The 288,358-nt window shown below is 38.0% G+C and overlaps 4 protein-coding genes and 1 pseudogene across 4 annotated transcripts; 4 read left to right on the top strand and 1 right to left on the bottom strand.

Moving 5' to 3' along the window:
• Window positions 1-80,438: 80,438 nt before the first annotated feature.
• Window positions 80,439-123,024, top strand: LOC124961426 (complement factor H-like; annotated as a pseudogene).
• Window positions 93,327-93,641, bottom strand: LOC124962145 (cytochrome c-like). Its single transcript, XM_047521312.1, has one exon. It carries the CDS (start codon window positions 93,639-93,641, stop codon window positions 93,327-93,329), a length of 315 nt encoding a protein of 104 aa, XP_047377268.1.
• Window positions 123,025-134,672: 11,648 nt separating the features above from the next.
• Window positions 134,673-209,374, top strand: LOC124961425 (complement factor H-related protein 5-like). The gene is given in 12 exon segments (XM_047519982.1): window positions 134,673-134,745; window positions 136,329-136,505; window positions 171,992-172,186; window positions 172,910-173,089; window positions 173,194-173,284; window positions 173,315-173,373; window positions 182,105-182,138; window positions 188,939-189,039; window positions 189,756-189,827; window positions 195,476-195,658; window positions 201,742-202,220; window positions 209,072-209,374. Coding segments are annotated over 12 exon segments (1,947 nt in total).
• A 20,854-nt stretch (window positions 209,375-230,228) lies between these two features.
• On the top strand, window positions 230,229-232,175 carry LOC124961424 (putative sperm motility kinase W). The gene has a single exon (XM_047519981.1). The coding sequence runs from the start codon at window positions 230,229-230,231 to the stop codon at window positions 232,173-232,175; it is 1,947 nt and encodes a 648-aa protein (XP_047375937.1).
• A 4,482-nt stretch (window positions 232,176-236,657) lies between these two features.
• LOC124961423 (complement factor H-like) lies at window positions 236,658-281,678 on the top strand. Its single transcript, XM_047519980.1, is given in 14 exon segments — window positions 236,658-236,772; window positions 236,775-236,843; window positions 248,730-248,836; window positions 248,838-248,907; window positions 249,645-249,827; window positions 249,932-250,085; window positions 259,270-259,363; window positions 260,086-260,164; window positions 260,553-260,762; window positions 266,224-266,406; window positions 272,579-272,955; window positions 280,724-280,891; window positions 280,987-281,018; window positions 281,591-281,678. Coding segments are annotated over 14 exon segments (1,929 nt in total).
• Window positions 281,679-288,358: the final 6,680 nt, after the last annotated feature.

The following is a 288,358-nucleotide window of genomic DNA, read 5'->3' as shown; positions in this document are numbered from 1 at the left end:
AGCATGATATTTTCCAATTTCATCCATTTGCCTGCAAATGCCATAATTTGATCATTCTTTATGGCTGAGTAATATTCCATTGTATATATATATATATACCACAGTTTCTTTATCCATTCATCAATTGAAGGACATCTAGGTTGGTTCCACAATCTGGCTATTGTGAACTGAGCAGCTATGAACATTGATGTGGCTGTATCTCTATAATATGCTTATTTTAAGTCCTTTGGGTATAGACCAAGGAGTGGGATAGCTGGGTCAAAAGGTGGTTCCATTCCAAGTTTTCTAAGGAGTCTCCACACTGCTTTCCAGAGTGGCTGCACTAATTTGCAGCCCCACCAGCAATGTATGAGTGTACCTTTCTCCCCACATCCTCGCCAACACCTATTGTTGCTTGTATTCTTGATAATCGCCATTCTAATTGGGGTGAGATGGAATCTTAGGGTGGTTTTGATTTGCATTTCTCTTATTACTAGAGATGTTGAACATTTTTCCATATGTTTGTTGATTGCTTGTAGATCTTCTTCTGTGAAGTGTCTATTCATTTCCTTAGCCCATTTGTTGATTGGATTATTTGCATTCTTGGTGTAGAGTTTTTTGAGTTCTTTATAGTTTCTGCAGATTAGTGCTCTATCTGAAGTATGATTGGCAAAGATTTTCTCCCACTCTGTAGGCTCTTTCTTCACATTGCTGATAGTTTCCTTTGCTGAGAGAAAGCTTTTTAGTTTGAATCTATCCCAGTTATTGATTCTTGTTTTTATTTCTTGTTCTATGGGAGTCCTGTTGAGGAAGTCTGGTCCTAAGCCGACATGTTGAAGATTTGGACCTACTTTTTCTTCTATAAGATGCAGGGTCTCTGGTCTGATTCTGAGGTCCTTAATCCATTTTGAGTTTAGTTTCGTGCATGGTGAGAGATATGGGTTTAGTTTCATTCTGTTGCATATGGATTTCCAATTCTCCCAGCACCATTTGTTGAAGAGGTATTCTTTTCTCCATTGCATATTTTTGGCCCCTTTGTCTAGTATGAGAAAATTGTATTTATTTGGGTTTGTGTCCATATCCTCTATTCTGTACCATTGATCCACCTTTCTATTTTGGTACCAATACCATGCCGTTTTTGTTACTATTGCTTTGTAGTAGAGTTGAAGATCTGTATTGCGATACCCCCTGCTTCACTCTTTCTACTGAGGATTGCTTTAGATATTCTGGGTTTTTTATTCTTCCAGATGAATTTCATAATTTCTTGCTCTATTTCTGTAAGGTATATCATTGGGATTTTAATTGGAATTGCATTGAATCTGTATAGTACTTTTGGTAGTATGGCCATTTTGACAATATTAATTCTTCCTATCCAAGAACATGGGAGATCTTTCCATCTTCTGAGGTTTTCTTTAATTTCCTTTTTTAGTGTTCTGTAGTGTAGTGTAGAGGTTTTTCACCTCTTTTGTGAGATTGATTCCCAAGTATTTTATTTTTTTCAATGCTATTGTGAATGGGGTAGTTTTCCTAATTTCTCTTTCTGAAGATTCATCACTTATGTATAAAAATGCCTTAGATTTATGTGCATTGATCTTATATCCCTCTACTTTACTGAATTCACTTATGAGATCTAAAAGTTTTCTGGTGGAATTTCCTGGTTCCTCTAAGTATATAATCATATCATCAGCAAACAGGGATACTTTGAGTTCTTCTTTTCCTATTCGTATCCCTTTAATTTCTTTGGTCTGTCTAATTGCTCTGGCTAGAGTTTCAAGGATGATATTGAAAAGAAATGGTGAAAGAGGGCATCCCTATCGCGTTCCCTGCCCACAGAGAAACACGACACCTGGTTGAAGTTTCAATACTTTATTGCGCGCTGTTCTTCTGCTTCTATTGTTTCTTTTTCTTATCTTATTTCCTCCCTCAGCAGGGAAGTTACAGACCTTATATAGGTAAAACCACCAATCAAAGGAGAGCACACGAGGGAAAAGCGTGGACAGATACAGAGAGCCAAGCAGGGCATACCGAGATCATGCGTTGTGCATGAGACCAGAGAACCAGTCATAAAGACTTCCTTAAAATGATGTCAGATGTTTGTGCAAAAGTTAACTGCTCTGGCTCACTGCCAGGTGCCATCTTAGCCACACCTAGGGCCAGGGGTCCCAGGTACCCCGACAGTTCCCCCTTTTTTCTTTTACAAGAAAAAGGCTCGGGACCGTGCCTGTCTTAGGCGGAGTGGTCAACCACCATCCTTACCCGTCATCGGATAACTGCAGAGCATGCTACAGCTCCTGTCTTAGGTTGGTACGGGGTCACCTCCTTCCTTACCCGTATGACTACCGGTCCAGCATCGTGAGCCATACTTGTGGGGAACTGCCGGCCTCTAGGGCAGTCATGGCCTGATGAAAGATAATCCGATCCCTGTTTTGGCTGGCTCGTAGACGCACAAACAGACGAGTGAGGAAAAGGATACCAATGAGGAGAAGCAGTCCCAAAGTGCCCAGACCTGCCCACTGTTTTACAAAATCGAAAGCAGAAGAAAACCATTTAGCCATCTCAGATACAGAAGCAATATGTACCCCAGTAGAATTAGCTTTGACAATTTCGGCTCTAAGTTGTGAGGTAAGATTATCAAATTGAGATGACCAAGTAGAAGTAAAGTAAAGTGACAAATTACTAGATAACTTAGCTGCAGTGCTGAAATTATCATATACAATAGGGGTAACACAAACAGCTCTTAAAGAGTAAACACATCCCAGTCCCAAAAGTTCTTGTAATATGTCCACTTGTTCTTGTAATAGGTCCACTCTTTGATTCACCAGGAGTAAGCCTGCCCTTAAATGTTTGTTTAAAGTCTCTTGAGTTTGTAAGGCAGTAGCTGTGTTTTCAGCTAAACGGTTGACTGCAGTCGCTGTCTGTATAGTAGTGGTCAATGCAGCAGCTGCAGTCACGGCAGCCGCCGCCGATGCAATAACGGCTGCAACCACAGCTGCCGCGATGCCAAATTGTCTTTTATTTCTTGATAGTAGCACTGGTAATTCTGCATCTGTAACAGAGACTGGGATACGTAGGAAGGTAGGGATGCGCATTAAGACTGCGCGGGAGAAATTGGTAGCATTCCAACATTGAGAAATGTAGCAACTAGATTGAGAGCAATCAAGGGTTGTGTTATTGGAAATATTGGTTAGTAGAAACATAAAGGGAGGGAACACACAGGCTGGAGTGGATAAGAATGTAATGTTTTTAGTACAGTTAGTATTAGTCTCAGCTCCAGCATTTTTTCCACCCCACAGTCGAAGAGTTCCATTCGCATTGTCTAAAAGATCCTCCTTTAAGAGCAAAAAGAGGTTGTAAGTTAGTATATCCTGAAGTCGAGGTGAATAGCAACCAGCTATCAAAAGGATTAACACGCTCCATGCCCATGGCGTCATGATCAGCAAAATTATCAGTGGTATGCTGGGAAGTAAAATTTGGTGTGAAGAAAAATCCATGTTGAACTGGGGTCGCTCGCTTTGTATTTTGACAACCTGTCCAAATGGGAGGTGTGGAAAATTTTGGATTACATGGAGGAAAAATTCTGGGAGTTTTAAATCCATTAGTGGGAAAAGGTAATTTGTGAGGTACAAATCCTGTGATCAAGGTAGCTTCCCCTTCCCAGTATGTCCTTGATGAGATTATTAAATTATTATTGGCAAACTGAACACCAAGCGAAGCATAACCATGGAGCGGAGCATAAGGGGATTCCATACTCTTATAAAAGAGACCCTGTACCTGCTTTTGGAGAACAATACAAGGGCTAGAGTTATTATTACTAATAGTATTATCCTCAGGAATATCAAAGCATAAGGCTCCAGGGAGGGAGAAAGCAGAAGAATTATATGGTTGAGTCTCTGGATCATAAAGTGTAGTGGGTAATCCTGTAGTCGCATTGGTGGTGAACAACGGAGGGAGTAGAGAGGAAGTATTAGTTAACGGCAAAGGATATGGCCAAGCTTTAACTATTGCCCACAGGTTCCAGGTCTGGCTGTCCGCTTGTGTCTTTGCAGTTATGGGAAGGCTCACTATCGTGAGGAGGAGTAGTATCACTTCCATGTTGTATAGGTCTGGTCAGTCTTTCAGGAACCCAGATCGGAGTTTGTTGATCCTGTGGAAAAATACAAACAGACCCTCGTACCCAATGTAATACTGGATCTGGTCCTTTCCAGCAACCTGTCAATATGTCTTTCCACTTGGCCCATGTTTGAGGGACAGGGGAAGGGTTGCTATGGCGATCAGCTGCTGAGTGTCCATAATTATCTATAGTCAAAAAATTTAAAATAAAAAGAACCAGATTAATTTTGTCCTTGGGAGATTTAAAAGAGGCTCCTATTCCCCCTTTTTGTTTATTAAGACAATTTTTTAAGGTGAGATGTGTCCTCTCGACTATACCTTGTCCTTGTGGATTATAGGGAATACCAGTAATCAATTGAATATTAAATGTTTGTAGAAATAGCCGGAAGCTTTTGGAGGTATAAGCAGGACCATTATCTGTTTTTATAACTTTAGGTATGCCCCAGCAAGCAAACGCTTGTAGGCAGTGTTGAATGACATCTTTTACCTTTTCTCCAGAGTGAGCAGAAGCCATGATGACCCCTGAAGCAGTGTCTACTGACACATGTACATACTTTACAGTACCGAATTCAGGAATATGAGTTACATCCATTTGCCAAACATGATTAGGTAACAGTCCCCTGGGATTGACTCCAAAAGATTGTACTGGGATCAAAGGAGCACAGTGTTGACAATTTTTTACTATTTGTCGAGCCACACATTTAGAGATAGGAAATTTTCTACTCAAGGTAGTGGAATTTACATGGAATTTCTCATGAAAGAGTTTTGCTTGTTCCTCTATGGAAAAAACAAAAACAGATTTGGTAGCCATATCCACCAAATCATTTGCTCTAGCCAAAGGTCCCGGTAAATTAGAATGAGCCCTAATATGTCCTATATAGAATGGATGTTTACGCTGCAGAATAAGGTTTTGCAGTGTAGTGAAATAGGAAGCCACGGTGGATAAAGAAGAAATACATGGCACAGTTTCAAGAACACTTAAAGCATTAACAACATATGAACTATCAGATAGGAGATTAAATGGCTGATTATCTGTTACTTTAAAAGCCAACACCACAGCTGCAAGCTCAGTAACTTGTGCCGAGTTGGATTGAACTATTATAGTATGAAGTTGATCATGAACAAGTGCAGCGCCTACTCCATTTTTAGATCCATCAGTAAATATAGTTATACAATTTTTAATAGGTTGGGCACTAGTCACGTTTGGAAAAATTATGGGAGTAACTTTACAAAACTGAATCCAAGGATGTTGGGGATAATGGTTATCAAACTGAGCTGAGGTGGAACAATATAGTACTGACCAATCATCAACATTATTGCTTAGCCATTTAATTTGCTGAGTGGAATAAGGGGTTATAATGATAGAAGGATGGATTCCAAAGACAGTAATGCAAGATTCTATTCCCTTAAATATTACTTGAGCAACAGCTTTGGGATATGATTGTAATATTTTAGCTGGAGAACTAGGAAGATTTATACTCTGTAGAGGTCCCCCCTGCCAAATTATGCCAAAAGGACTATGTTTTTCTGGGATGATGATTAAACTCAATGGTTGAGTGGGATCACAGCGATCAACATAGCATTGTTGAAATCTGTTTTCAACTAGCTGTAAAGACATTCGTGCTTCGGGAGTAAGCTTTCTAGGTGAATTTAAGTCAGGATCACCTTTTAGTATATCAAATAAAGGTTTTAATTCTCCTGTGGATAATTTTAAATAGGATCTAATCCAGTTAATATCACCTAGGAGTTTTTGAAAATCATTTAAGGTATTTAGCTGATCTGTTCTGATGGTCAACTTTAATGGCCTGACTGTAGTAGCAGTAAGTTTAGTACCCAAATATTCTTGGATCTCTCCTAACTGTAACTTTTCAGGGGCTATAGTTAACCCCCTTTCCTTTAAAGCTTGGGTCACGAATTGTAATGCTCCTAACAACACTTCTTTCTCTGGATGGCAAATAAGTATATCATCCATATAATGATAAATCAACAATCTCTTGAATTTTTGTTTAGTGGTTGTTAATGCCCTATCCACATACATTTGACACATAGTAGGACTGTTGGCCATGCCTTGAGGCAATACGGTCCATTCATATCTCTGATCAGGTTGAGCGTGGTTAAGAGAGGGCAAAGTAAAAGCAAATCTCCAACAATCCTTTTTGTGTAAAGGTACAGAGAAGAAGCAATCTTTTAAATCCAGTATAATTGTAGGCCAATTTTTTGGCAATGCAGAAACAAGAGGTAACCCGCATTGGATAGGCCCCATAGGAAACATTTGATCATTTATAGCTCTCAAATCATGTAATAATCTCCATTTTCCTGATTTTTTCTTTATTAAAAATATTGGAGTATTCCAAGGAGAAGTAGAAGGTTATAAGTGACCTGATTGTACTTGTTCTTGTACTAATTTATGAGCTGCCTCTAATTTTTCTTTTGTTAGGGGCCACTGTGGGTGGGATCCAGCGAGGCTTATCATCTTTCCAAACTATAGGAATTGATGTCATTACAGTGGCCCCTATGAAAAACCCAGACCCCTGAAATCATTTTTTGGTGGAGGCAAGGGAAGTGGTTGTAACGGTCCTTGATAAGATTTTCCCAATCCTTCACTGTCCTTATACTCCATTTTTTGTAACATATGTTTGACCGGGGTCCCTTTATAAATATGGTCAGTGGTGAGTTTTATGTCCATTTGTTGTAAAACATCTCTTCCCCACAAAGAAACTGGCACATTACACACATATGGTTGGAACACCCCAGAATGACCCTCTGCATCCCTCCAAGACAATGAGGAAGCACTTTGATTAGGGCTCTCTGCCACCCCTAGACCTCTCAAACTTTGAGCAGCTGTAACTAGTGGCCAATGTTTCGGCCAGACTGACACACTAATAATACTTTTGTCTGCTCCTGTATCTAATAGACCTGTAAATTCCATATTTCCTACCTTTAAGGTTAAGAGAGGTCTCTGTCCCATATCCATAGTAAGATTTATTAGAGTAGTTTCTGTTGATCCAAAACCTCCTTGTCCTTTATTTGTATTTTTACTGGACCATAGAGAATGTCGACTAGGCAATATAAGCATTTGTGCAATGCGGTCTCCTGGAAAGATAACTGTAATGCCTTTTGGTGAAGAAACTAAAGCTTTAACTTGACCTGTAGAGTCAGGATTGATGACCCCTGGATGAACTACAAGCCCTTTTAATGTTGAGGAACTTTTGCCTAATAATAGCCCTACACTATCTTGTGGAATTTTTTCATGCCAATCTGTGTCTACCATTTGCACCCCCATATCTGGAGTTAATATGAGTCTGGAGGTGGCACAGATGTCCAATCCGGCACTTCCTGAGGTGGCTCTACGCTTCCCTTCTCCGTTGGAGGATACCACTGTCGAGGAACTTGTTGGATGACCCCGTATATTTGTTGTGGGCCCCGGGGAGGGTCCTGCCTCCCGTTTTTTTGCAGCCTAGGATTAGGCCCTAGGAAGTTACCTTCCTTATCTCTTATTGACTGGCAACCACTACTCCAGTGATTTCCTTTTTTGCATCTTGGACACAATCCTGGTCCAGGTCCTGAGCTACTCCCTGCATTGACATTGCCACCTTGGGTCAAGGGTGACCTTTTATTTGGACAAGCGGCCTTGAGATGTCCCATTTGACCACATGCAAAGCATGATCCTGAGAGTCCTTTGTTTGTCCTCTGATTAGAATTTCCTTGAGCCTGAGCAAGTGCAGCAGACAACATAGTATTCTGTCTATCTATATCTGCTACAAATGCACTGCTCTGTGCAGAGGTATCATTTATATCTTTACACACTCTTAGATAAGTAGATAGATCCTTGTTTTTCCATGGCCTAATGGCGTCCTTACACCATTTGTTAGCTTGCTCATAGGCCAATTGTTTTACTAGAGGCATAGCTTGGTCTGCATCCCCAAAAATGCGTGATGCAGTTTGAATCAACCTATCCACAAAGTCTGCATAGGGTTCATTGCTCCCTTGAGTTACCTTGGATAGCTGGCCCTGTAGATCTCCTGTACCCTGCAACGTTTTCCAGGCTCTAGTTGCTGCAGTGGCAATCTGGGCATACACAGCAGGATGGTATTGAAGCTGTGCTTGGATAGTCTCATATGGCCCTGTACCCATAAGCATTTCTATGTTAAGTTGAGGGTCGCCTGCAGCTGCATTATGCCTGGCAGTGTCTGCAGAAATTTCTTGCCAAGAAGTCTTCCACATAAGATATTGTCCTCCAGACAGAGTGGCCCTAGCAAGGTTAACCCAGTCTTGAGGTACTAGGTTTAAGGAAGACATAGTTTCTACCAGAGCAAGAGTGAACGCTGCTTGTGGACCATATGTACTTACTGCCTCCTTTAGTTGTTTAACTATTTTAAAATCTAAAGGTCGATGATATCTTTGATTTTGAGCATCCTCAAAAACTGGATATGCGGCAGAGCCAAGATGACTCCACGCAGTGCGTGCCTCACAGGGTAGTGTTTTAGGAGGAGCTGGAGGCGCCGAGGGAGCTACAGGCGCTAGGGGGAGCTCTTTACTTATGTTTAATTTTTGTACTTGTTTTTCTAGTTCCTCTCCAGAAAGTTCCCCTTCCGAGTCAGTTCCTGTTTCTGAAATCTGAGAGCGACACGATCGTTCCTCTTTTATTTCTTCCAAAACCTGACTGCCCTCAGTCAGAGGCTTCACAAAAGAGTGTTTTTTAGTTTCCAAACAACTTTTAACAAGGGACCAGATGGCCATGGTACCCACAGGCAGAGGCTTTTGTTTATCAGCTATGCGGAGGTCCTCCCCTAAATGTTCCCACTGTGGAATATTTAACAGCCCCTCATTTAAAAACCAGGGAGAAACTTTTTCTATAGTATCAAGAAACGTCCTGGCTGTCTTTGCCTTTAACGGAGTCCCATTTTTCTTTAACAATTCTCTCAGTGGCTGTTGCATTTTAACTTTGGACATTTCAGACCCCATAATTAATTTGCTGTGATCACTTTTTGTATACCAGTTTCAGTTCACTGGACCGCGTTCCGCTTGGTCCGGGTTGATTGATGGTGGCCTTTCACGCACCACTTTCACTTTAATATCTCTAATGTGGACCGCTTTTCACTTAGTCCAGGGTGTAGACGCCTTTCGCATGCTACTTTCACTTTAATACTTTTAAGGTGGACTGCCTTTCGCTAGTCCACTCTGAGCCGCGTTTCGCTTAGCTCTGTCTCTGGACTGCCTTTCGCTAGTCCTTACTTTCACTTTAATCGGACCGCATTCCGCGTGTCCCCGGACCACCTTCCGTGTGTCCTGACTTTAATTGGACCGCATTCCGCGTGTCCCCGGACCACCTTCCATGTGTCCTGACTTTAATTGGACCGCATTCCGCGTGTCCTGATAGTCGCTTTACCGCGAACATCAAGGCTGCCTTTATCACTCCTTTTTTATTATTTATAACATTAATCTCTAAAACTTACCTAGGTAGTTGCTGCTGGTTTGTTGTTTCCCGGGTCGGGTTTCGGCACCACTTATCGCGTTCCCTGCCCGCAGAGAAACACGACACCTGGTTGAAGTTTCAATGCTTTATTGCGCGCTGTTCTTCTGCTTCTATTGTTTCTTTTTCTTATCTTATTTCCTCCCTCAGCAGGGAAGTTACAGACCTTATATAGGTAAAACCACCAATCAAAGGAGAGCACACGAGGGAAAAGCATGGACAGATACAGAGAGCCAAGCAGGGCATACCGAGATCATGCGTTGTGCATGAGACCAGAGAACCAGTCATAAAGACTTCCTTAAAATGATGTCAGATGTTTGTGCAAAAGTTAACTGCTCTGGCTCACTGCCAGGCGCCATCTTAGCCACACCTAGGGCCAGGGGTCCCGGGTACCCCGACAAATCCCTGCCTTGTTCCAGTTTTTAGGGGGCATGCTTTCAGTTTTTCACCATTTAGAATGATATTAGCCATGGGCTTAGCCATGGGCTTAGCATAGATGGCCTTTACAATGTTAAGGAATGTTCCCACTATTCCAATTTTTTCTTGTGTTTTGAGCATGAAGGGATGCTGTATTTTATCAAATGCTTTTTCTGCATCTATTGAAATAATCATGTGATTCTTGACTTGAAGTCTATTGATATGGTCAATGACATTTATTGATTTCCTGATGTTGAACCAACCTTGCATCCCTGGGATGAAACCCACTTGATCATGGTGCACTATCTTTTTAATATGTTTTTTGTATGCGATTTGCTAAAATTTTGTTGAGAATTTTTGCATCGATGTTCATTAAGGATATTGGTCTGAAATTTTCTTTCCTCGATGTGTCTCTGTCTGGTTTAGGTATCAGGGTGATATTGGCTTCATAGAATGAGTTTGGGAGGGTTCCCTCCTCTTCTATTTTATGGAATACTTTGAGAAGTATTGGAATGAGCTCTTCTTTAAAGGTTTTGTAGAACTCGGCTGAAAACCCATCTGGTCCTGGACTTTTCTTTGTTGGTAGGCTTTTGATGACTTCATCTATTTCATTACTTGAAATTGGTCTATTTAAATTGTGTATGTCCTCCTCGTTCAGTTTAGGCAATTCATATGTCTCTAGAAACCTGTTGCTGAGTACATGGCATGGTATGTTTTTCCCCATCCTTTCACCTTTAGTCTATGGGTATCTCTTTCTATGAGGTGAGTCTCTTGCAGGCAACATATTGTTGGATCTTTCTTTTTAATCCAATCTGCCAGTCTATGTCTTTTGATTGATGAATTGAGGCCATTAACATTCAGGGTTATTATTGAGATATGATTTGTATTCCCGGTCATTTGGTTCATTTTTTAAATTTTATTTATTTATTTATTTATTTGACACAACTTGGTTCCTCCTTTATTTGACAGTTCCCTTAGGATAATTCCTTCCTTTGCTGATTTGCTTCCTTGTGTTTTATCTCTTCCTCAGGGAATATTTTGCTGAGAATGTTCTGTAATGCTGGCTCTCTTTTTGTAAATTCTTTTAGCTTTTGTTTATCATGGAATGATTTTATTTCATCATCAAATTTGAAGGTAAGTTTGGCTGGGTATAAGATTCTTGGTTGGTATCCATTTTCTTTCAGAACTTGAAAAATGTCGTTCCAGGCCCTTCTAGCTTTTAGGGTCTGGATTGAAAAATCTGATATCCGCATTGGTTTCCCCCTGAATGTAATTTGGTTCTTTTCTCTCACAGCCTTTAAAATTCAGTCTTTATTTTGTATGTTCGGTATTTTCATAATAATGTACCTTGGTGTGGGTCTGTTGTAATTTTGTGTATTTGGAGTCCTATAAGCCTCTTGAACTTGATTTTCCATTTCATTCTTCAGGTTCAGGAAATTTTCTGATATTATTTCATTGAATAGATTGTTCATTCCTTTGGTTTGTTTCTCTAAGCCTTCCTCAATCCCAATAATTCTCAAATTTGGCCTTTTCATGATATCCCATAATTCTTGTAGATTCTGTTCATGATTTCTTACCATCTTCTCTGTTTGGTCAACTTTGTTTTCAAGGTTAAATATTTTGTCTTCAATATCTGAGGTTCTGTCTTCCAAGTGTTTTATCCTATTGTTTGTGCTTTCTCTGGAGTTCTAAATTTGGTTTATTGTTTTCTTCATTTCAAGGATTTCTGTTGTTTTTTTTTCAATATATCTAACTCTTTATTGAAATGATCTTTTGCTTCCTGTATTTGCTCTTTTAACTGTCGATTGGTGCTATCATTCTATGCCTGCATTTGCTCTTTCATCTCATCATTCAATGCCTGCATTTGCTCTTCCATCTCATCGTTTGCTTCTCTGATCATTTTAATTATGTACATTCTGAACTCCCTTTCTGTCATTTCTTCTGCCATTCTGTCATTGGATTTTATTGATGTAACATCTAGATTTGTTTGGGGCATTTTCTTCCCTTGTTTTCTCATATTGTTCAGGAATCAGTGGGTCCTTAAGATATTGCAGATTTCCTCTATTGACTTATAATGTCCCTGAAGATGGCTAGTATATCCCCTCTTATCCTTCAGTAGCCTGCAGTCTCAGAGGAAGTTGATAATGCGGTGCTCCCCAAGGAAGCTGCCTCTCTAGGGATGGTGACCCTCAGGTGGGGTATATTCCCTGCTAGTGGGCAGAGGTGCCTCCACTTGTTGACCAATGGTCATCCAATGGGGAACTAGGCTGCGGGCTGTGGCAAGGCCTGTTTGTGCCTGTGTCTCTGGTTATACCGTCCTTGTGGAGAAACCTCACCCGGCAGGGAAAACTCACCTGGTGGGGAGGTCTCACTGGTCAGTTCCCCTCCTAGAGCTTCCCCTCAATTTACAACTACTGCCTGAGCTGGGCTGCCTTCCTCTGCAAAGTTCCCAGGGGCCCGGACCTACCTCCTGGGCCTGGGAGCCTCACCCTTCACAGACGAGTCTCCTTAGGCTGCCTCTCCTCAGAGAAGCTGCCCGCAGTCTTGGAAACTTTGCTCCGCCCCTAGGCGTGTCTCTGTGTGGCTCTTCCAGCAAGAAGCCAGTCCTGGGACCCTGCTCTGCAACTAATCGCCTGGCTGTTCGGCCCCTCCTCTGAGCCGCCACCTGGAGCCCTGTACAATAGCTCTGAGACCCAGAGACCCACCACACACCTCCTCCTCCGGACAGCCACCCGGTTTCCGACGCAGTCACTTAGAGTTCAAGAAACTCACTTCACGTCTCCTCCTCCCGCCAACCGCCTGTAGCCCTAGGCAGTCACTCAGAGTCCAAGTGATCCACCCTGTTTCTTCTCCTCCTCAGGGTAGCCCCCCGGGTGTTCAGGAGTGGTCGCTTTGAGTCCAAACACTCACCACTTGCCTCCTCCTCTGGCAACCGCCTGTGGCTCTGATGCAGTCACTCCTAGACCAAGCGACCCGCCGTGCTTCTCCTCTTCCTCTGGGCAACCCCCCGGTGTTCGGAAGCAGTCATTCTGAGTCCAAACAGCTCGCCACGCTGCTCCTCCTCTGGCAACCGCCTGTAGCTCTGATGCAGTCACTCCTAGAACAAGCGACCTGCGGCGCTTCTCCTCTTCCTCCGGGCAACCCCCTGGTGTTCAGAAGCGATCACTCTGAGTCTAAACAGCTCGCCATGCTGCTCCTCCTCAGGCAGCCGCCCGGTGCCCCAGTGGTTGCTCTGAGTCCAAGCGCTGTGCTGAGCCGCCTCCTCTATGATGATCCCAGTTGTCCGTGTTTACCACTCCAGTGGGGGGAGGGGCGTCTTGCCGAGCAACTCTACTTCACAAAGTTCCCTGCGTTCCGGGGCTACCACCCCATCTGGGACGTCTCCCGAACGGGGAGACTCACCCAGCGGCTTTGACTTGGTCCCAAGTCTCTCACTATCTCCTCTTTTGAATCCTGCGTCCTGGAGCAACGTGAAATGCAGCTGCCCTCTAGTCCACCATCTTGAAAACCTCGTTTATTTCCTTTTCTGTGCAAAAGTTTCTTGGTTTGATTAGGATCCCATTTATCAATTTTTTATTTAGTTTTCTGTACTTGTGAGGTCATATAAAAATTATTATCTATATTGCTCTCTTGAAGTGTTGCCATTATGTTTTCTCCTAGTAGTTTTTAAATTAGAGAAACTAGTAGTTTCTAGAACATGTTTACTTTATAGATTAAATTCTACATTTAGAATTGGTTACAGGAAAACAGGGATAATTTGACTTTCTCTCTTTTTATTTGTATACATTCATTGCTGTTTCTTTCCTAATTGCTCTGGCTATGACTCCCAATACTAGGTCAAATCAGAGTGGTAAAATTAAACCTCTTCAACCTAATCCAGATCTTGGAAAAAATGTATTCAGTTTTTCCTCAGTCACTATGATGTCTAATGTGGGATTGGCATATACACACTTTATTATGTTGAGTTACATTCCTTGCATACCTCATTTATTCAGTTTTTAATCACAAGACAATATTGAATTTTATCAAATGCTTTCTCTTCATGTTCTGAGATGTTCATATAATTTTTATTCTTACTTCTGTTGATGTGATGAATTATGTTTATTCGCATATGTTGAACCATCCCTGGGACAAATGATGTTTTTGATGTACTGTTAGATGTCATGTGCTGGTATTTTATTGAGAAATTTTTTTATCCATGTTCATCAGGTATGTGGGACTATAGTCTCCCATTTTACTATGTCCTTGTCTACTTTTGGTACGAAGGTAACGCTGGCTTCATAGAATGAGTTTGGAAAATTTTGTGCTCTTTAATCTTTTAATAGTTTGAGAATTTCTCTTAAAGTTTGATAGAATTTGCAGTGAAGTTTTTCTTTCCTAATCTGTCTTTATTGGGAGAATTTTATTACTGATTCAATCTCATAACTCACTATTGGTTTGTTCAGAGTTTCCATGCCTCCATGGTTCAATTTCAGTAGGTAACAAAGGTCTAAAATTTATCCATTTCTTTTTAATTTTGCAATTTGTTGGCACTAGTATGAACAACTATTCATAAAAGTCCTTAATGACTGAGTATTTGTATTTCTGTGGTATCATTTGTCATGTCTCATTTCTCCTGTCTTCATTTCTTTGTGCCTTTTTAATTCTTGATAAAACTAAAGTTATTTCAATTTTGTTCAACTTCAAAAAAAGAAAAACTTCCAACTCTTTCTTTCATTGATCTTTTGTATACATTTTTCTCTATATACTTTATGCTGCTCTGATCATTATTATTTTCTCCTAATGAGATGAGGTTTAAGGTTTGTGTATGTGTGCTTTTGTGGGTTTGTGTGTGTGTGTGCTTTTCTAGTTTGTTGAGGTGCATGATTATGATGTTTATTTCAAAGTTTTCTCTTTTTGAGGTTGGCACTAATTGCTATGGACTTGCCTTTTCATATTACTTCTGCTGGATCCTATATAACTCTTCTTTTTTTTTTCTTTTCTTTTCCCCTTATTTCTTTCTGGTGTGTGTGTGTGTTATTGGGGATAAGACCTAGGGCATTGTGCAATTTAGGTTCATGCTGTTTCCTTGAGTTACACCCAAACTCTTTATTACCTAAGTGTTGTTCCATAGCATATGACATAATTTTGGTGTGTTGTGTTTTCATTTGTTACAAGATATTTTTCTTCTTCTTGATTTCTTCACTGACCTACTGTCCAAGAGCATGTTGTTTAGTTGTCTCATGTATTTGTTAAATTTCTAAAGTTTCATTTATTGTTGATTTTAGTAGTAGTATTCTATGGTCGGGAAAAGTAAATTATGCCATTTTGATTTTTTTTAATTTGTTGAGAATTGGGGGTTTGGGGTGCTAATATATGATCTGATGTTGAGAATGATCCATGTGCTGATGAGAACAATATATGTTCTGCACCTACTGGATGCAGTGTTCTGAAAAGTCTTTTAGATCCATTCAATCTATGGTTTAGTTTAACTTTTATTTCTTATTGTTTTTGTCTGGATAATCTGCCCATTGAAAATGAGGTGTTGAAGTCTTCTGCTCTTACTATGTTGATCTTCTTTCTCTTTGGTGGTCTGATTGTATTTGTTTTATCAAGTTGTGTATACTAGCCTTAGGAGCATGTGCACTTGCAATTGTTATATCTTCTTGTTGAATTGATTCCTTAGTCATTATATAGCGATCTTCTTTGTATCTTTTTACATTTTTTGTCTTAATGTTCCTTCTCTCAGATATAAGTATAGCTACTCCCACTCCCTTTTAGTTTCTGTTTGCTTGGAATATTTCCCCCCCACCCAATCTTTTGCTTTGAGTGTGTATTTACTGATACAGTGTGTTTCTTGTAGGCAGTGTGTCATTGGGGCTTGCTTTTCCTTCCATTAATTCTCTCTATATCTTTCAAGAGAAGAAGTAAATATTTATATTTATTATGTGTAAGCAAAGACTTAATCTTGACATTTAATTTTCTTCTGCTTGTTCCTGTGTTATTTTCTTCATCTCTTGTCTATGTTGTCATTTCATGGTTTTGTGTATTGAAAAGGTTTCATTCATCTCCACATCATGTAATTGTTCTTCTAGTGGGTTCAAACTTTTTCATGTTTGTATGAGGGCAGATAGTGTTGTTTTGCTTCAGTTGTAGAACTTTCTTAAGAGATCTTTTAGAAGACAATATGGTGCTCCTGAATTCCCTCAGGTTTTGCTTATTCAGGAAAGTCTTTTCTTCTGCACTTATATTGGATAGCCTTGGGTACAGTATTCTTGTTTGGTATTTTTTTCCCTTTGAATATGTCTTTCTATTCCTTCCTGACCTGTAAAGTGCTGACTGAGAAATCTCCTCCCATATATGTAACTTGATACTTTTCTGTTACTAGTTTTAGAATTCTTTGTCTTCAACATTTAATATTTTGACAAGAATATGCCACTGTGAGGACTTTTTCCATCAGATTTATTTGGGATCTTTGAACCTCTTGTATCTACATACCATCCTTCAATTTTAGCCATTATTTAATTAATTACCTTTTTTATGCCGTTTCCTTTCTTTTAACTCTCAAAAATCCTGAAAATATAAGAGTTGTTCCTTTAATGTTGTCCATAATTCTTGGAGGATTCCTTAATTCTCATTTGTTTTACAGTTTCATATTTATTTTTTAACTGTAATTTTTTAGCTGCCCCAAAATACATAGTGGTTGTACATTACGATAGGGCACCAACTAGTACTTAATACTTACATATATTGTATATTTAAAGAGAGTTAAACATATTATTTCATCAAACATTCATTGTTTCTTTATAGTGAAAACCAATAAAATGCCATCTAATCATAAAAATGAATGAAATTATGTCAGTTGTGACTAGAAGAAGGGAATTGATGATCATTAGGTCAAGTGTATGCCATGCATACAAAGATAGTTTCACATGATCACATTTGCATATGAATCTTAAAATGTTGATATCTAAATAGTTGAAATCTTCTCAGCATTGCTGGGTGGTAGGAAATAAAGGAGCATTTCCAGTCTAAGAAACCAAGTGTGTGATTCGATGAGTGTTGTATTGAGTTTCATATGAGTAGAAATGACCAACACAGTGGATGAAAGGTCATGAAGACCTTTCAGAGATCTTGAAAGCTTCCCTTCCCATCACAAACCAAGAGGTTTTGGAGAGCAGAATGGTTTCAGTGGACAGGTTCAGGACACCATCCAAAGAATGGTGGCTACTGACTTTGACCTCTAGCACCACCCCTTTCTTGTATAACGGAGCAACACTCATCAGCCTCTCCAGCTGTGCTTTAAGGTATATTTACCTTCTTACCAATTAGTATGATATCAATTGTAGATTGCTAACGCAAATTGAATATCCCTAATTCCAAATGCTTAGGACCACACTTTTTTTTATTTTGAAGTATTTATATATACAGAATGATACATTGGGGTATGACCTGAGCCTAAACACAAAATTTACTTCTTTTTCATATTCACTACATGAATATATTCCAAAGATAATTATATGCATACTGTAAACGATTTTGTGCATTGGGCAAAATATCATGGTGTGGAATTTTCCACTTTTGGCATTATGATCTAGAAAGTTAGGAAGTTTTAGCATTTCAGATTTTGGATTTTGGGGTTAGGATTATTCAACTTGTATATGCCTTTCATTGTGATGAAGTGCCTCCTTCTATGTCTAATTTTTTAAAGTTTTTATTGTACAATGATTTTGCTTTTTTCCATTTATTCAGAAAATATTGATTATTAAATTTATTCTATTAATATAATGTATAGTATTTCATGACTGGTATTTATTGAAAAATCTTTGAGTCCCAGAAATAAATCACAGATGAGCAAGTCTTATGAGTCCTTAAATGTACTGTTGAATTCATCTTATACTGACAGTTTTGGCTTCTCTATTCACCAGGGATATTCATCAGGTATATTAGTTTATTATTTTCTCATAATATACTTGTGTGGCTTCGGTGTGAAGATAATGTTGGCCTCATAAATGAATTTGGAAGTGATTACTACTCCTCAGTTTTTTGGAGGGACATGAAAAGGATTTTTGCTAATTTATTTATTAGAGTTTTATAGTTACACATGTTAGTTGGGTTCATCCAGTTCACATTAATTTTTAAATGTTTTGTAAAACTTACCAGTAAAGTTATCAGATCCTGGGATTTTTCTTCATATAGGATTTTTTAATAACTATTCAAACTCCTTGTTCATTATTAGTCTCTTGAGAATTTTGTATTTATAATTCAGTCCTGGTGGGTTGCAAGTATCTACAAATAGGTTCATTTCTTCTAGGTGATCCAAATTGTTGGTACAATTGTTCACACTTGATTCATAGTACATTGTTTTTTTTTTTTTTTGTCATAGTACACTGTTTCTTCTTCATTTTGAATTTATTTACTTTCATATTTCTCTATGTAAACTTCTATCAATTTTGTTTATTGTTTCAAATATCAACTCTTAACATTGTTGATGCTTACTATTGTTTCCTTAGTTGATATTTTTTTCTTTTTTGAATACTCCTTATTTCCTCTCTCATAATATCTTTAGTTTAGTTAGTTCATTTTCTAGTTCTCTGAGGTATAAACTTTGAAGCTTTGTTACTTGAGATCTAATTCATATAGGCATTTATATTTATATATTTACTTCCCTTACAGAACTCCTTTTCTGCACCTTATACATTTTACTATGCTGTGTTTTCATGTTTGTTTGTAAGTATCATTTAATTTTCCTTTCAATTTTGCCAATGACCTATTGGAAAGTCAGGAAGATGTCATTCAAATTCTATATATTGTGAATATGCCAACATTCCATTATTGATTTCATGTGTTTCTTTGCAAAGATACTTGATATCATTTCAGTATTCTTAAATATTTGAATCTTTTTCTGACAAAACATATGACTTATCCTGGAGAATGTTGTGTATATACTTCAGAATAATGTGTATTCTGCTATTGTGTGGAATATTCTATATATGTCTGTTAGGTCTATTTGGTGTGACATATAGCTCAAGTCCAATGTTTCCTTATTGATTCTTTGTTTGGATGACCTATCCATTGTATTAAAGAGGGAGTGCTGAAACACCCTGCTATTATTATTTTGTAGTCTATTTCTCCCTTCATTCCTAATGATCACAGTGAGTGTATTAGAAGGTGAAGTCTTTTTAGGTGAATAGGTCATGGGGTTCCATCCTCAAGAATGGGAACAGTGCCCTTAAAAGGAAAGGATAGAGTACTTCTTTGACCCTTCCACCTAGTTATAATGCAGTGAGAAGGTACCATTTGCAAACAGAATAAGCCCTACTGGGACACCAAGTTCACTGGTGCCTTGATCTTGGACATCTCAGCCCCATTAACTGTATGAAAAGATATGTCTATTTAAAATAAGCCACACTGAATAAATTACATTTATTTGTTACAGTGGCCCATTGAGACTGAGTTAAGTATATTCACAAGTGTTAACACTAAACCAAAGATAACGTGCTTATTGTAACCAATGCCATTGAAATTGAGAAATCTGCCTCAACTCAGTCAATTTATCTAAATCAGATTCTCAAACAAGAGGAAAGCATTTAATATAAGCCATATGATTTTATGCAATAAGAGGTAACAATTTGTTACCTTAGATTTTTGTATATTTTGTACCTTTATTTTCATCCTAAACATTATACCTTTTAAAAATCAAAGATGGTTCTAATCAAATGTGATTTTAATAAATAAATAGTGCTATCTGAAAGGTAAAGACATAAAAATTACACTTCAAAATCTTGTTACTGAAATTTTTAAACTAGAAAAAATATTTTTTATAACAAAAAATTCATTAAAGCATCATTTGATCTTGAGATCATTACCAATTAGGTCTATATTTCCACACATGATCACCTTGCTTTTTAGACATTATTATCTTTAAATAAATTAGTTTTAAGGTTCAAAACTGATTATATTAAAGATTGAAAATTTTACAACATGGATAAGTGCTGATACTCCTCATCTTATAGTGGGGTTAACTCATGATAAATTGAAATTATTTTAAGTTGAACATGCATTTAATATCCCCAACCTGTCATATATCATAGCCTAGGAGAACAGAACCCTGTAGATATTGCTTGCTTACTTTGTTGACCATAAGGCCAATTGGACGCTGTTAACTATCTTTAACCAATACCATTAAAGTTGTATACCATGTATTTCTAGCCTTAGAGGAAGATTAAAATACAGTTTTTATTCACTTTGTGTCACTTTCATACTAAAGTGGGAGAAAAAATTAGAAGTTTAACCACCATAACTTAGGGACTATCTCGTTAAAGGAATTAAACAACTTAATCCTCTTGTCTATGAACTCAAATGTAGTTTTTACAGATGTTATGGCATTTTGTGCCAATCCTTTTTCCATAGTTATATTTACAGTTATAACAGTTACACATTAAATTAAACTTCTATTCCTCTTTGTGATTTGTTCACATTTTAAAATATACTAGATTCATATATTTTCAAAGCTCATATTTTTTACAGCTGTTTATTGATTGATAAGTAATAATCAGTAATTGCTTATATTTTTTACTAACATAAGGCATGATTTATTTGGTTTTTACAGGTTTCCAAATTGTATAATTTTGAAGATGGAGAGTGTATCTTTCCATGCACTGTGAAACAGAGTCTCAGAGAACCTCAAAGCTATGTAGAAAACATTTAGAGTTTGGAGAATGATGGATACAGACAAACATGGAAGTAATTGCATTTAATTTCTTGCCACAGATGTTTTATGAACAGGATGCAACAGGTTTGCCAGATCTGAATGCAGTGCTTTTAAGATGAGTCACTCTGGCCTCTGAGATTTGAAATTCATCAGCACATATCAACACAAATTCTGATTTATGAATAAAAATGAGTTATACAATACTTAAAAATAAAACTAAAAACTAAAGTAAATAAAACTTCTGAATTTAAGTGCATGTTTTAATGATATTAATAATGGTACCTCCTATTTTTTTGTGAGCAATGAGGATACTCCATAGGACCATCAATATACTTTGTATGAAATAGTTGATTTGCTAATGGATGATATCCAGATTTTTACTTAAATTCAATCAAATATTCTGACATAGAATAAAGATTTTCCTCATCTTTCCAACTGAAGTTTATGTTGTGTCTTTCCAAGATTTCTTCTGATATTAAACATGCAGCTGAACAAAAGAAATGCACAAGAAATATTAAGTATGATGAGTCTTTTATCAAGACTTTGGGATTTTCAAGTAGAACACTTTTTAATGTTTCAGAAATTCTTCCTGAAAACTCTTTCTGAACAAATTCTTTGTGAATATCAGATAGATTTAAATAAAGTTAAAATGGAAAATGATGTAAAAATTAGGTGGTTAATATGTGATAATTATATTTTATTATCAACTCATAAATTAATTACCATATTAAGAGCTCAGTATTTTAGAGTGTAAACACATCATGACGTGATGGCTGATTTTTTCTTTTTTGGACTGGAGATTGAAACCAGGAGCACTTTACCACTGAACTACATCTATAGTCCTAGTATTATTAATTATTATTATTGTTGTTATTATTATTATTATTTTGAGATAGGGTCTCACTAAATTTCTAAGGCTGGCCTCAGCCTTAGCATCCTGCCTCAGTCTCCCATGTTTCTGGATTTTCTTTAGTTAAAATCTTGGTCAAATGCTAAAGTTTCAGTTATAAAAATGTATAAGAGAGTGTGTCTCACACACACAAGTAGTAGAAAAGACTAATGAAACAGAAATTTGGTTATCAGAAAAGGTAAGAAAGATGAATACACCTTTAATAAGACAAACCAAGACAAAAAAAGAGATAACTCAAACAAAATAAGAAATGAAAAAGAAGACATTATAATCAGTACCACAGAAATATGAAGAATCTTTAGGCATTATTAAGATAAAATACATACTAAAAATTGGAAAATGTAGAAGAAATTTATAAATTTTTAGACACAGAGGTTCTGCTAAAATTAAACCATGAAAACATACAAACCAGAAGAGATCAATAATGAGTTATGAGATCCAATCAGTAATAAAAAAATTTACAAAGTCCATATCTAGATGCATTTACTGATTAATTTTTCAAAATCTTTAAGGAAGAACTTATTCCATTTCTTTTAAAGTTATTGTTAGAGTGGATTTAAGCAGCTGCATGGGGGTTAGCTGGACACCTGGCAACCCACTGCAAGCATGGGGGGCATCAGGTAGCCCAGATGCACCAAAGAACAGCCACAGATGCGGGCAGATTAACTTTATTAGTGTCTTGCAACCGCCCATCAATCAACGGAGTCCCCAGTGAACTGTTGGGGGACACTAAATCCTCAAGCCTTCCCCCACCTATTCTGGCCTCTAAAGACTGTGGGCAACTGGGGCTCTCTACACTGAACTGTACCCTGGAGGGCTGGAAATTTTAAGCGAGAGCCAAATTCCAATAAAGCTTGGTTTGTCTGCTTCTGTCCAATACCTCTTTGGCCTCCGGCCCTTGAGCTTAGTTATTGCAAAGAATAGAAAGAGGGAATCCTTTCCAACTCATTCTCTGTGGTACTCTGATAGCATAGTAGATAAGAACACAAGATAAAAGAAACTGTAGACTAATAATGCTCCTGGACAGAGATAAAAAATTTCTCAACAAAATATGAACAAATCTGGTTCAAGAGAGAATCATAAAGATTGCTCACCATAAACAAATTGGTTCCATCCCAGGGATGCAAGGATGGTTCAACATATGCAGATCAATAAACATCATACATGCCATTAACAGAATGAAGGATACAAATCACGGGAATAATAGATACAGAAAGCACTTGAAAAAAATTCAACATCACTTCCTGATAAAAGCCCTGAATAAATAAAGTTTGGAAAGATTATACCTCAGCATCATAAAGGCTATATATCACATAGTCACAGGCAATGTACTGAAGTGAGAAAAGTTGAAAACATTTCCTCAAAGATCAGGAACAAGGGTGTTCATTCTCCCAGTTCTTATTCAATATAGTACTAGAAATTTTAACCAGAACAGTGAAATAAGAGAAAGGAAGAAACACAAATTGGAAGAAGAGAAGCAAAATTATTCATGTCTGCCGATCATAAAATTAAATATGTAGAAAAACCTAAAGACTCCACCAAGAGACTATTAGAATGGATAAAGTCAGTAAGGTGCAAGATAACAAAATCAGCATAGAAAAATCAGTGGGAATTTTCAACACCAATAATGAATTTGCTGAGAAACAAATCATAAAAACAATCCCATTCACAAATCTGTACAACAAACAAAAACACAACAAAGAACAAAAGACCTCTACCAAACAATGATGAAAGACATTGAAAAAGATACAAAATAAATAAAGAGATTTCCCATGTTCAAGGACTGGAAGAATTTGTTAATACGTTCATAATACCTTAAGCAACTTACAGATTAAAAGCCATCCTCATTAAAATACAAATGATATTCTTCACAGAACTAGACAGGAAAATTTTAAAATTCCTATGGGAGTACAAAAGACCCTGAATAAGTATAGAAATTTTCAGGAAAAAAAAAATAAGCAAAACTGTAAGCATTATGATACCTGATTTTAAAACATACTACAGATTCATAGTAACCAAAACACCATAGTATTTGCACAAAAACAGACACATAGACCAATGGTACAGAATAGAGACTCAGATAGATAGATAGATAGATAGATAGATAGATAGATAGATATAGATAGATAAATGCATGCATCTCTATCTACTGATTCATAACAAAGTTTCCAAAAAGAAAGAAGGAAAACATTGGCTAAAGGGTGACCTCTTCAGTAAATGATGCTGGTAAAAATATATATCCATATACAGATTAAATTTTGACTCCTCTTTTCATGTACAAAATAAAATTCAAAACATTTCACAGGCTTAAATATAATATCTAAACACTCTAAGATCAGTAGAATAAAACAATGAAGAAATAATAAATTGCTTCAAGCAACAACTTTATGGATAGACCACAAAAGTACAGGAGCAAAAATTCTATATATTAAATTGAAACCCTTCTTCACAGCCAAAAATCCAACAGAATGAGACAAGCCTTAGAATGGAGGGGAAAAAAAAAACACTTGCCAACTATGCATCTGACAAAGGGTTAATATTTAGAATGTGTGTTTAATGACCTTAAAAAACTGAAATCAAAAAAATCAAATTAAGTGTTGGGCAAATGATTTGTGATATTTCAAATAAGAAATACAAATGGTCAAAAATACATAAAGAAATGCTCAATATCATTAGCCATCAGGGAAATTAAAATAAAAATTGCATTGAGGTATTATGTTACCCCAGTTACAATGCATATTATTCAAAATAAACCCTGAAATTAACAAGTGCTGGTGAGGTTGTAGGGGGGAAATGCACTCTTGGTGGGAATTTAAATCAGTACAATCATTATGGAGAACAGAAGTTTTCTCAAAACCCTAACATTAGATCTGCCATATGATCCAGCTATCATACCTCTGGGTACATATCCAAAGAAAACATCAATCAGCATACCAAAAGGATATTTGCATGTCCATGTTTATTTCTGTGTTATTCAGAATAGCTAAGATGTTGAATGAAAATGTGTTGATCCACAGATAAGACAAAGATAATGTGGCACATTTAAATAAGGAAATATTATTCAGTCATAAAGAATTGAATCTTTTCATTTATAGCAATTGGATAGACCTGGAGGACATTATGTTAAGTGAAATGAACCAGACAGAAAGATAAACCCCATATGCTCTCTTTCATATGTGAAATATGAAAAAGGGTGTCCTGAAAGTAGAATAGTGACTAATAGACCTTGAGAAGTGTGTGAGCAGTAGGGTGGGTAGATGGAGGTTGTATATGATCAGGCATGGTATATGCATATATGGAAATATAACAATGACCCCCATTAATATGGGCAACTAATACAGGCTAATATAAAATTAAAATGTAGTTTTAGAAGTCTTCACTTTGTGTCTTGAATATATAGTTGTATTTATTATTTTGAAATAAAAACAGCTTATTAATATTTGTTTCCTCACATATTTATATTTAGTAGAGAAGCATTCCACAGAATATATCTTCTTTAATGTGTGAATGTTCTATTGAACACAGCAAAGTATCATATTCAAGGCTCTGATTTTACCAGGACTGGTGAGAACACTGAAGTACTTACGTAAACATTTGGGCTGTTCTGACCACTCTCCAGCTGTACACACTATTGTCTTGCTACCCTGAAGTTGATACAAAGACTGGCACTGATATTGAACCGATGAACCTCGTGAATATACTGATGACAGGAATGAAGTGACATCTCCGTTTTCAACAGGTGGAGGAGAACCACATTTCCATGTGGAATCTGAAAAATACCATTTCATTTATGGAGAGAACAAATCAAAGTACAGGATAAAACTAAAACCAGCACAAATATATCACTATCTACAGCCTCAAGACTTTATCATTTCTGGTAACAAGTGATCACTTGAAAAAAATTTTAATCACAGAAAATGAGGGTTACATTTGTAAGCTCTTCCTTTCATCTCATTGAAGGCACATATAAACCATCAAAAACTGTGTCCATTTCGCAGTGATCTAGTACTAAAAATGTGTCTGGAATAAATGCTTCATGGTGACATAGCAACAACAAACTAAGAAAGTTTCTTGTTCTTATATATGACATGATGCAGTGTTTATTGTGTCCCTACTGATTTCTTTTTGATTTTCCTTTTCATTACAAAAGAAATAAAAACTCCTTGGAAAAAATTCAAAAATGCAAATTTGTAGAAAATACAAGGGAAATATTTTCTTCCTGATCTGGATGAGTAAAATCATTCCTACGTATTCCTTTTGCTAAGCATAATTTATAATCTTAGATATAAAAAAACTTAAATACCAATATAAGAAGACTCTGGAAGGTACAGAGAATTCATTCTGACTAGGAACTTCAGAACTCAAGGAATGGAAAATAGTTTGCTATATAAGTTCACTTTAGGGTTTTTGTGTATTCTAGATGGAGCACTGGAAAAGGCTAATCCCAGGAATGATATCAGGTAAAGATAAATAAGGAAAATCTCATGAGGAGCCTCATCTCTTTAACCTAAGGACAAGAAAGGGAGCATTCTTGCAAGACTAAGAGAAGATAGTCTGAAAATGTATCAGTGAATTGAACTTCAGAGACCTTGAGAAGAAAAGAAAACATTGGAGGCCCAGAAAGAGGGAAGAAATAAGTTTAATAAAACAATTTCACAACTTGGGCATGAGGCACAAAAGTAGGTATTCAAGAAGACGTGTAGGCTCATGTTAATATGTAACATAATGAAAATGTTTGACGATAAAGAAAAAATTTTGAAAACTGCAACGTAGAAAATTCACATTACCTATAGGTGACTAATATTCAAATGACAGTGGGCTTCTCAGTCAGGGCCATAGAGGCCACAAGGAAGGGAAAGAAGAAAGATGTCACCCTCAATCTCTATATGCAGTGACACTGTACTTTAGAATAAAGGCATTCTTTTACAAAAAAAGATCAAGAGAATCTGTCTCTGAGAGTTATCCTTAAAGTCTAACTGAAGAAATTCTTCAAATAGAAATGAAAAGATGACAAAAGAAGATTGAGTCTTCAGGAGAGAGAAAAGAACAATGTAATTGATAAAAGGAAAAATATATAATATAATAGATGTTTTCCTCATCAGTTCATTCATTATCTTTAATGTTTGAAGGAAATTTATTGTATTTGATAACAGTGCTCAGTGTATATAGAGGAGACACTAAAGGGCAAATGGACTTAAATGGAAGTAAGGTTCCCATATTTTGATGGAAAAATAAAACGTCAATACTAGTTGAGTGATAAGCTGCAAATATATTATATATATACTGTAAGACCTAAAACACCAACTTTTAAAAGAAAGATGGTGGGGGAATCTATCAGAGAGATACACACAAAAATAGGAAGATAATTCAAAATAAAATTCTTTAAAAATGAAAGGGAAAGGAAGGGAAGAGATCAGAAACAGAAATGAGAAACAGAGAAAATAAATAAAACAAAACAAGACACAAAACCCCAACATTTCAATACTTATTTTAAATATAAATTGTCTAAATATACCAGGTGAAAAGAGCAAGAGGGGCAAGACAGATACATAAATGAGGACTAAATCTCTGTGGTGTACTTGAAACTGACTTCACCATTAGCAAAAGGTAGAGTCAAAGTAAAGGAAGAGCAAGTAAATTAGGAAAATTTAATTTTTAAAACTAGAAATTGATGATATAATGAATCTATGATGTGTTCCCTTACTTCCTGTATTCTAAACATTAGAGTGCCAATGACCAAATACCCAGAATTATAAATATAGTGATTCCCTGACTGGTCTCAGTCACATACCTTCAAATATTTTCTATATACTGAGAATGCCCAAATGTATATCTTATTCTATGATCAGTCTTCAATACCCTGTTTTCTACTTCTCAAAGGGGATATCTCTTGGAGTTTTCAAAATGTACTGAGTATCTTAATGTTTAAGATGAGAAATTATCTCAGATTGTAATTGTCCTATTATTTCAGTTAAATATGTCTTGAAAAACTACACGATATTTCTTAGCTCATTTGGACAAAAAATAAATTTCTAGCCATATCGTTTTATTTCCATTTAAAAAATATATTCTATAAGAATTACTTCACTTCATTTTTATCAACACATTTTATTCATTCTATGTCCTCAAGCAAAGCAAAATTAGGAATATGATATTCTACCTTTGCACTGTCCAGGTTCCATTTAGACACATCACTTCTACTTCCCCAAATATTTCAAAAGGTTTGATGCATTCATAAAGTACTCTCTCAACAGATGGAAACCTACGCATCTGGTTTGATATTATATTAGCATTGTCCTGAGTGGATTCACACAGAAAATATCTGAGTAGAAAGAAAAGAAAGTATCTCCACCTAGCGTTCATTTTGAATAACCAATCAATCAATAAGATTCCAAATACATTTTAAGCAGTATTGAAAATAAATAGATATTTTGACATGAAGAACTTATCTGATTTCAATGAATTCACAGGTAATATGATGAAAAAATGATACAGCAATATTTTTTTGTCAGAGCTAACCTTTCATGCCCTTAAATCTCTTCCCTATCCTTCACTAGAACACTGACAAATTTTGAACTCCGTGAAAGCCACTGAGAATGAAAATTCCTGGACATTACCCCCTGGGTAGAGTAGAACAAATATTACAAGTTATATAAGTGCAAAATTAATTTTGAAAAATGGAATAAATAAGAGTAAAGGGATTATATGGCATCACTGTTTGGTATACAATTATAATGATCATTAATTATCATTTTAGTTCCTAAATAAAAACAAAGAGGCATTTCCTTAGAGACTAAGTCCAGAATTAAGAACACACTTTAAAGAATATTCTGTTTATTCTTAAAACACTGTTAAAAGATGAAGATGTTATGTCCAACTATAATGTACTAATGAAAAAAAAGTTAAGTAAAACAAAAAAAGATGATAAATTTTTAAAAAATTAAAGATATGGGAAAATAACAGAAATTATACCTATAATTATAGAAACATGGCTTTTATAATTTATTTATAAATGCTTTCTGATACTGCGATGAACAATGTGTAATTCCTCAGAGTTTTAGGTGCATGGATAGTAATAACAGACTATTGTAATGGTTCCAAACTGAGGTGAAATGAAATTCTTTGGAGAACTTCATAAATATTTTTTATGATCACACCTCAAGATTATTTTTTCCAGTAGGTCTAAAGTGAGCTCAGGAATTTTTATTAGGATTCATAAAAATTTATTCAAAAGTGTTGATGCTGCTTGTCCAGGGAACACACTTTGAGAACCCCAGGGCTATGTGATTAACTATAGCATATTCAATTCCAACCTTTCATTTTTAAACTTAAGCCTACTGTGTCTTGCCCTAAATATTAACCTATGCTCATTTTGAAGGATGTTATGAAAAATTTAATACTTCCTAAAAGTCTAATAAATAAATTTACAATGCCATCAAAGTACCTTTGTACATCGGCTTTCCTATCCATTTGCCATTAATACATGTCACAGTATTGGACCCATCCAATTGGTAAAATGTTGGACATTTGTAAGCTACTTGATCTCCCGACTTATATGATTCCTTCCTCAGTCCTATGAGTGTGGCACCATCAAAGTTGGGTAAATTAAAACAATGTGTTCCTGAGAGAAAAAAATATGTATATGTTCAGTAAATCTTAAAATATGTAATATCTAATACTAATATTCTAAAATAATACTTAGCTACCTATAGAACCAATGAATACCACATAATATACTTCTCACAACTTGGCAAAATATGATCAGTTTTGACTTCAATTGAATTGTTCTAAATTTATCAAAAGTATAAGACAGGAATGATGCTTGAAGAAATATTAGTAATTTTAATGTTTAAGGCTAGATCTTTATATTCAAATGATTTTTTGCCTACACTTGCCACATGTATTATGTATTTCTACTTTTGGCTTCTGCAAATGTGAATTACTTACAATAATTATTCCAAAGCTTGAGAAAGTATGTATTTTAGTGAGATTACTGATGAACTGAGAGTAGCTTACATGATGATGAGATTGAGGAGTAAGGGCCAGGTTCTTCAGGAACAGAGATAAGAAGTCTGAGAATGTACATCAGAGGATGCCAACTGTTCACACAAAATGATCTGAAAATCAGTAATTTGGCTCATAGTGTCAATTTTTTTTTTAATTACTAGGCTATAATTCTCTGCCAGACTCAAGAAACTTCAGGTAACTTGTAAAATTCTAGAATTACAGCTTATTTTCTTATTTGTACCACTTCTTCTTTGAATTAGGGAATCTGTCACACATATTATAAAATTAAATACACTATACTTATGTATTCTGGTGGGGAGAACCATTTTCCTCCTAAACATTTTATAAATGCAGGTCCATCAATTCCAAAACCTTCCCAAAAATTAAGTAACTTATTTGCCTTATGGGTAACTAATTCATGAGACCCAACACCGTTTAAAATGGAAGATGGAGATTCACAAGGAAGTCCTAAAAAATAAAATAATGAAAGAATGAATCCACATTTTCCTAAGTCAGAAATAAAATTTTATATGTCAATTTTGATATATCACACTTTATGAAAAGAATTAATAATAATAACAGAGAAGCTACTATGAAGTCACAGAGAATGTGCAAAAAGGCTTCCAAAGTTCACCTTTCTCATGTCTGTCCATCTCTCAAGCTGTAAAAATAGGAGCAAGAAATTGAAATAAAAAATGACAATGCTTCTCTAACCAACCATGAGTGATAAATGGAAACATAAGGAAAATTAATAACATTAAGTAAATTATGAATTATTATGAGACATGAGAAGAAACCCTGTAAGAAAAATATTTTTAAAATATTTTAAATCTTGGTTACAAAGGAAACTCTAGAACTTATATAAATTTAAATTCACTACAAATTACATTTTTTACAAAAGAAATGCCAAAGTAAAAAGTGACTCTATAATGAACCAATAAAATTAACAAAAATAAAATTGATTCAATAATACAAATGTATTTTAATGGTAATATACATAAATGATTAAATAATATGATAATCTCTAATATATTATTCTGTCCCCTGACTTTGACTACAGCATATGATTTTTCATTTCTTGTACTCTCAAATATTTAACTATTTGTAATCTCAGATCAGAATTCAAGCTTTCATATAGTCCTCACCTACACACTGAGGTGGAGAACTCCATTTGCCCTTGTGCTATGTTGTCCCATCTTCCTCAGAGGTTGTAAAACCATCTTCACAAATATAATTCAATTTAGTGCCATGTGCATAATATCTGGATTCATTTATTTCTTTCCATTCTTCTGAAAATCTTGATGGACCACTCTTTCCATGGTCTATACCAAGTGGTTGAGAAAATGGAAGGTTTTCTATATGAGAAATAGAAATCAAGGGTGAAACATAAATAAAACGTTTAAATTAAAACTAAAATCAAATACTATTGAGTTATGTTACCACAATATCTATGCCATCCTCTTGTCCACTATCCCCCTTGATTTGTGTCTATTTTATTATATGAAAAATAGTCATGAAGAGAACTTTATCTGCTAATTACATAATATCCAAAAGTGTTGTCCAATTTTGTTGACAAAAATGAAAGATGGTGACTGATTTATGTACCTGAATCATAACTTACAGTTTCAGGATAGAGTGTGATAGAGAAAAAGGTATTCATCTTTTCCATTTACATAAAGAACAGGGGATTATTAACTTCAATTTAAAGCATGATATACAGCAAGCTGCACACTAATGACCAACACAGCATGGTATTCACAGCCATCTTCCATTTTTGCACACAATTTCTTCTGCTCCCTGAATCAGATAATTTTCTTTGCAAAGAACAGATACTTTTTCTCCATCCTGATATTTCACTGTGGTTTCATGTCTTCAGCACTGGGAATCTGAGGTGGAGGTGGACAGGAGTCTTTTTACTCCTCTAGAAAATATTAAAATTAGATTTTTGAACACAAAATAATAATTTGAATATATTTAAAATATATTTCAAAAATAGAAAATTCAATAGGCCTGTATCATAAATGATGATGTAATCATGTTGCATTTTTATATATGTTACACTTTTCAATTCATATAGTAGTTTAGTATTACCTATTTTTATGCTCCTCCTTATTGGTTTTCCCATTCCTTCTTTTAAGCAAACTTCCTTATTTACAAGAAACTTATTATTTGTAATCTTTAGATAATCTTAGCTGAATGATACACTTTAAATAACAAGTATTAAATAAAGTATGCAATGAAGTTCTTTTTAGAAATATGCATGAACAAATGTATTGGAACTGGATTAAGATCCTTCTGAAATAATCTACCAACAGAAGCTGATTAGCCAGAGGAAAAATTTGCAGATAGTTAACAGTCAATATGATATTGCCTGTAGATCAATAAATATGTTTACAAATGATTTACAGTGTGCTACTTCAAGTTTCAGCCCTCCTGAACCTATCATTTAGAAGCATACCTACACTGCCTAGGTGTGGGAAGTCATCCTTATCTAGCAGAATCAGATGTGGTTAAGCCATGGGATATTGAGGCCTGACTCCCAGGAACTGACAGTCATAGGAGTGTGGGGCCCTGGGTGGGAGTGGTTTCCAGTCTGGTTATATGATAGTTTTCCTGAATAAATTGACTCCCCTAACTCCACCACATCCTGTTCATCACAGAAGAAGCCCTTCCCAGTCCTGGCCCCTTTACCTGTGTGACTATAAATAAGGAGAGTTGGGCTACTCCATGTTGTTAGAGGCCAGATCTGGTATGGCCAGATTCCTTATGCCCCCAATTATTTAAAAAGAGTGCTGGCTCTTGTGTGTTTATTGGTTAGATAAGTTTATGGGTAATTGATTGATTTACAGCCAACATCATCCTCCAGCAGTTAATCCTTTTCTCATCCATGTGGGACATGGCAGAAACCCCACAGCTAAGGGTATATAAATTGATGGTATACACCCAGTTTAATGACTATACAATTTAACTGTAGTTACAAAATTATTAGAGTATAAAAGACCCCTCCCAAACTTATATCTGAGTTCCTATAAAACTAAAATACCTCAGATGCATCTCGATGGTTTATAATGTGAAGATGAACTATATTCCATTTGAATGGGGAAGAGATCTGGATGAATCTGGAAGTAATTGAACTTCTGATTCCTTAAGCTTGCTTTCTCTATTCTACTGTGTTTTTTACTTCATTAAAAGCCTTATGCATGTAAGTTGACAAAAATCATAACCCTTTCAAAACATAGAAAAAGTAAATAAGATTTGCTATTAAATACAACAAGAGAGTTAATAACTTCACTCATGAAAAAAGAGAAATGTAGGGCTGGTTACATAGCTCAGTTGGTAGAGTGCATGCCTTGCATGCACAAGGCCCTGGGTTCAATCCCTTGCACTACAAAAAAAAAAAAAAAAAAAAAAAAAAACAGAGAGAGAGAAACGTAAATTAAAACTGTGATGAAAGACTGTTTTCTCTCTCTCGATTGACAAAAATCCAACGTTAGTTAATTTACTCTATTGATAGAAATCTGAAGGGTAAAGTATTTTCTCTTGCATTCTGACCACAGTGTATTAAAGTCACCCAGAATTATTGTTGTGGTTTATTTGATTTCTGCAATTGAGAAGAATAGGTGAAATTAACTATCTTGTTGTTTATTTATTTATATTTTTAACTTTTTTATTTTTTTTATTTTTTTATTTATTTATTTTATTGTAAACAAATGGGATACATGTTGTTTCTCTGTTTATACATGGCGTAAAGGCATACCATTTGTGTAATCATAAATTTACATAGGGTAATGATGGTTGATTCATTCTGTTATTTTTCCCTTCCCCCCACCCCTCCTACCCCTCTTTTCCCTCTATACAGTCCTTCGGTCCTCCATTCTTGCCCCCCTCCCTAACCCTAACTCTAATCCTAACACTAACACCTACCACCCCCCATTATGTGTCACATTATCATTCACTTATTAGAGATATCATTCATCCTTTGGTTTTTTGAGATTGACTTATCTCACTTAGCATGATATTCTCCAATTTCATCCATTTGCCTGCAAATGCCATAATTTTATCATTCTTTATGGCTGAGTAATATTCCATTGTATATATATACCACAGTTTCTTTATCCTTTCATCAATTGAAGGACATGTAGCTTGGTTCCACAATCTCGTTATTGTGAATTGAGCAGCTATGAACATTGATGAGGCTCTGTAGTATGCTGATTTTAAGTCCTTTGGGTATAGGCCAAGGAGTGGGATAGCTGGGTCAAATGGTGGTTCCATTCCAAGTTTTCTAAGAAATCTCCACACTGCTTTCCAGAGTAGCTGCACTAATTTGCAGCCCCACTAGCAATGTATGAGTGTACCTTTCTCCCAACATCCTCGCCAACACCTATTGTTGCTTGTATTCTTGATAATCGCCATTCTAATTGGGGTGAGATGAAATCTTAAGGTGGTTTTGATTTGCATTTCTCTTATTACTAGAGATGTTGAACATTTTTCCATATGTTTGTTGATTGTAGATCTTCTTCTGTGAAGTGTCTGTTCATTTCCTTAGCCCATTTGTTGATTGGATTATTTGTATTCTTGGTGTAGAGTTTTTTGCGTTCTTTATAGATTCTGGAAATTAGCGCTCTATAAGAAGTATGAGTGGCAAAGATATTCTCCCACTCTGTAGGCTCTCTCTTCACATTACTGATAGTTTCCTTTGCTGAGAGAAAGCTTTTTAGTTTGAATCTATCCCAGTTATTGATTCTTGCTTTTGTTTCTTGTGCTATGGGAGTCCTGTTGAGAAAGTCTGGTCCTAAGCCGACATGTTGAAGATCTGGACCTACCTTTTCTTCTATAATCTGCAGGGTCTCTGGTCTGACTTTGAGGTCCTTGATCCATTTTGAGTTTAATTTTGTGCATGGTGAGAAATATGGGTTTACTTTCATTCTGTTGCATATGGATTTCCAATTTCACAGCACCATTTGTTGAAGAGGATATCTTTTCTCCATCGCATATTTTTGGACCCTTTGTCTAGTATGAGAAAATTGTATTTATTTGGGTTTGTTTTCATGTCCTCTATTCTGTACCATTGATCTACCTTTCTATTTTGGTACCAAAACCTTACTGTTTTTGTTACTATTGCTTTGTAGTAGAGTTGAAGATCTGGTATTGCGATACCCCCTGCTTCACTCTTTCTGCTAAGGATTGCTTTAGCTATTCTGTGTTTCTTATTCTTCCAAATGAATTTCATAATTTCTTGCTCTATTTCTGTAAGGTACGTCATTGAGATTTTAATTGGAATTGCATTGAATCTGTATAGCACTTTTGGTAGTATGGCCATTTTGACAATATTAATTCTTCCTATCCAGGAACATGGGAGATCTTTCCATCTTCTAAGGTTTTCTACAATTTCTTTCTTTAGGGTTTTGTAGTTCTCATTGTAGAGGTCTTTCACCTCTTTTGTGAGATTGATTCCCAAGTATTTTATTTTTTTCAAGGCTATTGTGAATGGGGTAGTTTTCCTAATTATTCTTTCCAAAGATTCATCACTTATGTATAAAAATGCATTAGATTTATGTGCATTGATCTTATATCCTGCTAGCTTACTGAATTCACTTATGAGTTCTAAAAGTTTTCTGGTGGAATTTCCTGGTTACTCTAAGTATATAATCATATCATCAGCAAATAGGGATAGTTTGAGTTCTTCTTTTCCTATTCGTATCCCTTTAATTTCTTTGGTCTGTCTAATTGCTCTGGCTAGAGTTTCAAGGACGATATTGAATAGAAGTGGTGAAAGAGGGGATCCTGCCTTGTTCCAGTTATTTTGGGGAATGCTTTCAGTTTTTCACCATTTAGAATGATATTAGCCATGGGCTTAGCATAAATGGCCTTTACAATGTTAAGGAATGTTCCCACTATCCCTATTTTTTCTAGTGTTTTGAGCATGAAGGGGTGCTGTATTTTATCAAATGCTTTTTCTGCATCTATTGAAATAATCATGTGATTCTTGACTTGAAGTCTATTGATATGGTGAATGACATTTATTGATTTCCTGATGTTAAACCAACCTTGCATCCCTGGGATAAAACCCACTTGATCATGGTGCACTATCTTTTTAATATGTTTTTGTATGCGATTTGCTAAAATTTTTGTTGAGAATTTTTGCGTCGATGTTCATTAAGGATATTGGTCTGAAATTTTCTTTCCTCGATGTGTCTCTGTCTGGTTTAGGTATCAGGGTGATACTGGTTTCATAGAATGAGTTTGGGAGGGTTCCCTCCTCTTCTATTTTATGGAATACTTTGAGAAGTATTGGAATGAGCTCTCTTTAATGGTTTTGTAGAGCTGGGCTGAGAACCCATCTGGTCCCGGACTTTTCTTTGTTGGTAGGCTTTGATGACTTCTTCTATTTCATTACTTGAAATTGGTCTATTTAAATTGTGTATGTCCTCCTTGTTCAGATTAGGCAATTCATATGTCTCTAGAAACCTGTTGATGTCTTCGAAATTTTCTATTTTGTTGGAGTCTAGATTTTCAAAATAGCTTCTAATTGTGTTTTGTATTTCAATCGTGTCTGTTGTGATATTACTTTGTTCATTCCAAATTTTAGTGATTTGGGTTTTCTCTCGGCTTCTCTTTGTTAGTGTGGCTAAAGGTTTTTCAATTTTGTTTATTTTTTTGAAGAACCAACTATTTATTTTGTCAGTATTTTGTATTATTTCTTTTGTTTCAATTTCGTTGATTTCAGCTCTGAGTTTAACTATTTCCTGTCTTCTACTACTTTTGGTGTTAGTCTGTTCTTCTCTTTCTAGGGCTTTGAGCTGTAGTGTTAGGTCGTTTATTTGTTGAGTTTTACTTCTTTTTTTGAATGCGCTCCATGAAATAAATTTTCCTCTAAGTACTGCTTTCAGAGGTCCCAGAGATTTTGATATGATGTTTCTTTGTTCTCATTTACCTCTAAGAATTTTTAATTTCCTTCCTAATATCTTCTGTTATCCATTCATCATATAATAGCATATTGTTTAATCTCCAGGTGTTGGAGTAGTTTCTGTTTTTTACTTTTTCATTTATTTCTAACTTTAATCCATTATGATCTGATAGAATACAAGGTGGTGTCTCTATCTTCTTGTATTTGCTCACATTAGCTTTGTGGCATAATATATGGTCTATTTTAGAGAAGGATCCATGTGCTGCTGAGAAGAAAGTGTATTCACTCTTGCTTGGATGGTATATTCCATAAATGTCTGTTAAGTCTAAATTATTGATTATTTTATTGAGATCTATGGTTTCTTTGTTCAAATTTTGTTTGGAATATCTGTCCAGTGGTGAGAGAGGTGTGTTGAAATCACCTAGTATTGTTGTATTATGGTCTATTTGGTTTCTGAAATTGAGAAGGATTTGTTGGACATACATGGATGAGCTACTGTTTGGGGCATAGATGTTTATGATTGTTATGTCTTGCTGATGTATGCTTCCCTTAAGCAGTATGAAATGTCCTTCTTTATCCCTTCTGACTAACTTTGGCTTGAAGTCCACATTATCTGAAATGAGGATGGATACTCCAGCTTTTTTCCTGAGTCCTTGTGCATGGTATGTTTTTCCCCATCCTTTCACCTTTAGTCTATGCGTATCTTTTTCTATGAGGTCAGTCTCTTGCAGGCAACATATTGGTGGATCTTTCTTTTTAATCCAATCTGCCAGTGTTTGTCTTTTGGTTGATGAATTCAGGCCATTAACATTCAGGGTTATTATTGAGATATGATTTGTATTCCTGGGCATTTGGTTCATTTATAAAATTTTATTTATTTATTTATTTTTTTGACACGACTTGCTTCCTCCTTTATTTGACAATTCCTTTAGGATAATTCCTCCCTTTGCTGATTTGCCTCTTTGTTTTTCATCTCTTCCTCATGGAATATTTTGCTGAGAATGTTCTGTAATGCTGGTTTTCTTTTTGTAAATTCGTTTAGCTTTTGTATATCATGGAATGATTTTATTTCATCATCAAATATGAAGGTAAGTTTTGCTGGGTATAAGATTCTTGGTTGGCATCCATTTTATTTTAGGGCTTGAAAAATGTTGTTCCAGGCCCTTCTAGCTTTTAGGTCTGGATTGAAAAATCTGCTGATATCCGTATTGGTTTCCCCCTGAATGTAATTTGGTTCTTTTCTCTCACAGCCTTTATAATTCTGTCTTTATTTTGTATGTTCGGTGTTTTCATAATAATGTGCCTTGGTGTGGGTCTGTTGTAATTTTGTGTATTTGGAGTCCAATAATCCTCTTGATCTTGATTTTCCATCTCATTCTTCAGATTTGGGAAGTTTTCTGAAATTATTTCATCAAATAGACTTCTCATTCCTTTGGTTTGTTTCTCTAAGCCTTCCTCAATCCCAATAATTCTTAAATTTGACCTTTTCATGATATCCCCTAGTTCTTGGAGATTCTGTTCATGATTTCTTACCATCTTCTCTGTTTGGTCAACTTTGTTTTCAAGGTTAAATAGTTTTTCTTCAATATCTGAGGTTCTGTCTTCCAGGTGTTCTATCCTATTGGTTATGCTTTCTATGGAGTTCTTAATTTGGTTTATTTTTTCCTTCATTTCAAGGTTTTTTGTTTGTTTTTTTTTCAATATCTCTAACTCTTTATTGAAATGATCTTTTGCTTCCTGCATTTGTTCTTTTAACTGTCGATTGGTGCGATCATTCAATGCCTGAATTTGCTCTTTCATTTCATCATTTGCTTCCTTATCATGTTAATTATGTACATTCTGAACTCCCTTTCTGTCATTTCTTCTGCCATGCTGTTATTGAATTGTATTGATGTATCATCAAGGTTTTTTTGAGGCATTTCTTCTCTTGTTTTCTCATATTGTTCAGGTACAAGTGGACTGCTGAGATGTTGCAGATTTCCTCTATTGATTTATAATGTCCCTGAAGATTTCTAGTATATCCCCTCTTATCTTTCAGTAGCCTGAAGTCTTGGAGGAAATTGATAATGCAGTGCTCCCCAAGGAAGCTGCCTCTCTAGGAGTGGTGGCCTTCAGGTGGGGTATATTCCCTGCTAGTGGGTAGAGGTGCCACCGCTTGTTGACCAGTGGTCAACCAAAGTGGAACTATGCTGCGGGCTGAGGCAATGCCTGTTTGTGCCTGTGTCTCTGGTTGTACCTTCCTTGTGGGAAAACCTTACCCGGCGGGGAGACTCACCTGGTGGGGAGGTCTCGCTGGTCAGTTCCCCTTCTGGAGGTTCCCCTCAATCCACAACTACTGCCTGTACAGGGCAGCCTTCCTAGGCAATATTCCCAGGGGCCCGGACCAACTTCCTGGGCCTGGGAGCCTCGCCCTTCACACACAAGTCTCCTTAGGCTGCCCCCCTCAGAGAAGCTGCGTGCTGTCCTGGAACTTTCACTCCGACTCTCAGCTTGTCTCTGTGCAGCTCTTCCACTGAGAAGCTGCCTTGGTCCCGGGACCATGCTTTGCGCCTAATCACCTGGTTATGCGGCCCCTCCTCTGAGCAGCCACTTGGAGCCTGGTACAGATGCTCCGAGCCCCGGGACCCACTGCACGCCTTTTCCTCCAGGCAGCCACCCGGTGTTCTGTGTGGTCGCTTCGAGACCAAGCAACTCGCTGTGCACTTCCTCCTCCTCAGGGCAGCCCCCCCCCCCATTGTTCAGGAGGTTACTCTGAGTCCAAACAGCTCACTGCGTAGCTCCTCCTCTGGGCAGCCACCAGAGCCCCTGCGGGTTGCTCTGAAACCAAGCACTGTGCTGAGCTGCCTCCTCTACAAAGCTCCCAGTGGTCTGTGTTTACCGCTCCTGCAGGGGGCAGGGCGTCTCTCCGAGCAACTCTACTACACAAAGTTCCCTGCGTCCTGGAACTACCACCCCATCCAGGATGCCTCCCCAATGGGAGAGACTCACCTGGCGGCTTTGAGTTGGTCCCAAGTCTCTCAATACCTCCTCTTTTGAATCCTGAATCCTGGAGCAACATGAAATGCAGCCACCCTCTAGTCCACCATCTTGAATCGCCTATCTTGTTGTTTATTAATGGCAAATTTTATTTCCTTTTTCTATGTTTTGAAAGGGTTATGATTTTGTCAATTTACATGTTGGGAAGATTATCTCTTTGTGATATGAGCTGTAAATATCTCCCCTAGTTGTCTTTTTATAAAAGTTTGTTTATGATGCTTCTTTCCATAAAAAATTGATTTTTATGTTAAAAAGTACCAGTGAAATAATTTATGACAGAGATTTTGAGTCATAAAAAGTTAGATCTTGCTAACTCCAGATTTGTAAAAAAATTTCTTTTGAGTTTTCTTATTATTATTTAATTGTTATGTTATTTAAAAATATCTTTGATATATATGGAATTTATCATGGTATATGAGGTAAGGCAGGGATATTACTTTACTTATCCATTTAACATTTATTGACTACTTCTTTTTCCCAGTGATTTGAGAGGAATTCCTCTTTATATATTCAATTTCTATATGAATCAGACTGTACTTACATCTGGGCATTCTGTTTTCCTAATAGACCAGTATGATACTCTCAAATTATTTAGGCTTTTAAAAAAGCCTAATGTGTTTTACTTCTGGTCCCACTTCTATGTTTACTTTTTTCCCACTATATTTAGAATCAGTTGATAGAGCTTTAAACTGTTAAGCTTTCATTGAGATATTCTTAAATTTACAAATTAATTTATAAGATATTATGGTCCTTCTATTTGTAGAAAGCTATGTTTTTGCTTCTCATGCTATCTATGACTTGATTAGAGAGCATGCTCTGGCGATCTACTATCTTTAGGTCCAATGATTGTATAAGATCTATTGATGAATGCTTGAATTTTGGGATACAACAAAAGAAGATGGAGCTTTCTTTGGGGTCATTATAGAAACAAATACAAGATTAGTCTAGCAAGTCAACCTCAGAATCACCAGAGAGAGAGTCATAGTAAGCCAAGAAAAGAGAGATTTGAGGAAATTAAGGGTATTCATAGGTGAGGGAAAAGAAAGAGTACGGCTAACATCTGTCAATACTATTTTTTAATGGAAATTACAATTAATTGCAAAGGTTAGTGTCCTTGTACATAGAATACTCTTATGATTATCTACTGTGTGAAATATTTAGGCTCTCTAATCTCACCTGAAGATATAGATGATGGCCTGGTCATTTGTGAACAGGTCCATGTGATATGGACCTGTACAATCAATGAAAAATCATATGCTGTAGTCAACCTCAGAGGACAGAATAATAGAGATTATCATATTATTTAAACATTTATATATATATTACCATTAAAATTCTTTTGCATTATTGAACCAATCTAATTTTTTTTTTTTGGTTAATTACAGAGTCACTTTTTACTTTGGCATTTCCTTTGTAAAAAATGTAAAGTATAGTGAATTTAAATTTATATGTTCTAGAGTTTCCTTTGCAACCAAGTTTTAAAATATTTCAAAAATGCTTTTCTTACAGTGTTTCTTCTGATGTCTCATAATATTTGATAATTTATTTAATGTTATTAATTTCGAGGATGTTTCCATTTATCACTCATGGTTGGTTAGAGAAACTTGGCCACTTTTTATTTCAATTTCTTGCTCCTGTTTTTACATTTTGAGAGATGGACAGAATGAGAAAGGTGAACTTAGGAAGCCTTTGTGCACATTCTCTGCGACTTCATAGTAGCTTCTCTGTTATTATTATTATTTCTTTTCAAAAACTGTGATATATCAAAATTGACATATAAAATTTTATTTCTGAGTTAGTAAAACATGGATTCATTCTTTCATTATTTTATTTTTTAGGACTTCCTTGTGAATCTCCATCTTCCATTTTAAATGGTTTTGTGTCTCATGAGTTAGACAGTTACCCATATGGAAAAGAAGTTACTTACAATTGTTCAGAAGGTTTTGGAATTGATGGACCTGCATTTATAAAATGTTAGGAGGAAAATAGTCCTACCCACCAGAATGCATAAGTATAGTGTATTTAATTTTATAATATGTGTGTCAGATTCTCTAATTCAAAGAATAAGTGGTACAAATAAGAAAGTAAGCTGCAATTCTAGAACTTTACAAGGTACCTGATGTTTCTTGAGTCTGGCAGAACATTATAGCTTAGTAATTAAAAAAAAATTGACACTATGAGGCAAAATATTTCATTTCCACATCATTTTGTGTGAACATTTGACATCCTCTGATGTACACGCTCAGACCTCTTATCTCTGGAGAAACTGGCCCTTACTTATCAATCTCATCATTATGTAATCTACTCTCAGTTCATCAGTAATCTCACTAAAATATATACTTTCTAAAACTTTGGAATAATTTTTGTATGTAATTCACATTTGCAGAAGCCAAAAGTAGAAATGCATAACACACGTGGCAAGTGCAGGCAAAAATTATCTGAATGTAAAAATGTAGCCTTAAACATTAGAACTACTAATATTTCTTCAAGCATCATTCCTGTCTTATACTTTTGATAAATTTAGAATAATTCAATTGAAGTCAAAACTGATCATATTTGCCAAGTTGTGAGAAGTATATTATGTGGTATTCATTGGTTCTATAGGTAGCTAAGTCTAAGTATTATTTTAAAATATTACTATTAGAGATTACATATTTTAAGACTTACTGAACAAATACATACTTTTTTTTCCCTCAGAAACAGATTGTTTTAATTTACCCAACTTTAATGGTGCCACACTCATAGGACTGAGGAAGTAATCATATAAGTCAGGGGATCAAGTGACTTACAAATGTCCAACATTTTACCAATTGGATGGGTCCAATACTGTGACATGTATTAATGGCAAATGGATAGGAAAGCCAATGTGCAAAGGTACTTTGATGGCATTGTAAATTTATTTATTAGTCATTTATGAAGTATTAAATTTTTCATAGCATCCTTCAAAATGAGCATAGTTTAACTTTTAGGGCAAGACACAGTAGGCTTAATTTTAAAAATGAAAGGTTGGAATTGAATATGCTATAGTTAATCACATAGCCCTGTGGTTCTCAAGGTGTGTTCCCTGGACAAGCAGCATCAACATTTTTGAACACATTTTTATGAATCCAAATAAAAATTCCTGAGCTCATTTTAGACCTACTGGAAAAAATAATCTTGAGGTGTGATCTTAAAAAATATTTATCAGGGCTTGGGATATAGACCCTGGGTTCAATCACCAGCACTACGAAAAAAAAAAAAAAAAGTTATCAAGTTCTCCAATGGATTTCATATACACCTCAGTTTAGAACCATTGCAAAAGTCTGTTATTACTATACATGCACCTAAAACTCTGAGGAATTATACATTGTTCATCATAGTATCAGAAAGCATTTATAAATAAATTATAAAAGCTATGTTTCTATAATTATAGATCTATTTTTCTGTTTTTTCCCATATCTTATTTTTTTTAAATTTATCATATTTTTTAAGTTTTACTTGACCAAATTTTTGTTTTAATTGGTGCATTATAGTTGAACATATCATCTTCATCTTTTAACTGTGCTTTAATAATAAACAGATTATTCTTCAAACTGTGTTCTTAATTTTTGTCTTTAAGGAAATGCCTCTTTGTTTTTATTTAGGACCTAAAATGATAATGAACAAGATAATTGTATACCAAATATTGATGCCATATAATCTCTTTACTCTTATTTTTTGCATTTTTAAAAATTCATATTGTACTTATACAACTTGTAATATTGGTTCTACTCAACCCAGAGGGTAATGTCCAGGAACTTTCATTCTCAGTGGCTTTCAAGGAGTTAAAATGTCTATCAGTGTTCTAGTAAAGGATAGGGAAGAGATTTAAGGGCATGAAAGGTTAGCTCTGACAAAAAAAAAATTGCTATGTCTTTTTTTCCTCATATTACATGTGAATTCATTGAAATCAGAAAAGTTCTTCATGTCAAAGTATGTACTTATTTTCAATCCTGCCTAAAATATATTTGGAATCTAATTGATTGATTGGTTACTCAAAATGAGTGCTGGGTGGAGATACTCTTTTCTTTCTATTTAGATACTTCCTGTGTGAATCCACCCAGAGTGGAAAATGCTAATATATTATCAAACCAGATGTGTAGGTTTCCATCTGGTGATAGAGTACATTATGAATGCATCAATCCTTTTGAAATATTTGGGGAAGTAGAAGTGATGTGTCTAAATGAAACCTGGACAGGGCCACCTTAGTGCAAAAGTAGAATATCATATTCCTAATTTTGCTTTGCTTGAGGACATAGTATGAGTAAAATGTGTTGATAAAAATAAAGTGAAGTAATTCTTATAGAACATATTTTTTAAATGCAAATAAAATGATATTGCTAGAAATTTATTTTTTGTCCAAGCAAACTAAGAAATATCATGTAGTTTTTTCAAGACATATATAACTGAATTAATAGAACAATTACAATCTGAGAAAATTCCTCATTAAACATTTAGATACTCAGTACATTTTGAAAACTCTGAGAGATTCCCTTCGAGAAATAGAAAACAGGGCATTGAAGACTGATCATAGAATATGATATACATTTGGGCATTCTCAGTATATAGAAAATATTTGAAGGTATGTCACTAAGACCAGCCAGGGAATCATGATATATATAAAATAAGTCTGGTTATTTGGTCATTGGTACCTAATATTTAGAAATCAGGTAATAAGGGAAACACATAATGTATAGAATATATCATCCATTTCTACTTTTAAAAATTAATTTTTCCTAATTTACTTTCTCTTACTTGACTTTGACTCTCCTTTTGCTAATGGTGAAGTTAGTTTTTAAGTGAGGTCTCATTTATGTATCTATCTTGCCCTTCTTGCTCTTTTCTCCTGGTATATTTAGACCATTTATATTTAAAATAATTATTGAAATGTTGGGGTGTTGTGTCTTGTTTTGTTTTATTTATTTTCTTTGTTTCTCATTCTTGTTTCTGAACTCTTCTCTTCCTTTGGGGAAGTATTTTTAAAGAATTTTATTTTGATTTATCTTCCTATTTTTGTTTGTATCTTTCTGATAGATTCCCCCACCACCATTCTTTTTAAAATTGTTGTTTTAGGTATTACAGTTTATACATAATATATATTCAGCTTATCACTGACTATTATTGACATTTTATTTTTCCATCAAATTGTGGGAACCTTCCCTCCGTTTAAGTCCATTTGCCCTTTAGTGTCTCCTCCATATACACTGACCACTATTATCAACCACTATAATTTTCCTTCAGACATTAAACACAATGAATGAACTGATGAGGAAAATGTCTATTATATTATATATTTTTTCTTTTATCAGTTACATTGTTCTTTTCTCTCTCCTGAAGACTCAATCTTCTTCAGTCATCTTTACATTTATATATGAAGAATTTTTCAGTTAGACTTTAATGATAACTCTTGGAGACAGATTCTCTTGATCTTTTCTGTAAAAGAATGCCTTTATTTATGCCTTTATTCTAAAGCACAGTGTCACTGCATATAGAGGTGGAGGTTGACGTCTTTCTTCTTTCACTTCCTTATAGCCTCCATGGCCATGACTGAGAAGCCCACTGTCATTTAATATTAGTCACCTATAGGTAATGTGGATTTTCTACCTTGCAGTTTTCAAGAATTTTTCCTTTGTCTTCAAACAGATTCATTATGATATGTATTAACATGAGTCTACACAGCTTCTTGAATACCTACATTTGTGCCTCATGCCCAAGTTGTGAAATTGTTTTATTAAACTTATTTCTTCCCTCTTTCTGGGCCTCCAATGTTTTCTTTTCTTCTCAAGGTCTCTGAAGTTCAATTCACTGATACATTTTCAGTCTATCTTCTCTTAGTCTTGCAAGAATGCTCCCTTTCTTGTCCTTAGGTTAAAGGGATGAGGCTCCTCATGAGATTTTCCTTATTTATCTCTACCTGATATCATTCCTGGGATTAGCCTTTTCCAGTGCTCCATCTAGAATACACAAAAGTCCTAAAGTGAACTCATATAGCAAACTATTTTCCATTCCTTGAGTTCTGAAGTTCCTAGTCAGAATGAATTCTCTGTACCTTCCAGAGTCTTCTTATATTGGTCTTTAAATTTTTTTATATCCAAGATTATAAATTATGCTTAGCAAAAGGAATATGTAAGAATGATTTTTTTACTCATCTTTTCCAAATCAGGAAGAAAATATTTCCCTTTTATCTTCTACAAATTTTCACTTTTGAATTTTTTCCAAGAAATTTTTTTTTCTTTTGTAATGTAAAGGAAAATCAAAGAGAAATCAGTAGGGACACAATAAGAACTGCATCATGTCATATATAAGAACAAGAAACTTTCTTAGTTTGTCTTTGCTATCTCACCATGAAGCATTTATTCCAGACACATTTTTATTACTAGATCACTGTGAAATGGACACATTTTTGATGGTTTATTTGTGCCTGCAGTGAGATGAAAAGAAGTGTTTAAAAATGTAACCCTTTTTTCTGTGATGAAGATTTCTTCGAGCAATCACTTTTTACCAGAAATGATAAAGTCTTGAGTCTGTAGATAGTGATATGTTTGTGCTGCCTTTAAATTTATCCTATATTTTTATTTGTTCTCTCCATAAATGAAATGGTATTTTTCAGATTCCACTAGAAAATTTGGTTCTCCTCACCTGTTGAAAACGGAGACCTCACTTCATTCCCGACATCAGTATATTCTCCAGGTTCAGCGGTTGAATATCAGTGCCAGTCTTTGTATCAATTTCAGGGTAGCAAGACAATAGTGTGTAGAGCTGGAGAGTGGTCAGAACCGCCAAAATGTTTACATAAGTACTTCAGTGTTCTCACGGGTCCTGGGAATATCAGAGCCTTGAATATGATACTTTGCTGTGTTCAATAGAACATTCACACATTAAAGAAGATGTATTCTGTGGAATGCTTCTCTAATAAGTATTAATATGTGAGGAAATAAATATTATTAAGTTATTTTTTATTTTAAAATAATAAATACAATTATATGTATTCTAGATACACAACGTGAGGACTTCTAAAACTATATTTTAATTTTTTATTAGCCTGTATTAGTTGCCCATATTAATGGGGGTCATTGTGATATTTCCAATATGCATACACCCTGCTTAATCATATCCATCCTCCATCTACCCACCCTACTGCTCCACACTTCTCAACGTCTATTGGTCACTATTCTAGTTTCAGGTCCCCTTTTTAATATTCCACATATGAAAGATAACGTATGGGGCTTATCTTTCTGTGTCTGGTTCATTTCACTTAACATAATGTCCTCCAGTTCTATCCATTTCGCTATAAATGACAAGATCTAATTCTTTATGGTTAAATAATATTTCCTTGTTTAACTATCCCACATTATCTTTATCTTATCCGTGGATCAACACGTTCTCATTCAATATCTTAGCTATTGTGAATAACACAGCAATAAACATGGGCATTCAAATATGCCTTTGGTAGGCTGATTGATGTTTTCTTCGGATATGTAACCAGAAGCAGGATAGCTGGATGGTATGGCAGATCTAATTTTAGGGTTTTGAGTAACCTTCTGTTCTCCATAATGATTTTAATGATTTAAATTCCCACCAAGTGTGCATTTTTCCTCCACATCCTCACCAACATTTGTTAATTTCAGGGTTTATTTTTAATAATACACATTCTAACTGGGGTTATATAATACCTCAATGTAATTTTTATTTTCATTTCCCTGGTGGCTAATGATATTGAACATTTCTTTATGTATTTTTGACCATTTGTATTTCTTCTTTGAGATATCACAGATCATTTGCCCAACATTTTATTGGATCACTTGTTTTTCATTTTTTGATGTTTTTAAACACATTCTAGATATTAACCCTTTGTCAGAAGCATAGATGGCAAGTGTTTTTTCCCCCCCTCCATTCCATGACTTGTCTCATTCTGTTGTTTTTTTTACTTGTACAGAAGGGTTTCAATTTAATATATTGAATTTTACTCCTGTGCTTTTGTTAGCTCTCCATAAAATTGCTGCTTGAACCAATTTATTATTTCTCCATTGTTTTCTACTAGTACTTTTAGAGTTTTTAGATATTATATTTAAGTCTATGATATGTTTTGAATTTAATTTTTTACATGCAAAGAGTTTACTGGTTCTCTGTGACTTCCTAAAGTCTCAGCTACTGAATCTGGTCATGGTATCTTGCTAATGTCTCTGAATAATATATCTGGTCATGGTGTCTTATTAATACTATAGCTTACTGTAGCACCACATATAGTTAGGATTTGTCACTGGATACTATACCTGGCCATGGTATCTGGCCAGTACCTCTTCTTATTGTAACATGTTGAGTTATGAAATATTGCCTCTGCTTACTGTCCTTGGCAACAGAATGTTATAGTATCAGGTTATTGTGTTTGTTTAGTGTACCTGGAGCTGTTATTAGGGTTTTGTCTGTGTATACTGTATCTAGTCACAATATTAGGCTTATGCCTATGGTTACTGTACTGTGTCATGGTATCTAGATATTATCTTTGGTTCCTCAACCTGGTCAGGGTATCTGGATGATATATCTGGTTTCAATACTTGAATACGATATCTGGCTGATGTCTCTGGGTACTGTACTTAGGCACAGTATCTGGATATTGTCTCTGTTTAGTCTACCTGGGAATGGTGTCTATATATTATCTCTGGTCGCTGTTCATGGTTATTGAATCTGGTTAATGTCTCTATTTCCTATACCTGGTCATGGTATCTGGGTAATGTCTCTGACAATTGTATCTTGTCACGGTATATGGTTACTGACTCATCATGGAATCTGGGTATTGTATTGTGTGCTGTACTTGATCACCATATCTGGATATGTTTCTGTATACTGTACCTGGTCACTATCCCTAGCTAATGCCTCTGGTTGCTGTTCCTTGTCATGGTACTTGCCTAATGTCTGTGCTTATTGTCCCTGGTCATAGTCTCTGGTTAATGCCTCTTCTTATTGTAACACATTGAAGTACAATGTACGAGGTACGAGGTATTTTCTCTGCTTGCTGTTCCTACCTAGAGAATCTACTTAAATTCTCTCTTTACTATATCCAGTCATGGTATCAGAGTATTGTCTCTTCTTTCTGATACCTGGTCATGGTATCTAACTAATATCTCTGATTACTGTATCTGATTCCAGTATTGGATTAATATCTCTGCTTACTGTATACAGTCAAATATCTGGGTATTATTGCTGGTTGCTATACCTTGCCAGTGTCTGGAAAATGTCTCTGCATTCTGTACTGGGTCACAGTATCTGAATATGGTATCTATCTATTAAAACTCATCACAATATCTGTCTCCTGGCTAATGTCTTTAAAGGTAACATGAATAGATCTTTCTGCTTTAATACCTAATAAATATCCAATGGAGCTATAGGAAAATGAAGTAGTGGTACAATCCATGAAGGAATTGACATTTGGAAGCAGTCTCAGCCAGTCAGCCCTTGCTAAACATGACCAGTTATTTAAACCATTAATGTCAAGTCAACTTGGCAAAATGGAGATTCACATTGGAGGAAAGAGCCATGCTGTGAGGTGTCCCCCACCCTGTCCTGTCAGTGAGGTTGGCAAATAGAGTCTCACTGTGCTCACAGGCTGGAAGTCACAGGTAGTGAGCACTCTGGATTCAGAGCATTCAATTTTTGGACTATTTTTCATAATAATTATCTAGATCTGTTTTAAAGTTGAATATCCTTGTCATAAAGTAATGGATATTTCTTTATTCATTTGAAATAGTGGGGGTTCCAGGCTCTCACACATGCTACGCAAGTGCTCTACTATTGACCTATATTCTCAGTCCCATTTAAATCTTATTTTAAGACAGAGTCTCCCTATGTTGCCCGGATAGTAATAATTGTAGAGGAGGAAAAGTTTATTTGGGAGCTGGTGGTTTCAGAGGTCTCAGTTCATAGACAGCAGCTCATTTCTTGGGGCTCCACATGAGGCAAACATCATGGCAGAAGAGTGTGGCAGAAGGAAGCAGCACACACAGTGATCAGGAAGCAGAAATGGAGAGACTTCACTCGACAGATACAAAATATATATCTCAAAGGCATGTCCCCAGGGACCCACCTCCTCCTGCCATACCTAACCTGCCTACAGTTACCATTTAGTTAATCCCCTCAGGAGATTAATTCACTGATTTACTTAAGACTCTTATCACCCACAATCATTTCTCCTCTAAACCTTCTTGCATTATCTCACAATCGAATTTTGGGGACACACCTTACATCCAAACAATAACAGGAGTATTTTAAAACAATGAAAGTGATAAATCACCTTACCACCCACATGTAAATGCTACTTAGATATGTGTTTCCTTCTAGTAATATCTCATAGTGAATTACTTCATGATAAATCACTACCATTCAATCCTGCCTCTCCCACTATGTCACATTTTCTACTGCTTGAAAATAATGGTGAGAAAGGTATGATAACTGTCATAATTCATAACTATGAGTGCAAATCTCTGAATCACTAAAAAGTCACATTTACTTTTTTCCTTCAGTGTTAGCTGCCCTGAAGTGGATTATTTTAAGAAGCCACTGTACATTCCCTCATGATAAGTTGGAAGAACACAGACTTAGCTGAATTCAAGTTGTTAAAAAGTAGTCAAACTGAGAGTGTTTAATTTAAATGCAAGTTCATACACTGTTGTTGCTTTTTACTATACTCTGTCTCACTAAGGTTATATAGTACATTCCAATACTAACTCAGAAATTAGGCTTTCTTCCTAACAAAATGAAGTACAATGAAGGGTTTCCTTACAGGAGATCATCTTCAGGCAGGGAGGAAGAACAGAGTAAAGGCTCCACCTGTCACTCAGCATGAGGTGATGGGAATGAAGTTTGCTGAACATTAAAGCTCAATAAATATTTCTAGCACACTATGATGTGACTTCCAAAGCAAAGACTAATAATCTGTTCTCCACATCTGTTTCTTCATTTCACCTTCTGCTGTAGCCTTGGAAAAGCCATCAAAGCTAAAAGGGAGGGGAAAATGAATTCATGAGGTGTTGAGTAACTGAGCAAACTGACAAATGATGACAGAGTGACCATGGGAATGAACCCATGTTCCCAAATGTTCCACTGTGAAGAGGAATGAGGCTTCCACAGAAGAGAATGACCGGTCTCCCAAGGGGACATGCTTCCAAAGGATCCCTCACTCCCCTGCTGACACACCAGGCTGTCCATTCTGCCTGAGATCTACTGCCCATTTCAGGTGGGGAGAGAGAGGAGGAAGAGAGAATGTGGTTGCCCACACTTTCCTCTCAGAGGCCCAAGTCTCACTGGCAGAAGTGGGTGAGCTGGGGGTTCACAAGCAGCACAAGGGACATTTTCAATGGTGGGAGCATCTGCAGTAGCAGCATTCAGGAACTCACAGGAACACAGAGTCTGGGAGGTTACTCACAGACACAGTCAAGATCTCTGCCCTGAGGAATGTCCATGGTGCTGAAGATCAGAACAACATCAGCAGGTCAGAACCTGGGTGATTTCTGGAGATCATTTGCCTCCAGTGCCTCCTTTTATTGGTGAGGAAGCAGAAGCCCAGATAAGGAAAGGGATTCACATTAGAATGAGCCTTGTACCATCCTCCAGTTGCTGGCTCAGCCGCAGATCATTTACTGGAAGACTACCTGGGTGACATCTGCTGCCCAGAATCCCCATTGGTTCTGAAACTCCAGCATTTCCAGGGGGTGTTGGAACCCAGACAGCTCCAGATGGGCCCAAAGTCTGAATGGGTGGGCTTCTCTTTCTCTGTCTGACCCCATCTCCAGCTGCTTTCCTCCCTACTGCCTGCTCCTTCACTGCCTTTCTAATCCTATGGAAACAGATGTGTGCACACTACAGCCTTTGGGACAAATGGGCCCTGCTGGTAGTTTGATGCCTTTCATCTATTTTCATACAAAAAATGATCAAACATGGAAAACTAGTAATGAAAAGTGAAGAGATGAACTTCCTAATTCAGTGTTCAATTACAAAGCACCAGTGGAGAACATTCACACCTGGTCATTTTGGTGTTGTCAGTGCTGACTTTGAATGACAATGACAAATTGAGCAGTTGTGAAAAAGGGTACATGACCCTCAAAGGATAGAATATACACTCTCTGGTTCTGGAATATTCACTCTGTTCAGGGAAGCCACCGTGGATCTCACATCAAGTGCCTTGCAGTACCTGCCCTCTAAATGGGATACTCTTCCTCTGATGGCCACAGGACCTGTCCCTGACTTTCATTTGTCACTTGTTCACAGGGTCTGTCTCTGTCCAGCTCCCTGTATGCCCTTGTACACTCTCAGATCCATTTACCCTATTTAACCTTTTTCATGTGGAGTCACCCTTCTGCCTTTGTCTTCCCTAGAGTCTCACTTCCTTGAGGGCAGGAGCATCATCATTCCTGATGGTCCCTGCATCCAGCAATTAGTGAGGGCCTTGTACTCAGCAGGTGCTCAGTGAATGTTTATTGACTAAATAACTGATTATAACATCACTTGAGGATCAGGCCTAAAGCCAGGAGCAAATCCCAATTCCAACCTTCACACAGGAAGTCATGGTATATTTTTGGTAGTGAAGTGGGTGTGGGAACAGGAGAAGTACTATCATGAATTCCTCTCTGAACAGAAGACAGTGGTGTGTGGGAGGAATATATGAATGGTCATAGGCCAAGAAAAGAAGCACAGAGGATGCAGTGTGTCCACCATGAACCCTGATCATAAGCATGACATTGTCCTTCATCTGGAAACAGTGTGAGTTGCTCCCAAAGCACCTTTGAGATAGAGGTCTCATGATTGCAATCTGGCCAATTAGCAGAGACCATCCTCCATGTCCACATTGAATAAGGTCTGTGACCAATCATTAATTCATAGGACAAGCCTCAGAACTGGAACCATGGGGGAGGGTTTCAGAAAGAGTTGGTGGTCATTGTTTCATGCCTGAAAACTGACCAAGACATTAGGTATAGTAACCAGAGTCATTATCTACATAAGGTGACCAGGTGCAGTAACCAGAGACATTAGCCAGAAGCAGCCACAAGATCAGAAACCAAAGCCATTAGCAACCTCCTTGACAAGATACAAGAACTAAGGACTCTATTTAGCCAGATTTGATGATCAAGGACATAAACCAGAGAAATTATCCCATTACTGTGACCAGGTACATGAACCACAGACATTAGCCAGATACTGTGACTAGTAACCAGAGACATTAACCAGACACCAAAACTAGGTAGAGTACAACAAGACAATACCCAGATACTATGACACAATACAGTAGTTAGAACATTGAGCAGATACCAAAATCAAACATAGTTAACAGAGCCATTTCCCAGATACTGTGACCAAATAGAGGAATCAGAGACATTAACAACTACAAGGTACAATAACCACAGAATTAAGCCTGATATTGTGACCAGGTACAGTAAACTGAGAAAATATGTAGATACAGTCAGGAGGTAGAGTAGCCAGAGACATTAGCCAGATCCCATGGTGCATCAAATAGAGACAGCATCTGGATGCCTGACCCGTACAGTCATGAGTCAGATACCATAACCCAGTACAATAACTGCAAACCTTAGCTACATACCATGACCAGATACAATAACCAGAAACACTAGCTAGATATACTGACCAGTTATAATAATCAGGAACATTAGCAAGACCAGATCTAGTAAACGCAGACAATACCCAGATATGATGACAAGGAAAAGTAACCAGAGACTTTAGTCAAATACTATCAACAATTATAAAACCATATACTGTGGCCACATACAGTAAACAGAGATAACAATTATTCACTTGGACAAGGTACAATAACATGAGACATTAGTCAGATCCTGTGACCAAATACAATAAACAAAATTATACCCATATATTGTCACTTGATACTGTAACCAGAGTCTTTATGCAGATACTTGACCAGGTACAGTAAACTGAGGTATGAACCCCGATATCATGACCAGGAATAGTCAACAGAGATAGTGCCTTCATAATAGGATCTGTTACACGATGAGACATTACATGGAGCTTCCTTTAGCAGATATTCTGATACCGGGCATCCTACCTTCTGGGGGTCTCCACTGCAGCTTCATGTTCACTCTCAGCTTCTCATCATCACCCTCTTATAGGTTCTCCTCAAAGATTCCTTTCATGCTATGTACTGCCTCTCTTCATAGGATTTTCGTAGACATCTTGATGGAAGTTTGTGGGACCTTGGAACTCTTCTGTTCTGATTTCACACCTGTAAAAAGAGCACACTTTACACATTAGACAGTTATTATGTTCAGGTAGAGTAAATAGAGAAAATAATTAGATACCATGACCAGTTAGAGTAACCAGACATTGTGCATATATTTCTGACCAGGTACATGTCAACACTGGACAGATAAAATGACCAAGTAGCCAGAGACGTTTACCAGATTCTGTGAATGGGTACTGTTCCATCTATTCCAGACCCAGCCTACCTGTGACTCCCATGGCTGGGGATGCCTTGGTTGAGAGGGTCTGCCCCATGCTGGTTTGAAATGGAGAGGTGGCCCTGCTTCTCCATGTGCCCTTCAGCTCTGCACCACCTCTGGCCACAATCGGTAGGGGACCAGCAGGACCTGACACTGGTTGTGGGGCTGGCTAGCCACCCAGCACCCTTCCTGGTCCCCCAGGCTTGGCCTCCAGGGCCAAACCCACCCCACCTCACTGGTGGGTGCCTTTCCTACCTGGAGCTCAGTGTGGAGATTTCTACATCTCCAGTCACCGTGGTCTACATCATGGCCATGGGCTCCAGCAACAAGTCAACAAGGGACACCAAAGGCAGGAGATGCGGGTTACACCGCTGCACTGCAGGGACATAGGGCAGAAAATGAACACCTGAAAATGTGCCCAGCTTCTCCATTGGGAACTTCTCACTAGAGCTCACCATGTCCAGGCTGAAGGGAGCTTGAAGCTCCTCTTCAGCCTGTTCAGTGCCTTTGGGTGCTGAGCAGTTGGTCCCGGGCCCATCCAACATTCCACTGGTATTCACAGACCATCTGAGCCCGTGGGCAACCAAGGCAGGTTCTAGCAAAGGCGGGCCACCAGGGTGCCCTCAAAGAGTAGTGAGGCCAGGGCCGGGACCGTTTGCAGGGCCCAGGGTCCAGTATGGTCCTCTGTGTGGAGCTCAGGGCCTCTGGAACTGGCAGAGGTGGTCATGGTAAGCACACAGGATGTCCTGGTGAATGTGTGGAGCAGTGTGCTGAATCCTCCACTCTGGGCAGGAATTCATCAGGGGAAAGAGAACTGGTCCAAGTTCCAGGCATGCATGCACATGTGCACATGGCCACAGGTCACGAGATGCCTGAGATGCAGGGGCCAGGCACTTACTAAGCCTGTGGCACACATATAGCTTAACTGCCTCAGTACCCTGCTATAGGGAGGTCATGAACCCTTGAACCCACTGCCACAGGAGAAAGAATTTAGAGATGGGGTCCTTTCCAGGTGCAGAATGGAGTGTCAACACTGGGGCTGTTAGATGCAGAGATCACACCCTGCACCCAGCATTCTGGAGCACTTCAGGTGGGCACATATTCTACCTACTGAGGGTGGGAGCTAGCAAATCAGTTCCAGGAAGACAGAGCTGGCAATCTGATGGGGCCAGCAAGCAGTAGGTCGCATCCTGTAGACTTGTGGGGGTGTTTGAGATCTCTCAAGCCATGACTGGTGACTTCTATGTCCACACTCAAAGAGTAGAGACATCTTGGCCAAATCATGCAAGCCAAGGGAGCTCAAGGGACTATAGAGTAAAAGAGAGAGAAGATGGGGCTGTGATCCAGTGCTTCTGCCCCACCTAGCTAATTATTGCTCTCTCTACCCTTTCTAGCTCACTTTACTGTGCCACCCTACAGCCAGAGGTACAGCCTGTGCTTCCAAAGGCTGGGCCGTTTCTGGATCTCAGGTCCTGGTTGGGCCACAATCCAGTTAGCCTCCACCCCTTGTGTCCACATGACATATCAGACCCACTGAGGTATGGAACACTAGTTGCCTCCTCTGACCAAGTATGTATCCATCTACACTGCCAGGGAACCCGGACCCATTGAAACCAAAGGGGCCTGCCGAGCCTCCTCAACTGCCTAGCTTCCTCAAGCCCCTCATGCGGCTCCACATGAGTACCTTCCCACAATACCATCCCAGGTCAGAGGGGTCTGACCTCAGAAATAGATTATGAGACTGATAATGGATCGATCACTCAATCGGCTATTTGGATGGGTAGGAACTTCACAAGGTACTGTAGTTGGAGGATATAGATCATTGGGGGAATGGCCTTGTGGGCACATTTTGTCATTTATCCGAGTCTCCCTTCTTTCCTACCTCCTAATCTCTGCTTCCAGGCCACAATGAGGTAAACAACATTGCTATACTACATGCTTTCTGCCATCTTGTTCTTTCTTGCCAGAGGCCCAAACCAATAAGTGAAAATAATCACTGACAGTAAACAAAAACATTACTCTGATATTGTGACATGGTACAGTAAGCTGAGATGTAATTCTCTACTGTGACCTTGTACAATTCTCATAAACATACACAGTTACTGTGTTCACATACAGAAAACACAGACAATACCCAGATACTGTGATCTCATACACTAACCAAAGATATTATCCAGATACTGTGACCAAGGCACTAAACACAGACATTACAGAGATACTGTGACCAGGTATATTACAAAGAGACAATAACCAGATACCATGACCAGTAACCAAACAGACTAACCAGATGTATCAGTCACACTTCTTAGAGGAATACAAGGAATAGGACATATGTATGTATATAAAGGCGATTTATTAGCTTTGCTTAGATATCTAGAATCTGGATAGTTCCACAGTGACCATTTGCAGGCTGGAGAGCTGAGAGAGGGAAGCTGCTAAGTCCATGAAACTGGAGTCTCAGAACAACAGAAATCAATGATGTCACCTCTGTCTTATATCAAGGCCTGAGAACTCCCCATAGAGTTACTGGTCAGTCCACTTTGGAAAAATGAAGGAGCTAGATTCTGATGTCATGTGATCACAGCGTAGACAAGAACCCTCTCAAGAAGAATTGAGCTTTCTTCTGCTATTCCTTCCTTCTTCCAACTTTTGCTCCATCCAAGTTCCCAACCTATTAGTCTTTGCTTCCCTTACTCTGTGTTTCTTTACCTCATTTTGCTGTCTCACAGGTCAATCATTCCTAGAAACAACCTCACTGAGACATATAGAAACCTTTGAATCTTAGGCATCTCTTAATCCCATCAAGTTGACAAGGCAGATTAACCATCAAACCAGATATATACCAGCTACTAGACATACCAGCCAGATACCATGGCCACAAATAACAAGTATGTACCATGACCAGAAACAGTAATCACAAAAAATAATTAGATACCATGTCCATGTAGAGTGAGCAGAGACAAAATTCACATTCTACAATCAGGTAGAGTAATTGTAGATGTTAGAGAGACACCATGACCTGATTCACAAGATGGACATTATCCAAGTATTCTGAGTACATACTGTTACCAGAATAATAGTTAGATAATGTCTGACTAGAGACATTAGCCAGGTACTTCGACCAGATAAAGGAAAGAGAAACAATACTTTCATATAGTGACAAGGTAAAGTAAACAGATACAATAATCCAATACTGTGACAATGTACAGTAAACAGAGACCTTAGCCAGATACTTAACCAGGAATACTAAGCAGAGACTGTGATACTCTGACCTGTTATGGTAAGATGAAGCATTAGCCAGATACCATGATCAGGTATGGTAACCAGAAAAATTAGGCAAATACTGTGACCAGGTATGGTAATCAGAGACATTAGAAAGATACTGATACAAGGTACATTTAACAGAATCACTATGCAAATACTCTGACCAAGTACAGTAACCAAAGACATTACCCAGGTACCTTACCAGGTACAGTATACTGAGAAAATATCAGATACCATGAATAGGTACAATATCTGAAGACCTTAGCTAGACACCATTAACAAAATCAGTAACCAGTGGTAGTATCTAAATTCTGTGACCAAGAATAGCAATTACAAACATGAGTCAGATACCATAAACGACTACAGCATTCACAGACAATTGCTTGATATCATATCCAGGTACAGCCACTACAGTCCATAGCCTGCTACTGAAACTGAGTGCAGTATCCAGAGAAAACAGACAGAAATCATGAGAAGGTAGCCAAACCAGAAATTATGCAGATTCTGGTACCAGGTATGGTAACCAAAGGTATTAGTCAGATAACCAGACTGAGTATAGTAAACCAAAACAGCCAGATAACATGACCAGGTGCTGTACCCAGAGACATTTGTCAAATACCATTATCAAGTACAGTAAACAGAGACAAAACCCAGATATAGTGACCACATACACTCACCAGAGAAATGAACTTGCTACTGTAACCACGTAAAGTAACTAGAGACAATAGCTAGATGCTTTGAACAGATACAGTAACCAGGCCTGATACAGTGAGCAGGTAGATAATGCCCAGATAATGTGACTGGATACATTAAGAGATACATTATCCTGATACAGAAACCAGTCACTGTAACCAGAGATAATACCCAGATTCAGTGATCAGGTTTGGAAACCAGACAACAGCAGATACAGGGACCACATACATTAATGTGGTAATTAGACAAATAAGCCAGGTACTATGACCAGGAATAACAACAGAAGACATTAACCAGATACTGGGACCAGGTTTAGTAACTAGACAAGAATTTCTACAGTCCATGGTGAATAAGGGTAAGGTAATTTTGAATAGTTATCTATCAAAAGTAAGAAGAATTCTTTGTTGCAGTTTTTAGAAATTCTATTTGTTGGGAAAAAAGCATTCCTATGATTAAGTTGTGATTTTATACAAAATGATCAGCAACATAAACTGATATTACAGCTAATTCATCAATAGAAAAAATGAATTTCTAATTTTCATTGCTATTCAATATGCAGTCAAAGTACAAGAGAATAGCTTCAGAATATGGTGGTATCAAGTTCAACATAGATTTAAAGGTAAGTTGTATTGTCCAAAAATAAACATGTCAGTTTCTTGTCCATCCAAAACCCATTTTCCTGAAGTAAACTACCTGCATTGAGGAAGCATGCATAAGTTTGATAAAAATTAATTAAACATAAATATCAAATTAAGTTCTCAGTAAATATTAGGACCCTCATAGGTTTGATCTCTTATGTAATAAAAGTACACTAATAATTTTCTTTAAGATCAAATATGCAAGATCATCTAAGAGATCAGGAACTGGTGAAAAGTATTTCTGTAATGTGTATTCATCATTTTCTCCCTGACTTACATATTGAGCTATTTCAATTTTATATGACATGGAACAGTATCTCATTCAAATTTTTTATTTACTTATTTTTGTAATGGAGTTGGAATCCAAGGGCACTCTATAACTGAGCTATATGCCCAGACCATTTTATGTTTTATTGAGACAGGGTCTCACTAAGTTGCCTAGGCTGGCCCTGACCTTTTGATCCTTCAGCCTCAGGCTCTCCAGAGCAGCGAGGATTGCAGAATGATAAGTGTGTCACCTCACCCAACTGAAATGAGTCTTTTCTTCTTCTTCTTTCTTTCTTTCTTTTTTTCTTTTTAAGTACTGAAAATTGAACCCAGGTGCACTTTACCACTGAGCTACATCCCTTAGGCTTTTGCTTTTGAGGCAGGGTTTCACTAAGTTGCCTAGAGCCTCATTAAATAGCTGAGGCTGGCCTTGAACTTGTGATCTTCCTGTCTTAGGCACCTGAGTCACTGGAATTATAGGCCTGTCCCTACTGTACCAGGGAAATGATAAATTTTAATGACCATTACACCAAAATACCTTGCATTCTGAAGTATTTTACATATAGATACTGAGTTTTGAAAATATTCAACCTATTTTTTTTTCCCTATAGGGGTGGAGATTAAGCCCAGGCCTTCCAGCTCAATAGGCAAGTGACTTAGCACAGAGCTCTATCTCTAGCTCTCAACTTCAGTTTTCTCTGTATCCTTATTTATTCTGTAGGCATTTCCTAAAATACAGATTCCAAAACTATTTATCATTGAGAAATTCCTTGTTCACACTTTTCACAATGCTTTGACTTCATGACGTGTTCATTTTGAATACTGGGCAAACCAGGGTTGATAATATTTCCCTTATTGCTCACTTCATTTTGCTCTGAATCAAAACTATGTTGAATTCAAATGAAGTATTTACAGTTCCAAAATATATTTCTTTCTAAAATAATTTGTGAAAATCAGAGGTGCTACTTATACCATTAAACTTCATTTGTTGTGTTACATCCAATAAGGTTTGGTGGGAGAACGTCTCCACACTTGAGTCCTAGGGTTCCAGACTCCAAGTAGGTTAGTGCTAGCGCTCCCCAAAAGCCTAGTGTGGTGGAAGACAACACAGCCAAGTCTCAGCCCAGGGCAGTGACTGAGCCATCAACTGCAGAGTTCTGGGACTCAGGCTCTTTGCAACCTGGGAGGCTGCTGTCCTCGGCAAGTGCTGGCCCTGCATCTCAGGCATCAGGTGACCTGGGACCGTGTGCACATGCTCATGCATGTGTGGAATCAGACCAGTTCTGCTTCCCCTGAGGAATTCCTGCTCAGACTCAAGGATTCAGCACATGTCTGATGAAGTCGCCCTGATATCCCTGTGCTTACCTGCCCACCACTGCAAGCCCTGGAGGCCCTGAGCTCCACACCGAGGACAGCACTTGACCCCTGGCCCTGCACCGCAATGTGCCCCTGTCCTCACTGCTCCTTGAGGACACCCTGGCTTCCCTGCCTTTGCTAGACCCTGGTTTGGATGCCCACATGCTCAGAGGGTCCAGTGCTCCAGTGGAATATTGGTTGGTCCCATGGCCAACTGCCCAGAACCAGTCGGCACTGAACAGGCTGAAGAAGAGCTACAAGCTCTCTTCGACCTGGACAGGGTGCAGCCCTTGTCTGAAGTTCCCAAATCAGAAGCTGAGCATGGTATCTGGTGTCCATTTTCTGCCCTTTGTCCCTGCTGACATTCTGTTTGCGGTACAGCAGTGTATCCAACATCTCCATGCCTTGGCCCCTTGGGGACTCATTGCTGGAGCCTATGGCCATGAAGCAGACAAAGGTGGCTGGAGATGTCAGTATCCCCACACTGAGCTCAGGTTGGGAAGTCACCCAGACAAGAGAGGTGGGGTGTGTTCAGCCCTGAAGGCCAAGACTGGGGGACCAGGAATATTGCTGGGTGGCTAGCTGGCCCCCACAGCCAGTGTCAGGTCCTGCTGGTCCCCAACCGATTGAGGCCAGAGCTGGTGCAGATGTGAAGGGCACGTGGAGAAGCAGGGCCACCTCTCCACTGCAACCCAGCACAGGGCAGACACTCTCAACCCCAGGCATCCTCAGCCAAGTCACCCATGGGAGTCACAGGTGGACTGAGTCTGGAGTAGCTAGAACAGTACCCATTCACACAATCTGGTAAATGTCTCTGGTTTCCTGGCCATGTTATCTGTCCAGTGTTTAACACTGTACCTGCTCAGGAATATATGCCTAATGTCTTTGGTTACTGTAACTGGTAATGGTATCTAATTATTGTCTCTGTTTACTGTACCTGGGCACAGTAAATGTCTATTGTGTAAACGTGTGCTCTTTTTACAGGTGTGAACTCAGAAGAAAAGAGTTCCAGTGTCCCACAGACTTCCACCAAGGTGTCTAAGAAAATCCAATGAAGACAGGCAGTGCATAACATGAAAAGAGTCTGTGAGGAGAACCCATAAGAAGGTGACGATGAGAGGCTCTGAGAGTGAAATTCAAGCCACATGGAGATCCCCGGAAGGTAGGAAGCCAGGAATCACAATGTCTGCTGAGGACAGGTCCATGTAATGTGTCTTATTGTGATAGATCCTAGTATGTAGGCACTATCTCTGTTGACTTTTCCTGGTCATGTTATCTGGCCTGACACCTCAGTTTACTGTACCTGGTCAAGTATCTGCTTAAAGACTCTGGTTACAGTATCTAGTGACAATATATGGGTAGAATTTTGTTTATTGTATTTGGTCTCAGCATGTGACTAATGTGTCAGGTTATTATACCTTTTCAGAGTGACTAATTATTATCTCTGTTTACTGTATGTGGCCACAGTATCTGGTTTTGTAATTGGTCATAATATTTGACTAAGGTCTCTGGCAGCTGTTGCTTGTCATCATATCTGGGTACTGTCTGTGTTTACTATATCTGGTCACAGTACCTTGCTAATGTTGCTGATTATTATAACTGGTCAGAAAATCTAGCTAATGTTTCTGGTTATTGTAGCTGGTCGTGTATGTAGCTAAGGTCTATGGTTATTGTACTGGGTTATGGTATCTGACTCATGACTGTATGGGTCAGGCATCAGTATGTTGTCTCTATTTGATGCAACATGGGATCTGGCTAATGTCTCTGGTTATTGTACCTCCTGACTGTATCTAGTTATTGTCTCAGTTTCCTCTACCTGGTCACAATATCAGGCTTAATTCTCTGGTTATTGTACCTTGTCATAGTAATTGTTAATGTCTCTGATTCCTCTATTTGGTCACAGTATCTGGGTAATGACTCTTTTAACTATGTCTGGTCTTAGTATCTGATCAATGTTCTGAGTACTGTAGGGTGTCATGGTATCTGGGTATTGTCTGCGTATACTCTACCTGGTCTTGATATCTGGTTAATGTCTCTGGTTACTAGTCACAGTATTGGGCAAATGTCTGTGGTTTATGTACCTGGTCACAGGAAGTAGATATTTCTCTGGTTTATGTCCTTGATCACTAAATCTGGCTAAATAGAGTATCTGATTATTGTACCTTGTCAAGGAGGTTGCTAATGGCTTTGGTTTTTGAACTTGTTGCTACTTCTGGCTACTGTCTCTGGTTATTCCTCCTGCTCACCTTAGAGATAAGGACTCTGTTTCCTTTACCTAATGTCTTGGTCAGTTTTTTCATTGCTGTGACTAAAAGGATCTGACCAGAACAATTATAGAGGAGGATAAGCTTATGTGGAGGCTCATGGTCATATAACTCTGAAAGGCCATATGAGGTCAGTTCCATTCCTCGGGGCATGAGATGAACAGGACATTATGGTGGGAGAGGGTGTTGGAGGGAAGCATCTCTTATCTTGGTGATCAGGAAGCAGACAGAGGAATCTTCACTCTCCAAATATAAAATATATGCCCCAAAGTCACACCCCAGTTCCAATCTCCTCTAGCCACACCCTATCCTGTCTGTTGCCACTCACTTAATCCCACCAGGGGGTAAGTCACTCATTAGGCTAAGGCTCTCACAACTCAATCATGTCTCCTCTGAATCTTCTTGTATTGTCTCACATGTGAGTTTTGGGGGGCACCTCATATCCAACCATCACACCTAGTCATGGTATTTTACTGGTCACAGTGTCTGGAAAATGTCTCTGGTTACTGTACCAAGGTCATAGTATATGAATATTTTCTCTGGTTACTGATTCTGGTCACAGTATCTGGCTAATGTCTCCCTTTACTCTACCCAGTCATGGTATCAGGGTAATGTCTGTACTTAGAGTATCTTGTCACACTATATGGTGAATGTCTAGTGACTATATCTGATCACAGTAACTGGATATTTTTCTGTGTGCCATACTTATTCAAAGAGTCTGTCCCATTTCTCTGCATGATATACTTGGTCATGGTGTCTGACCAACATCTCTGGTGACAGTAACTATACAGTGTATCTGGCTACTGTCTGTGTTTACTATGCCTGGTCAAGGTTTTGGCACTCTGTGAATGCCTTTGCTTATTGGAGCAGGTTGAGGTACAAGGTATTGTTTCTGCTGACTGTTCCTACCCACAGAATCTGACTAAGTTCTCTGTTACTGTACCTAGTCATTATTTTTGGCTCTGCACTCTAGTTACTGTATCCGGTCACCATACCTTGCGAAATTTCAGATTAGTATAACTGTTCAGCATATCTGGCCAATGTATCTGTATCCTGGACCTTTTCATGATATCTGGCTAATGACACTGGTTACTTTCCTTGGATACGTTGTCTGGGTAATGACTGTTTACTGGTTCTCTGTGTCTACCTAAAGTCTCAGCTACTGAACCTGGTCATGGTATCTTGCTAATGTCTCTCGACAATATATCTGGTCATGGTGTCTCATTAATACTTTTGCTTACTGTAGCTCCAAAATTCATTAATTTTTATCACTGGTAACTATTCCTGGCTGTGGTATCCGGGCAGTACCTCTTCTTATTGTAACAGGTTGAGTTATGAAGTATTATCTCTGCTTACTATTCCTGGCCACAGAATCTTCATTTTCTTTACCTTGTTTTAGCATCAGCTTATTGTGTGTGTTTAGTGTACCTGGAGCTGGTATTAGGGTGTTTTCTCTGTATACTGTATCTAATCACAGTATTAGGCTTATGCCTGTGGTTACTGTACTGTGTCATGGTATCTAGATACTATTTTTGGTTCCTCCACCTGGTTATGATATCAGGATGATATGTCTGGTTACAATACCTGGACATGACATCTGGCTAATGCCTCTGGGTATTGTACCTGGCACAGTAACTGAGTATTGTCTCTTTTTAGAGTCTTGGGTATGGTGTCTACATATTGTTTCTGGTCACTGTTTATGGTTATTGAATTTGGTTAATGTCTCTAGTTCTTGTATCTTGTCATGGTATCTGGGTAATGTCTCTGATTTTTGTATCTTGTCACAGTATATGGTTACTGATTGATCATGGTATCTCAGTATGGTTCTGCGTACTGTACTTCATCAACTTGTATGGATATGTTTCTGTATACTGTATCTGGTCACTATGCATAACTAATGCCTCTGTTTACTGTACCTAGTCAAGGTATTCGCCAATATCTGTGGTTCTTGTCCCTAGTCATAGTCTCTGGTTAACACCTCTGTTTATTATAACACATTGAGGCATGAGATACAAGGTATGAGATAAAACATATTGTTTCTTCTTGCCATCCCTATCCAGACAATCTGCCTAAGGTCTCAGTTTTCTCTACCTAGTCATGGTATTTGGGTATTGGTTCTTTATTCTGTATCTCGTCATGGTATCTGACTAATGTCTCTGGTTACTGTTTCTGGTCCCAGTATTTTATTAATATCTCTGCTTATGGTACACAGTCAAATATCTGGGTATTATTGCTGGCTACTATACCTTGTCACAGTGTCTGGAAAATGTCTCTGCTTACTGTACTGGGTCACAGTATCTGAATGTAGTGTCTATCTATTAAAGCTGGTCACAATACCTGACTCCTGGCTAATGTCTCCAGTTACTAAACATGGTGACATAATCCAACTAATGTCTCCTGTTGTTATTCCTGGTCACAGTGCCTGCTTTATTTGTCTAATTAGTACATTAATGTATATGGTCCCTGTATCTGCTGTTGTCTGGTTTCTAAACTTGATCACTGAATCTGGGTATTATTTCTGGTTACAGTTACTGGTTTCTGTGTCAGGCTAATGTCTCTCTTTATTGTATTCAGTCACAGTATCAGGGCATTTTCTACCTGGTCACTGTATCAGGCCTGCTTACTCTCTCTCTTTATAGCCTCTAGTTCTTGTTTCCAGTTACTTTACCTGGTTACGGTAGCAGATTAATGTCTCTGGTGAGTGTATCTGGTCACTATATCTGGGTTTTATGTCTGCTTTTTGTACCTGGTAACGGTATCTGACAAAGGTTTCTGGGTACAAAACCTGGTCATGATATCTGGCTGTTTCGAGTTACTGTACATGGTCAGGTTATCTGACTAATACCATTGGTTACCATACCTGGTCCATACCTTCTCGTGGTTTCTGTCTTATGTCTCTGGTTCCTGCACCCAGTGTCAGTAACAGGCTATGAACTGTAGTGGCTGTACCTGGATATGATATCAAGCATTGTCTCCAAATGCTGTAGTTGTTCATGGTATCTGACTCATGACTCTAATTGCTATACTTGGTCACAGATTTGGATATTATGACTAGTTACTGAATTTGTTAATGGTGTCTAGCTAAGGTCTTCAGATATTGTACCTATTCATGGTATCTATGTATTTTCTCTATATACTGTACCTGGTCATGGTGCCTAACTAAAGTCTTTCATTACTGTACTTGGTCAGAGTATTTGCATAATGATTCTGTTATGTTTACCTATTCTCAGTATCTTGCTAATGTCTCTGGTTACCACACCTCGTTATAGTAATTGCCTAATTTCTACTATACCTGATCATGATATCTGGCTAATGCATCATCTTATCATAATAGGTCACTGTATCACAGTCTCTGCTTACTATTGCTGCTCATGTATCTGGCTAAGGTCTCTGTTTACTGTACATTGTCACAGTGTTGGGTTATTGTATCTGTTTACTATACCTGGTAACTATAGTAAAGTATTGTTTCTGTTTCCTTTATCTGGTCATAATAGCTGGCTAATGTCTCTAGTCAGACATTATCTAACTATTATTCTGGTTACAGTATGTACTCAGAATATGTGGATAATGTCCAGTTTGTGGATCAGGTCATGGTGTCTCTCTAATGACATGGTGTCATCTATAATGACTATACCTGATTTTAGAATCTGGATTTAGTCTCTACTCACTCTACATGGACATGGTATCTGATTATTTTCTATGGTTACTGTTTCTGGTCATGGTACATATGTATTATTTGTGACCATGGAATCTGACTGATATCTCTAGTACCTGGTACATATCTGGTTTGAGGATTAATCTGAATGTCAACTTGTTGGGATTAAGAGAGGCCTATGATTCAGAGGCTTCTGCAGGTCTCAGTGAGGTTGTTTCTAGGAATGATAGGGCTGTGGGACAGTGAACTGAGGTAAAGGCTCACTGTCAGCGTGGGCAGCACAGTCCAATAGTTTGGGGACTTGGATGGAACAAGAGTTGGAAGAACAAGGAAGCAACAGCAGAAGCAAGCTCGATTCTTCTTCAGAGGGTTCGTGACGACTATTGTGATCACCTGAGACATCAGAATCTAGCCCCTTCATTTTCCAATGTAGACTGACCAGCAACTCTATGGGCAGTTTTCAGGTCTTTGGTCCAGAACAAGGGAGACATCATTGATATCTTTGTTCTGAGACTCTAGTTTCATGGAATGAGCGACTATGCTCTCTCCAGCTCTCCAGCCTACAAATGGTCACTGTGGAACCATCCAGATTCTAAATGTCTAAGCCAATCTAATAAATCCTGTTTTTATAACCATACATATATCCTATTTCTTCTATTCCTCTAGAGAAGTGTGACTGATACATTTTGCTAGTCTCTTTAGTTACTGGTCATGGTATCTGGTTGTTGTCTCTGTGTAGTATACCTGGTCACAGTATCTCTGTAATGTCTCTGTTTAGTGCATTTGGTCCCAGTATCTGGATAATAACTTTGGCTAGTGTATCAACTCAGTATCTGGGTATTTTCTGTGTTTTCTGTATGTGAACATAGTATCTGTGTATGTTTCTGAGAATTGTACAAGGTCACAGTAGATGATTACATTTCAAGTTTCTCTACCATGTCACAATATCAGAATATTATTTTTTGTTTACTGTCCATGATTATTTACCCCTATTGGTTTGTGCATCTGGCAAAAGAGAACAATATGGCAGAGTGCAAGTACTGTAGAAATGATTGCCTCATTGTGGCCAGGAAGCAGAGATTAGGAGGAAGGAAAGAAGGGAAGCTGGGATAAATGACAAAATGTACCCTCATGGGCATTCCCTCAATGATCTATATCCTTCAACCACGAGTACCTTCTGAAGTTTCTACCCATCCCAATAGCCCATTGAGTGATAGATCCATTATCAGTCTCATAATGTATTTATGAGGTCAGAGTTCTTATGTTCCTGTCTTCTGCTCAAGGCCTAATCTCTGAGCTAAGCTGCTATGGGTACCAAGTCCTCCATTTGTGGGAGACATGTAAGAGCTATAGCATAACATTTTGTCCACAACCCCCAAAACCACTGTCTACCAACAAGGCAAACTGTGTTTGGTAAATCTCCAAGAGTTCCTTTAGTGAATAGTTCCAAAAACGCTCAAACATCCAAGTTCAATGTCTCCATTCAAAACTCAAGGCAAACCAGTGATTGTGTACTACCATGACACACATGTGCAGGATAACTGTCCTTCCCAAAGGAAGGAGTAGGAATATGATAAAAAGGAATGGTTCAAAGAAAGACCTTCACAGGGTCAACATCAATTCCTGTAGGTCATGTCACAGGGTGATATGATATCAGTACCAAAATTCTTTGCAAAAACTCAAAGTGCATAGAGAACTTAGTCATTGGACCAGAATCCCTGCACCTATTAAAATTAAGCCCAACTCTGCACATGATGGCTTGGGAACCTACTTCCTCAACCACACTCTTAAAGCACAAGAGATAAAATCAAGAATCAATAAATGGGGTGGCATCAAACTAAAAAGTCTTTTCACAGCAAAGAAACCAATAGAACCTATGAAGAGAGAGCTTATGGAAGGGGATAAAATCTTTCCCACTTGCACCTCAGATAGAGCATTAATCTCCAATATATATAATGAACTCAGAAAAATTAACACCAAAAATAAATAAATAAAAGACACCCAAATAACCCACTCAGTAAATGGGCAAAGGAAATGAGCAGGCATTTCACAGAAGAAATAGGAATGGCTAAAAGTCATGAAAAAATGTTTTACATCTCTAGCAGTAAGAGAAATACTAATTAAAATGGAGATTTCATTTCACTCCAGTCAGAATGGCTATTATCAATAATAGAAGTAACAATAAATGTTGGGAAAAATGTGGAGTGAAAGGTTCAATCATACATTGCTGGTGAAACTGCAAACTTGTGCAAACACTCTGGAAAGCAATAGGGAGATTCCTTAGAAAACATGGAATGGAACCACCATGTGACCCAGCTATGTCACTCCCTGGTTTAAAACCAAAGGACTTAAAATCTTTATACTATAGTGATGCAGCCACATCAATGTTTAGAGCAGCTCCATTTGCAATAGCTAATCTGTAGAATCAACCCAGGTGCCCTTCATCAGATGAATGCCTAAAGAAAATGTGGTATATATACACAATGGAATATTACTCATCCATAAAGAAGAATGAAATGATGGGATTTTCTAATAAATGAATGAAGTGGAGACTATCATGCTAAGTGAAATAAGCCAATCCAAAACAGGAAAGGCTGAATGTTCTCTCTGATATGTGGATGGTAACACATAATAAGGGTGGGGGAGGGAAGAATAGAAGTTCACTGGATTAGACAAAGGGAATGAAGGGAAAGGGGGAGGAATGGGACCTGGAATGACAGTAGAATGAATTGGACATAACTTTCCAATGACATATATGAAAACACAACCAGGGAACTTGCACGTCATGTACAACTGCAGTAATGGGATTCTAGTTAGAATACATTATGCTCCATGTATGTATAATATGTCAAAATACACTCCACAGTCATGTCCATCCAAAAAGAACAAATTAAAAAATCATGTAAACCAAAATAAATAAGTAAATAAATGATGAATAAATAAAGAGCCACAAAGTCCCCACCCCTCTGTCCTTGCAAGGCCACTTTCTTGGGCTTGCTCAGCATTCTGCCTGCACTTTTCCTCAGTAGACATCCTGAATCCTGGCATCCTACATTCTGGGGGTCTCCACTTCAGCTTGATGTTCACTCTCAGAGTCTCACAGATTCTTTTCATGCTATGCACTGCCTGTCTTCATAGGATTTTCTTAGACACATTGGTGAAAGTTTAGGGAATCTGAGACTATTGTGTTCTGAGTTCAAACCTGTAAAAAGAGCAGCTAGAGGAAGACCCCAGAGTCTCTCTCCATGAGAGCAACACTTGGGATCATCTGGATGGGAGCTGCAGTAAACTTTAAGGGCCTGGATGGCTGAATCATAGGAAAGAAATCCTAGGGAAACAATTTTATACACAGTTGTGTGTGAACATGGTGGACTGGGACAGTCTTTAAAATGAGTTTATATTATATAACCTCAGAATGGAAGGGCGATAAGTCCTCACAGCAGCTTTCTTATATTCGCAGTACAAACAACTTGCTTTCTTTAATGGGACTCATTTCCTCAGCAATCACATCCTTCTTGGTCTCAATTTTAGGCCTTCTATTTTATAAACAAAGTACAGTTTGAGATATCCTTTTAAATATTTTTTGGTTCATTGTACACTAATGGGGTACAACTTTTCATTTTCTGGTTATACATTAATTAGAGTCACTGTGTAATCATACATGTACATGAGGTAAGGATGTTTGTCTCATTCCTTTCTCTTTCCTTCTCCCTGCACTGTCCCCTCCCCTCAATTTCCTCTACACCATCATTCCTCCATTGTTACCTTACCCAACCCCCTGGTATTTATCAGAGAAAATGTTTGTCGTTTGGTTTTGGGGAATTGGCTTATTTCACTTAGCATGATATTCTCCATCTCCATCCATTCACCTGCAAATGCCATAATTTTGTTCTTTAGTGCTAAAATATTCCATTGTGTTTATATAGCACAGTTTCCTTATGCATTCACCTATTGAAGGGCACTTAGGTTGATTCAACAATGTAGCTATTGTGAATTGAGCAGCTAAAAACATTGGTGTGACTGTGTCACTGTAGTAAGATGATATTAAATTTAGGAAATCTTTTTGTTCTGTTTGATCTTTCTAACTGTGAATCTAGTTTAAAGCAGACAGAAATCTTGACTCCAAAACCTGAATGCTGAGCTAATTGGAAATATCCTCCAGAAAATCAATGATTCTAGGACATTTCAACACAGCTCAACACAATGTCTCAAAGCACAGAAAAAACAAAGACTAGTTCTTTGCCAGAAGGTAGCACAAATCACATTGCCTTCAAATACGAAGTCCTGTGGACAGCTCATCAACACAATTTGTACTCTTGTACTGCTGTTGGCATTCTGTAATCCTGTGCCAACACCAGTCTCACCTCTTAAGGTCCATGAAAAGAACTCTACATTTTACAAGTACATTTCTGCACACTTTTCCAAGTACATTTCTCCACACTTTTCCAAGTACTTCTGTTAAATCACATGCAAGTGTTATCGAACCACCTGGTATAGGAAGTCACAGGAGTGACCCCATTTCATTGTACCAGACTTCCATGATATTCAGATTGTGTTGCTTTGACAAAACACCTATGTTAAAACACTATAATGTACATTTATTTGGTTGAAGATTTCAGTGCACAGGCCTTGTCTCCAAACTTCCAGCTGCTTGTAAAGCAGAATACAATAAGAGTGGGGAACTGGAGTTTGAAGGAAGAAATCATCTAAAAGTAATCAAGGCAGAAGTGAGAGAAACAGGAAGGTAAGAAGCAGAAAACGAGCCCCCAGAGAGCAAGTCCCAATGACTTCTTCCTCCCACTGGGCCCATGTCCTAGTATCTCTACCACTTCCCCATAGCCCACCAAGATACAAATCTAACAGTGGCTCAATCCATTAAGTACCTCATAGACCCTATGATCCTATCACCCTTTCAAGGGTCCCCACCTCTCAACACAAAACCACTAGGAAAAAAACCTTCAAGACATGAACTGCTGGGGGATTATGAAGGTGCAGGTCATAGTGGGAGGCATGTTCACATTGCTTAGAATGTGGACTCAGTGCAGGCCTTGAGGTCAAATGACATTTCAGATCCATTCTTTCCACTGACCCTCAGAGTTACTGTGGAGATGTCAGTATACTCTGGAAGTATGAGAGTTCATGCACATTCAAGAAGGGTTATGGAGACCACATTGTGTGTATGTGGGTGTGTCATTGTGTTTAGCGACCAAGACCAAGAAAAACATGAGATAAAGTGACTGTCTGCCCTACAGAATAAATGGGACACATTTTAACCTCAAGAACATGGATTTTGGAAGTGAGACATATCAAAGGAGAGTAATACACATAGAATGGTCCACACACTTCCATATATTTTCTACTTTCCTCTGTACTGAACTATGATAATCTCAAGGAACAGAGATTCTGAAATATCCCAGGAGGATATGATACCAACTTAGGTGTATTAAACATAATCTATTGGGTCAAGCTTGTGAACAACATTCTGCTTCTCTCTGCTCTGATTCACATGGTGTGTGCACCATCCTGGAGGACCATGGACACGTGACGCCTACGCGTCTTGTAGGAGCCACACTCAAGTGCAATTCACATGACCCATTCATTCATCTGGCTGGGTGCTTTCGAGATCCCATCTGGTGACTCTTCTGAAGATGGGCTGGAGATGCTGGGTGGTGCAGAGCGCCTGCTGATGTAGTTCACTGGGGGACCCCTCGGGAATTGTAGATATTCTTCCTAGCCCGTCTGAAGAGCTGTGTGTGTGTCACCCTAGGTGAAGTGGGTACAAGGAGGGTGGGTGGCATCACGCTTGTGTGAGTCCAACCCATGTTCTGTGTTGTGGGGAATAAGGAGAGTGTCCTGAGGGTGATAGGGAAGGAACTGAGCTAAGAGGCTCCCCTGGTTGGACCCAGTGACCGCAAGGACACAAGAACCACCAAGCACCTGTTTGATCTTGATCTGACACTCATGGGGCTTAGCAAGGGATCCTGACCCCTCAGTGGGGTCGCCTGCCAGGGATCCCTTGTCCCTTGTTCTCTCTAAGCACATTTGGAACCAGGGTCCCTGTCCTTGCTCTTTCTTCCACCTGGAACACACTACTTGTGTTCTGCACTGCCTAGATGCTCTTCCTCTCTGGTTTCTTTAGCCCAAAAACCAGATGGCGATTTCTCTACACTCTCCCATGGCCGATCTTTGGACAGGAGCATTTCACATGTTTTCATTCTGGATGACTCCCGAGACGGGAGGACTGCCCATGTCAGGGCACCGTGACCTTCCTCCAGCTCCTCTGGCCATCAGGCCCTCCCTGCAAGCTGCTCTTCTTTCCTGCTGGGCTGAGGTCTGCAGGCAGACATTCCAGTGGCCATACCTTTTCTTTCCATCATGTCCTACAGTTCTTTCTCTCTGGTCCCCAGAGCTTCCCTTCAACATCCAGAAGGGGTCCCTTGCTCATGTGGATCTCCAGTGTGTGATGTCATTCACATTCTGTGCTGTGCTTCCAGGCAGCTCCAGGCATCCCCCTGGGGTACCTGATGTCACAGTGTTCCTCGTGTACACACGTGTGTCAGCTCACCTAGACTGATCCCTGGAGGGTTGGACCTTACTAAGCTTGTTTTCTTAATGATGATCTGGAAAACACAGGGCTGCTTTAGATACTTCTGATGATGTGAACTTTCCCCAAGCTCCCTCTGTCTTTATGCACCTGGTAATTCCTCTATGAAATCTTTCTGTACAACCCAGAGCACTGCCCAAAGTCGGGGCAATGCTCGGTGTGACCAGGTGCCTGAGCTCCTGCCCCTCAGCTGTGGTGCTTTCACAGTGTGTGTTCCTCCCAATTTCTTATTTCATAATAAGAAAGTTTCATAATAAGTCATTGATCAGAATTTAGTGTATGATGAGTATTATAAGGGGGCAATTTGCATCTTTTTTTAGCTAGATAGTAGCAGAATATAAATTGTGAAAAAAAGAATAGAAATCAAGAAGTAGGAATGGATATCTTCATCATTTCATTTAAAGAATATTAAATACTACTAAATGGATTCACATTTAATAAGATAAATGGAAATAATCATTCCTAGAAAATCTTAATTAACCTTGGATATTATACCAGAAAAATCTTTGAACACATTGAAACAATTCTTTTTTCCAATATCTGTTTATGCAGATGTTCTAAAAGGGAGGTTTTTCAGAATTAAACCTACATTACAGTATCAAATATATAAATTACAAAGGTTAAAATATTCTGAGATTATACACCATTACCCCAAATCTTCACTAAGAACATTACTTTTATGTCTAGGAGTGAAGTCTATGATATAAAAAGTTGATCACCTAAAACACAGGTGGACATAAAAGATCTCAGCTAAAATAAATTAGTGAGTGCCAGAATACATATGAAGTTCCCTGAATCACTTCTAAATCATACTATGCTTTAAGTGTGTGTGTCAGGGGAGGAAAGAGTTACTTATGTACATTTACCAAACTAGTGATTCTGAAAAGAAAAAATAATGATGTATCATTTTTCTCAAAGGTTTTGCTTCCTTTTGAAATGAAACCACATCAGTTGCTTCAAGAAATAATAAAGTTAAATTTTGTATATCATCTTTAGAAAGTCTTAAATAAAATTCATCAATATTTTTTAATTAATACATATTTCTTCTATTATATCACAACTATTAAACCTGACATCTTAATTCTCCAAATGCCTTTCCAGTTTTCTAAAATAAGTAATACACATCTGTAATATTCTATTTTATTACTAGCATCAGATAAATGCTTACATAAAATGGAATTGAGAAAAATTTGAATAAACTTTTTAGAACATTTAAATGATAAGTAAAAGATTATGTAGGAAAATATTTTTCATTTATAGTAACTATTTGAGGACAATGATTTATCTTTGGTCTTAGGCTATTTTGATACAGTACTCAATTCATCATCACATACTTACCTATAAAGTCTTATGTTCTTCGGATGAGACTTACTACAATTGTCATTTAAATTACATTAGAAATGAAATCCTCAATTTTATTATGCATTAGAATCTTGTGACATGCCAGTATTTGAGAATGCTAGAACCAAAAGTAATGCCAAAAGTAATGCTGGTTTAAACTCAATGACAAGTTTGACTGCAAATGTGATGTTCCATTTCAAAACAGATTAAAACATGCCAAAGGATCCATAGTACATAAGGCCAATGGATGGTCTCATATGCCCATATGTTATGGTAAGTACTGTTTCAGAAATTCTTTTTGTTTTCAATATAAAAATAAATGTGCATGTGTTCTATTTTTTAGAAATTTGAATTACCTAGAAACATTTTTAAGGACCAACATAAAAATCACAATGGTCCTTCTGGTTTAACAACTTGGAGGAAAGGGTGTTTTCAACATTAAATATAGTAATGTGTTTCTAAAGCAGTGAAATAAATTAATGCCTCTTGTAGGCCATATACAAAGGATTGTTTTGGTTAGTAGATTAAATGGTCCTTGTAACTTTTTTTGTCATATTTCTGTCATGTAATAGAGAAAATGCGATCTAATTACATTATTATGATAGTTCTAGCTTCTTTAATGTGTCCAGTAAGAAGACTGTAAAACTGTGGTGGACTTGGCAATATGGAGCTCCTGTTGGAATTACTGGGTTTGTTGGCAACAAGACCACTCAATTTTGGAACAGGAGGAAGGAAAGAACATGGGTGTGTAAATCTAATGGTGGAAAGAATCAGAAACTGATGGTTCTATTGTAATTTGAAATATGAGAAAAGGGCATTGAGATTGAATAGTGCCTGAGGCAAAGAGGATGAAGAGCACTAGTAGAGTTTCAAGGCTTGAATTAAAATGGTGGCAGAATATTTCATACCTTGAGACTTGAGTGTCAGCATGGAGGAGCCACTCAAATTTAATTCATTTGGGATATCAAGAAATTCCTTTTGTAAGATAGGAGAAAATGATAAAGAATACAAACCCAGGTCTGCCTTTCTAGAATTTTCATTGCAGTATTGGAGAATAAAACCAAAATACAATGAATTAAATGAATAATAAACCAATTAATTAAAATAGTCCAAGTATATTTTATATACCACCATTCAAAGAATCAAAAAAAAAAAAAAAATCCAACTCAGAAAACAGGAGGCAACTGAAGCAAGGAAATGTTAAAAAATGTTCACTCTAAAGGGTTTGTGAATTTAGATAATTCAAAGGTAGTAAATCCAGGAATCTGAACTGAGAAGGGGAGAAAGATATATAGTAACATTAGAAGAATAGACAAGGCGTGGATCACAAAACTTTAGATTTTTTTCTACATGAGAGAGAGGCTTTTAAAATGATCTCTGTAATTATAAGGAGATCCATGCTTTGTGCAGCTAGAAGCTTTTACAATACCAAGTGACCATCTTCATAAAAGGGTTGGGGCATTAGCTCAGTGGTAGAGTGTTTGGCCATCACAAGGCTCTGATTTTAATCCCCCACACTGCAAAAATAAATAATATATTAAGAATGCAAGAGTTATGAACATATGATTCTGAAGGCCTATCCATTGTCACTAGACATGATTTAAAAATGTGAAGCTCTCAAGAAAAGGAGAGAAATTAGGAGCAACAGAGATAGCAATGGAAACTGTTGCCGCCCGTGGCAACAGTCGCACAGATATTGTTACCGCCTGCAGCAACAATTGCACGGGTATTTATCAGAGGTGGACTGGAAATGAACTACTTCTATTATCTTTCTCTTTAGTGCGCTGCTTTCTTGCTTGTTCACATGTTCCCTAGCTTATAGAGGAAGAAAGGCTTTGAGAGGAGAGAGGCTTTGCATAAGAGAGAGAGACTTTGGTTAAGAGAGAGACTACACTTTCAGAGATCTATATCTTCTTAAAGTCCTGCATCCTGCAAACTAAAGGTGCGTGCTGTCAGAGGTGCTTCTTCTGTGATCTGCCATCTGCCTTCTGCGATCTATTAGAGGTGCTGCTTATACGATGGTGCTTCCTATAGGTGTGTCTTATATACCTAAGGCAGCCAATCAGTTTAGGTTTAAGTAACATGGTTGGAGCATGGGCTAAGCTACTAATTAAGAATGAGGATCATCTGTTGACCACTAGCACAAAGGAGACATTAATTAGGCAAAAGTAGATCACACTATGTTAACACTAATTTGTACCACACCTCTTAGCTCAACGCCAGCCAGCCACCACCTTAGGGTCATCAAACATGTCTTCTGCAGGAAACTAATTGAGTGAAAGTAACTTTTTATTGACAATTTTAGAAAGATTCATGACCAAGTGAACACACAGTTTTCTAGGAGAGTGTAACTCTCCAAAAGCTGAATATATGACAGCTTAGTATTCTTGCAGCAGCCATGTAGGAGAAAACTGCATACAGATTGACAGATATTCAAATGTCCTGGGAGTTCTTTTCTATGAGGAGATGTTTATGTTATTATCATAAACCACTTAAGCAAAACAGGATTATAGATATCTTAAAGTAAATACCTTACAGTAAAAAATCCTTACTAATATTTCCATATGTCAGTACTAAGTTATATGATTTTGACTGGTAGACAAAGACAAATGATTCTCCTCTGGTGTTGGTTCATTCACATTTCTCTTTAAATTGCACTTTTAGTTATTATCTCTATAGAAATACAGCAGTTTTTTAATACTCAACAGTCAAAACCATTTTTTTCTTATTAAAGCAATGCTTTCTATGATGAAATCAAGAATTTATATATATAATGGACACAAAATAAATACACATACCCACACACATACAAAATAACTTTTAGGTTTGGGAAACTTTCTGATATTATTTCATTGAGAAGATTGTGGATTCCTTTGATTTGTATCTCTGAGCCTTCATCTAACCTGATAAATCTTCATTTTGATCTTTTCAGGTTATCCCATATTTCTTGGAAGTTCTGTTTATAGTTTCTTATCATTTTTCTCCATAGTCCAATTTATATTCATTATTATGTATTTTGGGATTGGGGATGTGACCCAGTGGTAGAGCATTTGCACAGCATGCATGAGGCCCTGGGTTTAATCCCCATACTAAAAAAAAAGTAAAAATTATATATTTTGTCTTCATTACCTGAAACTCTGTCTTCCAAGTATTCTCATCTGCTTGTGATACTTTCCATTGAATTTTTAATTTGGTTCATTGATTTCTTCATTTTGAGGATTTTTCCTTGATGTTTTCAGAATCTCTATCTCTTTATTGAAGTGATCTTTCATGTCTTTGCTTTTCTTTCTGATTTCATTTCATTCCTTAAATAGTCCTTTACCTTGCAGATCATTTTATGTACATTCTAAATTCTTTCTCTGACACTCTTTCACTGTGGTACCAATGGATTCTTTTATTGAAGTATCTTGGTTTGTTTGGGGTGATTCATTCCCTTGCCTTTTCATGTGTTTTGTGTGTCTACCCATCTAACAATATGGCTCTGAGTTAGCAGAGTTTCAACCCTGTGGATCTGCAGTATCCCTGAAGGTTTCTAGTACCGAATCATTTAGGGGGAGACAAACATTAACAACCACCAATGCAATATACAGCATTAAAGCAAACAGATTCTGTAATGACATCTATAGGACAAATTGTTAAAATAAACAGAAATGATATGATCAGTCATTTCCCACAGTAAAAACATTAAGTTTGCAAATGGAATTACAGTTTTGAATAGTGGACTGGGAGAGAACAGAAGTGATGTAGGATGTGATGATTATGAGGGCAGAGGAGAGAAGATAGAAGCAAAAACATTAAAGGAAGAGTGAAAGAGAACAATAGAGATTGGATGTTAGAGGAAGAAAAGAGAGAACTGAGAGAAAAAAACACATAAGGCAGAAATTTTATTAATAAAAATGAATATAATGGCAGGGGATGTAGCTCAGTTGGTAGAAGTGCTTGCCTTGCAAGCACAAGGCCTGGGTTCAATCTCCAGCACTGAAGAAATAAATAAATAAATAAATAAAAAATAAAATGAATACAAAAAACCCTGAATTATACTAACCAACATCCTAGTCCTCAAAATACTGATCCATGAAAAATAATTAGTTTCACAAATGCTAGAAATGGGGAAAAAAATGAATATGTATAAATGTCCATACCAACAAAGTTCACAATTAACAAAGAAAAGAAAAAAGGTCTGGAGAAAAATTAAAGTATTGTGTCTGTTGGAGTTCAAAAAGTTTCAGCTTCCTTTCTCAGCAGTGTTAGGTGGGATTGCTGGGAAGAGAAAGGTAATCCTGTAGATTGAACTCCTGAAGGCAGGGTTTAGGCTTGGTTGGGCTCCAGGTTCTTCCCTAAATACCACTTGGTTTGGAGAATTTCAATCAGTGAGCCTCCTTAGCTCAGCAATTTTTGGTTCATTCTGGAAGATTGCACCCCAGGGATCTACCCTGGGTTCCACTCGTGTGGCTGAGGAGCCAGATTTTAATCTACTACATCACCTGTGGACTCCACACTTCCTGGTCTTGGGTTCAGTCTCCAAACTCAATTTCTCCTGCCCCCACCCTTTTATTCCCAATCAGGCACAACTCTCCCAGCTAGTTCTGCAAGCAGCAGATTTGGAGTGGGAGGGTGAGAACCAGGTGGGTTTCCACAACCAGTTGTCCACTGTGTAAACCTCTCTCCACATTTGATTTTCTCCTGGTCACTTAGACACACCCTATGTCATGCAGTGTGATTTCACCAGGCCTATATTTGAGACCAAACTTGGGTTTGCCAGGATTCAGCTTCCCCAGCTGGTGGCCATCACATCAGGATTGCAAAATGGTTCTGTCTTCTGCAGGCAGCCCAGAGAGAAGGTGGCTTCTTTCCCACACAAGAGTATTATGCAGCATACCTTTCAGTTCAGTTGAGCAGTGTCTTTGATCTCTGAACTCTCCATATTCAGACACAGCTCAAGCCTACCCTAACTGTGAGTTCTTTTAATTCCATTATCCCTCCACTTTTGTCATGGATGGGCTGCTCTGACAAGTGCCTCCAACCATGGCAGCAGCTGTGTCAGTGGGATTTCTTCCTTATTTTATTATATCCAGCCTCCTGAGTCCCCCATCGCTTCGAATGTCTAGCATTAAATACCAGAATGTTCGCCATCCTTTTTTGTTGTTGTTGTTCACCCACCTTGCTGAGAAGCTGCCTATCCCCTTTCTTGGTTTCATGCCACAGAGCCCCCACAAAAGCAGTCTTCTCTCTTCCATCATCTTGAGACCCCCTCCAAAGACAAAAGAAATTTTATGTAAAAGATTGCAATAGAAGTAGGGAGAGGAATCCCAGTGACTCTCATTCAAGTGTGGTTTTCCTCAAGTAATTGGCAAAACTCAAAACAATTATGAAATTAATTTTGGAGGGTTTTTGGGGATTGATTCCAGACCCTTACTCCTGCTAAGCATGAGCTGCATCCCCAGCCCCACAGCAAAAATTTTAAGTTAGTTTTTGGTGCACTACTTTTTAAAATAGATTTTATTGTACATCTAATTTGAGAAGTGTTTTAGTGCTTTACTGTTGCTAGTATGCATTTTCTTTCTACTATGGTTCTAATTTTCTAATTGTGGCCTTTAATTTTATGAATTTGTGAGGAAGAGTAATTCCAAATAAGAAAAGTGATTTTTCAATATTATTTACTAAAGTCACCTACTTTTTAAAAACTAAAAAATGAGATTTTATATGTTATTCCTTGTTTGAATTAAAATAATTAATAATCATAAAATATAATAAAATGATTGAAAATTAATAAAAGGATTCAAAACACTTAGAATATGAGTATCAGTTTGTCCTTGAACTAATGCTTAGTTTTGTTCTTTATTTGTAATATATTAATTACACAATTTTTATATTCCTCTAACTTCAATATATTAGAATTGCTTTTTTATATGATCTATTTTATCAATACTATTAAACAGAAACCCAGTTTTTTAAAATGTGCAATTTAAAATTTGTATAAAGTTGATTTTTTTAATAAGTGAGAATAATGTCATGTTTTGAGAGTGCAATAATGTAACATTAAATTTTACAAATATCGGCAATAAGTCATATTCAGTGAAAACTCATTGAATTTGGAAATTAAATTTTAGGACAGATATATTGCCATTCAATGCCACCACATTTCCCAGAATCCTATACAAATAAAGTTAGACAGGAAATAAAACCTAATATGTAACATTTTTTTCCAGGAAGAGGAATTGTCTGAATCTCTCCTACATGCATCGCTAAACACCTACCTCATTTTTACATGATATGTAAAATTTAATTTGTCGAAGATTAATTACACATTCTTATTAAAATATTTTATTTTCTATTTTAGAGAGGAAATGCACAATCCTGAAATTGAAAAATTCTTAATTGCTGATCCCAAGAAAGAAAAGTATAAAGTCAGAGAATTGTTGAAATTTTTCTGCCAATCAGGACTTACAAGAGTTGGACCAGATTCAGTGCAATGCTACTATTTTGGATGGTCCCCTAATATTCCAGTATGTAAAGGTGAAGATTTCTCTTACTGTTGTGGAAATAATTATTAGAATTTTGAATATAAATTTTTTCTTCTCAATATTTTATTGGCTTCCACGGTGTCTATAATCCAGTTCATGAAATTGTTGATATGTGTTGTGTGGTAGAAAGCACAAACTAGTTTAAGAATTTAAGCACCAGTTATTTCTTGAAATATGTATTGAAAGCATTCATATATACATATATGGTGACTGAGACTTCAGAGACTTACTTTGATACTTTTCATTTTTCCTCCACTGCTACCATTAGTACTGGACATTTTATATACTTCAGGACTTCTCTCAAGTTTTATAGAGTATATCTAAACAATATTTGAATAGTTAATTCAATGGAGTGTATTAGGAAATCAGTTAAAAATGTGGATCGAGTGCTTGTCTCTTTGATGATCCTTTCTCAAAAAGTTATGTTAAAATGCTACTGTACAATGAAAAATTAATATAATTTCCACAACCATATTTGCTAACAGTTTGCATGAATCTTCAAAATATCTTCATTATTGAAAATATTTAAAGCTTTAAAAATACTTCCAATGCTATTATATTAGAAGCAATTCAACTTGAATACATAACTGCAATGTAAATGTTTATTTTCACTAAGAATTCTATAATGAATCATATAAACAATCAATTCCAAAAATTTTTCCATTTCTCTGGATTTTTAAAGTGCAAAATAGACAACTTAACCATTAACCATTGTTTCTGTTATAGAAGATGTATATTCATATGGTCCACCTCCTCTACTCCTTAATGGAAAAGTTCAGGACAAAATGAAAGAAGAATATGGACACAATGAGGTGGTAGGATATAATTGCAATCACAGATTTCTGATAAAGGGACCTAATAAATACAATGTGTTGATGGAAAGTGGACAACCTTGCCAATATGTACTGGTAATGTATTAAAAATATTAAATTGAAACTGAAACATTTTTGTATTTATTTGAACATACATACTGTGTCTTCATTATGAACATATTTTTGTGAGATATACATAGAGGATTAGAGAACATGTGGAGCTATACAAGAACTTGACAATGGCTCTGCCCAGTCTTCTGCCCCTCCATATTACCATGGGGATTCAATGGAGTACAATTGTACAGAAAAGGTCACAATGATTGGAGAGAGATCAATTACATGTATTAGTGGAATGTGGACACAACTTCCTCTATTTGTTGGTGAGAACACCCTTCTCAAATTCACACTTAATGAAGTTCAAGTTTTACATAGAAAATATTTGCAATCATATTTGTAAACTTTAGAGATATTCTTGAAAAAGTCTTAACAGTAATGAATTTTATTGCTCAGCATTTAATGAGTTTCCAGAAGAAATAAGTAAAAGTACAAATAGAATATATTAATGTTTCTATTTCTGCTAATATTATTTATCTTATAAATGTAGAGTTAGATTTTACTTATAAATCATCATATTATTAAAGTTTGAATACTTGTTACCAAGAAAATATAAGTACTTTGCAATCAACTATTTTTTGTATAGGGCACTCTGTTTTTCAAAGAAATAAAGTCCATTAAATACCCACTTCAAACTAACTTTTCCTATAAGAATCTTTTCTCTGTCAGAGATTCTATCAAGGATAACTTTTCATTTTCTTTTTTTTTTTTTTTTAATTTATTTTTTTACGTTTACATAGGGTAATGATGTTTCTTTTTTTTCCCTTCCCCCCCACCCCTCCCACCCTTTTCCCTTTATACAGTCCTTCTTTCCTTCATTCTTACCGCTCTCCTTAGCCTAACTCTAAACCTAACCCTAAACCTAATGCTAACCCCTCCCACCCCCATTATATGTCCTCATCCGCTTATCAGCGAGATCATTCGTCCTTTAGTTTTTTGAGATTGGCTTATCTCACTTAGCATGATATTCTCCAATTTCGACCCATTTGCCTACAAATGCCATAATTTTATCATTCTTCATTGCGGAGTAATATTCCATTGTATAAATATGCCACAGTTTCTTTATCCATTCATCAACTGAAGGGCATCTAGGTTGGTTCCACAATCTGGCTATGGTGAAATGAGCAGCAATGAACATTGATGTGGCTGTATCTCTGTAGTATGCTGATTTTAAGTCCTTTGGGTATAGACCAAGGAGTGGGATAGCTGGGTCAAATGGTGTTTCCATTCCAAGCTTTCTGAGGAATCTCCACACTGCTTTCCAGAGTGGCTGCACTAATTTGCAACCCCACCAGCAATGTATGAGTGTTCCTTTTTCACCACATCCTCGCCAACACCTATTGTTGCTTGTATTCTTGATAATCGCCATTGTAATTGGGGTGAGATGAAATCTTAGGGTAGTTTTGATTTGCATTTCTCTTATTACTAGGGATGTTGAACATTTTTTCATATATCTGTTGATTACTTGTACATCTTCTTCTGTGAAGTGTCTGTTCATTTCCTTAGCCCATTTGTTGATTGGATTATTTGTATTCTTCGTGTAGAGTTTTTTGAGTTCTTTATAGATTCTGGAAATTAGCGCTCTATCTGAGGTATGGTTGACAAAGATATTCTCCCACTCTGTAGGCTCTCTCTTCACATTTCTGATAGTTTCCTTTGCTGCGAGAAAGCTTTTTAGTTTGAATCTATCCCAGTTGTTGATTCTTGCTTTTATTTCTTGTGCTATGGGAGTCCTGTTAAAGAAGTCTGATCCTAAGCCAACAAGTTGAAGATTTGTACCTACTTTTTCTTCTATAAGATGCAGGGTCTCTGGTCTGATTCCAAGGTCCTTGATCCATTTTGAGTTGAGTTTTGTGTAGGGTGAGAGATAGGGGTTTAATTTCATTCTATTGCATATGGTTTTCCAGTTTTCCCAGCACCATTTGTTGAAGAGGCTATCTTTTCTCCATTGCATATTTTTGGAACCTTTGTCTAGTATGAGAAAATTGTATTTATTTGGGTTTGTGTCCATGTCCTCTATTCTGTACCATTGATCTACCTGTCTATTTTGGTACCAATACCATGCCGTTTTTGTTACTATTGCTTTGTAGTAGAGTTGAAGATCTGGTATTGCAATACCCCCTGCTTCGCTCTTGCTACTGAGGATTGCTTTAGCTATTCTAGGTTTTTTATTCTTCCAGATGAATTTCATAATTGCTTGCTCTATTTCTGCAAGGTACATCATTGGGATTTTAAATGGAATTGCATTGAATCTGTATAGCACTTTAGGTAGTATAGCCATTTGACAATATTAATTCTGCCTATCCAGGAACATGGGAGATCTTTCCATCTTCTAAGGTTTTCTTGAATTTCTTTCTTTAGTGTTCTGTAGTTCTCATTGTAGAGGTCTTTCACCTCTTTTGTGAGATTGATTCCCAAGTATTTTATTTTTTTTGATGCTATTGTGAATGGGGTAGTTTTCCTAATTTCTCTTTCTGAAGATTCATCACTTATGTATAAAAATGCATTGGATTTATGAGCATTGATCTTGTAACCTGCTACTTTACTGAATTCACTTATGAGTTCTAAAAGTTTTCTGGTGGAATTTCCAGGTTCCTCTAAATATATAATCATGTCATCAGCGAACAGGGATAGTTTGAGTTCTTCTTTTCCTATTCGTATCCCTTTAATTTCTTTGGTTTGTCTGATTGCTCTGGCTAGAGTCTCAAGGACGATGTTGAATAGAAGTGGTGAAAGAGGGCATCCCTGCCTTGTTCCAGTTTTTAGGGGGAACGCTTTCAGTTTTTCACCATTTAGAATGATATTAGACATGGGCTTAGCGTAGAATGCCTTTATAATGTTTAGGAATGTTCCCACTACCCCAATTTTTTCTAGTGTTTTGAGCATGAAGGGATGCTGTATTTTATCGAATGCTTTTTCTGCATCTATTGAAATAATCATGTGATTCTTAACTTTAAGTCTGTTGATATGGTGAATGACATTTATTGATTTCTGAATGTTGAACCAACCTTGCATCCCTGGGATAAAACCCACTTGATCGTGCTGCACTATCTTTTTAATATATATTTGTATGCGATTTGCTAAAATTTTGTTGAGAATTTTTGCATCGATGTTCATTAAGGATATTGGTCTGAAATTTTCCTTCCTCGATGTGTCTCTGTCTGGTTTAGGTATCAGGGTGATATTGGCTTCATAGAACGAGTTTGGGAGGGTTCCCTCCTCTTCTATTTCATGGAATAGTTTGAGGAGTATTGGAATGAGCTCTTCTTTAAAGGTTTTGTAGAACTTGGCTGAGAACCCATCTGGTCCTGGACTTTTCTTTGTTGGTAGGCTTTTGATGACCTCTTCTATTTCATTGCTTGAAATTGGTTTATTTAGGTTGTGTATGTCCTCCTCGTTCAGTTTAGGTAATTCATATGTCTCTAGAAATTTGTTGATGTCTTCGAGGTTTTCTGTTTTGTTGGAGTATAGATTTTCGAAATAGCTTCTAATTATGTTTTGTATTTCACTCGTGTCTGTTGTGATGTTTCCTTGTTCATTCTGAATTTTAGTAATTTGAGTTTTCTCCCTCTTTCTCTTGTTAGTGTGGCTAAGGGTTTATCAATTTTATTTATTTTTTCAAAGAACCAACTATTTAATTTGTTAATTTTTCCAATTGTTTCTTTTGTTTCGATTTCGTTGATTTCGGCTCTGATTTTAACTATTTCCTGTCTTCTACTACTTTTGGTATTGGTCTGCTCTTCTTTTTCTAGCGCTTTGAGCTGTAGTGTTAAGTCGTTTATTTGTTGATTTCTACTTCTTTTTTTGAATGCACCCCATGAAATAAATCTTCCTCTAAGTACTGCTTTCATAGTGTCCCAGAGATTTTGATATGATGTGTCTTTGTTCTCGTTTACTTCTAAGAATTTTTTTTATTTCCCTCCTGATGTCTTCTGTTATCCATTCATCGTATAATAGTATATTATTTAGTCTCCAAGTATTGGAGAAGTTTCTGTTTTTTATTCTGTCATTTATTTCTAATTTCAATCCATTATGATGTGATAGAGTACAAGGTAGTATCTCTATCTTCTTGTATTTGCTAACAGTAGCTTTGTGGCATAAAATATGATCTATTTTAGAGAAGGATCCATGTGCTGTTGAGAAGAAAGTGTATTCGTTCTTTGTTGGATGGTATATTCTATATATGTCCGTTAAGTCTAAATTGCTGATTGTGTTGTTGAGATCTATAGTTTCTTTATTCAATTTTTGTTTGGACGATCTATCCAGTGGTGAGAGAGGTGTGTTAAAATCGCCTAGTATTATTGTGTTGTGGTCTATTTGATTTCTGGAATTGAGAAGGATTTGTTTGACGTACGTGGATGAGCCAATGTTCGAGGCATAGATATTTATGATTGTTATGTCTTGCTGATTTATGCTTCCCTTAAGCAGCATGTAATGTCCTTCTTTATCCCTTCTGACTAGTTTTGGTTTGAAGTCCACATTATCTGAGATGAGGATGGATACTCCAGCTTTTTTGCTGTGTCCGTGTGCATGGTATGTTTTTCCCCATCCTTTCACCTTTAGTCTATGGTGTCTCTTTCTATGAGGTGAGTCTCTTGCAGGCAGCATATTGTTGGATTTTTCTTTTTAATCCAATCTGCCAGTCTGTGTCTTTTGATTGATGAATTCAGGCCATTAACATTCAGGGTTATTATTGTGATATGATTTGTATTCCCAGTCAATTGACTCATATTTGTTTTTGGCATGATTTGGTTTCTCCTTTATTTGGCTATTCCTTTAGGCTAGCGCCTCCTGTTGCTGATTTGCATCATTGTTTTTCATCTCTTCCTCATGGAATATTTTGCTGAGAATGTTCTGTAATGCTGGCTTTCTTTTTGTAAATTCCTTTAGCTTTTGTTTATCATGGAAGGATCTTATTTCATCGTCAAATTTGAAGGTAAGTTTTGCTGGGTATAAGATTCTTGGTTGGCATCCGTTTTCTTTCAGGGCTTGGTAAATGTTCTTCCAGGCCCTTCTGGCTTTTAGGGTCTGGATTGAAAAATCTGCTGATATTCTTATTGGTTTCCCTCTGAATGTAATTTTGATTCTTTTCTCTCGCGGCCTTTAATATTCTGTCTTTATTTTGTATGTTAGGTATTTTCATAATAATGTGCCTTGGTGTGGGTCTGTTGTAATTTTGTATGTTTGGAGTTCTATAAGCCTCTTGTATTTGGTTTTCCATTTCATTCTTCAGATTTGGGAAATTTTCTGATATTATTTCATTGAATAGGTTGTTCATTCCTTTGGTTTGTTTCTCTAAGCCTTCCTCAATCCCAATAATTCTTAAATTTGGCCTTTTCATGATATCCCATAATTCTTGTAGATTCTGTTCATGATTTCTTACCATCTTTTCTGTTTGGCCAACTTTGCTTTCAAGATTAAATAATTTGTCTTCAATGTCTGAGGTTCTGTCTTCCAGGTGCTCCATTCTATTGGTTATGCTTTCTATGGAGTTTTTAACTTGGTTTATTGTTTCCTTCATTTCAAGTATTTCAGTTTGGTTTTTTTTTCAGTATCTCTAACTCTTTATTGAAATGATCTCTTGCTTCCCGTATTTGGTCTTTTAACTGTTGATTGGTGCGATCATTTAATGCCTGCATTTGCTCTTTCATCTCCTCATTTGCTTCCCTGATCGTTTTAATTACGTACATTCTGAACTCCCTCTCTGACATTTCTTCTGCTGTGCTGTCATTGGGTTTTATTGATGTAGTATCTAGGTTTGTTTGGGACATTTTCTTCCCTTGTTTTCTCATATTGGTCAGTTGTCAGTGGGACCCAGAGATATTGCAGTTTTCCGCTATTGGCTTATAGTGTCCCTGTAGATTTCCAGTGTATCACCTCCCAGCCTTCAGTAGCCTGATGTCTTGGAGGAATCTGATAAAGCAGCGTATCCGAAGAAAACTGCCCCTAGCCCCCTACTGGTTCCACGATTTGGAACTGGCTCTGTGCTGAAATGCTCTCACTGTGGGCCTGCACCGTGCAGCTGGCCGTGTGGGAGGAGCTCACTGCCGGAGTGTGGAAGGCTACCTTGGGAAGACTCTAGCTGCCCTGCCTGGCTCCGATAAGCCACCTCTATCTGGGCCTGCCACCCGGGCCGAGCTTTACCTTCTTAACTCTTGGGTTCTGGAGCGACGGGGGTGCTGTCTCCCTCTAGGCCGCCATCTTGGATCGCCCCGAGAAGAGAGCCTGCAGCCGGAGTGGGCAGAGCCGCCTGAAGAGGTGTCTGGCTGCCCTGCCCTGATCCCAGAGGCTGTTTGCGGATCGAGGCTCTCTGTTGGTTCGGGGGCTTGTGGCTGGTTCTATGTAGAAAGTCTCTCACTGGGCGGTCAGCTCCGAGAGGCTAGCCTTGAACGGCACCTCCCACCGCAGGGGTCCAGACTACTTGGGGAAGTCTCTGGCTGCCCTTTCTGGACCCTGAATCTGCTTGCGTGCCAGAGTAGCTGAACTGCACTGGCTCCGGGACTCGGAGCTTGTTCTGGTCAGAAAGGCTCTCACCAGCGGGCCAGTTCCATTCCGAGAACCTGGAGAAGCTGCAACTTTTCATTTTCAAAGTTAGCAAGCTGAAGTTGATGTGCTGCCACATGGGTGGCCATAGGCCTCCAATCACTTTTACAACTTAGTCACATGACACATCCAATGTGGGTCCAGAAAACAAATATCACTGATTAGTTTCGCCCTGTTGGTGATCAAGTGTTTGAGGACAAAAGGAAGGGTTGTTCACTTTTTTCCTAGACTGAGTTCTTTCCTAGAGTTTTCCTGGGTCCTTAATTCCAAGACTGTCCTAGGTTTCCAGTCTTACTTAATCATTGGATTTCTAGATATTAATGAATCCCAGAATGGGGTGGAGTTTCTCCAAAACAGGACTTATATTTGTTTTCTCATGTGCTCTCAATACCCAGAAGACAGAAAGACATATAGAAGCTATTTATTAAGTTTGTGTCAAATGAATCAATAAATTTTGTTGATTATTAACCCTACATTTTTTGCTAAACACATTCCTGGGAATAAAAGTGTCTTCAGACTTTTCTAACCTCACTCATCATTGTTCTTTTTATATACAAATGGTTTCATCTGATTTCATATGGGAGGAAAACCCAAGTTAATAGTAGGCACAGGAACTCTCAACTTTTCATTCTAAATTACATGCAAACTTGTGCTACAATATTATTTCTTCTGATCTCATAGATTTTTTCTTCCTGTGGTTCATCTTCTGCCTATTGCCTGTAGTCAGCTTCATATAAGCCCTTCCAGGTCTCATAGGTTGGTCTACAATTCTGCCTCTCAATATTCATTTCCTTTCCACCAGTCTAGCTATTCATGCTTCTCAATAGGTTTATTTCCTCCCAATAAACAAAGAAATTCTATCAGAAACAAATCAAATCCAGGGACACCATTCCTCTTGGCCACAGATAGATCTTCCTTTAGTTACTAGGACTTATACAACCTCTTGTTTTTCCTTCCTCAACACTCTGGACCAGCCCAGGATGAGATCAATTCTCAAGTACCACATGTGTTTTAACTTCCCACTTTATTGTTTTTGTAAGATTGGTTTACAGTCTTACTGGGCTTTGCTAGTTACTGACTTTGCTCTGCTGTGTTCATCCTCACTTCACTCTGCATTTCAAATTGTTAATAACAAATATTATCAGAGACCTATACAGACATTTTATCAAATTCAAACAGAATTCTCATCTTCCCCGAATTATTGAAATATTTGGTACATTAAATGCTTCTGTAGTACTTATTTCATTCCTATCAGAGTTGGCAAAATGTTTTTATTTTGGCATTATAATATTATTTGACTATATGATCTGGTATATAGTTTCTCAAAGACTCTAAGAATGGAAAAAGAGAATATAATTTTAAAGCACCCACTTTCTTTTTCTTTTTATGGTGTGGGGATTAAACTCAGGGCCTGGAAAGGGCGTGCAAGCATTCAACCACTAGGTAATACTCCCAATGAAAGCGCTCAATTTCTTATTCCAAGGATCCATCTCTTTCTCTTTCTCTCTCTTACTAACTCTTGCTCTTGCTCTCTGTCTCTCTCTCTGGTCATGTAATGAATCTGCTTAAATATTCATGTCCTATTCTATATATTCTAGACAGATTTTATAATATTATGTTATCATGCTCAAAAATACATTTGAACTAACACCTTATTATATTTCAATAGATGATGTGTTTTTTTTTAATATTTTAGGATTCTGGATTATAGATAATATAATGGTGGTTGCCATTAGGAAGGCAAATGAATATAAACCTTTTGCACAAATTTGAAATGTGGGACCAAATTTAGTCTTTTGATAACTATTTACTATGCAGATCTTCTGAGAAAATGAGTCTCTTGTACTCTTTCAGTTCCCAAAGTACAAAATATCTTAGTAACAGATATTTTCTCTGATATTTCAAAGACAGGACACGAGACTTACATTCATACAAAAGCACGCATTTCATGCAGTGGTGACCAGGATTAATTTGTTGATAGAATTTAGAGGCCTAAGTCACAATTTCATCTTACAATTGTGAAATACAATTTCATTATACTGTGCAGCTACTTTTAGGATGGTTTGATTCTTATAATTGATCTCTTCATGGTAATATTTTCATTTCATAGCAACAGATCAAATTGAGAAGTGTAAAGCACCAAGGTTAATTGTATATGAAGGAAATCAAACAGATAAAAATGAATGTAATCATAATTTTAACCTAAGTTACAAATGTCCGGGAGAACTGGGATAGAAATATTCAATCTGTGTCAATGGAACATGGGTTCGTGAATCAACTTGCACAAGTCAGTTCTTGTTTACAATGTTTTCTGGAATTTATTCCTTTTTCCTGACTTATAAAAGGAGTATTTTGTGTTTTTAAAGAGTTTAGCTATTTATTGATATCAACACTTTTTTGCAAGGTAAATTTTATCTCTGTCTGCCTTGAAAATTCTGGGTTGTACCGAATCCTGCAATTCAATTGAATAGCAAAGAGCATTGCAGTCTTATATTTTTTCATATTTTTTCTCTCTAATTATGGTCACTAGCTTCAATATTTTTGAAGGACTAGAATATATAGGACGTACTGCCATACCAATAAAAAAAAACAAATCTATGACATATATTTTAACTTGATAATTTTATTTTTTAAAGGAAACAAAATTACATGAAGTGAAGTACACACGTTTTTCCACATTTTCTTCCTGAAGCATTATAACTTTATAGTACACTATTTTAGTTTTATCACCTTATATTAATTTCAAGTACAGGATTAAGTAGGAGTTGATTTTTTTTTCTCTGTATAGATCGCCAATTTTTCAAGCAATATTTAGGAAAAGAATCAATTTACTATAGAGGAATTAATTTATTTCAGCAGTCTCCATTCAATATTTTACCATAATTGTCATGTTATTTTGGAATTTCTCTAGATGGTATTTATCCAATTGTAGGAGTTCTCTTTCTATTCCTAGTTAACTGAGAAATTTTGATCATTGGTGGATGTTGAATACTGTGAAATTCATTTTTTTATGTGTTGACAATACAGTGAGTTTTACATGTTTGTGTGCACACATATGTATAAAGAATCGTAAATATTTCATTCTTGAGGAAAACCTCTTGTGTGTTTATGACATGATATAACTCTCAGTTCTACTGTGCTGCATCCTGTAAGTTTTGGCAAGTTGTATTTTCATTTCCATGTGCCTCAAGATGCTTTCTAATTTCTCTTTTGATTTCTTCTTTGGCCTTTGGTTATTTTTATGTTTTGGATAAGTTGTCCCCAAAACACTCATGTGCATGATAATGCAGGAATATTCAGAGGTCATATGATTAGACAGCAGCTGTGACCTAATGAGTTGATTAATCCATTTGATGGATTATTAGTTTGAAAAGACTACTGTACTGGGTGGTGACTATAGGCAGGTAAGATAACGAGGAGGAACATTGCAGGGGGTGGGCTTTTGGGCATTTGGAATATACTACATTTGGAATATACTACATTTCATCATTACTTTGAGACAATTGACACAAGATCTAATCTTTGGGTGGTCCCTCAGAAAAGTTAGAGCATTTGACACGAGCTCCCCACTTTCTGTTCTTGCCCAGTGAAAATCTGGAAACTGGATTTTATTTTCAATTGTGTAACTCTGTGCTATTGGTGAGGGTATGAATAGACATGAATTTTCCTACTGGCTTTGATGGATTTGTTTAGGGCTCACCTCACATTAGGAACCTTTCAACCACTTTCTAGATTTCACTCCAAGGGAATTGGTTCATGTATTGTTGACCAATGTGTCTTTGGAGAAAAGGAGGATTGAGGATTCCTAGTTTGTCACTCCCTTGTTTTATTCTTGATTTTATGTTTGCATTTATCAGATTCTTTATCATTTCTGTGTTAGTCAGCTTTTCATTGCTATGTTAAAACACCTGACAAGAACAGCTTAGGGAAGGAAACATTTACTTGGGGCTCACATTTTCAGAGGCTTATTTCATGGTTGGCCAAATCCATTGCTCTGAGCCTTGAGATGAGGCAGGATATCATATCAGAAGACCCTAACGGAGAAGAATTGGCTGAATCTTGGTAGCTTGGAAGCAGAGAGGGGAGTCACAGGGATGATGAACACTCTTCCAGGGCATAATCCCAGTGACCCACCTCCCCCAGTTTCCTATATTTAACATTCCGTCCATTCAAACTGGAATGGTTTGATTAGGATAGAGCTCTCACAATTCAATCATTTCACCTCTGAACCTTTCTGCATTAACACGGGAAGTTTTGATCCAAATCATAATGGATTATTCAATTTTATTAATTATTTTAGTAACCAGTTTTAACACTCTAATTTTTTTTCCATTTTCTCTTTTCCATATTTAGTTTTCTAAAGTTTCACTTTTTAGTTTTGCTAACTTTTTCTCTTCTCTTTCTTAAATTTTGTCAATTTTCTGTTCAACTGACTTTATTGTTTTCTTCCTTCTAAAGACTTTGAGTTTAATTTACTACTACCATTAATTTTTATGTTATTCAGTTTTTCTGTGCATGGTCTGGGGATATCATTTAGGGGCTTGCATCTCCATCACTAGGCAGGCATTCCATGACTAAGTTATGTCCTTAGCCCACTACCATCATTTTAAGTTAGAAATTAATGCATGAATTTCAATCATCATACTTCTAAAATGAAAACACCAAACCTCCAATTTTTAAGTGTTAACTATTCTTTATTTAATATTACACATAAGTCACATTAAAATGCCTTTCCATAAGGAAAAGACAGCATTTGAGATAGAGGGCATTCTAATTAAATTGGCATGGTCAACAAAAATATTGACACTACTTCCTTATCTTCAATCATTGACTTTAAATAGGCTAACAAACACAAATTGAAACACATGTGAATCATGCTTGATTCTGAGAGAGTGAAGGGATTTCCCCCATATTTAATCATTTTCACATAATTTGTAATATAAACCTAAATATAAACAAGTTTTGAGATGTCATTCACCATTTTTGTGAAATACTGAATATTACTAATTAAGTCCAACCATAACTTTAAAAAGGGGAAAGCGATAGAATTTACTGAAGTGGGAGTATAACCAAAATATTAATTTAACTACAAGTCAATTTTACTTATATCAGGACTGTCCAACAAAAATAATTTTGTCAGTCATTCATGATCTGAATTCTCGTGTATCACATCACTTAAATTATAGGGGCACATAAAAAAAGCCATGAGACATTTGTTTGGTAATAAATAAGGCAGTGGCTATTACTCAATAGTAGCTTTTTTGAGGAAAGCTATTAAGTCTGCCCTTTCTCCCTTCTTAATGCCAGCGAAGATCATTTTTGTTCCAGGGATGTACTTTTTGGGATTCTCCAAATACTCCATCAGTGTATCCTCTCCCCAGGTGATGCCCTTGTTCTTGTTGGCATCTGTGTAAGAGAATCCAGCAGCCTGACCTGTCTTCCACCCAAACAGTCCATGGAGATTTGCCCCAGTCTTGTGTTTGCCTTCCCTTTCCACAGTGTGGCATTGGGCACACTTCTGAACAAAGTTCTTGTTGTCTTCCTCAACATCACCCATTTTTAATTCGTTTTTTAATCGCCATTGCAACGAAGATTTCCGCTCAGAAGCCGGTCGTCCAGCTCTCTAACAAACCTCCATTTTTTTAAAGACCTGTTCTAGCTGTGTCCCACAAAGTTAGACGTATAAATATGTATACGAATATTTAACTATATATTTTATAAATAAAAATGTATGTTTATTTTTAAAAATGTATTTATAAACACAAACTGTATGTAAGATATATAATGCTACTTATATTATATAAATATATATATATAATTTATTTTCAATTTTTATCCCCTTTGAAATATATTCTGATTTTCTTTGTGATTTGTCCTTAAGCTCAACAATTATTATTTTGAAGTGTGTGCTTTCATTTCCAAGTTTTTTTTGTAGATAATTTATTCTTACTAGACTATGTAGTCATGTAATTCTGTTCTCAGGAATAGTATGGAAGAACTCAAATTATGAGTTTTTTTTGTTTCACTGTATGTTGTCTATCTAGTTTATAACTCCATTTCCACAAAAAATATGCATATATTCTAGAAGTAAGATTACATTAAAGTGAGTAATAGTGTTTTTCAAATTGATCCATATTGCTTCAAAATCTTTTATCTATTTTTTTCAATATGACTCAGAATGCATTGTGTCAATATTGATATCTAGGATTAAATTTGCCTTTCTCTTCTTCAGTTCTATATTTGTTTTATGTATTTTGATAATTTAGATATATACATATATTCAAGATTGTTCTTGTGAAGTAACTCTTTTATAGTTATAAAATATTTATTTCCAAGTTTTTAAAGACTTGTCCTAAGGTATATATTACCTAATTTTAAGGTAGTCAGGTCTTAAAATAATTGAGCATATCTGTGTGATAGAGAAAATCTAAATGAATTTTAAATCATCAACTTCCTAAAGCAATTTCTTGAAATTAAAAATTCAAGTAATGAAAGAGCTAACTACATATCTTAAATGCTCATGTTACAAATTTGGAAAATTGGAAAACAAACAACTTCTTTATCAATTGCTTACTACCAAAAATCACCATAAATTAATGACAGTAATTGCAGTATAAACTGAAATCTATGGAATAGAACAATTGCAGAGATATTTATAGCATTAAAACATACATTAGAAAACAAAGAACAAAGTAAAAGAAACATATAATCTAGAAGTCAAAAATGAACACACCTAAGGAAAATAAACTTATGAAAGTACATTGAAAAATATGTCAACATATTTAAGAATAGAAATGAGAAAATAATCAAAACCAGAAACCTTGGAGTAAATAATAATCATGAATCAAGTTTGTTCAGTACAATATGTCCATTAGCTGTTAACAGCACAACAAACACTTGAAAAGATTTACAGTACTTTCCAGTGTACACTTTTCTTTTCTTCCTCTTTGCTTTTTGTTTTCAGATTCAAGATATTTTATTAACAGCTACTATAAACAGTAAGATACTCAATTAGATTACCAAGTACAAAATCTACATATGAAAATCAGTAGTTTATATATACTCAAACAATCTTTTGGAAGATTTAATGGAAGAAAAGATTTCATACATAACAATAACAAAAAATATATTAATGTTTGTCAATAAAAATGTGAGGCTTATTAAAATTAAAATTAAAATACCACTGAAGCAAAAAAATAGCCTTTGTACAGATAGAAGGACCATATTATCTTATAAATTAATTTCTAAATTTAAGAAAATCTCAATGAAAGCTTAACAGTTTAAAGCTCTATCATGTGTTGCTAAATTTAGTGGAAAAAAAAATAAATATATAGTGGGACCAGAACTAAAACACATTAAGGCAGTTTTAAAAGCCTAAATAATTTGAGAGTATCATACTGGCCTATGAAAAAACATAATGCCCAGATATAAGTACCCTCAGATTCATATAGAAATTGAATGTATAAAGAGAACTTCCTCTCAAATCACTGGGAAAAAGAAGTAGTCAATAAATGCTAAAGGGATAAGTAAAGTAATATCCCTGCCTTACCTCATATACCATGATAAACTCCATATGTACCAAAGATATTTTTTAAATAACATAACCATTAAATAATAATGAGAAAACTCTAAAAAAATTTTTTTTACAAATCTGGAGTTAGCAAGATCTAACATTTCATGACTCAAAATCCCCAAGTCATAAATTATTTCACTGGTACGTTTTGTTACATAAAAATCAATTTTTTAAAGAAAGAAGCTTCATAAACAAACTTTTTTTAAAAAAGACAACTAAGGGCAATATTTATAGCTCATATCACAAAGAGCTATTCTTCCTAACATGAAAATTGACAAAATCATAACTGTTTTAAAACAGAGAAAAAGGAAATAAAATTTGCTATTAATAAACAACAAGATAGTTAACTTCACATATTCTTCTCAATTCCAGAAATCAAATAGACCACAACAATAATTCTGGGTTACTTTAATACACAATGCTCAGAATGCATGAGAAAATGCTTTCCCCTCCAGAGTTCTATCAATAAAGAATGTTAGCTAACTCTGTATTTTTGCCAATGGACACAGAGAGAAAACAGTCTTTCATCACAGTTTTAACCTACATTTCTCTCTCTTCCTCTTTTTTTTTTTTTTTTTTTTTTTTTTTAGTGCCATGGGTTGAACCCAGGGCCTTGTACATGCAAGGCAAAAACTCTATTATAGCTAAGCTATTTCCCCAGCCCCACATTTCTCCTTTTTAATGAGTGAAGTTAACTATCTTGTTTTTTTATAGCCAATCTTATTTCCTTTTTCTATGTTTTGAAAGGGTTATGATTTTTGTCAATTTACATGCATTAGACTTTTAATGAAGTAAAAAACACAGTAGAATAGAGAAAGGAAGCTTAAGAAATCAGAGGTTCAATTACTTCCAGATTCACCCAGAGCCCTTCCCCATCCAATGGAATATAGCTCATCCTCACATTATAAACCACAGAGATGCATCTGAGGTATTTTAGTTTTATAGGAACTCAGATATAAGTTTGAGAGGGGTCTTTTATACTCTGATAATTTTGTAACTACAGTTAAATTGTGTAGTCATTAAACTGGGTGTGTACCATCAATTTATATGCCCTGAGCTGTTGGGGTTTCTGCCATGTCCCACGTGGATGAGAAAAGGATTAACTGCTGGAGGATGATGTTGGCTGTAAATCAATCAATTACCCATAAACTTATCTAACCAATAAACACACAAGAGCCAGTACTCATTTTAAATAAGAGGGGGCGCAAGGAATCTGGCCATACCAGATCTGGCCTCTAACAACATGGAGTAGCCCAACTCTCCTTATTTATAGTCACACAGGTAAAGGGGTCAGGACTGGGAAGGGCTTCTTCTATGATGAACAGGATGTGGTGGAGTTAGGGGAGTCAATTTGTTCAGGAAAACTATCATATAACCAGACCGAGAACCACTCCCACACAGGGCCCCACACTCCTATGACTGTCAGTTCCTGGGAGTCAGGCCTCAATGTCCCATGGCTTAACCACATCTGATTCTCCTAGATAAGGATGACTTCCCACACCTAGGCAGTGTAGGTGTGCCTCTAAATGGTAGGTTCAGTAGGGCTGAAACTTGAAATAGCATCCTGTAAATCATTTGTAAACATATTTAATGATCTAGAGGCAATACCATATTGATTGTTAACTATCTGCAAATTTTTCCTCTGGCTAATCAACTTCTGTTGGTAGATTATTTCAGAAGGGTCTTAATCCAGTCCCAGTACATATGTTCATGAATATTTCTAAAAAGAACTTCATTGCATACTTTATTTAATACTTGTTATTTAAAGTGTATCATTCTGCTAAGATTATCTAAAGATTACAAATAATAAGATTCTTGTAAATAAGGAAGTTTGCTTTAAAAAGAAGGAATGGGAAAAACAATGAGGAGGAGCATAAAAATAGGTAATATAAAACTATGTGAATTGAAAAGTGTAACATATACAAACATGCAACATAAGTACATCATCATTTATGATACAGGGCTATTAAATTTTCTATTTTTGAAATATATTTTAAATGTATTCAAATTATTATTTTTTATTGAAAAAATCTAATTTTAATATTTTCTAGAAGTGGAAAGACACTCCTGCCCACCTCCACCTCAGATTCCCAATGCTGAAGACATGACAACCACAGTGAAATATCAGGATAGAGAAAAAGTATCTGTTCTTTGCAAGAAAATTATCTGATTCAGGAAGCAGAAGAAATCGTGTGCAAAAATGGAAGATGGCTGTGAATACCATGCTGTGTTGGTCAGTAGTGTGCAACTTGCTTTATAACATGCTTTCTATTGAAGTTAATTATCCCCTGTTCTTTATGTAAATGAAAAAGATGAAGACCTTTTTCTCTGTCTATCACACTCTATCCTGAAACTGTAAGTTATGAATCAGGTACATAAATAAGTGACCATCTTTCATTTCGGTCATCAAAATTTGACAACATGTTGTGATATTATGTAAATAGCAGATGAAAGTTCTCTTTATGAATGTTTTTTTTTTATTGTAAGCAAATGGGATACATGTTGTTTCTCTGTTTATACATGTCGTAAAGGCATACCATTTGTGTAATCATAAAATTACATAGGGTAATGTTGTTTGATTCATTCTGTTATTTTTTCCCTTCCCCCCACCCCTCCCACCCCTCTTTTCCCTCTATACAGTCCTTCCTTTCTCCATTCTTGCCCCCCTCCCTAACCCTAACTCTAACCCTAACACTAACCCCTCCCACGCCCCATTACGTGTCATCATCCACTTAATAGTGATATCATTTGTCCTTTGGTTTTTTGAGATTGGCTTATCTCACTTAGCATGATATTCTCCAATTTCATCCATTTGCCTGAAAATGCCATAATTTTATCATTCTTTATGGCTGAGTAATATTCCATTGTATATATATGCCACAGTTTCTTTATCCATTCATCAACTGAAGGACATCTAGGTTGGTTCCACGATCTGGCTATTGTGAACTGAGCAGCTATGAACATTGATGTGGCTGTATCTCTGTACTATGCTGATTTTAAGTCCTTTGGTTATAGGCCAAGGAGTGGGATAGCTGGGTCAAATGGTGGTTCCATTCCAAGTTTTCTAAGGAGTCTTTATGACTGTTTTTCATAAAATAAATTAGACACAAATCAAGGGGGATAGTGGACAAGAGGATAGCATAGATATTGTGGTAACATAACTCAATAGTATTTAATTTTAATTTTAATTTTAATGTTTTATTTATGTTTCACCCTTTGATTTCTATTTTTCATATAGCAAAACTTCCATGTTCTCAACCACCTGGTATAGACCATGGAACCATTAGGCCATCAAGATTTTCAGAAGAATGGAAAGAAATAAATGAATCCAGAATAAATGCATATGGCACTAAATTGAATTATATTTGTGAAGATGGTTTTACAACCTCTGAGGAAGATGGGATAACATGCCACTTGGGCAAATGGAGTTCTCCACCTCAGTGTGTAGGTGAGGACTATATGAAAACTTGAAGTCTGATCTGAGATTACACATAATTAGATAATTAAGAGTACAAACAATGAAAAATAATATGCTATAGTGAAAGTAAGGGGACAGAATAATATAATAGAGATTATTATTTAACTAATTTTAGGTTTCTGAGAAAACTTCTGTTCTCCATAATGATTGAACTGATTTAAATTCCCACCAACAGTGCATTTTCCCCCACATCCTCACCAACACTTGTTAATTTCAGGGTTTATTTTTAATAATACACATTCTAACTGGGGTGATACAATACCTCAATGTAATTTTTATTTTCAAATAAAATAGCCTGATGGCTAATTATTTTGAGCATTTCTATGTATTTTTGGCCATTTGTATTTCTTCCTTGAGATATCACAAATCATTTGTCCAACTTTTAATTGGATTACTTGTTTTTAGTTTTTTGAGGTCATTAAACACACATTCTAGATATTAACCCTTTGTCAGATTCATAGTTGACAAATGTTTTTTTTTTTTTCCTCCATTCCATGGCTTGTCTCATTCTGTTGGTTTTTTAGCTGTGAAGAAGGGTTTCAATTTAATATATAGAGTTTTTGCTCTCGTACTTTTGGGGGTCTATCCATAAAATTGTTGCTTGAACCAATTTATTATTTCTTTATGGTTTTCTTCTACTAATTTTAGAGTTTTTAGATATTATATTTAAGCCTGTGAAATGTTTTGAATTTAATTTTGTACAAGAAAAGAGGAGTCAAGATTTAATCTGTATATGGATATATATTTTAACCAGCATCATTTACTGAAGAGGTCACCCTTTAGCCAATGTTTTCCTTCTTTCTTTTTGGAAACTTTGTTATGAATCAGTGCATGCATTTATCTATCTCTATCTATCATCTATCTATCTATCTATCTATCTATCTATCTGAGAGTCTCTATTCTGTACCATTGGTCTATGTGTCTATTTTTGTGCAAATACTATGGTGTTTTGGTTATTATGGCTCTGTAGTATGTCTTGAAATCAGGTATTGTAATGCTTACAGCTTAGATTTCTTTTGTTCTTCAAGATTTCTATACTTATTCAGGTCTTTTGTGCTTCCATATGAATTTTAAATTTTTCTTGTCTGGTTCTGTGAAGAATATCATTTGTATTTTAATGAGGATGGCTTTTAATCTGTAAATTGCTTAAGGTATTATGGACATATTAACAACACAAATTCTTCGAGTCCTTGAACATGGGAAATATCTTTATTTATTTTGTATCATTCTCAATTTCTTTGATCAGTGTGTGGTAGTGGCCTTTTGTTCTTTGTTGTATTTGTTTGCTTGTTGTACAGATTTGTGAATGGGATTGTTTTTATGATTTGAATCTAGTACATTTAAAAATGTAAACAAATCACAAAGAGAAATACAAGTTTAATTGGATATGTAACTATCATAACTGTAACTGTATAACTATGGAAAAAAGGATTGGCAGAAAATGCCATACAATCAGTGAAAACTACATTTGTGTTTATAGAAAGAGGATTAAGTTGTAATTCCTTTAAAGAGACAATCCCTAAGTTATAGTGGTTTAACTTGTGATTTTTTTGCACTGTAGTATGAAAGTGATATGTATTGAGTAGAAACTGTATTTTAATCTTTTTCTAATGCTAGAAATCCATGGTGTACTACTTTTATGTTATTGGTTACAAATATTTAACAGCATCCAATTGGCCTTGTGATCAACAAGGTAAGCAGTCAATATCTACAGAGTACTGTTCTGCTAAGCTATGATATAGGACAGGTTGGGGATATTAAATACATGTTCAACTTAAAATAATTTCAATTTATCATGAGTTAATCAGGAGGTAACCCCACTATAAGTTGAAGAGTATCAGGACTTATCTATATTGTAAAATTTTCAATCATTAATATAATCAGTTTTGAACCTTAAGAATAAGATATTTTAAGATAATGATGTCTAAAAAGCAAGGTGATCATGTGTAGAAATACAGACCTCATCGGTAAGGATCTCAATGTCAAATAATGCTTTAATGAATTTTGTGTTATAGAAAAGTTTTTTCTAGCTTAAAAATTTCAGTAACAAGATTTTGAAGTGTGATTTTTATGTCTTTACATTTCAGATAGCACTATTTAGTTAAAATCACTTTTGAATAGAAACATCTTTGATTTTTAAAAGGTATAATGTTTAGGATGAAAATAAAGATAAAAATACACAAAAATTTAATGTGAAAAATGGTTACCTCTTATTGCTTAAAATCACATGCCTTATATTAAATGCTTTCCTCTACTTTCAGATGCTAATTTAGACAAGTTGATTGAATTGAGGCAGATTTCTCAATTTCAAGGAAATTGGTTACAATAAACAAGTAATCTTTGTGTTTAATGTTAACACTTGTGAATATACTTAACTCAGTCCCAATGGGCCACTATAACAAATAAATCTAATTTATTCAGTGTGACTTATTTTAAAAAGACACACCTTTTCATACAGTTAATGGGACTGAAATGCCCAAGATCAAGGCACCAGTTAACTTGGTGTCCCAGGAGGGCTTATTTTCTGCTTTGCAAATGGTACCTTCTCACTGCATTCTAACTAGGTGGAAGGGTCAAAGAAGTACTCTAGCCTTTCCTTTTAAGGGTAATGTATCCATTATTGAGGAAGGAACCCCATGACCTATTCACCTAAAAAGACTTCACCTACTAATATGCTCACTGTGGTCACTGGGAATGAAACGGTGACATTTAGGGTGACACAAACATTCAGGACAAAATAAAATAGTGCAGGAAAAAGACAGTAAGGCAGTCCATGCAACAGAAACCAAAAGGCAGTAGGGATGGTTACACTTCTATTACACAGAAGAATTTCAGTCAAACACTATAAGAAACAAACACATAAAAGATGGTCATTATGTGGTAATAAATGGGTCAATTCCTTGAGAGTATGTGTGCGTGTGTGTGTGTGTGTGTGTGTGTGTGTGTATATATATATATATATATATATATATATCTTAAGGGAGAAATAGACTGCAAAATAATAATAGGAGGGTGCTTCAGTACTCCATCTTTAACAATGGATAGGTCATCCAAACAAAAATTCAATAAGGAAACATTGGACTTGAGCTATATGTTACCAAATAGACCTAACAGACATATATAGAGTATTCCGCACAATAGCAGAATACACATTATTCTGTAGTGCATACACAGCATTCTCCAGGATAAGTCATATGTTATGTCACAAAAAAGCTTCAAGTATTTAAGAATACTGAAATGATATCAAGTATCTTTGCCAAAGAAATACATGAAACTCTAAATCAATAACTGAATGTTGGCATATTCACAAATATAGAGAATTTGAATAACATCTTCCTGAACTTCCAATAGGTCATTGGCAAAATTGAAAGGAAGATTAAATGATACTTTCACAAATCAAAACACAGCATGCTATAATGTATAAAATGCAGAAAAGGAGTTCTGTAAAGGAAGTAGATATATAACTATAAATGCCTATATGAATTAGATCACAAATAAACTTTATACTTCAAACTTTATACTTAAAGCTTCAAACTTTATACCTCAAAGAACTAGAAAATGAAGAAGTAACTAAACTAAAGATATTATGAGAGAGGAAATAAAAAGTATTGAAAAAGAAAAAAATAGCAACTAAGGAAATAATATTAAGCATCAACAATGTTAAGAGTTGATATTTGAAACAATAAACAAAATTGATAAAAGATTAGCTAGACAAATATTAAAGTAAATAAATTCAAAATGAAGAAGAAACATTCAGCTAATGACACAAAAATACAATGTACTATGAATCTAGTTTGAAAAATTATACCAACAATTTCTATCACCTGGAAGAAATGAACCTATTTGTAGACACTTGCAACCTACCAGGACTGAATTAAAAATACAAAATTCTCAAGAGACTAATAATGAACAAGGAGTTTGAATCAGTTATTAAAAAATCTTTTATGAAAGAAAAATCCCAGGATCTGATAACTTTACTGGTAAGTTTTACAAAACATTTAAAAATCAATGTGACCTGGATGAACCCAACTACCATGTGTAACCATAAAGCTCTAATAAAAAAAATTAGCATGTATCCTTTTCATGTTCCTCCAAAATGCTGAGGAGTAGTAATCACTTCCAAATTCATTTATGAGGCCAACATTATCTTGACATCAGAGCTACATAAGTATATTATGAGAAAATAATAAACTATTATACCTGATTAATATCCCTGGTGAATAGAGAAGCAAAAACTGTCAATAAAGATGAATTCAACAGTACTTTTAAGGGCTTATAAGACTTGCTCATCTGTGATTTATTTCTGAGACTCAAGGATGGTTCAATAAATACCAGTCATTAAAAACTATACATTATATTAACAGAAAAAATAAAAAATCATTATTATATGAATAAATGGAAAAAAGCAACATCATTTTACAATAAAAAATCTTCAAAATATTTGACATAGAAGGAGTTGCTTCAAGACAATAAAGGGCATATACAATTTGAATAATCCTAACCCAAATATCCAAAATCTGAAATGCTAAAACTTCCTAAATGTTCTAGATAATAATGCCAAAAGTGGAAATTCCACACCATGATATTTTGTCCAATGCACAAAATCATTTGGAGTGTGCATATAATTATCTTTGGAATATATTTATGTAGTGAATATGAAAAACAAGTAAATTTTTTGTTTACGATCAGGTCCTACCCCAATGTATCATTCTGTATATATAAATACTTCAAAATAAAAAAAAAAATGTGGTCCTAAGCATTTGGAATTAGGGATATTCAAATTGCATTAGCAGTCTACAATTGATATCATACTAATTGTAAGAAGGTAAATATACCTTAAACCACAGCTGGAGAGGCTGATGAGTGTTGCTCCATTGTACAAAGAAAGGGGTGGTGCTAGAAGTTGAAGTCAGTAGCCAACATTCTTTGGAGGGTGTCCTGAGCCTGTCCACTGAAACCATTCTGCTCTCCAAAACCTCTTGGTTTGTGATGGGAGGGAACGTTTTCAAGATCTCTGAAAGGTCTTCAGGACATTTCATCCACTGTGTTGGTCATGTCTATTCATATGAAACTCAATGCAACACTCATCCTATCACACACTTGGTTTCCTTGAGTGGAAAAGCTCCTTCATTTCCTGCCACACAGCAATGCTGAGAAGTTTTGAACTATCTAGACCCTTTTTCCCTCTTAATTATAAATTCTGTCTTTGAATTATATGTGTGCTCTCATTTCTTGGAAGCAAATAAATGTAACCAAAGATCTGAATGACTAAGGTCAAAAAAGACACGACAGTGAAGGAAACCACTGCATGATCATATATTCAAACTCTAGCAAAAATAAGCCCAGGGTTTATAGAGGAAAGGATGCTCAAGGTGCCACAATGGGAAAGAGAACAAAGTGAGGAGTAATTGAGTGGTAGTGACTTAGAAAACAATTACTCAGAAAACTTAAGAACAAGGGAAAAAGGCAGGGGAGAGCTAAATCTTATACAGTCTAATACAAAGAACCCCAAAATTCGTGGAACCTGCCCTCATTTGAGGCCCAAAATAGACAGAGACCATCAAACATTAGAAAAACTTTAAAGAGGATGATCCTGGAGTGTATACACAGATATATACAGCGGCAAAGAGAAAATGCCCTAACAAGTGTCAGGGAGCAGCTATCGACAAACCTAAGGCCCTGAATGTTTCTTCTAATGGTACTGTTGCAGTAGTAACTCACCAAGATACTATCATTCAGATTACATCTCAAAATTCAGCTCAATTGGTGGAAATGGAAGAAGCTGTCATAGCCCTTGTGAAGTTTAAGGAGCAACAAATGAATCTCTTTACTGATAGCAATTACATTGCTCAGTTGATTCCCAAATTAGAATTGGTTGGACCCATAGCCCCTCATAAGCTGATTTAGTCACTCAGACGGTTTTCATCTTTTCCTCAGTAAAACAAGTAAAACAATTGTTGACATGACCCCAGTTTCAGTAAACTTGGATTTATTCATGTGTCTGTTTGTGTTAGCATTTTATTGCATGTGTAAGATGCGCCTACGCCAACAAAGGGATATAAGGTCATTGTAAAAAATGCACTTGCTGCCTTAGAAACTGGAACTTCTCCTCAGGAGGTGGCGCATAATTAGTGTTAAAATGGTGTGAACTCTCATGACCTTTTGCCCAATTGGTTGATGTCTCTTCAGCGCTCATGGTCAACACGTGTTCCTCATTCTTGATTGGTACCGTGGTGCGTGTTCCAATCATGCTACTTAATCCTGAGCTGATTGACTGCCTTAGTGTATATAAACATTCTCTTCACCTGGGTGGAGGACGCAGGACTCAGAATGCACCTATAGGAAGCACATCTGAAAAGCAGAACCTCTGATAGACCTACGACGCACCACTAAGACGCACCTCTAAGAAGAAGCAGCAACCCTCTAAGAAGTAGCACCTCTGAAAGCGTAGCCTCTCTGAAAGCATAGCCTCTCTGAAAGCGTAGCCTCTCTGAAAGCGATAACCGCTCTGGAAGCATAGCACCTCTAAAAGTAAGCAAGCCTCTCTTCTTCTATAAACTGGCAAACAAGCAAAAAAGCAGCCCAGAAATAGAAGTAGTTCATTTCCAGTCCGCGTCCGATAAATTCTTGTGGGATTGTTGCTGCGAGCAGCAACATGTAGGCACTACTCTGTTGACTCTCCTGGAAATGGTGTCTGCCTTGACACCTCAGTGTACTGTACCTGGTCAAGTATCTGTATAAAGACTCTGGTTACAGTATCCAGTGACAATATATGAGTAGAATTTTGTTTATTGTATTTGGTCAGAGCATCTGACTAATGTCTCAGGTTCTTATACCTTGTCAGAGTGATTAATTATTATCTCTGTATACTGTATGTGGCCACAGTATCTGGTTTTATAACTGGTCACGGTATTTGAATAAGCCTCTGGCTCCTGTTCCTTGTCATCATATATGGTATGGGTACTGTCTGTGTTTACTATATCTGGTCACAGTACCTGGCTAATATTTCTGATTATTACAACTGGTCAGAATATCTTTCTAATGTTTCTGGTTATTGTAACTGGTCATGGTATGTAGCTAAGGTCTGTGATTATTGTACTGGATTATGGTATGTGACTCATGACTGAAGGGTCTCCACTCTCCAGGCATTAGGATGTTGTCTCTATTTGATGCACCATGGGATCTGGCTAATGTCTCTGATTACAGTGCCTCATGACTGTATCCAGGTATTTTTTAAGTTTACTGTTCCTGGTCACAATATCAGGCTTAACTCTCTGGTTATTGAACATTGTCATAGTAGTTGTTAATGTCTATGATTCCTCTATTTGGTCACAGTATCTGGGTAATGACTCTTTTAACTATGTTTGCTCTTGGTATCTGCTCAATGTTCTGACTACTGTATTGTGTCATGGTATCTGGGTATTGTCTTGGTATCTTGGTATCTGATCAATGTCTCTGGTTACTAGTCACAGTATCTGGCTAATGTCTGTGGTTCATGTACCTGGTCACAGTAAGTGGTTAATTTCTCTGGTTTATGTACTTGTTCAACAAATCTGGCTAAATAGAGTCTCTGGTTATTGTACCTTGTCAAGGAGGTTGGTAATGGCTTTGGTTACTGAACTTGTTGCTGTGTGTAGCTAATGTCTCTGGTTACTGCACCTGGTCATCTTATGTAGGTAATGACTCTGGTTACTATACCTAATGTCTTGGTCAGTTTTTTCTAGGGGTGACTAAAAGGATCTGAGCACAACAATTATAGAGGAGGATAAGTTTATGTGGGGGCTCATGGTTTCAGAGATCTGAAGGCCATAAAAGTCAGCTGCATTCTTTGGGCTTGAGATGAGGGAGGACATCATGGTGGGAGAGAGTGTTGGAGGGAAGCATCTCATATCTCGGTAGTCAGGAAGCAGACAGAGAGAGTCTCCACTCTCCAGATACAAAATCTATACCCCAAAGCCACATCCTAATTCCACTCTCCTCCAGCTACACCCTATCCTGTCACTTGCTACTCACTTAATCCCACCAAGGAGTACATCACTGATTAGGCTAAGACCTCACAACCCAATCATGTCTCCTCTGAACCTTCTTGTATTGTCTCACATGTGAGCTTTGGGGAAACACCATCAAAAATCCAACCATCACACCTAGTCATGGTATTTTACTGGTCACAGTATCTGGAAAATGTCTCTGGTTACTGTACCCAGGTCATAGTATTTGAATATTTTCTCTGGTTATTGATTCTGAGCACAGTATCTAGCTAATGTCTCCCATTACTCTACCCAGTCATGCTATCTGGGTAATGTCTCTAGTTAGTGTACCTTATCACAATATATGATTAATGTCTGGTGACTATATCTGATCACAGTAACTGGATATTTTTCTGTGTGCTATACTTATTCAAAATGTCTGACCCATTTCTCTGCATGATATACATAGTCATGGTATCTGACCATCATCTCTGGTGACAGTAGCTATACAGTGTATCTGGCTATTGTCTGTGTTTACTATGTCTGGTGAAAGGTTCTGGCTAATGTCTCTGTGAATGCCTCTGCTTATTGTCACAGGTGGAGGTACAAGGTATTGTTTCTGCTTACTGTTCCTACCCCCAAATCTGGCAAAGTTCTCTGTTTACTATACCTAGTTATCATTATTGGCTCCTGTCTCTAGTTACTATATCTGGTCACCATACCTGGTGAATATTTCAGATTACTATACCTGTTCAGGATATCTGACTAATGTATCTGTATACTGGACCTTTTCATGATATCTGACTAAAGACACTGGTAATTCTACTTGGATACAGTGTCTGGGTTACGACTGTTTCCTGGTTCTCTGTGTCTTCCTAAAGTCTCAGCCACTGAACCTGGTCATGTTATCTTGCTAATGTCTCTGGATAATATATCTAGTCATGATGTCTTATTAATATTTTACATGTCATTAGTTTTTATCACTGGTTACTACACATGGCCTTCTTATCTGGCCAGTACCTCTTCTTACTGTAACATGCTGAGTTGTGAAGTATTGCCTCTGCTTACTCATTCTGGCTACAGAATCTTCATTTACTTTACCTTGTTAGAGCATCAGGTTACTGTGTCTTTTTTGTGTACCAGGAGGTGTTATTACGGTTTTCTCTCTGTATACTCTATCTACTCACAATATTAGGCATATGCCTTTGGTTAATGTACTGTGTCATGTTATCTAGATATTATATTTGTTTCCTCCACCTGTTCATGGTGTCTGGATGATAGGTCAAGTTACAATACCTGATCATGATATCTGACTAATGTCTCGGGGTACTGTACCTGGGCACAGTATCTGTGTATTGTCTCTGTTTAGTGTACCTGGGAGTGGTGCCTATATATTGCCTCTGGTCACTGTTCATGGTTATTGAATCTGGTTAATGTCTCTATTTCCTGTACCTGGTCATGGTATCTGGGTAATGTCTCTGATTATTATATCTTGTCACAGTATATGGTTACTGACTCATCATGGTATCTGGGTATTGTTCTGTGTACTGTACTTGATGAACATGTCTGGATATGTTTCTGTATACTGTACCTGGTCACTATACTTACCTAATGCCTCTGGTTACTGTATGTAGTCATGGTATTTGCCTAATGTTTATGCTTATTGTCCCTGCTCACAGTCTCTGGTTAATGCCTCTGCTTATTTTAACACATTGAGATACGAGGTAGGAGAGACGGGATATTGTCTCTGCTTACTGTCCCTACCCTGGGAATCTGGCTAAGGTCTTTGTTTACTATACCTAGTCATGGTATTAGGGTATTGTCTCTTTTCTCTGTACCTGGTTGTGGTACCTTACTAATATCTCTGGTTACTGTATCTGGTCCCGGGTTGGATTAATATCTCTGCTTACTGTATGCAGTCAAATATCTGGGTATTATTACTGGATACTACAGCTTGTCACAGTTTCTTGAAAATGTCTCTGCTTACTCTACTGGGTCACAGTATCTGAATATGGTCTCTATCCATTTTAACTGGTCATAATACCTGACTCCTGGCTAATGTATCCAGTTACTACACCTGGTCCCAGTATCTGGCTAATATCTCCTGTTGTTATTCCTGGTCACAGTACCTGGCTCATTTGTCTATTTACTGTAGTAATGTATATGGTCTCTTTATCTGCTGTTTTCTGGTTTCTAAACTTCATCACTGAATCTGGATATTATCTCTGGTTACAGTTACTGGTTTCTGTGTCAGACTAATGTCTCTCTTTATTGTATTCAGTCACAGTATCTGGGCATTATCTACCTGGTCACTGTATCAGGCCTGGTTACTCTCTCTGTTCATAACCTCTAGCTCTTGTTTCCAGTTACTTTACCTGGTTACGGTACCAGATTAATGTCTCTGGTGAGTGTATGTGGTCACTATATCTGGGTTTGTCTCTGTTTATTGTACCTGACATTTGTAATGGTATCTGACAAATGTCTCTGGGTACAGCACCTGGTCATGTTATCTGGCTTTTTTGATTTACTATACATGGACAGGTTATCTGACTAATACCTTTGTTTACCATACCTAGTACCAGAGTCTGGATAATTTCTGGTTTGGCTACCTTCTCATGGTTTATTTCTGTTGTCTCTGGTTCCTGCACCCAGTTTCATTAACAGGTATGGACAGTAGTGGCTGTACCTGGATGTGATATCAAGCAATTGTCTGTGAATGCTGTAGTTTATGGTATCTGACCCATGTCTCTAATTGCTATACTTGGTCACAGAATTTGGATACTATCACTGGTTACTGAATTTGATAATTGTGTCCAGCTAAGGTCTTCGGATAGCATACCTATTCATGGTATCTGAGTATTTTCTCTGTACACTGTACCTGGTCAAGGTACTTGGTTAATGTCTTTGGTTACTGTACTTGTTCACAGTATTTGAATAATGATTCTGTTAAGTGTACCTAGTCTCAGTATCTTGCTAATGTCTCTGGTTGCCATACCGGATAACAGTAATTGCCTAATATCTCTGCTTACTGTATGTGATCATGGCAACTGGCTAATGCCTCATCTTACCATAACAGGTTACAGTATCACACTCTGTGATTACTATTCCTGGTCAAGTATCTGGCTAAGGTCTCTGTTTACTGCACAGTGTCACAGTATTAGGTTATTGTATCTGTTTACTATACCTGGTCACTATATTAGGGTATTGTTTCTCTTTACTTCATCTGGTCACAGTACCTGGCTAATGACTCTAGTCAGACATTAGCTAACTATTATTCTGGTTACAGTATGTATCACAATACTGGGATAATGTCCAGTTGCTAGATGGGCTATGGTGTCTCTGTAACATCAGTGATTACTATACCTGATTGTATAATCTGGAATTTGTCTCTGCTTACTTACATAGACATGGTATCTGCTTAATTTGCTGGTTACTTACCCGTCATCGGATAACTGTAGAGCATGCTACAGCTCCTGTCTTAGGTCGGTACAGCGTCACCTCCTTCCTTACCCATCTGGTCAATGGTCCAGCCTCGCGAGCCACACTTGTGGGGAGCTGCCGGCCTCTAGGGCAGCCATGGCCTGATGGAAGATGATACGATCTCTCGCTTGACTCTGGCGCACACGCATGATAGTGCGTGAGAGGAAGATAACAGCAATGATCATAAGCATGCATAATGCTCCCGTACCAGCCCACTGCTTAATAAAACTGAAAGAGGAGGATAACCAATTTAGCACTTCAGACATTGGAGCTACATCAACTCTAGTAGCATTAAGGCTAACAATTTGAGATCTAAGAATAGCAGTAAGATTATCAAATTGTAAGACCAGTTAGCGCGTAACTGAACAGACAAGCTTCTAGACAAATTTGCTGCATAGCTGAAGTTATGGTAAGCTACAGGTGTAACGCACAGTCCCGCCAGATGATAAATACATCCCACGTTTAACAGTTCCTGTAAAATGTCCATTTGTTCTTGAAGTAAGTCCACTCGCTGGTTCACTAAAAGAATCCCTGCTTTTAAGTGTTGATCCACTGCTTGCTGAGTGGATAAAGCAGTAGCAGTCTGTTGAACCACATTATTGAGTGTAGCTGTAGACTGTACTGACACAGTTAAGGCTACAGCTGCTGCAGTGGCTGCTGCCGCTGATGCAACTACGGCGGTAATGACTGCCGTGGTGATTCCAAAGTCCCTCTTATTTCTGGAAAGCAATACTGGCAATTCATCATCTGTAACAGAGACTGGGACTGGTAGGAAGGTAGGAACACACATTAAGTCTGCCAGCAGGAACCTAGAAGCATTTTAACATTGAGAGATAGCACAAATCTAAGGTACAATTGAGAGAAGTAGTTGTTTTGTTACATAGTTGAACTGTTCCTCCTAAGAGACTAAAAAGAGGTTGTAAGTTAGTTTATTCCGTGGAAACACACAAACTGAGCCGCAGCTCCAGTAAAGCACCGGGTTACCCTTATTACCCAGAGTTAAAAAAAACCCCAAACAAAGAGACAAAGAGAAAGTTTATCTTTAGGGGACCTGAAGGTCTCCTCTATTCCCCCTTTTTGTTTATCATGGATAGAATCTTATATCCATTTGTCCATCCTGTCTCGGTTATCAGTTTGTTTAATCATTTGGTACTGTTGAGTAAGGACCATAGTTTGGATTGTTTAAAGGGAATAATACAGACTTCTCCCAGCAGGGAGAAAGCTGATATTTCAAAAGTCCCGAGAAGTGAGCGCACCCTACATCCCCTATAGGCAGGTAAATTTGGTAATCAATGGGCTCCGGAGATCCTTGACATTTGTAAAGGCAGATGGCTTCATGGCTTCATTTCCTCGAATTGACCCGATTCCCTATTTCTACACTAACTACCTGTCCTTATTCTGACTTCATTTACCCCTCTAATACTAGGAACTCCTTCACTGCTGTAGGGAAAATGGGCGATGACCAATCTGACTTCTTCGAGCTGGAAGTGGGCAGCGTGGGGCAAGCAGTTTGGAGTTCCCTTTTTAAAATCGGGTCAATCGAGGGGTCCAAGGTAGAAGTCTGGTTGGGGAAGAGCAGGTTGTAAAGTCATCTGGGGGTGGGTGCTTCTATGATAGAAGAACAAAAAGACATGAGTACTGAAATGAAATTAGTACAAAGTAAATGTTGCAGCATCTGGAACATGCCACTGAGTATCATGAAAATGACAGAAGTCAATCTTTCACCAGGAGGTGGAAGAACTGAGAAATTGTTCCCATAACTAGACCTAGCAAAGGCTGGAAAGGACAAGGCCTTTATTTGGGAACTTTAACATTGTCCAGGTTATCAGGAATGTAAACACAACATTTAACTCTTAAAGTCATAGATATCCCAAAAAATATAGTTAAGCTACTTAAGTCATCTGATTGTGGAAAATATCCCTTTATTGGTATAACCTGTGTTTAGTAGAGAGCTCTATACTTCTGTTACTTAGGGCTAGGTAATCATACGAGCAAACATAGATTAAGTCTACCTGTGTAGCTTAGGAAGATCTGTAGGCCTTAAACTGACTAAAAACTTCTGACTCTAGCAGTTTCTCTTGATAGTTATCAGGCACATTTGTTGAAGAATCTTTCTTTCATTTGTAGCTTTCAGTCTTTATTTTAGTGGACTAACATAAGTGTACATCTTAAGTTACATCTAATTATTATTTTTCTTAAATGCCCAAGAATGGCTATATTTTGGTTTTTACTGTTTTGTTGGGTGTCTAGGATCAAGCTGGTCAAATTGACCTGGTTCCTGTCTTGTAAAAGAGTCAGCTGAGTTCCCACAGGGGCCACTTGTAGAGAACTGAAGAGCAGCTTCTTAGCTCCTCCAATACCATTGGTTAGGCAGGGTCTCCTTGATGAGGTGACTTCCTTAGGAAGCATCAAGGGATGTCTCCCTTTTTTTATGACCCTCCTTTGCAGCAGATGCACTGAGCGATTCTTCATCCTCTAGTCTCAACAATCTCCTTGATCAGGAGGTTGTGTGACCCAGAGTTGCAGCACTCCTTAGAGAAGTCCTCTTATTCCCTGGGTTCAGGCTGACTGAGGGCAAAAGATCCAAATACTGGCCTATCTTGCCTTCTGTATTTAATTCCAATCTCTAAGTTTGATCTTAATCATCCAGCAAGCCAGTTTCACCAGTCATAAAGTGAGAGTACTGGGCTTTAACCTTAATGTTTATAACTTTACAGTTATTTACCCTTTTATCTAACTGGAGTCTGTATTAGTTCTGGAAGTTACCACTATCTGTTCTATAGGTGATGGCTTATTATCATAAGTTACCTAGGTTGCGTGTTTTTGAAGTAGCTACTTTTGTAAAACATTAACAGGTAACAGTTTTACAAAATGAAATTAGCAAGAGTAAAAATATATTCTGCTTGTATAATAGCTATCTTGAATTTTGACTGAGAACCACATTATATTTCCTATTTGAGATCATAGTAATTTTACAACAAAAACCAATCTTTTGATTATAACTTTAAATAAGTTGAAGTCTGACTTATTTTGGAGTCACTCTAACATGTAGTAAGGTGAGAGGCAGAGCCTTATCTCAGGTAAGGCGTGACTCTTTATAGATCTTAAGTGTTCTAATTTTGATGTTGATCTTTGCTTCTTCCTTAAATATCATTAAGTAGTTTACATATACTGTTTCCTGAGTCTATACAAACTTTATAATTAACACAATTTAACATTGTATCTAGAACATGAATCAAAGAAAGGCTGAGAGAGCTTTTAACTTTCCTTTTGTGTGTCAAAGTGGCAAAATATTTTCATGTTTTACAAAATTAACCTTTAAACAAGTCAGGCTCTAATGTTCAGAAATACATTTACATTTGAAATTTTTTATCTCAATGTAAAATATAACCAATTTTACATATATCCTATTGATAACAGGTCCTCTAATAGAACACTAAATGATAGAAATTAATCCCCAATGAAATTTACTCTTTATAAGCTTAAAATTACCATTACAGACAAGTTTATCTGGAGAATAGCAGCTTGATAAATTTCCTGCTTTTAAAACTTGTATACCTGAAAATTATGAACACATTTAATATACAACTAGAAACCATTTCACAATTACCTTGACACTTTTTTTTTACCAAATTTAGTTTTTAAAGAAAAATTTAGACTCTGTAACACAGTACAATACTTTAACAGTTGTTTAACCATAATTGTATACACCCCAATTTTTAAGACTAATTGTTCTAAAGAATAAAACTTAAGAGACACAAAGTTAAGAGTAAATTAGTGTTTCTAAGAAATCCTTGCCATGTTACCATGTCATTTTACCATATAGATTAAACTTTGGCTTATATTAGAACATTAGTATTTTACCTTAGGAAAAACCTTAAATAGCTTTAGCTGTTTTACATACATACAACCAACTTAGTTATATACAGACTTGTTGAAACTTGTCCTTTACTTACACACAGACTTTCTTACCCAGAAACATTTCCTTTTCCTTTTTATTAAATACATTTTAAACCCAGAACCTTTTATTTTGTCTTTTCTATCTGTTGACCCCTTTTTGTTTACATTCTGAAACAACTCTTATGAAATTTTTGAATTTAGATAAATCACTCTATTTTAATAAGATTAAATATTTTGTTGTTTATAGTACTCTTAATTGAAACACAGGTGAAACTTTTGGGACCCTTTATATATAGAATTCCACTTGTTAGGACATAACTTCTAATAACCTCGTTTTTAGTTTAGTGATGACACAAAGCAAGTTTAAACCCTTTTTATTTACCAACCTATGAAAACACCAATAATGTTTAAGTATGATACCCCATGTAATTTAAGAAGTTAAAAGTACTTGATGTTATTTAACAATTAGCATTTTAACTTTGTAAATTAACCAGACGTCTCTACAAACACATTTGAGTAATCCCATACATGTTAACTCCAATTTATTTATTTTATAAAAACCAAGATATCAGACAAGTGTCCTGAACAGGATCCGTTGCCTCTTTCCTGCTGAAGAAAAGTCCTAGAAGCAATTGATATTAGACATTGTTTAACATTAACATTTTATTAGTTTGACCACCTGGAGACTTGCAAGTTATTTTTAAAGATATTTTACTTTCATTAGTTTACCCAATTTAAATTGAGCCTTTTTAAATCACGTGAATAAAAGTATTTGGATCCATTTTTAAATTTTAATTTTAAGAGCGCTCAGTTTTGACAAAACATGACATTAGACAGCACAACATAACACATAACACAAAATCAAAGGCCTTGTAACTTTATAGGTAAATGTTCATTGCAATGAAACAGATGTTCAAAACTTCAGTTGAATAAAAAATAGAACTGATCAAAAAGAACAAAATCATTAACCTAGGTATGTAGGATCAAAATTATGAGCTCAAAAATACAGCATTAAAGAAAAACAAAACAAACAAAGAATCCTAGAAAATAAGTTAGTTAAGTTTAAAACGGACACCTTTTTTTTTTTTTTCTTTTCTTCAGGTTACCCTCCCCCTTTTCCCGCTGAGACTGCTGCTGTTTACATTCCATTGCAGGCTTTGACAAGGCCAGGCAGAGGGGAGGGAGGATCACCCAGGACTTTTTAACCCTTTTTTTACCTGGTTGAGAAATCAGATTAGGTTTGAATGCAGAAAATCATGAAACAATTATCTCCCAATACTTGTGGGGACTATGGCTACTATATTATGTTCCCACTGTGGGATATTTAGCAATCCTTTCTCCAAAAACCAAGGTGAAATCTCCTCTACCTGCTTTAAAAATGCCCGAGCAGTTTTTGTCTTTAAGGGAGTGCCGTTAGCTTTAAGAATTTCTTTCAAGGGACCTTCCATTCTACATCTAGCAACCTCGTTCCCCATTTTTTGAGGAAACTTTAACTTCTCGTTCCTAGGAACTTTGTCGCAATCACAATATTCTCGTCTCTAGGAAACTTCCCTGTCCACTTACTGTTTCTGGTCATGGTAGGTATTTGCTATTTGTAGCCATGGTATCTGGTTGATATCTCTAGTACGTGGTGCATATCTGGTTTGATGGTTAATCTGAATTGTCAACTTGATGGGATTAAGAGATTCCTAAGATTCAAAGGCTTCTGTATGTCTCAGTGAGGTTGTTTGTAGGAATGATTGGCCTGTGGGTCAGCAAACTGAGGTAAAGACCCACTGTCAGTGTGGGCAGCACACTCCAATAGGTTGGGGACTTGGATGGAACAAGAGTTGGAAGAACAAGGAAGCAACAGCAGAAGCAAGCTCGATTCTTCTTGAGAGGGTTCTTGACTACTGTTGTAATCACCTGAGGACATCATTATCTTGCTCCTTCATTTTTCCAAAGCAGACTGACCACCAGCTCTACGGGGAGTTTCCAGGCCTTTGGTCCAGGGTGGGGTGACATCAATGTCTTCTGTTGTTCTGTGACTCCAGTTTCATGGAATGAGCAGCTACTCTCTTTCCTGTTCTCCAATCTGCAAATGGTCACTGCAGAACTACCCACATTCTAGAAGTCTAAACCATTCTAATGAATCCCCTTTTAATAACCATGCATATATCCTATTGCTTCTATTCTTCTAGAGAAGTGTGCCTGATACATCTGGCTAGTGTGTTTGGTTACTGGTCATGGTATCTGGTTATTATCTCTTTGTAATATTCCTGGTCACAGTATATGTGTAATGTCTTTGTTTAGTGCCTTGGTCACAGTATCTGGATAATATCTTTGGTTAGTGTATGAGCTCACAGTATCTGGGTATTGTCTGTGTTTTCTGTATGTGAACATAGTATCTGTGTGTTTCTGAGAATTGTACAGGTCACAATAGAGGATTATTCTCAGGTTACTGTACCATGTCACAATATCAGAGTATTGTTTTTGTTTACTGTCTTTCATTATTTGCCCCTATTGTTTTGGGCCTCTGGCAAGATAGAACAAGATGGCAGAGGGCATGTACTGAAGCAATGTCGATTACCTCATTGTGGCCAGGAAGCAGAGATTAGGAGATAGAATAGAAGGGAACCTGGGATAAATGACAAAATGTACCCACAAGGGCATTCCCTCAGCAATCTCTATCCTCCAACCATGAGTACTTTGTGAAGTTCCTACCCATCCCAATAGATGATTGAGTGATAGACCCATTGTCAGTCATAATCTATTTATGAGGTCAGGTTCCTTTGATCTGCGATGGCATTTTGGGAATGTACCCATGTGGGTGCCACATGAGCAGCTTGAGGAGGCTAGGCACTTGAGGAGGCTAGGCAGTCCATTTCGGTTTCAGTGGGTCTGGGTTCCCAGGCAGTATAGATGGACATGTGCTTGGTCAGAGTAGGCAACTAGGGTGCCTTACCACAGTGGGGCTAATATGTCATGTGGACACAGGTGGTGGTAGCTAACTGGGTTGTGGCCCAAACAGGACCTGATATCCAGAAACACCCCAGCTTCTGGAAGCACAGGCTGGGGCTCTACGGTGGCACAGTACAGTGAGCTGGAAAGGGTGGTATTGGGACTAATGACATGTTAAATAACTCAGGCTGATTCCTTACTCCCTGGTGAATGAGCAAGATCAAGGCCTCAAAGGCAGTTTCAATAGTTAATGACGATAAATAAGACCACCATCCGGGATTGGTTAACAACAGTTCCGTGAACGTGATCAGCTCATGCTTGCCATATAGTCCTATGGGACTCTCGCTTGTGTGAATTCCCATGCCTTGCTGACCTTTAAGCTAATTGGTTCCCACCTAGCCCCCACCATACATAACAGCTCTGTTATTTCCTCAATAAATCAGTTCATGCTGTGCCTTGTGTGCTGACAGACCTCCCAACTGTGGTGTGTTTCCTTTGCCTTCAACACTCATCATCTTGCTCAGCCCTGTATTCTTCTCAGGCGGACCACATCAGACCTTGTTGTCTGACAGGGAGCAACAACTGGTGCCCCGTGTGAGGAACGCAAAGTCGCCAACAGGCCAATCAGACTTCGGGTTACTATACTCCCATAAAATATGGAACAGTGCAATTCCAAGTCTTACCCCTCCCTTGACTCCCTTAGCATTCTCCTTAGAAGTAGAGGATTGGAACTCTCATATAGCCAGGCATTTCAGATCTGGAAGGCCCTCAATAAGGCAGTCCCTTGGCTGTCAGAAGCAAACTTGTTTGACTGGTCCACATGGGATCATGTAGAACAACTTGTTAGGAAGAGGGAAATCAGTTTAGGGGAGGGTCCTCCACTGGGAGGGTGCCCTGCATTATCTGCCCTTAAGGCCTGTTTATCTCCAGGACCTCCCAAAGGGGGCTCCAAGGTTCCCCCCAAAGAGCTGCTGCCTCTGGATGGTGGGAAATCTTCCCAGTGGCCATTTAATGATACTGGGCAAGAACTCACTGACTCTAACCTCCCCCCACCCTGTATGGCCTTCCCGGTAAATGTTAAAATGTTAGTTTGGGAAGGAATGACTACGGATCACAAATTGGCCTGTGCAGGGATGAAAGATCACTCCATGGAAAGGTGGATTCTGGATACCAAAGACATTGGCACACAGCTTCCGCAAGAGATCGGGCAGAGGGAAAGGGATTCCTTATCTTCAAGTCTCTTCTTTCTTGCGCTTCTCTGCTCTTCCTGCAAACTCGAACACCTCCTTCTTCTCCCCCTCTTAATCCCTCCTCCTTCACCAACTTTGACTCAGCTGTTTCTGCTTCCATTTTCCAGCCCAGCCCACCTAGTCGTCCTGCAACGAGGTCCCACATATGCCGGTGTGGAGGGAGTAACCAGCCCAAACATCAGTGGCAAATCCTCAGAAGGAGTATGATATAGCAGCCCCATTCCTCACAAGTAGTGGGAGATAATTGTTTCACAATTTTCTGCACCCAAACCTGAATTGAACCAGGAAAAAGGGTTAAAATGCCCTAGGCACAAAGTTTCTGCTAAAACCTGTCAGCTCCTTCCAGATCTCAGTCAAGGCTTACATTGAAATGTAAATGGAGGAAGCCAGAATGCTTAGTAGGAGACTGGTCTCAAACCCAAGGGGGGGGGGGGGGGAAAGAGCCAAAAGAGTCTTACCTAAACTCCAGCAAAAGTAAATATTATGGTGCTTTACTAAAGTAATTAATGGCCGTATCATTCTTCCAGGACTCTTCTTTTTTTTGAATTCTACATTTTTTTTGAGCTCATGACTTTTTTGATCAGTTCTATTTTTTTATTCAACTAGAGTTTTTGCTCATCTGTTACATTGCAATGGAGATTCACCTATAAAGTTACAAGGCCTTTGATTTTGTGTTATTTGTATGTCGTGCTGTCTGATGTCATGTTTTCTCTGTATCAAAATTGAGCACTCCTAAAATTAAAATTTAAAAATGGATCCAAATATTTTTAATTCATGTGATCTAAAAAGGTTCAATTTAAATTGTATAAACTAATAGAAGTAAAATGTCTTTAAAATTAGCTCAGAAGTCTCTAGGTGGTCAAACTAATAAAATGTTGATGTTTATAAAATGTCTGACATCAATTTTTCTAGAACTTTATTCAACAGGAAAGAGCTGGCAGATACTGTTTACACTTGTCTGACATCTTGGTTTTTTTACACTTGTCTGTTATCCTGGTTTTTTTTTACAATAAGATGAGTGAATTAGAGTTGACATGTATGGAATTAATCAAAGGTGTTTGTTAGAGACATCTGTTTAATTTACAAAGTTATTCCATGGAGTAACATACTTAAAAACATTATTCTTTGTATATTAAATGTGTTCATATTTTCCAGGTATACAAGCCTTTAAAGCAGAAAATTTATCAAGCTGCTAGTCTCCAAATTAAACTTGTCTGTAATGGTAAACCTATCATTAATGTTCTATATAGGACCTGTCATCAATAGGGTATATGTAAAATTTGTTAAATGTATTTCTAAAAGTTATTAAGAACCTAATTTCTTTAAAGGTTAAGCATGAAAGCATTTTACCACTTTGCCACACAAAAGGAAACTTAAAAGCTCTCTCAGCCCTTCTTTAATTCATGTTTTAGATATAATGTTAAATTGTGTTAACCTTCATATAGACTCAGGAGTCAATATATGTAAACTGCTTAAGATGACATTTAAGAAAGAGTGTAATGCACAGTAGCAAAAATGGGACAACAGTGATTGAGATTGGGGTCTCTGACCTCATGACTTTAGACAGTGAACTTCCTTGAGAGCTACACAGAGCTCCTAACATTACACTTTGCAGCTGTACCATCTTAGATCTACAGGTTCAATTTGATTCCTTGGCTGCTGTCATTCTGCAACAGCAATGGAAGGAAGGCTTTGCCTGTTCCTTGGTGAAGAGTACTGTTTCTACACCAACTGATCTGGCATTGTACTAGATAAAATCAAAAACCTACAAGAAGATCTGGAACACTGTAGGAGCGAGCTCCACTCTAATTTCCTCTGGATTGGGTTATACGGGTGGATCCCCTACCTCCTCTTGCTTAGGGTACCGCTAATCACCATTATCCTTGTGTTCACCTTTGGGCCTTGCATAATCAATAAGCTTATCCATTTCCCAAAAAGGTAGGCTAAATCTGTGCAGCTCATGGTGGTCTGAAAGCATTATACCGTCATTCATAATGATGATTGGGAGCCCTATAAGATCATGGATCACTCGTATCAGGACACTGGGGTCTAAGTGTCTCTCGCTTAAGCCCTGCTCCTCCTGAGGGCCCTGATTGAAGCGCTAAGGTGGTAGTCAATAATGGATAAAATCCTCAGAGGAGGACAACCTAAGACAGGCACACTTTTGAGTAAGACAGACCCCCAAACTGACCCTCCCAGGGCCAATCTAAGACAGACACACCCTTAATATTAAACAAAAAAGAGGGATATGTTGGGACTAATGACACCTTAACTAACTCAGGCTGACTCCTTACTCCCTGGTGAGTGAGCAAGATCAAGGACTCAAAGGTGGTTTTAATAGTTAATGACAATAAATCAGACCACCATCTGGAATTGGTTAACAGCTCTGCAAACATGATCAGCTCGTGATTGACATATAGTCCTAAGGGGCTCTCGCCTGCGTGAACGCCCCCATGCCTTGCTGACATCTAAGCTAATTGGTTCCCGCCTAGCCCCCACCCTACATAAAAACTGTGTGATTTCCTCAATAAACAAGATTCCTGCTGTGACTCGTGCGCTGACAGACCTCCTGGCTCTGGTGTGTTTCCTTTGCCTCCGACACTCATCATCCTGCTCGGTCCCGTATTCTCCTCAGGTGGGCCCTGAGGAGGTACACTGGACCTTGTTGCCCAACAGGGAGCAACAGGGTAGAGAAAGAAATAATGAGATATGTGGGGCAAAAGCACTGGATCACAGCCTCTTCTTCTCTCTCTTTGTCCCTGTAGATTCTTGAGCTCCCTCACCTTGCCTGAATTGGGACAGGATGCCTCTGCTCTTTGAGAGTGGACAATGAATTCACCTGTCATGGCTTGAGAGATCTCAAACACCCCCACAAATCTACAGGATGGGATCTCTTGTTTGCTGGCCCCATGAGATGGCCAGGCTATGTCTTCCTGGAACTGATTTGCCAGCTCCCACCCTTAGCAGGTGGAATATGGCCCCACCAAAAATGCCCCAGAATGTTGGGTGCAGGGTGGGATCCCCCTGTACCTAAGGGCCCCAGTCCTGGCTCTGCATTCTGTGCCTAGACAGGACCCCTTCTCTAAATTCTTTCTCCTGGGGCAGTGGGTTCAAGAGTTCATGACCTCCCTATAGCAGGGTTCTGAGGCAGTTGAGCTATATGTGTGCCACAGGCTTAGTAAGTGCCGGCCCCTGCATCTCAGGCATCAGGTGACCTGCTGCCTTCTGCACATGTGCACCCATGCCTGGAAATCGGACCTGTTGTCTTTCCCCTGAGGAATTCCTGCTCAGACTGGAGGATTCAGCACACTTCTACTCCACGAAGTTACCCTGACATACCTGTGCTTACCGTGACCCACTCTGCAAGCCCCAGAGGTCCTGAGCTCCACAGGGAGGACTGCACTTGACTCCAGGTCCTGCCTTCTGACCTGGTCCTGGCCTCACTGCTCCTCTGAGGTCATCCTGGTGGCCCTGCACTTGCTAGACCCTGGCATGGATGCTCACGCGCTCAGAGGGTCCACGTGCTCAAGTAGAATGTTGGATGGGTCCGCGGTCAAGTGCTCAGCAACTGGTGGCACTGAGCAGACTGAAGAGGAACTTCAAACTCCCTTTAGCCTGGACACGGTGCAGCCCTAGTGTGAAGTTCTATGTCCCTGCTGACCATTCTGTTTGTGGTGCCGTAGTGTAGCCCTCATCTCCATGACTTTGGGGCCCTTTGGGGACTCATTGCTGGAGTCCATGGCCATGATGCAGACAAAGGTGGCTGGAGATGTCAGAATCCTCACACTGAGCTCCAGGTAGGAAAGGCACCCAGATCAGTGAATAGGGTGTGGTCAGCCCTGGAGGCCAAACCTGGGGGACCAGGAAAGATGCTGAGTGGTTATCTGGCCCCACAGCCAGTGTCAGGTCCTGCTGGTCCCCCTCTGATTGTGGCCAGAGCTGGCGCAGAGTTGAAGGGCACATGGAGAAGCAGGGCCACCTCTCCAGTGCAACCCAGCACAGGGCAGACCCTCTCAACCCAAGCATCCTCAGCCAAGTCACCATGGGAGTCACAGGTGGGCTGAATCTGAAGTAGCTGGAAGAGTACCCATTCACAGAATCTGATTAAAGTCTCTGGTTATTTGGTCATGTTATCTGTCCAGTGTTTGACACTGTACCTGGTCAGAAGTATATGCCTAATGCCTGAGGTTACTGTAACTGGTCATGATACCTAAATATTTTCTCTGTTTACTGTATGTGGACATGTAACTGTCTAATGTGTAATGTGTGCTCTTTTTACAGATGTGAACTCTGAAGACAAGAGTTCCAGGGTCCCACAAACTTCTACCAAGGTGTCGAAGAAAGTCCTATGAAGACAGGCAGTGCATAGCATGAAATGAATCTGTGAGGAGAACCCATAAGAGGGTGATGATGTGGAGTTCTGAGAGTGAAAGTCAAGCTGCAGTGGAGACCCCCAGAAGTTAGAATGCCAGGAATCAGAATGTCTGCTGAGGAAAGGTCCATGTAATGTGTCTTATTGTAATAGATCCTAGTATGTAGGCAATATCTCTGTTGACTTTCCAGAAAATCGTATCTGGCTTGACACCTCAGTGTACTGTACCTGGTCAAATATCTGCAAAAAGACTGGTTAAAGTTTCTACTCACAGTATATGGGTAGAATTTTGTTTATTGTATTTGGTCATATTAGCTGACTAATGTCTCTGGTTTTATACCTTGTCAGAGTGACTAATTGTTATCTCTGTTTACTGTACATGGCCTCAGTATCTGGTTTTGTAACTTGTCACAGTATTTGACTAAGGTCTCTGACTGCTGTTGCTTCTCATCATATCTGGGTACTTTCTGTGTTTACTAGATCTGGTCACAGTACCTGGCTAATGTTGCTGATTATTATAACTGGTCAAAATATCTTTCTAATGTTTCTTGTTATTGTAGCTGGTCATGGTATGAGGCTAAGGTCTGTGATTATTGTACTGGGTTATGGTATCTGACTCATGACTAAGGGTTTTCACTCTCCAGGCATTAGGATGTTGTCTCTATTTGATGCATCATGGGAACTGGCTAATGTCTCTGGCTACAGTACTTCCTGACTATACCTAGGTATTGTCTCAGTTTACTGTACATAGTCACAATAACAGGCTTAATTCTCTGGTTACCGTACTTTGTCATAGAAGTTTTTAATGTCTCTGATTCACCTATTTGTCTCAGTATCTGCGTAATGACTCTTTTAACTATGTTTGGTCTTGGTATCTGCTCAATGTTCTGACTACTGTATTGTTTCATGGTATCTGGGTATTGTCTTGGTATACTCTACCTACTCTTGGTATCTGGTTAATGTCTCTGATTACTTGTCACAGTATCTGGCTAATGTCTGTGGTTCATGTGCCTGGGTCACAGTACATGGATAATTTCTCTGGTTTATATACTTGATCACCAAATCTGGCTAAATAAAGTCTCTGGTTATTGTATCTTGTCAAGGAGCTTGCTAATGGCTTTGGTTTCTGAACATGTTGCTGTGTGTAGCTAATGTCTCTGGTTACTTCACCTGGTCATCTTATGTAGGTAATGACTCTGGTTACTATACCTAATATCTTGGTCAGTTTTTTCCTACCTGTGACTAAAAGGATCTGACCAGAATAATTATACAGCAGGGTAAATTTATGTGGGGGCTCACTGCTTTAGTAATCTGAAAGACCATAGAAGGTCAGTTCCATTCATCAGGACTTAAGATGAGGCAGGACTTCATGGTGGGAGAGGGTGTTGGAGGGAAGCATCTCATATCTCTGTGATTAGGAAGCAGACAGAGAGAGTCTCCACTCTCCAGATACATAATATATACCCCAAAGTCACGCCCAAATTCCAGTCTCCTCCAGTCACACCCTATCCAATCAGTTGCCAGTCACTTAATCCCACCAGGGTGTAAGTCACTGATTAGGCTAAGACTCTCACAACCCAATCATGTCTCCTCTGAACTTTCTTGTATTGTCTCACATGTGAGGTTTGGGGGGACACCTCATATCCAACCATCACACCTAGTCATGGTATTTTACTGGTCACAGTGTCTGGAAAATGTCTCTGGTTATTGTACCCAGGTCATAGTATTTGAATATTTTCTCTGATTATTGATTCTGAGCAGTGTCTGGCTGATGTCTCCCATTATTCTACTCAGTCTTGGTATCTGGGTAATGTCTTTAGTTAGTGTAACTTGTCACAATATATGATTAATGTCTGGTGACTATATCTGATGACAGTAACTGGATATTTTTTTGTGTGCTATACTTATTCAAAGTGTCTGACCCATTTCTCTGCATGATATACTTGGTTATGGTGTCTGACCAACATCTCTGGTGACAGTATCTACACAGTGTCTCTGGCTAATGTCTGTGTTTATTATGCCTGGTCTAAGGTTCTAGCTAATGTCTCTGTGAATGCCTCTGCTTATTGTCACAGGTGGAGGTACAAGGTATTGTTTCTGCTGACTTTCTACCCACAGAATCTGGCAAAGTTCTCTGTTTACTGTACCTAGTCATCACTTCTGACTCTTGTCTCTAGTTATTGTATCTGGTCACCATACCTGGTGAACATTTCCGATTAGTATACCTGGTCAGGATATCTGACTCATGTCTCTGTATCCTGGACTTTTATGCTATGTGGCTAATGACACTGGTTACTCTTCTTGGATACAGTGTCTGGGTAATGACTGTTTACTGGCTCTCTGTGTCTTCCTAAAGTCTCAGCTACTGAATCTGGTCATGTTATCTTGCTATTGTCTCTCGATAATATGTCTGGTCATGGCGTCTTATTAATACCATTGCTTAAATTGGCTCCACATGTAATTAGTTTTTATCACTGGTTACTATACTGACTGTGGCATCTGGCCAGTACCTCTTCTTATTGTAACAGGTTCAGTTATAAAGTATTGTCTCTGCTTACAGTTCCTGGCCACAGAATCTTCATTTACTTTACTAAGTTATAGCATCAGCTTATTGTACCTGGAGCTGATATTAGGGTGTTGTCACTGTATATTGCTTCTAGTCACAATATTAGGCTTATTCCTTTGGTTACTGTATTGTGTCATGGCAACAGGACATTATCTTTGGTTCCTCCACCTGGTCAGGTATCTGGATGATATGTCTGGTTACAATACCTGAACATGACCTCTGACTGATGTCTCTGGATACTGTACCTGAGCATAGTATCTGGGTATTGACTCTGTTTAGTGTATCTGTGTATGGTGTCTATGTATTGTCTCAGGTCACTGTTCATGGTTATTGAATCTGGTTAATGTCTCTAGTTCCTGTACATGGTCATGGTATCTGGGTAGTGTCTCTGATTATTATATCTTGTCACAGTTTATGGTTAATGACTCATCATGGTATCTGGGTATTGTTCTGTGTACTATACTTGATGAACATGTCTGGATATGTTTCTGTATACTGTATCTGGTCACTGTCCCTAGCTAATGCCTCTGGTTACTATAACTAGTCATGGTATTTGCCTAAAATCTGTGCTTATTGTCCCTGGTCACAGTCTCTGGTTAACACCTCTGCTTATTGTAACACATTGAGGTACAAGGTAAAAGATACAAGGTATTGTCTCTGCTTTCTGTCCCTTCCCAGAGAATTTGACTGAGGTCTCTGTTTACTATACCTAGTCATGGTATTAGGGTATGTCTCTTTTTTTCTGTACCTGATCATGTTATCTGACTAATGTCTCAAGTTACTGTATCTGGTCCCATTATTGGATTAATATCTCTGTTTACTGTATCCAGTCAAATATCTGAGTATTATTGCTGGTCATTATACCTTGTCACAGTGTCTGGAAAATTTCTCTGCTTACTGTACTGGGTCACAGTATCTGCATGTGGTATCTATCTATTAAAACTGGTCACAATACCTGACTCCTTGGCTAATGTCCCTAGTTACTAAACCTGGTCCCAGTATCCTGCTAATGTCTCCTGTTTTTCATTCCTGGTCACAGTACCTGGCTTATTTGTCTAATTGGTACCATCATGTATGTGGTTTCTATATCTGCTGTTGTCTGGTTTCCAAACCTGATCACTGAATCTGGGTATTATCTCTGGTTACAGTTACTGGTTTGTGTGTCAGGCTAATGTCTCTCTTAATTGTATTCGGTCACAGTATCTGGGCATTTTCTACCTGGTCACTATATTAGGCCTGGTTACTCTCTCTGTTCATAGCCTCTAGCTATTGTTTCTAGTTAATTTACCTGGTTACAGTGGCAGGTTAATGTCTCTGGTGAGTGTATCTGGTCAGTATATCTGGGTTTGTCTCTGTTTACTGTATGTGGTAATAGTATCTGACAAATGTCTCTGGTTACAGCAACTGGTCATGTTATCTGGCTGTTTCGGTTTACTATACATGGTCAGGTTATCTGACTAATACCTTTGTTTACCATACCTAGTACCAGAGTCTGGATAATTTCTGGTTTGGCTACCTTCTCATGATTTCTGTCTGTTGTCTCTGGTTCCTGCCCCCAGTTTCAATTACAGGTTATGGACTGTAGTGGCTGTACCTGGATATGATATCAAGCAATTGTCTGTGAATGCTGTAGCTGTTTATGGTATCTGACTCATGTCTTTAATTTCTATCCTTGGTCACAGGATTTGGATACTATTACTGGTTACTGAATTTGGTAATTGATCTAGCTATGGTCTTTGGATATTATACCTATTCATGGTATCTGGGTATTTTCTCTGTATACTGTACCTAGTCAAGGTACCTGGATGATGTTTTTGGTTACTGTACTTGGTCAGGGTATTTGCATAATGATTGTGTTAAGTGTACCTAGTCTCAGCATCATGCTAATGTGTCTGGTTACCATACCTTGTCACAGTAATTGCCTAATATCTCTGGTTACTGTACCTGATCATAGCATCTGGCTAATGCCTCATCTTACCATAACAGGTCACAGTATCACAGTCTGTACTTACTATTCCTGGTCAAGTATCTGGCTAAGTTCTCTGTTTACTGTACATTGTCACAGTATTGGATTATTGTATCTGTTTACTATACCTGGACAGTATATTTTTAGTATTGGTTCTGTTTAGTTTATCTGGTCACGTACCTGGCTAATGACTCTAGTCAGACATTAGCTAACTATTATTCTGGTTACCGTATGTATCACAATACTTGATTAAGTCCAATTGCTGTATCATGTCATGGTGTCTCTGTGACATCTATGATTACTATACCTGATTGTAGAATGTGGGCTTCATCTCTGCTCACTCTACATGGACATGGTATCTGATTATTTTCTGTGGTTACTGTTTCTGGTCATGGTAGATATTCGCTATTTGTGGCCATGGTATTGGGGGCTGGTATCTCTAGTACCTGGTACATATCTGGCTTGATGGTTAATCTGAATTCTCAACTTTATGGGATTAAGAGATTCCTAAGATTCAAAGGTTTCTGTATGTCTCAGTGAGGTTGTTTGTTGGAATGATTGGCCTGTGGGACAGCAAACTGAGGTAAAGACACATTGTCAGTGTGGGCAGCACACTCCAATAGGTTGGGGACCTGGATGGAACAAGAATGGAAGAACAAGGAAACAACAGCAGAAGCAAGCTCAATTCTTCTTCAGAGGGTTCTTGACTACTGCTGTGATCACCTGAGGACATCATTATCTAGTTCCTTCATTTTTCCAAAGCAGACTGACCAGCAACTCTACTGGGAGTTTTTAGGCCTTTGGTCCAGGATGGGGTGACATCATTGTCTTCTGTTGTTCTGTGACTCCAGTTTCATGGCATGAGCAGCTACTCTCTCTCCTGTTATCCAGTCTGCAAATGGTTACCGTGGAAATACATAGATTTAAGATGCCAAAGCCAATCTAATAAATCCTGTTTTTATAACCATACATATATCCTATTGCTTCTATTCTTCTAGAGAAGTGTGCCTGATACATCTGGCTAGTGTGTTTGGATACTGGTCATGGTATCTGGTTATTGTTGCTTTGTAATATACCTGGTCACAGTATCTCTGTAATGTCTCTGTTTAGCACACTTGGTCACAGTATCTGGATAATATCTTTGGTTAGTGTATGAGCTCACAGTATCTGGGTATTGTCTGTGTTTTCTGTATGTGAACAGTGTATCTGTGTATATTTCTGAGAATTGTACAGGTCACAGTAGAGGAATACTTCTCAGGTTACTGTACCATGTCACAATATCAGAGTATTGTTTTTGTTTACTGTCTTTCATTATTTGCCCCTATTGTTTTGGGCCTCTGGCAAGATAGAACAAGATGGCAGAGGGCATGTAATGTAGCAATGTTGATTGCCTCATTGTGGCCAGGAAGCAGAGATAAGGAGGTAGAACAGAAGGGAGCCTGGGATAAATGACAAAATGTACCCACAAGGGCATTCCCTCAGCGATCTCTATCCTCCAATGAGGAGTACCTTGTGAATTCCTACCCATCCCAATACCTGATTGAGTGATAGATCCATTATCAGTCTCATAATCTGTTTATGAGGTCAGAGCCCTTATGAACCTGTCTTCTGCACAAGACCAAAATCTGAGCTCTGCTGCATTGGTCTTCAACTACTGGGCTTATGGGAGACATGTAAGATTCATAGCATAACATTCTGCCCACAGCCCCCAAAACCACTTTCTACCCCACATTGCAAATTGTGTTTGGTTAATCTCCAAGAGTTCCTGTAGACAATAGTTCCAAAATGGTCAAACATCCAAGTTCAAAGTCTCCACTCAAGATTCAAGGCAAACCAATGATTGTGTACTACCAAGACACACACACACACACACACACACACACACACACACACAGGGTAAATGTCTTCATTCCCAAAGGAAGGAGTAGGAAAATGATAAAGAGGAATGGTTCAAAGAAGACCTTCACAGGGTCAACATCAATTCCTGTAGGTCATGTGACAGGTTGGCATGATATGAGCACTAAAAGACTTGTGCAAAAACTCAAAGAGCATCAAGAACCTAGTCATTCAGGACTAGAATCTCCACACCTATTAAAAGTAGGCCCAACTCTGCACATGATGGCTTGTGAACCAACTTCCTCACCAAGACTCCTAAAGCACAAGAAGTAAAATGAAGAATCAATAAATGGGGTGGCTTCAAACTAAAAAGCTTTTTCACAGCAAAGGAAGCAATAGAGAGTCTGAGGAGAGAACTTATGGAAGGGTTGCACTCAGATAGAGCATTAATCTACAATATATATAATGAACTCAAAAAAATTAACACCACAAAACAAAACAAAACAAAACAAAAGAAAAAACACCCAAATAACCCAATCAATAAATGAACAAAGGAAAAGGACGGGCATTTCATAGAAGAAATAGGAATGGTTAAAAAACATGAAAAAAATGTTTTACATCTCTAGCAGTAAGAGAAATGCAAATTAAAATGGAGATTTCATTTCACTGTAGTCAGAATGGCAATTATCAATAATAGAAATAACAATAAATGTTGGGAAAGATGTGGAGGGAAAGGTTCAATCACACATTGCTGGTGGAACTGCAAACTGGTGCAAACACTCTGGAAAGCAATAGGGAGATTCCTTAGAAAACGTGAAATGGAACCACCATGTGACCCAGCTATCTCACTCTCTGGTTTATACCCAAAGGATTAAAATCTGCATACTATAGTGATGCAGTCACATCAATGTCGAGAGCAGCTCAATCTGCAAGAGCTAAGCTGTGGAATCAACCCAGGTGCCCTTCAGCAGATGAATGCCTAAGAATAATGTGATATATAAAAACAATGGAATATTACTGATCCATAAAGAAGAATGAAACTATGGGATTTTCCAGTAAATGTATGGAAGTGGAGACTATCATGCTAAGTGAAATAAGTCAATCCTGAACACCAAAGGCTGAATGTTCTCTCTGATATGTGGATGGTAACACATAATAAGTGTGGGGAATGGAAGAATAGAAGTTCACTGGATTAGACAAAGGGAATGAAGGGAAAGGAGAAGAAATGGGACTTGGAAAGACAGTAGAATGAATTGGACATAACTTTCCTATGTACATAAATGAAAACACAACCAGGGAAATTGCACATCATATACAACTGTAGTACTGGGATTCTAGTTAGAAAACATTATGCTCCATGTATGTATAATATGTCAAAATACACTCCACAGTCATGTACATCCAAAAGAACAAATTAAAAAATCATGTAGACCAAAATAAATAAATAAATAAAGGGCCATACCGCCCCCACCGCTCTGTCCTTGCAAGGCCACTTTCTTGGGCTTGCTCAACTTTCTACCTGCACTTTTCCTCAGTAGACATTCTGATTCCTGGCATCCTACCTTCTGGGTATCTCCACTTCAGATTGATTTTCACTCTCAGTTTCTCACCTTCACCCTCTTGTGGGTTCTCCTCACAGATTCTTTTCATGCTATGCACTGCCTGTCTTCATAGGATTTTTTTAGACACATTGGTGAAAGTTTGTGGGTCCCTGGGACTCTTGTCTTCTGAGTTCACACCTGTAAAATGAGCACCTAGGGAAAGACCCCAGAGTCTCTCTCCATGAGAGCAACACTCAGGATCGTCTGCAAGGGGGCTGCAGTAACTTTTAAGTGCCTGGATGACTGAATCATGGGAAAGAAATCCTAGGGAAACAATTCTGTACACAGCAGTGTGCGAACACAGAAGACTGGGACTTTCTATCCAAAAGAGTCTTTAAACTGAATTTATATTATATAACCTTAGAATGGAGGGGTGTAAGTCCTCAGACCAGCTTTCTTATAGTTCCAGTACAAATGACTTGCCTTATTTAATGATGCACATTTCCTCGGCAACCAAATTCCACGTGGTCTCAATTATACGCCTTCTATTTATAAACAAACTACAGTTTAAGAAATTCTTTTAATTTTTTTTAGTTCATTATACATTAATGGGGTACAACTTTTCATTTCTCTGGTTGTACATTAATTAGAGTCAAAATTTGTGTAATCATACATGCACATGGGGTAAGGATGTTTGTCTCATTCCTTTCTCTGTCCTTCTCTCTGCCCTCTCCCCACCCCTCATTTACCTCTTCACCCTCATTCCTCCATTGTTCCCTTACCCAAACCCCTGGTATTTATCAGAGAAAACATTTGGCCTTTGTTTATGGGGGATGGGCTTATTTCACTTAGCATGATATTCTCCAACTCCATCCATTTACCTGCAAATGCCATAATTTTGTTCTTTATGGCTGAAGGATATTCAATTGTGTTTATATATCACATTTTCATTATCCATTCACCTATTAAAGGGCATCTAGGTTGGTTCCACAATGTAACTATTGTGAATTGAGCTGCTAGAAACATTGATGTGACTGTGTCACTGTAGTATGCTGATTTTAAGTTTAAGAAATCTTTATTCTCCGTTTGATCTTTCTAACTGTAACCAAGTTGAAAGCAGAGAGAAACCTCGACTCCAAAACCTGAATGCTGAGCTCATTGGAAATATCATCCACAAAATTAATGATTCTAGGACATTTCAACACAGCTCAACACAATGTCTCAATGCATGGAAAAACAAAGACTAGTTCCTTGCCAGAAGGTCGCACAAATCACATTGCCTCCAAATACAAAGTCCTAGTTTCCTGTGGACACCTCATCAACACAATTTGTACTCTTGTACTGCTGTTGGCATTCTGTAATCCTGTGCCAACACCAGTCTCACCTCCTAAGGTCCATGAAAAGAACTCTACATTTTACAAGGACATTTCTCCAAACTTTTCCAAGTACTTCTGTTAAACCACCTGCAAGTGTTATTGAACCACATGGTAGATATAGACACAGGAGTGACCCCATTTCATTGTACCAGGCTTCCGTGATATTCAGATTGCATTTCCTTGACAAAACACCTATGGGAAAACAGTAAAATGTAAATTTATTTGACTGAAGATTTCAGTGCACAGGCCTTGGCTCCAAACTTGCAGCTTCTTGTAAAGCAGAATAAAAGAGTGTGGAACTGGAGGTTGATGAAAATAATTATCTAAAAGTAACCAAGGCAGAAGTGAGAGAAACAGGAAGGTGATAAGGAGAAAACTTGCCCCCAGAGAGCAAGTCCAATGACTTCTTCCTACCACTGGGCCCATGACTAATGTCTCTACCCCTTCCCCAGAGCCCACTAGATACAGATCCACTGAAGGCTCCATCCCATCAGGAGCTCAAAGCCCCAGCGATCCAAGCACCCAGGCAAGGACCCCACCTCTCAACACTGCTCCCTGGGGGGACCAAACCTACAAGTCATGAGGTGACTTTGAAGACACAGAGCAGAAGAGGAGTGCAGGCTTAGAAGGTGGATTGGGTGAAGGTTTTGGAGTTTGATGGCTCCTTTCAGATCCATTCTCTTCCAGTGACCCTCTGATTTACTGTGGACATGTCACCAAACTCTGAATGCTCAGAGTTCTTGTTCACTCGAGAGGCCTTATTGAGACCATCCTCTGTGCGAAAGTGAGGGTGTGTGTGTATGTGTGTGTGTGTGTATGTGTGTGTGCGTGCTTGTGCATGTTTCATTGTGCTTAGCTGCAGGATCCCACAAACTCATGTGAGAGAATGTGTAACTCATGACAAAACGGAACCTACACTTTAGCCTCATGTACGGTGGATCACAGAACTAAGGCGGATCTGGGAGAGAGTGAGGCACCTTGTAGGGAACACCGTGTCCATCCATTTCCATGTGCTCTCCTTTCTTTCCCCCAGCCTTGGTCTCAGGTGAGAGAGTGTGTGTGAGGTCAAGTGGCGAGACTTGATTGGGTTAGTGACTTCCAGGGAGCTCCCTTCTGGTCCTCTCGGTGTGCCTGCTTCTCTCTGCTCTGATTCAAATGGTGTGCATGCCATTGTGGAGGACCTTGTTCTTTTCCCAATGCGAAGCTGAGGGATCTTGTAAGAGTCACACTCAGGTGTGATTCACATGACCTGTACATTCATCTGATGGGGTGCTTTCGAGATCCCATTTGGTGACTCTTCCAAAGATGGGCCAGAGATGCTGGGTGGTGCAGAGCACCTGCTGATATAGTTCACAGGGAGACCCCTCAGGAATTCTAGATATTCTTCTGAGCCTGTCTGAAGAGCTGTGTGTGTCACCCTAGATGAGGTGGGTACAAGGAGAGTGGGTGGCACCATGCTTGTGTGAGTCTGACCCAGGTACAGCATTGTGGGGAATAAGGAGAGTGTCCTGAGGGTGATAGGGAAGGGATGGAGCTAGGAGACTCCCCTTGCCAGGGCCTCAGTTTTCCCAGTGACTGCAAGGACACAAGAACCTCCAAGCCCCTGTTTGATCTTGATCTGACACTCGTGGGGCTTAACATGGGATCCTGGCCCCTCAGTGGGGTCGCCTGCCAAGGCTCCCTTGTCCCTTGTTCTCTCTAAGCACATTTGGAACCAGGGACCCTGTCCTTGCTCTTCCTTCCACCTGGAACACACTACTTGTGTTCTGCCCTGCCTAGATGCTCTTCCTCTCTCGGTTCTGTAGCCCAAAAACCAGATGGCGGTTTCTCTGCACTCTACCACGTCCCATCTTTGGACAGGAGCGTTTCATGTGTTTTCACTCTGGGCGACTCCCGAGATGGGAGGACTGCCCGTGTCAGGGCACCGTGGCCTTCCTCCAGCTCCTCTGGCCATCAGGCCCTCCCTGCAAGCTGCTCTTCTTTGCTTCTGGGCTGAGGTCTGCAGGCAGACGTTCCAGGGGCCATCCCTCTCCTTTCCATTATGTCGTCCTACAGCTCTTTCTCTCTGGTCCCCAGAGGTTCCCTTCAACCTCCAGAAGGGGTCCCCTGCTCTTGTGGATCTCATTCTCATTCTGTGCTCTGCTCCCAGGGAGCCTCAGGTGTCCCTCTGTGGTACCTGATGTCACAGTGTTCCTCATGTACACACGTGTGTCAGCTCACCTAGACTGATCCCTGGAGGGTTGGGCCTTACTAAGCTCGTTTCCTTAATGACAACCAACAAAACACAGGGCTGCTTTGAGTACTTCTGATGATATTGCCTTTGCCCGAGCTCCCTCTGTCTCCATGCAGCTGGGAATTCCCATGCGAAGTCCTTTCGTTCAACCCAGAGCACTGCCCGAAGTCGGGGCAACGCAAGGTGTGACCAGGTGCCTGAGCTCCTGCCCCTCCGCTGTGGTGCTTTCACAGTGTGTGTTCCTCCCGAGTTCCAGATGAAAGTTGAACCCAGTGCAGCAGTCTGGAGGGTGGAGCCCCGTGGAAGTGGTCAGGCCACCAGGCCAGGACCTCATGGGCTGAAGATTGCCTTTAGCAAAGAGCACTTGTATAGCATATGTGGATCCTTGGGTAGCTCCACAACACAAGACACACACGTACACCCACATACACACACTCACACACACCGCTCCACACAAACACGGACTCATACACACACACACATAGCAACACTCACACACATTAAATCACACAAACTCTCACACACATTAACACATACACTTACACTCATACAAAGTGATTTATTATATTAATATCATTATCTTGATGATATACAAAATTTAACTTCATTCATTCTTGAAGCAATTGATGTTTCATTTCAAAAAGTACGCAACCTTGGAGAAAAAGGTACATCATTTTTTTGTTTCAGATTTGGTAGTATGGTAGATGTACATAAGTACCTCTTTCCTCCCCTGACACACACACTTAAAGCATACTATGACTTATAAGTGGTTCAGGGACCTACATATGCACTCTGGCACTAACTAATTTATTTTAGCTGAGATGTTTTAGGTCTACCTGTGTTTTAGGTGATCAACCTTTGATATCAAAGACTTCACTCCTAGACATAAAAGTAATATTCTTAGTGAAGATTTGGGATAATTGTGTATAATCTCAGAATATTTTAACCATTGTAATTTATATGTTTGATACAGTAAGGTAGGTCTAATTCTGAAAAACCTCCCTTTTAGAACATCTACATAAACAAATATTGGAAAGAAAGACATATTTCAATGTATTCCAAGATTTTTCTTCTATAATATCCAAGGTTAATGAAGATTTATTAGGAATGATTTTTTCTGTTGATCTTATTAAAATGTGTAGCCATTCATTAATATTATCATACTTTAAATGATGTGACTAAGATATCCATTCCTACTTCTTGATTTCTATTCTTTTTTTCACAATTTATATGCTCATGGTATGTATTTTAAAAATATACAAATTACCACCTTATTAAACTCATCATACACTAAATTCTGATCAGTGACTCATTATGAAACTTTCTTAATATGAAATAGAAAGTCTTAAATAAAATTCATCAAAAATTTTTAAATATTACATATTTCTTCTATTATATCACAACAACTAATAACCCTGACATCTTAATTCTCAAAATGCCATTCCAGTTTTCTAAAATAAGCAGTACACATCTGTAATGGTCTATTTTATTACTAGCATCAGATAAATGCTTAAATAAAATGGAATTGAAAAAAATTTTAAATAAATGTTTCCGAAAGTTTAAGTGAGGAAAAAAAGGTCATGTAGGAACATATTTTTCATTTATAGTAACTATTTCAGGACAATGATTTATCTTTGGTCTTAGGCTAAATTGATACAGTACTCAATTCATCATCACATACTTACCTATAAAGTCTTGTGTTCTTGGGGTGAGACTTACTACATTTAAATTACATTAGAAATGAAATCGATTATATTTTGCATTAGAATCTTGTGACATGCCAATATTTGAGAATGCTAGAACCAAAAGTAATGCCACCTGGTTTAAACTCAATGACAAGTTGGACTATGAATGTAATGTTGGGTTTGAAAACAGATTATGACATGACAATGGATCCATAGTATGTAAGGCCAATGGATGGTCTCATATGCCCATATGTTATGGTAAGTACTGTTTCAGAAATTCTTTTTTGTTTTCAATATAAAAATAACTGTGCATGTGTTCTATTTTTTTAGAAATTTGGATTACCTAGAAACATTTTTAAGGACCAACATAAAATCACAATGCTCCTTCTGATTTAACAGCTTGGAGGAAAGGGTGTTTTCAACATTAAAGATAGTAATCTGTTTCTAAAACAGTGAAATAAATTAATGCCTCTTGTAGGCCATATATAAAGAATTGTTTTGGTTAGTAGTAGTCCATGTAAGTTTTTTTGGTCATATTTCAGTCATGTAATACAGACAGTGCAATGTAATTACATAATTATGATAGTTCTAGCTTTGTTAATGTGTGCGTAAGAGGACTGCAAAACTGTGGTGGATTTGGCAATATGGAGCTCCTGTTGGAAGTACTGGTTCTTGTTGGCAACAAGACAACACAATTTTGTAACAGGAGGAAGGAAAGAACGTGGGTGTGTAACTCTAATGGTGGAAGGAATCAGAAACTGATGGTTCTGTTGTATTTTGAAATATGAGAAAAGGACACTGAGATTGAATAGTGCCTGAGGCAAAGAGGATGAGGAGGACTAGTAGAGTTTCAAGGCTTGAATTAAAAAGGTTTCAGATTATATCATACGTTGAGACTTGAGTGTCAGCATGGAGGAGCCACTCAAATTTAATTCATTTGGGATATCAAGAAATTCCTTTTGTAAGATAGGAGAAAATGAGAAAGAATACAAACCCAGGTCTGCCTTTCTAGAATTTTCATTGCAGTATTTGAGAATAAAACCAAAATCAATGAATTAAAGTGAATAATAAACCTATTAATTAAAATAGTCTAAGTATGTTTTATATACCACCATTCAAAGAATCAAAAAAAATATGCAATGACTTAGAAAATAGGAGGCAACTGAAGCAAGGAAATGTTGAAAAATGTTCACTCTAAAGAGTTTGTGAATTTAGATAATTCAAAGAGAGTAAATCCAGGAATCTGAACCGAGAAGGAGAGAAAGATATATAGTAACATTAGAAGATTAAACAAGGGCTGGATCAGAAAAGTTTAGATTTTATTCTAGATGAGAGAGAGGCTTTTAAAATGATCTCTGGTTATAAGTAGATCCATGCTGTGTGCAGCCAGAAGCTTTTACCATACCAAGTGACCATCTTCATAAAAGGGCTGGGGCATTAGCTCAATGATAGAGTGCTTTGCCAATCCATGGTCCTGAGTTTAATCCCCTGTACTGTAAAAATATATAACTAAATTAAGAATGCAAGGCTTATGAATATATGACTCTCAAGGCCTTTCCAATGTCACTAGACATGACTGGAAAATGTGAAGCTGTGAAGAAAAGGAGAGAAAGTAGGATTGACAGAGATAGCAATAGAAACTAATTGAGAGAAAGTAGTTTTTTATTGCCAGTATTAGAGATTCATGACCAAGTGAACACACAGTTTTCTAGGAGAGTGTAAGTCTCCAAAAGTTGAATAAATGACAACTTAGTGTTCTTGCTTCAGCCATGTAGGAGAAAATGGTACACAGATTGACAGATATTCAAATGTTCTGGGAGTTCCTTTCTATGTGGAGATCTTTATGTTAGTATAATAAACCACTTAAGCAAAACAAGTGTATAGAAATCTTAAAGTAAACACCTTAGAGTAAAAAATCCTTACTAACATTTCCATATCTCAGTACTAAGTTATATGATTTTGACTGGTAGACAAAGACAAATGATTCTCCTCCAGTGTTGGTCCATTCACATTTCTCTTTAAATTGCACTTTTAGTTATTATCTCTATAGATATACAGCAGTTGTTTAATACTCAACAGTCAAAATCATTTTTTTCTTATTAAGGCAGTGCTTTCTATAATATGATGATATCAAGAATTTATACATAATGAACACAAAATAAATATACCTACACACACATACAAAATAACTTTTAGGTTTGGGAAATTTTCTGATATTATTTTATTGAATCAATTGTGCATTCTTTTGATTTGTATCTCCAAGCTTTCATCTATCCTGATAAATCTTAAATTTGGTCTTTTCAGGTTATCCCATATTTCTTGGAAATTCTGTTCATAGTCTTTTTACCATTTTTCTCCATGGATAACTTTATATTCAGTATTATTGATTTTGGGATTGGGGATGTGGCCCAGTGGTAGAGCACTTGCATAGCATGCATGAGGCCCTGGGTTTAATCCCCATACTAAAAAAAAAACAAGTAAAAATTAAATATTTTGTCTTCATTACTGAAACTCTGTCTTCCAAGTGTTCTAGTCTGCTGGTGATACTTTCCACTGAATTTTTAATTTTGTTTATTGATTTCTTCAATTTGAGGATTTTTTCTTGATTTTTTTCAGAATCTCTATTTTTTATTGAAGTGATCTTTCATTTCCTTTGTTTTCTTTCTGATTTCATTCCTTACATGGTCCTTTACCTTGCATATTATTTTATGTACATTCTAAATTCCTTTTCTGACATTTCTTCCACTGTGGTATCAATGGATTATTTTATTGAAGTATCTTGGTTTGTTTGGAGTCATTCATTCCCTTGCCTTTTTATATTGTTTGTGTGTCTGCCCATCTGACAATATGGTTTTGAGTTAACAGAGTTTTAACCCTTTGGATCTGTAGTATCCCAGAAGGTTTCCTGTACCTAACCATTTAGGGGGAGACAAACAATAAGAACCTCCAATGCAATATACAGCATTAAACCAAACAGTTTCTGTTATGACATCTATAATGCAAATTGTTAAAATAAACAGAAATGATATGATCAGTTATTGCCTAGAGTGAAAACATTAAGTTTGCAAATGGAATTACAGTTTTGAATAGTGCACTGGGAGAGAACAGAAGTGATTTAGGATGTGATGATTATGAGAGCAGAGGAAAGAAGATAGAAGCAAAAAATTAAATGAAGCATGAAAGAGAGAACAATAGGCATTGGATGTTAGCCGAAGAAAAGAGAATTGAGAGAAAAAAACACATAAGGTAAAATTTTTAAAATTAAAAATAAAAATAAGGGCTGGGGATGTGTGTTAGTTGGTAGAGTGGTTGTCTTGCAAGCACAAGGCCCTGGGTTCAATCCCAAGCACCACAAAAAATAAAAAAATAAAAATAAAAATAAAAACAAAACAAAACTGAATGAAATCAATAGAAGTTGGTTGTTAGCATGCAAAAAGTGAGAAGGAGACTTTGAGGGAACAGGTGAACAAAAGGAAATGAGAGCAAGAAAAGTAAAGAAATAAAAATTTAAAATTGTTCAATAAGGAGACTAAAGAATTCTATACTACAAAAGTCATATAGTATTCAGACTTCCCAGTCTTCAGTAGCCTGATGCATGAGAGGTACCTGACAATGAGCTTCAAGACTCCAGCAGGCATCTCAGGATGGGATTTGCCCCACCTAAAGATCAGAGCTACTGCTTCCAGGATAATCCAAGATGGCTGCTCTGGCTTCGAAATGTGTTGGCAAATGGGGAGCTGCAGCTCAGGGTGTGGACGTGGTCAGCTGGAGGTCCTGGAGGTGGGGTGTGGTTGGTCAGGCAGGGGACCTGAGTTCGGGTGTGTTTGGTGTGGTTGCAGGATCCTGGAGGTCGGGTGCAATCAGTCAGTCTGGGGTCCTGGTGATAGATGCAGGCAGATCATCTGGGGGTCCTGGTGGCAGGGAGTAGTCAGTCGATGTGAGGGCCCTGGAGGCAGGAAATGCTCGGTGGAGCTGAGGGATCATGGAGATGGGGCTCAGTCAGTCCTACCAGGGGTCCAGGCTGTTGTCTCAAAATGATGGCAGCCATGTGTAATGAAAACTACAGGTACTGTGAAAGAGAACTTCCAGGCCACAGCAGGCAGCTGGCGCTCCACTGGCAGTCTGCCATCAGTCTGCTGGAAGCTGTCTGATGATTGGGAGGTGAACCTCGGGTGGTGGGTGATGGGTAGGTGAAAAGCAGGTGATGGACAGGCAAGAGGGAGGCAAATGGCAGATGATAGGTGCCTGACAGTGAGCAATCTTCACTCAAAAAAGGCGTCCATATGCTGGCAGACTGCAGGTGATCACAGTAGACAAATGGGGTAAACAGCAGGGGATTGATAAGCAGCAAAAACTGCCTCACCAAGAAAGATATCCTCTGCTTGAAACAGGAGTTATGGAGCGACAAGGAATGCAGCCTCCCTCTGGTCACCCATCTTGGATCTCCCTAATTCCAAGTTTTTAAAGACTTGTCCTAATGTATATATTATATAATTTTAAGGTCACCAGGTCTTAAAATAATTGAGCATATCTGTGTGATAGAGAAAATCTAAATGAATTTTAAATCATCAAATTCCTAAAGCATTTTCGTGAAATTAAAAGTAAAAATTCAAGTAATAAAAGAGTTAACTTCATATCTTAAATGCTCATGTTACAAATTTGGAAAATTGGAAAACAAACTACTTCTTTATCAATTGCTTACTATCAAAAATCACCATAAATTGATGACAGTATTTGCAGTATAAACTGAAATCTATGGAACAGAACAAATGCAGAGATATGTATAGCATTAAAACATACATTAGAAAACAAAGAACTAAATAAAAGAAACATAGAATCTAGAAGTCAGGAAAGAACACACCTAAGGAAAATAGGAAAATAAGCTTATGAAAATGCATTGAAAAATATGTCAAAATGTTTAAGAACAGAAATAAGAAAATAAGCAAAACCAGAAACCTTGGAGTAAATAATAATCATGAATCAAGTTTGTTCAGTAAAATATGTCCATGAGCTGTTAACAGCATAAAACACTTGAAAAGATTAACAGTACTTTCCAGTATACACTATTCTTTTCTTCTTCTTTGCCTCTTTTTTTTTTTTTTTTTCCTGGTTCAAGGAATTTTATTAACAGCACTACAAACAGTAAGATAGCACAATTAGTTTACCAAGTACAAAATCTACATGTGAAAATCAGTAGTTTATATATGTTCAAACAATCTTTTGGAAGATTCAAGGGAAGAAAATATTTCACATATAACAATAACAAAAATACATTAATGTTTGTCAATAAAAGGGTGAGACTTATTAGAAATTAAAATTAAAATACCACTGAAGCAAAAGCATAGCTTTCTACAAATAGAAGGACCATATTATCTTATAAATTAATTTGTAAATTTAAGAATATCTCAATGAAAGCTTAACAGTTTAAAGCTCTATCAACTGATTTTAAATATAGTGGAAAAAAAATAAACATAGAAGTGGAACCAGAAGTAAAACACATTAGGCATTTTTAAAAGTCTAAATAATTTGAGAGTATCATACTGGCCTATTAGGAAAACAGAATGCCCAGATGTAAGTACAGTCTGATTCATATAGAAATTGAATATATAAAGGGGACTTCCTCTCAAATCACTGGGAAAAAGAAGTAGTCAATAAATGTTAAATGGATAAGTAAAGTAATATCCCTGCCTTACCTCATATACCATGATAAATTCCATATGTACCAAAGATATATTTAAATAACATAAAAATTAAATAATAATAAGAAAACTCAAAAAAAATTTTTTTACAAATCTGGAGTTAGCAAGATCTAACTTTTCATGACTCAAAATCCCTGTCATAAAGTATTTCACTGGTACTTTTTGTTAACATAAAAATCAATTTTTTATGGAAAGAAGCATCATAAACAAACTTTTATAAAAAGACAACTAGGGGAGATATTTACAGCTCATATCACAAAGAGATAATCTTTGTGATATGACAAAATCATAACCCTTTCAAAACATAGAAAAAGGAAATAAAATTTGCTATTAATAAACAACAAGATAGGAGTTTGAAGATGGCGGACTAGAGGGTGGCTGCATTTCATGTTGCTCCAGGACTCAGGATTCAAAAGAGATATTGAGAGACTTGGGACCAATTCGAAGACACCAGGTGAGTCTCTCCCATTGGGAAGGTGTCCCGGATGGGGCAGTAGTCCAGGGACGCAGGGAACTTTGTGAAGTAGAGCTGCCCAGGGAGACACACTCCCCCCCCCCCCGCTGGAGCCATGAACAGGGACAACTGGGAGCTTTGTAGAGGAGGCCCCTCAGCACAGCGCTTGGTTTTGGAGAAACCCGCCAGGGCTCTGGTGGCTACCCAGAGAAGGAGCTGCGCTGCGAGCTTTTGGACTCAGAGCAACCTCCTGAAAACCCGGGGGTGGGGGGTGCCCGGAGGAGGAGGAGGTGTGCAGTGAGTTGCTTGGTCTCAAAGAGACCACACAGAACACCAGGTGGCTGCCTGGAGGAAGAGGCATGCAGCGGGTCGCTATGGCTCGGAGCATCTGTATGAGGCTCCAGGTGGCTGCTCAGAGGAGGGGCCGCATAGCCAGGTGATTATGTGCAAAGCATTGTCTGGGGACCTAGGTGGCTTCTTGGTGGAAGAGCTGCACAGAGACAAGCTGAGGGGAGGAGTGAAGGTTCCAGGACTTCAGGCAGCTTCTCTGAGGAGGGGCAGCCTAAGGACACTCATCTGCAAAGGGCAAGGCTCCCAGGCCCTGGAGGTAGGTTCGGGCCCCTGGGAATATTGCCTAGGAAGGTTGCCCTGTCCAGGCAGTAGTTGTTGATTGAGGGGAACCTTCAGGAGGGGAACTGACCAGCGAGACCTCCCCACCGGGTGAGTCTCTCCTGCCGGGTGAAGTTTTCTCATAAGGATGGTAAAACCAGAGACACAGGCACAAACGGGCATTGCCTCAGCCCGCAACCTAGCTCCCCTTTGGTTGACCATTTGTCAACAAGGGGTGGCACCTCTATCCACTAGCAAGGAATATACCCCACCTGAAGGCCACCACTCCTAGAGAGGTAGCTTCCTTGGGGAGCACCCCACATTATCAACTTCCTCCAGGAATTCAAGCTACTGAACGCTAAGAGGGGATATACTAGAAATCTTCAGGGACATTATAACTCAATAGAGGAAATCTGCAACATCTCAGTAGTCCACTGAAACTAACAATATGAGAAAACAAGGGAAGAAAATGCCTCAAAAAATCTAGATGTTACATCAATAAAATCCAATGACAGCATGGCAGAAGAAATGAGAGAAAGGGAGTTCAGAATGTACATAATTAACATGATAAGGGAAGCAAACGATAAAATGAAAGAGCAAACGCAGGCATTGAATGATCGCACCAATCGACAGTTAAATGAGCAAATACAGGAAGCAAAAGATCATTTCAATAAAGAGTTAGAGATATTGAAAAACAAACAAACAGAAATCCTTGAAATGAAGGAAATAATAAACCAAATTAAGAACTCCATATAAAGCATCACCAATAGGATAGAACACCTGGAAGACAGAACCTCAGATATGGAAGACAAAATATTTAACCTTGAAAAAACAAAGTTGATCAAACAGAGAAGATGATAAGAAATCATGAACAGAATCTCCAAGAACTATAGGATATCATGAAAAGGCCAAATTTGAGAATTATTGGGATTGAGGAAGGCTTAGAGAAACAAACCAAAGGAATGAACAATCTATTCAATGAAATAATAACAGAAAATTTCCCAATCTGAAGAATGAAATGGAAAATCAAGTTCAAGAGGCTTATAGGACTCCAAATACACAAAATTACAACAGACCTACACCAAGCACATTATAATGAAAATACCGAACATACAAAATAAAGACAGAATTTTAAAGGCTATGAGAGAAAAGAACCAAATTACATTCAGGGGGAAACCAATACGGATATCAGCAGATTTCTCAATCCAGACCCTACAAGCTAGAAGGGCCTGGAACAACATTTTTCAAACCCTGAAAGAAAATGGATGCCAACCAAGAATCTTATACCCAGCAAAACTCACCTTCAGATTTGACGATGAAATAAAATCCTTCCATGATATACAAAAGCTAAAAGAATTTACAAAAAGAAAGCCAGTATTAGAGAACATTCTCAGCAAAATATTCCATGAGGAAGAGATGAAAAACAAAGAAGCAAATCAGCAAAGGGAGGAATTATCCTAAAGGAATTGTCAAATAAAGGAGGAACCAAGTCATGTCAAAAAAATAAATAAATAAATAAAATTTAAAAAATGAAACAAATGCCCAGGAATACAAATCATATCTCAATAACAACCCTGAATGTTAATGGCCTGAATTCATCAATCAAAAGACATAGACTGGCAGATTGGATTAAAAAGAAAGATCCAACAATATGTTGCCTGCAAGAGACTGACCTCATAGAAAAAGATACCCATAGACTAAAGGTGAAAGGATGGGGAAAAACATACCATGCACATGGACTCAGCAAAAAAGCTGGAGTATACATCCTCATTTCAGATAATGTGGACTTCAAACCAAAGTTAGTCAGAAGGGATAAAGAAGGACATTTCATACTGCTTAAGGGAAGCATACATCAGCAAGACATAACAATCATAAAACTCTATGCCCCAAACAGTGGCATAGATGTATGTCCAACAAATCCTTCTCAATTTCAGAAACCAAATAGACCATAACACAATAATACTAGGTGATTTTAACACACCTGTCTCCCCACTGGACAGATCTTCCAAACAAAAATTGAACAAAGAAACCATAGATCTCAATAACACAATCAATAATTTAGACTTAACAGACATTTATAGAATATACCATCCATCCAAGAGCAAATACACTTTCTTCTCAGCAGCACATGGATCCTTCTCTAAAATAGACCATATATTATGCCACAAAGCTAATGTTAGCAAATATAAGAAGATAGAGACACTACCTTGTATTCTATCAGATCATAATGGATTGAAGTTAGAAATAAATGAAAGAGTAAAAAAACAGAAACTGCTCCAACACCTGGCGATTAAACAATATGCTATTATATGATGAATGGATAACAGAAGATATTAGGAAGGAAATTAAAAATTTTCAGAGGTAAATGAGAACAAAGAAACATCATATCAAAATCGCTCTGACACTATGAAAGCAGTACTTAGAGGAAAATTTATTTCATGGAGCGCATTCAATAAAAGAAGTAAAACTGAACAAATAAACGACCTAACACTACAGCTCAAAGCCCTAAAAAAGAAGAACAGAGCATCACTAAAAGTAGTAGAAGACAGGAAATCGTTAAACTCAGAGCTGAAATCAACAAAATTGAAACAAAAGAAACAATATAACAAAATTGACAAAATAAATAGTTGGTTCTTCAAAAAAAAAAAAACGAAATCAAAAAACCTTTAGCCACACTAATAAAGAGAACACCAGAGAAAACCCAAATCACCAAAATTCGGAATGAATGAGGAAATATCACAACAGACAAGATTGAAATACAAAACATAAGTAGAAGGTATTTTGAAAATCTAGACTCCAACAAAATAGAAAATTTCAAAGACATCAACAGGTTTCTAGAGACATATGAATTGCCTAAACTAAACGAGGAGGACATACACAATTTAAATAGACCAATTTCAAGTAATGAAATAGAAGAAGTCATCAAAAGCCAACCAACAAAGAAAAGTCCGGGACCAGTTGGGATCTCAGCCGAGCTCTACAAAACCTTTAAAGAAGAGCTCATTCCAATACTTCTCAAAGTAATCCATAAAATAGAAGAGGAGGAAACCCTTCCAAACTCATTCTATGAAACCAATATCACCCTGATACCTAAACCAGACAGAGACACATCGAGGAAAGAAAATTTCAGACCAATATCCTTAATGAACATTGACGCAAAAATTCTGAATAAAATTTTAGCAAATCACATACAAAAACATATTACAAATATAGTGCACCATGATCAAGTGGGTTTCATCCCAGGGATGCAAGGTTGGTTCAACATCAGGAAATCAATAAATGTAATTCACCATATCAATAGACTTCAAGTCAAGAATCACATGATTATTTCAATAGATGCAGAAAAAGCATTTGATAAAATACAGCACCCCTTCATGCTCAAAACACTAGAAAAAATAGGAATAGTGGGAACGTTCCTTAACATTGTAAAGGCCATCTATGCTAAGCCCATGGCTAATATCATTCTAAATGGTGAAAAACTGAAAGCATTCTCCCTAAAAACTGTAACAAGGCAGGGATGCCCTCTTTCACCACTCCTATTCAACATCGTCCTTGAAACTCTAGCCAGAGCAATTAGACAGACCAAAGAAATTAAAGGGATACGAATAGGAAAAGAAGAACTCAAACTATCCCTGTTTGCTGATGATATGATTATATACTTAGAGGAACCAGGAAATTCCACCAGAAAACTTTTAGAACTCATAGGTGAAATCAGTAAAGTAGTGGAATATAAGATCAATGCTCATAAATTGAACGCTTTTTTATACATAAGTGATGAATCTTCAGAAAAAGAAGTTAGGAAAACTACCCCAATCACAATAGCCTTGAAAAAAATAAAATACTTGGGAATCAATCTCACTAGAGGTGAAAGACCTCTACAATGAGAACTACAGAACCCTAAAGAAAGAAATTAAAGAAAACCTTAGAAGATGGAAAGATCTCCCATGTTCTTGGATAGGAAGAATTAATATTGTCAAAATGGCCATACTACCAAAAGTGCTATACAGATTCAATGCAATTCCAATTAAAATCTCAATGACGTACCTTACAGAAATAGAGAAAGCAATCATGAAATTCATCTGGAAGAATAAGAAACACAGAATAGCTAAAGCAATCCTTAGCAGAAAGAGTGAAGTAGGGAGTATCGCAATACCAGATCTTCAACTATACTACAAAGCAAGAGTAACAAAAACGGCATGATATTGGTACCAAAATAGAAAGGCAGATCAATGGTACAGAATAGAGGACATGGACACAAACCCAAATAAATACAATTTTCTCATACTAGACAAAAGTGCCAAAAATATGTGATGGAGAAAAGATAGCCTCTTCAACAAATGGTGCTGGGAGAATTGGAAATCCATATGCAACAGAATGAAACTAAACCCATATCTCTCACCATGCATGAAACTAAACTCAAAATAGATCAAGGACCTCAGAATCAGACCAGAGACCTTGCATCTTATAGAAGAAAAAGTAGGTCCAGGTCTTCAACATGTCAGCTTAGGACCAGACTTTCTCAACAGGACTCCCATAGCACAAGAAATAAAAGCAAGAATCAATAACTGGGATATCATCAAACTAAAAAGCTTTCTCTCAGGAAAGGAAACTATCATCAATGTGAAGAGAGAGCCTACAGAGTGGGAGAATATCTTTGCCAATCATACTTCAGATAGAGCACTAATCTCCAGAATCTATAAAGAACTCAAAAAACTCTACACCAAGAATCCAAATAATCCAATTGAAAAATGGGCTAAGGAAATGAACAGACACTTCACAGAAGAAGATCTACAAATAATCAACAAACATATGGAAAAATGTTCAACATCTCTAGTAATAAGAGAAATGCAAATCAAAACCACCCTAAGATTCCATCTCACCCCAATTAGAATGGCGATTATCAAGAATACAAGCAACAATAGGTATTGGCAAGGATGTGGGGAGAAAGGTACACTCATACATTGGTGGTGCGGCTGCAAATTAGTGCAGCCACTCTGGAAAGCAGTGTGGAGATTCCTTAGAAAACTTGGAATGGAACCACCATTTGACCCAGCTATCCCACTCCTTGGACTATACCCAAAGGACTTAAAATCAGCGTACTACAGAGATACAGCCACATCAGTGTTCATAGCTGCTCAATTCACAATAGCCAGATTGTGGAACCAACCTAGATGTCCTTCAATTGAATGGATAAAGAAACTGTGGTATACATATACAATGGAATATTACTCAGCCATAAAGAATGATAAAATTATGGCATTTGCAGGCAACTGGATGAAATTGGAGAATATCATGCTAAGTGAGATGAGCCAATCTCAAAAAACCAAAGGACAAATGATATCGCTAATAAGTGGATGATGACACATAATGGGGGGTGGGAGGTGTTAGTATTAGGGTTAGAGTTAGGGTTAGAAGGGGGGCAAGAATGGAGGAAGAAAGAACTCCATAGAGGGAAAAGAGGGGTGGGAGTGGTGGGGGGAAGGGAAAAAATAACAGAATGAATCAAACAACATTACCCTTTTTAATTTATTATTACACAAATTGCCTTTACGCCATGTACAAACAGAGAAACAGCATGTATCCCATTTGTTTATAATTACAAAAATAAATAAAAAAAACAAAAAAATAAAAAAGTTTAAAAAAATAAATAAACAACAAGATAGCTAACTTCACATATTCTTCTCAATTCCAGAAATCAAATAGACCACAACAATAATTCTGGGTGACTTAAATACACCGTGGTCAGAATGCAAGATAAAATACATTACCCTTCAGATTTCTATCAATAGAGTAAATTAACTAACATTGGATTTTTGTCAATGGAGAGAAAGAAAACAGTCTTTCATCACAGTTTTAATTTACATTTCTCTCTCTCTCTCTTTTTTTTTTTTTTTTTGCAGTGCAAGGGATAGAACCCAGGGCCTTGTGCATGCAAGGCATGCACTCTACCAACTGAGCTATGTTCCCAGTCCTACATTTCTCTTTTTTCATGAGTAAAGTTAACTCTCTTGTTGTATATTAATAGCAAATCTTATTTCTTTTTCTATGTTTTGAAAGGGTTATAATTTTTGTCAACTTACATGCATAAGACTTTTAATGAAGAAAAAGCACAGTAGAATAGAGAAAGCAAGTTTAAGGAATCAGAGGTTCAATTACTTCCAGATTCATCCAGATCCCTTCCCCATTCAAATGGAACATAGTTCATCTTCACATTATAAACCATTGAGATGCATCTGAGGTATTTTAGTTTTATAGGAACTCAGATATAAGTTTGGGAGGGGTCTTTTATACTCTACTAATTTTGTAACTACAGTTAAATTGTGTAGTCATTAAACTGGGTGTGTACCATCAATTTATATACCCTTAACTGTTGGGGTCTCTGCCATGTCCCTCGTAGATGAGGAAAGGATTAACTACTGGAGGACAATATTGGCTGTAAATCAATCAATTACCCATGAACTTATCTAACCAATAAACACACAAGAGCCAGCACTCTTTTTAAATAAAAGGGGGCATAAGGAATCTGGCCATACCAGATCTGGCCTCTAACAAAATGGAGTAGCCCAACTCTCCTTATTTATAGTCACACAGGTAAAGGGGCCAGGACTGGGAAGGGTTTCTTCTGTGATGAACAGGATGTGGTGGAGTTAGGGGAGTCAATTTATTCAGGAAAACTATCATATAATCAGACTGGGAACCACTCCCACACAGGGCCCCACACTCCTATGGCTGTCAGTTCTTGGGAGTCAGGCCTCAATGTCCCATGGCTTAACCACATCTGATTCTACTAGATAAGGATGTCTTCCCACACCTACGTAGTGTAGGAGTGCTTCTAAATGGTAGGTTCAGAAGGGTTGAAACTTCAAATAGCACCCTGTAAATCATTTGTAAACATATTCAACAATCTAGAGGCAATACCATATTGATAACTATCTGCAAATTTTTCCTCTGGGTAATCAGCTTCTGTTAGTAGATTATTTAAGAAGGGTCTTAATCCAGTCATAATATATTTGTTCATGCACATTTTGAAAAGAAATTCATTGCATACTTTATTTAATATTTGTTATTTAAAGTGTATCATTCGGTTTTTCAAGATGGTGGACTAGAAGGTGGCTGCATTTCATGTTGCTCCAGGAATCAGAATTCAAAAGAGGAGATAGTGAGAGACTTGGGACCAACTCAAAGCCACCAGGTGAGTCTCTCCCATTGGGGAGGCGTCCCGGATGGGGCGGTAGCCCTGGAATGCAGGGAACTTTGTGAAGTAGAGTTGCCCGGCGAGACACCCCTCCCCCCACTGGAGCGATAAACACAGACCACTGGGAACTTTGCAGAGGAGGCTGCTCAGCACAGCGCTTGGTTTTAGAGTAACCCGCCGGGCTTCGGCGGCTGCCCAGATGACGGCCTGCATAGGCAGGCGATTAGGTGCAGAACAGGGTCCCAGGTCCTAGGCGGCTTTTTGGTGGAAGAGCTGCAGAGACAAGCTGAGGACCAGAGCGAAGGTTCCAGGACTGCGGGCAGCTTCTCTGAGGGGGGCAACCTAAGGAGACTTGTCTGCGAAGGGTGAGGCTCCCAGGCCCAGGAGGGAGGTCTGGGCCCCTGGGAACGTTGCCTGGGAAGGCTGCCCTGCCCAGGCGGCAAGATACTGTTCTCCCTGCTGGAGCAGTGAACACGGACAGCTGGGAACATTGCAGAGGAGGACGCATAGCACAACACTTTGTTTTGGAGCAACCCGCCGGGGCTCCGGCACCTGCCAGAGGAAGAGCTGGGCAGCGAACTGTTTAGACTCAGAGCAACCTCCTGAACAACGGGGAGGGGGGCTGTCCTGAGGAGGTGAAGGTGCGCAGTGAGTTGCTTGGTCTCCAAGCAACCACACAGAACACCAGGTGGCTGCCTAGAGGAAGAGGTGAGCAGCGGGTCACTGGGGCTCAGAGAATCTGTACAAGGCTCCAGGTGGCTGCTCAGAGGAGGGGCCGCATAGCCAGGCAATTAGGTGCAAAGCATGGTCTGGGGACCTAGGCGCCTTTTGGTGGAAGAGCTACACAGAGACAAGTTGAGGGGCGGAGCGAAGGTTCCAGGACTGCGGGCAGCTTCTCTGAGGAGGGGCAGTCTAAGGAGACTCATCTGTGAAGGGTGAGGCTCCCAGGCCCAGGAGGTAGGTCCGGGCCCCTGGGAACGTTGCCTGGGAAGGCTGCCCTGCCCAGGTGGTAGTTGTGGACTGAGGGGAACCTTCAGGAGGGGAACTGACCAGCGAGACCTCCCCACCAGGTGAGTCTTCCCCTGCCGGGTAAGGTTTTCCCACAAGGACAGTAAAACCAGAGACACAGGCCCAAACAGGCCTTGCCTCAGCCTGCAGCCTAGTTCCCCTTTGGATGACCATTGGTCAATGAGTGGAAGCACCTCTGCCCACTAGCAGGGAATATACCCCACCTGAAGGCCACCACCCCTAGACAGGCAGCTTCCTTAGGGAGAACCACATTATCAACTTCCTCCAAGACTTCAGGCTACTGAATGCTAAGAGGGGATACACTAGCAATCTTCAGAGACATTATAAGTCAATAGAGGAAATCTGCAACATCTCAGCAGTCCACTGATACCGGAATGACATGAGAAAACAAGGGAAGAAAATGCCTCAAAAAAATCTAGATGTTACATCAATAAAATCCAAAGACAGCATGGCAGAAGAAATGACAGAAAGGGAGTTCAGAATGTACATAATTAAAATGATAAGGGAAGCAAACGATGAATTGAAAGAGCAAACGCAGGCATTGAATGATCGCACCATTCGATAATTAAAAGAGCAAATACAGGAAGCAAAAGATCATTTCAATAAAGAGTTAGAGATATTGAAAAAAAACCAAACAGAAATCCTTGAAATGAAGGAAAAAATAAACCAAATTAAGAACTCCATATAAAGCATCACCAATAGGATAGAACACCTGGAAGACAAAACCTCAGATATTGAAGACAAAATATTTAACCTTGAAAACAATGTTGAACAAACAGAGAAGATGGTAAGAAATCATGAACAGAATCTCCAAGAACTATGGGATATCATGAAAAGGCCAATTTTGAGAATTATTGGGATTGAGGAAAGCTTAGAGAATCAAACCAAAGGAATGAGCAATCTATTCAATGAAATAATTTCAGAAAATTTCCCAGAACTAAAGAATAAAATGGAAAATCAAGTTCAAGAGGCTTTTAGGACTCCAAATACACAAAATTACAACAGACCCACACCAAGTCACATTATAATGAAAATACCTAACATACAAAATAAAGACAGAATTTTAAAGGCTGTGAGAGAAAAGAACCAAATTACATTCAGGGGGAAACCAATACGGATATCAGCAGATTTTTCAATCCAGACCCTAAAAGCTAGAAGGGCCTGGAACAACATTTTTCAAGCCCTAAAAGAAAATGGATGCCAACCAAGAATCTTGTACCCAGCAAAACTTACCTTCAGATTTAATATGAAATAAAATCCTTCCATGATAAACAAAAGCTAAAAGAATATACAATACAAAAGCCAGCATTAGAGAACATTCTTAGCAAAATATTCCATGAGGAAGAGATGAAAAACAAAGAAGCAAATCAGCAAAGGGAGGAGCTATCCTAAAGGAACTCTCAAATAAAGAGGAACCAAGTCGTGTCAAAAATAAACAAATAAATGAATAAAATGAGTCAAATGACCGGGAATACAAATCATATCTCAATAATAACCCTGAATATTAATGGCCTGAATTCATCAATCAAACGACATAGACTGTCAGATTGGATAAAAAAGAAAGATCCAACAATATGTTGCCTGCAAGAGACTCATCTCATAGAAAGAGATACCCATAGACTAAAGGTGAAAGGATGGGAAAAACCATACCATGCACATGGACTCAGCAAAAAAGCTGGAGTATCCATCCTCATTTCAGATAATGTGAACATCAAGCCAAAGTTAGTCAGAAGGGATAAAGAAGGACTTTTCCTACTGCTTAAGGGAAGCATAAATCAGCAAGACATAATAATCATAAATATCTATGCCCCAAACAGTGGCTCACCCATGTATGTCAAACAAATCCTTCTCAATCTCAGAAACCAAATAGATCATAATACAATAATACTAGGTGATTTTAACATGTCTCTCTGACCACTGGACAGATCTTCCAAACAAAAATTGAACAAAGAAACCAAAGAACTCAATAACACAATCAATAATTTAAACTTAATGGACATTTATAGAATATACCATCGAACGAAGAGTGAATACACTTTCTTCTCAGCATCACATGGATCCTTCTCTAAAATAGACCATATATTATGCTACAAAGCTAATGTTAGAAAATACAAGAAGATAGAGACACTACCTTGTATTCTATCAGATCATAATGGATTGAAATTAGAAATAAATGAAAGAGTAAAAAACAGAAATTACTCCAACACCTGGAGATTAAACAATATGCTATTATATGATGAATGGATAACAGATGATATTAGGAAGGAAATTAAAAAATTCTTAGAGGTAAATGAGAACAAAGAAACATCATATCAAAATCGCTGGGATGCTATCAAAGCAGTACTTAGAGGAAAATTTATTTCATGGAGCGCATTCAATAAAGAAGTAAAACTCAACAAATATACGACCTAACACTACAGCTCAAAGCCCTAGAAAAAGAAGAACAGACCAACACCAAAAGTAGTAGAAGACAGGAAATAGTTAAACTCAGAGCTGAAATCAACCAAATTGAAACAAAAGAAACAATATAACAAAATTGACAAAATAAATAGTTGGTTCTTCGAAAAAATAAACAAAATTGATAAACCTTTAGCCACATTAACAAAGAGAAGATGAGAGAAAACGCAAATCACCAAAATTCAGAATGAACAAGGAAATATCACAACAGTCACGATTGAAATACAAAACATAATTAGAAGCTATTTTGAAAATCTATACTGCAACAAAATAGAAAATTTCAAAGACATCAACAGGTTTCTAGAGACATATGAATTGCCTAAACTAAACGAGGAGGACACACACAATTTATATAGACCTATTTCAAGTAATGAAATAGAAGAAGTCATCAAAAGCCTACAAACAAAGAAAAGTCCAGGACCAGATGGGTTCACAGCCGACTTCTACAAAACCTTTAAAGAAGAGCTCATTCCAATAGTTTTCAAAGTATTCCATGAAATAGAAGAGGAGGGAACTCTTCCAAACTCATTCTATGAAGCCAATATCACCCTGATACCTAAACCAGACAGAGACACATCGAGGAAAGAAAATTTTAGACCAATATCCTTAATGAACATTGACGCAAAAATTCTGAACAAAATTTTAGCAAATCACATACAAAAACATATTACAAGTATAGTGCACCATGATCAAGTGGGTTTCATCCCAGGGATGCAAGGTTGGTTCAACATCAGGAAATCAATAATTGTAATTCACCATATCAACAGACTTAAAGTCAAGAATCACATGATTATTTCAATAGATGCAGAAAAAGCATTTGATAAAATACAGCACCCCTTCATGCTCAAAACACTAGAAACAATAGGGATAGTGGGAACGTTCCTTAACATTGAAAAGGCCATCTACGCTAAGCCCATGGCTAATATCATTCTAAATGGTGAAAAACTGAAAGCATTTTCCCTAAAATCTGGAACAAGGCAGGGATGTCCTCTTTCACCATTTCTTTTCAATATCATCCTTGAAACTCTAGCCAGAGCAATTAGACAGACCAAAGAAATTAAAGGGATACGAATAGGAAAAGAAGAACTCAAACTATCCCTATTTGCTGATGATATGATTATATACTTAGAGGAACCAGGAAATTCCACCAGAAAACTTTTAGATATCATGAGTGAATTTAGTAAAGTAGCAGAATATAAGATCAATGCATATAAATCTAAGGCATTTTTTAATATAAGTGATGAATCTTCAGAAAGAGAAATTAGGAAAACTACCCCATTCACAATAGCATCAAAAAAAAAATAAAATACTTGGGAATCAATCTCACAAAAGAGGTGAAGGACCTCTACAATGAGAACTACAGACACTAAAGAAAGAAATTAAAGAAAACCTTAGAAAATGGAAAGATCTCCCATGTTCTTTGATAGGAAGAATTAATATTTTCAAAATGGCCATACTACCAAAAGTGCTATACAGATTCAATGCAATTCCAATTAAAATCCCAATGATGTACCTTACAGAGCAAGCAATTATGAAATTCATCTGGAAGAATAAAAAACCCAGAATAGGTAAAGCAATCCTTGGCAGGAAGAGAGAAGCAGGGGGTATTGCAATACCAGATCTTCAACTCTACTACAAAGCAATAGTAACAAAAACGGCATGGTATTGGTACCAAAATAGAAAGGTGGATCAATGGTACAGAATAGAGGACATGGACACAAATCCAAATAAATATAATATTCTCATACTAGACAAAGGTGCCAAAAATATGCAATGGGGAAAAGATAGCCTCTTCAACAATTGGTGCTGGGAGAATTGGAAATCCATATGCAACAGAATGAAACTACACCCATATCTCTCACCATGCATGAAACTAAACTCAAAATGGATTAAGGACCTTGGAATCAGACCAGAGACCTTGCATCTTATAGAAGAAAAAGTAGGTCCAGAGCTTCAACATGTCAGCCTAGGACCAAACTTCCTCAACAGGACTCCCATAGCACAAGAAATAAAAGCAAGAATCAACAACTGGGATATCATCAAACTAAAAAGCTTTCTCTCAGCAAAGGAAACTATCAGCAATGCAAAGAAAGAGCCTACAGAGTGGGAGAAAATCTTTGCCAATCATACTTCAGATAGAGCACTAATCTCCAGAACCTATAAAGAACTCAAAAAACTCAACACCAAGACTACAAATAACCCAATCGACAAATGGTCTAAGGAAATGAACAGACGCTTCACAGAAGAAGACCTACAAGCAATCAACAAACATATGGAAAACTGTTCAACATCTCTAGTAATAAGAGAAATGCAAATCAAAACCACCCTAAGATTCCATCTCACCCCAATGAGAATGGCGATTATCAAGAATACAAGCAACAACAGGTGTTGGCGAGGATGTGGGGAGAAAGGTACACTCATACATTGGTGGTGGGGCTGCAAATTAGTGCAGCCACTCTGGAAAGCAGTGTGGAGATTCCTTAGAAAACTTGGAATGGAACCACCATTTGACCCAGCTATCCCACTCCTTGGCCTATACCCAAGGACTTAAAATCAGCATATTACACAGATGCAACCACATCAATGTTCATAGCTGCTCAATTCACAATAGCCAGATTGTGGAACCAACCTAGATGTCCTTCAATTGATGAATGGATAAAGAAACTGTGGTATACATATACAATGGAATATTACTCAGCCATAAAGAATGATAAAATTATGGCATTTGCAGGCAACTGGATGAAATTGGAGAATATCATGCTAAGTGAGATAAGCCAATCTCAAAAAACCAAAGGACAAATGATATCACTATTAAGTGGATGATGACACATAATGGGGGGTAGGAGGGTTTAGCGTTAGGGTTAGAGTTAGGGTTAGGGAGGGGGGAAAGAATGGAGGAAGGAAGGACTGTATAGAGGGAAAAGAGGTGTGGTAGGGGTGGGCGGGAAGGGAAAAAATAACAGAATGAATCAAACAACATTACCCTATGTAAATTTATGATTACACAAATGGTATGCCTTTACACCATGTACAAACAGAGAAACAACATGTATCCCAGTTGTTTACAATAAAAAAAAATCCCCAATGATCTTTCATATTTCTGTGGTACTGGTTATAATGTCTTCTTTTTCAATTTTTATTTTGTTTGAGTTATCCCTTTTTTTGTCTTGGTTTGTCTTATTAAAGGTGTATTCATCTTTCCTACCTTTTCTGACAACCAAATTTTTGTTTCATTATTCTTTTCTACTGCTTGTGTGTGAGACACCCTCTCTTATACATTTTTATAACTGAAACTTTGTAGTATTTGACCAAGATTTTAATTAAAGAAAACCCAAAACCATTTGAGGCTGAGGAAGGATGATCCCAAGTGTGAGTCTAGCCTTAGCAATTTAGTGAGAATCTGTCTCAAAATAATAATAATAATAATAACAATAATAATAATACTAGGACTGTAGATGTAGCTCAGTGTTAAAGTGCCTTTGGTTTCAATCTCCAGTCCAAAAAGAAAAAATCAGTCATCATGCCATGATGTTTTTAAACTCTAAAATACTGAGCTCTTAATATAATAATTAATCTTATGAGTTGATAATAATACTGTACCTGCTCAGGAATATATGCCTAATGTCTTTGGTTACTGTAACTGGTAATGGTATCTAATTATTAACTCTGTTTACTGTACCTGGGCACAGTAAATGTCTATTGTGTAATGTGTGCTTTTTTTACAGGTGTGAACTCAGAAGAAAAGAGTTCCAGTGTCCCATAAACTTCCACCAAGGTGTCTAAGAAAATCCTATGAAGACAGGCAGTACATAAGATGAAAAGAGTCTGTGAGGAGAACCCATAAGAGGGTGATGATGAGGAGCTCTGAGAGTGAAAGTCAAACCACATGGAGACCCCCGGAAGTTAGGAAGCCAGGAATCAGAATGTCTGCTGAGGAAAGGTCCATGTAATGTGTCTTATTGTGATAGATCCTAGTATGTAGGCACTATCTCTGTTGACTCTTCCTGGTCATGTTATCTGGCCTGACACCTCAGTTTACTGTACCTGGTCAAGTATCTGCTTAAAGACTCTGGTTACAGTATCTAGTGACAATATATGGGTAGAATTTTGTTTATTGTATTTGGTCTCAGCATCTGACTAATATCTCAGGTTATTATACCTTGTCAGAGTGACTAATTATTATCTCTGTTTATTGTATGTGGCCACAGTATGTGGTTTTGTAATTGTTCACAGTATTTGACTAAGGTCTCTGGCAGCTGTTGCTTGTCATCATATCTGGGTACTGTCTGTGTTTACTATATCTGGTCACAGTACCTGGCTAATGTTGATTATTGTAACTGATCAGAATATCTAGCTAATGTTTCTGGTTATTGTAGCTGGTCATGGTATGTAGCTAAGGTCTGTGTTTATTGTACTGGGTTATGGTATCTGACTCATGACTGTACGGGTCAGGCATCTGTGTGTTGTCTCTGATGTACCATGGGATCTGGCTAATGTCTCTGGTTACCGTACCCCCTGACTGTATCTAGGTATTATCTCAGTTTCCTGTACCTGGTCACAATATCAGGCTTAATTCTCTGGTTATTGTACCTTGTCATAGTAATTGTTAATGTCTCTGATTCCTCTATTTGGTCACAGTATCTGGGTAATGACTCTTTTAATTATGTCTGGTCTTGGTATCTGATCAATGTTCTGAGTACTGTAGGGTGTCAGGGTATCTGGGTATTGTCTGTGTATACTCTACTTAGTCTTGATATCTGGTTAATGTCTCTGATTACTAGTCACAGTATTGGGCGAATGTCTGTGGTTCATGTACCTGGTCACAGGAAGTGGATATTTCTCTGGTTTATGTACTTGATCACCAAATCTGGCTAAATAGAGTCTCTGATTATTGTACCTTGTCAAGGAGGTTGCTAATGGCTTTGGTTTTTGAACTTTTTGCTACTTCTGGCTAATGTCTCTGGTTACTCTTCCTGCTCACCTTACAGATAAGGACTCTGTTTACTATACCTAATGTCTTGGTCAATTTTTTTCATTGCTGTGACTAAAAGGATCTGACCAGAACAATTATAGAGGATGATAAGCTTATGTGGAGGCTCAGGGTTATATGATAGACCTGTGAGACAGTGAATTGAGGTAAAGGCTCACTGTCAGTGTGGGCAGCACAGTCCAATAGGTTGGGGACTTGGATGGAACAAGGGTTGGAAGAACAAGGAAGCAACAGCAGAAGCAAGCTCGATTCTTCTTAAGAGGGTTCTTGACTACTACTGTGATCACCTGAGACATCAGAATCTAGCCCCTTCATTTTCCAATGCAGGCTGATCAGCAACTCTATGGGGAGTTTTCAGGCCTTTGGTCCAGGACAAGGGAGACATCATTGATATCTTTGTTCTGAGACTCTAGTCTCATGGAATGAGCAACTACTCTCTCTCCAGCTCTCCAGCCTACAAATGGTCACTGTGGAACCAATCTAGATTCTAAATGTCTAAACCAATCTAATAAATCCTGTTTTTATAACCATACATATATCCTATTTCTTCTATTCCTCTAGAGAAGTGTGACTGATACATTTTGTTAGTCTCTTTAGTTACTGGTCATGGTATCTGGTTGTTGTCTCTGTGTAGTATACCTGGTCACAGTATCTCTGTAATGTCTCTGTTTAGCGTACTTGTTCACAGTATCTGGATAATATCTTTGGCTAGTGTATCAACTCACAGTATCTGGGTATTTTCTGTATTTTCTGTATGTGAGCATAGTATCTGTGTATGTATCTGAGAATTGTACAAGGTCACAGTAAATGATTACATTTCAGGTTACTCTACCATGTCACAATATCAGTGTATTATTTTTGTTTATTGTCCATGATTATTTACCCCTATTTGTTTGTGCTTCTGGCAAAAGAGAACAATATGGCAGAGGGCAAGTACTGTAGAAATGATTGCCTCATTGTGGCCAGGAAGCAGAGATTAGGAGGAAGGAAAGAAGGGAAGCTTGGATAAATGACAAAATGTACCCTCATGGGCATTCCCTCAATGACCTATATCCTTCAACCATGAGTACCTTCTGAAGTTTCTACCCATCCCAATAGCCCATTGAGTGATAGATCCATTATCAGTCTCATAATGTATTTATGAGGTCAGAGCTCTTATGTTCCTGTCTTCTGCTCAAGGTCTAATCTCTGAGCTAAGCTGCTATGGGTACCAAGTCCTCCATTTGTGGGAATCATGTAAGAGCCGTAGCATAACATTCTGCCCACAGCCCCCAAAACCAGTGTCTACAAGACAATGCTAACTGTGTTTGGTTAATCTCCAAGAGTTCCTGTAGTCAATAGTTTGAAAATGGCTCAAACATCCAAGTTCAAAGTCTCCATTCAAGACTCAAGGCAAACCAGTGATTGTGTACTACCATGACACACATGTGCAGGATAAGTGTCCTTCCCAAAGGAAGCAGTAGGAAAATGATAAAAAGGAATGGTTCAAAGCAAGACCTTCACAGGGTCAACATCAATTCCTGTAGGTCATGTCACAGGGTGACATGATGTTAGCAACAAAATTCTTTGCAAAAACTCAAAGTGCATAGAGAACTTAGTCATTGGACCAGAATCCCTGCACCTATTAAAAGTAGGCCCAACTCTGCACATAATGGCTTGGTAATCTACTTCCTCAACTACACTCTTAAAGCACAAGAAATAAAATCAAGAATCAATAAATGGGGTGGCATCAAACTAGAAAGCCTTTTCACAGCAAAGAAACCAATAGAGCCTATGAAGAGATAGCTTATGGCAGGGGAGAAAATCTTTAGCACTTGCACCTCAAATAGAGCATTAATCTCCAATATATATAATGAACTCAGAAAAATTAACACCAAAAAAAAAAAAAAAAAAAAGACACTCAAATAACCCAATCAGTAAATGGGCAAAAAACTGTGCAGGCATTTCACAGAAGAAATAGGAATGGCTAAAAATCATGAAAAAATGTTTTACATTTCTACCAGTAAGAAAAATACAAATTAAAATGGAGATTTCATTTCACTCCAGTCAGAATGGCTATTATCAATAATAGAAGTAACAATAAATGTTGGGAAAAATGTGGAGGAAAAGGTTCAATCATACATTGCTGGTGGAACTGCAAACTGGTGCAAACACTCTGGAAAGCAATAGGGAGATTCCTTAGAAAACATGGAATGGAACCACCATGTGACCCAGCTATATCACTCCTTGGTTTAAAACCAAAGGACTTAAAATCTGCATTCTATAGTGATGCAGCCACATCCATGTTGAGAGCAGCTCCATTTGCAATAGCTAAGCTGTGGAATCAACCCAAGTGCCCTTCAACAGATGAATGCCTAAAGAAAATGTGGTATATATACACAATGGAATATTACTGATCCATAAAGAAGAATGAAACTATGGGATTTTCCAATAAATGAATGAAGTGGAGACTATCATGCTAAGTGAAATAAGCCAGTCCCAAACAGAAAAGGCTGAATGTTCTCTCTGATATGTGGATGGTAACACATAATAAGGGTGGGGGAGGGAAGAATAGAAGTTCACTGGATTAGACAAAGAGAATGGAGGGAAAGGGGGAGGAATGGGACCTGGAAAGACAGTAGAATGAATTGGACATAACTTTCCTATGACATATATGAAAACACAACCAGGGAACTTGCACGTCATGTACAACTGCAGTAATGGGATGCTAGTTAGAATACATTATGCTCCATGCATGTATAATATGTCAAAATACACTCCACAGTCATGTCCATCTAAAAAGAAGAATTAAAAAATCAATTTAAACCTAAATAAATAAATAAATAAATAAATAAAGAGCCACAAAGTCCCCACCCCTCTGTCCTTGCAAGGCCACTTTCTTGGGCTTCCTCAGCTTTCTGCCTGCACTTTTCCTCAGTAGACATCCTGAATCCTGGCATCCTACCTTCTGGGGGTCTCCACTTCAGTTTGACATTCACTCTCAACTTCTCACAGATTCTTTTCATGCTATGCACTGCCTGTCTTCATAGGATTTTCTTAGACACATTGGTGAAAGTTTAGGGAATTGGGACTCTTGTCTTCTGAGTTCACACCTGTAAAAAGAGCAGCTAGAGGAAGACCCCAGAGTCTCTCTCCATGAGAGCAACACTCAGGATCATCTGGATGGGAGATGCAGTAACCTTTAAGGACCTGGATGACTGAATCATGGGAAAGAAATCCTAGGGAAACAATTCTGTACACAGCAGTGTGTGAACACGGTGGACTGGGACAGTCTTTAAAATGAGTTTATATTATGTAACCTTAGAATGGAAGGGTGAGAAGTCCTCACAGCAGCTTTCTTATATTCCCAGTACAAACAACTTGCCTTCTTTAATGGGACTCATTTCCTCAGCAACCACATCCTTCATGGTCTCAATTATATGATTTCTATTTTATAAACAAACTACAGTTTGAGAAATCCTTTTAAATATTTTTTGGTTCATTGTGCACTAATGGGGTACAACTTTTCATTTTCTGGTTATATGTTAATTAGAATCATTGTGTAATCATACATGTACATGAGATAAGGATGTTTGTCTCATTCCTTTCTCTTTCCTTCTCCCCACATTGTCCCCTCCCCTCAATTCCCTCTACACCATCATTCCTCCATTGTTACCTTACCCAAACCCCTGGTATTTATCACAGAAAATGTTTGGCATTTGGTTTTGGGGAATTGGCTTATTTCACTTAGCATGATATTCTCCAACTCCATCCATTCACCTGCAAATGCCATAATTTTGTTCTTTAGTGCTAAAATATTCCATTGTGTTTATATAGCACAGTTTCATTATGCATTCATCTATTGAAGGGCACCTAGGCTCATTCCACAATGTAGCTATTTTGAATTGAGCTGCTAAAAACATTGGTGTGACTGTGACACTGTAGTATGATGATTTTAAGTTTAGGAAATCTTTAGGCTCTGTTTGATCTTTCTAACTGAACCAAATTTAAAGCAGACAGAAATCTTGACTTCAGAACCTGAATGCTGAGCTAATTGGAAATATTCTCCACAAAATTAATGATTCTAGGACATTTCAACACAGCTCAACACAATGTCTCAATGCACGGAAAAAACAAAGACTAGTTCTTTGCCAGAAGGTAGCACAAATCACATTGCCTTCAAATACAAAGTCCTAGTTTCCTGTGGACACCTCATCAACTCAATTTGTTCTCTTGTACTGTTCTTGGCATTCTGTAATCCTGTGCCAACAGCAGTCTCACCTCTTAAGGTCCATGAAAAGAACTCTACATTTTACAAGTACATTTCTCCAAACTTTTCCAAGTACTTCTGTTAAACCACATGCAAGTGTTATCGAACCACCTGGTAGAGGCAGTCACAGGAGTGACCCCATTTCATTGTACCAGACTTCCATAATATTCAGATTGTGTTGCTTTGACAAAATACCTATGGGAAAACAGTAAAATGTACATTTATTTGGTTGAAGATTTCAGTGCACAGGCCTTGTCTCCAAACTTGCAGCTGCTTGTAAAGCAGAATATAATAAGTGGGGAACTGGAGGTTGAAGAAAGTAATCATCTAAAAGTAACCAAGGCAGAAGTGACAGAAACAGGAAGGTGAGAAGCAAAAAACATGCCCCCAGAGAGCAAGTCCCAGTGACTTCTTCCTCCCACTGGGCCATGTCCTAATGTCTCTACCACTTCCCCATAGCCCACCAAGATACAAATCTTGGTGGCTCAATACATTAAGTACTTCATAGCCCTGTGATCCTATCAACCTTGCAAGGTCCCCACCTCTCAACACAAAACCACTAGGAAAAAAACCTTGAAGACATGAACTGCTGGGGATTATGAAGGTGCAGTTCATAGTGGGAGGAGTGTTCACATTGCTTAGAATATAAACTCAGTGCAGGCGTTGAGGTCAAATGGCATTTCACATGCATTCTCTTCCACTGACCCTCAGAGTTACTGTGGACATGTCAATGTACTCTGGAAGTATGAGAGTTCATGCACATTCAAGAGGGATTATGGAGACCACATTGTGTGTATGTGGGTATGTCATTGTGTTTAGTGACCTAGACCAAGAAAAACATGAGATAGAGTGAATGTCTTCCCTACAGAATAAATGGGACACATTTTAACCTCAAGAACATGGATTTTGGAAGTGAGACGTATCAAAGGAGAGTAATACACATACAATGATCCATACACATCCAGAATTTTTCTGCTTTCCTCTGTACTGAACTACGATAATCTCAAGGAGCAGAGATCCTGAAATATCCCAAGAGGATATGATACCAACTTAGGTGTATTGAACATAATCTATTGGGCCAAGCTTGGGAAAAAATTCTGCTTCTCTCTGCTCTGATTCACATGATGTGTGTGCCATCCTGGAGGACCATGGACTTTTCCTGACATGCAAAGCCAATGGATCTTGTAGGAGTCACACTCAAGTGCAATTCACATGACCCATTCATTCATCTGGCTGGGTGCTTTCGAGATCCCATCTGTTGACTGTTCTGAAGATGGGCTGGAGATGCTGGGTGGTGCAGAGCACCTGCTGATATGGTTCACAAGGGGACTCTCGGGAATTCTAGATATTCTTCTGAACCTGTCTGAAGAGCTGTGTGTGTGTCACCCTAGGTGAAGTGGGTGCAAGGAGGGTGGGTGACACCACACTTCTGTGAGTCAGACCCATGTACTGTGTTGTGGGGAATAAGGAGAGTGTCCTGAGGGTGATAGGGAAGGGACGGAGCTAGGAGGCTCCCCTTGACTGGGCCCAGTGACCTCAAGGACACAAGAACCTCCAAGCTCCTGTTTGATCTTGATCTGAAACTCATGGGGCTTAGCATGGATTCCTGGGCCCTCAGTGGGGTCGCCTGCCAGGGCTCCCTTGTCCCTTGTTCTCTCTAAGCAAATTTGGAACCAGGGCCCCTGTCCTTGCGCTTCCTTCTGCCTGGAACACACTACTTGTGTTCTGCCCTGCCTAGATGCTCTTCCTCTCTTGGTTCTGTAGCCCGAAAACCAGATGGCAGTTTCTCTGCACTCTGCCATGGCCGATCTTGGGACAGGAGCATTTCATGTGTTTTCACTCTGGGCGACTCCCGAGACGGGAGGACTGCCCGTGTCAGGGCACCGTGGCCTTCCTCCAGCTCCTCTGGCCATCGGGCCCTCCCTGCAAGCTGCTCTTCTTTCCTGCTGGGCTGAGGTCTGCAGGCAGATGTTCCAGTGACCATCCCTTTCCTTACCATCATGTCCTACAGTTCTTTCTCTCTGGTCCCCAGAGGTTCTCTTCAACATCCAGAAGGGGTCCCTTGCTCATGTGGATCTCCAGGGTGTGATGTCATTCACATTCTGTGCTGTGCTCCTAGGCAGCTCCAGGTATCCCCCTGGGGTACCTGATGTCACAGTGTTCCTCGTGTACAAATGTGTGTCAGCTCACCTAGACTGATCCCTGGAGGGTTGGACCTTACTAAGCTTGTTTTCTTAATGATGATCTGGAAAACACAGGGCTGCTTTAGATACTTCTGATGATGTGGACTGTCCCCAAGCTCCCTCTGTCTTTACACAGCTGGGAATCCTGTGTGAAGTCTTTCTGTTCAACCAGGAATGGTGCACGAATTAGGGGCAACGCTAGGTGTGACCAGGTGCCTGAGCTCCTGCCCCTCAGCTGTGGTGCTTTCACAGTGTGTTTTCCTCCCAATTTCCTATTTCATAATAAGAAAGTTTCATAATGAGTCATTGATCAGAATTTAGTGTATGATGAGTTTTATAAGGGGCAATTTGCATCTTTTTTTATCTAGATACTTTCAGAATATAAATTGTGAAAAAAAGAATAGAAATCAAGAAGTAAGAATGGATATCTTCATTATTTCATTTAAAGAATATTAAATACTACTAAATGGATTCACATTTAATAAGATAGGAAATAATCATTCCTAGAATATCTTCCTTAACCTTGGATATTATACCAGAAAAATCTTTGAACACATTGAAACAATTCTTTTTTCCAATATCTATTTATGCAGATGTTCTAAAAGGGAGGTTTTTCAAAATTAAACCTACCTTACAGTATCAAATATATAAATTACAAAGGTTAAAATATTCTGAGATTATACACCATTACCCCAAATCTTCACTAAGAACATTACCTTTATGTCTAGGAGTGGAGTCTTTGATATAAAAAGTTGATCACCTAAAACACAGGTGGACATAAAAGATCTCAGCTAAAATAAATTAGTGAGTGCCAGAATACATATGAAGTTCCCTGAATCACTTCTAAGTCATACTATGCTTTAAGTGTGTGTGTCAGGGGAGGAAAGAGTTACTTATGTACATTTACCAAACTAGTGATTCTGAAAAGAAAAAATAATGATGTATCATTTTTTAAGGTTTTGCTTCCTTTTGAAATGAAACCACATCAGTTGCTTCAAGAAATAATAAAGTTAAATTTTGTATATCATCTTTAGAAAGTCTTAAATAAAATTCATCAATATTTTTTAATTAATACATATTTCTTCTATTATATCACAACTATTAAACTGACATCTTAATTCTCCAAATGCCTTTCCAGTTTTCTAAAATAAGTAATACACATCTGTAATGTTCTATTTTATTACTAGCATCAGATAAATGCTTATATAAAATGGAATTGAGAAAAATTTGAATAAACTTTTTAGAACATTTAAATGATAAATAAAAGGTCATGTAGGAAAATATTTTTCATTTATAGTAACTATTTGAGGACAATGATTTATCTTTGGTCTTAGGCTATTTTGATACAGTACTCAATTCATCATCACATACTTACCTATAAATTCTTATGTTCTTGGGATGAGACTTACTAATATTGTCATTTAAATTACATTAGAAATGAAATCCTCAATTTTATTATGCATTAGAATCTTGTGACATGCCAGTATTTGAGAATGATAGAACCAAAAGTAATGCCACCTGGTTTAAACTCAATGACAAGTTTGACTGCAAATGTGATGTTCCATTTCAAAACAGATTAAAACATGCCAAAGGATCCATAGTACATAAGGCCAATGGATGGTCTCATATGCACATATGTTATGGTAAGTACTGTTTCAGAAATTCTTTTTGTTTTCAATATAAAAATAAATGTGCATGTGTTCTATTTTTTAGAAATTTGAATTACCTAGAAACATTTTTAAGGACCAACATAAAAATCACAATGGTCCTTCTGATGTAACAACTTGGAGGAAAGGGTGTTTTCAACATTCAAGATAGTAATGTGTTTCTAAAGCAGTGAAATAAATTAATGCCTCTTGTAGGCCATATACAAAGGATTGTTTTGGTTAGTAGATTAAATAGTCCATGTAACTTTTTTGTCATATTTCTGTCATGTAATACAGAAAATGCAATCTAATTACATTATTATGATAGTTCTAGCTTCTTTAATGTGTCCAGTAAGAAGACTGTAAAACTGTGGTGGATTTGGCAATATGGAGCTCCTGTTGGAAGTACTGGGTTTGTTGGCAACAAGACCACTCAATTTTGTAACAGGAGGAAGCAAAGAACATGGGTGTGTAAATCTAATGGTGGAAAGAATCAGAAACTGATGGTTCTATTGTATTTTGAAATATGAGAAAAGGGCATTGAGATTGAATAGTGCCTGAGGCAAAGAGGATGAAGAGCACTAGTAGAGTTTCAAGACTTCAATTAAAATGGTGGCAGAATATTTCACACCTTGAGACTTGATTGTCAGCATGGAGGAGCCAATCAAATTTAATTCATTTGGATATCAAGAAATTCCTTTTGTAAGATAGGAGAAAATGATAAAGAACACAAACCCAGGTCTGCCTTTCTAGAATTTTCATTGCAGTATTGGAGAATAAAACCAAAATACAATGAATTAAGTTGAATGATAAACCAATTAATTAAAATAGTCCAAGTATATTTTATATACCACCATTCAAAGAATCAAAAAAAAATCCAATGACTCAGAAAATAGGAGGAAACTGAAGCAAGGAAATGTTGAAAAATGTTCACTCTAAAGGGTTTGTGAATTTAGATAATTCAGATAGTAAATCCAGGAATCTAAACTGAGAAGGGGAGAAAGATATATAGTAACATTAGAAGAATGGACAAGAGGTAGATCACAAAACTTTAGATTTTTTTCTACATGAGAGAGAGGCTTTTAAAATGATCTCTGTAATTATAAGAGATCCATGCTTTGTGCAGCTAGAAGATTTTACAATACCAAGTGACCATCTTCATAAAAGGGCTGGGGCATTAGCTCAGTGGTAGAGTGCTTGGCCAGCCCAAGGCTCTAATTTTAATCCCCCACACTGCAAAAATAAATAATATAAATTAAGAATGCAAGAGTTATGAACATATGATTCTCAAGGCCTTTCCAATGTCACTAGACATGACTGGAAAATGTGAAGCTGTGAAGAAAAGGAGAGAAATTAGGAGCGACAGAGATAGCAATGGAAACTGTCGCTGCCCGCGCCAACAGTCGTGCGGATATTGTTACCGCCTGCAGCAACAATTGCCTGGGTATTTATCGGAGGTGGACTGGAAGCGAACTACTTCTATTATCTTTCTCTTTAGTGCGCTGCTTTCTTGCTTATTCACTTGTTCCCTAGCTTATAGAGGAAGAAAGACTTTGAGAGGAGAGAGAGAGGCTTTGCATAAGAGAGACTTGCTTAAGAGAGAGACTACACTTTCAGAGATCTATATCTTCTTAAAGTCCTGCATCCTGCAAACTAAAGGTGCGTGCTATCAGTGTGCTTCTTCTGTCATCTGCCATCTGCCTTCTGCGATCTATCAGAGGTGCTGCTTATACGATGGTGCTTACTATATGTGTGTCTTATATACCTAAGGCAGCCAATCAGTTTAGGATTAAGTAGCATGGTTGGAGCATGCACTAAGGTACTAATTAAGAATGAGGAACATCTGTTGACCACTAGCACAAAGGAGACATTAACTAATTAGGCAAAAGTAGACCACACTGTGTTAACACTAATTTTGTGCCACACCTCTTAGCTAACGCCAGCCAGCCACCACCTTAGGGTTACCCAAACATGTCTTCTGCAGGAAACTAATTGAGTGAAAGTAACTTTTTATTGCCAATTTTAGAAAGATTCATGACCAAGTGAACACACAGTTTTCTAGGAGAGTGTAACTCTCCAAAAACTGAAAATATGACAACTTAGTATTTTGCTTCAGCCATGTAGGAGAAAACTGCATATAGATTGACAGATATTCAAATGTCCTGGGAGTTCTTTTCTATGAGGAGATGTTTATGTTATTATCATAAGCCACTTAAGCAAAACAGGTTTATAGATATCGTAAAGTAAATAACTTACAGTAAAAAATCCTTACTAATATTTCCATATGTCAGTACTAAGTTATATGATTTTGACTGGTAGACAAAGACAAATGATTCTCCTCCAGTGTTGGTCCATTCACATTTCCCTTTAAATTGCACTTTTAGTTACTATCTCTATAGAAATACAGCAGTTGTTTAATACTCAACTGTCAAAATCATTTTTTTCTTATTAAGGCAGTGCTTTCTATAATATGATGTAATCAAGAATTTATATATAATGGACACAAAATGAATACACATACTCACACACATACAAAATAACTTTTAGGTTTGGGAAATTTTCTGATATTATTTCATTGAGAAGATTGTGGATTCCTTTGATTTATGTCTCTGAGCCTTCATCTAACCTGATAAATCTTCAATTTGGTCCTTTCAGGTTATCCCATATTTCTTGGAATTTCTGTTTATAGTTTCTTACCATTTTTCTCCATAGTCCACTTTATATTCATTATTATGTATTTTGGGATTGGGGATGTGGCCCAGTGGTAGAGCACTTGCACAGCATGCATGAGGCCCTGGGTTTAATCCCCATACTAAAAAAAAAAAGTAAAAATTATATATTTTGTCTTCATTACCTGAAACTCTGTCTTCCAAGTATTCTAGTCTGCTGGTGATACTTTCCATTGAATTTTTAATTTGGTTCATTGATTTGTTCATTTTGAGGATTTTTCCTTGATGTTTTCAGAATCTCTATCTCTTTATTGAAGTGATCTTTCATTTCTTTGGTTTTCTTTCTGATTTCATTTCATTCCTTAAATAGTCCTTTACCTTGCAGACCATTTTATGTACATTCTAAATTCTTTCTCTGACATATCTTCCACTGCGGTACCAATGGATTCTTTTATTGAAGTATCTTGGTTTGTTTGGGGTGATTCATTCCCTTGCCTTTTCATGTGTTTTGTGTGTCTACCCATCTAACAATATGGCTCTGAGTTAGAGTTTCAACCCTGTGGATCTGTACTATCCCTGAAGGTTTCTAGTATCTAATCATTTAGGGGGAGATAAACATTAACAACCACCAATGCAGTATACAGCATTAAACCAAACAGTTTCTGTAATGACATCTATAATACAAAGTGTTAAAATAAACAGAAATGATATGTTCAGTCATTTCCCACAGTAAAAACATTGTTTGCAAATGGACTTACAATTTTGAATAGTGAACTGGGAGAGAACAGAAGTGATGTAGGATGTGATGATTATGGGGGCAGAGGAGTGAAGATAGAAGTAAAAACATTAAAGGAAGAGTGAAAGAGAGAACAATAGAGATTGGATGTTAGAGGAAGAAAAGAGAGAACTGAGGAAAAAAACACATAAGGCAGAATTTTTATTATTAAAAATAAAAATAAGGGAAGGGGGTGTAGCTCAGTTGGTAGAGTGCTTGCCTTGCAAGCACAAGGCCTGGGTTCAATCTCCAGCACTGAAGAAATAAATAAATAAATAAATAAATAAATAAATAAATAAATAAATAAAAATAAAATGAATACAAAATCCCTGAATTATACTAACCAACATCCTAGTCCTCAAAATACTGATCCATGAAAAATAATTGGTTTCAAAAATACTAGAAATGGGGAAAAAAATGAATATGTATAAATGTCCATACCAACAAAGGTCACAATTTAACAAAGAAAAGAAAAAAGGTCTCAAAAAAAATTAAAGTATTGTGTCTGTTGGAGTTCAAAAGGTTTCAACTTCCTTTCTTAGCAGTGTTAGGTGGGATTGCTGGGCAGAGAGAGGTAATCCTGTAGATTGATCTCCTGAAGGCAGGGTTTAGGCTTGGTTGGGCTCCAGGTTCTTCCTTGAATACCAGTTGGTCTGGAGAATTTCAACCAGTGTGCCTCCTTAGCTCAGCAATTTTTGGTCCATTCTGGAAGATTGCACCCCAGGGATCTTCCCTGGGTTCCACTTGTGTGACTGAGGAGCCAGATTTTAATCTACTACATCACCTGTGGACTCCACACTTCCTGGTCTTGGGTTCAGTCTCCAAACTCAATCTCTCCTGCCCCCACCCTTTTATTCCCAGTCAGGCACAACTCTCCCAGCTAGTTCTGCAAACAGCAGATTTGGAGTGGGAGGGTGAGAACCAGGTGGGTTTCCACAACCAGTTGTCCACTGTGTAAACCTCTCTCCGCATTTGATTTTCTCCTGGTCACTTAGACACACCATATGTCGTGCAGTGTGACTTCACCAGGACTTTATTTGAGACCAAACTTGGGTTTGCCAGGAATCAGCTTCCTCAGGTGGTGGCCATCACATCAGGATTGCAAAATGGTTCTTTCTGTCTTCTGCAGGCAGCCCGGAGAGAAGGTGGCTTCTTTCCCACACAAGAGTATTATGCAGCACACCTTTCAGTTTAGTTGAGCAGTGTCTTTGATCTCTGAGCTCTCCTTATTCAGACACAGCTCAAGCCTACCCTAACTGTGAGTTCTTTTAATTCCATTATCCCTCTGCTTTGTTCATGGAGGGGCTGCTCTGACAGGTGCCTCCAAACATGGCAGCAGCTGTGTCAGTGAGATTTCTTTGTTATTTTATTATATCCAGCCTCCTGAGTCCCCCAAAGCCAGTTTTTTTAAATGTGCAATTTAAAATTTGTACAAAGTTGATTTTTTTAATAAGTGAAAATAATGTCATGTTTTGAGAGTACAATAATGTAACATTCAATTTTACAAATATCAGCCATAAGTCATATTCAGTGAAAACTCATTGAATTTGGAAATTAAATTTTAGGACAGATATATTGCCATTCAATACCACCGCATTTCTCAGAATCCTATACAAATAAAGTTAGAGAGACAATAAAACCTAATATGTAACATTTTTTTCCAGGAAGAGGATTTGTCTGAATCTCTCCTGCATGCATTGCTAAACACCTACCTCATATTTACATGATATGTAAAATTTAATTTTTCAAAGATTAATTAATTATTAAATTATTTTATTTTTTATTTTAGAGAAGGAATGCATAATTCCTGAAATTGAGAAATTCTTAGTTGCTGATCCCAAGAAAGAAAAATATAAAGTCAGAGAATTGTTGAAATTTTTCTGCCGATCAGGACTTAGAAGAGTTGGACCAGATTCAATGCAATGCTACTATTTTGGATGGTCCCCTAATATTCCAGTATGTAAAGTTGAAGATTTATCTTACTGTTGTAGAAATAATTATTAGAATTTTGAATATAAATTTTTTCTTCTCAATATTTTATTGGCTTCCATGGCGTCTATAATCCAGTTCATGAAATTGTTGATATGTGTTGTGTGGTAGAAAGCACAAACTAGTTTAAGAATTTAATCACCAGTTATTTCTTGAAATATGTATTGAAAGTATTCATATATACAAATATGGTGACTGAGACTACAGAGACTTACTTTGATACTTTTCATTTTTCCTCCACTGCTACCATTAATACTGGACATTTTATATACTTCAGGACTTCTCTCAAGTTTCATAGAGTATATCTAAATAATATTTGAACACTTAATTCAATGGAGTGTATTAGGAAATGAGTTAAAAATGTGGATCGAATGCTTGTCTCATTGATGATCCTTTCTCAAAAAGTTATGTTAAAATGCTACTATAGAATGAAAAATTAATATAATTTCCACAACCATATTTGCTAACAGTTTGCATGAATCTTCAAAATATCTTCATTATTGAAAATATTTAAAGCTTTAAAAATACTTCCAATGCTATTACAATAGAAGCAATTCAACTTGCATATATAACTGCAATGTAAATGTTTATTTTCATTAAGAATTCCATAATGAATCATATGATAAATAATCAATTTCTAAAAATTTTTCCATTTCTCTGGAGTTTTAACGTGCAAAATAGACAACTTAACCATTAACCATTGTTTCTGTTATAGAAGATGTATATTCATATCGTCCACCTCCTCTACTCCTTAATGGAAAAGTTCAGGACAAAATGGAAGAAGAATATGGACACAATGAGGTGGTAGGATATAATTGCAATCCCAGATTTCTGATGAAGGGACCTAATAAAATTCAATGTGTTGATGGAAAGTGGACAACCTTGCCAATATGTACTGGTAATGTATTAAAAATATTAAATTTAAGCTGAAACATTTTTGTATTTATTTGAACATACATACTGTGTCTCCATTATGAACATGTTTTTGTGAAATTTACATAGAGGAGGAGAGAACATGTGGAGCTGTATCTGAACTTGACCATGGCTCTGCCCAGCATTCTGCCTCTCCATATTACCATGGGGAATCAGTGGAGTTCTAGTGTACAGAAAACGTCACTATGATTGGAGACAGATCAATTACAAGTATTAGTGGAATGTGGACCCAACTTCCTCTGTCTGTTGGTGAGAACACCCTTCTCAAATTCACACTTAATGAAGTTTAAGTTTTACATAGAAAATATTTGCAATTATATTTGTAAAATTTGGAGATATTCTTGAAAAAGTCTTAACAGTAATGAATTTTATTGCTCAGCATTTAATGAGTTTCCAGAAGAAATAAATAAAAGTACTAATAGAATATATTAATGTTTCTATTTCTGCTAATATTATTTATCTTGTAAGTGTAGAGTTGGATTTTACTTATAAATCATCATATTATTATAGTTTGAATACTTGTTACCAAGAAAATATAAGTACTTTGGAGACAACTGTTGTTTGCATATGGCACTCTGTTTTTCAAAGAAATGAAGTCCACTAAATACCCACTTCCAACTAACTTTTCCTATAAGAATCTTTTCTCTGTCAGAGATTCTATCAAGAATAAACTTTCATTTTCAAACTTAGCAAACTGAAGTTGATGTGCTGCCACAAGGGTGGCCATAGGCCTCCAATCACTATTACAACTTAGTCACATGACACATCCAATGTGGGTCCAGGAAACAAATATCACTGATTAGTTTCACTCTGCCCTGTTGGTGATCAAGTCTTTTATGACCAAAGGAAGGGTTGTTCACTTTTTTCCTAGACTGAGTTCTTTCCTAGAGTTTCCTGGGTCCTTAATTCCAAGACTGTCCTAGGTTTCCAGTCTTACTTATTCATTGGATTTCTAGATATTAATGAATCCCAGAATGGGGTGGAGTTTCTCCAAAACAGGACTTATATTTGTTTTGTTCTCATGTGCTCTCAATACCCAGAAGACAGACAGACATATAGAAGCTATTTATTAAGTTTGTGTCAAATGAATCAATACTTTTTGTTGATTATTAACCCTACATTTTTGCTAAACACATTCCTGGGAATAAAAGTGTCTTCAGACTTTTATAACCTCACTCAGTGTTCTTTTTTATATACAAATGGTTTTGTCTGATTTCATATGTGAGGAAAACCCAAGTTAACAGTAGGCACAAGAACTCTCAACTTTTCATTCTAAATTACATGCAAACTTGTGCTACAATATTATTTCTTCTGATCTCACAGAGTTTTTCTACCTGTGTTTCATCTTCTGCCTACTTCCTATAGTCAGCTTCATATAAGCCCTTCCAGGTCTCATAGGTTGGTCAACAATTCTGCCTCTCAACATTCATTTCCTTTCCACTAGTCTAGCTATTCATACTTCTCAATAGGTTTATTTCCTCCCAATAAACAAAGAAATCGTCGGGGCGATCCAAGATGGCGGCCTAGAGGGAGACTGCACCCCTGTCGCTCCAGAACCCAGGAGTTAAGAAGGGGAGGCATTGAGAGACTGGGACTGAAATAGAGCCACGGGTGAGTCTGCCCACTGGGTAAAGCTCGGCCCGGGGGGCAGGCCCAGATAGAGGTGGCTTATCGGAGCCGGGCAGGGCAGCTAGAGTCATCCACAGGCAGCCCTGCGCACTCCGGCGGTGGGCCCCGCCCACACAGCCAGCTTCTCCAGGTTCTCGAAATGGAACTGGCCCGCTGGTGAGAGCCTGTCTGACCAGAACAAGCTCCGAGTCCCGGAGCCAGTGCAGCTCAGCGTACTCTGGCACGCAAGCAGATTCAGGGTCCAGAAAGGGCAGCCAGAGACTTCCCCAAGTAGTCTGGACCCCTGTGGTGGGAGGTGCCGTTCAAGGCTAGCCTCTCGGAGCTGACGGCCCAGTGAGAGACTTTCTACATAGAACCAGCCACAAGCCCCCGAACCAACAGAGAGCCTCGATCCGCAAACAGCCTCTGGGATCAGGGCAGGGCAGCCAGACACCTCTTCAGGCGGCTCTGCCCACTCCGGCTGCAGGCTCTCTTCTCGGGGCGATACAAGATGGCGGCCTAGAGGGAGACTGCACCCCCAGTCGCTCCAGAACCCAGGAGTTAAGAAGGGGAGGCATTGAGAGACTGGGACTGAAATAGAGCCACGGGTGAGTCTGCCCACTGGGTAAAGCTCGGCCCGGGTGGCAGGCCCAGATAGAGGTGGCTTATCAGAGCCAGGCAGGGCAGCTAGAGTCTTCCCAAGGTAGCCTTCCACACTCCGGCAGTGAGCTCCTCCCACACGGCCAGCTGCACGGTGCAGGCCCACAGTGAGAGCATTTCAGCACAGAGCCAGTTCCAAATCGTGGAACCAGTAGGAGGCTAGGGGCAGTTTTCTTCGGATACACTGCTTTATCAGATTCCTCCAAGACATCAGGCTACTGAAGGCTGGGAGGTGATACACTGGAAATCTACAGGGACACTATAAGCCAATAGCGGAAAACTGCAATATCTCTGGGTCCCACTGACAACTGACCAATATGAGAAAACAAGGGAAGAAAATGTCCCAAACAAACCTAGATACTACATCAATAAAACCCAATGACAGCACAGCAGAAGAAATGTCAGAAAGGGAGTTCAGAATGTACGTAATTAAAACGATCAGGGAAGCAAATGAGGAGATGAAAGAGCAAATGCAGGCATTGAAGGAGGAGATGAAAGAGCAAATGCAGGCATTAAATGATCGCACCAATCAACAGTTAAAAGACCAAATACGGGAAGCAAGAGATCATTTCAATAAAGAGTTAGAGATACTGAAAAAAAACCAAACTGAAATACTTGAAATGAAAGAAACAATAAACCAAGTTAAAAACTCCATAGAAAGCATAACCAATAGAATGGAGCACCTGGAAGACAGAACCTCAGACATTGAAGACAAATTATTTAATCTTGAAAGCAAAGTTGGCCAAACAGAAAAGATGGTAAGAAATCATGAACAGAATCTACAAGAATTATGGGATATCATGAAAAGGCCAAATTTAAGAATTATTGGGATTGAGGAAGGCTTAGAGAAACAAACCAAAGGAATGAACAACCTATTCAATGAAATAATATCAGAAAATTTCCCAAATCTGAAGAATGAAATGGAAAACCAAATACAAGAGGCTTATAGAACTCCAAACATACAAAATTACAACAGACCCACACCAAGGCACATTATTATGAAAATACCTAACATACAAAATAAAGACAGAATATTAAAGGCCGCGAGAGAAAAGAATCAAATTACATTCAGAGGGAAACCAATAAGAATATCAGCAGATTTTTCAATCCAGACCCTAAAAGCCAGAAGGGCCTGGAACAACATTTACCAAGCCCTGAAAGAAAACGGATGCCAACCAAGAATCTTATACCCAGCAAAACTTACCTTCAAATTTGACGATGAAATAAGATCCTTCCATGATAAACAAAAGCTAAAGGAATTTACAAAAAGAAAGCCAGCATTACAGAACATTCTCAGCAAAATATTCCATGAGGAAGAGATGAAAAACAACGATGCAAATCAGCAACAGGAGGCGCTAGCCTAAAGGAATAGCCAAATAAAGGAGAAACCAAATCATGTCAAAAACAAATATGAGTCAATTGACTGGGAATACAAATCATATCACAATAATAACCCTGAATGTTAATGGCCTGAATTCATCAATCAAAAGACACAGACTGGCAGATTGGATTAAAAAGAAAAATCCAACAATATGCTGCCTGCAAGAGACTCATCTCATAGAAAGAGACACCCATAGACTAAAGGTGAAAGGATGGGGACAAACATACCACGCACACGGACACAGCAAAAAAGCTGGAGTATCCATCCTCATCTCAGATAATGTGGACTTCAAACCAAAACTAGTCAGAAGGGATAAAGAAGGACATTACATGCTGCTTAAGGGAAGCATAAATCAGCAAGACATAACAATCATAAATATCTATGCCCCGAACATTGGCTCATCCACGTACGTCAAACAAATCCTTCTCAATTACAGAAATCAAATAGACCACAACATAATCATACTAGGCGATTTTAACACACCTCTCTCACCACTGGATAGATCGTCCAAACAAAAATTGAATAAAGAAACTATAGATCTCAACAACACAATCAGCAATTTAGACTTAACGGACATATATAGAATATACCATCCAACAAAGAATGAATACACTTTCTTCTCAACAGCACATGGATCCTTCTCTAAAATAGACCATATTTTATGCCACAAAGCTACTGTTAGCAAATACAAGAAGATAGAGATACTACCTTGTACGCTATCAGATCATAATGGATTGAAATTAGAAATAAATGACAGAATAAAAAACAGAAAGTTCTCCAATACTTGGAGACTAAATAATACACTATTATACGATGAATGGATAACAGAAGACATCAGGAGGGAAATAAAAAAATTCTTAGAAGTAAACGAGAACAAAGACACATCATATCAAAATCTCTGGGACACTATGAAAGCAGTACTTAGAGGAAGATTTATTTCATGGGGTGCATTCAAAAAAAGAAGTAGAAATCAACAAATAAACGACTTAACACTACAGCTCAAAGCGCTAGAAAAAGAAGAGCAGACCAATACCAAAAGTAGTAGAAGACAGGAAATAGTTAAAATCAGAGCCGAAATCAACGAAATCGAAACAAAAGAAACAATTGGAAAAATTAACAAATTAAATAGTTGGTTCTTTGAAAAAATAAATAAAATTGATAAACCCTTAGTCACACTAACAAAGAGAAAGAGGGAGAAAACTCAAATTACTAAAATTCGGAACGAACAAGGAAACATCACAACAGACACGAGTGAAATACAAAACATAATTAGAAGCTATTTCGAAAATCTATACTCCAACAAAACAGAAAACCTTGAAGACATCAACAAATTTCTAGAGACATATGAATTACCTAAACTGAACGAGGAGGACATACACAACCTAAATAAACCAATTTCAAGCAATGAAATAGAAGAAGTCATCAAAAGTCTACCAACAAAGAAAAGTCCAGGACCAGATGGGTTCTCAGCCGAGTTCTACAAAACCTTTAAAGAAGAGCTCATTCCAATACTCCTCAAACTATTCCATGAAATAGAAGAGGAGGGAACCCTCCCAAACTCGTTCTATGAAGCCAATATCACCCTGATACCTAAACCAGACAGAGACACATCGAGGAAGGAAAATTTCAGACCAATATCCTTAATGAACATCGATGCAAAAATTCTCAACAAAATTTTAGCAAATCGCATACAAATATATATTAAAAAGATAGTGCACCACGATCAAGTGGGTTTTATCCCAGGGATGCAAGGTTGGTTCAACATTCGGAAATCAATAAATGTCATTCACCATATCAACACACTTAAAGTCAAGAATCACATGATTATTTCAATAGATGCAGAAAAAGCATTCGATAAAATACAGCATCCCTTCATGCTCAAAACACTAGAAAAAATTGGGGTAGTGGGAACATTCCTAAACATTATAAAGGCAATCTACGCTAAGCCCATGGCTAATATCATTCTAAATGGTGAAAAACTGAAAGTGTTCCCCCTAAAAACTGGAACAAGGCAAGGGATGCCCTCTTTCACCACTTCTATTCAACATCGTCCTTGAGACTCTAGCCAGAGCAATCAGACAAACCAAAGAAATTAAAGGGATACGAATAGGAAAAGAAGAACTCAAACTATCCCTGTTCGCTGATGACATGATTATATATTTAGAGGAACCTGGAAATTCCACCAGAAAACTTTTAGAACTCATAAGTGAATTCAGTAAAGTAGCAGGTTACAAGATCAATGCTCATAAATCCAATGCATTTTTATACATAAGTGATGAATCTTCAGAAAGAGAAATTAGGAAAACTACCCCATTCACAATAGCATCAAAAAAAATAAAATACTTGGGAATCAATCTCACAAAAGAGGTGAAAGACCTCTACAATGAGAACTACAGAACACTAAAGAAAGAAATTCAAGAAAACCTTAGAAGATGGAAAGATCTCCCATGTTCCTGGATAGGAAGAATTAATATCGTCAAAATGGCTATACTACCTAAAGTGCTATACAGATTCAATGCAATTCCAATTAAAATCCCAATGATGTACCTTGCAGAAATAGAGCAAGCAATTATGAAATTCATCTGGAAGAATAAAAAACCTAGAATAGCTAAAGCAATCCTCAGTAGCAAGAGCGAAGCAGGGGGTATTGCAATACCGAGATCTTCAACTCTACTACAAAGCAATAGTAACAAAAACGGCATGGTATTGGTACCAAAATAGACAGGTAGATCAATGGTACAGAATAGAGGACATGGACACAAACCCAAATAAATACAATTTTCTCATACTAGACAAAGGTTCCAACAATATGCAATGGAGAAAAGATAGCCTCTTCAACAAATGGTGCTGGGAAAACTGGAAAACCATATGCAATAGAATGAAATTAAACCCCTATCTCTCACCCTACACAAAACTCAACTCAAAATGGATCAAGGACCTTGGAATCAGACCAGAGACCCTGCATCTTATAGAAGAAAAAGTAGGTCCAAATCTTCAACTTGTTGGCTTAGGATCTGACTTCCTTAACAGGACTCCCATAGCACAAGAAATAAAAGCAAGAATCAACAACTGGGATAGATTCAAACTAAAAAGCTTTCTCTCAGCAAAGGAAACTATCAGAAATGTGAAGAGAGAGCCTACAGAGTGGGAGAATATTTTTGCCAACCATACCTCAGATAGAGCGCTAATTTCCAGAATCTATAAAGAACTCAAAAAACTCTACACGAAGAATACAAATAATCCAATCAACAAATGGGCTAAGGAAATGAACAGACACTTCACAGAAGAAGATGTACAAGTAATCAACAGATATATGAAAAAATGTTCAACATCCCTAGTAATAAGAGAAATGCAAATCAAAACTACCCTAAGATTTCATCTCACCCCAATTAGAATGGCGATTATCAAGAACACAAGCAACAATAGGTGTTGGCGAGGATGTGGTGAAAAAGGAACACTCATACATTGCTGGTGGGGTTGCAAATTAGTGCAGCCACTCTGGAAAGCAGTGTGGAGATTCCTCAGAAAGCTTGGAATGGAAACACCATTTGACCCAGCTATCCCACTCCTTGGTCTATAGCCCAAAGGACTTAAAATCAGCATACTACAGAGATACAGCCACATCAATGTTCATTGCTGCTCAATTCACCATAGCCAGATTGTGGAACCAACCTAGATGCCCTTCAGTTGATGAATGGATAAAGAAACTGTGGCATATTTATACAATGGAATATTACTCCGCAATGAAGAATGATAAAATTATGGCATTTGTAGGCAAATGGTCGAAATTGGAGAATATCATGCTAAGTGAGATAAGCCAATCTCAAAAAACTAAAGGACGAATGATCTCGCTGATAAGCGGATGAGGACATATAATGGGGGTGGGAGGGGTTAGCATTAGGTTTAGGGTTAGGTTTAGAGTTAGGCTAAGGAGAGCGGTAAGAATGAAGGAAAGAAGGACTGTATAAAGGGAAAAGGGTGGGAGGGGTGGGGGGGAAGGGAAAAAAAAGAAACATCATTACCCTATGTAAATGTAAAAAAAATAAAAAAATAAAAAAAAAAATAAACAAAGAAATCCTTTCAGAAACAAATCAAATCCAGGGACACCATTCCCCTTGGCCACAGATAGATCTTTCTTTAGTTACTAGGACTTATACAACCTCTTGTTTTTCCTTCCTCAACACTCTGGACCAGCCCAGGATGACATCAATTCTCAAGTACCACATGTGTTTTAACTTCCCACTTTATTGTTTTAGTAAGATTGGTTTACAGTCTTACTGGGCTTTGCTAGTTACTGACTTTGCTCTGCTGTGTTCATCCTCACTTCACTCTGCATTTCAAATTGTTAATAACAAATATTATCAGAGACCTATACAGACATTTTATCAAATTCAAACAGAATTCTCATCTTCCCCGAATTAGTGAAATATTTGGTACATTAAATGCTTCTGTAGTACTTATTTCACTCCTACCAGAGTCAGCAAAATGTTTTTATTTTGGCATTATAATATTATTTGACTATAGTATGATCTGGTATATAGTTTCTCAAAGACTAAGAATGGAAAAAGAGATTATAATTTTAAAGCACCCAATTTCTTTTTCTTTTTATGGTGTGGGGATTAAACTCAGGGCCTGGAAATGGCATGCAAGCATTCAACCACTAGGTAATATACCCAATGAAAGTGCTCAATTTCTTATTCCAAGGATCAATCTCTTTCTCTCTCTCTCTCTCTGCCTAACTCTTGCTCTTGTTCTCTGTCTCTCTCTCAGGTCATATAATGAATCTGCTTAAATATTCATGTCCTATTCTATATATTCTAGACAGATTTTATAATATTATGTTATCCTGCTCAAAAATACATTTGAACTAACAACTTGTTATATTTCCATAGATGATGTTTTTATTTTAATATTTTAGGATTCTGGATTATAGATAATATAATGGTGGTTGCAATTAGGAAGGCAAATGAATATAAACTTTTTGCACAAATTTGAAATGTGGGACCAAATTTAGTCTTTTGATAACTATTTACTATGCAGATCTTCTGAGAAAATGAGTCTCTTGTACTCTTTCAGTTCCCAAAGTACAAAATATCTTAGTAACAGATATTTTTTCTGATATTTCAAAGACAGGACATGAGAATTACATTCATACAAAAGCACACATCTCATGCAGTGGTGACCAGGATTTTTTGTTGATAGAATTTAGAGGCCTAAGTCACAATTTCATTTTACAATTGTGAAATACAATTTCATTATACTGTACAGCTACTGTTAGGTTGGTTTGATTCTTATAATTGATCTCTTCAGGGAAATATTTTCATTTCATAGCAACAGATCAACTTGAGAAGTGTAAAGCACCAAGGTTAATTGTATATGAGGCAAATCAATCAGATAAAACTGAATATAATCATAATTTTAACCTAAGTTACAATGTAGGGGAGAACTGGGATAGAAAGATTCAAAGATCAATGGAAGATGGGATTGTAAATCAACTTACACAAGTAAGCTCTTGTTTACAATGTTTTCTAAAATTTATTCCTTTTTCCTGACTTACAAAAGGAGTATTTTGTGTTTTTAAAGAGTTTAGCTATTTATTGATACCAACACTTTTTTGCAAGGTAAATTTTGTCTGTGTCTGTCTTGAAAATTCTGGGTTGTACCGAATCCTTCAATTCAATTGAATAGCAAAGAGCATTGCAGTCTTTTAGTTTTTCATATCTGTGGTTTTCTCCTTAATCGTGGACACTACTTCAATATTTTTGAAGGACTAGAATATATAGGATGTACTGCCATACCAATAAAAGAAACAAAATCTATGACATATGTTTTAACTTGATAATTTTATTTTTTAAAGGAAACAAATTTACATGAAGTATACACATTCTTCTACATTTTCTTACTGAAGCATTATAACTTTATAGTATTCTAATTTAGTTTTTTCACCTTATATTAATTTCAAGTACAGGATTAAGTAGGAGTTGATTTTTTTTTCTCTGTATAGATAGCCAGTTTTTCAAGCAATATGTAGGAAAAGAATCAATTTACTATAGAAGAATTAATTTATTTCAGCAGTCTCCATTCAATATTTTACCATAATTGTCATGTTATTTTGGGATTTCTCTAGATGGTATTCATCCAATTGTAGGAGTTCTCTTTCTGTTCCTAGTTAACTGAGAAATTTTGATCATTGGGGAACGTTGAATACTGTTAAATTCATTTTCTTTCTGTGTTGACAATACAGTGAATTTTACGTTTGTGTGCACACATATGTATAAAGAATCTTAAATCTTTCATTTTTGAGGAAAAACTCTTCTGTGTTTATGACATGATATAACTCAGTTCTACTGTGCTGCATCCTGTAAATTTTAGCAAGTTGTATTTTCATTTCTATGTGCCTCAAGATACTTTCTAATTTTTCTTTTGATTTCTTCTTTGGCCTGTTGGTTATTTTTATGTTTTGGATAAGTTGTCCTCAAAACAGTCATGTGCATGATAATTCAGGAATATTCAGAAGTCATATGATTAGACAACAGCTGTGACCTAATGAGTCGATTAATCCATTTGATGGATTATTATTTTGAAAAGACTACTGTACTGGGTGGTGAGTATAGGCAGGTAAGATATAATGAGGAGGAACATTGCAGGGGGTGGGTCTTTGGGCATTTGGAATATACTACATTTGGAATATACTACATTTCATCATTACTTTGAGACAATTGACACAAGATCTAATCTTTGGGTAGTCCCTCAGAAAAGTCAGAGCATTTGACACAAGCTCCCCACTTTCTGTTCTTGCCCAGGAAAATCTGGAAACTGGATTTTATTTTCAGTTGTGTAACTCTGTGCTGTTGGTGAGGGTATGAATAGACATGAATTTTCCTACTGGCTTTGATGGATTTGTTTAGGGCTCACCTCACATTAGGAACCTTTCACCAACTTTCTAGATTTCACTCCAAGGGAATTGGTTCATGTATTGTTGACCAATGTGTCTTTGGGGAAAAGGAGGATTGAGGATTCCTAGTTTGTCACTCCCTTGTTTTATTCTTGATTTTATGTTTGCATTTATCAGATTCTTTATCATTTCTGTCAGCTTTTCATTGCTATGTTAAAACACCTGACAAGAACAGCTTAGGGAAGGAAACGTTTGCTTGGAGCTCACAGTTTCAGATGTTTATTTCATGGTTGGCCAAATCCATTGCTCTGAGCCTTGAGAGAGGCAGGATATCATAGCAGGAGACCATAGCGGAGAAGAATTGGTTGAATCTTGGTAGCTCAGAAGCAGAGAGGGGAGTCACAGGGATGATGAACACCTTTCCAGGGTATATTCCCAGTGACCCACCTCCCCTAGTTTCCTACATTTAACATTCCGTCCATTCAAACTGGAATGGTTTGATTAGGATAGAGCTCTCACAATTCAATCGTTTCACCTCTGAACATTTCTGCATTAACACAGGAAGTTTTGGGCCAAATCATAATGGTTTATCCAATTTTATTAATAATTTTAGTAACCAATTTTAACACTCTAATTTGTTTCCATTTTCTCTTTTCCATAGTTTTCTAAAGTTTCACTTTGTAGTTTTGCTAACTTTTTCTCTTCTCTTTCTTAAATTTTGTCAATTTTCTGTTCAACTAACTTTATTGTTTTCTTCCTTCTAAAGACTTTGAGTTTAATTTACTACTACCATTAATTTTTATGTTATTCATTTTTTCTGTGCATGGTTCTGGGGATATCATTTAGGGGCTTACATCTCCATCACTAGGCAGGCATTCCATGTCTAAGGTATGTCCTTAGTCCACTACTATTATTTTAAGTTAGAAATTAATGCATGAATTTCAATCATCAGACTTCTAAAATAAAAACATCAAATCTCCATTTTTTAAAGACCTGTTCTAGCTGTGTCCCACAAAGTTAGTTTTATAATATGTATATGAATATTTAACTATGTATTTTATAAATAAAAATGTATGTTTATTTTTTAAATGTATTTATTTATAAACACAAATTGTATGTATTATATATAATGTTATTTATTATATACATATAATTTATTTGTAATTTTTATTCCCTTTGAAATATATTCTGATTTTCCTTGGATTTGTCCTTAAGCTCAACAATTATCATTTTGAAGTATATGCTTTCATTTACAAATGTTTTTATAGATAATTTTTTCTTACTAGACTATGTAGTCATGTAATTCTGTTCTCGGGAATACTATGCAATAGTTCAAATCATGATTTTTTTTATTTCACTATATGTTGTCTATCTAATTTATAACTCCATTTCCACATAAAATATGCATATATTCTAGTAGTAAAATTAGGTTAAAGTGAGTAATAGTGTTTTTCAAATTGATCCATATTGTTTCATAATCTTTTATCTATTTTTTCAATATGTCTTAGCATGCATTGTGTCAATATTGTTATGTAGGATTATGCCTTTCTTCTTCAGTTTTTTTGTTGTATGTATTTTGATATTTTTAGATATATACATGTATTCAAGATTGGTTTGTCCTTGTGAAGTAACTCTTTTATAGTTATAAAATACTTATTTCCAAGTTTTTAAAGACTTTTCCTAAGGTATATATTATCTAATTTTAAGGCAGCCAGGTCTTAAAATAATTGACCATACCAGTGTGATATAGAAAATCTAAATGAATTTTAAATCATCAACTTCTTAAAACATTTTCTTGAAATTAAAATTACAAATTCAAGTAATGAAAGAGTTAAGTACATATCATAAATGCTTATTTTAAAAATTTGGAAAATTGGAAAACAAACAACTTCTTTATCAATTACTTAATATCAAAAATTACTGTAAATTAATAACAGTAATTGCAGCATAATCTGAAATCTATGGAATAGAACAAATGCAGAGATATTGATAGCATTAAAACATACATTAGAAAACAAAGAACAAAATAAAAGAAATATATAATCTAGAAATCAGAAAAGAAGACACCTAAGGAAAATAGGAAAATAAACATGAAAATACATTGAAAGATATGTCAAAATATTTAATAATAGAAATAAGAAAATAAGCAAAAACAAAAACCTTGGAGTAAATAATAATCATGAATCAAGTTTGTTTAGTAAAATATGTCCATGAGCTGTTAACAGCATAACAAACACTTGAAAAGATTTACAGTATTTTCCAGTGTACGCTTTTCTTTCTCTTTGCCTCTTTTTTAAATTTCAGATCAAGGTATTTTATTAACAGCTACTACAAACAATAATATGGCTCAATTATTTTATCAAGTCATTAATCTACATATGAAAATCCATAGTTCATTCAATCTTTTGTAAGATTCAATGGAAAAGAATATTTCACATGTAACAATAACAAAAAATATATTAACATTCATCAATGAAAATGTGAGATTTATTAAAAATTAAAATTAAAATACCACTGAAGCAAATAATATAACTTTTCTTCAACTAGAAGGACCATATTAACTTGTAAATTAATTTTTAAATTTAAGAAAATCTCAATGAAAGCTTAATAGTTTAAAGCTCTATCACCTGATGCTAAATTTAGTGGAGAAAAAATAAACATAAGTGGGACCAGAACTAAAACACATTAAGGCATTTTTAAAAGCCTAAATAATTTAAGAGTATCATACTGGCCTATGAGCAAAACAAATGCCCAGATGTAAGTACACTCTGATTCATATAGAAATTGAATGTATAAAGAGGTCATCATCTCAAATTACTGGGAAAAAGAAGTAGTCAATAAATGTTATAGGGATAAGTAAAGTAATATCCCTGCCTTACCTCATATACAATGATAAATTTCAAATAAACCAAAGATATTTTTACATAACACAACCATTAATTAATAATAAGAAAACTCAAAAAACTTTTTGACATAACTGGAGATAGCAAGATCTAACTTTTCATGATTCAGAATCCCCAAGTCAAAAATTATTTCACTGGTACTTTTTGTTACATAAAAATCATTTTTTTATGGATAGAAGCATCATAAACAAACTTTTTTAAGAAGGCGACTAAGGGAGATATTTACAGCTCATATCACAAAGAGTTATCCTTCCTAACATGTAAATCGACAAAATCATAACCCTTTCAAAACATAGAAAAAGGAAATAAAATTTGCTAGCAATAAATAAGATAGTTAACTTCACATATTCTTCTCACTTTCAGAAATCAAATAGACTACAACAATAATTCTGGGTGACTTTAATACACTGTGGTCAGAATGTATGAGAAAATACTTTCCCCTCCAGATTTCTATTACTAGAGTATGTTAGCTAACTTTGGATTTTTGTCAATGGAGAGAGAGAAAACAGTCTTTCATCTGAAGTTTTAATTTACATTTCTCTCTCCCTCTTTTTTTTTTTTTTTTTGTAGTGCCAGGGATTGAACCCAGGGCCTTGTGCAAGCAAGGCAAGCACTCTACCAACTGAGCTGTGTTCCCAGTGCTATATTTCTCTTTTTCGTGAGTGAAGTTAACTCTTTTGTTGCTTATTAATAGCAGATCTTATTTCCTTTTTCTATGTTTTGAAAGGGTTATGATTTTTGTCAACTTACATGCATAAGACTTTTAATGAAGTAAAAAACACAGTAGAATAGAGAAAGCAAGCTTAAGGAATCAGAGGTTCAATTACTTCCAGATTTTACACAGAGCCCTTCCCCATTCAAATGGAATGTAGTTCATTTTCACATTATAAACCATCTAGATGCATCTGAGGTATTTTCATTTTATAGGAACTCAGATATAAGTTTGAGAGGGGTCTTTTATACCCTATTAATTTTGTAACTACAGTTAAATTGTGTAGTCATTAAACTGGGTGTGTACCATCAATTTATATACCCCTAGGTATTGGGGTTTCTGCCATGTCCTATGTGGATGAGGAAAGAATTAACTGCTGGAGGACAATGTTGGCTGTAAATCGATCAATTATCCATAAGTTTATCTAACCAATAAACACACAAGAGCCAGCACTCTTTTTGAATAATTGGGGGCATAAGGAAACTGGCCATACCAGATCTGGCCTCTAACAACATGGAGTAGCCCAACTCTCCTATTTATAGTCACACAGGTAAAGGGGCCAGGACTGGGAAGGGCTTCTTCTATGATGAACCGGATGTGGTGGAGTTAGGGGAGTCAATTTGTTCAGGAATACTATCATATAACCAGACCAGGAACCACTCCCACACAGGGCCCCACACTCCTATGGCTGTCAGTTCCTGGGAGTCAGGCCTCAATATCCCATGGCTTAACCACATCTGATTCTCCTAGATAAGGATGACTTCCCACACCTAGGTGGTGTAGGTGTGCCTCTAAATGGTAGGTTCAGGAGGGCTGAAACTTGAAATAACACCCTGTAAATCATTTGTAAACATATTTAATGATCTAGAGGCAATACAATAGTGATTGTTAACTGTCAGGGGCGGGCTCTGAGGGCCCCAGAGCCGCACCGTGGCCTGATCTCTAAGATGACGCCTGGCAGCTTGCCAGACTTAGCTGCACTCATATACAAGTTTTAGGAAGTAACTCTGGGTTGGCTGTTGTACATGAGGCGATCCTGGTATCGGCTGGAGACTGTTCCTTGATAGGCTGACTTTCCTGGTAGTCTACTCTCTGATAGGCTGATGTTCTCAATATAAGTCTGAGACTTGCAGAATAAACCCCTTTTGGCTCCTGTGATCAAGAAGAGCGTACGTGTTGTGATTGTCCCCGTGGGCGGTGGGTGATCATAGTTAACTATCTGCAAATTTTTCCTCTGGCTAATCAACTTCTGTTGGTAGATTATTTCAGAAGGGTCTTAATCCAGTCCCAATACATTTGTTCATGCATATTTCTAAAAAGAACTTCATTGCATACTTTATTTAATACTTGTTATTTAAAGTGTATCATTCAGCTAAGATTATCTAAAGATTACAAATAATAAGTTTCTTGTAAATAAGGAAGTTTGCTTAAAAAGAAGGAATGGGTAAAATGATAAGGAGGAGCATAAAAATAGGTAATACTAAACTACTATATGAATTGAAAAGTATAACATAAATAAACATGCAACATAATTACATCATCATTTATGATACAGGACTATTGAATTTTCTATTTTTGAAATATATTTTAAATATATTCAAATTATTATTTTTTTATTTAAGGTATCTATTTTAACATTTTCTAGATGAGTAAAGACACTCCTGCCCACCTCCACCTCAGATTCCCAGTGCTGAAGACATGACAACCACAGTGAAATATCAGGATGGAGAAAAAGTATCTGTTCTTTGCAAGAAAATTATCTTCATAATCATTTGCATAATCATACATTTACATAAAGTAAATGTATTTACATAGAGTAAATGTATGATTATGCAAATGGTATGCTGTTACTCCATGTACAAACAGAAACAACATGTATCCCATTTGTTTACAATAAAAATTAATTTAAAAAAATAAATAAATAAAATAATGTACAATCCCCCCCAAAAAATTAACAATGTATCAATAAAGGTAACCAAGTCATGGTATCTATGACCTGATTAGAAAGCATGCTCTGGTGATCTACTATCTTTAGGCCCAATGACTTGTATAAGATCTATTGATGAATGCTTGAATTTTGGGATACAACAAAAGAAGTTGGAACTTTCTTTGGGGTCATTATAGAAAGAAGGATATACAAGATTAGTCTAGCAAGTCAACCTCAGAATCACCAGAGAGAGAGCCATAGTAAGCCAAGAAAAGAGAGATTTGAGGAAATTAAGGGTATTCATAGGTGAGGGAAAAGAAAGAGTACAGCTAACATCTGTCAATATTATTTATTTAATGGAAATTACAATAAATTGCAAAGGTTAATGTCCATGTACATAGAATACTCTTATTTATGTTTATGGACTGTGTGAAATATTTAGGCTCTCTAATCTCATCTGAAGATACAGATGATGGCCTGGTCATTTGTGAGCAGGTCCATGGGATATGGACCTGTAAAGGTAAAGGATTGGGGGGGGGAAGAATATTATCTGATTCAGGGAGCAGAAGAAATCGTGTGCAAAAATGGAAGATGGCTGTGAATACCACGCTATGTTGGCCAGTAGTGTGCAGCTTGCTTTATAACATGCTTTAAATTGAAGTTAATAATCCCCTTTGCTTTATGTAAATGAAAAAGATGAAGACCTTTTTCTCCATCACACTGTATCCTGAAACTGTAAGTTATGATTCAGGTACATAAATCAGTGACCAGCTTTCATTTCTGTCATCAAAATTGGACAACACGTTGCGATATTATGTAAATAGCAGATAAATTTTCTCTTTATGACTATTTTTCATATACTAAAGTAGGCACAAATTAAGGGGGATAGTGGACAAGAGGATAGCATAGATATTGTGGTGATGTAACTCAATAGTATTTGATTTTAGTTTTCATTTAGATGTTTTATTTATGTTTCACCCTTTGATTCCTATTTCTCACATAGCAAAATTTCCATGTGCTCAACCACCTGGATTAGACCATGGAACCATTAGTCCATCTAGATTTTCAGAAGAATGGAAAGAAATAAATGAATCCAGATATTATGCACATGGCACTAATTTGAATTATATTTGTGAAGATGGTTTTACAACCTCTGAGGTTGATGGGATAACATGCCACATGGGCAAATGGAGTTCTCCACCTCAGTGTGTATGTGAGGACTATATGAAAACTTGAATCCTGATCTGAGATTACACATAATTAAATAATTGAGAGTACAATCAATGAAAAATCATATGCTGTAGTCAACCTCAGAGGACAGAATAATAGAGATTATCATATTATTTAATTATTTATATATATGTTACCATTAAAATTCTTTTGCATTATTGAACCAATCTAATATTTTTTTGGGGGGGTTCATTATGGAGTCACTTTTTACTTTGGCATTTCTTTTGTAAAAAATGTAATGTATAGTGAATTTAAATTTATGTTCTAGAGTTTCCTTTGCAACTATGTTTTAAAATATTTTAAAAATGCTTTTCTTACAGTGTTTCTTCTGATGTCTCATAATATTTGATAATTTATTTAATGTTATTAATTTTGAGGATGTTTCCATTTATCACTTATGGTTGGTTAGAGAAACTTGGCCATTTTTTATTTCAGTTTCTTGCTCCTGTTTTTATAGTTTGAGCGATGGACAGAATGAGAAAGGTGAACTTAGGAAGCCTTTGTGCACATTCTCTGTGACTTCATAGTAGCTTCTCTGTTATTATTATTATTTCTTTTCAAAAACAGTGATATATCAAAATTGACATATAAAATTTTATTTCTGAGTTAGTAAAACATGGATTCATTCTTTCATTATTTTATTCATTAGGACTTCCTTCTGAATCTCCACCTTCCATTTTAAATGGTTTTGTGTCTCATGAGTTAGACAGTTACCCATATGGAAAAGAAGTTACTTTCAATTGTTCAGAAGGTTTTGGAATTGATGGACCTGCATTTATAAAATGTTTAGGAGGAAAATGGTCCTACCCACCAGAATGCATAAGTAGAGCATATTTAGTTATATAATATATGTGTCAGATACCCTAATTCAAAGAATAAGTGGTACAAATAAGAAAATAAGCTGTAATTCTAGAACTTTACAAGGTACCTGATGTTTCTTGAGTCTGGTAGAGAATTATGGCGTAGTAATTAAAAAAAAAATTTGACACTATGAGGCAAAATACTTCATTTTCACATCATTTTGTGTGAACATTTGACATCCTCTGATGTACATTCTCAGACCTCTTATCTCTGGAGAAACTGTCCCTTACTCATCAATCTCATCATTATGTAATCTACTCTCAGTTCATCAGTAATCTCACTAAAATACATACTTTCTAAAGCTTTGGAATAATTTTTGTAAGTAATTCACATTTGCAGAAGCCAAAAGTGGACACACATAACACATGTGGCAAGTGCAGGCAGAAAATTATTTGAATGTAAAAATCTAGGCTTAAACATTAGAACTACTAATATTTCTTCAAGCATCATTCCTGTCTTATACTTTTGATAAATTTAGAACAATTCAATTGAAGTCAAAACTGATCCTATTTGCCAAGTTGTGAGAAGTATATTATGTGGTATTCATTGATTCTATAGGTAGCTAAGTCTAAGTATTATTTTAGAATATTACTATTAGAGACAACATATAATGAACAAATACATATTTTTTTTCTCTCAGGAACAGATTGTTTTAATTTACCCAACTTTGATGGTGCCACACTCATAGGACTGAGGAAGGAATCATATAAGTCAGGAGATCAAGTAGTTACAAATGTCCAACATTTTACCAATTGGATGGGTCCAATACTGTGACATGTATTAATGGCAAATGGATAGGAAAGCCGATGTGCAAAGGTACTTTGATGGCATTGTAAATTTATTTATTAGTCTTTTATGAAGTATTAAATTTTTCATAGCATCCTTCAAAATGAGCATAGGTTAATATTTAGGGCAAGACAAAATACGCTTAATTTTAAAAATGAAAGTTTGCAATTGAATATACTATAGTTAATCACATAGCCCTGTGGCTCTCAAGGTGTGTTCCCTGGACAAGCAGCATCAACATTTTTGAACAAATTTTTATGAATCCCAATAAAAATTCCTGAGCTCATTTTAGACCTCCTGGAAAAAATAATCTTGAGGTGTGATCTTAAAAAATATTTATCAGGGCTGGGGATATAGACCCTGGGTTCAATCACCAGCACTGCAAACAAACAAACAAACAAAAATTTATCAAGTTCTCCAAAGGATTTCATATACACCTCAGTTTGGAACCATTGCAATAGTCTGTTATTACTATACATGCACCTAAAACTCTGAGGAATTGTTCTACTCAACCCAGTAGGTAATGTCCAGGAACTTTCATTCTCAGTGGCTTTCAAGGAGTTAAAATATCTATCAGTGTTCTAGTGAAGGATAGGGAAGAGATTTAAGGGCATGAAAGGTTAGCTCTGACAAAAAAATATTGCTCTCTCTTTTTTTCCTCATATTACATGTGAATTCATTGAAATCAGAAAAGTTCTTCATGTCAAAGCATGTATTTATTTTCAATCCTGCTTAAAATGTATTTGGAATCTTATTGATTGATTGGTTACTCAAAATGAGTGCTAGGTAGAGATACTTTCTTTTCTTTCTATTTAGATACTTCCTGTGTGAATCCACCCAGAGTGGAAAATGCTAATATATTATCAAACCAGATGTGTAGGTTTCCATCTGGTGATAGAGTACATTATGAATGCATCAAACCTTTTGAAATATTTGGGGAAGTAGAAGTGATGTGTCTAAATAGAACCTGGGCAGAGCCACCTTAGTGCAAAGGTAGAATGTCATATTCCTAATTTTGCTTTGCTTGAAGATATAGTATGAGTAAAATGTGTTGATAAAAATAAAGTGAAGTATTTCTTTTAGAATATATTTTTTAAATGCAAATAAAATGATATTGCTAGAAATTTAATTTTTGTCCAAGTGAACTAAGAAATATCATGTAGTTTTTTCAAGACATATTTAACTGAATTAATAGAACAATTACAATCTGAGAAAATTCCTCATTAAGCATTTAGATACTCAGTACATTTTGAAAACTCCGAGAGATCCCCTTCGAGAAGTAGAAAACAGGGCATTGAAGACTGATCATAGAATATGATATACATTTGGGCATTCTCAGTATATAGAAAATATTTGAAGGTATGTCACTGAGACCAGTCAGGGAATCACGATATTTATAAAATAAGTCAGTGATTTGGTCATTGGCACCTAATGTTTAGTATTCAGGAAATAAGGGAAACACATAATGGATATATTATATCATCCATTTGTACTTTTAAAAATTAATTTTTCCTAATTTACTTTCTCTTCCTTGACTTTGACTCTCCTTTTGGTAACAGTGAACTCAGTTTTTGAGTGAGGTCTCATTTATGTATCTATCTTGCCCTTCTTGCTCTTTTCTCCTGGTATATTTACACCATTTATTTTTAAAATAATTATTGAAATGTTGGGGTGTTGTGTCTTGTTTTGTTTTATTTATTTTCTCTGTTTCTCATTCCTGTTTCTGAACTCTTCTCTTCCTTTGGGGGAGTATTTTTAAAGAATTTAATTTTGATTTATCTTCCTATTTTTGTGTGTATCTTTCTGATAGATTCCCCCACCACCATTCTTTTTAAAATTGTTGTTTTAGGTATTACAGTATATACATAATATATTTTCAGCTTATCACTGGACTGGTATTGACATTTTATTTTGCCATCAAAATGTGGGAACCTTCCCTCCGTTTAAGTCCATTTGCCCTTTAGTGTCTCCTCTATATACACTGACCACTATTATCAAATACTATAATTTTCCTTCAGACATTAAACACAATGAACGAACCGATGAGGAAAATGCCTATTATATTATATATTTTTCCTTTTATCAGTTACAGTGTTCTTTTCTCTCTCCTGAAGACTCAATCTTCTTCGGTCATCTTTTCATTTCTATATGAAGAATTTTTTCAGTTAGACTTTAAGGATAACTCCTGGAGACAGATTCTCTTGATCTTTTCTGTAAAAGGATGCCTTTATTTATGATTTTATTCTCAAGCACAATGTCACTGCATATAGAGGTGGAGGTTGACATCTTTCTTCTTTCACTTCCTTGTGGCCTCCCTGGCCATGACTGAGAAGCCCACTGTCATTTAATATTAGTCACCTATAGGTAATGTGGATTTTCTACCTTGCAGTTTTCAAGAATTTTTCCTTTATCTTCAAACAGATTCATTATGATATGTATTAACATGAGACTACACATCTTCTTGATTATCTACTTTTGTGCCTCGTGCCCAAGTTGTGAAATTGTTTTATTGCACTTATTTCTTCCCTCTTTCTGGGCCTCCAATGTTTTCTTTTCTTCTCAAGGTCTCTGAAGTTCAATTCATTGATAAATTTTCAGTCTATCTTCTCTTGGTCTTGCAAGACTGCTCCATCTCTTGTCCTTAGGTTAAAGGAATGAGGCTCCTCATGAGATTTTCCTTATTTATCTCTACCTGATATCATTCCTGGGATCAGCCTTTTCCAGTGCTCCATCTAGAATACACAAAAGCCCTAAAGTGAACTCATATAGCAAACTATTTTCCATTCCTTGAGTTCTGAAGTTCCTAGTCAGAATGAATTCTCTGTACCTTCCAGAGTCTTCTTATATTGGTCTTTAAATTTTTTTATATCCAAGATTATAAATTATGCTTAGCAAAAGGAATATGTAAGAATGATTTTTACTCATCTTGTCCAAATCAGGAAGAAAATATTTCCCTTTTATCTTCTACAAATTTGCACTTTTGAATTTTTCCAAAAAGGTTTTTTTTTCTTATGTATTGTAAAGGAAAATCAAAAAGAAATCAGTAGGGACACAATAAACACTGCATCATGTCATATATAAGAACAAGAAACTTTGTTAGTTTGTCTTTGCTATCTCACCATGAAGCATTTATTCCAGACACATTTTTCATACCTGATCACTGCGAAATGGACACATTTTTTGATGGTTTATTTGTGCCTGCAGTGAGATGAAAGGAAGAGTTTAAAAATGTAACCCTCATTTTCTGTGATTAAGATTTTTTCAAGCGATCACTTGTTACCAGAAATGATAAAGTATTGATGCTGTAGATAGTGATATGTTTGTGCTGGCTTTAAATTTATCCTGTATTTTGATTTGTTCTTTCCATAAATGAAATGGTATTTTTCAGATTCCACAGGAAAATGTGGTTCTCCTTCCCCTGTTGAAAACGGAGACCTCACTTCATTCCCGACATCAGTATATTCTCCAGGATCATCGGTTGAATATCAGTGCCAGTCTTTGTATCAACTTCAGGGTAGCAAGACAATAGTGTGTAGAGCTGGAGAGTGGTCAGAATCACCCAAATGTTTACGTAAGTACTTTAGTGTTCTCACGGGTCCTGGGAAAATCAGAGCCTTGAATATGATACTTTGCTGTGTTCAATAGAACATTCACACGTTAAAGAAGATATATTCTGTGGAATGCTTCTCTACTAAATATTAATATGTGAGGAAATAAATATTAATAAGTTATTTTTTTATTTTAAAATAGTTAATACAATTATATGTATTCTAGATACACAACAGGAGGTCTTCTAAAACTATATTTTAAATTTTTATTAGCCTGTATTAGTTGCCCATATTAATGGGGGTCATTGTGATATTTTCAATATGCATACACCCTGCTTAATCATATCCATCCTCCATCTACCCACCTTACCACTCGCAGAATTCTCAACATCTATTGGTAACTATTCTAGTTTCAGGTCACCCTTTTTAATATTCCACATATGAAAGATAATGTATGGGGCTTATCTTTCTGTGTCTGCTCCATTTCACTTAACATAATATTCTCCAGTTCTATCCATTTCACTATAAATGACAAGATTTAATTCTTTATGGTTAAATAATATTTCCTTGTTTAACTATCCCACATTATCTTTATCTTATCCGTGGATCAACACATTCTCATTCAACATCTTAGCTATTGTGAATAACACAGCAATAAACATGGGCATGCAAATATCCCTTTGGTATGCTGATTGATGTTTTCTTTGGATATGTGCCCAGAAGCAGGATAGCTGGATGGTATGGCAGATCTAATTTTAGGGTTTTGAGAAACCTTCTGTTCTCCATAATGATTGTACTGATTTAAATTCCCACCAAGTGTGCATTTTCCCTCCACATCCTCACCAACATTTGTTAATTTCAGGGTTTATTTTTAATAATACACATTCTAACTGGGGTTATATAATACCTCAATGTAATTTTTATTTTCATTTCCCTGATGGCTAATGATATTGAGCATTTCTTTATGTATTTTTGACCATTTGTATTTCTTCTTTGAGATATCACAGATCATTTGCCCAAAATTTTATTGGATTACTTGTTTTTAGTTTTTTGATGTCTTTAAACACATATTCTAGATATTAACCCTTTGTCAGAAGCATAGATGGCAAGTGTTTTTTTTTTTTTTTCATTTCCATGGCTTGTTTCATTCTGTTGTTTTTTTTAGTTGTACAGAAGTGTTTCTATTTAATATATAGAATTTTTGCTCCTGTGCTTTTGTTATCTCTCCATAAAATTGCTGCTTAAACCAATTTATTATTTCTCCATTGTTTTCTACTAGTAATTTTAGAGTTTTTAGATATTATATTTAAGCCTATGATATGTTTTGAATTTAATTTTGTACATGCAAGGTGGAGTGAAGATTTAATCATCTGTATATGGATATCCATTTTTACCAGCATCATTTATTGAAGAGGTGGTTCTTTAGACAATGTTTTCCTTCTTTCTTTTTGGAAACTTTGTTAAGAATCAGTACTTAGGGATGCAGGCATTTATCTATCTATCTATATCTATCTATCAGTCTATCTATGTATCTATCTATCTATCAAGAGAGTCTCTATACTGTACCATTGGTCTAGTCGTCTGTTTTTGTGCAAATACTATGGTGTTTTGGTTATTATGGCTCTGTAGTATGTCTTGAAATCAGGTATTGTGATGCTTACAGCATTGTTTATTTTTTTTCCCCTCAAGATTTCTATACTTATTCAGGGTCTTTTGTAATTCCATAGGAATTTTAGAAGGAAATATATAACTATAAATGCCAACATGAATTAGATCTCAAATAAATAACAAAGCTTCAAACTTTATACCTCAGAGAACTAGAAAATGAAGAAGTAACTAAACTAAAGATATTATAAGGGAGGAAATAAAAAGTATTCAAAAAAGGAAGAATATCAACTAAGAAAACAATATTAAGCATCAACAAAGATAAGAGTTGATATTTGAACCAATAAACAAAATTGATAGAAGTTTACATAGAGAAATATGAAAGTAAATAAATTCAAAATGAAGAAGAAACATTTCAGCTAATGACAAAAAATAAAATGTACTATGAATCTACTGTGCACAATTATACCAACAACTTGGATCACCTAGAAGAAATGAACGTATTTGTAGACACTTGCAACCTACCAGGACTGAATCATAAATACAAAATTCTCAAGAGACTAATATGAACAAGGAGTTTGAATTAGTTTTTAAAAAATCTTTTATGAAAGAAAAATCCCAGGATCTGATAACTTTACTGGTAAGTTTTCCAAAACATTTAAAAATTAATGTGACCTGAAAGAACCCAACTAACGTAACTATAAAGCTCTAATAAAAAAGATTATCATGAATCCTTTTCATCTCCCTCCAAAAACTGAGGACTACTAGTCACTTCCAAATTCATTTATGAGGCCAACATTATCTGGACACCAAAGCCACACAAGTATATTATGAGAAAATAATAAACTAATATACCTGATAAATATCCCTGGTGAATAGAGAAGCAAAACTGTCAATATAAGATGAATTCAACAGAACATTTAAGGACTCATAAGACTTGCTCATCTGTGATTTATTTCTTGGACTCAAAGATGGTTCAATAAATACCAGTCATTAAATACTCTACATTATATTAACAGAAAAAATGAAAAAATCATTATTATCTGAATCAATGGAAAAAAGCAACATCATTTACAAAAATAATATTTAAAAAATTGGACACAGGAGGAGTTCCTTCAAGACAATAAAGGGCATAAACAAGTTGAAAAATCCTAATCCAAATATCCAAAATCTGAAATTCTAAAACTTCCTAAACTTTCTAGATAACAAAGCCAAAAGTGGAAAATTCCAAACCATGATATTTTGTCCAATGCACAATATCAGTTTAGGTATACATACAATTATCTTTGGAATATATTTATGTAGTGAATATGTAACAAATTAAATTTTGTGTTTAGGCTCAGGAATTACCCCAATGTATCATTCTGTATATATAAATACTTCAAAATAAAAAAAAAATGTGGCCCTAAGCATTTGGAATTAGGGATATTCAAATTGCATTAGCAGTCTACAATTGATATCATACTAATTGTAAGAAGGTAAATACACCTTAAAGCACATCTGGAGAGGCTGATGAGTGTTGCTCCATTATACAAAAAAAGGTGTGGTATTAGAGGTCAAAGTCAGTAACCAGCATCCTTTGCAGGGTGTCCTGAGCCTGTCCACTGAAACCATTCTGCTCTCCAAAAACTCTTGGTTTGTGATGGGAGGGGAGGCTTTCAAGATCTCTAAAATGTCTTCAGGACCTTTTATCCACTGGTGGTCATTTCTATTCATATGAAACTCAATACAACAGTCACCCTATCACACACTTGCTTTCCTTGACTGGAAATTCTCCTTTATTTCCTGCCACACAGCAATGCTGAGAAGTTTTCAACTATTCAGGCCCTTTTCCCCTCTTAATTATAAATTCTATCTTTGAGTTATATATGCACTCTCATTTCTTGTAAGCAAATAAATGTAGCCTTAATACTTTGCAGGTTAGAAATACCTTGCTAGATATCCCAGTCTACCTGTTCTAAATTCTGCATTGCACAAAGACTTAGGACATGGACAGAATGCATCCAAGTCCCTTCCAACTTTATAACAGGGATACTCTTTTATAATTAAATTTTTTTTCAAAATGATATGGATATGTAAATTAATTTCCAATTCAACATGAGTGAAAATTATAATATGTTTCTGAAGAAAACAATGCCTTAGGTGCATTAATGCAAGATTGATTTCCAAATCAAGCACCTGCAGCTCCTCTGGGCCAGACCACATCCGGATTAAGAAATTCTACTCAGGTCAAAGTGACAAAAAAGGTACTGCCCATTAGCAGCCAAGTCAGGTGATGCAGTCTCTGAAATACATATCACATTTATTAACTCATTAATCAAATTTCCCCAACCTTCATCCCTCCTAATTTCCCCAGTTTCTGGTTAGTGCCATTCCATTTTCAGCTTCTATGATATCAACTTTAAAAATTCATATGCAAATGAGATCATGTAAACTATCTTTCTATGCATGCCATACTCTGCTTCACCTAATGATCACCAATTCCCTTCTTCTAGTCACAACTGAGAGAATTTCATTCTTTTTTAAGATTAGATTACATTTTGTTGGGTTTTCACTATACAGAAACAATAAATGATGAAATAATATGTTCAACTCTGTTTAAATATACAATGTATATAAGTATTAAGCACTACTTGGTGCCCTATTATTATGTATAACCACTATGTTTTTCTGGGGCAGCTAAAAAATTAAACTTAAAAAATAAAATATGAAAGTGTAAAACAAAAGAGAATTAAGGAATCCTCCAAGAATTATGTACACCATTAAAGGAACATCTGTTTTAAAATTTCAGGATTTTTGAAGGTTAAAAGAAAGGAAAAGGCATAAAAAGGTAATTAATTAAATAATGACTAAAATGTATGTAAAGGTTATGTATGTAAGTACAGGAGGCTCAAAGACCCCAAATAAATCTGATGGAAAATGTCCTTACAGTGGCATATTGTTGTCAAAATATTAAATGATGAGAGGAAAGAATTCTAAAACTAGTAACAGAAAAGTATCAAGTTACATATATGGGAGGAGATTTCTCAGCCAGCACTTTACAGGTCAGGAAGGAATAGGAAGACATATTCAAAGGGAAGTATTCAAAGCAAGAATACTGTACCCCACAAGGCTATCCTACATAAATGAAGAAGAAATAGACTTTCCTAATTAAGCAAAACCTAAGGGAATTCAGTAACACCATATTGCCTTACAGAAGATCTCCTAAGGTAGTTCTACAACTGAAGTGAAAAAACACTAACTGCCCTCATACAAACATGAAAAAGTATGAAACCCACTAGAAGAACAAATACATGATATGGAGATGAATCAAATTTTTCAATACACAAAATCACAAAAAGACAGGATAGACAAGAGAGGAAGAAAATAACATAGGAACAACCAGAAGAAAATTAAATGTCAAGAATAAGGCTTTGCTTAAAAATAATAAATATAAACATTAAATTCTTCTCTTGAAAGATATAGAGAGAATGAATGGAAGAAAAAACAAGCCCGAATGACATACTGCCTACAAGAAACTCACTGTATCAGTAAATACACACTCAAAGCAAAAGAATGGGGGAAAAATAACCCAAGCAAACAGAAACTAAAAGGGAGTGGGAGTAACTATACTTACATCTGAGAGAATGTAAGTGATGGGAGGAGAAGCTTTCAAGATCTCTGAAATACCTTCAGGATCTTTTATCCACTGGTGGTCATTTCTATTCATATGAAACTCAATACAACAGTCACCCTATCACACACTTGCTTTCCTTGACTGGAAATTCTCCTTCATTTCCTGCCACACAGCAATGCTGAGAAGTTTTCAACTATTCAGGCCCTTTTCCCCTCTTAATTATAAATTCTATCTTTGAATTTTATTTGCACTCTCATTTCTTGTAAGCAAATAAATGTATCCTTAATACTTTGCAGCTTGTAAATACCTTGTTAGATATCCCACTGTACCTCTTCTAAATTCTGCATTGCACAAAGGGAGAAGGAACATTAAGACAAAAACTGTAAAAAGATACAAAGAAGATTGCTATATAATGATTAAGGAATCAATTCAGCAAGAAGATATAACAATTGCAAATGCATGTGCTCCTAAGTTTAGAATATACAACTTGATAATACAAGTACAACCAGACCACAAAAGAGAAACAGGAACAATATTGTAACAGCAGAAGACTTCAACACCTCATTTTCTTCAATGGGCAGATTATCCAGACAAAAGCAATAAGAAATAAAAGTTAAACTAAATTGTAGATTTAATGGCTCTAAAAGATTTTACAGAGCATTGCATCCAGTAGCTGCAGAACATGTATTGTTCTCAGCAGCACATGGAACATTCTCAATGACCCTGCGTCTCAGACATCAGGTGACATGTGGCCTTGTGCGCATGCGCACGCATGCCTGGCACCCGGAACAGTTCTGCTTCCGCTGAGCAAATCCTGCTCACACTGAAGGATTCAGCACATTTGTACTGAAGAAGTCGCCCTGCCCTTCCTGTGCTTACTCTGAGAACCTCTGCAGGCCCCGGAGGCCCTGAGCTCCTCACAGAGGACTGCAATGGACCCTCAGCCCTGCCCCCTTATGCGGCCCTGGCCTCGTTGCTCCTTTGAGGGCACCCTGGCGGCCCCGCCCTCGCTGGACACTGGCTTGGATGCCCACGAGGGTCCGCATGCTGCAGTGGAATGTTGGATGGGCCCGCGACCAACTGCCCACCACCCAAAGGCAAATGAACAGGCTGAAGAGGAATTCAAACTACCTTCGGCCTGGACGCGGGCAGCCCTTGTCCGAAATTCTCAGCTCAGATGCTGGGCCGGGTGTCAGGCGTCCAATGTCTGCCCTACGTCCCTGGTGACCGTTCTGTTTGCGGTGAAGCGGTGTACCCCTCATCTCCATGCCTTTGGGACTCTTTGGGGACACGTTGCTGGGGCCCATGGCCATAATGCAGTCAAAGGTGGCTGGAGATGTCAGAAACCCCACACTGAGCTCCAGGTAGGAAAGGTACTCAGGCGAGTGAAGTGGGGTGGTGTCGACCCTGGAGGCCGATCCTGGGGGACTATGAACGGTGCTGGGTGGCTAGCTGTCCCCAGAGCCAGTGCCAGGGCCTGCTGGCCCACCACCGTTTGTGACCAGAGCTGGTGTAGAGGTGAAGGGCACATGGAGAAGCAGGGCCACCTCTCCACTGCAACCCAGCACAGAGCAGACCCTCTCAACCCAGGCATCCTCAGCCAAGTCACCCATGGGAGTCACAGGTAGACTGAGTCTGGAGTAGCTGGAAGAGTACCCATTCACAGATCTGGTTAAAGTCTCTGGTTACTTGGCCATGTTATCTGTCAAGTGTTTGACACTGTACCTGGTCAGAAGTATATGCCTAATGTCTGGTTACTGTAACTCATCATGCTATCTATTTATTGTCTCTGTTTACTGTACCTGGACATGGTGACAGTCTAATGTGCAATGTGTGCTCTTTTTACAGGTGTGAATTCAGAAGAAAAGAGTTCCAAGTTCCCACAAACTTCCACCAAGGTGTCTAAGAAAATCCTATGAAGACTGGCAGTGCATAGCATGAAAAGAATTTGTGAGGAGAACCCCTAAGAGGGTGATGATGAGAAGCTCTGAGACTGAAAGTCAAGCCACATGGAGACCCCCAGAAGGTAGGATACCAGGAATCAGAATGTCTGCTGAGGAAAGGTCCATGTAATGTATCTTATTGTGATGTATCCTAGTATGTAGGCAATATCTCTGTTGGCTCTTCCTGGTCATGGTATCTGGCCTGACAACTCAGTTTACTGTACCTGGTCAAGTATCTGCTTAAAAACTCTGGTTACAGTATCTAGTGACAATATATGGGTAGAATTTTGTTTATTGTGTTTGGTCACAGGATCTGACTAATGTCTCAGGTCATTGTACCTTGTCAGAGTGACTAATTGTTATCTCTGTTTACTGTATATGGCCACAGTATATGGTTTTGTAATTGTTCACAGTATTTGACTAAAGTCTCTGGCTACCTTTCCTTGTCATCATATCTGGGTATCGTCTGTGTTTCCTCGAACTGGTCAAGGTCCCTTGCTAATGTTGCTGATTATTATAACTGGTCAGTATATCCAGCTAATGTTTCTGGTTATTATATCTGGTCATGGTATATAGCTAAGGTCTGTGATTATTGTGCTGGGTTATGGTATCTGACTAATGACTGTACAGATCAGGCATCAGGATACTGTTTCTATTTGATGCACCATGGGATCTGGCTAATGTCTCTGATTACTGTACCGTTTGATTGTATCTAGTTATTGTCTTAATTTACTGTACCTGGTCATAATATCAGGCTTAATTCTCTGGTTCTTGTACCTTGTTATTGAAGTTGTTAAAGTCTCTGATTCCTCTGTTTGGTCACAGTATTTGGTAATGACTCTTTTAACTATGTTTGGTCTTGGTATCTGATCAGTGTTCTGACTACTGTATTGTGTCATGGTATCTGTGTATTGTCTTGGTATACTCTACCTAACCTTGGTATCTGGTTAATGTCTCTGGTTACTAGTCACAGTATCTGGCTAATGTCTGTGGTTCACGTACCTGGTCACAGTAAGTGCATAATTTCTCTGGTTTATGTCCTTGATCATCAAATCTGGCAAAATTGAGTCTCTGGTTATTGTACCTTGTGAATGAGGTTGTAATGGTTTGGTTTCTGAACTTGTTGCTGTGTCTGGCTATTGTCTCTGGTTACTGTACCTGGTCACCTTATGTAGATAATGACTCTGGGGTTTACTATACCTAATGTATGTTCAGTTTTTTGTTGCTGTGACTAAAAGATTCTGAGCAGAATAATTATAGAGGAGGAAAAGTTTATGTGGGGGCTCATGGTTTCACTGGTCTGAAAGGCCATAGGAGGTCAGCTCCATTCCTCAGGGCTTGAGATGAGGCAGGACATCACAGTGGGCGAGGATGTTGGAAGGAAGCATCTCATATCTCCGTGATCATGAGCAAACAGAGAGAATCTCCAATCTCAAGATACAAAATCTATACCCCAAAGCCATGCCCCAATTCCATTCTCCTCCAGCCACACCCTATCCTGTTAGTTGCTGCTCAGTTATTTCACCAGGGAGTAAGTCACTGATCACGCTAAGGCTCTCACATCTCAATCTTGTCTCCTTTGAACCTTCTTGTATTGACTCACATATATATCTGGTCATAGTGTCTTATTACTACTATTGCTTACTGTAGCACCACATATAATTAGGATTTATCACTGGTTACTATACCTGGCCATGGTATCTGGCCAGTACCTCTTCTTATTGTAACGGGTTGAGTTATGAAGTGTTGCCTCTGCCTACTGTCCTTGGCCACAGAATGTTATAGTATCAGGTTATTGTGTCTGTTTAGTGTACCTGGAGCTGGTATGAGGGTTTTGTCTGTGTATACTGTATCTAGTCACAATATTAGGCTGAGGCCTATGGTTACTGTACTGTGTCACGGTATCTAGATATTATCTTTGCCTCCTCAACCTGGTCAGGGTATCTGGATGATATGTCTGGTTACAATACCTGCATATGATATCTGGCTGATGTCTCTGAGTATTCTACCTTGGCACAGTATCTGGATATTGTCTCTGTTTAGTCTACCTGGGAATGGTATCTATATTTTGTCTCTGGTCATTGTTCATGGTTATCTAATGTGGTTAATGTCTCTATTTCCTATACCTAGTCATGGTATCTGGGTAATGTCTCTGATAATTGTATCTTGTCACGGTATATGGTTACTGACTCATCATGGTATCTGGGTATTGTCTGTGTGCTGTACTTGATCAACATATCTAGGTATGTTTCTGTATAATGTACCTGGTCACCATCCCTAGCTAATGCCTCTGGTTACTGTTCCTAGTCATGGTACTTGCCTAATATCTGTGCTTATTGTCCCTGGTCATAGTCTCTGGTTAATGCCTCTGTTTATTGTAACATTGAAGTACAATGTATGAGGTACGATATATTGTCTTTGCTTGCTGTTACTACCTAGAGAATCTAGCTAAGTTCTCTCTTTAGTATATCTAGTTATGGTATCAGGGTATTGTCTCTTCTTTCTGTACCTGGTCATGGTATCTAACTAATATCTCTGATTACTGTATCTGATTCCAGTATTGGATTAATATCTCTGCTTACTGTATACAAATATCTGGATATTATTGCTGGTTACTATACCTTGTCACAGGGTCTGGAAAATGTCTCTGCATTCTGTACTGGGTCACAGTATCTGAATATGGTATCTATCTATTAAAATTGGTCACAATCCTGTCTCCTGGATAATGTCTCTCATTACTAAACCTGGTCCCAGTATCTGGCTAATGTCTCCTGTTGTTGTTCCTGGTCACAGTACCTGGGTTATTTGTCTAATTACTATATTAATGTATGTGGTACCTGTATCTGCTGTTGTCTGGTTTCCAAACCTGATGACTGAATCTGGGTATTATCTCTGGTTACAGTCACTGGTTTCTGTATCAGGCTAATGTCTCTCTTAATTTATCCAGTCACATTATCTGGGCATTATCTACCTGTTCACTGTATCAAGCCTCCTTACTGTATCTGTTCAAAGCATCTAGCTATTGTCTCTAGTTACTTTACTTGGTTACAGTTGCAAGTTCATGTCTCTGGTGAGTGTATGTGGTCACTATATCTGGGTTTTGTCTCTGTTTACTGTACTTGATAATGGTATTTGACAAATGTCTCTGGGTACAGCACCTGGTCATGTTATCTGGCTGTTTTGGTTTACTATACTCAGTCTGGTTATCTGACTAATACCTTTGGTTACCATACCTGGTACCACAATCTGCATAATTTCTGATTTGGCTACCTTCTCATGATTTCTGTCTGTTTTCTCTGGATACTGCACTCAGTTTCAGTAGCAGGCTATGGACTGTAGTGGCTGTACCTGGATATGATATCAAGCAATTGTCCGTGAATGCTGTAGTTGTTCATGGTATCTGACTCATGTTTGTAATTGCTATTCTTGGTCACAGAATTTGGGTACTACCACTGCTTACTGAATTTGGTAATGGTGTCTCGCTAAGGTCTTCAGATATTGTACCTATTCATGGTATTTGATATTTTCTCAGTATACTGTACCTGGTCAAGGTACCTGGGTAATGTCTTTGATTACTGTATTTGGTCAGAGTATTTGCATAATGATTCTGTTAAATGTGCCTTGTATCAGTATCTTTCTAATGTTTCTGATTACCATACCTGGTCACAGTAATTGCCTAATTTCTCTGGTTACCATACCTGATCATGGTATCTGGCTAATGCCTCATCTTACCATAACAGGTCAGAGTATCACAGTCTCTGCTTAGTATTCCTGGTTAAGTATCTGGCTAAGGTCTCTGTTTACTGTACATTGTCACAGTATTGGGTTATTGTCTGTTTACTTTACCTTGTCACTATATCAAAGAATTCTTTCTCTTTCCTTATCTGGTCGAAGTACCTGGCTAATGTCTCTAGTCAGACATTATCTAACTATTATTCTGATAACAGTATATACTCAGAATACTTGGATAATGTCCAGCTTGTGGATCAGGTCATGGTGTCTCTCTAACATCTACAATTACTCTACCTGATTGTAGAATGTGAATTTTGTCTCTTCTCACTCTACATGGACATGCAATCAAATTATTTTTTGTGATTACTGTTTCTGGTCATGGTACATATTTGTTATTTGTGGCCATGGTGTCTGGATGATATTTGTAGGTGCTGGTACATACATGGTTTGATGGTTAATCTGCGTTGTCAACTTGATGGGATTAAGAGATGCCTAAGATTCAAAGGCTTCTGTATGTCTCAGTGAAGTTGTTTCTAGGAATGATTGGCCTGTGGGGCAGCAGACTGAGGTAAAGAAACACACTGAGTGAGGGCAGCAAAGTCTAATAGGTTGGGAAATTGGATGGAGCAAACGTTGGAAGAACAAGAAAGCAACAACAGAAGCAAGCTCGATTCTTCTTGATAGGGTTCTTGTCTACTCTGTGATCACATGAGGACATCAGAATCTAGCTCCTTCATTTTTCCAAAGGAGACTGACCAGTAACGCTACAGGGAGTTTTCAGGCCTTTGTTCCAGGATAGGGATGACATCATTGATTTCTGTTGTTCTGAGACTCCAGTTTCATGGAATGAGCAGCTTCCCTCTCTTCACTCTCTAGCCTACAAATGGTCACTATGGAACTATCCAGATTCTAGATGTCTAAGCCAATCTAATAAATCACCTTTATATACATACATATGTCCTATTCCTTGTATTCCTCTAGAGAAGATTGATTGATACATCTGGCTAGTCTGTTTGGTTACTGATCATGGTATCTGGTTATTGTCTCTTTGTAATATTCCTGGTCACAGTATATGTGTAATGTCTTTGTTTAGTGCCTTGGTCACAGTATCTGGATAATATCTTTAGTTAGTGTATGAGATCACAGTATGTGGGTATTGTCTGTGTTTTCTGTATGTGAACACAGTAACTGTGTATGTTTCTGAGAATTGTACAAGGTCACAGTAGAGGATTACATTTCAGGTTACTGTACCATGTCACAATATCAGAGTAATGTTTTTGTTTACTGTCAATGATTATTTGTCCCTTATTGGTTTGGGCCTCTGGCAAGATAGAACAAGATGGCAGAAGGCATGTACTGTAGCAATGTTGTTTACCTCATTGTGGCCAGGAAGCAGAGATTAGGAGGTAGGAAAGAAGGGAGCCTGGGATAATGACAAAATGTACCCACAAGGCCATTCCCCCAATGATCTATATCCTCCAACCACGAGTACCTCGTGAAGTACCTACCCATCTAAATAGCCAATTGAGTGATAGATCCATTATCAGTCTCATAATCTATTTATGAGGTCAGACCCCTCTGATCTGGGATGGCATTGTGGAAAGGTACTCATGTGGACCCCCATGAGGGGCTTGAGGAAACTGGGCACTTGAGGAGGCTAGGCAGGCCATTTTGGTTTCAATGGGTCTGGGTTCCCTGGGAGTGTAGATGGATACATACTTGGTCAGAGTAGGCAACTAGTGTGCCATACCTCAGTGGGGATGATATGTCATATGGACACAGGGGGTGGAGGCTAACTGGGTTGTGGCCCAACCAGGACCTGAAATCCAGACACCCCAGCCTATGGAGCACAGGCTGTACCTGGGGCTGTAGGGTGGCACAGTACAGTGTGCTAGAAAGGGTAGAGAGAGAAATAATGAGCTAGGTGGGGCAGAAGCACTGGATCACAGCCCCATCTCCTCTCTCTTTCTCTATAGTCCCTTGAGCTCCCTTGGCTTGCCTGATTTGGTCATGATGTCTCTACCCTTTGAGTGTGGACATAGAAGTCACCAGTCATGGCTTGAGAGATCTCAAACACCCCCACCAGTCTACACGATGTGACCTACTGCTTCCTGGCCCCATCAGATGACCAGACTCTGTCTTCCTGGAACTGATTTGCTAGCTCCCACCCTCAGAAAGTGGAATATGTCCCCACCAGAAGTGACCCAGAATGGTGGGTTCACGGTGGGATCCCTGCACCTAACAGCCCCAGTGTTGACTCTCCATTCTGCGCCTGGAAAGGACCCCATCTCTAAATTCTTTCTCCTGGGGCAGTGGGTTCAAGGGTTCATGACCTCCCTAAGCAGCATTCTGAGGCAGTTGAACTATATGTGTGCCACAGGCTTAGTAAGTGCCTGTCCCCTGCATCTCAGGCATCACGTGACCTGTGGCCATGTGCACATGTGCACACATGCCTAGAACTTGAACCAGTTCTCTTTCTCCTGAGGAATTCCTGCTCAGAGTGGAGGATTCAGCACACTTCTACTCCATACATTCACCAGGACATCCCTGTGCTGACCATGATCACCTCTGCCAGCTCTGGAGGCCCTGAGCTCCACACAGAGGACCACACTGGACCCTGGGCCCTGCAACCAGTCCTGGCCCTGGCCTCACTACTCCTTGAGGGCACCCTGGTGACCCCACCTTTGCTAGAACCTGCCTTGCCTGCCCACGTGCTCAGAGTGTCTGTGAGCTGCAGTGGAATGTTGGATGGGCCCGAGAGCAACTGCTCAGCACCCGAAGGCACTGAACAGGCTGAAGAGGAGCTTCAAGCTCCCTTCAGTCTGGATGTGGTGCAGCCCTAGTGGGAAGTTCCCAACGGAGAAGCTGGGCACATTTTCAGGTGTCCATTGTCTGCCCTATGTCCCTGGTGACCATTCTGTTTGTGGTGCAGCGGTGTAGCCTGCATCTTCTGTCTTTGGTACCACTTGGGGACTTGTTGCTGGAATCCATGGCCATGATGTAGACCACGGTGACTGGAGATGTCAGAATCCCCACATTGAGCTCCAGGTAGGAAAGGCACCCACCAGTGAGGTGGGGTGGGGTCGGCCCTCTAGGACAAGCCTTAGGGACCAGGAAGGGTGCTGGGTGGCTAGCTGGCCCCACAGTCAGTGCCAGGTCTTGCTGGTCCCCCACTGATTGTGGCCAGAGCTGGTGTTGAGGTGAAGGGCACATGGAGAAGCAGGGCCACCACTCCACTGCAGCCCAGCACAGGGCAGACCCTCTCAACCCAGGCATCCTCAGCCAAGTCACCCATGGGAGTCACAGGTGGCCTGGGCCTGGATTAGCTGGAACAGTACCCATTCACAGAATATGGTAAATGTCTCTGGTTACTTGATCATATTATCTGTCCAGTGTTTGACACTGTACCTGGTCAGAAATATATGCCTAATGTCTGGTTACTCTAACTGGTCATGGTAACTAATTATTTTTTCTGTGTACTATACCTGAACACAGTAACTGTCTCATGTGTAATGTGTGCTCTTTCTACAGGTGTGAAATCAGAAGAAAAGAGTTCCAGTGTCCCACAAACTTTCACCAGGATGTCTACGAAAATCCTATGAAGACAGGCAGTACATAGCATGAAAGGAATCTTTGAGGAGAACCTAGAAGAGGGTGATGATGAGAAGCTCAGAGTGAACGTCAAGCCACAGTGGAGACCCCCAGAAGGTAGGATGCCAGGAATCAGAATGTCTGCTGAGGAAAGGTCCATGTAATGTGTCTTATTGTAATAGATCCTAGTATGTAGGCACTATCTCTGTTGACTCTTCCTGGTCATGGTATCTGGGTTGACACCTCAGTTTACTGTACCTGGTCAAGTATCTGCATAAAGACTCTGCCTACAGTATCTAATGACAATATATGGGTAGAATTTTGTTTATTGTGTTTGACACAGGATCTGTGTAATGTCTCAGGTTATTGTACCTTGTCAGAGTGACTAATTATTATCTCTGTTTACTGCATGTGGCCACAATATCTGGTTTTATAATTGTTGACAGTATTTGACTAAAGACTGGCTAATCTTCCTTGTCATCATATCTGGGTATTGTCTGTGTTTACTAGATCTAGTCAAAGTTCCTTGCTAATGTTGCTGATTATTATAATTGGTCAGAATATAAGTCAAATTGCATTTATTATGCATTAAATTAAAATTTAGTATCAAATTAAACTGTGGAAAAGTTTACAAATTAAAAAAAAAAAGAATATCTAGCTAATGTTTCTGGTTATTGTATCTGGTCATGTATATAGCTTAAGTCTGCGGTTATTGTAGGGGGTTATGGTATCTTACTCATGACTGTACGGATCAGGCATCAGGATGTTTTCTCTATTTGATGCACCATGGGATCTGGCTAATGTCTCTGGCTATTCTACCTCCTGACTGTATCTATGTATTTTCTCAGTTTACTGTACCTGGTCACAACGTCAGGCTTAATTCTCTGGTTATTGTACCTTGTCATAGAAGTTGTTAATGTCTCTGATCCCTCTATTTGGTCACAGTATCTGGGTAATGACTCTTTTAACTATGTCTGGTGTTGGTATCTGATCAATGTTCTGACTACTGTATTGTGTCATGGTATCTGGGTATTTTTTTGGTATACTCTACCTAGTTTTGGTATCTGGTTAATGTCTCTGATTACTAGTCACAGTATCTGGCTAATGTCTGTGGTTCATGTACCTGGTCACAGTAAGGGGATAATTTGTCAGGTTTATGTCCTTGATCACCACATCTGGCTGAATACAGTCCTTAGTTGTTATATCTTGTCAAGGAGTTTGCTAATGGCTTTGGTTTCTGATCTTGTGGCTGCTTCTGGCTAATGTCTCTGGTTACTGCACCTGGTTACCTTATGTAGATAATGACTCTGCTTACTATCCCTAATGTCTTGGTCAGTTTTTCAGGATGACACAATGACCACCAACTCTTTCTGAAACCCTCCCCCATGGTTCCAGTTCTGAGGCTTGTCCTATGAAATAATGATTGGTCACAGACCTTATTCAATGTGGACAGGGAGGATGATCTCTATTAATTGGCCAGATTGCAGTCATGAGATCTCTACCTCCCAGGTTCTTTGGGAGCAACTCACACTGTTTCCAGATGAGGATAATGTCATGCTTATGATCAGGGTTCATGGTGGACACGCTGTGTCCTCTGTGCTTCTTTTCCTGGCCTCTGCCCATTCATATCATCCTCCCACACACCACTATCTTCTGTTCACAGAGTAATTCACAGTAGCACTTCTGTTTCCTCACCCATTTCACTACCAAAAATATACTATGACATCCTGTGTGAAGGTTGGACTTGGCATTTGCTCCTGGCTTCTAGACCTGATCCTCAAGTGATGTTATAATCAATTATTTAGTCAATAAACATTCACTGAGCACCTGTTGTGTACAAGGCCCTCACTAATTGCTGGATGCTGGGACCATCAACAATGATGATGCTCCTGTCTCAAGGAAGTGAGACTCTAGGAAAGACAAAGGCAGAAAGGTGTCTCCACATGAAAAAAGTTAAATAGGGCAAATGGATCTGAGAGTGTCCAGTGGCATACAGGGAGCTGGGAAGAGACAGAACCCGTGAGGAAGTGACAAATGTAGGTCAGCGACAGGTCCTGTGGCCTTCAGAGGAGGAGTGTCCCATTCAGAGGGCAGCTACTGCAAAGCTCTTGATATTAGATCCACAGTGGATTCTCTGAAAAGAGTGTATATTCCACTCTTTGAGGGCTTTATAACCTTTGTCACAACTGCTCAAATTTGTCATTGTCATTCAAAGTCAGCACTGACAACATGGAAATGACCAGGTATGAATGTGCTCCTGTGGTACTTTGTAACTGGACACTGAATTGGGAAGTTCATCTGTTTTCACTTGTCCATAGTAGTTTTCTTCTTTTGATTATTTTTCATATGAAAATAGATGGAAGGCATGGAAAATACCAGCAGAAGGCCCCATTTGTCCCAGAAGGCTGTAGTGTGCACACATCTGTTTCCATAGGATTAGAAAGGCAGTGAAGGAGCAGGCAGTAGGGAGGAAAGCAGCTAGAGATGGGGTCAGAGAGAGAAAGAGAGGCCCACCCATTCAGATTTGGGGGTCATCTGGAGCTGTCTGGATTCCAACACCCCCTGGAAATGCTGGTCTTCAGTTTTAAAACCAATGGGGACTCTGGGCAGCAGATGCCACCCAGGTAGTCTTCCAGGTAATGATCTGCATCTGAGCCAGCAACTGGAGGATGCTTCCAGCTCATTCTAATGGTCACAGTGTTGCCTCTAGTGAATCCCTTTCCTTATCTGGGCTTCTGCTTCCTCACCAGCAAAAGGAGGCACTGGAGGCAAATGATCTCTAGAAATCACCCAGGTTCTGACCTGCTGGTGTTTTTCTGACCTTCAGCACCAGGGACGTTCCTCAGGGCAGAGATCTTGACTGTGTCTGTGAGTAACCTCCCAGACTCTGTGTTCCTGTAAGTTCCTGAATGCTGCTACTGCAGATGCTCCCACCATTGAAAATGTCCCTTGTGCTGCTTGTGAACCCCCAGCTCACCCACCTCTGCCAGTGAGACTTGGGCCTCTGAAAGTATGGGCTGCCACATACTCTCCTCCTCCTCTCCCTTCTCACCTGTAGCTCTCAGGCAGAATGGACAGCCTGGTGTGTCAGCAGGGGAGTGAGGGATCCTTTGGAAGCATGTCCCCTGGGGAGACTGGTCATTCTCTTCTGTGGGAGCCTCATTCCTCTTCACAGTGGAACATTTGGGAACATGGGTTCATTCCCATGGTCACTCTGTCATCACTTGTCAGTTTGCTCAGTTACTCAACACCTCATGAATTCATTTTCCTCTCCCTTTTGGCTTTGATGGCTTTTCCAAAGCCACTGCAGAGGTTGAAATGAAGGAACAGATGTGGAGAACAGATTAATAGTCTTTGCTTTGGAAGTCACATCATAGTGTGCTAGAAATTTTTATTGAGCTTTAATGTTCAGCAAACTTCATTCCCATCAGCTCATGCTGAGTGACAAGTGGAGCCTTGACTCTGTTCTTCCTCCCTGCCCAGTAGATGAGCTCCTGTAAGGAAACCCTTCATTGTACTTCATTTTGTCAGGAAGAAAGTCTAATTTCTGAGTTAGTGCTGAATATAGTATATAACCTTAGTGAGACAGAGTATAGTAAAAAGCAACAACACTGTATGAACTTGCATTTAAAAGTAAACACTCTCAGTTTGATTACTATTTAACAACTTGAATTCAGCTAAGTCTGTGTTCTTTCACCTTATCATGAGGGAATGTATAGTGGCTTCTTAAAATAATCTACTTCAGGGCAGCTAACACTAAAGGAAAAAGGTAAATGTGTCTTTTTAGTGACTCAGAGATTCGCACTCATAGTTATGAATTATGACAGTTATCATACCTTTCTCACCATTATTTTCAAGCAGTAGGAAATTTGCCATAGTGGGAGAGTCTGGATTGAAGGGTGAGATGTATCGTGAAGTAATTCACTATCTGAAATTATTAGAAAGAAACATATATCTAAGTAGCATTTACATGTGGGTAGTAAGGTGATTTATCACTTTCAGTGTTTTAAAATACTCCTGTTATTCTTTGGATGTAAGGTGTGTCCCCAAAACTCGATTCTGAAATAATGCAAGAAGGTTTAGAGGAGAAATGATTGTGGATGATGAGAGTCTTAAGTAAATCAGTGAATTAATCTCCTGAGGGGATTAACTAAATGGTAACTGTAGGCAGGTTAGGTGTGGCAGGAGGAGGTGGGTCCCTGGGGGCATGCCTTTGAGATATATATTTTGTATCCATTTAGTGAAGTCTTTCCATTTCTGCTTCCTGATCACTGTGTGTGCTGCTTCCTTCTGCCACATTCTTCTGCCATGATGTTTGCCTCATGTGGAGCCCCAAGAAATGAGCCTCTGTCTATGGACTGAGACCTCTGAAACCACCAGCTCCCAAATAAACTCTTCCTCCTCTACAATTATTTTTGTCAGGTCTTTTAGTCACAGCAGTAAAATAAGTAAATCAATAAATGTTGACTAAAACCACTTCCATGCCAAAAAGAATTGTTTTGTTTTTCAATGTGAATATTTTAAAGGTTTTGAAATGTTTGCATAACCTAAAGGCAGCTATGATACTGTTGGCAAATTGAAAAACAGAATAATGGAATTAAAAACAAAGTTAAAACTGATATTACCCTCATGTACCCCCCAAATCTCTATTGTGACTGTGCTGCTGGCACTTTTATGATGACTGTCCGTCACCCTCAACACTCCATGATTTGTAAAGTACAATACACTGAGAAAAATGACAGTCTTCTATCAGGCTTTCATAAGAAATATGGATCATCCTGCTGGGTATGGTGGAACATACCTGTAATCCCAGATACTCGGGAGGTGAAGCAGGAGTATCACCAATTTGTTACTATCTGGGCAACATAGGGAGACCCTGTCTTAAAATAAGATTTAAATGGGGCTGAGAATGTAGGTCAATAGTAGAGCACTTGCGTAGCATGTGTGAGAGCCTGGAATCCCCAGTATTGCAAATGAATAAATAAATAATAAATAAATTAAATAAATAAATAACCAGTACTTCATTACAAGGTTATTCAACTTTAACATCAGATCTAGATAATTATTATGGAAAATAGTCCAAAAATTGACTGCTCTGAATCCAGAGTGCTTACTACCTGTGACTTCCAGCCTGTGAGCACAGTGAGACTCTATTTGCCAACTTCACTGACAGGACAGGGTGGAGAAGGTGGGAGACACCTCACAGCATGGCTGTTTCCTCCAATGTGTATATCCAGTTTGCCAAGTTGACTTGACATTAATGGTTTAAATAACTGGTCATGATTAGCAAGGGCTGACTGGCTGAGACTGTTTCCAAATGTCAGTTCCTTCATGGATTGAATCACTACTTCATATTCTTATAGCTCCATTGGATATTTATTAGGTATTAAAGCAGAAAGATTTATTCATGTTACCTTTAAAAGAATTTCTATAGTCCATGGTGAATAAGGGTAAGGTAATTTTGAATAGTTATCCATCAAAAGAAGAATTCTTTGTTGCCGTTTTTAGGAATTCTATTTGTTGGGACAAAAGCATTCCTATGATTAAGTTGTGATTTTATACAAAATGATCAGCCACATAAACTGACATTACAGCTAATTCATCAATAGAAAAAATAAATTTCTAATTTTCATTACATTTCAACATGCAGTAGAGGTACAAGAGAATAGCTTCAGAAGATGATGGGATCTAATTCGACATAGATTTAAAGGGTTAGTTGTGGTATTGTTGATAAAGAAACATGTCAGTTTCTTGTCCATCTAAAACCCATTTTCCTGAAGTGTTACTGACCTGAATTTAGGAAGCATTCATAAGTTTGATAAAAATTAATTAAACATAAATATCAAATTAATTGTTCAGTAAATATTAGGATCCTTATAGGTTTGATCTCTTATGCAATAAAAGTACACTAATAATTTTCTTTAGGATCAAATATGCAGGATCATCTAAGAGATCAGGAACTGGTGAAAAGTATTTCTGTAATGGGGTATTCATCATTTCTTTTCTTCTTGACTTACATATTGAGCTATTTCAACTTTATATGACATAGAGCAATATCTCACTCAAATTATTTATATATTTGTTTTTATAATGGAGATTGAACCCAAGGGCACTCTACAATGGAGCTATATGCCCAGACCATCTTATTTTTTATTCAGACAGGGTCTCACTAAGTTGCCTAGGCTGGCCCTGAACTTTTGATCCTTCAGCCTCAGGCTCTCCAGAGCAGCGAGGATTGGAGAATGATATGTGTGTCACCTCACCCAACTGAAATGAGTCTTTTTTCTTTTTTTCATTTTTCATTTTTTTTTTCTTTTAAGTACTGAATATTGAACTCAGGGGCATTTTACCACTGAGATACATCCCTGACCCTTTTGATTTTTTATTTTGAGACAGGGTTTCACTAAGTTGCCTAGAGCCTCACCAAATTGCTGAGGCTGGCCTCAAACTTGTGATCCTCCTGTATTAGGCACCTTAGTCACTGGGATTACCGGCCTGCCCCCACTATTCCCAGTGAAATAATAATTTTTAATGACCATTACACTAAAATATCTTGCATGCTGAAGTTTTTTACATATACATATTGTGTTTTGAAAACATTCAACCTATCTATTTTTCCCTACAGGGCTAGAGATGAAGCCCAGGCCTTCAGGCACAGTAGGCAAGTGACTTAGCACAGAGCTTTATCTCCTGCTCTCAGCTTCAGTTTTCTCTGTATCCTTATTTATACTGTAGGTCTTTCCTAAAATACAGGTCCCAGAACCATTTGTCATTGAGAAATTCCTTGTTCACACTTTTCACAATGCTTTGACTTCATGACATGTTCATTTTGAATGCTGCTTCAAACCAGTGTTGATAATATTTGTTATTGCCTACTTCATTTTGCTCTGAATCAAAACTATGTTGATTCAAATGAAGTATTTACAGTCCCCAAATGTATTTCTTTCTAAAATACTTTGTGAAAATCAGAGGTGCTACTTATTCCGTTAAACTTCATTTGTTGTGTTACAGCTAAAAAGGTTTGGTGGGAGAACGTCTCCACACTTGAGTCCTCAGGTTATAGACTCCAACTAGGATAGTGCCCCGAAAGCCTAGTGTGGTGGAAGACTCAACACAGCCAAGTCTCAGCCCAGGGCAGTGATTGAGCCATCAACTGCAGAATCCTGGGACTCAGGCTCTTTGTATCCCGTGAGGATCCTGTTCATAAGGGCTTTCCTGCCACACAAGGAACCCGAGTCCTTTGAAACTTTTGCAGTCCTGAGCAAGTGCCAGCCCCTGCATCTCAGACATCAGGTGACCTCCTGCCTTGTGTGCATGCGCATGCATGCTTGGAAATCGGACCAGTTCTGCTTCCCCTGAGCAATTCCTGCTCAGACAGAGGATTCGGAACACTTCTACACTATGAAGTCGTCCTGACATCCCTGTGCTTACCTTGACTACCACTGCAAACCCTGGAGGCCTTGAGCTCCACACAGAGGACCGCACTGGATCCCTGGCCCTGTCCCCTGGACCCGGCTGGGGCCACAGTACTATGATGGAACCTTAGCAGCCCCAACCTTGCGAGACCCTGGCCTGGATGCCCAAGCGTTCAGAGGGACGTGCTCCACTGGAATGTTGGATGGGCCCATGGTCAACTGCCCAGGACCTACGGAAAAGGCTGAAGAGGAGCTTCAACTCCCTTCAGCCTGGACAAGGTGCCGTCCTAGTGCAAAGTTCCTAACTCAGAAATGGGCCTAGTGTCAGGTGTCCAATGTCTGCCCTTCATCCCTGCTGACCATTCTGTTTGCGGTACAGTAGCCCTCATCTCCATGCCTTTGGGGTCCCTTGGTGACTCTTTGCTGGATGTCATGGCCATGATGCACACCAGGGTGGCTGGAGATATCAGAATCCCCGCACTGAGCTCCAGGTAGGAAAGGCACCAGGTGTGGGGTTGGCCCTGGAGGCCAAGCCTGGGGGACCAGGAAAGATGCTGAGTGGCTAGCTGCCCTCACAGCCAGTGCCAGGTCCTGCTTTACCCCACTGATTGTGGCCAGAGCTGGTGCAGAGGTGAAGGGCACATGGAGATGCATGGTCACCTCTCCACTGCAACCCAGCACAGGGCAGACCCTCTCAACCCCAGACATCCTCAGTCAAGTTACCCATGGGAGTCACAGGTTGGCTGGGTCTGGAGTTGCTGGAACAGTACCCATTCACAGAATCTGTTTAAAGTCTCTGGTTACTTGTTCATGTTATCTCTCCAGTGTTTGACACTGTACTTGGTGAGAAATATTTGCCTAATGTCTGTGGTTACTGTAACTGGTCATGATACCTAATTATCATCTCTGTTTACTGTACCTGGACACGGTAACTGTCTAATGCATAAATTGTGCTCTTTTTATATGTGTGAGCTCAGAGTACAAGAGTTCCAGGGTTCCACAAATTCCACCAAGGTGTCTAAGAAAATCCTATGAAGACAGGCAGTGCATAGCATTAAAAGAGTCTGTGAGGAGAACCACTAAGAGGGTGATGATGAGAAGCTCTGAGAGTGAAAGTCAAGCTGCAGTGGAGACCCCCAGAAGGTAGGATGCCAGGAATCAGAATGTCTGCTGAGGAAAGGTCCATGTAATGTGTCTTATTGTAATAGATCCTAGTATGTAGGCACTATCTCTGTTGACTCTTCCTGGTCATGGTATCTGGCTTGACACCTCAGTTTGCTGTACCTTGTCAAATATCTGCATAAAGACTCTGGTTACAGTATCTAGTGACAATATATGGGTAGAATTTTGTGTTTTGTGTTTGGTCACAGGATCTGACTAATGTGTCAGGTTATTATACCTTGTCAGAGTGACTATTATCTCTGTTTACTGTATGTGTACACAGTATGTGGTTTTGTAATTGGTCACAGTATTTGATTAAAGTCTCTGCCTCCATTTCTTGTCATCATATCTGGGTACTGTCTGTGTTTACTCTACCTGGTCACAGTACCTGGCTAATGTTGCTGATTATTATAATTGGTCAGAATATCTAGGTAATGTTTCTGGTTATTGTATCTGGTCATAAGCTAAAGTCTGTGGTTATTGTACTGGGTTATGGTATCTGACTCATGACTGTAGGGTCAGGCATTACCATGTTGTCTCTCTTTGATGCACCATGGGATAGGGCTAATGTCTCTAGCTACTCTACCTCCTGACTATATCTAGATATTTCCTCAGTTTACTGTACCTGGTCACGATGTCAGGCTTAATTCTCTGGTAATTGAACTTTGTCATAGGAGTTGTTAATGCCTCTGATTCCTCTATTTGATCACAGTATCTGGGTAATGACTTTTTTAACTATGTCTGGGTCTTGGTATCTGATCAGTGTTCTGACTACTGTATTGTGTCATGGTATCTGGGTATTGTCTTGGTATACTCTACCTAGTCTTGGTATCTGTTCAATGTCTCTGGTTACTAGTCACAGTATCTGGCTAATGTCTGTGGTTCATGTAACTGGTCACAGTAAGTGGATAATTTCTCTGGTTTATGTACTTGTTCACCAAATCTGGCTAAATAGAGTCTCTGGTTATTGTACCTTGTCAAGGAGGTTGCTAATGGCTTTGATTTCTGAACTTGTTGCTGTGTGTACCTAATGTCTTTGGTTACTGCATCCAGTCACTTATGTAGAAAATGACTCTGGTTACTATACCTAATGTCTTGGTCAGTTTTTTCCTAGCTGTGACTAAAAGGATCTGAGCAGAACAATTATAGAGGAGGATAAGTTTATGTGGGGGCTCATGGTTTCAGAGGTTTGAAAGGCATAGAAGGTCAGCTGCATTCCTCAGGGCTTGGGATGAAGGAGGACATCATGGTGGGAGTGGGTGTTGGAGGGAAGCATCTCCTATCTCAGAGATCAGGAAGCAGACAGAGAGAGTCTCCACTCTCCAGATACAAAATCTACACACCAAAGTCATGCCAATGACTTTCCAATTCCAATCTCCTCTAGCCACACCCTATTCTGTCAGTTGCCACTCACTTAATACCACCAGGGGGTAAGTCACTGATTAGGTTAAATCTTTCACAACCCAATCAGGTCTCCTTTGAACCTTCTTGTATTGTCTCATATATGAGCTTTGGAGGGACAACTCATATACAACCACAAAACCTAGTCATGGTATTTTACTGGTCACAGTGTCTGGAAAATGTCTCTGGTTACTGTACCCAGGTCATAGTATTTGAATATACTGTTTGATCACAGTATCTGGCTAATGTCTCCCATTACTATACTCAGTCATGGTATCTGGGTAATATCTCTAGTTATTGTAACTTATCACACTATATCATTACTGTCTGGTGACTATGTCTGATCACAGTACCTGGATATTTTTCTGTGTGCTATACTTATTGAAAATGTCTGACCCATTTCTCTGCGTGATGTACTTGGTCATGGTGTCTGAACAACATCTCTGGTGACAGTAGCTATACACTGTATCTGGCTAATGTCTGTATTTACTAGCCTGGTCAAAGGTTTTGGCTAATGTCTGTGTGAATGCCTCTGCTTATTAGAACAGGTTGAGGTACAAGGTATTGGTTCTGCTGACTGTTCCTACCCTCCGAATGTGGAAAAGTTTCTGTTTATTGTACCTAGTCATCATTTCTGACTCATCTCTAGTTACTGTATCTGGTCACCATACCTTTTGAATATTTCAGGTTAGTATACCTGGTCAGGATATCTGGCCAATTTATATTTGTCCAGGACCTTTTCATGATATCTGGCTAATGACACTGGTTACTTTCCTTGGATACAGTGTCTGGGTAATGACTGTTTACTGGTTCTCTGTGTCTTCCTAAAGTCTCACCTACTGAACCTGGTCATGATATCTTGTTAATATTTCTGGATAATATATCTGGGCATAGTGTCTTATTAATACTTTTGCTTACTGTAGCTCCACATGTGAGTAGGTGGGTCACTATACCTGGCCCTGGTATCTGGCCAGCAACCTCTTCTTATTGTAACAAGTTGAGTTATGAAGTATTATCTCTGCTTACTGTTTCTGGTCACAGAATCTTCAATTATTTTACCTTCTTTTAGCATCAGATTATTGTGTCTGTTTAGTGTACCTGAAGCTGGTTTAGTGTGTTGTCTCTGTATGCCTCATCTACTCACAATATTAGGCTTATGCCTTTGGTTAATGTACTGTGTCATGTTATCTAGATATTATCTTTGGTTCCTTCACCTGGTCATGGTATCTGGATAATATGTCTGGTTACAATACTTGGATGCAGTATCTGGCTAATGTCTCTGGGTATTATACATGGGCACAGTTTCTGGGTATTGTCTTTGTTTAGTGTACGTGGGTATGATGTCTGTATATTGTCTCTGGTGACAGTTCACAGTTATCGATATGCATAATGTCTCTAGTTCCTGTACCTGGTCATGGTATCGGGTATTGTTCTGTGTCCTGTACTTGATCAACATGTCTGGATATGTTTCTGTATACTGTACCTAGTCACTATCCATAGCTAATACCTCTTGTTGCTGTGCCTAGTCATGGTATTTGCCTAATGTCTGTGCTTATTGTCCCTGGTCACAACAAGTCTCTGGTTAATGACTCTGCTTATTGTAACACATTGAGGTATGACGTAGGAGAGAGGAGGTATTGTCTCTGCTTGCTGTCCCTACCCAGGGAATCTGGCTAAGATCTCTGTTTACGATTCCTTGTAGGGTATTGTCTCTTTTTGCTGTACCTGGTCATGGTGTCTGACTAATATCTCTGCTTACTGTATCTGGTTCCAGGATCAGATTAATATCTCTGCTTATTGTATGCAGTCAAATATCTGGGTATTATTGCTGGATAGTATGCCTTGTCAAAGTGTCTTGAAAATTTCTCTGCTTACTATACTGTATCTGAATATGGTCTCTGACTATTGTAACTGGTCACAATACCTGACTCCTGGCTAATGTCTCTAGTTACTACACCTGTTCCCAGTATCTGGCTAATGTCTCCTGTTGTTATTCCTGTTCTCAGTACCTGGCTTATTTGTCTGATTGCTATAGTAATGTATGTGGTCCCTGTATGTGCTGTTGTCTGGTTTCTAAACTTGATCACTGAATCTGGGTATTATCTCTGGTTACAGTGACTGGTTTCTGTATCAGGCTAATGTCTCTCTTAATTTATCCATCACAGTATCTGGGCATTTTCTACCTGGTCACTGTATCAGGCGTGGTTACTCTATCTGTTCATAGCCTCTAGCTATTGTCTCCAGATAGTTTACATGGTTACGGTAGCAGGTTAGTGTCTCTGGTGAGTGTATTTTTCACTATATCTGAGTTTGTCTCTGTTTACTGTACTTGGTAACGGTATCTGACAAATGTCTCTGGGTACAGCACCTATTCATGTTATCTGGAGGTTTTGGTTTACTATACATGGTCAGGTTATCTGACTAATACCATTGGTTACCATACCTAGTTCCAGAGTCTGGATAATTTCTGGTTTGGCTGCCTTCTCATGATTTCTGTCTGTTGTTTCTGGTTCCTGCACCCAGTTTCAGATACATGTATGGACTGTAGTGGCTATACCGGGGTATGATATCAAGCAATTGTCTATGAAAGCTTTAGTTGTTCATGGTATCTGACTCATGGCTGTAATTGCTATTCTAGGTCACAGAATTTGGATACTATCACTGGTTACTGAATTTGGTAATTGTGTCTAGCTAAGGTCTTCAGATATTATAACTATTCATTGTATCTGGGTATTTTCTCTGCATACTGTACCTGGTCAAGGTACTAGCTAAGGTCTTTAGTTACTATACTTGTTCAGAGTATTTGCATAATGATTCTGTTAAGTGTGCCTAGTCTCAGTATCATACTAATGTCTCTGGTTGCTAAATCTGCTCAAAATAATTGCCTAATTTCTCTGGTTACTATACCTGAACATGGTATCTGTCTATTGCCTCATCTTAACATATCAGGTCACAGTATCACAGTCTCTACTTACTATTTCTAGTCAAGTATCTGGCTAAGGTCTGTTTACTGTACATTGTCATATTATTGGGTTATTGTATCTGTTCACTACACATGGTCACTATATTAGGGTATTGTTTCTGTTTATTTATCTGGTCACAATACCTGGCTAATATCTCCAGTCAGACATTATGTAAGTATATATATTACAGTATGTACTCACAATACTTGGATAATGTCCAGTTTGTGGATCAGGTTATGGTGTCTCTCTAACATCTATGATGACTATACCTGAATGTAGAATATGGACTTTGTCTCTGCTCACTCTACAAGGTTATGGTATCTGATTATTTTCTCTGGTTACTCTTTCTGGTCATGGTACATATTTGTTATTGTGCCCATGGTATCTGGCTGATATCTCTACTACCTGGTACCTATCTGGTTTGATGCTTGCTTAATCTGAATTGTCAACTTGATGCGATTAAGAGATGCATAAATTTCAAAGGTGTCTGTATGTCTCAATGAGGTTGTTTCTAGGAATGATTGGCCTGTGGGGCAGCAAATGGAGGTAAAGACTCACTGTCAGTGTGGGCAGCACAACCCAATAGGTTGGGGACTTGGATGGAACAAGAGTTGGAAGAACAAGGAAGGAACAGCAGAAGCAAGCTCGATTCTTCTTGTGAGGGTTCTTGACTACTGCTGTGATCACCTGAGGACATCAGAATCTAGCTCCTTCATTTTTCCAAAGGAGAGTGAACAGCAACTCTACGGGGAGTTTTTAGGCCTTTGTTCCAGGACTTGGGTGACATCTTTGACTTCTGTTGTTCTGAGAGTCCAGGTTTATGGAATGAGCAGCTACTCTCCCTTCTGCTCTCCATCCTGCAAATGGTCACTGTGGAAATATCCAGATTCAAGATGCCAAGCCAATCTAATTAATCCCCTTTTCATAACCATACATATATCCTATTGCTTCTATTCCTCTAGAGAAGTGTGCCTGATATATCTGGTAGTCTTTTTGGATACTGGTCATGCTATCTGGTTATTGTCTCTTTGTAATATACCTAGTCACAGTATCTCTGTAATGTTTCTGTTTAGCGCACTTAGTCCCAGTATCTGGATAATATCTTTGGGTAGTGTATCAGCTCACAGGATCTGGGTATTTTCTGTGTTTTCTGTATGTGAATATAGTATCTGTGTATGTTTCTGAGTATGTACAAGGTCACAGTGGAGGATTACATCTCAGGATACTGTACCATGTCACAATATCTGAGTATTGTTTTTGTTTAATATCCATGATTATTTGCCCCTATTGGTTTGTACCTATGGCAACATAGAAAAAATGGCCAAGGGCTTGTACTGTAGCAATGTTGATTACCTCATTGTGGCCAGGAAGCAGTTTAGGAGGGAGGAAAGAAGGGAGCCTGGGATAAATGACAAAATGTGCCCACAAGGCCATTCCCCCAAAGATCTCTATCCTGAAACCATGAGTACCTTTTGAAATTCCTAACCATCCCAATAGCAGATTGAGTGATAGATCCATTATCAGTCTCATAATCTATTTATGAGGTCACAGCCTTTATGAACCTGTCTTCGGCTCAAGACCTAAAATCTGAGCTCTGCTGCATTGGGTTACAAGTCTTCAACTAGTGGGCTTATGGGAGACATGTAAGATTCATAGCATAACATTCTGCCCACAAACCCCAAAACCATTTTCTACCAGACATTGAAAACTGTGTTTGGTTATCTCCAAGAGTTCCTGTAGACAATAGTTCCAAAATGACTCAAACATCCAATTTCAAATTCCCCAATCAAGACTCAAGGCAAACCAATGATTGTGTATTACCAAGACACACACACACAGCGTAAATATCCTCATTCCCAAAGGAAGGAGTAGGAAAATGATAAAGAGGAATGGTTCAAAGCAAGACCTTCACAGGGTCAGCATCAATTCCTGTAGGTCATGTCACAGTGTGGCATGATGTGAGCACTAAAACATTTGTGCAAAAACTCAAAGTGCATCAAGAACCTAGTCATTGAGCCAGAATCTCTGCACCTATTAAAAGTCAGCCCAACTCTGCGCATGATGGCTTGGGAACCTACTTCCTTACCAAGACTCTTAAAGCGCAAGAAGTAAAATCAAAAATCAATAAATGGGGTGGCTTCAAACTAAAAAGCCTTTTCACAGCAAAGAAACCAATAGACCCTATGAAGAGAAAGCTTATGGAAGGGGATAAAGTCTTTACCACTTGCACCTCAGAGAGAGCATTAATCTCCAATATTTATAATGAACTCAGAAAAATTAACACACAGAAAAAAGACACCCAATCAGTAAATGGGCACAGGAAATGAGCAGGCATTTCACAGAAGAAATAGGAATTGCTAAAAAACATGAAAAAATGTTTAAGATCTCTAGCAGTAAGAGAAATGCAAATTAAAACAGATTTAATTTCACTCCAGTCAGAATGGCAATTATGAAAAATACAAGTAACAATAAATGTTGGGAAAGATGTGGAGGAAAAGGTTCAATCACACATTGCCGGTGGAACTGCAAACTCATGCAAACACTCTGGAAAGCAATAGGGAGATTCCTTAGAAAACATGGAATGGAACCACCATGTGACCCAGGTCTCTCACTCCCTGGTTTATACCCAAAGGACTTAAAATCTGCATACTATAGTGATGCAGCCACATCAATGTTGAGAGCAACTCCATTTGCAATAGCTAAGCTGTGGGATCAACCCAAGTGCCCTTCAACAGATGAATGCCTAAGGATAATGTGGTATATATACACAAAGGAATATTACTCATTTCATAAAGAAGAATGAAACTATGGAATTTTCCAATAAATGTATGGAAGTGGAGACTATCATGCTAATTGAAATAAGTCAATCCCGAATAGGAAAGACTGAATGTTCTCTCTGATATGCGGATGTTAACACATCATAAGGGTGGGGGATGGAAGAATAGAAGTTCACTGGATCAGACAAAGGGAATGAAGGGAAAGGAGGTGGAATGGGACTTAGAAAGACAGTAGAATGAATTGGACATAACTTTCCAATGTACATATATGAAAACACAACTAGGGAAACTGCATATCATGTACAACTGCAGTAATTGGAAACAAGTTAGAATACATCATACTCCATGTGTGTATAATATGTCAAAATACACTCTACACTCATGCACATTCCAAAAGAACAAATTAAAAAATTATGAAAACCAAAATAAATAAATAAATAAAGGGCCACACAGACCCCACCCCTCTGTCCTTGCAAAGTCACTTTATTGGGCTGGCTCTGCTCTCTATCTGCACCTTTCCCTAGTAGACATTCTGATTCCTGTCATCCTACATTCCAGGGTTCACCATTACACCTAGGAGAGGACCCCAGGACCTGTCTCCATGAGAGCAGCACTCAGGATCACCTGCAAGGGGGTTGTAGTATAACCTTTAAGTGCCTGGATGACTGAATCATGGGAAAGAAATCCCAGGGAAACAATTCTGTACACAGCATTGTGGGAACACGGTGGACTGGGACTTTCTATCCAAAACAGTCTTTAAAGTGAGTTTACATTATATAACCTTAGAATGTCCTCACAGGAGGTTTCTTATACTCCCAGTACAAATGACTTGCATTACTTAATGGTGCTCATTTTCTCGGCAACCACATCCTTCGTGGTCTCAATTATATACCATAAATTTTATAAACAAATTACGGTTTGAGAAATCCTTTAAAAAATTCTTTTTGGTATATTATACACTAATGGAGTACAACTTTTCATTTCTCTTATCGTACATGAATTAGAGTCACTCTTTGTGTAATCATACATGCACATGGGGTAAGGATGTTTGTCTCATTCCTTTCTATTTGTTTCTCTCTACCCTCTCCCCACCCCTCATTTACCTCTACACCATCATTCCTCCATTGTTCCCTTACCCAACCCCCTGGTATTTATCAGAGAAAACATTTGGCCTTTGGTTTTGGGGGATTGGCTCATTTCACTTAGCATGATATTCTCCAACTCCATCCATTTATCTGCAAATGCCATAATTTTGCTCTTCATGGCTGAAGAATATTCCACTGTGTTTATACATCTCATTTTTGTTACCCATTCACCTATTGAAGGGCATCTAGGTTGGTTCCACAATGTAGCTATTGTGAATTGAGCTGCAAGAAACAGTGATGTGACTGTGTCCATATAGTACGATGATTTTAAGGTTAAGAAATCTTTATGCTCTGTTTGATCTTTCTAACTGTAAACCTAGTTGAAAGCAGACAGAAATCTCAACTCTAAAACCTGAATGCTGATCAAATTGGAAATATCCTTCACAAAATTAATGATTCTAGGACATTTTAGCACAGCTCAACACAATGTCTCAATGCATGGAAAATCAAAGACTAGTTCTATGCCAGAAGGTAGCACAAATCACATTGCCTCCAAATACGAAGTCCTAGTTTCCTATGGACACCTCATCAACACAACACAAGAGCAGTACTCTTGTACTGCTGTTGGCATTCTGGAATCCTGTGCCAACACCAGTCTCACCTCTTAACGTCCATGGAAAATACTCTACATTTGACACGTACATTTCTCCAGACTTTTCCAAGGACTTCTGTTAAACCACACATAAGCATTATTGAACCACATGGTATACATAGACACAGAAGTGACCCCATTTCATTGTACCAGGCTTCCATGATATTCAGAATGTGTTGTTTTGACAAAACACCTATGGTAAAACAGTAAAATGTACATTTATTTGGCCAAAGATTTCAGTGCACAGGCCTTGACTCCAAACATGAAGCTGCTTGCAAAGCAGAATATAGTAAGAGTGCGGAACTGGAGGTTGAAGAAAGTAATCATCTAAAAGTAACCAAGGCAGAAGTGAGAGAAACAGGAAGGTGAGAAGCAGAAAACATGCCCCCAGAGAGCAAGTCCCAATGACTTCTTCCTCCCACTGGGCCCTTGTCCTAATGTCTCTACCACTTCCCCATAGTCCACCAAGATACAAATCCAACAGTGGCTCAATTCATTCAGCACCTCATAGCCCCGTGATCCTAACATCCTTCCAAGGACCCACCTCTCAACCCCAATCCTCCAGGAACCAATCCTTCAAGACATGAACTGTTCGGGGAATATGAAGGTGAAGGTCATATTGGGAGGATGTACGCATTGCTTAGAATGTGGATTCAGTGCAGGCCTTGGGGTCAAATAACACTCATTTCAGATGCATTCTCTTCCTCTGACACTCGTGGGGCTTAGGATGGGATCCTGGCCCCTCAGTGGGGTCGCCTGCCAGGGCTCCCTTGTCCCTTGTTCTCTCTAAGCACATTTGGAACCAGGGCCCCTGTCCTTGCTCTTCCTTCCACCTGGAACACACTACTTGTGTTCTGCCCTGCCTACGTGCTCTTACTCTCTCGGTTCTGTAACCCGAAAACCAGATGGGGGTTTCTCTGCACTCTGGCACGGCCCATCATGGGACAGGAGCGTTTCATGTGTTTTCACTCTGGGCGACTCCCGAGACGGGAGGACTGCCCGTGTCAGGGCACCGTGGCCTTCCTCCAGCTCCTCTGGCCATCAGGCCCTCCCTGCAAGCTGCTCTTCTTTGCTTCTGGGCTGAGGTCTGCAGGCAGACGTTCCAGGGGCCATCTCTCTCCTTTCCATTACGTTGTCCTACAGCTCTTTCTCTCTGGTCCCCAGAGGTTCCCTTCAATGTCCAGAAGGGGTCCCTTGCCTTGTGGATCTCATTCTCATTCTGTGCTCTGCTCCCAGGCAGCCCCAGGCATCCCCCTGGGGTACCTGATGTCACAGTGTTCCTTGTGTACACACATGTCAGTTCACCTAGACTGATCTCCGGAGGATTGGGCCTTACTAAGCTTGTTTCCTTATTGACGTCCAACAAAACACAGGGCTGCTTTGAGTACTTCTGATGATGTGGCCTTTGCCTGAGCTCCCTCTATCTCCATGCAGCTGGGAATTCCCATGCGAAGTCCTTCCGTTCAAGCCAGAGCACTACCCGAAGTCGGGGCAACGCTAGGTGTGACCAGGTGCCTGGGCTCCTGCCCCTCCGCTGTGGTGTTTTCACAGTGTGTGTTCCTCCTGAGTTCCAGATGAAAGTTGAACCCCAGTGCAGCAGTCTGGAGGGTGGAGCCCCGTGGAAGTGGTCAGGCCACCAGGCCAGGACCTCATGGGCAGAAGAGTGCCTTTAGCAAAGAGCACTTGTATAGCATATGCCGGGCCTGGTAGCTCCCCAGCACTACACACACACACACACACAGAGACACACACACATACACTCTCACACACAGTCCCACACACGCCAACTCATAAAACACACATTGTCACTAAGACACATTAAGTCACACACACACTCTCACACTCACACACACACACACACACACACACACTCTCACGCTCACACATTCACTCTGACACACACACGTAATCAGCCTCTCTCACACACAGATGCACACACACACGCACAGTAACTCAACCACACTCTCACACACACAGATTCACACAGACACACACACACACACTCTGCCTTTCTCCCTCTCTCCCTCTCTCTCTGTCTCTCAGGCATGGGCGCACACAAACCCACAAACACACATTTCACACATGCACTCTGGCTCATATGTCAACCCGGGTAAGATGGGGCACAAGTGTCATGCCAGGTGTGCTTGAGACGCAGGCCCTGGCAGCACGAGTGCGAAGCAGTGTGGATGATATAGAGTGAGGGCCTGTCTCCAGAGAACCCAAAGTTCTGGGGATGGGGCCAGGGTCCCCGCACTTGTGAGGCACATGTTGGGCTCCCATTGAAGGCGAAGCCGCTGGAGCCAGAAGCCCCCAGGGAGAGGAACAGTGTGGTCCCAGGCCAGCAGCCACAGGGCCTTTTGTTGCCGTGACCTCACAAGGGGCCATTGTGAGGGAGTCCCATGGCCGGCTATATAAGGCAGAGGCGGCACTGGGGCTTCGTCCATTGTGCAGGGAGCTGTTTTGGTGACCTGTCGGACTCCCAGGTAGTTAGAGCGTTTGGTGGTTTGGTGGTTTGGCGGTTGTGGTGTGCGGATTGTCTCTTTGATTTGTGGGTGTTGTTGTGTTGCTTTGTTGTTTTAGTTCTGCTTTGTTTGTTGGTTTTGTTTTTTGTGTTGTTTTGAGCTAGCTTCCTCGGGTGGCTTGGCCGCCGAGATGCTGAGTGAGAGTAGCGGTAGTGAGAGTAGTGCGGGGATGAGCCTGCAGCGGGGCCTCTCGGCCAGCTCCTGGTCGGGGGACGCCCTGGCGGGGCAGTATCGGGTCCTGGGGGACATCGGGCAGGGCAGCTTTGGCACCGTCAGGCTGGCCCGCCACATCCTGACGGAGACAGAGGTGGCCGTGAAAGTGCTGGGCAAGGGCAAGGGCGAGCCGGGCCCGGCCTCCATCGGGTCCGAGGTGGAGATCATGAAGGCCGTGGAGCACCCCAACGTGGTGCAGTTGTTCCAGGTGCTGGAGACGACCGACCACATCTACGTGGTGATGGAGTACGCCGGCGGGGGCCAGCTGCAGCAGCACGTCCCGGAGGGGGTGGGCCTGCAGGAGGAGGAGGCGCAGGGACTGTTCCTGCAGGTGGCCAGCGCCCTGCACTACTGCCACGAGAAGGGCATCGCCCACAGGGACGTGAAGGCCGAGAACATCCTGCTGGACGGCCGAGGCCACGCGAAGCTGTGCGACTTTGGCCTGGGACGCCTGTTCACGCCGGGAGAGAGGCTGGACACCACGTGCGGCACGCCGGCCTACTGGGCCCCGGAGCTGTTCCTGGCGGAGGAGTACGACGGCCCCGCGGTGGACGTGTGGAGCCTGGGCGTCCTCCTGTACTTCATGCTGACGGGGCGCCTGCCGTTCCCGGGGACCACAGTCGGGGCGCTGATGGAGCAGGTCCTGCAGGGCACCTACGACTCTCCAGGCCGCGCGTCCGCCGCTGCAAGGAGCCTGGTGGCCCAAATGCTGACGGTGGAGGCCGCGGAGAGGCCCAAGCTGGGCGAAGTCCTGCGGCACCGGTGGCTGAGCGCGGCCGGGCGGCCCTGCCCGAGCGGTGTCAGTGAGTGCGCCCCGGTCTACCCAGACCCCTTGACGGTGACGCTCATGCTGGATCTGGGTTACGGGCTCGCGGACACCTGGAGGTCCTTGAAGGGCCGCAAGTTCGACGCAGCCATGGCTACCTACCTTTTGCTCAGGCACCTGCAAAGCCAGGGGACAGTCTTGGCGGTCCCAAGGAGGCGGCCAAGGCCATCCTCGTCCTCGGGCTCTCTCGGGCTTCCCAAGCCCTGCCAGAGGAGAGCCAGCGAGCCCAGCCTTTACCCCCAGCGCATGGTGACCGAGGCGCAGCAGCGGTGTGAGGAGCAGAGGGCCTGCAGGAGAGCCAGTCTGCCTGCCGTGGCCCTGCGCAGCCTGCAGGCCGGCAGCCTGGCGCCAGGAGGAGCCCCGCCGCAGGACCTTGCCGCCCTGCCGCCCAGCCCAGGGTCTGGAGGCGGCGGGTCACAGGAGGAGGCCCAAGGGGCCCTCCAGGGTGTGTCAAGAGGCAAGCTTGCCGCCGTCCCCACCGAGCCAGCCCTGGGTCGGGCGGGGCGCTCTTGCAGGGAATGCACCAAGATGGAGGGCCACAGGTCCCCCCAGGGGGTGTCAAGAAGCAAGCGCACCGCCCCCCTTACCTGGCAAGCACAGGGCGGGCCCAGGCTTTCTTCCCCTTCTTCCCCAGAAGGCACCAAGACCAGGAGGCCAGCGACCAGGAGGATCCTCTCCGGCCTCGCCCCACCGCAGGACCTTTCCGCCGTGCCACCAGGTCCTGGGTCTGGAGGCCACAGGTCACAGGTAGAGGGCTGTAGGGCCTCCCAAGGGGTGTCAAGAGGCCAGCGTGCCGCCTTCCCCACCAAGCAAGCCCAGGCCGGGACCAGGGCCTCTTCCCGAGAAGGCACCAAGACCTGGAGGCGGGTGACCAGGAGGATCCTCGCCTTCCTGGCACGAGTGTGCTGTTGTTGTTGCCTGGAGGCCCCCAGGACAGAGTCCATTCGGGAAAACCGGGTGGCTCCGACCAGCAGAGGACGTCGGGCACACAGTGGACGATCTCGAAAGAGAGTGGCTCCGGAATCTGGGGTCGGCTGAGGCGTGGGCGCGGCCAAGCAGGTGGGTCTGTGCAGCCCGATCCCGCCCCTGGGCCCTCGCTGATGTCCTTTCCCAAGCCCGGGCCCCTCTAGGTGGGCGTGGTCCAAAGGGGCGGGGGTGATGTGCCCTCGCCAGCCAGTGCATCACTCTCCCCTCAGGCTGATGGCTGGGGATCTCATTGCTGGAGGCGACGGCTGCATGCCCAGAAGTGTGCAACCTGCATGCGCCTCCTTGCCCTTGGTTCCAGTCCGGAGGGCGTCCCACCTGGGACAGGTGCACACCAGTGGAGCGACCTCTCGCCAGGCCTGGGGCTGCAAGGAAAACCTCAGAGACTTGTCCCTGGGATGCCTCCCCCTGGAGACTTCTGAATAAATTGCTCTTCCTTTTGGATCTCATCACGTGGCTGCTCCCAAGAGGAGCACAGAGACTTCACCGGCTTAGTTCCTGCTCTCAGAGTCAGGCCTGGGCACCTATTCCTTGGTGCAGGGGGCGGTCCTGTGGTCCTGGGAATGTTGCAAGGGAAGAGTGACTCCAGAGGCCTGTGGAGGTGGTCTTGGGAAACCCAGGGTTCCAAGTGCTTGGGGAGGTGCTAGGCTCTGAGCCGCCTGGGGCCCAGGAATGCAGAGCCTGTGGGGCACGTCCTCACCCTGCTGGTCATTGGTGAAGAGAGAGGAGGAGGAAGGGACCAGGGACAGGACATGGCCTGAGAGAGCATGCCCCCGCTGACCTCTTTCCTCCCACTGGGCGCCCCTCCCTACGTCTCTACCACTTCCCCAGAGCCCGCTAGTTACAGATCCACTAAAGGCTCCATCCCGTCAGGAGCTCAGAGCCCCGGGGATCCAAGCACCCAGGCAAGGACCCCCAACTCTCAACACTGCTCCCTGGGGGGACCAAGCCTTCAAGTCATGAGGTGTGGGTGGACTGTGAAGACGCAGAGCAGAAGAGGAGTGCAGGCTTTGCATAGAAGGTGGATTGGGCACAGCTTTTGGAGTCGGATGACTCCTTTCAGATCCATTCTCATCCAGTGACCCTCTGATTTACTGTGGACATGTCACCGAACTCTGAACACCTCAGAGTTCTTGTTCATTCAAGAGGCCTTACTGAGAATATCCTCTGTGTGAAAGTGAGTATGTGTGTGTGTGTGTGTGTGTGTGCGCGCGCGCTCACACGTCATTGTGCTTAACCGCAGGAGCCCACACACTCCTGTGAGAGAATGTGTGACCTGTGACAAAACGGAACCCACACTTTAGCCTCATGTACAGCGGGCCACGGCAACAAGTCGGATCTTTAAGAGAGTGAGGCACAGTGTAGGGACCACCGTGTACATCCGTTTCCATGTGCTCTCCTTTCTTTCCCCCAGCCTTGGTCTCAGGTGAGGGAGAGAGAGTGTGAGGTCAAGTGGGGAACTGTTGTGCCCATAGGCTCGAGATCCCACAAAGACCACCAGAGATCACGATCAATGCAAGCAACAAACAGTCATTTATTAGCAAGCTGGAGCCTGGTCCTCTGCGTCCTTAACCAGTGAGGCTAAGAGAGGCCCCCAGCCCACGTTAGTAGGGTTTTTATAATAAAAGGCAAGTAGTTTTACAGTGTTCTTTTAATTTGTTAACATTTGAACAGCTAAACATTAGTCCTCCTCTGGTTGGGTCCTGCCAATCTATTTGATTTTCATTGGGTCCTGCCAGAACTGAACGGTCCTAGGGGAAGAAGGGAGGAGGGAAGGGGTGAACTAAGCAGGAGATGAGTTGGGGCTAAGCCCCGCTCCCGTCCTAGACGGATAAGGTCTCAGGCAGCTGCACATTCCTTGCACAAATATCTCTTAATAACCTTGGTAAGCACAGGGTTCCAGCAGTCCTCTCTGTTCTTGAGACAGCAGCACAGATACCACCTTGCTCTCAACAGAACCTTGATCAGGATAGAGGCTTCCAGGGAGCTCTCTTCTGGATCTCTCAGTGTGCCTGCCTCTCTCTGCTCTGAGTCAGATGTTGTGCGTGCCATCGTGGAGGACCGTGGTCTTTTCCCGACACATGAAGCCTACAGATCTTGTAAGAGACTCACGTGTGATTCACATGACCCATACAGTCATCTGACTGGGTGCTTTTGAGATCCCATCTGGTGACTTTTCCTAAGGTGGCCCGGAGATGCTGGGTGGTGCAGAGCGCCTTCTGATGTAGTTCACTGGGGGACCCCTCGGGAATTCCAGATATTCTTCCTATCCCGTCTGAAGAGCTGTGTGTGTGTGTCACCCTAGGTGAAGTAGGTACAAGGAGGGTGGGTAGCACCATGCTTGTGTGAGTCCGAACCATGTACTGTGTTGTGGGGAATAAGGAGAGTGTCCTGAGGGTGATAGGGAAGGAACTGAGCTAGGAGGCTCCCCTTGACTAGGCCCAGTGACCACAAGGACACAAGAATCTCCAAGCCCCTGTTAGATCTTGATCTGTCACTCGTGGGGCTTAGCATGGGATCCTGGCCCCTCAGTGGGGTCGCCTGCCAGGGCTACCTTGTCCCTTGTTCTCTCTAAGCACATTTGGAACCAGGGCCCCTGTTCTTCCTCTTCCTTCCACCTGGAACACACTACTTGTGTTCTGCCCTGCCTAGATGCTCTTCCTCTTCCCGTTCTATAGCCCAAAAAACAGGTGGCGGTTTCTCTGCACTCTGGCACGGCCCATCTTGGGACAGGAGCATTTCACATGTTTTCACGCTGGGCGACTCCCGAGACGGGAGGACTCCCCGTGTCAGGGCACCGTGGCCTTCCTCCAGCTCCTCTGGCCATCAGGCCCTCCCTGCAAGCTGCTCTTCTTTGCTTCTGGGCTGAGGTCTGCAGGCAGACGTTCCAGTGGCCATCCCTCTCCTTTCCATTAGGTCGTCCTACAGCTCTTTCTCTCTGGTCCCCAGAGCTTCCCTTCAACGTCCAGAAGGGGTCCCTTGCTCATGTGGATCTCTAGGTTGTGATGTCTTTCACATTCTGTGCTGTGCTTCCAGGTAGCTCCAGGCATCCCCCTAGGGTACCTGTTGTCACATTGTTCCTCGTGTACAAATGTGTGTCAGCTTACCTAGACTGATCCCTGGAGGGTTGGACCTTACTAAGCTTGTTTTCTTAATGATGAAAACACAGGGCTGCTTTAGATACTTCTGATGATGTGGACTTTCCCCAAGCTCCCTCTGTCTTTATGCAGCTGGGAATTCCTGTGTGAAGTCTTTCTGTTCAACCCAGAATACTGCCTGAAGTCGGGGCAATCCTAGGTGTGACCAGGTGCCTGAGCTCCTGCCCCTCAGCTGTGGTTCTTTCACAGTGTGTGTTCCTCCCAATTTCCTGTTTCATAATAAGAAAGTTTCATAATGAGTCATTGATCAGAATTTAGTGTATGATGAATTTTATAAGGGGGCAATTTGCATCTTTTTTTATCTAGATACTATCAGAATATAAATTGTGAAAAAAAGAACAGAAATCAAAAAGTAGGAATGGATATCTTCATCATTTCATTTAAAGAATATTAAATACTACTAAATGGATTCACATTTAATAAGATAAATGGAAATAATCATTCCTAGAAAATCTTAATTAACCTTGGATATTATACCAGAAAAATCTTTGAACACATTGAAACAATTCTTTTTTCCAATATCTGTTTATGCAGATGTTCTAAAAGGGAGGTTTTTCAAAATTAAACCTACCTTACAGTATCAAATATATAAATTACAAAGGTTAAAATATTCTGAGATTATACACCATTACCCCAAATCTTCACTAAGAACATTACTTTTATGTCTAGGAGTGAAGTCTTTGATGTAAAAAGTTGACAACCTAAATCAGAGGTGGACATAAAAGATCTCAGCTAAAATAAATTAGTGAGTGCCAGAATACATATGAAGTTCCCTGAATCACTTCTAAGTCATACTATGCTTTAAGTGTGTGTGTCAGGGGAGGAAAGATTTACTTATGTACATTTACCAAACTAGTGATTCTGAAAAGAAAAAATTATGATGTATCATTTTTCTCAAAGGTTTTGCTTCCTTTTGAAATGAAACCACATCAGTTGCTTCAAGAAATAATAAAGTTAAATTTTGTATATCATCTTTAGAAAGTCTTAAATAAAATTCATCAATATTTTAATTAATACATATTTCTTCATTATATCACAACTATTAAACTGACACCTTAATTCTCCAAATGCCTTTCCAGTTTTCTAAAATAAGTAATACACATCTGTAATGTTCTATTTTATTACTAGCATCAGATAAATGCTTATATAAAATGGAATTGAGAAAAATTTGAATAAACTTTTTAGAACATTTAAATGATAAATAAAAGGTCATGTAGGAAAATATTTTTCATTTATAGTAACTATTTGAGGACAATGATTTATCTTTGGTCTTAGGCTATTTTGATACAGTACTCAATTCATCATCACATACTTACCTATAAAGTCTTATGTTCTTGGGATGAGACTTACTACAATTTTCATTTAAATTACATTAGAAATGAAATCCTCAATTTTATTATGCTTAGAATCTTGTGACATGCCAGTATTTGAGAATGCTAGAACCAAAAGTAATGCCACCTGGTTTAAACTCAATGACAAGTTTGACTGCAAATGTGATTAAAACATGCCAAAGGATCCATAGTACATAAGGCCAATGGATGGTGTTATATGCCCATATGTTATGGTAAGTACTGTTTTAGAAATTCTTTTTGTTTTCAATATAAAAATAAATGTGCATGTGTTCTATTTTTTAGAAATTTGAATTACCTAGAAACATTTTTAAGGAAAAACATAAAAATCACAATGGTCCTTCTGATTTAACAGCTTGGAGGAAAGGGTGTTTTCAACATTCAAGATAGTAATGTGTTTCTAAAGCAGTGAAATAAATTAATGCCTCTTGTACGCCATATACAAAGGATTGTTTTGGTTAGTAGATTGAATAGTCCGTGTAACTTTTTTTGTCATATTTCTGTCATGTAATACAGAAAATGCAATCTAATTACATTATTATGATAGTTCTGGCTTCTTTAATGTGTCTAGTAAGAAGACTGTAAAACTGTGGTGGATTTGGCAATGTGGAGCTCCTGTTGGAAGTACTGGGTTTGTTGGCAACAAGACCACACAATTTTGTAACAGGAGGAAGCAAAGAACATGGGTGTGTAAATCTAATGGTGGAAATAATCAGAAACTGATGGTTCTATTGTATTTTGAAATATGAGAAAAGGGCATTGAGATTGAATAATGCCTGAGGGAAAGAGGATGAGGAACACTAGTAGAGTTTCAAGGCTTGAATTAAAATGGTGGCAGAATATATCATATCAGGAGACTGGATTGTCAGCATGGAGGAGCCACTCAAATTTAATTCATTTGGGATATCAAGAAATTCCTTTTGTAAGATAGGAGAAAATGATAACACAAACCCAGGTCTGCCTTTCTAGAATTTTCATTGCAGTTTTGCAGAATAAAACCAAATCCAATGAATTAAGGTGAATAATAAACCAATTAATTAAAATAGTCCAAGTATATTTTATATACCACCATTCAAAGAATCAAAAAAAGAATCTAATGACTCAGAAAATAGGAGGCAACTGAAGCAAGGAAATGTTGAAAAATGTTCACTCTAAAGGGTTTGTGAATTTAGATAATTCAAAGATAGTAAATCCAGGAATCTGAACTGAGAAGGCGAGAAAGATATATACTAATATTAGAAGAATAGACAAGGGCTGGATCACAAAACTTTAGATTTTTTTCTACATGAGAGAGAGGCTTTTAAAATGATCTCTGTAATTATAAGAGATCCATGCTTTGTGCAGCTAGAAGATTTTACAATACCAAGTGACCATCTTCATAAAAGGGCTGGGGCATTAGCTCAGTGGTAGAGTGCTTAGCCAGCCCAAGGCTCTAATTTTAATCCCCCACACTGCAAAAATAAATAATATAAATTAAGAATGCAAGAGTTATGAACATATGATTCTCAAGGCCTTTCCAATGTCACTAGACATGACTGGAAAATGTGAAGCTGTGAAGAAAAGGAGAGAAATTAGGAGCGACAGAGATAGCAATGGAAACTGTCGCTGCCCGCGCCAACAGTCGTGCGGATATTGTTACCGCCTGCAGCAACAATTGCCTGGGTATTTATCGGAGGTGGACTGGAAGCGAACTACTTCTATTATCTTTCTCTTTAGTGCGCTGCTTTCTTGCTTGTTCAATTGTTCCCTAGCTTATAGAGGAAGAAAGACTTTGAGAGGAGAGAGAGAGGCTTTGCATAAGAGAGACTTTGCTTAAGAGAGAGAGACTACACTTTCAGAGATCTATATCTTCTTAAAGTCCTGCATCCTGCAAACTAAAGGTGCGTGCTATTAGTGTGCTTCTTCTGTCATCTGCCATCTGCCTTCTGCGATCTATCAGAGGTGCTGCTTATATGATGGTGCTTCCTATAGGTGTGTCTTATATACCTAAGGCAGCCAATCAGTTTAGGATTAAGTAGCATGGTTGGAGCATGCACTAAGGTACTAATTAAGAATGAGGAAGACCTGTTGACCACTAGCACAAAGGAGACATTAACTAATTAGGCAAAAGTAGATCACACTGTGTTAGCACTAATTATGTGCCACACCTCTTAGCTCAATGCCAGCCACCACCTTAGGGTTACCCAAACATGTCTTCTGCAGGAAACAAATTGAGTGAAAGTAACTTTTTATTGCCAATTTTAGAAAGACTCATGACCAAGTGAACACACAGTTTTCCAGGAGAGTGTAACTCTCCAAAAGCTGAATATATGACAGCTTAGTATTCTTGCAGCAGCCATGTAGGAGAAAATTGCATATAGATTGACAGATATTCAAATGTCCTGGGAGTTCTTTTCTGTGAGGAGATGTTTATGTTATTATCATAAACCACTTAAGCAAAACAGGTTTATAGATATCTTAAAGTAAATACCTTACAGTAAAAAATCCTTACTAATATTTCCATATGTCAGTACTAAGTTATATGATTTTGACTGGTAGACAAAGACAAATGATTCTCCTCTGGTGTTGGTCCATTCACATTTCTCTTTAAATTGCACTTTTAGTTATTATCTCTGTAGAAATCCAGCAGTTGTTTAATACTCAACAGTCAAAATCATTTTTTCTTATTAAGCAGTGCTTTCTATAATATGATGAAATCAAGAATTTATATATAATGGACACAAAATAAACACACATACCCACACACATACAAAATAACTTTTAAGTTTGGGAAATTTTCTGATATTATTTCATTGAGAAGATTGTGGATTCCTTTGATTTGTATCTCTGAGCCTTCATCTAACCTGATATATCTTTAATTTGGTCCTTTCAGGTTATCCCATATTTCTTGGAAGTTGTGTTTATAGTTTCTTACCATTTTTCTCCATAGTCCACCTTATATTCATTATTATGTATTTTGGGATTGGGGATGTGGCCCAGTGGTAGAGCACTTTCACAGCATGCATGAGGCCCTGGGTTTAATCCCCATACTAAAAAAAAAGTAAAAATTATATATTTTGTCTTCATTACCTGAAACTGTCAGGGGCAGACTCTGAGGGCCCCAGAGCCACACCCTGGCCAGATCTCTAAGATGGCCACCTAGCAATTTGCCAGAATAAGCCGTACTCATAAACAAGTTTAAGGAAGTGACTCTGGTTGGCTGTTGTACATGAGGTTATCCTGGTATCTGCCTTGAGACTGTTCCTTGATAGGCTGACTTTCCTGGTAGTCTACTCTCTGATAGGCTGATGTTCTTGATATAAGTCTGAGACTTGCGGAATAAACTCCTTTTGGTTCCTGTGATCAAGAAGAGCATACGCATTGTGATTGTCCCCGCGGGCGGTGGGTGATCATAAGTGGTGCCGAAACCCGGGAACTTGAGTTACAAAGAAGGAACTGATCAGGTAAATACAGGGTAAGTAAAGTACAGGATGGCCAGGTTAAAGTTCGCGGAATAAGTGACGGAGTTAAAGTTTGCGGAATAAACAATGGAGTTAAAGTTCATGGAATAAGCGACGGAGATTGAGTGTAAGTGCTTTTGCTTTTGATTGGCTAGTTAAAGTTCTTTGCATTCTGTTCGTTTAATAGAGAAATATGGGCAGTGAAATGTCACAAATGCACATGGAAGGTCCCTTAAAGGATTTTCTCTGGGCCAATGGAATTCCTCTTGAAACTAAAACAGCCCAAAACTTTTAACATCCCTACAGACCTAAAAGGTCCCTTACCTCCTGATACTGTTGGAATTTTATTAGGTAGGAGCTCTAGTGCACTCAGGGGACTTATAGTTATCCCTGGAGTTATTGACTCTGATTTTACAGGAGAAATTAAGGTTCTTGCACATTCTTCTCAAGGAATTATCTCCATATCACCTGGGGACCGCATAGCTCAGCTTTTGATTATTCCCAGCCTTCATAATAATTTTCCATTAACCGAAGCAACCAGGGGAACTGCAGGTTTGGGATCTTCTGGAGTTGATTTTGCCTGTCTTACCATGAACTTAAAAAATAGGCCAATGCTTAAAATAAAGATTAAAAATAGAGAATTTTCGGGACTCCTAGATACAGGAACTGATACTAGCATTATTACCCTAAAAGACTGGCCAAAAGAATGGCCTCTACAAGTAGCGGAACAAACCCTAAGGGGATTGGGTGTAGCTACTAGCCCACAAAGGAGTAGTTTTGTATTGACATGGAAAAACGATGAGGGCCAACAGGGAATATTTAAACCTTATGTCTTAGAACATTTACCTGTTAATTTATGGGGCAGAGATATTCTCATGCAAATGGATTTAGTACTCATTACAGAAGGCCATTATAGCCAAAAGGCTCAAAATCTTATGGTAAAACAAGGTCATAAATGGGACAAGGGACTTGGCCGATATGGCCAGGGAAACACGCAACCAATTAGTGTTAAGGGCAATCAAGGTCACCAAGACTTGGGTTTTTACTTGGGGCCACTGAACAAAAGTATGTAAAAATAACTTGGAAATCCAATGCACCAGTGTGGGTCTCTCAGTGGCCCCTGACATTAGAAAAACTTAAGGCAGCCCAAGAACTGGTACAACAACAGTTAGCTGCAAAACATATTAGGCCGCCTACTTCTCCTTGGAATACCCTTATTTTTGTCATAAAAAAGAAATCAGGAAAATGGAGGCTCCTTCATGACTTAAGAGCTATTAATACTACTATGCAATCTATGGGGCCAACTCAGTTACGGCTTCCAGTCCTTACTGCTTTACCAAAAGATTGGCCTACAATAATTATAGACATAAAAGACTGTTTTTTCTCTATTCCATTACATCCTCAGGATTGTGAGAGATTCGCTTTCACTCTCCCAGCTCTAAATCATCAACAACCTGATCAACAATATGAATGGGTTGTTTTGCCACAAGGTATGGCCAATAGCCCCACTATGTGTCAAATTTATGTTGATCAGGCATTAAAGCCAATTCGACAAAAATACTCCAAACTTATTATCTATCATTATATGGATGATATATTATTATGCCACTCTGAGGAAGATATTTTAAAGGATATTTACTCTGAATTAATAGAACAACTCAAATTATGGGGACTCATTATAGCCCCTGAAAAGGTTCAAGTTGGTACTACACAAGAATTCTTAGGAGCCCAATTAAACAGGGCTGTAGTAAAGCCACTAAAAACTGTCATCAGGGTAGAGCATCTAAAAACATTAAATGATTTTCAAAAGCTACTAGGGGATATAAATTGGATTCGTCCATATTTGAGGCTTTCCACAGGAGAACTACTTCCTCTTTTTAATATCTTACAAGGGGATCCCCATCCCACTTCTCCCAGAGAGCTCACTCCTGAGGCGCGTCTGGTTTTGAATATTATACAAAAAAGATTAGATGAGGCCCAGGTAGATCGTATTGATCTCTCTCAGCCATTACAATTCATTGTTATTCCTAACAAGAAACTACCCACTGGAGTCTTTTGGCAAGAGGGTCCCTTGTTTTGGGTCCATCTAGCCTGTACACCCAATAAAACTCTCTTACCCTACCCTGAAGCAGTAGCTCAAGTAATCTTAAAGGCACTTAAATCATCTATCACAGTGTTTGGAATTCATCCAGCTACTATCATTATTCCCTATGGTAAGCATCAACTTTCTTGGTTATATAATTTCATGGATTCTTGGACTGTTGTTAGATGCTCCACTCAAGCTAACTTTGATATTCACTATCCTAAACATCTTTATATACAATTTTGTAGTAATAATTCTGTAATGTTCCCAAGAGTTACCAGAACAATCTATCCTAAGGCTCCTGTGATTTTCACCGAGGGATCCAAAACAGGGACTGGAGCTATTTGTTATCAAGATAAAGTCCAAACATTCCTTTTCCCTAACTCTTCTGCTCAACAAACAGAACTCTTAACAGTTCTTGAAGTTTTTAAAATGTTCCCTAATATTCCATTCAATGTTTACTCAGATAGTTTATATGTAGTTCAAGCTCTCAGTAACTTAGAATGTGCAGGGCTTATTGCTTCAATCTCTACTATTTTTCATCCTTTACGGACTTTACAACAAATGATTTGGGATCGTTATAATCCTTTCTTTATTGGACATATCAGAGCTCATACCAATTTACCTGGACCTTTAGCTCTAGGGAATAATATAGCAGATATAGCAACTAAGGATCCCCACATTTTTTCTGCGTTTGAGGCGGCTCAAAAAATTATCATCAACAATTCCATTTTAATTCTACAACATTAAAACTGAAGTTTCCCATTACTAAAGAAACTGCACATGCTATTGTTAAATCTTGTGGCCAGTGTACAGTCCTCCATCATCCACCTTCTATAGGAGTTAATCCTAAAGGACTGTTACCTAATCATCTATGGCAAATGAATGTTAACACATTCCTGAATTTGGTAACCTTAAATATGTACATGTACCTGTAGACACATGTTCAGGTATCATCTTTGCGTCACTACACAGCGGAGAAAAAGTCAAAGATGTCATTTACCATTTCTCCAGGCTTTCGCAGCCTGGGGACTTCCTAAACAACTTAAAATGGACAATGGCCCTGCTTGTGCTTCAACCTCTTTTAACCAATTTCTCACTAAATTTGAAATAACTCTAACCACAGGTATACCTTATAACCCACAAGGACAAGGTATTGTTGAATGTGCACATCTCACCCTCAAAAATACTCTTTATAAACATAAAGGGGGAATAGGGGAGAACTTCAGGTCCCCTAAAGATAAACTTTCTCTTTACCTCTTTATTTTAAATTTTTTAACTCTGGATAATGAGGGTCGCTCTGCCGCTGAGAGACATGGCAATCATAAACAACATGATAGAGCGACGGTAAAATGGAAGGATGTTCTTACTGGACAATGAAACGGCCCGGACCAGGTGCTTTACTGGAGCCGCGGCTCGGTTTGTGTGTTTCCACAGGATAAAATGTCACCTATCTGGGTTCCTGAATGGCTGACTCGACCAGTGGCAAAGCTACCAACAAGAAATTCGGATCAACAAAATGAAGATGCCAAAGACACTCCTGACGATCATGCTGTTGACAGTCTTTCACCCCGTAGCCACACGTTCTTTTCGCCCTGGTGAAAATGGTTCTACATTTCAAGAATACATAAAAAACAGGAGATGCTGTTTAGTTTCAGGGTGGACTCCTCGCAGATATAATGCTACCAACAATGGTTTCCGGACTCCTAGAATTTTCCCTCCTTGTAATGGGTTTTTCTTCTCCCCCAACTTCACTTCTTATAGTGCCAATAATAACTTCACTAATAATGATGTTCAATTAGGCATGAAACGTGTCAACCCCTTTGACAATTGAATGCTTTTCACTGCGGCTTCAGGATATACTAACTTACAATCTTTTTTCAGTCTCTTAGGAGGGGCATTTGAGCTATGTACTTGGAACTCCTCTACATGGACAAACAGTTCTAGGTTCACTGGTGCTGCCTCACAATCTAAGTGTACCAGAAATATTACCTTTCCACCTACCCCAGTTTGTGTGTCCCCCTTTATGTCTTTGTTAGCTAATAAACCAAATTCAACTTCTTCTCTTCTCAATTGTACCTCAAGCAATTGCTCTCTCTCTCAATGCTGGAATACTTCTGCATTTGACCTGGTGGTCTTAATGCATATTCCTACCTTCCTACCTGTTCCAGTATCTGTTACAGATAGAGAACTGCCAGTACTACTATCTAGAGACAAGAGAGATTTTGGCATTACAGCGGCTGTGGTCACTGCAATAGTGGTTTCTGCAACAGCAGCACTAGCAACTGCCATACCTATAGCAACAGCAGTCAATCACTTGACCAAAAATACAGCTGCAACCTTACAGACCAAAGAGACCCTAAACCAACATCTAAGAGCAGGCATACTCCTTGTAAATCAAAGAGTGGACTTACTATAAGAACAAGTGGACGTCTCACAAGAACTTTTGGGACTGGGATGTGTTTATCCTTTAAGAGCAGTGTGTGTCACCCCTATTGCTTATAATAACCTTAGCTCTGCGGCTATGTTATCTAAAAATCTCTCTGTCTACCTTACTGGTCATCTACAGTTTGATAATTTAACCAGTCAGCTACGAGCTGAAATACTCAGAGTCAATGCCACCAGGGTTCAAGTTACATCGGTATCCAAGATGTTCTCTTTGTTATCTAAAGCCCTGGGATTGACAAAACAGTGGGCTGGAACAGTAGCTGTTCTGATTATTATCTGCTTAGGGATAGCCTATGTTATACACAGCCAAATCAGAGCTCGCCAAGATGCCCGATGTCATCGACGGGCTATAGAACAGGCTTTGACAGCCATTGGGACAGGCACATCCCCCCAAGTATGGCTAAGCATGCTGGACCAGTAGTCAAAGATGGGTAAGATCCATGGAAATGCATACCAACCTAAGACAGGGTTCTGACACCTGGAGGTCAATTCCAATGACGGGTAAGGATGTAATTTGCCATGGACAACCTAAGACAAGCATGGTCCCAAGTCATCTTTTCTTTATTTAAAGAATAAGGGGGAGATGTCAGGGGCAGGCTCTGAGGGCCCCAGAGCCGCACCCTCGCCAGATCTCTAAGATGGCCACCTGGCAGTTTGCCAGAATAAACCGTACTCATAAGCAAGTTTAACGAAGTGACTCTGGTTGGCTGTTGTACATGAGGTGATCCTGGTATCTGCCTGGAGACTGTTCCTTGATAGGCTGACTTTCCTGGTAGTCTACTCTCTGATAGGCTGATGTTCTTGATATAAGTCTGAGACTTGGGGAATAAACTCCTTTTGGTTCCTGTGATCAAGAAGAGCGTACACGTTGTGATTGTCCCCGTGGGCGGTGGGTGATCATAGAAACTCTTTCTTCCAAGTATTCTAGTCTGCTGGTGATACTTTCCATTGAGTTTTTAATTTGGTTAAATTTGAGTATTTAAATTTGGTTAATTTTGAGTATTTTTCCTTGAATCTCTATTTTCAGAATCTCTATTTCTTTATTGAAGTGATCTTTCATTTCTTTGGTTTTCTTTCTGATTTCATTTCATTCCTTAAATAGTCCTTTACCTTGCAGATCATTTTATGTACATTCTAAATTCTTTCTCTGACATATCTTCCACTGCGGTACCAATGGATTCTTTTATTGAAGTATCTTGGTTTGTTTGGGGTGATTCATTCCCTTGCCTTTTCATGTGTTTTGTGTGTCTACCCATCTAACAATATGGCTCTGAGTTAGCAGAGTTTCAACCCTGTGGATCTGTAGTATCCCTGAAGGTTTCCTGTACCTAATCATTTAGGAGGAGACAAACATTAACAACCACCAATGCAATATACAGCATTAAAGCAAACAGTTTCTGTAATGACATCTATAGGGCAAATTGTTAAAATAAACAGAAATGATATGTTCAGTCATTTCCCACAGTAAAAACATTAAGTTTGCAAATGGAATTACAGTTTTGAATAGTGGACTGGGAGAGAACAGAAGTGATGTAGGATGTGATGATTATGAGGGCAGAGGAGAGAAGATAGAAGCAAAAAAATTAAAGGAAGAGTGAAAGAGAGAACAATAGAGATTGGATGTTAGAGGAAGAAAAGAGAGAACTGAGAGAAAAAAACACATAAGGCAAAATTTTTATTATTAAAAATAAAAATAAGGGCAGGGGATGTAGCTCAGTTGGTAGAGAGCTTGCCTTGCAAGCACAAGGCCTGGGTTTAATCCCCAGCACTGATGAAATAAATAAATAAATAAATAAAAAGAAAATGAATACAAAAAACCCTGAATTATACTAACCAACATCCTAGTCCTCAAAATACTGATCCATGAAAAATAATTGGTTTCAAAAATGCTAGAAATGGGGGAAAAAATGAATATGTATAAATGTCCATACCAACAAAAGTCACAATTTAACAAAGAAAAAAGGTCTCAAAAAAAATTAAAGTATTGTGTTTGTTGGAGTTCAAAAAGTTTCAGCTTCCTTTCTCAGCAGTGTTACGTGGGATTGCTGGGAAGAGAAAGGTAATCATGTAGATTGAACTCCTGAAGGCAGTGTTTAGGCTTGATTGGGCTCCAGGTTCTTCCCTGAATACCATTTGGTTTGGAGAATTTCAATCAGTGTGTCTCCTTAGCTCAGCAATTTTTGGTCCATTCTGGAAGATTATATCCCAGGGATCTTCCCTGGGTTCCATTCATGTGACTGAGGAGCCAAATTTTAATCTACTACATCACCTGTGGACTCCACACTTCCTGGTCTTGGGTTCAGTCTCCAAACTCAATCTCTCCTGCCCCCACCCTTTTATTCCCAGTCAGGCACAACTCTCCCAGCTAGTTCTGCAAACAGCAGATTTGGAGTGGGAGGGTGAGAGCCAGGTGGGTTTCCACAACCAGTTGTCCACTGTGTAAACCTTTCTCCACATTTGATTTTCTCCTGGTCACTTAGACACACCCTATGTCGTGCAATGTGACTTCACCAGGACTTTATTTGAGACAAAACTTGGGTTTGCCAGGAATCAGCTTCCCCAGGTGGTGGCCATCACATCAGGATTGCAAAATGGTTCTTTCTGTCTTCTGCAGGCAGTCCGGAGAGAAGGTGGCTTCTTTCCCACACAAGAGTATTATGCAGCACACCTTTCAGTTTAGTTGGGCAGTGTCTTTGATCTCTGAACTCTCCATATGCAGACACAGCTCAAGCCTACCCAAACTGTGAGTTCTTTTAATTCCATTATCCCTCCACTTTGTTCATGGAGGGGCTGCTCTGACAGGTGCCTCCAACCATGGCAGCAGCTGTGTCAGTGGGATTTCTTCCTTATTTTATTATATCCAGCCTCCTGAGTCCCCCCATCGCTTCGAATGTGTAGCATTAAATACCAGAATGTTCGCCATCCTTTTTTGTTGTTGTTGTTCACCCACCTTGCTGAGAAGCTGACTCTCTGCTTTCTTGGTTTCATGCCACAGAGCCCCCACAAAAGCAGTCTTCTCTCTTCCATCATCTTGAAACCCCCTCCAAAGACAAAAGAAATTTTATGTAAAAGATTGCAATAGAAGTAGGGAGAGGAATCCCAGTGACTCTCATTCAAGTGTGGTTTTCCTCAAGTAATTGGCAAAACTCAAAACAATTATGAAATTAATTTTGGAGGGCTTTTGGGGATTGATTCCAGACCCTTACACCTGCTAAGCATGAGCTGCATCCCCAGCCCCACAGCAAAAATTTTAAGTTAGTTTTTGATGCATTACTTTTTAAAATAGTTTTTATTGTACATCTAATTTGATAAGTGTTTTAGTGCTTTACTGTTGCTAGTATGCATTTTCTTTCTACTGTGGTTCTAATTTTCTAATTGTGGCCTTTAATTTTATAAATTTGTGAGAAAGTGGAATTCCAAATAAGAAAAGTGATTTTTCAATATTATATACTAAAGTCACCTAGTTTTTAAAAATTAAAAAATGAGATTTTATATGTTATTCCTTGTTTGAATTAAAATAATTAATAATCATAAAATATAACAAAATGATTGAATATTAATATAAGAATTCAAAGCACTTAGAATATGACTAACAGTTTGACCTTGAACTATTGCTTAATTTTGTTCTTTATTTATAATATATTAATTACACAATTTTTAATATTCCTCTAACTTCAATACATTAGAATTGCTTTTTTATATCATCTATTTTTTCAATAATATTAAACAGAAAAGCCAGTTTTTTAAAATGTGCAATTTAAAATTTGTACAAAGTTGATTTTTTTAATAAGTGAAAATAATGTCATGTTTTGAGAGTACAAATAATGTAACATTCAATTTTACAAATATCAACAATAAGTCATATTCAGTGAAAACTCATTGAATTTGGAAACTAAATTTTAGGACAGATATATTGCCATTCAATACCACCACATTTCTCAGCATCCTATACAAATAAAGTTAGAAAGGAAATAAAACCTAATATGTAACATTTTTTTCCAGGAAGAGGATTTGTCTGAATCTCTCCTGCATGCATTGCTAAACACCTACCTCATTTTTATATGATATGTAAAATTTAATTTGTCCAAGATTAATTACATATTAGTAAATTATTTTCTTTTTTATTTTAGAGAGGGAATGCACAATTCCTGAAATAGAAAAATTCTTAATTGCTGATCCCAAGAAAGAAAAATATAAAGTCAGAGAATTGTTGAAATTTTACTGCCAATCAGGACTTAACAAGAGTTGGACCAGATTCAGTGCAATGCTACTATTTTGGTTGGTCCCCTAATATTCCAGTATGTAAAGGTGAAGATTTATCTGACTATTGTAGAAATATTTATTAGAATTTTGAATATAAATTTTTTCTTCTCAATATTTATTGGCTTCCACGGTGTCTATAATCCAGTTCATGAAATTGTCGATATGTGTTGTGTGGTAGAAAGCACAAACTAGTTTAAGAATTTAATCACCAGTTATTTCTTGAAATATGTATTGAAAGTATTCATATATACAAATATGGTGACTGAGACTACAGAGACTTACTTTGATACTTTTCATTTTTCCTCCACTGCTACCATTAATATTGGACATTTTATATAATTCAGGACTTCTCTCAAGTTTCATAGAGTATATCTAAACAATATTTGAATAGTTAATTCAATAGAGTATATTAGGAAATCAGTTAAAAATGTGGATCGAGTGCTTGTCTCATTGATGATACTTTCTCAAAAAGTTATGTTAAAATGCTACTATAGAATGAAAAATTAATATAATTTCCACAACCACATTTGTTAACAATTTGCATGAATCTTCAAAATATCTTCATTATTGAAAATATTTAAAGCTTTAAAAATACTTCCAATGCTATTACAATAGAAGCAATTCAACTTGGATACATAACTGCACCATAAATGTTTATTTTCATTAAGAATTCTATAATGAATCATATGATAAATAATCAATTCCTAAAATTTTTTCCTTTTCTCTGGATTTTTAAAGTGCAAAATAGACAACTTAACCATTAACCATTGTTTCTGTTATAGAAGATGTACATTCCTATGGTCCACCTCCTCTACTCCTTAATGGAAAAGTTCAGGACAAAATGGAAGAAGAATATGGACACAATGAGGTGGTAGGATATAATTGCAATCCCAGATTTCTGATGAAGGGACCTAATAAAATTCAATGTGTTGATGGAAAGTGGACTACCTTGCCAATATGTACTGGTAATGTATTAAAAATATTAAATTGAAACTGAAACATTTTTGTATTTATTTCAACATACATACTGTGTCTTCATTATGAACATGTTTTTGTGAAATTTACATAGAGGAGGAGAGAACATGTGGAGCTATACCGGAACTTGACCATGGCTCTGCCCAGCATTCTGCCCCTCCATATTACCATGGGGATTCAGTGGAGTTCGAGTGTACAGAAAAATTCACAATGATTGGAGGCAGATCAATTACATGTATTAGTGGAATGTGAACCCAACTTCCTCTGTTTGTTGGTGAGAACACCCTTCTCAAATTCACACTTAATGAAGTTTAAGTTTTACATAGAAAATATTTGCAATTGTATTTGTAAAATTTAGAGATATTCTTGAAAAAGTCTTAACAATAATGAATTTTATTGCTCAGCATTTAATGAGTTTCCAGAAGAAATAAATAAAAGTACTAATAGAATATATTAATGTTTCTATTTCTGCTAATATTATTTATCTTATAAGTGTAGAGTTGGATTTTACTTATAAATCGTCATATTATTATAGTTTGAATACTTGTTACCAAGAAAATATAAGTAGTTTGGAAACAACTGTTGTTTGTATATGGCACTCTGTTTTTCAAAGAAATGAAGTCCACTAAATACCCACTTCCAACTAACTTTTCCTATAAGAATCTTTTCTCTTTCAGAGATTCTATCAAGGATAAATTTTCATTTTCAAAGTTAGCAAGCTGAAGTTGATGTGCTGCCACATGGGTTGGCCATAGGCCTCCAATCACTATTACAACTTAGTCACATGACACATCTAATGTCGGTCCAGGAAACAACTATCACTGATTAGTTTCACTCTGCCCTGTTGGTGATCAAGTGTTTGAGGACAAAAGGAAGGGTTGTTCACTTTTTTCCTAGACTGAGTTCTTTCCTAGAGTTTTCCTGGGTCCTTAATTCCAAGACTGTCCTAGGTTTCCAGTCTTACTTATTCACTGGATTTCTAGATATTAATTAATCCCAGAATGGGGTCGAGCTTCTCCAAGACAGGACTTATATTTGTTTTGTTCTCATGTGCTCTCAATACCCAGAAGACAGACAGACATATAGAAGCTATTCATTAAGTTTTTGTCAAGTGAATCAATACATTTTGTTGATTATTAACCCTACATTTTTTGCTAAACATTCCTGGGAATAAAAGTGTCTTCAGACTTTTATAACTTCACTCATCATTGTTCTTTTTTTATTTACAAATGGTTTTATGTGATTTCATATGGGAGGAAAACCCAAGTTAACAGTAGGCACAAGAACTCTCAACTTTTCATTCTAAATTACATGCAAACTTGTGCTACAATATTATTTCTTCAGATCTCACAGAGTTTTTCATCCTGTGGTTCATCTTCTGCCTACTTCCTATAGTCAGCTTCATATAAGCCCTTCCAGGTCTCATAGGTTGGTCTACAATTCTGCATCTCAATATTCATTTCCTTTCCACCAGTCTAGCAATTCATGCTTCTCAATAGGTTTATTTCCTCCCAAAAACAAAGAAATCCTTTCAGAAACAAATCAAATCCAGGGACACCATCCCCCTTGGCCACATATAATTCTTCCTTTAGTTACTAGGACTTATACAACCTCTTGATTTTCCTTCCTCAACACTCTGGACCAGCCCAGGATGAGATCAATTCTCAAGTACCACATGTGTTTTAACTTCCCACTCTATTGTTTTTGTAAGATTGGTTTACAGTCTTACTGGACTTTGCTAGTTACTGACTTTGCTCTGCTGTGTTCATCCTCACTTCACTCTGCTTTTCAAATTGTTAATAACAAATATTATCAGAAACCTATACAGACATTTTATCAAATTCAAACAGAATTCTCATCTTCCCCGAATTATTGAAATATTTGGTACATTAAATGCTTCTGTAGCACTTATTTCACTCCTACCAGAGTCGGCAAAATGTCTTTATTTTGGCATTATAATATTATTTGACTATAGTATGATCTGGTATATAGTTTCTCAAAGACTCTAAGAATGGAAAAAGAGAATATAATTTTAAAGCACCCAATTTCTTTTTCTTTTTATGGTGTGGGGATTAAACTCAGGGCCTGGAAATGACATGCAAGCATTCAACCACTAGGTAATACACCCAATGAAAGCGCTCAATTTCTTATTCCAAGGATCCATCTCTTTCTCTTTCTCTCTCTCTCTTCCTAACTCTTGCTCTTGCTCTCTGTCTCTCTCTCAGGTCATATAATGAATCTGCTTAAATATTCATGTCCTATTCTATATATTCTAGACAGATTTTATAATATTATGTTATTCTGCTCAAAAATGCATTTGAACTAACAACTTGTTATATTTCCATAGATGATGTTTTTATTTTAATATTTTAGGATTCTGGATTATAGATAATATAATGGTGGTTACAATTAGGAAGGCAAATGATATAATCCTTTTGCACAAATTTGAAATGTGGGACCAAATTTAGTCTTTTGATAACTATTTACTATGCAGATCTTCTGAGAAAATGAGTCTCTTGTACTCTTTCAGTTCCCAAAGTACAAAATATCTTAGTAACAGATATTTTCTCTGATATTTCAAAGACAGGACATGAGACTTACATTCATACAAAAGCACACATCTCATGCAGTGGTGACCAGGATTAATTTGTTGATAGAATTTAGAGGCCTAAGTCACAATTTCATTTTACAATTGTGAAATACAATTTCATTATACTGTACAGTTACTGTTAGGTTGGTTTGATTCTTATAATTGATCTCTTCAGGGAAATATTTTCATTTCATAGCAACAGATCAATGTGAGAAGTGTAAAGGACCAAGGTTAATTGTATATGAGGCAAATCAATCAGATAAAACTGAATATAATCATAATTTTAACCTAAGTTACAATGTAGGGTAGAACTGGGATAGAAAGAATCAAAGATCAATGGAAGATGGGATCGTGAATCAACTTGCACAAGTAAGTTCTTGTTTACAATGTTTTCTAAAATTTATTCCTTTTTCCTGACTTACAAAAGGAGTATTTTGTGTTTTTATTTTTTATTTATTTATTCTTGTGTGTGTGTGTGGTGCTGGGAATCAAACCCATGGCCTTGTGCTTACAAGGCAAGCACTTTACCAACTGAGCTATCTCCCCAGCCCGTATTTTGTGTTTTTAAAGAGTTTAGCTAATTATTGATACCAACACTTTTTTGCAAGGTAAATTTTGTCTGTGTCTGTCTTGAAAATTCTGGATTGTACCAAATCCTGCAATTCAATTGAATAGCAAAGAGCATTGCAGTCTTTTAGTTTTTCATATCTGTGTTTTTCTCTCTAATCGTGGACACTACTTCAATATTTTTGAAGGACTAGAATATATAGTATGTACTGCCATACCAATAAAAGAAACAAAATCTATGACATATATTTTAACTTGATAATTTTATTTTTTAAAGGAAACAAAATTACATGAAGTGAAGTACACACGTTCTTCTACATTTTCTTACTGAAGCATTATAACTTTATAGTATTATAATTTAGTTTTATCACCTTATATTAATTTCAAGTGCAGGATTAAGTACGAGTTGATTTTTTTTTCTCTGTATAGATAGCCAGTTTTTCATGCAATATGTAGGAAAAGAATGAATTTACTATAGAAGAATTAATTTATTTCAGCAGTCTCCATTCAATATTTTACCATAATTGTCATGTTATTTTGGGATTTCTCTAGATGGTATTTATCCAATGGTAGGAGTTCTCTTTCTGTTCCTAGTTAACTGAGAAATTTTGATCATTGGGGAATGTTGAATACTGTTAAATTCATTTTCTTTGTGTGTTGACAATACAGTGAATTTTACATTTGTGTGCACACATATGTATAAAGAATCTTAAATCTTTCATTCTTGAGGAAAAGCTCTTGTGTGTTTATGACATGCTATAACTCAGTTCTGCTGTGCTGCATCCTGTAAATTTTGGCAAGCTCTATTTTCATTTCCATGTGCCTCAAGATACTTTCTAATTTTCTTTTGATTTCTTCTTTGGCCTGTTGGTTATTTTTATGTTTTGGATAAGTTGTCACCAAAACACTCATGTGCATGATAATGCAGGAATATCCAGAAGTCATATGATTAGACAACAGCCTTGACCTAATGATTCGATCAATCCATTTGATGGATTATTAGTTTGAAAAGACTACTGTACTGGGTGGTGAGTATAGGCAGGTAAGATATAATGAGGAGGAACATTGCAGGGGGTGGGCCTTTGGGCATTTGCAATATACTACATTTGGAATATACTACAGTTCATCATTACTTTGAGACAATTGACACAAGATCTAATCCTTTGGGTGGTCCTTCAGAAAAGTCAGAGCATTTGACACAAGCTCCCCACTTTCTGTTCTTGCCCAGTGAAAATCTGGAAACTGGATTTTATTTTCAGTTGTGTAACTCTGTGCTATTGGTGAGGGTATGAATAGACATGAATTTTCCTACTGGCTTTGATGGATTTGTTTAGGGCTCACCTCACATTAGGAACCTTTCACCCACTTTCTAGATTTCACTCCAAGGGAATTGGTTCATGTATTGTTGACCAATGTGTCTTTGGAAAAGAGGAGGATTGAGGATTCCTAGTTTGTCACTCCCTTGTTTTATTCTTGATTTTATGTTTGCATTTATCAGATTCTTTATCATTTCTGTCAGCTTTTCATTGCTATGTTAAAACACCTGACAAGAACAGCTTAGGGAAGAAAACATTTACTTGGGGCTCACATTTTCAGAGGTTTATTTCATGGTTGGCCAAATCCATTGCTCTGATCCTTGAGATGAGGCAGGATATCATAGCAGGAGACCATAGCGGAGAAGAATTGGTTGAATCTTGGTAGCTCGGAAGCAGAGAGGGGAGTCACAGGGATGATGAACACCCTTCCAGGGCATAATCCCAGTGACTCACCTCCCCTAGTTTCCTACATTTAACATTCCGTCCATTCAAACTGGAATGGTTTGATTAGGATAGAGCTCTCACAATTCAATCGTTTCACCTCTGAACATTTCTGCATTAACACAGGAAGTTTTGGGCCAAATCATAATGGTTTATCCAATTTTATTAATAATTTTAGTAACCAATTTTAACACTCTAATTTGTTTCCATTTTCTCTTTTCCATAGTTACATTTTTAAAGTTTCACTTTGTAGTTTTGCTAACTTTTTCTCTTCTCTTTCTTAAATTTTGTCAATTTTCTGTTCAAAAAAATTTTTGTTTTCTTCCTTCTATAGACTTTGAGATTAATTTACTACTACCATTAATTTTTATGTTATTCATTTTTTCTATGCATGGTTCTGGGGATATCATTTAGGGGCTTACATCTCCATCACTAGGCAGGCATTCTATGTCTAAGGTATGTCCTTAGCCCACTACTATCATTTTAAGTTAGAAATTAATGCATGAATTTCAATCATCAGACTTCTAAAATAAAAACATCAAATCTCCATTTTTTAAAGACCTGTTCTAGCTGTGTCCCACAAAGTTAGTTGTATAATATGTATATGAATATTTAACTATGTATTTTATAAATAAAAATGTATGTTTATTTTTAAAATGTATTTATTTATAAACACGAATTGTATTATATATAATGTTATTTATATTATACATATAATTTATTTGTAATTTTTATTCCCTTTGAAATATATTCTGATTTTTCTTGTGATTTGTCCTTAAGCTCAACAATTATCATTTTGAAGTATATGCTTTCATTTCCAAATGTTTTTATAGATAATTTATTCTTACTAGACTATGTAGTCATGTAATTCTGTTCTCAGGAATACTATGCAATAGTTCAAATCATGATTTTTTTATTTCACTATATGTTGTCTATCTAATTTATAACTCCATTTCCATATAAAATGTGCATATATTCTAGTAGTAAGATTAGGTTAAAGTGAGTAATAGTGTTTTTCAAATTGATCCATATTGTTTCATAATCTTTTATCTATTTGTTCAATAAGTATTAGCATGCATTGTGTCAATATTGTTATGTAGGATTATGCCTTTTTCTTCTTCAGTTCTATTTTTTTGTATGTATTTTGATATTTTTAGATATATACATGTATTCAAGATTGGTTTGTCCTTGTGAAGTAACTCTTTTACAGTTATAAAATACTTATTTCCAAGTTTTTAAAGACTTGTCCTAATGTATATATTATCTAATTTTAAGGCAGCCAGGTCTTAAAATAATTGACCATACCAGTGTGATATAGAAAATCTAAATGAATTTTAAATCATCAACTTCTTAAAGCATTTTCTTGAAATTAAAATTACAAATTCAAGTAATGAAACAGTTAAGTACATATTGTAAATGCTTATTTTACAAATTTGGAAAATTGGAAAACAAACAACTTCTTTATCAATTGCTTAATACCAAAAATTACTGTAAATTAATAACAGTAATTGCAGCATAATCTGAAATTTATGGAATAGAACAAATGCAGAGATATTGATAGCATTAAAACATACATTAGAAAACAGAGAACAAAAGAAACATATAATCTAGAAATCAGAATAGAAGACACCTAAGGAAAATAGGAAAATAAACATGAAAATACATTGAAAGATATGTCAAAATATTTAATAATAGAAATAAGAAAATAAGCAAAAACAGAAACCTTGGATAAATAATAATCATGAATCAAGTTTGTTTAGTAAAATAAGTTCATGAGCTGTTAACAGCATAACAAACACTTGAAAAGATTTACAGTATTTTCCAGTGTACGCTTTTCTTTCTCTTTGCCTCTTTTTTAAATTTCAGATCAAGGTATTTTATTAACAGCTACTACAAACAATAATATATCTCAATTAGTTTATCAGGTCCATAATCTACATATGAAAATCCATAGTTCATTCAATCTTTTGGAAGATTCAATGGAAAAGAATATTTCACATGTAACAATAACAAAAAATATATTAATGTTCATAAATAAAAATGTGAGATTTATTAAAATTTAAAATTAAAATACCACTGAAGCAAAAAAAAATAGCTTTTCTTCAACTAGAAGGACCATATTAACTTATAAATTAATTTTTAAATTTAAGAAAATCTCAATGAAAGCTTAACAGTTTAAAACTCTATCACCTGATGCTAAATTTAGTGGAGAAAAAATAAACATAGAAGTGGGACCAGAACTAAAACACATTAAGGCATTTTTAAAAGCCTAAATAATTTAAGAGTATCATACTGGCCTATGAGCAAAACAAAAGCCCAGATGTAAGTACACTCTGATTCATATAGAAATTGAATGAATAGAGAGGTCATTATCTCAAGTTACTGGGAAAAAGAAGTAGTCAATAAATGTTATAGGGATAAGAAAAGTAATATCCCTGCCTTACACCTCATATACAATGATAAATTTCAAATGAACCAAAGATATTTTTTAACACAACCATTAATTAATAATAAGTAAATTCAAAAAACTTTTTGACACAACTGGAGATAGCAAGATCTAACTTTTCATGATTCAGAATCCCTATGTCAAAAATTATTTCACTGGTACTTTTTGTTACATAAAAATCAATTTTTTATGGAAAGAAGCATCATAAACAAACTTTTTTAAGAAGGCGACTAAGGGAGATATTTACAGCTCATATCACAAAGAGCTATCCTTCCTAACATGTAAATTGACAAAATCATAACCCTTTCAAAACATAGAAAAAGGAAATAAAATTTGCTAGCAATAAATAAGATAGTTAACTTCACATATTCTTCTCACTTTCAGAAATCAAATAGACTACAACAATAATTCTGGGTGACTTTAATACACTGTGGTCAGAATGTATGAGAAAATACTTTCCCCTCCAGATTTCTATTACTAGAGTATGTTAACTAACTTTGGATTTTTGTCAATGGAGAGAGAGAAAACAGTCTTTCATCTGAAGTTTTAATTTACATTTCTCTCTCCCTCTTTTTTTTTTTTTTTTTTTTTTTTTTGTAGTGCCAGGGATTGAACCCAGGGCCTTGTGCAAGCAAGGCAAGCACTCTACCAACTGACCTATGTTCCCAGTCCTATATTTCTCTTTTTCGTGAGTGAAGTTAACTCTTTTGTTGTTTATTTATAGCAGATCTTATTTCATTTTTCTATGTTTTTGAAAGGGTTATGATTTTTGTCAACTTACATGCATAAGACTTTTAATGAAGTAAAAAACACAGTAGAATAGAGAAAGCAAGCCTAAGGAATCAGAGGTTCAATTACTTCCAGAATCACCCAGATCCCTTCCCCATTCAAATGGAATATAGTTCATTTTCACATTATAAACCATCTAGATGCATCTGAGGTATTTTAGTTTTATAGGAACTCAGATATAAGTTTCAGAGGGGTCTTTTATAACCTACTAATTTTGTAACTACAGTTAAATTGTGTAGTCATCAAACTGGGTGTGTACCATCAATTTATATACCCCTAGGTATTGGGGTTTCTGCCATGTCCCATGTGGATGAGGAAAGGATTAACTGCTGGAGGACAGTGTTGACTGTAAATTGATCAATTATCCATAAGTTTATCTAACCAATAAACACACAAGAGCCAGCACTCTTTTTGAATAATTGGGGGCATAAGGAAACTGGCCATACAAGATCTGGCCTCTAACAACATGGAGTAGCCCAACTCTCCTTATTTATTGTCACACAGGTAAAGGGGCCAGGACTGGGAAGGGCTTCTTCTATGATGAACCGGATGTGGTGGAGTTAGGGGAGTCAATTTGTTCAGGAATACTATCATATAACCAGACCAGGAACCACTCCCACACAGGGCCCCAAACTCCTATGGCTGTCAGTTCCTGGGAGTCAGGACTCAATATCCCATGTCTTAACCACATCTGATTCTCCTAGATAAGGAAGACTTCCCACACCTAGGTGGTGTAGGTGTGCCTCTAAATGGTAGGTTCAGGAGGGCTGAAACTTGAAATAGCACCCTGTAAATCATTTGTAAACATATTTAATGATCTAGAGGCAATACCATATTGATTGTTAACTATCTGCAAATTTTTCCTCTGGCTAATCAACTTCTGTTGGTAGGTTATTTCAGAAGGGTCTTAATCCAGTCCCAATACATTTGTTCATGCATATTTCTAATAAGAACTTCATTGCATACTTTATTTAATACTTGTTATTTAAAGTGTATCATTCAGCTAAGATTATCTAAAGATTACAAATAATAAGTTTCTTGTAAATAAGGAATTTGCTTAAAAAGAAGAAATGGGTAAAATGATAAGGAGGAGCATAAAAATAGGTAATACTAAACTACTATATGAATTGAAAAGTATAACATAAATAAACATGCAACATAGTTACATCATCATATATGATACAGACTATTGAATTTTCTATTTTTGAAATATATTTTAAATATATTCAAATTATTATTTTTTTATTTAAGGTATCTATTTTAACATTTTCTAGATGAGTAAGACACTCCTGCCCACCTCCACCTCAGATTCCCAGTGCTGAAGACATGACAACTACAGTGAAATATCAAGATGGAGAAAAAGTATCTGCTCTTTGCAAGAAAATTATCTTCATAATCATTTGCATAATCATACATTTACATAGAGTAAATGTATTTACATAGAGTAAATGTATGATTATGCAAATGGCATGCTGTTACTCCATGTACAAACAGAAACAACATGTATCCCATTTGTTTACAATAAAAATTAATTTTAAAAAAATAAATAAAATAATGTACAATCCCCCCCCAAAAAAATTAACAATGTATCAATAAAGGTAACCAAGTCATGCTATCTATGACTGGATTAGAAAGCATGCTCTGGAGCTCTACTATCTTTAGGCCCAATGACTTGTATAAGATCGATTGATGAATGCTTGAATTTTGGGATACAACAAAAGAAGTTGGAGCTTTCTTTGGGGTCATTATAGAAAGAAGGATATACAAGATTAGTCTAGCAAGTCAACCTCAGAATCACCAGAGAGTGAGCCATAGTAAGCCAAAAAAAGAGAGATTTGAGGAAATTAAGGGTATTCATAGGTGAGGGAAAAGAAAGAGTACAGCTAACATCTGTCAGTACTATTTATTTAATGGAAATTTCAATTAATTGCAAAGGTTAGTGTCCGTGTACATAGAATACTCTTATTTATGTTTATGGACTGTGTGAAATATTTAGGCTCTCTAATCTCACCTGAAGATACAGATGATGGCCTGGTCATTTGTGAGCAGGTCCATGGGATATGGACCTGTAAAGGTAAAGGATTGGGGGGAAATAAAAGAAAGAAAATTATCTGATTCAGGGAGCAGAAGAAATTGTGTGCAAAAATGGAAGATGGCTGTGAATACCATGCTGTGTTGGTCAGTAGTGTGCAGCTTTCTTTAAATAACATGCTTTAAATTGAAGTTAATAATCCCCTTTGCTTTATGTAAATGAAAAAGATGAAGACCTTTTTCTCTATCACACTGTATCCTGAAACTGTAAGTTATGATTCAGGTACATAAATCAGTGACCAGCTTTCATTTCTGTCATCAAAATTGGACAACACGTTGCGATATTATGTAAATAGCAGATAAATTTTCTCTTTATGACTATTTTTCATATACTAAAGTAGACACAAATCAAGGGGGATAGTGGACAAGAGTATAGCATAGATATTGTGGTGATGTAACTCAATAGTATTTGATTTTAGTTTTCATTTAGATGTTTTATTTATGTTTCACCCTTTGATTCCTATTTCTCACATAGCAAAACTTCCATGTTCTCAACCACCTGGATTAGACCATGGAACCATTAGTCCATCTAGATTTTCAGAAGAATGGAAAGAAATAAATGAATCCAGATATTATGCACATGGCACTAATTTGAATTATATTTGTGAAGATGGTTTTACAACCTCTGAGGTTGATGGGATAACATGCCACATGGGCAAATGGAGTTCTCCACCTCAGTGTGTATGTGAGGAATATATGAAAACTTGAATTCTGATCTGAGATTACACATAATTAAATAATTGAGAGTACAATCAATGAAAAATCATATGCTGTAGTCAACCTCAGAGGACAGAATAATAGAGATTATCATATTATTTAATTATTTATATATATGTTACCATTAAAATTCTTTTGCATTATTGAACCAATCTAATTTTTTTTTTTTTGGTTCATTATGGAGTCACTTTTTACTTTGGCATTTCTTTTGTAAAAAATGTAATGTATAGTGAATTTAAATTTATATGTTCTAGAGTTTCCTTTGCAACCAAGTTTTAAAATATTTTAAAAATGCTTTTCTTACAGTGTTTCTTCTGATGTCTCATAATATTTGATAATTTATTTAATGTTATTAATTTTGAGGATGTTTCCATTTATCACTCATTGTTGATTAGAGAAACTTGGCCATTTTTTATTTCAATTTCTTGCTCCTGTTTAAGTTTGAGAGATGAACAGAATGAGAAAGGTGAACTTAGGAAGCCTTTGTGCATATTCTCTGTGACTTCCTAGTAGCTTCTCTGTTATTATTATTATTTCTTTTCAAAAACTGTGATATATCAAAATTGACATATAAAATGTTATTTCTGAGTTACTGAAACGTGGATTCATTCTTTCATTATTTTATTTTTTAGAACTTCCTTCTGAATCTTCCATTTTAAATGGTTTTGTGTCTCATGAGTTAGACAGTTACCCATATGGAAAAGAAGTTACTTTCAATTGTTCAGAAGGTTTTGGAATTGATGGACCTGCATTTATAAAATGTTTAGGAGGAAAATGGTCCTGCCCACCAGAATGCATAAGTATAGCGTATTTTGTTATATAATATATGTGTCAGATTCCTTAATTCAAAGAATAAGTGGTACAAATAAGAAAATAAGCTGTAATTCTAGAACTTTACAAGGTACCTGATGTTTCTTGAGTCTGGTAGAGAATTATGGCGTAGTAAATAAAAAAAAATTGACACTGAGGCAAAATACATCATTTTCACATCATTTTGTGTGAACATTTGACATCCTCTGATGTACATTCCAGACCTCTTATCTCTGGATAAACTGGCCCTTACTCATCAATCTCATCATTATGTAATCTACTCTCAGTTCATCAGTAATCTCACTAAAATACATACTTTCTAAAGCTTTGGAATAATTATTGTAAGTAATTCACATTTGCAGAAGCCAAAAGTAGAAATACATAACACTTGTGGCAAGTGTAGGCAAAAAATTATCTGAATGTAAAAATCTAGGCTTAAACATTAGAACTACTAATATTTCTTCAAGCATCATTCCTGTCTTATACTTTTGATAAATTTAGAACAACTCAATTGAAGTCAAAACTGATCATATTTTGCCAAGTTGTGAGAAGTATATTATGTGGTATTCATTGGTTCTATAGGTAGCTTAGTCTAAGTAATATTTTAGAATATTACTATTAGAGATTACATGTTTTAAGATTTACTGAACAAATACATAGTTTTTTTCTCTCAGGAACAGATTGTTTTAATTTACCCAACATTGATGGTGCCACACTCATAGGACTGAGGAAGGAATCATATAAGTCAGGGGATCAAGTGACTTACAAATGTCCAACATTTTACCAATTGGATGGGTCCAATACTGTGACATGTATTAATGGCAAATGGATAGGAAAGCTGATGTGCAAAGGTACTTTGATGGCATTGTAAATTTATTTATTAGTCTTTTATGAAGTATTAAATTTTTCATACCATCCTTCAAAATGAGCATAGGTTAACTTTTAGGGCAAGACAAAATAGGCTTAATTTTAAAAATGAAAGTTTGGAATTGAATATGGTATAGTTAATCACATAGCCCTGTGGTTCTCAAGGTGTGTTCCCTGGACAAGCAGCATCAACATTTTTGAACAAATTTTTATGAATCCCAATAAAAATTCCTGAGCTCATTTTAGACCTCCTGGAAAAAATAATCTTGAGGTGTGATCTTAAAAAATATTTATCAGGGCTGGGGATATAGGCCCTGGGTTCAATCACTAGAACTGCAAACAAACAAACAAACAAAAATTTATCAAGTTCTCCAAAGGATTTCATATACACCTCAGTTTGGAACCATTGCAATAGTCTGTTATTACTACACATGCACCTAAAACTCTGAGGAATTATACATTGTTCATCATAGTATCAGAAAGCATTTATAAATAAATTATAAAAGCTATGTTTCTATAATTATAGATCTATTTTTCTGTTTTTTCCCATATCTTTACTTTTTTTAAATTTATCATATTTTTTTTAAGTTTTACTTCACCAAATTTTTGTTTTAATCGGTGCATTATAGTTGAACATAACATCTTCATCTTTTAACTGTGCTTTAATAATAAACAGATTACTCTTCAAACTGTGTTCTAAATTTTTGTCTTTATCTCTAAGGAAATGCCTCTTTGTTTTTATTTAGGAACTAAAATGATAATGAACAAGATAATTGTATACCAAATATTGATGCCATATAATCTCTTTACTCTTATTTTTTGCATTTTTAAAAATTCATATTGTACTTATAAAACTTGTAATATTTGTTCTACTCAACTCAGTGGGTAATGTCCAGGAACTTTCATTCTCAGTGACTTTCAAGGAGTTAAAATATCTATCAGTGTTCTAGTGAAGGATAGGGAAGAGATTTAAGGGCATGAAAGGTTAGCTCTGACTGAAAAAAAATTGCTCTCTCTTTTTTTCCTCATATTACATGTGAATTCATTGAATTCAGAAAAATTTTTCATGTCAAAGTATGTATTTATTTTCAATCCTGCTTAAAATGTATTTGGAATCTTATTGATTGATTGGTTACTCAAAATGAGTGCTAGGTGGAGATACTTTCTTTTCTTTCTATTTAGATACTTCCTGTGTGAATCCACCCAGAGTGGAAAATGCTAATATATTATCAAACCAGATGTGTAGGTTTCCATCTGGTGATAGAGTACATTATGAATGCATCAAACCTTTTGAAATATTTGGGGAAGTAGAAGTGATGTGTCTAAATGGAACCTGGACAGAGCCACCTTAGTGCAAAGATATAATGTCATATTCCTAATTTTGCTTTGCTTGAGGATATAGTATGAGTAAAATGTGTTGATAAAAATAAAGTGAAGTAATTCTTATAGAATATATTTTTAAAATGCAAATAAAATGATATTGCTGGATATTTTTTTTGTCCAAATGAACTAAGAAATATCATGTAGTTTTTTCAAGACATATTTAACTGAATTAATAGAACAATTACAATCTGAGACAATTTCTCATTAAACATTTAGATACTCAGTATATTTTGAAAACTCCAAGAGATCCCCTTCGAGAAGTAGAAAACAGGGCATTGAAGACTGATCATAGAATATGATATACATTTGGGCATTCTCAGTATATAGAAAATATTTGAAGTTATGTCACTGAGACCAGCCAGTGAATCACGATATTTATAAAACAAGTCAATGATTTGGTCATTGGCACCTAATGTTTAGAATTCAGGAAATAAGGGAAACACATAATGTATATGTTATATCATCCATTTCTACTTTTAAAAATTAATTTTTCCTAATTTACTTTCTCTTACTTGACTTTGACTCTCCTTTTGGTAACAGTGAACTCAGTTTTTGAGTGAGGTCTCATTTATGTATCTATCTTGCCCTTCTTGCTCTTTTCTCCTGGTATATTTACACCATTTATATTTAAAATAATTATTGAAATGTTGGGGTTTTGTGTCTTGTTTTCTTTTATTTATTTTCTCTGTTTCTCATTCCTGTTTCTGAACTCTTCTCTTCCTTTGGGGGAGTATTTTTAAAGAATTTAATTTTGATTTATCTTCCTATTTTTGTGTGTATCTTTCTGATAGATTCCCCCACCACCATTCTTTTTAAAATTGTTGTTTTAGGTATTACAGTATATACATAATATATTTTCAGCTTATCACTGGACTGGTATTGACATTTTATTTTGCCATCAAAATGTGGGAACCTTCCCTCCGTTTAAGTCCATTTGCCCTTTAGTGTCTTCTCTATATACACTGACCACTATTATCAAATACTATAATTTTCCTTCAGACATTAAACACAATGAACGAACTGATGAGGAAAATGCCTATTATATTATATATTTTTCCTTTTATCAGTTACAGTGTTCTTTTCTCTCTCCTGAAGACTCAATCTTCTTCGGTCATCTTTTCATTTCTATATGAAGAATTTTTTCAGTTAGACTTTAAGGATAACTCCTGGAGACAGACTCTGTTGATCTTTTCTGTAAAAGGATGCCTTTATTTATGCCTTTATTCTAAAGCACAGTGTCACTGCATATAGAGGTGGAGGTTGACATCTTTCTTCTTTCACTACCTTATGGCCTCCATGGCCATGAATGAGAAGCCCACTGTCATTTAATATTAATCACCTATAGGTAATGTGGATTTTCTATCTTGCAGTTTTCAAGAATTTTTCCTTTGTCTTCAAAGAGATTCATTATGATATGTATTAACATGAGTCTACACAGCTTCTTGAATACCTACTTTTGTGCCTCATGCCCAAGTTGTGAAATTGTTTTATTGCACTTATTTCTTCCCTCTTTCTGGGTCTCCAATGTTTTCTTTTCTTCTCAAGGTCTCTGAAGTTCAATTCACTGATAGATTTTCAGTCTATCTTCTCTTGGTCTTGCAAAACTGCTCCCTCTCTTGTCCTTAAGTTAAAGGGATGAGGCTTCTCATGAGATTTTCCTTATTTATCTCTACCTGATATCATTCCTGGGATTAGCCTTTTCCAGTGCTCCATCTAGAATACACAAAAGTCCTAAAGTGAACTCATATAGCAAACTATTTTCCATTCCTTGAGTTCTGAAGTTCCTAGTCAGAATGAATTTTCTGTACCTTCCAGAGTCTTCTTATATTGGTCTTTAAATTTTTTTATATCCAAGATTATAAATTATGCTTAGCAAAAGGAATACATAAGAATGATTTTTACTCATCTTGTCCAAATCAGGAAGAAAATATTTCCCTTTTATCTTCTACAACTTTGCACTTTTGAATTTTTTCCAAGAAGGTATTTTTTCTTTTTTAATGTAAAGGAAAATCAAAAAGAAATCAGTAGGGACACAATAAACACGGCATCATGTCATATATAAGAACAAGAAACTTTCTTAGTTTGTCTTTGTTATCTCACCATGAAGCATTTATTCCAGACACATTTTTCATACCTGATCACTGCGAAATGGACACATTTTTTGATGGTTTATTTTTGCCCTGCAGTGAGATGAAAGGAAGAGTTTAAAAATGTAACCCTCATTTTCTGTGAATAAGATTTCTTCAAGCAATAACATTTACCAGAGATAATAAAGTCTTGATGCTGTAGATAGTGATATGTTTGTGCTGGCTTTAAATTTATCCTGTATTTTGATTTGTTCTCTCCATTAATGAAATGGTATTTTTCAGATTCCACAGGAAAATGTGGTTCTCCTCCACCTGTTGAAAATGGAGACCTCACTTCATTCCCGACATCAGTATATTCTCCAGGATCATCGGTTGGATATCAGTGCCAGTCTTTGTATCAACTTCAGGGTAGCAAGACAATAGTGTGTAGAGCTGGAGAGTGGTCAGAACCACCCAAATGTTTATGTAAGTACTTCAGTGTTCTCACAGGTCCTGGGAAAATCAGAGCCTTGAATATGATACTTTGCTGTGTCAATAGAACATTCACACATTAAAGAAGATATATTCTGTGGAATGCTTCTCTACTAAATATTAATATGTGAGGAAATAAATATTAATAAGTTATTTTTTTATTTTAAAATAATAAATACAATTATATGTATTCTAAATACACAACAGGAGGACTTCTAAAACTCTGTTTTAATTTTTTATTAGCCTATATTATTTGCCCATATTAATGGGGGTCATTGTGATATTTTCAATATGCATACACCCTGCTTAATCATATCCATCCTCCATCTACCCACCCTACCGCTCACACACTTCTCAACATCTATTGGTCACTATTCTAGTTTCAAGTCACCCTTTTTAGTATTCAAAATATGAAAGATAACGTATGGGGCTTATCTTTCTGTGTCTGCTCCATTTCACTTAACATAATGTTCTCCAGTTCTATCCATTTCACTATAAATGACAAGATTTAATTCTTTATGGTTAAATAATATTCCCTTGTTTAACTATCCCACATTATCTTTATCTTATCTGTGGATCAACACATTCTCATTCAACATCTTCCCTATTGTGAATAACAGAGCAATAAACATGGGCATGCAAATATCCCTTTGGTATGCTGATTGATGTTTTCTTTGGATATGTGCCCAGAAGCAGGATAGCTGGATGGTATGGCAGATCTCATTTTAGGGTTTTGAGAAACCTTCTGTTCTCCATAATGATTGTACTGATTTAAATTCCCACCAAGTGTGCAATTTCCCTCCACATCCTCACCAACATTTGTTAATTTCAGGGTTTATTTTTAATAATACACATTCTAACTGGGGTTATATAATACCTCAATGTAATTTTTATTTTTATTACCCTGATGGCTAATGATATTGAGCATTTCTTTATGTATTTTTGACCATTTGTATTTCTTCTTTGAGATATCACAGATCATTTGCCCAAAATTTTATTGGATTACTTGTTTTTAGTTTTTTGATGTCTTTAAACACATATTCTAGATATTAACCCTTTGTCAGAAGCATAGATGGCAAGTGTTTTTTTTCTCCTCCATTCCATGGCTTGTTTCATTCTGTTGGTTTTTTTTTAGTTGTACAGAAGTGTTTCAGTTTAATATATCAAATTTTTGCTCCTGTGCTTTTGTTACCTCTCCATAAAATTGCTGCTTGAACCAATTTATTATTTCTCCATTGTTTTCTACTAGTAATTTTAGAGTTTTTAGATATTATATTTAAGCCTATCATTTGTTTTGAATTTAATTTTGTACATGCAAAGAGGAGTGAAGATTTAATCATCTGTATATGGATATCCATTTTTACCAGCATCATTTATTGAAGAGGTGGTTCTTTAGACAATGTTTTCCTTCTTTCTTTTTGGAAACTTTGTTAATAATCAGTACTTAGGGATGCATACATTTATCTATCTATATCTATCTATGTATCAGTCTATCTATCTATCTATCTATCAAGAGAGTCTCTATTCTGTACCATTGGTCTAGTTGTCTGTTTTTGTGCAAATACTATGGTGTTTTGGTTATTATGGCTCTGTAGTATGTCTTGAAATCAGGTATTGTGATGCTTACAGCATTGTTTACTTTTTTCCCTCAAGATTTCTATACTTATTCAGGGTCTTTTGTACTTCCATAGGAATTTTAGAAGGAAATATATAACTATAAATGCCAACATGAATTAGATCTCAAATAAATAACAAAGCTTCAAATCTTATACCTCAGAGAACTAGAAAATGAAGAAGTAACTAAACTAAAGATATTATAAGGGAGGAAATAAAAAGTTTTCAAAAAAGGAAGAATATCAACTAAGAAAACAATATTAAGCATCAAAAAAGTTAAGAGTCAATATTTGAACCAATAAAATTGATAGAAGTTTAGCTAGACAAATATGAAAGTAAATACATTCAAAATGAAGAAGAAACATTTCAGCTAATGACAAAAAATAAAATGTACTATGAATCTAGTGTGCACAATTATACCAACAACTTGGATCACCTAGAAGAAATGAACGTATTTGTAGACACTTGCAACCTACCAGAACTGAATCATAAATACAAAATTCTCAAGAGACTAATATGAACAAGGAGTTTGAATTAGTTTTTAAAAAAATCTTTTATGAAAGAAAAATCCCAGGATCTGATAACTTTACTGGTAAGTTTTACAAAACATTTAAAAATTAATGTGACCTGAAAGAACCCAACAACGTGTAACTATAAAGCTCTAATAAAAAAGATTATCATGAACCCTTTTCATGTCCCTCCAAAAACTGAGGACTAGTAGTCACTTCCAAATTCATTTATGAGGCCAACATTATCTGGACACCAAAGCCACACAAGTATATTATGAGAAAATAATAAACTAATATACCTGATGATTATCCCTGGTGAATAGAGAAGCAAAAACTGTCAATATAAGATGAATTCAACAGAACATTTAAGGACTCATAAGACTTGCTCATCTGTGATTTATTTCTGGGACTCAAAGATGGTTCAATAAATACCAGTCATTAAATACTCTACATTATATTAACAGAAAAAATGAAAAAATCATTATTATCTGAATCAATGGAAAAAAGCAACCTCATTTACAAAAATAATCTTTAAAATTTTTGACACAGAAGGAGTTCCTTCAGGACAATAAAGGGCATATACAAGTTGAATAATCCTAACCCAAATATCCAAAATCTGAAATTCTAAAACTTCCTAAACTTTCTAGATAACAAAGCCAAAAGTGGAAAATTCCAAACCATGATATTTTGTCCAATGCACAAAATCAGTTTAGGTATACATACAATTATCTTTGGAATATATTTATGTAGTTAATATGTAAAACAATTAAATTTTGTGTTTAGGCTCAGGTCCTACCCCAATGTATCATTCTGTATATATAAATACTTCAAAATAAAAAAAAATGTGGCCCTAAGCATTTGGAATTAGGGATATTCAAATTGCATTAGCAGTCTACAATTGATATCATACTAATTGTAAGAAGGTAAATACACCTTAAAGCACATCTGGAGAGGCTGATGAGTGTTGCTCCATTATACAAAGAAAGGTGTGGTATTAGAGGTCAAAGTCAGTAACCAGCATCCTTTGCAGGGTGTCCTGAGCCTGTCCACTGAAACCATTCTGCTCTCCAAAAACTCTTGGTTTGTGATGGGAGGGGAGGCTTTCAAGATCCCTGAAATGTCTTCAGAACCTTTTATCCACTGTTGGTCATTTCTATTCATATGAAACTCAATACAACAGTCACCCTATCACACACTTGCTTTCCTTGACTGGAAATTCTCCTTTATTTCCTGCCACACAGCAATGCTGAGAAGTTTTCAACTATTCAGGCCCTTTTCCCCTCTTAATTATAAATTCTATCTTTGAGTTATATATGCACTTTCATTTCTTGTAAGCAAATAAATGTAGCCTTAATACTTTGCAGCTTATAAATACCTTGCTAGATATCCCAGTCTACCTGTTCTAAATTCTGCATTGCACAAAGACTTAGGACATGGACAGAATGCATCCAAGTCTCTTCCAACTTTATAACAGGGATAGTCTTTAAAATTAAATTTTTTTCAAAATGATATGGATATGTAAATTAAATTCCAATTCAACATGAGTGAAAATTATAATATGTTTCTGAAGAAAACAATGCGTTAGGTGCATTAATGCAAGATTGATTTCCAAATCAAGCACCTGCAGCTCCTCTGGGCCAGACCACATCTGGATTAAGAAATTCTACTCAGGTCAAAGTGACATAAAAGGTACTGCCCATTAGCAGCCAAGTCAGGTGATGCACTCTCTGAAATACATATCACATTTATTAATACTCATTAATCAACTTTCCCCAACCTTCATCCCTCCTAATTTCCCCAGCTTCTGGTTAGTGCCATTCCATTTTCAGCTTCTATGATATCAACTTTAAAAATTCATATGCAAATGAGATCATGTAAACTATCTTTCTATGCATGCCATACTCTGCTTCACCTAATGATCACCAATTCCCTTCTTCTAGTCACAACTGAGAGAATTTCATTCTTTTTTATGATTAGATTACATTTTGTTGGGTTTTCACTATACAGAAACAATAAATGATGAAATAATATGTTCAACTCTGTTTAAATATACAATGTATGTAAGTATTAAGCACTACTTGGTGCCCTATTATTATGTATAACCACTATGTTTTTCTGGGGCAGCTAAAAAATTAAACTTAAAAAATAAAATATGAAAGTGTAAAACAAAAGAGAATTAAGGAATCCTCCAAGAATTATGGACACCATTAAAGGAACATCTCTTTTAAATTTCAGGATTTTTGAAGGTTAAAAGAAAGGAAAAGGCATAAAAAGGTAATTAATTAAATAATGGCTAAAATGTATGTAAAGGTTATGTATGTAAGTACAGGAGGCTCAAAGACCCCAAATAAATCTGATGGAAAATGTCCTTACAGTGGCATATTGTTGTCAAAATATTAAATGATGAGAGGAAAGAATTCTAAAACTAGTAACAGAAAAGTATCAAGTTACATATATGGGAGGAGATTTCTCAGCCAGCACTTTACAGGTCAGGAAGAAATAGGAAGACATATTCAAAGGGAAGTATTCAAAGCAAGAATACTGTACCCCACAAGGCTATCCTACATAAATGAAGAAGAAATAGACTTTCCTAATTAAGCAAAACCTAAGGGAATTCAGTAACACCATATTGCCTTACAGAAGATCTCCTAAGGTAGTTCTACAACTGAAGTGAAAAAACACTAACTGCCCTCATACAAACATGAAAAAGTATGAAACCCACTAGAAGAACAAATACATGATATGGAGATGAATCAAATTTTTCAATACACAAAATCACAAAAAGACAGGATAGACAAGAGAGGAAGAAAATAACATAGGAACAACCAGAAGAAAATTAAATGTCAAGAATAAGGCTTTGCTTAAAAATAATAAATATAAACATTAAATTCTTCTCTTGAATGATATAGAGAGAATGAATGGAAGAAAAAACAAGCCCCAATGACATACTGCCTACAAGAAACTCACTGTATCAGTAAATACACACTCAAAGCAAAGGAATGGGGGAAAAATAACCCAAGCAAACAGAAACTAAAAGGGAGTGGGAGTAGCTATACTTACATCTGAGAGAATATAAGTGATGGGAGGAGAAGCTTTCAAGATCTCTGAAATGTCTTCAGGACCTTTTATCCACTGGTGGTCATTTCTATTCATATGAAACTCAATACAACAGTCACCCTATCACACACTTGCTTTCCTTGACTGGAAATTCTCCTTCATTTCCTGCCACACAGCAATGCTGAGAAGTTTTCAACTATTCAGGCCCTTTTCCCCTCTTAATTATAAATTCTATCTTTGAATTTTATATGCACTCTCATTTCTTGTAAGCAAATAAATGTAGCCTTAATACTTTGCAGCTTATAAATACCTTGTTAGATATCCCACTCTACCTCTTCTAAATTCTGCATTGCACAAAGGGAGAAGGAACATTAAGACAAAAACTGTAAAAAGATACAAAGAAGATTGCTATATAATGATTGAGGAATCAATTCAGCAAGAAGATATAACAATTGCAAATGCATGTGCTCCTAAGTTTAGAATATACAACTTGATAATACAAATACAACCAGACCACAAAAGAGAAACAGGAATATAGTAAGAGTAGAAGACTTCAACACCTCATTTTCTTCAATGGGCAGATTATCCAGACAAAAACAATAAGAAATAAAAGTTAAACTAAATTGTAGATTGAATGGCTCTAAAAGATTTTACAGAGCGCTGCATCCAGTAGCTGCAGAACATGTATTGTTCTCAGCTGCACGTGGAACATTCTAAATGACCCTGCATCTCAGGCATCAGGTGACCTGTGGACTTGTGTGCATGCACACGCATGCCTGGAACCCCGACCAGTTCTGCTTCCCCTGAGCAATTCCTGCTCAGACTGGAGGATTCAGCACATTTGTACTGAAGAAGTCGCCCTGCCCTTCCTGTGCTTACCCTGAGAACCTCTGCAGGCCCCGGAGGCCCTGAGCTCCTCACAGAGGACTGCAATGCACCCTCAGCCCTGCCCCCTGATGTGGCCCTCTCCTTGATGCTCCTTTGAGGGCACCCTGGCGGCCCCGCCCTCGCTGGACACTGGCTTGGATGCCCACGAGGGTCCGCATGCTGCAGTGGAATGTTGGATGGGCCCGCGACCAACTGCCCACCACTCAAAGGCACTGAACAGGCTGAAGAGGAATTCAAACTACCTTCAGCCTGGACGCGGGCAGCCCTTGTCCGAAATTCCCAGCTCAGATGCTGGGCCGGGTGTCAGGCGTCCAATGTCTGCCCTACGTCCCTGGTGACCATTCTGTTTGCGGTAAAGCAGTGTACCCCTCATCTCCATGCCTTTGGGGCCCTTGAGGGACACATTGCTGGGGCCCATGGCCATGATGCAGTCAAAGGTGGCTGGAGATGTCAGAATCCCCACACTGAGCTCCAGGTAGGAAAGGCACTCAGGCGAGTGAGGTGGGGTGGTGTCGACCCTGGAGGCCGATCCTGGGGGACTATGAATGGTGCTGGGTGGCTAGCTGTCCCCAGAGCCAGTGCCAGGTCCTGCTTTACCCCACTGATTGTGGCCAGAGCTGATGCAGAGGTGAAGGGCACATGGAGAAGCGGGTCATCTCTCCACTGCAACCCAGCACAGAGCAGACCCTCTGAACCCAAGCATCCTCAGCCAAGTCACCCATGGGAGTCACAGGTGGGCTGAGTCTGCAGTAGCTGGAACAGTACCCATTCGCAGATCTGGTTAAAGTCTCTGGTTACTTGGTCATGTTATCTGTAAAGTGTTTGATACTGTTCCTGGTCAGAAGTATATGCCTAATGTCTACGGTTACTGTAACTCGTCATGCTATCTATTTATTGTCTCTGTTTACTGTACCTGGACATGGTGACTGTCTCATGTGTAATGTGTGCTCTTTTTACAGGTGTGAATTCAGAAGAAAAGAGTTCCAAGTTCCCACAAACTTCCACCAAGCTGTCTAAGAAAATCCTTTGAAGACAGGCAGTGCAAAGCATGAAAAGAATCTGTGAGGAGAACCCCTAAGAGGGTGATGATGAGAAGCTCTGAGAGTGAAAGTCAAGCCACATGGAGACCCCCAGAAGGTAGGATACCAGGAATCAGAATGTCTGCTGAGGAAAGGTCCATATAATGTGTCTTATTGTAATAGATCCTAGTATGTAGGCACTATCTCTGTTGACTTTTCCTGGTCATGGTATCTGGCCTGACACCTCAGTTTACTGTACCTGGTCAAGTATCTGCTTACAGACTCTGGTTACATTATCTAGTGACAATATATGGATAGAATTTTGTTTGTTTTGTTTGGTCACAGGATCTGACTAATGTCTCAGGTCATTGTACCTTGTCAGAGTGACTAATTGTTATCTCTGTTTACTATAGTGGTCACAGTATCTGGTTTTGTAATTGTTCACAGTATTTGACTAAAGTCTCTGGCTAACTTTCCTTGTCATCATATCTGGGTATCGTCTGTGTTTACTAGAACTGGTCAAGGTCCCTTGCTAATATTGCTGATTATTATAACTGGTCAGTATATCTAGCTAATGTTTCTGATTTTTATATCTGGTCATGGTATGTAGCTAAGGTCTGTGGTTATTGTACTGGGTTATGGTATCTGACTAATGACTGTACAGATCAGGCATCAAGATGCTGTTTCTATTTGATGCACCATGGGATCTGGCTAATGTCTCTGGTTACTGTACCTTTTGACTGTATCTAGTTATTGTCTCAGTTTACTGTACCTGGTAATAATATCAGGCTTAATTCTCTGATTATTGTACCTTGTTATTGAAGTTGTTAAAGTCTCTGATTCCTCTATTTGGTCACAGTATTTGGTAATGACTCTTTTAACTATGTTTGGTCTTGGTATCTGATCAATGTTCTGACTACTGTATTGTGTCATGGTATCTGGGTATTTTCTTGGTATACTCTACCTAATCTTGGTATCTGGTTAATGTCTCTGGTTACAAGTCACAGTATCTGACTAATGTCTGTGTTTCACGTACATGGTCACAGTAAGTGCATAATTTCTCTGGTTTATGTCCTTGATCACCAAATCTGGCAAAATTGAGTCTCTGGTCATTGTACCTTGTGAATGAGGTTGTAGTGGTTTGGTTTCTGAACTTGTTGCTGTGTCTGGCTATTGTCTCTGGTTACTGTACCTGGTCACCTTAAGTAGATAATGACTCTGGGGTTTACTATACCTAATGTATGGTCAGTTTTTTGTTGCTGTGACTAAAAGATTCTGAGCAGAACAATTATAGAGGAGGAAAAGTTTATGTGGGGGCTCATGGTTTCACCGGTCTGAAAGGCCATAGGAGGTCAGCTCCATTCCTCAGGGCTTGAGATGAGGCAGGACATCATGGTGGGAGAGGGTGTTGGAATGAAGCATCTCATATCTCCGTGATCAGGAGGAAACAGAGAGAATCTCCAATCTCAAGATACAAAATCTATACCCCAAAGCCATGCCCCAATTCCATTCTCCTCCAGTCACACACTGTTCTGTTAGTTGCCACTCACTTATTCCACCAGGGAGTAAGTCACTGATCACGCTAAGGCTCTCACCTCCCAATCATGTCTCCTTTGAACCTTCTTGTATTGACTCACATATAAGCTTTGGGGGTACACCTCATATCCAACCATCACACCTGGTCGTGGTATTTTACTGGTCACAGTGTCTGGAAAATGTCTCTGGTTACTGTACCCACGTCATAGTATTTGAATATTTTCTCTGGTTACTCTTTCTGGTCATAGTATCTGGCTGATGTCTCCCATTACTCTACCCAGTCACGCTATCTGGGTAATGTTTTTAGTTAGTGTACCTTATCACAATATATGATTAATTTCTGGTGACTATATCTGACCACATAAGTGGATATTTTTCTGTATACTGTACTTATTCAAAGTGTCTGAACCATTTCTCTGCATGATATACTTGTTCAAGGTATCTGACCAACATCTCTGGTGACAGTAGCTATACAGTGTATCTGGCTAATGTCTGTGTTTACTAGGCCTGGTCAAGGTTCTGGCTAATGTCTCTGTGAATTTCTCTGCTTATTGTCACAGGTGGAGGTACAAGGTATTGTTTCTGCTTACTGTTCCTACCCACAGAATCTGGCAAAATTCTCTGTTTACTCTAACTACTTATCATTACTGGCTCCTGTCTCTAGTTACTGTATTTGGTCACCATTCCTGGCTAATATTTCAGATTAATATACCTGATCAGGATATGAGGCTAATGTATCTGTATCCTGGACCTTTTCATGATATCTGGCTAATGACCCTGGTTACTTTCCTTGGATACAGTGTCTGGGCAATAACTGTTTACTGGTTCTCTGTGTCTTCCTAAAGTCTCAGCTACTGAACCTGGTCATGGTATCTTGCTAATGTCTCTGGATAATATATCTGGTCATGGTGTCTTATTAATACTATAGCTTACTGTAGCACCACATAGAATTAGGATTTATCACTGGTTACTATACCTGACCATGGTATCTGGCCAGTACCTCTTCTTATTGTAACAGGTTGAGTTATGAAGTATTGCCTCTGCTTACTGTCCTTGGTCACAGAATGTTATAGTATCAGGTTATTGTGTCTGTTTAGTATACCTGGAGCTGGTATGAGGGTTTTGTTTGTGTATACTGTATCTAGTCACAACATTAGGCTGAGGCCTATGGTTACTGTACTGTGTCATGGTATCTAGATATTATCTTTGCCTCCTCAACCTAGTCAGGCTATCTGGATGATATGTCTGGTTACAATACCTGCATATGATATCTCGCTGATGTCTCTGAGTATTCTACCTTGGCACAGTATCTGGATATTGTCTCTGTTTAGTCTACCTGGGAATGGTGTCTACATTTTGTCTCTGGTCATTGTTCATGGTTATCTAATGTGGTTAATGTCTCTATTTCCTATACCTAGTCATGGTATCTGGGTAATGTCTCTGATAATTGTATCTTGTCACGGTATATGGTTACTGACTCATCATGGTATCTGGGTATTGTCTGTGTGCTGTACTTGATCAACATATCTAGGTATGTTTCTGTATAATGTACCTGGTCTCCATCCCTAGCTAATGCCTCTGGTTACTGTTCCTAGTCATGGTACTTGCCTAATATCTGTGCTTATTGTCCCTGGTCATAGTCTCTGGTTAATGCCTCTGTTTAGTGTAACATATTGAAGTACAATGTACGAGGTACGATATATTATCTTTGCTTGCTGTTACTACCTAGAGAATCTAGCTAAGTTCTCTCTTTAGTATATCTAGTCATGGTATCAGAGTATTGTCACTTCTTTCTGTACCTGGTCATGGTATCTAACTAATATCTCTGTTTACTGTATCTGATTCCAGTATTGGATTAATATCTCTGCTTACTGTATACAGTCAAATATCTGGATATTATTGCTGGTTACTATACCTTGTCACAGGGTCTGGAAAATGTCTCTGCATTCTGTACTGGGTCACAGTATCTGAATATGGTATCTATCTATTAAAATTGGTCACAATACCTGTCTCCTGGATAATGTCTCTAGTTACTAAACCTGGTCCCAGTATCTGGCTAATGTCTCCTGTTGTTATTCCTAGTCTCAGTACCTGGGTTATTTGTCTAATTACTATATTAATGTATGTGGTACCTGTATCTGCTGTTGTCTGGTTTCCAAACCTGATGACTGAATCTGGGTATTATCTCTGGTTACAGTCACTGGTTTCTGTATCAGGCTAATGTCTCTCTTAATTTATCCAGTCACATTATCTGGGCATTATTTACCTGCTCACTGTATCAAGCCTCCTTACTGTATCTGTTCAAAGCATCTAGCTATTGTCTCTAGTTACTTTACTTGGTTACAGTAGCAAGTTCATGTCTCCGGTGAGTGTATGTGGTCACTATATCTGGGTTTTGTCTCTGTTTACTGTACTTGATAATGGTATTTGACAAATGTCTCTGGGTACAGCACCTGGTCATGTTATCTGGCTGTTTTGGTTTACTATACTCAGTCTGGTTATCTGACTAATACCTTTGGTTACCATACCTGGTACCAGAATCTGCATAATTTCTGGTTTGGCTACCTTCTCATGATTTCTGTCTGTTGTCTCTGGTTCCTGCACCCAGGATCAGTAGCAGGCTATGGACTGTAGTGGCTGTACCTGGATATGATATCAAGAAATTGTCCATGAATGCTGTAGTTGTTCATAGGATCTCACTCATGTTTGTAATTGCTATTCTTGGTCACAGAATTTGGATACTACCACTGCTTACTGAATTTGCTAATAGTGTCTAGCTAAGGTCTTCAGATATTGTACCTATTCATGGTATCTGATATTTTCTCAGTGTACTGTACCTGGTCAAAGTACCTGGGTAATGTCTTTGGTTACTGTACTTGCTCAGAGTATTTGCATAATAATTCTGTTAAATGTGCCTTGTGTCAGTATCTTTCTAATGTCTCTGATTACCATACCTGCTTACAGTAATTGCCTAATTTCTCTGGTTACCATACCTGATCATGGTATCTGGCTAATGCCTCATGTTACCATAACAGGTCACAGTATCACAGTCTCTGCTTAGTATTCCTGGTTAAGTATCTGGCTAAGGTCTCTGTTTACTGTACATTGTCACAGTATTGGGTTACTGTCTGTTTACTTTACCTTGTCACTATATCAAAGTATTGTTTCTCTTTTCTTTATCTGGTCGAAGTACCTGGCTAATGTCTCTAGTCAGACATTATCTAACTATTATTCTGGTAACAGTTTGTACTCACAATACTTGGATAATGTCCATCTTGTGGATTAGGTCATGGTGTCTCTCTAACATCTACAATTACTCTACCTGATTGTAGAATGTGGATTTTGTCTCTGCTCACTCTACATGGACATGCAATCAAATTATTTTTTGTGATTACTGTTTCTGGTCATGGTACATACTTGTTATTTGTGCTCATGGTATCTGGCTGATATTTCTAGTAGCTGGTACATATCTGGTTTGATGGTTAATCTGCATTGTCAACTTGATGGGATTAAGAGATGCCTAAGATTCAAAGGCTTCTGTATGTCTCAGTGAGGTTGTTTCTAAGAATGATTGGCCTGTGGGACAGCAAACTGAAGTAAAGAAACACACTGAGTGAGGCCAGCAATGTCTAATAGGTTGGGAACTTGGATGGAGCAAAAGATGGAAGAACAAGGAAGGAACAGCAGAAGCAAGCTCGATTCTTCTTGAGAGGGTTCTTGTCTACTCTTTGATCACATGAGGACATCAGAATCTAGCTCCTTCATTTTTCCAAAGGAGACTGACCAGCAACGCTACAGGGAGTTTTCAGGCCTTTGTTCCAGGATAGGGGTGACATCATTGATTTCTGTTGTTCTGAGACTCCAGTTTCATGGAATGAGCAGCTTCCCTCTCTCAGCTCTCCAGCCTACAAATGGTCACTGTGGAACTATCCAGATTCTAAATGTCTAAGCCAATCTAATAAATCGCCTTTATATACATACATATGTCCTATTCCTTATATTCCTCTAGAGAAGTTTGATTGATACATCTGGCTAGTCTGTTTGGTTACTGATCATGGTATCTGGTTATTGTCTCTTTGTAATATTCCTGGTCACAGTATATGTGTAATGTCTTTGTTTAGTGCCTTGGTCACAGTATCTGGATAATATCTTTGGTTAGTGTATGAGATCACAGTATGTGGGTATTGTCTGTGTTTTCTGTGTGTGAACACAGTAACTGTGTATGTTTCTGAGAATTGTGCAAAGTCACAGTAGAGGATTACATCTCAGGTTACTGTACCATGTCACAATATCAGAGTAATGTTTTTGTTTACTGTCAATGATTATTTGTCCTTATTGTTTTGGGCCTCTGGCAAGATAGAACAAGATGACAAAAGGCATGTACTGTAGCAACGTTGTTTACCTCATTGTGGCCAGGAAGCAGAGATTAGGAGGAAGGAAAGAAGGGAGTCTGGGATAAATGACAAAAGGTACCCTCATGGGCATTCCCCCAATGACCTATATCCTCTATCCACGAGTACCATGTGAAGTTCCTACCGATCTAAATAGCCAATTGAGTGATAGATCCATTATCAGTCTCATAATCTATTTATGAGGTCAGACCCCTCTGATCTGGGATGGCATTGTGGAAAGGTACTCGTGTGGAGCCCCATGAGGGGCTTGAGGAAGCTAGGCACTTGAGGAGGCTAGGCAGGCCATTTTGGTTTCAACGGGTCTGGGTTCCCTGGCAGTGTAGATGGATACATACTTGGTCAGAGTAGGCAACTATTGTGCCATACCTCAGTGGGGCTGATATGTCATGTGGCCACAAGGGGTGGAGGCTAACTAGGTTGTGGCCCAACCAGGACCTGTAATCCAGAGACACGCCAGCCTATGGAGCACAGGCTGTACCTGGGGCTGTAGGGTGGCACAGTACAGTGTGCTAGAAAGGAGAGAGCAATAATGAGCTAGGTGGGGCAGAAGCACTGGATCACAGCCCCATCTTCTCTCTCTTTCTCTATAATCCTTTGAGCTCCCTTGGCTTGCCTGATTTGGCCAAGATGTCTCTACCCTTTGAGTGTGGACATAGAAGTCACCAGTCACAGCTTGAGAGATCTCAAACACCCCCACAAGTCTACAGGATGTGACCTTCTGCTTGCTGGCCCCATCAGATGGCCAGACTCTGTCTTCCTGGAACTGATTTGCTAGCTCCCACCCTCAGTAGGTGGAATATGTCCCCACCTGAAGTGCTCCAGAATGCTGGGTGCAGGGTGGGATCACTGCACCTAACAGCCCCAGTGCTGGCTCTCCATTCTGCACTTGGAAAGGACCCCATCTCTAAATTCTTTCTCCTGGGGCAGTGGGTTCAAGGGTTCATGACCTCCCTAAGCAGCGTTCTGAGGCAGTTGAGCTATATGTGTGCCACAGGCTTAATAAGTGCCTGGCCCCTGCATCTCAGGCATCACGTGACCTGTGGCCATGTGCACATGTGCACGCATGCCTGGAACTTGGACCAGTTTTCTTTCCCCTGAGGAATTCCTGCTCAGAGTGGAGGATTCAGCACACTTCTACTCCATACATTCACCAGGACATCCCTGTGCTAACCATGACCACCTCTGCCAGCTCTGGAGGCCCTGAGCTCCACACAGAGGACCGCACTGGACCCTGGGCCTGCAACCAGTCCCGGTCCTGTCCTCACTACTCCTTGAGGGCACCCTGGCGGCCCCGCTTTTGCTAGAACCTGCCTTGCCTGCCCACGTGCTCAGAGGGTCTGTGAGCTGCAGTGGAATGTTCTATGGGCCTGAGATCAACTGCTCAGCACCCGAAGGCACTGACCAGGCTGAAGATGAGCTTCAAGCTCCCTTTGACCTGGACGTGGTGAGCCCTAGTGGGATATTCCCAATGAAGAAGTTGGGCACATTGTCAGGTGTCCATTGTCTGCCCTATGTCCCTGCTGACCATTCTGTTTGCAGTGCAGCAGTGTAGCCCGCATCTTCTGCCTTTGGTACCACTTGGGGACTTGTTGCTAGAGCCCATGGCCATGATGTAGACCACGGTGACTGGAGATGTCAGAACCCCCACATTGAGCTCCAGTTAGGAAAGGCATCCACCAGTTAGTTGGGGTGGGATTGGCCCTGGAGGCCAAGCCTGGGGAACCAGGAAGGGTGCTGAGTGGCTAGCTGGCCCCACAACCAGTGCCAGGTCCTGCTGGTCCCCCACTGATTGTGGCCAGAGCTGGTGCAGAGGTGAAGGGCACATGGAGAAGCAGGGCCACCTCTCCACTGCAACCCAGCACAGGGCAGACCCTCTCAACCCAGGCATCCTCAGCCAAGTCACCCATGGGAGTCACACTTGGGCTGGGTCTGGATTAGCTGGAACAGTACCCATTCACAGAATCTAGTAAATGTCTCTGGTTACTTGGTCATGTTATCTGTCCAGTGTTTGACACTGTACCTGATCGGAAATATATGCCTAATGTCTGGTTACTCTAACTGGTCATAGTATCTAATTATTTTCTCTGTTTTCTCTACCTGAACACAGTAACTGTCTCATGTGTAATGTGTGCTCTTTTTACAGGTGTGAAATCAGAAGAAAAGAGTTCCAGTGTCCCACAAACTTCCACCAGGATGTCTACGAAAATCCTATGAAGACAGGCAGTACATAGCATGAAAGGAATCTTTGAGGAGAACCTATAAAAGGGTGATGATGAGAAGCTGAGAGTGAACATGAAACCGCAGTGGAGACCCCCAGAAGGTAGGATGCCAGGTATCAGAATGTCTACTAATGGAACCTCCATGTAATGTCTCTTCATGTAATAGATCCTATTGTGTAGGCACTATCTCTGTTGACTCTTCCTGGTCATGGTATGTGGCTTGACACCTCAGTTTACTGTACCTGGTCAAGTATCTGCTTAAAGACTCTGGTTACAGTATCTAGTGACAATATACTGATAGAATTTTGATTATTATATTTGGTCACAGGATCTGACTAATGTCTCAGCTTATTGTACCTTTTCAGAGTGACTAATTTTTATCTCTGTTTACTGTATGTGGCCACAGTATCTGGTTTTATAATTGGTCACAGGATTTGACTAAAGTCTCTGGCTAATCTTCCTTGTCATCATATCTGGGTACTATCTGTGTTTACTAGATCTGGTCAAGGTCCCTTGCTAATGTTCCTGATTATTATAACTGGTCAGAATATGTAGCTAATGTTTCTGGTTATTGTATCTGGTCATGTATATAGCTTAGGTCTGTGGTTATTGTACTGGGTTATGGCATCTGACTCATGACTGTACGAATCAGGCATTAGGATGTTGTCTCTATTTGATGCACCATGGGATCTGGCTAATGTCTCTGGCTACTCTACCTCCTGACTGTATCTACGTATTTTCTCAGTTTACTGTACCTGGTCACAATGTCAGGCTTAATTCTCTGGTTATTGTACCTTGTCATAGTAGTTGTTAATGTCTCTGATTCCTCTATTTGGTCACAGTATCTGGGTAATGACTCTTTTAACTATGTCTGGTGTTTGTATCTGCTCAATGTTCTAACTACTGTATGGTGTCATGGTATCTGGGTATTTTTTTGGTATACTCTACCTAGTGTTTGGTATCTGGTTAATGTCTCTGTTTACTAGTCACAGTATCTGGCTAATGTCTGTGGTTCATGTACCTGGTTATAGTAAGTGCATAATTTCTCTGGTCTTTGTCCTTGATCACCAAATCTGGCTAAATTGATTCTCTGGTTATTGTATCTTGTCAAGGAGGTTGCTAAGGACTTTGGTTTCTGATCTTCTGGCTGCTTCTGGCTAATGTCTCTGGTTGCTGGTAACCTTATGTAGATAATGACTCTGGTTACTCTACCTAATGTCTTGGTCAGTATTTCAGCATGACACAATGACCACCAACTCTTTCTGAAACCCTCCCCCATGGTTCCAGTTCTGAGGCTTGTCCTATGATATAATGATTGGTCACAGACCTTATTCAATGTGGACAGGGAGGATGATCTCTATTAATTGACCAGATTGCAGTCATGAGACCTCTACTCCCAGGTGCTTTGGGAGCAACTCACACTGTTTCCAGATAAGGATAATGTCATGCTTATGATCAGGGTTCATGGTGGATGCACTGCATCCTCTGTGCTTCTTTTCCTGTCCTGTGCCCATTCGTATCATCCTCCCACACACCACTGTCTTCTGTTCACAGAGGAATTCATGGTAGCATTTCTCCTGTTCCCACATCCATTTCACTACCAAAAATATACTATGATTTCCTGTGTGAAGGTTGAACTTGGGATTTGCTCCTGGCTTCTAAGCCTAATCCTCAAGTGATGTTCCAGTCAGTTATTTAGTCAATAAACATTCACTGAACACCTGCTGTATACAAGGCCCTCACTAATTGCTGGATGCAGGGACCATCAGGAATGATGATGCTCCTGTCCTCAAGGAAGTGAGACTGTAGGAAAGATGAAGGCAGAAAGGTGACTCCACATGAAAAAATTTAAATAGGATAAATGGATCTGAGAGTGTCCAGTGTCATACATGAGCTGGGTAGAGACAGACCCCATGAGGAAGTGACAAATGAAAATCAGACCAGGTCCTGTGGCCATCAGAGGAGGAGTGTCCCATTCAGAGGGCAACTACTGCAAGGCTCTTGATGTTAGATCCACGGTGGGTTCCCTGAAGAGAGTATATTTTCCAGCCTTTGAGGGCCATATAACCTTTGTCACAGCCACTCAAATTTGTCATTGTCATTCAAAGTCAGCCCTGACAACATGGAAATGACCAGGTGTGAATGTGCTCCAGTGGTACTTTGTAATTGGACACTGAATTAGGAAGTTCATTTGTTTTCACTTGTCGGTAGTAGTTTTCTTCTTTTGATTATTTTTCATATGAAAATAGATGGAAGGCAAGAAAATACCAGCAGTAGGCCCCATTTGTCCTAGAAGGCTGTAGTGTGCACACATCTGTTTCCATAGGATTAGAAAGGCAGTGAAGGAGCAGGCAGTAGGGAGGAAAGCAGCTGGAGATGGGGTCAGAGAGAGAAAGAGAGGCCCACCCATTCAGATTTGGGGGTCATCTGGAGCTGTCTGAGTTCCAACACCCCCTGGAAATGCTGGTCTTCAGTTTTAAAACCAATGGGGACTCTGGGCAGCAGATGTCACCCAGGTAGTCTTCCAGGACATGATCTGCTTCTAAACCAGCAACTGGAGGATGCTTCCAGCTCATTCTAATGGTCACAGTGTTGCCTTGAGTGAATCCCTTTCCTTATCTGGGCTTCTGCTTCCTGCTTCCTCAGCAGCAAAAGGAGGCACTGGAGGCAAATGATCTCCAGAAATCACCCAGGTTCTGACCTTTTGGGGTTGTTTTGATCTTCAGCACCATGGACGTTCCTCGGGGCAGAGATTTGGACTGTGTCTGTGAGTAACCTCCCAGACTCTGTGTTCCTGTAAGTTCCTGAATGCTGCTACTGCAGATGCTCCAACCATTGAAAATGTCCCTTGTGCTGCTTGTGAACCCCCAGCTCACCAACCTCTGCCAGTGAGACTTGGGCCTCTAAAAGTGTGGGCTGCCACATACTCTCCTCCTCCTCTCCCTTCTCACCTGTAGCTCTCAGGCAGAATGGACAGCCTGGTGTGTCAGCAGGGGAGTGAGGGATCTTTGGAAGCATGTCCCCTGGGGAGACTGGTCATTCTCTTCTGTGGGAGCCTCATTCCTCTTCACAGTGGAACATTTGGGAACATGGGTTCATTCCCACGGTCACTCTGTCATCACTTGTCAGTTTGCTCAGTTACTCAACACCTCATGAATTCATTTTCCCCTCCCTCCTCTCTTTGATGGGATTTCCAAGGCCACTGCAGAGGTTGAATTGAAGAAACAGATGTGGAGAACAGATTATTAGTCTTTGCTTTGGAAGTCACATCATAGTGTGCTAGAAATTTTTATTGAGCTTTAATGTTCAGCAAGCTTCATTCCCTTCAGCTCTTGCTGAGTGACAAGTGGATCCTTGACTCTGTTCTTCCTACCTGCCCAGAAGATGATCTCTGTAAGGAAACCCTTCATTGTACTTCATTATGTCAGGAAGAAAGCCTAATTTCTGAGTTAGTATTGGAATGTACTATATAACCCTAGAGAGAAAGAGTATAGTAAAAAGCAACAACACTGTATGAAGTTGCATTTAAAAGTAAACACTCTCAGTTTGATTACTATTTAACAACTTGAATGCAGCTAAGTCTGTGTTCTTCCACCTTATCATGAGGGAATGTATAGTGGCTTCTTAAAATAATCTACTTCAGGGCAGCTAACACTGAAGGAAAAAAGTAAATGTGTCTTTTTAGTGATTCAGAGATTTGTACTCCTAGTCATGAATTATGACAGTTATCATATCTTTCTCACCATTATTTTCAAGCAGTAGGAAATTTGCCATAGTGGGAGAGTCAGGATTGAAGGGTGAGATGTATCGTGAAGTAATTCACTATCTGAAATTATTAGGAGGAAACATATATCTAAGTAGCATTTACATGTGGGTAGTAAGGTAATTTATCACTTTCAGTGTTTTAAAATACTGTTTTGTTTGTTTGGATGTATGGTGTGTCCCCAAAACTCATGTGCAAGATAATGCAAGAAGGTTTAGAGGAGAAATGATTGGGCTATGAGATTCTTAACTGAATCAGTGAATTAATCTCCTGAGGGGATTAACTAAATTGTAACTGTAGGCAGGTTAGGTGTGGCAGGAGGAGGTGGGTCCCTGGGGGCATGCCTTAGAGATATATATTTTGTATCTGTCTAGTGAATTCTCTCCATTTCTGCTTCCTGATCACTGTGTGTACTGCTTCCTTCTGCCACATTCTTCTGCCATGATGTTTGCCTCATGTGGAGTCCCAAGAAATGAGCTGCTGTCTATGTACTGAGACCTCTGAAACCACCAGCTCCCAAATAAACTCTTCCTCCTCTACAATTATTTTTGTCAGGTCTTTTAGTCACAGCAGCAAAATAAATAAATCAATAAATAAATGTTGACTAAAACCACTTCCATGCCAAAAAGAATTGTTTTCTGTTTTTCAATGTGAATATTTTAAAGGTTTTGAAATGTTTGCATAACCTAAAGGCAGCTATGATACTGTTGGCAAATTGAAAAACAGAATAATGGAATTAAAAACAAAGTTAAAACTGATATTACTCTCATGTACCCCCCAAATCTCTATTGTGACTGTGCTGCTGGCACTTTTATGATGACTGTCCTTCACCCTCAACACTCCGTGATTTGTAAAGTAGAATACACTGAGAAAAATGACAGTCTTTTATCAGACTTTCATAAGAAATATGCATCATCCTGCAGGGTATGGTGGAACATACCTGTAATCCCAGATACTCGGGAGGTGAAGCAGGAGTATCACCAATTTGTTACTATCTGGGCAACATAGGGAGACCCTGTCTTAAAATAAGATTTAAATGGGGCTGAGAATGTAGGTCAATAGTAGAGCACTTGCGTAGCATGTGTGAGAGCCTGGAATCCCCAGTATTGCAAATGAATAAATAAATAATAAATAAATTAAATAAATAAATAACCAGTACTTCATTACAAGGTTATTCAACTTTAACATCAGATCTAGATAATTATTATGAAAAATAGTCCAAAAATTGACTGCTCTGAATCCAGAGTGCTCACTACCTGTGACTTCCAGCCTGTGAGCACAGTGAGACTCTATTTGCCAACCTCACTGACAGGACAGGGTGGAGAAGGTGGGAGACACCTCACAGCATGGCTGTTTCCTCCAATGTGTATATCCAGTTTGCCAAGTTGACTTGACATTAATGGTTTAAATAACTGGTCATGATTAGCAAGGGCTGACTGGCTGAGACTGTTTCCAAATGTCAGTTCCTTCATGGATTGAATCACTACTTCATATTCTTATAGCTCCATTGGATATTTATTAGGTATTAAAGCAGAAAGATTTATTCATGTTACCTTTAAAAGAATTTCTATAGTCCATGGTGAATAAGGGTAAGGTAATTTTGAATAGTTATCCATCAAAAGTAAGAAGAATTCTTTGTTGCCATTTTTAGGAATTCTATTTGTTGGGACAAAAGCATTCCTATGATTAAGTTGTGATTTTATACAAAATGATCAGTCATATAAACTGACATTACAGCTAATTCATCAATAGAAAAAATAAATTTCTAATTTTCTTTACGTTTCAACATGCAGTAGAGGTACAAGAGAATAGATTCAGAAGATGATGGGATCTTATTCGACATAGATTTAAAGGGTTAGTTGTGGTATTGTTGAAAAATAAACATGTCAGTTTCTTGTCCATCTAAAACCCATTTTCCTGAAGTGTTACTGAACTGAATTTAGGAAGCATTCATAAGTTTGATAAAAATTAATTAAACATAAGTATCAAATTAAGTGCTCCAGTAAATATTAGGATCCTCATAGGTTTGATCTCTTATGCAATAAAATTACACTAATTATTTTTTTAGGATCAAATATGCAGGATCATGTAAGAGATCAGGAACCGGTGAAAAGTATTTCTGTAATGGGGTATTCATCATTTCTTTTCTTCTTGACTTACATATTGAGCTATTTCAATTTTATATGACATAGAGCAATATCTCACTCAAATTATTTATATATTTATTTGTTTTTGTAATGGAGATTAAACCCAAGGGCACTCTACAACAGAGCTATATGCCCAGACCATCTTATTTTTTATTCAGACAGGGTCTCACTAAGTTGCCTAGGCTGGCCCTGAACTTTTGATCCTTCAGCCTCAGGCTCTCCAGAGCAGCGAGGATTGGAGAATGATATGTGTGTCTCCTCACCCAACTGAAATGAGTCTTTTTTCTTTTTTTCATTTTTCATTTTTTTTTTCTTTTAAGTACTGAATATTGAACTCAGGGGCATTTTACCACTGAGATACATCCCTGACCCTTTTGATTTTTTATTTTGAGACAGAGTTTCACTAAGTTGCCTAGAGCCTCACCAAATTGCTGGGGCCTCAAACTTGTGATCCTCCTGTGTTAGGTACCTTAGTCACTGGGATTACCGGCCTGCCCCCACTGTTCCCAGTGAAATGATAATTTTTAATGACCATTACAATAAAATATCTTGCATTCTGAAGTTTTTTACATATACATATTGTGTTTTGAAAACATTCAACCTATCTTTTTTTCCCTACAAGGCTGGAGTTGAAGCCCAGGCCTTCAGGCACAGTAGGCAAGTGACGTAGCACAGAGCTTTATGTCCTGTTCTCAGCTTCACTTTTCTCTGTATCCTTATTTATACTGTAGGTCTTTCCTAAAATACAGGTCCCAGAACCATTTGTCATTGAGAAATTCCTT

The sequence above is a fragment of the Sciurus carolinensis genome, chromosome 12 (genome assembly GCF_902686445.1).
Source record: "Sciurus carolinensis chromosome 12, mSciCar1.2, whole genome shotgun sequence".
Taxonomy (NCBI): domain Eukaryota; kingdom Metazoa; phylum Chordata; class Mammalia; order Rodentia; family Sciuridae; genus Sciurus; species Sciurus carolinensis.
This window is presented reverse-complemented; position numbering and strand designations above follow the sequence as displayed.

Bases quoted from the DNA above. Each gene is read 5' to 3' on its own strand.
- LOC124961424 (XM_047519981.1), top strand. From the start codon at position 230,229: ATGCTGAGTGAGAGTAGCGGTAGTGAGAGTAGTGCGGGGATGAGCCTG.
- LOC124962145 (XM_047521312.1), bottom strand. From the start codon at position 93,641: ATGGGTGATGTTGAGGAAGACAACAAGAACTTTGTTCAGAAGTGTGCC.